Source organism: Armigeres subalbatus, chromosome 3 (assembly GCF_024139115.2).
Source record: "Armigeres subalbatus isolate Guangzhou_Male chromosome 3, GZ_Asu_2, whole genome shotgun sequence".
Classification (NCBI taxonomy): domain Eukaryota; kingdom Metazoa; phylum Arthropoda; class Insecta; order Diptera; family Culicidae; genus Armigeres; species Armigeres subalbatus.
Window position 1 is genome coordinate 385,097,614 of NC_085141.1, and position 259,885 is coordinate 385,357,498.

The window sequence follows — 259,885 nt, forward strand, 5'->3', positions numbered from 1 at the left end:
AATAGTGTAATTTTCCGCGTCTTTACTTTCTACGCGCTGATTAGTTTTCATTATTTCTTTTCCTATGGAAACACGAACAAATTTCCCACCGGTGTTGATTAGTTTAGCTGATTTGCAATGGTTCCGATGAATTCGCCCGTTATCTTCTATTTTTCGTGCATTGTCGGACAAAGTTATGAGACCGTGTAAGGGAACTGGAGGTAAGACGCTCATATTAAGGAATATGCAGATTTTATCATCGAAATCCACAATTACAACAACTTTTCATTTAAGCGCAAACCGTAAAATACACTGCGCGAAAAAAGTATAAGGACAAGAGTCAAATGACCAGTTATCCGTTGATCATGCCGGTACCCAGAGTCTATTATTTGGAGTGTAAAGTATGCGTGAAATGCTGCTAAATTGCAGGGTTGTTACGACTACGCGGATTTCGCGGTTTTCGCGGATTTAGCGCGGATTTACTTAACGATTTTAGGGCTTCGCGCGGATTTGGCGCGGATTTAGTTTTTGATGAAAATTTAACAAATAAATTGCTAAATCTAAGGACGTTTCTTTGAAAATTAGTGGTCTAAATAGATGGGCTTTATTACCGTTAGCATATTCTATAAAAGTAACGTTTGAAGTCATTTACTCACATTATTTTTCGAATATTTAAAAGACAGGAACACCGTCTTTGACCAGAGGTCGTACATATTGAACACTTAATACCTAGACAACGGACAGGACACATAACACCTAGTGGACCGGTGGAGAATTTTTCGATCACGAAAAGTTTTCTCCTTACCCACGAACCCACGCTCCATAACCCATGCCTCTAAACGATTGACGTCGCTAACCGCACGGCCACGAAGCCCACAAGCCCTTATTGAATGCCATGATTACAGTTTTGAGTATTCATTAAACAAATGTTATTAGGAGAGGGGCGCTACTTGTTGTCATTTTTAAGCTATTCTGAAACATGACGCGTCTTATTTCGTCGTAGTTCCGAGATATTTGTCAGTTTCTGGTTGATGTTTTACGATGAATCACATAGCATGATGTATCATATCATTTTTCGAAAGTTTTTTTGTCAGGAATTCTCATATTGTATTGAACATTTTATATTGCTTCCATAACATTCTTCTAAAAATTTAATACACAAAAATGTGCCTTGATTTTATGCAGATGCCTTATTTTAATAAGTTTTCCGCAGAAATTCGTTGAATTATTAAAATTCAATTTTCAAAAAGTATTTCTGAATAAAAATTGTAGTAATTTCAGGAGCAATTTTTTGCGACATTTTTGGATAACTCCTTTGCAGGAATAATAAAAAAAATCGAAACCTCTCGAGGAATTTTCAGAAATATTCTATGAGGAATTCAATAAATAAATTTTGACAGCCTAAAGAGGATTTCTGCAGAATTTAAAATCCAAAAAAATCATAAAGAAATATTTTGGAGGAAATTCTATTTGAATTTTTAGAGCGCTGACCACAGGAATTACTGTCAAAAAATCCACAGGAATGTTCCCGGACGTTTATCCACAAGAATTCATCACAGAATGTCTGCAGAGATTTCCAAAACGATTTCCACAGGAATTCAAGGAGGAAATTTTCTAATGTTTTTTCCGCAAGAGTTTCTGCAGAGATTTACAGGAAAACTACTGTGAGAATTTATGTTGCGATTTTCTCCAAAATTCCTGTTATATGATGATCACAAGAGTTTCTGAAAAAAATCCTAAATATTGCACCTTGAACTAAACGAAAGATATTCCGGGAGTTTTTCCGCAGGATGTCACCAATCAATTTCTGCAAGAATTTCCAAAACGATTTTTGCAGGAATTAATTAAGGGATATCCACATGTAGTCTCTCTAGTATAATTTACTTGAATTTATGACAAAATTTTCGAATGAATTTCCGCATAAATTCTCAGGGGAAATTTTACATAAATATCCGGAGGAATTTCCACAGACGTTCTAGGGAAAATTACGGCGACAAGCAGTTGGATTTCTGCAAACATATACAGGATAATTTCTGAATTACTGGGATGAACAATTTTGATATCAATTCTATTAAAAATCAACACAGGAGTTCCTGCGGGAAAAATTCGGATGAATTGGCGCTAAAATGTCAATTTCTGGAATTTCCTGCATGAGCTTCTAGAGAAACTTGTCACAAAAATTTAAGGATGACTTTCGGCACAAATTCCGAACTATTTTTTGCGGGAGTCCACGCAAATTATTCCATAAAATTTACGAAGATATTTCTGCTGAAATATTCCTCTGAAATTTTTCGAAGTATAAATCCAACTAGGTCAGATTTTGTATTATTTGTTTCTTGTTATTCAAATAATTGTTATACAGAAGTTCTGTTTTAAAAAAAATTGTGTGGTCTAATCCCTTAATCTCTACGCCTTGTGATCAATAATTACAACAAAGTTTTTTTTTTAATTCTGAAGAAATTGCGGTTTCTGAAGATTTTTTTTATTATTTGCCAAGATTTTCTATAATCGTTCAAATCTGGCCTAAACATTCCTTGTATATCAATGCAACTGATAAAGTTCGATCAAGGAAAATTCCAGAAAAGAAGACGTTCAGTAAATTTTGATTACTGAAATTGATATTTCACGTGTTTTTGCTAAGAATTTAGTTTAGGGTCGCGGATTTGGCGCGGAATAAGTTTCATGTCGCGCGGAAATAGCGCGGATTTGTTTTTAGTCGGCGCGGATTTGGCGCGGAAAATATTCCAGGATCTCCGTAACAACCCTGAAATTGGTACAAATGTTACGAGTTTTGTGTTCTAGACTAATAATTAAAAGAAGACTAATTTTTTTTCGCAGGAAATAATTATTAGGGCAGGAAACAGTTATGAGATAAAATACTCAACAAAAACGATATTTATTTAATGAGATTCACATTGAATAATGGGGAGTTACTCCTTCGCTGTTTTAATGACTTCCGTCAGTCGTCTCGGCATAAAATTTATGTAGATTTCGGTTCATTATTGTTGTATGTACAGTAGGGCAGTTCAAATTTCAAAAATGTTCGAAAATTCCAACTCCCATATGTCTATTAGCATCATTTTTATAATATAGGAGTCCTGGCAAAATTTCAGGCAAATCGGTGGCCATTTAGGGGTGGCGCGAAGTCAATTTATGTTTATATGGAAATTTGTATGGGAAAAACTTAAAATTTATTCAAGTCTCCCTACAATTGTCAAATTGTAATGAATTCACATAAATATCCCCAACCTCCCTTTTTGGAATCTATTTAAAGGAGACCTCCGGATAACACATTAGTTATGAGTGGATTGAACGGTTCTATTGACAGTGTGAATATGAGATAAATGGCTAAAATGATGTAATTAGCCTCAGCGTAGCAGTGGAAATATAAATCAAAATTAATGAGTTATCCACTGCTTGAGCTCAAATAGACTCCAAGGTTAGGGATGTTTATTTGAATTCATCACGATTTAAGAGTTGTAGGGGGATTTGAATAAATTTTAAGTTTTTTCCATACAAATTTCCATATAAACGCGCCACCCCTAAATGGCCACCGAATTGCCTGAAATTTTGCCAGAAATTATCAAAATGATGCTAATAGACATATGGGAGTTGGAATTTTCGAACATTTTTGAAATGTGAACTGCCCTAATGTACAGTTTCTAGGAGAAGTTTCGATTCCATTTACTGAAAGTGAATTATATTTCAACATGACAATATCTTTTGTTATGCTGCGTGTAACACAAAACCGTTTCTGGTGGACAGTAACATTCCTGTTACGGAATAACCGGCGCGTAGCCCAAATCTCAATCTAACTGAGAGTGTTTGGGGCTTACTTTCTCTAAACGTTTTCTAAAATGAGGGTATGTTTGACGCCGTTCTTCAACTCCGAACTGCTATCGTCAAAGAATGGATCAATGCAAAATAATAAACTGATACTTAAATCATATGCCGAGACGACTGACGGAAGTCATTAAAACAGCGGAGGAGTGACTCCTAATTAATCATTGTGAATCTCATTTAATAAACATCGTTTTTGTTGAGTATTTTGTCTTATAACTGTTTCCTGTCCTTATAATTATTTCCTGCGAAAAAAATTAGTCTATTTTTAATTATTAGTCTAGAATACAAAACTCGTTACATTCGTACCAATTTAGCAGCATTTCACATATACTTTACACTCCAAATGATATATTTTGGGTACGGGCATGATCAACGGATAACTGGCCATTTGATTCGTGTCCTTATAATTTTTTCGCGTAGTGTAGCATTCTGCTGCTGAGCCGAACCGAGCGAAAATTGTATCAAAACAAGCACGCACTGTTCTTTTTTTCAAATTCTCCATGTATAATTGGAGTGAAATTATAAACTTCCTGTATCCAGTAGCAATATTTTTCATTAATTATCGTATAGACTTCAGTGTTGACCCGATTTTGGCACTCCCCGATTCTGTCTACCCCCGATTTTATCACGTTTTCGACCCGATTTTATCACCCCAAAAAAATTTGTCATTCTTTTTATTTTCGTAAATAATACCACAAACAACATTGATTTTCATGAAATAACTTTCACCGCCTGTAGTTTATTACGAACGACTTCTGAGTAGGTACCTGGGTAATAATCTGTAAGCAATTTCGACAAGAAATAACGGGTACCGTTCACGCATTTGGCCTTTCCAAGGCATACAATTATTCATATTTGTGGAATGAATTAAAAAATTGGAAATATTTTTTTTCCAATTTTGTCACATACCCTGTTTTATCACCTCAAAATTCACCAGGGGAGTGATAAAATCGGGATATTACTGTATTAAAAATCATCACAAAGCGGATATTTTGTCTCATTCAAGGGTGCCGTGGTATGACCCCTATGGGTGTGGTACTCGCACTTCCTCTAAGCATGTGCTGCTAGCCTACGCAATAAATCACTACGTATCTGATGTGCTACATTAACTAAGAGCACGTGCTCGTTTAAAATGAGTATCAAACATCAGTCTGCGATTTTTCAAGCAACTATTGAGCCAACTTGTTGGCCTTAACTTTATTTTGCATAGGTGCAATGTATGTATGTATAAATGTTTCTATCCCATGTGACGCAGTCATTCCTCGAGTGTATCCTATATTCATCTCACTGTAGTCTGGCAAGCAAAGCAACACAGCAAAATGTTTACACCTCATAATTTTTACATTCGTAAAGAACATTTAAATGCATAAAACTTCAAACAGAATGACACCTAAATTAAATTATCCCGAACTTCTATCAGCCTGACTATAGTAAAGTGTATCCGTATTGCTTGTAATATGTGACCGAATCAAGCCGACAAATGGAAATATTCTAAAGTTCAAACAACCAATCGGAAATCATATCTAGGCGTTCCTGCATAGTCTTGTACAGTATATATATCGCATGGTATAGAACCAGTATTTTATCTATTTTTATTTATACACTGTACATTCCTAATTGATTTAATTTAACGGTATGCAACTCAGTTTCGTGGCTTGCAGCGTTCTTCACGCTGATGCGAATCTCCGAGAAATTAATGATAGATTTCAGCAGTTTGCTCGGTGCCAGGAATACGACTTTCAGGGAAATCCCTTTGCAGCTGTGTCATGAAGTGTAATTAAAAACAGTCGACCGCGATGTTTTCTTGGTTCCCAACCGTCTCTAAGTCAGCGGGGTTGAAAGACGGAACGCGATGACGGTACATAAGAAAAGAGAGTTTATTGAATTAATGGATCAGTAATTAAACATCATGTCTAGAAAACGAGTTATTTAATTTAATCATATTTTTAACAGAAACAGAATAAAAAATGCGAATTTATTCTTAAAACTAATCTTAATCCACCTAGGAGTGATGATGCCTTTCTCGATTCAATCGTTTGGTTTATTAGTTTGGTTTATATATGATTGCCTACCTTACGGGTGCTGCAAACGCTGTATAGCGAGTGAATTAACCAACCAACCTTATATGGTTCAACGCACTATTTTCTTCATAACTTTGGAACGCAATGACCGATCGTGATCATTTTCAATAGTTGATGTGGCATTAAACCATTAAGTAGCCAGAAACTTTATTAGAAATAATAACAAGTCAAACACCAATTATGACGCTATTTCAGGACCACAAAGAGTTAAACGAAATTTTTCATATGAGTGATTTAAAAAAAATCATAGCGTTTTTTTTTGTATTTACGCAATAAACATTCCGTAAAATAAGTTTTTTTTCTGTATCCACGTTAAGTTGAAGCGTTAGTAATGTTTCAAATGTCGCGTCTTGTGTGTGTGAGCAATTTTGTGTAGAAAATGTAGAAAGGAGAAACCACGCGGCCAGGAAAAAAACGACGGGGTAGATAAGTTGAGATTCAATGTAAACAACCCAACACATAGCGCAAGTGTACAGATCGAGTTTAGTCACAAGAATCGGGTCAATATGTACGGAGTAAATTGTTTTAGCTGGATCGGTATGTTTCGTATTTTATTTGGAGTAGCGGATTAGTTGCATTTTTTATTAATGATTGTACAGTGAAGAGAGTTTTGCCAATAAACTAATGACATCATACCGAAACGATTGATAATATATGTACCTCTATTTAAAAATGAAGAACTACAGATAATGGTGCGTAATTCAAATGTGATAGCATATGCATAAACCTAATCGTTTCCGATAAGGCCTAGTATTACGAAAGCTACTTCCTGCCGTTAGTATAGCTTCCGATAGGTGATTGAGAGGTGAGGTCATTCGCTGTGTGAAATGGATCTAAATTTCAAGTGTCCGCTGTGCGATACGTACTTCGAAGCGCAAGATGAACTCGCCGAACACATAAAGGCGAGACATACCTCGTACTACTATGACACCTATCTGGTGCCACCGGTTTTGTTTTATCCCGGCGAATCCACAGCAGTAGTAGTGGACGAAACTCCTGCCACGGTTGTAACCACAGAACCGGTAAGATAGTTGAGTGGAATAAGTCGAAGGATGGTAGTGACTACTTCAAACTTACTTGTAGGTTTCTTCCGCTGATGTATTAATCGAGCCGGCCCCTGTTCCAGATGATGGATGCTGCGAGTGCGATTGTTGTGGTGGGGATGTTGGGGCAGATGCCGGTGGTGACGCCGGGGGCTGTGGGGATTGCGATTGCGATTGTGACTGTGTGATTATGTAGTAGAGTATTTTGATGTTTGTGCTGGTTTTATGTTTGCCTTTAGTACAGATTTACAAAAGTATACTTTTTATTTATAAATTTTAGCTCTTGTTAATATTTTAAACCGCTTTTAGCTGTAAGGCCTACGACAATACTCGAACTAATATAGGTTTAATTTGTTAAAAAAAAGCTCAAATAAACAAAAATTGATTAAAAGAGGAAATATTAACGATGAAAGCCTAAATTAATTCGCCTGATGGTGGTGTTACTTTACTTATCTGTGCCGTGTGTATCTCATCAAGGATGACATTAATTCCCCGAAATATATTTAAATGGAGTACGAAATCTAATTGCATCACTTTCAAAAGACGATAACATTTCGCCTCCTGGGTTGATTAGGGGAGCAAGTTGGCCATTCTAAGCGGTAACCCTTGTAAAATAGTGAAACTCATCTGAATTCTTTTGATTCGTTCATGAAGCCTTTATAATGCTTTGTCTTTGACACAAATATCAATAAACGCTGATTAATGAAGTTTCAGTATATTTTCAACCGGTTTTAAAAAAGGTGTTTTTATGATGCCTCCTCAAATTATTACTGTCGATAAGCTATAGTCAAGTAAAAAGCTTGGTAAATATCAATTTATGCTGGAAAACGAGAAGTATAAGCTTTAAACCTTAAATTATGCTACCACGAAATTATAAGAAAATTCGAATTTCAATCACACCATCTTAAAATCAATATTTCAAGGACAAGTAAGTTTGCCACACGTTTTTCAGTTTTATAACACTTTTACATTATTGTTAACCATTCCTCGTGATAATGATGTGAAAATAATGCTCACCAAGGTCGTAATCAACATTTGCTGTCTTGCCGCATATGGCGATCTTGCCCCACTTTCCCCTATATTCGGCATGTGTTATTTACACTGCATGAGTTTTATTGCGAAATACGAAATTTCCAATAGTTTTGAAAATACAGTCGAAGGAACAGGACTTGCGCGAGAAAGTCTCGTGCACTCACCTCAACAATCCACATCTTTAGTTAAGATGCTAGCAATCAAATTTTGTGCCAATGACCCAAAAAGAGTTGCGGCCGATCCAAAGATACTGAACTAGAATAAAAATAACATTCGGAGGCATCCAAAATTTTGCATTATGGAACATAAAATGCTGAATTGGTTTCTCGCGGCTAATCCCTCCCCTCGGATATGTGATCTTGCCGCGATGGGTGGGCTTACGCCATTAGCACTGATATGGCAACCAAAGACATATCCTGTCGTGGTGGTATCACATGTTGACTATTTTTGTTCAATGCTGCGTCACAATTTGGCATTGACGCACTGATTTTACGGATGTGCATGTGATGTGAACCAACGGACTTCGTGTCTTGGAGCTTGGAATAGTAATGCAGTGAGATGGGCCTCTTTCCTCAGTAATAATGAATTGAGATCTCCTCCTTTTTTGCAATACTTTTCTGATGTTCCTTGAAGATGTAGGTCGTAGTTACGCTTAAATCTAGCTAGATAGGTATATATAGAGAAAATATAATCAACTTTATTGACATTGATAGGAAATTGACAATAATAGGATTCACTGAGTAGAAGTTTTTTCAAAACTAGGAGCGTGGCGCCTCTCTTATTTTGTTATGTCTCAAATTAAAGAGCCATAATATAAAATACCACACATGAAAACTATGGTATACGAACAATCTAATAATGGCTTCATTCTCGATAAATTTTATTAACAGATAGGGAATAGGCGTGATGAAGCTTTATTTTGCTACCGAAAAATGAATCCTATAGCTGACCACGACTTATACAATGATAGTTATTTTACACTTGCTTGTAAGGATTTAAGACGATTAGACACGGTAGGGCAAATTTCATTATCTTCGCTCAACTTTAAAGCGATGGTTTTTCATACTAGGTTTTTCATCTATGCGGAAACGATCCTGGTATCGTATTAGACAAATAAAATGAAGGAACGACGCAACATTATCTACACTGAGTATCGACTCAAACTGATTTACGTAGAGAACACAACAAAAAACTAAGAAAGACATTGTGATAGGTGAATTAAAGAAGATAAAATAAAATGACCCATTACGAAATATTCGACAAAATTAGAAGTAAACTTACTGTTTGACTATTAAAACTTGTAATACCAGACATCACTGCAATTGGTAGAAGACATAAAGATAGGTATGATTCTCCAAACTACTTCTAAACTTCTACTAAACCGCATCAAAATAAGGGAAGCTCTTAGATTAATATTTCGATTAATTATAACATAACTATCAGAATAATATCCCCAATTCAAGTGTTACTTGGAGGTGGCAAACGTATCACCCGATGTCAACATATCACTCTGGAAAAAATAAATGCCAAATAGGTTAAAAGTCATACTAACTGGCTATTCGCCTGGTTGACCCCGCCATAGTTTAAGTTCGCACTATACCGCGTTAGTATAACTTGGATTTATGGTGAGTAATGTATAATATGGATTTAATCAACATTAGTTTAACTTCATTTGGCTAGTATTTTAGCTGGATTCTGCATTGATCAGATGTTTTGTTTTATTCATAACATAATGGAAATACAAATACGATCGTAAATATAAGCTTTTATTTCGCATTTACATTATTTATAAAGACATATGGAAACTAAATCTTAACTAATAGTTACTACTCACGCACAACATACCGTTTGGGTACTCATTTAAGCTCGCTGGAAAGATCATGAAAGACAGCATTATCTGCCGCGTTGCGGTTTCATAGAATTTGGATCAATCCTGCCGCGGCATTTCGTAGTCCAACTGGAAATCGTTTATCCGATGATTGGTCCCTGGTTTTCGGAGGCGGCATTATCAATGCTCCGGCATTGCCTACAAGGAAACATTTTGACCTTATGTTCTTTGGAATTGGAACGCAAAAGAAAGCGTGGACTGATGTTATATTTGTTCTGCACAACTTACCTTTCGCGCAAGTGACGCGCTTGCCATCGCCATGCATTTTAAAATTTTAAAATAAGTTTCACTTCTGAATTTAATGAGCGTTTATTTTAGAAGTTGAAAACTGTCAACACCAAATATACTTGAGAAAATACTTCCTCGCAAATCTTTGATAGTTTAATTTGTATACTGCGATAGTATACAATTTAAACTGAGCAATAAATAAATCTCATTAATACTAAAATAGTATAGATTTTATCCTATAAATGATTTCATTAATTTCTTAGTGTAGCAGGCCTGGTAGCGGGTCACTTTTTAGTGACTTGGTCACTTTTTTCGGGTTGGTCACTAAAAAGTCTCTTTTTTCGACCTCAAGTCACTAAAGTCACTTTTTCTCGCAAAAAGTCACTATTTTCAACTATTTTTAATTCGCTGCTCCTATTGGCATTTCACCAGTAGCTAATTGAAGGTGTTTTATGTCACAGTTTAGAACTTGGTATACAGTCATGCAAGCTCAAACTCAAACTTTATGCAGTAGGAGAAGGTGGGAAGATTTGATTCCTTGGGAGACTTGATTGTCCCCTGTTTTACCAAGAACTAAACTGCCCATGATCGCATATTTGTAACACTCGCATTTTTGTTCATTTTGTAAAAAGCCTGTGAATCGTTCAGAATGCTCAATTTAATGGATCTAATCCCACAACAGTAAAATAGGATTTACTATCTTGCTTATCAGTGTTAAGCTGGAAATTATTGATTTTGTGGGGAGGATTTACAAAATCAACCGAAATGTGGTGAGTTATTTTTAATTGACAACCTTATTTACTCTATTATTTACTGTGTTTTGTTCCTCCAGAAAATAATTTTAGTAGCCACGCAAAATTAGAACAACTTCATCCATAAATATGCTAAATGATCTTCACTGATAAAAATGCCATCATTCCACCACAATTTCAGGATATTTGAGTTTTGAGTTATTGCCTCAATTTGAGGAGACTTTATCCGTTATCCCTCATTAGGCATCCATATAAAAATTTGTCTAAAAAATTCAAGAAAATATAATTTGTTCTAAAGCGGCTTTTTTGTAGATTTTGACAGATGTAATGAAGGGTTTGCTCTAAACAAATATTTATTGAGTAGATATCATAGAAAGGCGATCAAGTCTCCCCAATTTTGAAGATTGCATGCGCTGTCGATAGCAAAAATTGTTTATGAATACGCACATCAAGTCGGAAAATCTACGTATTTTGAAATAAAAATATTTAAAAATTTGGAGAGCATGGTCCTCATTACAAGCAGGAGGTCGAACTAATCCAATGATCGTAATTTTCACTTATTCTCACGAGAAGAGAATGCTTATTCTCACCGAGAAATAATTTTTAGGAAAGAAAAACAGGTGTTAAGAGTGATAACCATATTTCGATCACTTCCAGTGGCGTAAAAAATTGATTTGCATGCAGACTACTCATAGTTTTGAGTTGTTCTGCTTTTTACTGATATTGAGTAAAATTTCCGTGGGGTTAGAAGAGAGGGCAATAATTTTACACTGAGTAGATAAAAGTTACCGAGTACGATTTTAATTTTTCTTGTGAGCTCGTTTCAAGAGAAAAGAGTGGTGAGTGATAGATGTTTTCCGCCACAAATTACGAAAAAATATTCTCCTTCGACCCAAAAACGCTTGATTTCGTCTCATCGAACTTGCAATTGAGAGTGGAAGTCACTATTTGGTCACTTTTTCTGCAACTGAAAGTCACTATTTGGTCCCTTTTTTCGTCAGCTTTGGTCACTAAAGTCACTATTTTGAGTGGCTTCGGTCACTACCAGCCATAGACTGCTATTAGATATTGAAGGTCGGCTCCAAGAAACTCTAAACACAATTTTCTATTCAAATTCTTTACAAATATATTATTTTACTTCACGGAAAACATTCCTTGTGTCTTTAGAGCTTCTATTATGTGTTTGGTTGCTTGTTGACAGACTGACGGTAAATAAAAAGGGAAAAGGGAAATGTATACAAAAACAGAAATTTTGAGATTCTACTAGCTTCACTCAAACAAATAGTGTTCAAGCGGTCAACATAGACTAGTTCTTCTAAGTATTGGCCCTAGTAGAGGCAAAACTTCTGTTCGGGTCCAGTCTTGACAATTTAAGCGCCAACTGGACACCCCTAAAAAAATTGGTTTCTCGCGGCTAATAACACTAACGTCAACATTTTCAATTCTTTGACTAATTTCGGGGCAACTTTACGAAAAACCCATTTGTTTTGTTGCAAAAAAAACTGTAATTAAAAAACTTAAAAAAGTGCGTAAATCTATTTTTTTTATTCGTCCTATATTTATTTGTGTTCTTAACCGCTACTGTGCCGTGATCTACTGTGGTGTTCTCCTGTACAGAATCTACACCGAATTTTTTTTTATCTATTTATTTCAAGGATGTCAGATTTTTAGTAAATCTCTATAGGCTTAAAATAAAAATCTGTTTTGTCTGTATTTGAGAAAAAACGGCATTTTTTTAAAATTTTCAAAATAGTCCTGATGGATATAATTTGGAACTATCGAGAAAAATTACATGATCTGACACATCAACATTATTCCATTGAACTTCTTAAAAGATTATTAGGAATATTTGGGGTTCCTAATTTAATTTATTTGTTGTTTAAAAAGTGCGACCAAAAAGTAGAATTATTTCTTCAATGAGCGCCCAAATAGCAAGGAATTTAAATTAGGAATCCCAGATAACCCTTAGATTTCCTCAATAGGCCAATTCTTCTTAGGGTCTGTCTCAATTGGATAATTAAACTCAAATTAAACTTAGAAGTGACAGTTCAATAATTATCGAATAACCCTGCTGGATGAGCAGGATTACTTTTGACACATATCGAATCATTCTTGATCGATGTCTTATTGGATTTGCTGGGTAGCACGCAGCCATTCTTATGGCCGGGTGATTTCTTTAATTTTGAACTGTCAGTTTTAAGTAAAATTAAATTTAATTCGGGAAATGAGACAGAGCCTTAGTAGTAGATTTTTTATTTAATGTTTATTCATTTATGAAATTAAGTTCATATCGGCTTCATTGATTACACACATGAATACTAAACTAATTGATCTCAAAATTTTTTTGTCGACCACGACACCAGGCTCTAGTTTCAACATGAAATATATTACTTTAATTCTGGAACAAAGGTTTTTCGTCATGATCTAGATGAAGTTTACTGAATTCTTGTAAACTTTGTCAGAGCCTCAGAATTTTGTTGTTGAAAAGATTCATGCTCAGATAAGATCAAAATTCACAACCGTTTTTGTTATTCAAGACGTGTTTTTATCAATTTCATTAGGAATCACTCAATGAAGTTCGCCACAACGCCATAAATTAATCACAACTCGAATTCTTTTGTTTATTAACATTTAACATGTTTAAAATACGAATTTTTAGGTTTTCACATGAGAAATTTTTATGAACAAATTCAAATGTAAATTGTATTTTTTTATAAGTAACTGATTTTTGAGATGGGAACGAGCTCGGTGGTATAGTGGCTACCGCTTCTGCCTTGTAACACAGAGAACAGACGTTGAAGCTGCACTGTGCTGCACTCCATATGTTGTGATAACTTTTTACTGTTCATTTTGAAATAACTTTGGAATGTCGCCGTTATCCCGTGCAGAATCAGCGCTAGCATCATCAAAAAATGCCGCTGTGCGCTAGTGTTGTTTTGCATACAAGAGTACACCAGCGCCATCGTGATGTGAAACAGAGTTTGTTAGTTGCAATGTCGACGTCAATGGCGTTTGTTACACATGTTTTGCTCGAAATTTTGTTGGGGGGAAATGCTTATCTAATCTTCCGGTCAATGTCATCATATAGTGCAATAGGAGATCGTCAGTTGCGTTCTAGCAAAAATTCCGCTTGTGGCCCTTCCTAAATATTTTAACAACAGCCACTACACCTGACGGTATAATTGCAATATTTCCATTATCAGGCGACAGGTGGTGTTGCTGTGTGTTTGTATCAATGTAATATTGCATATACACTAGTGACATCTGCTGTTCGATATCGTAAGGTTTCAACGTTCCTTCCACACACACGAGGTGGAGAACAGTCTTGAAGAAATTGAAAGTATACAGCTAGAATTTAGTATGGAGGTACAATGAAATCTCTTTATTGTTTAGAACTGTAAAACAAGTCGTGGGAACAAAAATCTAAAAATTATTTGTTGCTTTTTGGCCTAGCTTTCATATTGATCCGATGCGTAGTTGGTGAGAACGGATGATTTGTCCATACAAGGAAATTCATTTTACTTTAAATGTTGTGGCGCCATCTCGTTCAAACAGCACCTTTGTCTTTGCCTTATTACTCGTGTATATATACGATTATGATGCATCACCAGTGCTACGATGTGCACATATTACTTGGCAATCTAACTGCATTGATTGTCTGCCTTTCCAGAATCCCGTTGAAATATCACAAATGATGGTAATTGTTTGTGGAAAGGGAAAGAAAAGTGCAGTGGGTACCGACCGGCCAAGTTCCCCCTGGCGGTGTTAAAATGATAAGCGGGATCAATACCTAATTCCATTTAAATCTTTTAGTATCATTAGTGATTAACACACAGAGAAATTAACACACGTTATTATTTTATGTGGGGGCACGCATGGAACATATTTTTCAACGCGGGTGTCAGGCGACTGACCCATGCTCAACCAAAATAGTAATACTTAGCTAGAATATTTTAATTTTGTTTGATTGTTATTATTTTATTTTTATTTTTGTTGTCCCGTGTCGTTTATGGCGATGTCGTTCCCGCATCTATGACGCTTTTGCTTGAACAAAAATCATTTTATATAATGGCTGGACATTAAGGTGGTTAAAAAAATACTTTTTCATTTTTTTTATGGGCCGCCCTCTTATTCGGTTCTATTTGATGCCTTGATGATCTGGACAAAATTTCAGCCAAATCGGTCAACGTTTGGGCGGTGCTAAACTCATTGGAAGTTTATATGGAAAAATGTATGCAGAACAAGGAATGTAAAATAACAACATTGCCAATGACAACAACATTATCCTCTCTTGTAAATGTTGGGACAAACTCAACTCGCAATAAGCGTTTGTCCCAAACTGCAACAGAATAGGACAATGATCGCCTGTCACGCATTTTGAGAAGTAGTCGGTTTCCGATGATGTTTTTGGTTAAATTAGTATCAGTTATCATAGATTAGACATAAACTTAACCATCTGTTGACATGATTTGCGTTTTTCTTCTGAAATATACAAGTTATCGCAGTTTGAAAAGTTCACAACAATTATCTCTCCATGTTTGTTGCAAATAAAATGGAACACAACAATGTCTTTATCCTCTGCAGATGGGGACAAAGAGTTATCGCTATTCTCTTTTGTCGCTTGTTTTTTGCATTTTTCAGCGACAATTACAATCCTTGATGCAGAAACATCCAAAAACAGTGAATTGCAGTGGGACGGCACTATTTATGATCAAGGACCATGATACTCATTCATTTCTTGTAAAATAAAATACAGAATGTTGTGCTGAAAACCGCGAGAAGATTAGAGTTTATGACGCAAAGATATTAGCATTTTGCTGGAGTGTTGTAGGGGTGAATTTATTTCTTTTCAAAGGTAAAAGAAACGAAATTTACTCAAACCTCACTTCAGAAAAATGCCAATAACTTAGCCGGGCAAACTCTAATCTACTCGCGATTTTTAGCATAACATTCTGTATTAAATTCTTCAAGATCTGAATGAGTATCATAGTGCTTCATCGTAAGTTGTGCCGTCCAACTATAATTCACTGTTTTTGGATGATTCTGCATACATTTTTGCATATAAACTTCCAACGAGTTTAGCACCGCCCAAACGTTGACCGATTTGGCTAAAAAATTTTCCAGAGCATTAAGGCATCAAATAGAACCGAATAAGAGGGCGGCGCATCTAAAAAATTAAAAAAGTTTTTCCCATACTAATTTGAGCCACCCTACTGGACATGTTAATAAAGGCAATCAAACTCATCAAATGCTTTAGCCAAACCGCGAGAAGATTAGAGTTTATGACGCAAAGATATTAGCATTTTGCTGGAGTGTTGTAGGGGTGAATTTATTTCTTTTCAAAGGTAAAAGAAACGAAATTTACTCAAACCCCACTTCAGAGAAATGCCAATAACTTAGCCGGGCAAACTCTAATCTACTCGCGGTTTTTAGCATAACATTCTGTATTAAATTCTTCAAGATCTGAATGAGTATCATAGTGCTTCATCGTAAGTTGTGCCGTCCAACTTTAATTCACTGTTTTTGGATGTTTCTGCTTACATTTTTGCATATAAACTTCCAACGAGTTTAGCACCGCCCAAACGTTGACCGATTGGCTAAAAAATTTTCCAGAGCATTAATAGATCATCAAATAGAACCGAATAAGAGGGCGGCGCATCTAAAAAATTGAAAAAGTTTTTCCCATACTAATTTGAGCCACCCTACTGGACATGTTAATAAAGGCAATCAAACTCATCAAATGCTTTAGCCAAGCAAGCCTTTGGCACAGCAGAGTGCGATTGATTCGCATTCTATACCATTCCGCCCAGCCCGTTGCTGGGGTGCATGGAGTGCGATCCTCTCGTTTAATAAACAATGTGCACTCGCTTGACTGTGGATATACAACAGTAAAGCACATGTGGAGATTGGACAAATCAAGCATCCGAAAGATATTCAATTTGCAAAAAAGAGAGCTAACCGCGGTGAAGGTTGGTACTCGGATTCTGATGGCTTTTCCGCAAACGTGACCAAGTGGTCTTGTTGTGTAGGGGTTATCACGCCTATCTAGAGAGTAGGAGGTTGAGGGTTCGAGTCCCTCCAAGACACGTGGATTCTTTTTCGCAAATTTCATATCAATTTGTCCATTTCGAAACATATAGCATAAGCATATGCACAGCCAAGATATTTAACAAAAAAAAATGGTTTTCGTACGGCCGAGTTGCCGAATAATATGCAATTAATTGTCTGAACATGTTATTATTATTATTTATTTATTCAGACTAAGGTCGAAGTGGCCTGTGCGGTATATAAGAGTCTTCTCCATTCGGCTCGGTCCATGGCTACACGTCGCCAACCACGCAGTCTACGGAGGGTCTGCAAGTCGTCTTCCACCTGATCGATCCACCTTGCCCGCTGCGCATCTTGCCTTCTTGTGCCCGTCGGATCGTTGTCGAGAACCATTTTCACCGGGTTATTGTCCGACATTCTGGCTACGTGCCCGGCCCACCGCAGTCGTCCGATTTTCGCGCTGTGAACGATGGATGGTTCTCCCAACAGCTGATGCAACTCGTAGTTCATTCGCCTCCTCCACGTACCGTCCGCCATCTGCACCCCACCATAGATGGTACGCAGCACTTTCCTTTCGAAAACTTTGAGTGCGCGTTGGTCCTCCACGAGGATCGTTCAGGTCTCGTGTCCGTAGAGGACTACCGGTCTGATGAGCGTTTTGTAGATTGATAATTTGGTAAGGCGGCGAACACTATTCGATCGGAGCGTCTTGCGGAGTCCAAAGTATGTACGATTTCCAGCCAGTATGCGTCTCCGAATTTCTCTGCTGGTATCATTTTCGGCAGTCACCAGTGAACCCAAGTACATAAATTCTTCTACCCCCTCGATTTCGTCACCACCGATGCAAACTCGCGGTGGGTGGCTTACATTGTTTTCTCTTGAACCTCTTCCTGTCATCACAGAGAACAGACATGGAGGCTCGAACAAAATTTCTTGCAAAACATGTGTAAACAAACACACCGAACCTCAACGCCATCGACGTCGACATTGCAACTCACAATCTCATTTTGACAACACGATGGCGCTGGTATGCTCTTGCGTGCATAACGACACTAGCGCACAGTGGCATTTTTGATGACGCTAGCGCTGATTATGCACGGGATAACGGCGACATTCCAAAGTTATTTAAAATGAACAGTAAAAAGTTATCACAACATGGCGAGTGCAGCTTCAACGTCTGTTCTCTGTGCTATCATGTACTTCGTCTTCGATGTGTTGATGTGTTGGTAGTCCGATCCGCTTAGCTTCCCTCTTCAGTCTGATGTAGGCTTCCTCCATCTTCTCAAAGTTACGTGCCATAATATCTATGTCGTCGGCGAAGCCAAATAGCTGGACGGACTTATTGAAAATTGTACCACTCGTGTTAATCCCTGCTCTTCGTATTACCCCTTCCAAAGCGATGTTGAATAGCAGACACGAAAGACCGGGTTTCGAAGGGACTCGAGAATGCCCCTGAAACTCGAACTACGCACATCACCCGATCCATCGTCGCTTTGATCAACCGTGTCAGTTTATCCGGAAATCCGTTTTCGTGCATTAGCTGCCATAGCTGGTCCCGATCGATTGTATCATATGCGGCTTTGAAGTCGATGAATAGATGATGTGTGGGCACGTTGTATTCGCGGCATTTCTGCAGTACTTGGCGAATGGCGAACACCTGGTCCGTGGTGGAGCGTTCGCCCATAACGCCCGCCTGGTACAGCCCCACGAACTCCCTTGCAATTGGTGCTAGTCGACGGCATAAAATTTGGGAGAGTACCTTGTAGGCTGCGTTCAGCAATGTGATTGCGCGGTAGTTGCTACAATCCAGCTTATCGCCCTTTTTGTAGATGAGACACACGACACCATCCATCCACTCCTGCGGCAAAACTTCCTCCTCCCAAATCTTGATAATGACCCAGTGCTGCGCACTAGCCAGTGCCTCACCACCGTGTTTAAATAGCTCTCCTGGTAGTTGGTCAACCCCAGGGGCTTTGTTGTTCTTCAGCCGGCCAATCTCCTCCTGGATTTCCTGGAGATCCGGGGCCGGTAGAATTATGTCCTACGCGCGTTCCCCCAGGTCCATCACCATACCGCCATCTTCATCTGCCACATCGCCATTCAGGTGCTCTTCGTAGTGCTGCTGCCACCTTTGGATCACCTCACGCTCGTTCGTAAGAAGGTTCCCGTTACGTTTACGTCGTTTACGTCAGGGTGTGGCACGTGGCCCTTACGTGAACGGTTTAACTTCTCATAGAACTTTCGTGTGTTATTAGCGCGGTACAGTTGCTCCGTCTCTTCACGGTCTCGATCTTCCTGCTGACGCTTTTTCCTCCGGAAAATCGAGTTTTGTCTGTTCCGCGCCTGCTTATATAGTGCCTCGTTCGCCCTCGTGCGGTGTTGCAGCAATCTCGCCCATGCTGCATTATTCTTTTCTACCAACTGCCTACATTCGCCGTCATACCAGTCGTTTCTCTGATCCGGGGCACTCTGCCAAGTGCAGCGGTTGCGGTGCTACCAATGGTGGATCGAATATCTCTCCAGCCATCTTCAAGAGACGCTGCGCCTAGCTGCTCTTCCGTTGGGAGTGCCACTTCCAGCTGCTGCGCGTATTCTTGGGCTAATCTACCGCCTTGTAGCCGCCCAATGTTAAGCCGCGGCGTCCGACTTCGACGCATGTTGTACACCGTCGAGAGTTTTGAGCGCATGCATACTGCAACGAGGTAGTGGTCGGATTCAATATTCGCACTGCGGTAAGTGCGGACGTTCGTGATGTCGGAGAAGAATTTACCGTCGATTAGAACGTAGTCGATTTGGTTTTCCGTTACTTGATTAGGTGATTTCTATGTGGCCTTGTGGATATTCTTGCGGGGGAAGAAAGTGCTTCGGACTACCATTCCGCGGGAGGTTGCAACGTTTGTGCATCGTTGGCCGTTGTCGTACAATACGGTATGCAAGACTATCCGGTCCGATGACCGTTCTATACGTTTCCTTCCTTCCTACCTGAGCGTTCATGTCACCGATGACGATTTTGACGTCCCGCAGTGGGCATCCATCGTATGTCTGCTCCAGCTGTGCATAGAACGCTTCGTTCTCGTCGTCGGGTCTCCCTTCGTGTGGACTGTACACGTTGATGATGCTATAGTTGAAGAATCGGCCTTTTATCCTCAGCTTGCACTGAGGATAAAATTGAGGATTGGCTACAACCCAATCACGCGTTGGCGCATCTTACCCAGCACTATGAAGCCGGTTCCCAGCTCGTTGGTGGTGCCACAGCTTTGGTAGAAGGTAGCCGCTCGATGCCCGCTTTTCCACACTTTCTGTCCTGTCCAGCAGATTTCCTGCAGCGCTACGAAGCCGAAGTTGCGGGGATGTAATTCATCTTAGATTATCCTGTCGCAACCTGCGAAGCCTAGCGACTTGCAGTTCCATGTTCCAATCGTGATCCTTTATTCGTCGCCTAGGTCGTTGCCGATTGTGTCGAGTCGCATTATTTATCTCTTATATTGTTCGTAATTATTGGTTTTCCAGGCGGCTTATTGGGCCTGCGCAAACCTCCTGTCTCGTCGGAGGGCCGTCGTGTCAGGGCTGCTTAGCGTCCCACCTAACACCAGTACCTTGTGGTGTGGTGTCTTATGACAAGTGAAGACATTCTACTAAAAGAGCTCAAAATAATTTTCTTAGCCTTTCTTTACTAGCGGACATTTTTCAAAACCGTGAAATTTTTCACTAATATTCTTCATCAAAATACATCGTCGAAAAATGTGTTCAAATAATCAAATATAGTTTTTATGAATCATCAATAATCATATGTTTCGTCCAGGGTGGGACGACCCTACGTTGTGTTGAATTTCTCCAGGATCCAGACGACGACTAAGAACAACTGCTTGACTTTTAACTAACTATTTATTACCTCCGAGAGGCAGCGTGCCAGCTCGGAGGTTACGATAACGAATACTGTACATCACATGGTTTGAGGAGTCGCCTTTTATAGGCGACTCTTAGTACGGCAGAACAATTATATAATAATGTTACAACTATTGGGGACGTGTGCACAAACATTCAAATTTAAATTCTAATTGGACTTACAGAGCGCGCCAACTGCTATGCACATAACGCAAGCAGTTGGCGCGAGAACAGTGAATAACAAAAGTGACACAAAATAAAAGGCGCACACACGCTGCACTGTTAGGCTTCAACAGCAGCTACGTCGATGAGCACAGTTCGTGATCGAACATCATATTTTGTTTATATGGTACACAACTAAACATATTCCGAATAGTTTAAGAGTTTTCCTTTAATGTCTTATGTGTCCAGCACTGGGGGAATTCCCCTACGCATTTAGGTCATTATTGCATTCGAACATCGCCATAATATTCGATTTTTATGATGTTCGTTGTCTTGCATACTTCCCGTGCGCACCCATAGATAACATCGCACAGGCTGTTTGTGCTTTGCTAGAAGTGCTTTCGAACAAGCGCATGAGCTTTTTCGCCATCTCTATGCTCGAAAGCGGGCGGAGGGTGGTTGAACGCGTAAACAACGCTCGTGAGGCAATCTGTGTGTCCTGTCAGTAGCTTTCATTCTGAACACGCATCATACATACATCAACTTTGAGGTCTAATTGCAGGCGTAAAATGTTAACATTTTTTCTAAATATTTACTCTTAACAAGCAGTATCATACGACGTTTTGAATTCAGCATCAGGTGAGTTTCATATTAGGCAATTGAAATGGTTATCACACAAATATTGTACTCTTTTTATCTCTTACATATAAACGCCCTTCTGGTAGACAGCTGATTCCTGGAAAATCGCGATAGGAAAAATCTTTGCAGAACGCAATGCTATCTCATAACGAACGCTATTTATAGATACATTGAAATACTGGGTGCAAAGTTTGAAGTCAGTTATAACCACTCGATAAACATACTGGACAGTGAATCGGAAGCTGTTCTGTTAGAACAATGGATTTCAAATGTCCACTCTGTGATATGCCAATGCCGTCGCTGGAAAAGCTCAAACAACACATCAAAAATACTCATAGCGCATACTTTTACGATACCTACCTATTTCCGCCGGAAATGCTTTTTCCTGGGGCACCCTCCAGCATTGCGACAAACAATTTGGAAGGAGTGATAACGAGCGAACCGGTGGGTGGTGCTTTGATAGCTGGGGGGAATCAATGATTTGACGCTCGTTTTATTTGTAGATTTCTACACCGGAAGTCACAATCGAACAGACAGAAGAACCATGCTGCATGTGCTGTGAGTATGAAACGGCCGATGGAGATGGAACTGACTGTGGTTTGTGTGATTGTAACTGCGAGGATGACGGCGGTGCTGAATGTGATGACTGTATGGTGATGTAAGTAACCTGCTAACTCTAATGTTGCTTGCAAAAGCATAATCTGATCGTATTAGAATTCGGTATGCCTGAGGAACTCCAATACATAGAAAAACTGAAGCATGACGTGGAATCAACGTTACACATATAGTTTTAAAAGTGCCTATACTTCTGCAAAAATCAAACATCACGGTTACAAAATATTCACTCAAGAACAAAAACATACTTACGAGCTCAAAATGTTGATTTTTGTATTAGCAAACGTTACGTATCGAACAGCAATCATAACTCTTCCAGTCGAGCAAACACAGAAAATGTTTCCAAACATTCCTTTCGAAATCATCGTTTATCGACAAACACTAACTTTTACATGTGCCAACAGTCCCACAGCTGGTGGTTCTAAGTTCAATCCACGGGGGACTTGGTTTTCCTTTTCCCAGTTTTATCGAATCGAGTTTTATCAGTTAGGACAAAATCCGGTCGATGTGTCAACGGCTGCGGTAATTTTAACGAAACAAATGACTTAGGGCAGATACATGCCAATGGTTAGACTGTGAACGTCACGTCGAGTGCTCTTTCATAAAAAAAAACTAAGAAATATTCTAACAATAGAAACAAAACACTAGGAATCAATATTGAAAGTGTTACGGTTTAGTCTCCCGATAAGATGCCAAAAATAGTAAACGACATAGTCGTACCCTGTCCCCACCTATACGAAGGTTCTAATATGTATTCGTTGTCGAATTGTCTAAAAATAATTTAAGGAAAGTATGGGGATAAAGTGCTTTCCACAGCATCAGAGATGTTAGTATGTAGTTGTTAGCTTTATGTATGTTAGAACGGGGAAATGTATGTCTATTAGTTGTTGAAAAAAACTAAGAAATCATTAGAGCCGTATATAGACTTTAAATGGTCCGGTTGGCGTGTTGTTTTATCCAATGCATACTGAAATGTGATTCTAAGTATCGTTATATATGTTTTCACCTATCAAATTACTCTTTTGGGCTAACATAAATGTATTGATCAGGTGCATATATTAAAAGCGTAACTAATGGAAACATGGCATTTTCGAAAGGATTAGAGGGTGTACACTTAACGGCGTAGGTTGCTGCGTATCTGATTATAGAAATGTTTCACACTCAATCACTAGGGACATATTTCAAATCGCCTATGAAACATTTCCATAAACAGATACACAGCAACCTACGCCGTTAACTGAATCCCCTAGGTATTTGAATGATAATTATTAGTACTAGATGCAATTGCAATTTTTTTAAGATAATGCATTATTGATTGAATTTTTTTATTGACTCCTTATTCCTTGTATGGTGAACACGTGGTTCGTATTGATAGTAACAAGTTTGATTTTCTTTTACAATGTTACGTATCGTAAAATAATTCGAATCAACGACGCGATACACATCACCCAATTTCCAAACGTTTTATTTTTGCAATGCATGCTCCTCTATATACAATCGAGCATTGTTTTGTTGAAATTTTATAATTTCGGATCGATACAGCATCATTTCTATGAATTCAATTATCAGTTAGGGAAGATCCATTAATTACGTAACGCAAAAATTGGACTTTTTCAACCCCCCCTCTCCCCTATTTCACACTTTTTGTATGAAGCTTCTGAAAATTTTGTATGGATCGTCACACTTCACTCAACCCCCCCTCCCCCCTCTAAGCGTTACGTAATTTGTGGACGTTCCCTTAGCAGTATGTGCGATCTGGATCCTCAATTGAAATATTTTTTTTCCTTTAGTCAGTCAACGCACTTATTTTTTTTCGCCGAAATCTCAGCATTTTTGGTTCATTATCCCAATTTGGCCACCGCAAAGATCAGTAAATCAGTAATTAACGGATTTTTTTGTCGAGATTCAGTTTTTTAATTTACTGAGCTACAGCGCATAGTGTTGCTTTTTGCCGATTTCGTGCGTTTTTTGCTTGAAATACCATCCACTACGACTTTTCTGAAGACACTAGACTCATATTTGGTTCCGATGGTTGAGCAAAATTTTTATCTCACTTTTAGGTGGATTAATCATTTCACAGATTTTCTCAAAAAAAGACCTTTTTCATATCTAACGTCTTCTCCAAACAAGCTACAGCGAAAAAATCAACAGAAACGATGTTATTAAAATAGCGCACGAAATCGGCAAAAAGCAACACTGTGCAGCGGTGCCCGATTTTGCCGAGCTCGATAATTAAAAATTTAGTGTGAAGACTGGCTAACGTTAGGAGTGGCAGGTTTAATTTCCGATATTTTGAACCAACTGCTAGCAAGGTTGGTTTATGGACGTTCTCTAAACAAAAAGGATTCCGTATTGCAAATTCAAAACTTATTTATTAAAGGTTTGGTTTTATTAGGTCATATTAAACCTCTCTCGATATTCCACAAGTTGAACAGGCTGAATCATCACATGAAAGTAGAAAAAACTACCGTAGAGAAAAAAACAAGTGTAATCGAAAAACTCGTCGAGTTCTCGTAGGCACTAATCTGAAGAAAAAGGCATTGGCGATCTTTTTACTTTAGCTTTGCTATGCAAAAAATAGAAATACTAGTCTTGTTGATTGAAGTTTAGTTGAGCAGACTGTCCTTAAAAAGACGAGTACAAGTAAATCTTGTCTATGAACATGTTGAAACACCGTATGCCTAATCAACTTTGTTCTTTCAAGAGTCACTTTTCCAATTTAATAAATTTTTATGTTTTTGAAATAGAAACTATGGCAGATAGAATATCTAAGGCAAAAATGTTCATAGACTGTAAAATATTAAGAAAATTATTTTGAGCTTTTTAGTAGAATGTCGTTTGACGCCGTTCAGACGCCGTTCCTATCCAAAGCCTGATAGCCCCCGAATACAACAATCCGTCAGATTAAACGTTATTTCCTCTATCAGAATTCCTCAGCTAAAATGTCTGATAGCGTCCATTATCAATATGCTAACTGGAATGGTGGATCAGTCCTTCGAGAGACCAACGAATTCTTTTATATCCAGATTTTGTCTGGATCTTTGTCTGTGAGAAAAAAAAATTTCATCAAATTTTCGGCATTTCATCGAATAAACATCTGCACGAAATTAATCGAATCGATTGGAAATGGTTCAAAACTTACTAGAGAACAGCAACGTTATTGCAACGATTTACAACTCCTCATGTAGGAGAATACTCCCCCGTCCCTGGTGGGCGATTTTAATGCAACCAGCCGTCAGTGGAATTGCTATAAAACATCAAGGCCGGTACTCAGCTCATCCAAGCTATAACCACCTACTTTTTTTCGTTCTTGCACTGGCAGAGGGCAGGATCAACTCTAGATGTTGTTTTATCTAACAACCTCAACGACATGTGTACGAATTATTCTCCGATGACTTACTTACTTACTTGGTACTTGATGGGCTACAGCTCTTCGATGAACCTACCTTCTCCACTGGACTCGATCCTGGGCCAATCGCTTCCAGTCGCCCTGAACATTGAGCGCCCTCAGGTCCTCTTCAACTGCAAAAAGCCATCGTGTACGCGGCCTTCCACGAAGCCTGGGGCCTCTTAAGGGTTCTCTACTAAATAATATCTTCGCTTGACGTTCTTCCGGCATACGAATAACGTGACCAGCCCACCCTAGTCTGCCGTGTTGTATGAGCTATATAATATCCAGCCCTCTATACATCTGGTACAATTCGTGGTTCATGCGACGCCGCCAGATACCGTTCTCCTGTTTACCGCCGAGTATTGTCCGCAGCACCTTACGCTAAAACACTCCGAAAGCTCTCCGATCAGCCTCCTTTAACGTCCATGTTTCATGGCCGTATATAGCCACCGGAAGAATCAGAGTAGTATACAGCGCGAGTTTTGTTTTCGTTTGCAGACTACGGGACTTAAGCTAGTTACGAAGTCCGTAATAAGCCCTATTTGCAGCTGCAATACGCCTTTTCACCTCGCGGGCAACATCATTATTGAACGTCACTAATGTTCCAAGATACATAAATTCTTCTACCACTTCAAATTTTTCACCATCCAGTACCATTTAGCTACCACCACAACTAATGAACCCACGTTGATTGCCAGCGACCATGTAGTTCGTTTTGCTGGTATTGATGGTGAGTCCAATCCTCGCTGTCTCCCTCTTAGAAGGCACAAAAACCTCTTCCACGGCACGGCGATCAATCCCGATAATAGCGATATCGTCCGCAAATCCCAGGAGCATATGCGATCTTGTGATTATGGTACCGCTTCTTTGCACACAAGCTCTCCTAATCGCTCCCTCGTAGACCTGTGCGCCGAAGTATTTGTGAACGGCGGCGGCGTAAGACCATTTTTACACCGGCGGCGGCGGCGTCGGCGGCGTCACGCCGTAAGCAATATTCGGCGGCGGCGTGAATCGGCGTGAAGAACTTTGCGCAGAGAAAAAAAATACGCGGCAAAGCATATGATGCTTTTAATGAATTTTAGGTTTTTTTTTTTTGTAATCACTTGCTCCAGTAAGACTGACGGGGTGAACATCCTAATCTAATAGATTGTATCTCCACAGCAAAAGTTTACATTACATCCTCTACTACGACTTTGCCGCATCACAGCACATAAGTTTATTGAAAAGAAATTCGGATATAAATCCAGAAATTTGTTTGGAAACTCCTCACTCCTTTGGATATTCCTCAGAAAATTCGAAAAAGGAATTATAAGAATTAATTTAGAATTTTCCCAATGATTTCCTTCATAACTTCCTCTAAGAATTTCCTTTGAAAATTTATTTGGGTATTTCTTCGGAAATTTCTCCAAAAGTTCCTTCAAGAATTACCATAGAAATTACTTTAGGGATTGCTTCGGAAATACCTTTACGGAGTCTTTTGGGAATTGAGAATTCGAAAACTCTTTTTTAGGAATTCCTTTGAAAATTCCTTCAAGAATTTCTTAGAAAATTGGAAATCTTTCGAGAATTTCTATTGGAATACCTACGGACACTGCATTAGGAATACATTCGGCAATCCCTTCAGGAGGAACCTTAGGAAATTGACTAAGGTATTTCTTTAGGATTTTTTTTTAATTTCTTCGGGAATTTCTTCTATGAATTTCTAATAAAAAATCTTCCAGTAATTCATCAAAGAATTTTTCCGGAAACTCTAGGAAGATATTTTTGGTATTCTTTCGAAATTTCTATTTTCAAAGCTTTCTCCAGGAATGCTTTCCGAACTTCCTATAGGAATTTCTTCATTTAACAACTCTTCCAAGAATTCCTGTAGATTAGACCTATTCATGTTTTCAAAAAGTATGAAGAAATTCGACTGGTCAGTCCACGATTCTTATGCTAGAAAAAGCCTTCTGTGGAAGGAAGAAGCGTGGGAAATCTTCGCAAATTTCGTTTGTAAACTCCTTCAATATTTTTGAACCGTTGTTTAAGTGTTTTTAATGAACAATAAGTTTAACACTTAAATAATTTTGGAAATTTCTTCGAAAATTCCTTTAAAAATTTCTCTAAATTAGAATTCGCCCCGGAATTATTCCTGTAGGAATTTTGTACGCTTAACTGAAGGAATTTCCTGGAGGAAGTTCCAAAGGAATTTCTAAAAAAAAATAAATGATCTTTCCGGAGAGTTTTCTGAAGGAATCCCTGGATGAATGTCCAAAATAATTCCTGGTGTTTTTTCTAAAGAAATTTTCAAAGAAATTCCTGGAGTAATTTCCGACTCAAAAATTCCTATATTTCTCCAAAAATTTCTTCGAAAATCCGGACAGTAATAAAACAAACTCAGTTTTGACTCTATGAGATGGTGGATATTCAGATATTTTCAAAAAATCCTTTGGAATTTGCTGCAAGAGCTCGTTCGAAAATTTCAACAGATTTTTTTCGTAAATACCTTAAATAATTCCTTAAAAAATATATTACGGAATTAATTCGGTAAGTCAGTAAGAAACTCATTCAAGTAAACCTTCAAAAATTTCATCAGGAATTTCTCCAGGAATTCCTTGAAATAACCTCCACAAATGAATTCAGGTTTTTCTTTAAAATTTTCCTCGGGAATTACTCCGGACGTTCTCAGGACCTTAGGAAATTTCTTAAAGAATTTTTCTGAAAATTACTTCAAAAATTCTTCTAAGATTAATTCTGACAATTCCGATAGGAATTTCATCAGAGCTTCTCTCTGGAGTACTTTAAAAAAAAATTCTACCCATGTAGATGTGCACACTTCCTCACAGTTGTAATGGATTTACCGCGCCCTTCCTTAAAGAAACCATTACTCGGAAAGCTCAAAAAGGAATGTGAATCTATTTATTAGTCTGTTGGATTACACTGTTGAAAGGATATCCTCTCTATCCAGCGGGCTTCGCGTAAGTGTCTCTGCTTACGGGTCCGCCACCTCCGTTGTATGCCCTTCATAAGTGTATTGAAAGCAGAATGGTAATTAAATTCGAATGTTCTATTGTGTGGAGTCGTATGCAGAGCAAGACTCAAGCCAGGATGGTGGATAACAACATGCAAACATACATATATTTAACAATTTCTACAAAATTTCTTCGGAAATTGTTTTAACAATTCCATTGTAACTTCCAGGTATTCCATAAGACATTCCATTCCCTCGGAAAGTCATCTAGTACTTCATTCGGAATTTCCTACACCATTTTCTTCCAAAATTCTTGGACGAATTGCCAGATACAGTCAAACATCCATGAGTCGATGTTCTATGATTCGATATCGACTCATGGAAGCAAATCATGCCATAAAAAAAATATATTTCAAGGTTACTGTGATGGTCCCTATTCAAACAGCTTTCCAAGGATTTTCTGTTCCACCCCTCGATATTTCCAATTTCTGTCTGTCTGAATCTTATAGACTCGGAAACTACTGAACCGATCGGCGTGAACATTTGTATGCAGAGGTTTTTGGGGCCGGGGAAGGTTCTTAAGCTGGTTCAAGACCCCTCCCCGTTTTGGAAAGGGGGGCTCTCATACAAATGAAACTCTAATTTTTTATAACTAGAGAATTAATCATGCAAATGGAACCAAATCTGTCATGTGGAGGTTTTGGAAGGGAAGGTATGTTTCTGTGGTGGTTCGAAACCCCTTCCCTTTCTGAAAAGGGGGCTCCCATACAAATGAAACAGAAATTTCTGCATAAACTCGATAATTAATCAGAGAATAAATCAATTTTAGGCGAAACGAAGTTCGTCGGGTCTGCTAGTGCCTAATAAATTGCCTTGTTTCGGCAGATGCAAACGCACTGCATACTTTGATTTTTGTGTTGGCCAATCATCGGCGTGAAATACGAAATTCGGCGGCGTGGAGCTAACCGGCGTATGGCGCGCGGCCGACACCTTGACCGGCGTCGGCGTACGTCAATAAGTGACGGCGGCGGCGGCGTGGCGCGGCGGCGCACAGCTCTACTCCCTCGCTATATTGAACAGTAGATTCGAGAGTACATCGCCCTGCTTCAATCCACCTAAGGTAACAAATGACGTCGATATTTCATCCACAACCCTTACACTTGATTTCGATCCGTCCAACGTTATACGAATCAGCCGTATCAGTTTCGCCGGAAAACCATGTTTAAGCATAATTTGCCATAATTCATTCCGTTTCACTGAATCGTACGCCCCCTTGAAATCAATAAACAGATGATGTGTCTGCAAGTTGTACTTCCGGAATTTATCAAGGATTTGTCTTAGGGTAAACAACTGATCCGTCGTTGATCGACCCTCACGAAAACCTGCCTGGTATTCTCCGACGAAGAACTGTTCAAGCGGTCTCAATCTGTTGAACAGAATAGGGGACATAATTTTGTACGCCGAATTAAGGTGGGTTTTTCCTCGGTAGTTGGCGCACTCCAGTCTGTACCCTTTCTTAAATAGTCTTCCCATATTGTCGACATAATATGGTGCAGAACTTCATAAAGCTGCTCACTACCATGTTTGAGAAGTTCAGCCGGGAGCTGGTCCTTCCCGCAGCCTTATTGTTTTTCAGCTCTTTAACAGCTTTTTTAACCTCATTTAGTGTAGGTCATTTAGTGTAGGGCATTTAGTGTAGGCCCTCCTTAGCCGTGCGGTAAGACGCGCGGCTACAAAGCAAGACCATGCTGAGGGTGGCTGGGTTCGATTCCCGGTGCCGGTCAAGGCAATTTTCGGATTGGAAATTGTCTCGACTTCCCTGGGCATAAAAGTATCATCGTGTTAGCCTAATGATATACGAATGCAAAAATGGTAACCTGGCTTAGAAACCTCGCAGTTAATAACTGTGGAAGTGCTTAATGAATACTAAGCTGCGAGGCGGCTCTGTCCCAGTCTGGGGATATAATGCCAATAAGAAGAAGAAGAAGACTCCACAGCTTGTCAATCGTCGCCAATATTTATTCTGTTCACCGATGCACCGTCACTTCCACTATTCAACAAAGTCTCGAAGTGTTGCTTCCACCTGGCAGCCACTTCGGTTTTATCTGTCAGCAAAATCCCTTGTTGGTCGTTGCATATGACGGGAGATGGCGCTGTCTTTTTCCGCACGCCATTGACAGACCCACGCATATCGTTTTGCTCAATTTTTTCCTGTGCTTCATTAATAACTTGTTCTTCGTACTCTTTTTTCTTCCTGCGGTGGGTTCGTTTTTCGGCTGCTCTTGCTTCCTTGTACCGATCTCTATACGATCGGGTACCCGACACCAACATCCGGCTTCTGGCAACGTTCTTCTCGTCTGTCACTCTCTGACACTCCACATCGAACTAACCCGTCCTGGGTCGCCTCTGGGCAGTGCCTACCACTTCTCGTGCTGTTGTGCTCACCGCTCCATGGATCGACTCCCATAGATCGTTTTCGCTAACGTTGATTGCACTTATCCGTTCGTCGAGCTTCTGGCGGTACTCAGCCGATACTCCTTCCGCCGACAATCGCTGGATATTGTAACGCATCGTTCGCTGTGAACTTTCGTTCGATACAGTTGACAACCGTGATCGAATTTTACTGACAACGAGGTAGTGATCAGAGTCAATGTTCGGACCTCTGAATGTCCGCACATCGATAACATCCGAGAAATGGCGCCCATCCACCAGAACATGGTCTATCTGGTTGCAAGTTTCACCATTTGGGTGTCTTCAGATGTGCTTTCTGATGTTCTTTCGTACAAAGTAGGTGCTACTGATGGCCATCCCTCTGGCAGCAGCGGAATTTACTAGCCGTAGGCCGTTCTCATTGGTAGCTGAGTGAAGGCACTCCCTACCGATTATGGGTCGGAAAAAGTCCTCTCTACCGACCTGAGCGCTAGCGTCTCCGATAACAATTTTCACGTCATGCTTTGGGCACTCTCCATAGGCTTTATCAAGACATCCATAAAACGTGTCCTTCACGTCGTCGGATTTATCGTTTGTCGGTGCGTAAACGTTGATTAGGCTGTAATTGAAGAATTTGTCCCGTATCCTTAACACACAGATTCGTCGCTAATGGGTTTCCACCGCATCACTCGCTTCATCTGCTTGCTTTTCCGCCGCCGCTGTGATAGATATTATACTTGACTGCAGTGTTGGTCGTGGGGTCCACGACTTGGAATCGTTCTCCGGATCTAGGCCATCGGACTTCTTGAATAGCGGCCACGTTCACTCCAACCTTCTTCAGTTCGCGAGCCAGAAGGCTCACTCGTCCAGGTTTATTTAGGGTCCTTACATTCCAGGTACCGAGTTTCCAATCATAGTCCTTATTTCGTTGCCGGGTCGGTTAACAAAAATAACGTTCTCTTTTTCTTCTATCTCCATTTTCCGTGGTATTTGAGAGGCTTCAGTAAGCTACCTTACCGGGGTCGCGTTACCTACATCGCGATGATGGGACTAGGCCACCGGAGATGTTCCGGGTTTTCCGGGGATATGTTAACGATGCATTTAACGTACGATTTTCTTCAAGAAATAAGCCTGATAAAAGAAAAACTGATAAAATAATAAACTTCATTCAAGAAATTTGAACATCAAAACCCACTTATGTTTTCCCATCTTGCTATTTATTCGCATAACAGTCACATTCCAGATATTGATAGACTTTTGCACAAAAACTAAATATAATTATGGTCAATTTAATAGTTCCATAGCAATGTATACAGATAAAGAATGATATGCCAAATTTTCAGAAAGATTGCAGGTTTTATCAATTTAATAAAAAAATTGTATTTTTCCATGTAAATCGAGTTTAAAAAATTCAACGGCATATTACTGAAGTTGAAGAAAACTGACATGGGACGCTTATGCGAATAGGGGCAGTGTATAGCTCATGCTGTACCAGAAATTTCATACCAAGCAACTGATAACCCTATGGAACCAATCGTATTCCACCTCAATCGCTGCGCATCTTCCCTTCTTGTGCCCGTCGGATCGAGAACCATTTTCACCGGATTACTGTCCGACATTCCGGCTACGTACCCGGCCCATCGAATTCGTCGGATTTTCACGGTGTAAACGATGGATGATTCTCGCCTTTGATGCACAGAATTTATTATTTCTAAAACTCCTTGTGTGCATTGGTCCTTCACGAGCATCGTCCAGGGCTCATATCCGTAGAGGGCTACCGGACTAATGACAGTTTTGTAGACAGTAAGTTTGGTACGTCAGCGAACTTCATTCGATCTACGCGTTATATGGAGTCCAAAGTGCGTATATGATTTCCTGCCATGATATTGCGCAGATTCCGCCTTATTAGACCCCTACGCGCAAATTATTTGCGTGAATATTTTCCCCGTGTCACAAACAAAAATGAATTAACACTGTTTGCTGTTTGTTTATGTAAACAAAAACACGTGTGTCCGATAAATAACAACATGATAAAACAATTACAAAGATACTTTGAGTGTTTTGGTGTGCACGCTAAAAATTCAAAGCAAAACGAAGTTGCGCCAGAGTCTAAAAATTGATGCAACGGGCAATACGTCTCCAAATTTCTCTTCTGGTGTCGATATCGAACGGAGTGATCCAGTTACACCCGAACTATCGTCGCCTTGATCAACCAGTTTATCCGGAAATCCGTTTTTGGCAATTATGTGACTTTGAAGTCGATGAATAGATGATGTGTGGGCACGTTGTATTCACGGCAATTCTGCAATATCTGGTGTACGGCGAACACCTGGTTCGTGGTAGAGCGTTCGCCCATGAATCCCGCCTGGTACTGCCCCACGAACTGTCTTGCAATTGGTGTTAATCGACGGCATAAAATTTGGGAGAGTACCTTGTAGGCGGCGTTTAGCGGCGTGATTGCATGGTAAAACGTCAAGAATGTGCTTATCCTAGATTTAAAAATAATATTAATATTTGCATAAAAACGGCGTTGTTTGCAATTGCCGCCATTTTGAACACAAAGTGTTCCATAATGTGATTATTCGCCATCGATTAAAAGTTCATTAATTTTCTCATAATCAAACCCATTTTAGATTGGGTTTTGTGGCGTTATAAAAGTAATTGAATGTTGAGAACGTCTATAGGCGTTCTATAACTGTGGGGAGAGCGTATTGTGGATTTAGACCAAAACTGTTTGTATGACGCTGATGGACTGGCAGCAATGCCCACTTCCGACGAGATTCACACGGAAAAATAAAATAAATATGCAGCACTGCACGGTGTTATCTGTCACAAAATCGAGCTTGTTTTGTCGCTGACAACGTCGCTGGCACCAAATTGAAGTTCGGAAGTCGATTTCACTTCGAATCTTTGATGTTGATGATAATCGTCTTACGAAGTTTTAAAACTCTTCTCAAAAATTCTAGAAGCAATTTAATTAAAAACGGTAAGCAGTACGGGGTTGGACTTTTCTTCTACTGTGTATTATGTGTAATATCACAAAATAAAATTCCGAATAAAAATATTGTGTTTATTATACAGTAGAAGAAAAGTCCAACCCCGTACTGCTTACCTTTTTAATTAAATTGCTTTTAGAATTTTTGGGCAGAGTTTTAAAAACTTCTTCGTATGGTTTCCGTGGAGATTTTTTCGATTATCATCTTTCTGCTTCTCCTTCTTCATGCAACATCAAAGCGCCAAACGCTCTTCCGACAATGTTTTGGTGGAAAACTCAAATTTTGTTCTGACGTTCATGATGTCGGAAGTAAGCTCGGAAGTGAAACGTCGGAAGTCGGAATTCAATTTAGTGCTGGCGACACAATATAAAACGAATGCTTTGTATTTGCTTCTTTCTTTGTTCGTACAGCAAGCAGCACGTCATCGAGCGAACATCAATCGGTACACCGAAATTTAAACCTCACTGCGTGCTGAAAACGAAGTGTTCGTTCGTTTTTAAACGAATTTTGCAAGCCCTGCTTACCAGCGTGGTGCAATTATGCCAGAACACATCGCAAGAAGCGACAAAACAAGTAAAACCGTATTATGCAAATGATGACCTTGATCCACTGTACCCTACAGATCATCTTCACAGAATTGAACTTTTATATAAAGTTTCTAAACTATGGTTAGCAAGTATTACATATTTTTAAACAGGAGATAAACGCATTCAAAATTAACATGGCCAAGCTGATTCCTTCGGTAAATATGGATTAAACAATTTTTTTTTGTCTTTATTTAAGAGACTTGCAGCCCGAGGCTGGCTCGTCTCCGATTAAACAATTCACATCTACGCATGTTATGCCGGGATTGAGGTGAGAAACCCTACACAGTTTTATTGTATTTCAAAATGTTTTGGCTGAAGTACATTTTTTATAGTCTTTCAAATAATGGTTATGCTATTTTCTTTGTTTTGGGATAGGATGAATGTCAGACCGAGAGATGAAAAATGAAGCAGTTTCCGGATGTGCTACGTTATCGCTATCTCCTAAACATTATCTACTGTTGTAAAGAAATGACCTGTGATATAACTTATTTGTTGGAATCTTGAACATTTGTACATTGAACCTTTGTGAATTTTTGAATTAGTTTTGCAATATCCTGCTGGGGAAACCTGTTTGTATGCTTTCCTTTGTGTGTAAGATTTCGTGGGCTTTCTGGATTCAACGTTGCTGTATTCGTTTTCCTGTATTTTATAAATTGTTAATACCTTCTTACGCTGTTTTACTTAAAAATAAAATATCATACAGAAAAGCTAATCTTGATGTTTTTTACTATGAAATATTTAATAAGAAATTGTTTTTTTGAACAAACTGAACAAATTGAGATACATCATTTCCCTTGAATTTGCTTTTAAAATATTCATTTTCATTAAATCGCCAATCGGTCCTGGAGCATAGACTAATTTTAAGAACAGGGTGCATTAAATATTTAGGCATATTATGAATCGAATAGAAAGAAAGAAGTCTGCCCATAAAAAAATCGAATGGTCAAATACATACGTCGCATCTTTTTTGTGTACCTATATAAACGTATTAGATACGAAAAAAACCCACCCACCCACCAGTTTTAAATAATTATATGGTCTGATAGGAACAAAGGTACACAACAGGTAAACAATGCCAGATGAAAATTAAGAAATTAGATACTTGTTATTGTGCGTTATTTTGTGCAAAGTAGAGTTACGAATAAAAATAGAATTTGGTAGCGATATGTTGTGACAACCTTGCGCTAGAATCAAATGCACAAATCCAGTCGACTGAAACTTTATCAAATTCCCTTCTTCCGAATAGCGTTTACCAGACCTAAGTTCTGCTAAATACTCAACTATTACTTAAAACTCAAGGTAGGCTATCGTATTTAGGAAAGTGGTTTATGCTGAAGATGACACAATGCAAATATTTGAAGCGAGCATCTGAGAACCATAGTTTGTTCTGTTTATTTACAATGTTCACCCATCTGGAATGGCTCAGAAACATTATGTACTGACTGGACCTGTTAGAGATGTGTAGCGTACCAAATAAAGCAGAAAACTGTTGTCTTACATGTTGCAAGATTCATTTAAGTTTTGAAAGAACCTTTCATTCATGAGATATCCAGATTAATAATTTATGACCCCACTTGAAGTTGCCTTTTTATAAATATAAAGCAAATCTAACAACCCTATCCTTCAACCAAACGGAGCACATTTATGATCGACCCAAGGGACGGCCTGGTCCAGGGAGCGCACTTTAGTCGGCTGTTGGACTTCCTTTGTGACGTGGATTGAATATGATAAGAAAGTTTCGGGCCCGCATAGAAAGCAGGATGCGATGGTCTATAGCTACAAAAGGCAAGATGACGACCCTTCTTCGTGGGATAGAGTTGAAAGAAAAAAAAAATCTTTTGCGTTGAAAAACTTTATTCATCCCAACCTCCTTTCCGAATATTATATGCTCCTTTCCGATGTCCGATGGCTAAAGTTTGTCGATTATCTTTGGGACCTTTCATGGTACTTTTATGTTTCCTTTGTCTTGGTTTGGATTATGTGATGTCCTGGGCGGTGGTTCTCAAACTTCGATGGGAGTTAAATACCGAGTAGTCCATTAATTTGATAGATTGTATAATAGCACTCTATATACAATACACTATAGTGTTTCTATACACTGAAAGTCAATAACAATCAAAATTTGTTAGAAATTGTCGCACAAAAAACTTATTCTACTTATACGTACGTGAATACAATGCATCTAAACTTATCCACTTCATTTTAATGTTTACTTCAACATTAAAATGAAGTAGATAAGTTCAGAAGCATTGTATTTTTGATACATAATATGCAATGCTACAGTTTGAGAGTTTATCATTTTAAACGGTAAAAGTCATATAAGTAAATAAACCACAGACAAATCAAAACGACACAAGTGGCAAATCGAAACTATTTTTTGATGCTCATAGATTTGATCGGAAAGCTGTTCAAATTATTTATTATTATTTTTAGTTTAATTTTTGACTGTTCCTGATACTGTTACTAATGGTCCGTGCAACAACAATTCCGAAATGCTGCTTTCAGGAAAATTCATTTTATACTGCAGGGTTGGGATCCCTTTGGTAATTATTTTCCTTTGGGAAGCATAATGCGTAAATCAGATATCTCAATCAATTAAGGTGTAACTTTCGTAGGAAAAACATATTCTAATGAAGTTGAATAAAGCTATCGTTTTGCATTGTTAAATGATATTCGACCTGGAACAGGTAAACAGTGGAATAATTATGTAGTTTGAATATGTTCGAAAATTCTATTTTCATTCATTCATTGTAATTGACTTTATTATAATATAATAATTACAGAATGCCACATTAATTATGAAATACATAGGAAAGAAATCTACATATTATGTAAAAATCACCTTAGCTTTATTCAAATTTGATCAAATTGTATACACTCCACAATATTAATCCCCTCAGTTGTATCTCCATTCATTTTCAACAATGGGTGCTTCAAAATTATCTCCTGCAGGATGTGGATGGAGAAAAACATTGCAGTGCAGATGAACTACAAATTAATGATGGATGATAATTATATTGTTTCTAGCAAGATTGGTTTCGATTATTTAGTTGTTTGTCAATAAATCATTCTAGTGGCTGAATTTCAAAATGTGTTGTATTTTAAGGGCGATGTTTTTTTTAACATTTTGATGTTTGAATTTCACCAGTTTGCATATTATTCGGCGATTCGGCCACTATTTTAATATTAACATTTTTTTTTTAAGTTTTCGGTAAAATAAGAAAATCTATTTTTGAATAAAATACTTAGCATGAATTCTCTTGCAATATTTATGCAACAAAAAACTTCTCCCTGTCGGATTTTTTTATAATTAATAAAATGTCGAACTTCATGATATTCAATTAATGTTCAATGCTCTACAGGGGGTCTGCAAATTATCCGTACAACAAAATTGCATTTTGTTTAAAACGTATTCAAAAATCTAACAAGTAATGTATATTGTATTGTTCTTCTTCTTATTGGCATTACATCCCCATACTGGGACAGAGCCGCCTCGCAGCTTAGTGTTCATTAAGCACTTCCACAGTTATTAACTGCGAGGTTTCTAAGCCAGGTTACCATTTTTGCATTCGTATATCATGAGGCTAACACGATTAAACTTTTATGCCCAGCGAAGTCGAGACAATTTCCAATCCGAAAATTGCCTAGATGTTGTATTTTACCTCTCATAAAATAATATACTCCCACGATTATTTTCAATTGCAACAAAAAACATACATTCACACTTTGATAATTATTCTAAATTTTGATGAATTTTTCAAATTCGGCCGCAACGTAGTAGATTGTGGCGATGAATGCTTTGATAGCACGTGCTTTTTGTACTGCGAATAAATTTTGCACATCTAGAGGGCCTTGTAAACTGGTTGTCATTTTGTTGCAAAGCACATAATAATAGGATTGCATAAAACAAGCTAGATTTCTCGCTTACACACTTAATTTTTTTCGCCGAGGCCGGCAAAATTAATTACCGAGAATCCAACAGCTGAGATGTCGGTAAAAATCTCGGCAAAAGTTCAGATTGCCGATTGGTCGTAAAATATGCGAAATCATCTAGCTGTCAAAATTTACCGGGTCGTTCGGTAATGTGTTACCGAATTGCTCGGCAAAGTGCTTTACCGAAATAATGTAATTTGTTTTTTTTTTCATTTTCAATGGAATATAATATGTAAATTAAAATAAAATAATCATAAAACACAACTCGGAACAAACAATAAATTTATAACCTTATTGGAATATTTTCAATAAAATATACAAGTAAAAATATTATAAAAACAATTCATGTACTATAGTCATCTATAATCGCGTTTTGTGCACAAAGATGGCTAGCTGAAAGACTCTATATCACGTCCATAAATCCATGGCAGCAATCTCGATGCCGCAGCGTGGGTCGTAATCAATATTGGACGCCTTTATCGTATTCTTTGGTAATTCGATGAAATGTACTAAAAATATAAACATTTAAGATCAAAATAGACTAAATTCGGAATTTAAAACTTACATGAATACAGTTCCTGTAGCCGCCGCCTAGAATCAATTTTTTTCCTATTTTCAAGCACTTCTCCGAAAATCGGTAAAGTTGATAGTTTACCGATGGCGATCGCAACACATATTGCTGAATTTCAGTAGTACATTTATATGGCCGATTTTCTGCAATACAATTTAAAATATTCGGCGAAACAAAATTTGTTGACGACATTCCGACTAACAGAAATTTTACAGAACATGTTCGTCAAATAATTTTACCGAAATAAAATTTGGCTTTTAGGTGTGTAACTTTTCAAAAGGTCCTAAGTAACATTTTTTTCATGAATTAATTTGAATAGCGCAATCAACAGGCCAATATGAAAGCTTTTGATTGCAGTACTCAAATTAATTCATAAAAAAATGTTACTTAGGACCTTTTGAAAAGTTAAGCGAGATTTGTTCATTACAAAATGATCCCCATAATATAAGTTATACCCCTTCGAACGTGTCGGGAAACTATCACGATTGCCGCACGTTTTCATACAGATACTTACCGTCGAGCGGGGCCTCTCTTGACAAATCGGGGCTACTTTGGACATTTTGAAATAAGAATTGTAACGCAAATTACTATCAAATCGCCATTATAACCATTTGGGTATCTTGTTGATAGTTGGATGCTAACTTTCTGTTTCAAATTTGGTATTTTTTTCGCTTAATTTTTTCAGGAAATCTAAAATCCAAAGTAGCCCTTGAAGTCAAAAAAAGCCCCGCACGACGGTATCATATATTTCATATGATTGTGGTATGATTTCAAATGTCTCAATGAAATATTCAGTGATTATTGGTTCTGTTTTCAAGATGGACCGTACAGAATGATAAATTCAATTAAAATCCGGTGAGTTGGAAAGCCGTTCATTTTTGTTCTAAAAAACCTGAAAAAGCGTTCACAAAGACTAATTCTAGCATGCACTAGACTAGACGAATTCTAGCGTGCTCTGTCTCCAGATCTGTGCTGAAAAATCTTATGTAAATGTTAGTATGGCTATGTAATAATCGAAAGAGAAAGTAAACACAGAGAGCCAAAGAGGACATACGACGTTTTAAAAAAATCACGCAAGAATTTTTTTATTGCCAGAAAGTACATTTGTCATAGCTTGCTGAGTTGTGATGCCCACAGAGCTATTGAGTCAGTGAATTTGTATCTTTTTTGCCTTATAGAAGCAAACTGGTATAATCTTTTCGCATAATTTGCAGACACTTTGTAATGCCAGTAACAAGAACGCTATTCACCACTAGCCTTTCTTCACGGTTGTCCCTTTAATGATCCGAAAATAATAATTTGATTTTCTTGAAATACGCTGATTGTTTAATTCAGTAGCTGAACCATCATCACTAATTCTATCCTCAATTTTAAATACTATGATAAGTCAAATCTAAAGAAATCAAGGGCTAGAATGTGTAAGGGAAAACAGTCCAAAAATGCACCCTTTGAGCTTTTTCGATGTTTTCACCAATATAAACAAAAATACTAACCAATTTAACGTATAGACGCAAAATTTACAAAAATACCTACATTTCACAATGGTCTCCTATTATTCAAAATAACAAGGTTTTTATGACTTTCTAGCGCATTTAAAATATGTTTTGAAAATTGGTGGTGGTGGAGGTGTAGAATGACTGAATTGCATGTGAAATAATGATGAACGCATGGTTGTTTGTTTTGTCTTAACGAATTGAACGACAATTTTAACCTTCTGTATGTGCTCAAAAAAACTTACGTTGTCTGTGCTCTGGGGTCAAATTGACCCCAAATTGAAATTGCTATAACTTTTTTATTGTTTGGCCGATTTTGGATTTTTGGGGCTGTTTCGAAAGATAATTTAATCATCTTTCAGGTCGTAACCAAGTGTCGTTAAATTTGTGCGATAAGAATATTTACACTGAGGAGAATTCTATATACCGGAATATCTTGAGTAGTCTAAAATAATGAATTCAAATATACCGCCACCTAGCGACCAAGATCTAAACTAATCAATGCCTCATGTCAAAGTACAGTACTTTTTTGACAAGGTGCAGTTCAAAATGGGTAGGGTTTTCAGATTTATATCTGATAAGCATGAAATAATCATGAAAAATCACCGTTTTTGTACCCTTTTTACGAAAACCCCTCCCCGCGATGTACCCGCCCACCTATAGTCAATCTTCGGTAATGACCTGAAAGATGATTAAATTATCTTTCGAAACAGCCCTAAAAATCCAAAATTGGCCAAACATTAAAAAAGGAATTTCAATTTGGGGTCAATTTGACCCCAGAGCACAGACAACGTAAGTTTTTTGAAAAAAGTACACTATAGCGCATACTTTCAAGATTTTTCAAGCGAATTTGCACCTAGGAGACAGATCTCGGCGAGTTTTACTAAACTACCAAAAATTAGGAGAATCGGTTGAAAACTAAAAAAATGGCAGCCACTTATAGTGGCCTGGGGTCATATTGACCCCAGAGCACAGACAAAAGCTTAAAGTTGAGGTCTAAGAATCGCAAATCGTTAAATTTAAGTGAAAATTAAGGGATTTGGCTCATTTTTCTCCTGCAGCTCAACAATGAATAATTAGTATTGAATTGTAATGGTAATATTCATGAATAAATGTTCTACAAAAGATTACATGAGTGATTTTATGAGTTAGGTCACTTTTCCTCTACGTTTCCTCCTCTAGGTCATACTTTTCTCTACAACCTCTCTATGAGGACACCGCGCTCGTTGTTAACTTTTCAGCATTCAAACGGTGAGAGTCTGTGCGCTTTAATTAAATCCAAAGTATCTCATTCTACGCGGTGCTTGAGGCACGATTTTTTCATCCCTACAACGCGGTTGCAGTTCAAGAATGACCAACACTAACACACTAATCTTTACCACACCAGAGAGAGTAGGGGGAATCTATATAAAAGGCGCTACCCCAGCTGTAATAAACATCTATAAACATTTCATTATTCAAAAATTTAAAAAATAAAATGCTTTTTGGCTAGTTTAGGTGCAATTTCGGGGTTCGTTTTCTGTTCCTCTATGCTTTCACTTTTTATACAAACAACCAATTCCACCTTATTGATATCAGATATCGAAGAATCAGACTAAGACTAATCTTCTGTGAAAGAGTGTGACAATTTTAGTGAAGTCTATTAGCGTATTTTGATTATTATTTTTGCAAATTGGCCCTATCATCATTATTTTTAAATGGAAGAACACAATTTTAAAACAAAATGTTTTTTTAAATGTTTATATATTAAATATATATATATATATATATATATATATATATATATATATATATATATATATATATATATATATATATTTAAATTGAAATATTTATTTGGTAGGTACTTTGTGTTCTTAACGTCTACTGTGCCGTGATCTACTGTGGTACTCTGCTGTACAGAGTCCACACAGAATCTATTTTTAGATGTCCATAATTCGTTATTGTTGTCGTTGCCAGTCCGTCCATATCATCGTGAGTCCTTTGTATTCATTTGTCCATGTGGTGAATTCAGTGATTGTTGCTTTGTTCGGTTGCCATTAATCGAAGAACGTTGAGGGAATGCCTCCGAGAAGAACAGATTTGTCAGTCGTCATCAGGCAGCGGTGTCGGTGAGGCGCGCTCCCCAAGACGCCACCGTACGGACTGCGCTTCTGGCGACTGACAATGGTTTGGTGGAGGGGCTGGGAATCGAACCCATGACCATTCGCTTAGGAGGCGATCGTGTAGCCAACTACGCTACGGGACTCCTCCCCCTCCCCGTTTTTTTGCAATGTTGGGGTAAGAAAATTATTTTGAGCTTTTAGTGAAATGTGAATTGTCATAAAATTAGTTTGGGGGCCCTCCTTAGCCGTGTAGTAAAATGCACGGTTTCAAAGCAAGACCATGATGAGGGAGGCTGAGCTCGATTCCCGGTCCGGTCTAGGAAACTTTCGGGTTGATCGAATCGAGTCAAGTACGAGACACTGAAGACGGCCTTACTGTTGATCATTCTTCCTCTATATTCATTATCGTTACACAGCTTGAAGATATAAGGCTTGTTGACGTTTAATCATCTTTCCCTTTCAAGCGCATGGAAGGATAGGCTTTATTTTCATCGGGAATCGCTTCCGAAGCGATGAAAACAAATCCTATTCTATCTGTGAGCTAGCAAGAGAACGATGATTAATCGTCAGCAAGCCTTAAGGACATAGTTGGAAGAGTACCACGATGGCCGTCAATATGGCATCGGACCTTCCACGGGTCGATACCACACCTCCCGCACTCCTCTCCCACCAGCATTCGAATGCATCGAACAGCATCGAATAAAAGTTTAATATTCAAATTACTAACCTGTTCACAGCATATTTATTTACTTCCCGTGATAATTAACATGTTTCTTCAAAGAGTCCTATGCATTTCGGTTCGAACTATAGAATAAATCAGCAGTTTCGTGCCAATTTAATAGCCGTTCGCGATTTGGTGGGCTTATCACTGCACTTCACTTTCTTTCAAAGGGCATTGATAAAATCAAGTTTTCACACACTTCTCCGCACATGAGCAGCCCGAAATGTTGATGGAATACCAATTAAACATCACTTTTTGAAATCAGTCACTTGTTTGAAACGAAAACTTAATATAAACTGCTATTTTTGATCGAAAAAAACGACTAAAAACTGCTGATCGCGGAGCGAATGTAAACACCGGCAGCGGCAGCAGCAAACTAATATTGACAGTTGATATGGCGAGGTTTAATTTTACATTATTCTGATTGTGGCGCTTCGTCATTGGGCCATGGCGAGGGGGGAGACCATATGATTGGATGAAATATTCAAGAGCTTTGACTACATAGACAATGCATATTGAATTGTCGTTCCGATAGTTATGAGTCGATTTTATTCGAGATTACCAATCCTTAGCATGGTAATTATGCTTCTCAGAAAGCATCAGTGAAACGTGTAATTCAACAAAATAGCCAGAATTTGTCTGTGATATCAATCGCACCAGGAGCAGATACTTCATACAAAAAGTGTGACATGGGAGTGAGCGGGGTATAAAATGCTATTTTTTGCGTTACGTAATCAAAGGATCTTTCCCAAGGTGCGGTTTTCATTCAGCTATGTAGGTTCTCTTTTCGCCAGCGTTTGGAAGAGAAGCACTGTAGTCAGTGTAATGAAAGGTTTAGTTTCCCATACTAGCTTTTATACAAACCTGTGCCCAATCAGTTTTTGTTCAAATTGGCTTTTGGAATACACTCGGAGCATGGGACGGAATCGATTGAGCGTGGTGGAGCTGGGTCGTTTTTTGAACCACCCTACTAATATTCTTTGCTTTTTTATAAATACTACACCAATACTACTAAAGTATATGACAGTTTTCATTGTACCAACACTTTCAAAGCTTTGTTTTGGTACTCAACCCACCTTCACCTTAAGGTTCTCCCAAACACACGCAACGAGACAATCGCGACGCGTTTCTATCGCTTGGCGACTGTGATTCTGTCGCTGTTGGTATGGAAGAGTAAATGGGACATTGCCTGCAGCTACCTAACGATAGACTAGCTGTCGCCGTCGCGACGATGAAATCGCTTAGATCTGGGAGATCCTTTATTGCGGGAGCAACCTGATGGAGACGCGTGATCTTTCATGCGATACATCCTTTTTCTGTACATTGGAAATTGTTACAAAGGAAGGAGGCAAGTTTGGCTCATTGCGAGTAGGTAGATAATCTTTCATATATTATATCCTCGATTTGTGCTAGGTACTCTTTTATTGAACTAAATCGAAAATAATGAGCTACCACTTTAAAAAACTTCTTCACTGTTTATGCCCTTATCCACAACGTCCTGAACGGAACAGCAACGGTAAAGGCAAGATTTGACAATTAGTGCATATATTTTCTGTAAAATCTTCAGCAGTTCCCGTCGCCATTCCGTTCGAGATTTAACCAATTTGTTTGCATTCTACGGGGAATCCTGTCCCATTGTCCCGATAAAAGCTCAAAAGTTATGATAATTTAATTGTATACAAAAAGCATTCGATGGAGAACCGTGACTAAAATAAAAATTGAAAGTGACTGAATTGAACGGAAGTTGCATACTACGTATAATCCTGTTTTCCTACACCCAACGGGTGATTCTTGAATTTTCTAACAATTTTGTATAACAACCTACCAAAACCTGGATAACAAGTGAGCATATGCGAAAATGCTAGATTCTTATACAAATATTGTATGAGACCTTATAATTTTGCAAGCTTTTCTTATAATATTTGTTTGTAAGCTTACCTTTTTTGTATAAAAACTAAAAATGTTGCATATGCCCAGTTGTTATACAGGTTTTGGTAGGATCTTATACAAAATTGATAGAAAATCTTACAGTCGCTGTTTGGGTTTAGAGCCTTACTGCTGTTCCATCGTTTCCTATTAAGGTGAGTTACGGCGGCGTCCAAAAATGGCAGCCACAATGGCCGTGCTATCTCTCACCTCGCGTTTTTGCTCGCACAAATGTGAATATTTAGGCGGTTAGCACATCTGGAAACCATTTTTTCATGTATGCTGCAAGTGAGCAAAAGTGAAAACTACTTTTTGCTTTTGTCTGTCGTTTACTTTTCAAGTTATGTGCCCTCAAAAGTGCTATGTAGATTTGAAATTGGGCTCCAACGCGATTCACCTTAAAATGGACCAGATTCAATGTCGGATTGGACTATGGAGTCAAAAGTTTATTCTTGTATTTAGTTTATTTTTATACATATCACACTAAAATAATAATTTGACGCCACATTACTCTGTTAGAGTTTTTCTTAATACGATAGATGATGACAATGGATCGATAGCCGCGGTTTTATGCTTCGGTTGATAATACTGATAGAGTTATAAGTTCTAGCCAAAATTGGGCGGATGTTTCGTTCGATGGTAATTCTATTCCAATGTTTCCTATGAGTCTTGTGTGCAATCAAAAGTTTTGTTCAATATTAAATACGAGACATGTGGAACAGGTTTGGTAGCTATATGGCTACTACTTCTGCCTCATATGCAGAAGGCCGTTGGTTCAATATCAGGTCCGTTTCCATTCCTCCTGCTTTGTATTTTTCCATATGTTTCGGCTTCCAATTAGAATATAACCACCCTTTCATTACTATCACATTGGCACCCCGGTTACCAAGACGAACCTCTGCCTTAGAACCCAACCCTCAGATGCCAATGAAATTCCGCATGAACTCGTGGCGAGTGAAGAGGTGTTTTCGGCTTGCAGTGTAATGGGCGAGTGATTGCATCATCAATTCCTTCTCATCCCAGAGTGAAACATATGCTTCCATCCATTGGTTCCCTGTGCAAATGCGATTGTTTTGGTCAATCATGTAGTACCAACTTCGAAATTCATGGACATCATGCTCATGCTCATACTCAAATAGTCAAATGCTAAATATGAAAACCATGTTTGGCACTTATACTCACCTCAAGCTGCACACTTGTTGTAAACGGAATTTCAAAACATGTATTCGACCAATTCAAGTTATATATGAGTTGTTTTAACTGAATCACAGTTGAGGTCGAAATACGTATCTGCAAAGATAACAAAACGTAGTGGAATTAAATGGAAAATACTAAACTCGTCTTAGACAGTTGTTTTCCAACTGTTATTAATTGACGACTGAAAATATGTATTGTTGCTTACAAGGATATGGCTTTCTCAGTATCACTAGGCTGAGAGATGTCACATTGCCCCATGACTATGTAATGTTGATACACGCCTTATTCAACTATATTTTCAACTAACACAGCCAAAAGAGCAGTTGTTTAGTCCTTATTAAAGTTCGTAGTTGGTTTTAAATATGTATTTACAAATCTTTAAAAATTTTATTATTTTTGCGTCCCTCCAAGACACGTGGATTCTTTTTCGCAAATTTCATATAAATTTGTCCATTTCGAAACATATGCTGTGCATATGCACAGTCAAGATATTTAACAAAAAAACAAAATGGTTTTCGTACGGCCGAGTTGCCGAATAATATGCAATTAATTGTTAAAGATCAAAGTTGAAATTTACTGCAGGGAAAATCTCGATTTAATTTCGAGCTAAGCTTCTTCAAGGAGGAATGTCTAAAAATGATCGAATTCATAAAAGATTAAATTCTTTAGTATTACAGGCGAGCAACTCCATCTTTTTCCATGTCTTTATTCTGGTGAAAGTAATATACATAACTGATTCTAGTTTTTATTTCACGTTGTGGTGGCCATCGGCGAAAGATTGCACTTAATTGCTTCCATTAAAATGCAAATTTCCTGCAGATGATTTTTTTTTGCATAGTCCATTTCCCATTCTTTTCGTTTTCGAATGGCTTCATACCCCTTATTTGGGAGGGAGAAGAACTCTAGGTAAACCGCATACCATCGGTTTGTGATTATAGCGCCGTACTTCCGACTGCATCTGACCAACTACTCATCATGTATAATCTTTTTTAAATATAAGTCAAACAGTGATGCTATTTTACTTTTGCTTGACGACGCTTTCCCCGCGCATTATGCAACAACAAATGATTTTTTTTTCTTGTATGTATACAAAAGCACAAAAAGGAAGAATAAAGAACATTACTGTGTAAATTACAAAGTAAAGATTCCGCACCTTGCAAATAAGATTGTTAATATTCGCTAATGAACGTGTCGGTTGCATAATCCTTCTTTGCGCATCAGGCTGCAATGTAAATCGTAAGTTTTCATATGAGAAAGAAAAATCTCATTAGTACGGTTTACTAAAGTGTTGTCATAAACCTTGCAAATGGCGGAAAACGTTGTCGTCTATTTAATAGAAAAATCACCGCTATCTGCCCAGCCTACGATGGGACGATGCAGGGAAAAGTAGGACAAAATCAGATTTAACTATTGCTAAGTGGATAAGAAGGTTCTCAATTATTGATATATCTTTTGAACAATTGTTGCGAATGCTTTGCTTTACCTTCCAGCTTATTAAAACATACTATAATAATTAGTATGTGCTATGCTACTACGACTGAGTACTATGAATATTGAATTTAGCTTTAATTCACATACACTCTTTTTGATGAAAATAAAACCGTTAAGAAGCAATCGGCTGGCACATATATGGCTAGAAACTTCTATAATATAGAATAAACCTATCTTTTTGATAACGATAGCTGTTAGCTTTTAATCTTCCTCGTGTTAAGGTTATACTGCTACTTAGCTAATAAGGCGAAAAAGGCAACCCCTGAAGATCAACTCGATGTTTCCCACTCAGCTTGGAGTTCAGATTGTACAATTTACCGGAAACGCATATCAAACTTCAAGAAAAAAATTGATTACACCTCGTAGCAATCATCAGAATCTGAATTTGTGGATTGTGCGGAAATCTCCGTACAAGTAGTGACCCCTGGTGTATCAGGTAAAATTAAGAGTGGTATATGTCTACCCGAAGCATTGCTGAATACTACACCCTTTTGTAATGAGCCCAAATTATCAACCCAGGAAACTGTTGGCGAGCTGCCTTGCGGCGACCGTGGATATACTCAAGCAGTCGATACTCCTGCTTTGTCAGGTAATGATAATAGTATATGCTCTTCCGAAGCTAGGCAAGATATTGCACCCGTTTTAAGAATATGCGATTTGCAGACTCAAAAACCTTTCCCAACAAAATCCGGCTTGGATGACGAGGTTTTCCACACAGATATATGTGCAGGAAACATTCGAGCAGTTGTTATCCCTGCTCTGCCAGGTAATTTTGAGAATAGTATATGGCCTGCCGAAGCTAGGCAAGTTACTGCACCTCACTCAAATCTGAGTGCATTCCAGACGCCTCGTCCAGCACTCAACAATATCGGTCCAACATACGAGCATTCAGGAAATCGCCCCCATGGTGGATCAGCAAAATTTGGGAAGAACGTTTTTCGCATCTATTACCAAAATGTTAGAAGTCTGCGTAACAAAATAGATGACTTTTTCGCCGCATCGTATGACGACGAATACGATGTCATCGTGCTGACCGAAACCTGGCTGAATGATAGCATTAGTTCAGCTCAGTTGTTCAGCAACCATTACTGTGTTTATCGGAAGGACCGCTGTCCTGTCGAAACCGGAAAATCACGAGGAGGTGGAATTTTAATCGCGGTGTCAAACCGGCTAAGTTCTTCTCTTGCACCTATAGTAATCGATGACCAACTAGAGCATCTATAGATAACTATGGAGTGCTGTAACAAGAGAATTTGGATTGGCGCTATTTATCTTGCTCCGGACATCTCCAACGACGGCACAACCATTGAGAGACACTTATCTGCTGTTAACAGTATAACCTCGGCTATGCACTATGATGATGTTCATGTTTTGGTTGGAGATTACAATCAGCCCCATGTCTATTGGACGGTTGTACCATCTGGTGAAGTACATTTGGACGCTGAAAATAGTACGTTCAGCAGCGCAAGCTCGAAACTCGTCGATGGAATGTTCATCAATAATATGGTGCAGCTCAACACGGTTTCAAATTTCCAAGGTCGAACGCTCGATTTATTGTTCAGTAGTGAGGACACTGCGTCCGAATGCACCGTTTCAAGAGTGGAGTCCGATCGTTCAAATTGACCCCTACCATCCAGCGCTTTTGGCCACTTTGAACATCTCACTGCCCTTAACTTTCGAGGAAGCTTTTGATAGCAATCAGTATAACTTTGAAAAAGCTGACTTCGCTTCTCTCAACTTGGCGCTTGAGAATACTGATTGGACACCAATGGAAAATATGGATGATGCCGATTCGGCCATTGAATTTTTCAACCAAGCTGTTACTTCTTTGTTTGTGCATCATGTTCCTGCATTCCGACAGCGACGCAAGCCTATCTGGTCTAATGCACACTTACGTCGCTTGAAACGTGCAAGAGCGTCTGCTTTGAAGGTGTACACTAGAACACGCAATCCATTCACCAAACACATGTTTGTGTCTGCTAGCACCAACTACCGTCGATATAACCGCTTTCTCTATTCGAGATACATTGAAAAGAAACAGACTGGTATTAAGAAAACCCCAAATCATTCTGGAAGTTCGTCAATGAAAAACGTAACGAGCATGGACTCCCATCCCGCATGTTTTTTGGTGAAAGTAGCACTGGCTCAACTGAAACGAAATGCAACCTCTTTGCTGATCATTTTTCGAGTGTGTTCAATATTAACTCCGCGTCAGACCAAATAATTGAAGCGGCCCTACGAGACGTCCCTGAAAATATTATTTCAATGGGTGTCGTAGAATTTTCTTCAAGCGATGTCCACAGTGCAATTTGCGAAATGAAGCCTTCATCTGTCCCTGGACCAGATGGCATCCCGTCACTGATACTGAAAAAGTGTGCAAACGTACTGTGTCAACCCCTCAGCATTGTATTCAACATCTCGTTACGGTGCAAAACGTTTCCAGAATGCTGGAAACGCTCGTTCATGTTCCCAGTATTCAAAAAACGTGACATCGGCAACTATCGTGGTATAACTTCCCTTTGTGCCGGTTCCAAGCTTTTTGAGATTCTGGTTGGAGAAATATTGTTACGTAAACTGAAACCGCATATCGCTGATGAGCAACATGGATTTTTTCCCGGACGGTCCACAACCACCAACCTAATAGAATTCACGTCATTCTGCATAACTGGGATGGACCGAGGTGAGCAGATTGACACAGTATACACCGACCTCAAGGCCGCGTTTGATAGCATCGATCATCGGATTTTATTGGCTAAGCTAGACCGCCTTGGTGTGTCTCAAGATATTGTGCAATGGTTTCAATCCTACTTGTGCAATCGGATGTTGTCTGTAAAGATTGGCAGTGAAGAATCTTATATGTTCTGCAACTCTTCTGGAGTACCACAAGGCAGTAATTTAGGGCCCCTACTATTCTCTGTATTTTTTAACGATGTGTGTTGTTTTCTTCCAAAAGGGTGCAAATTAGTATATGCTGACGATTTGAAATTGTACCTCTTAATTAGATCTATAGAAGATTGTCTACAATTGCAGAGAGAGATTGATTTGTTTATATCGTGGTGCTCTAGAAATCTTTTGATTGTTAGTGTATCAAAATGTTATGTTATAAGTTTTAGTCGTAAAAAGAATGACATTGTGTACCCATACAGCATTGATAACTTTAAGTTGACAAGGGTGTCAGAAGTTAAGGATCTAGGAGTAATACTCGATAAGAAAATGACGTTTCATAATCATTATGTGAGCATGATAGCTAGAGCAAGTAAAAATCTTGGATTTATTATGCGCATTGCTAAGGAATTTCGTGATCCATACTGTTTAAAAGCCTTGTATTACGCACTAGTGCGATCCGTACTAGAATCCAATTCTATTATATGGTGCCCACATACTGATAACTGGATTACAAGAATTGAATCTATCCAATCTAAGTTTATACGATACGCTTTGCGATTTCTTCCATGGTCAAACAGATTTGAATTGCCTCCTTATGCTGATCGCTGTCAACTTCTGAACATGGAACCACTGTTTAAAAGACGAATGGATTCGAAAGCAATCTTTGTAGCTAAATTGCTGATATCAAAAATTGATGCACCGAATATTTTATCAATGATTTGTCTAAACGCCATAGAAAGACCACTTAGAACTAGGAATTTTTTACGACTTCCTGCACGCCGTACACTTTACGGACTCAATGAACCAATTCGTTCTATGTGTGATGTATTTAATAATGTGTACTATATGTTTGATTTTGCGTGTTCCATTGATATTTTTAAAAATCGACTTCGAAATGTTCGGCAACACTGATTGTTATTATAGTTAAGAAAATTATGTTGAGCTTATTAGTTTTAGTTATTAGTTTTAATGAATCATGTAGACCACGATGTTCGATGATTGTTCCAAATAAATAAATAAATAAATAAATAAATAAATAAAAGTTCAATTTATAGTATACGTCAAAAAAAATTCTGCGTCGCAATTATTCTAGCACTCAAATTAGTCAGTTTGTTTCACTGTGTTGCGGATATTGAAACGGTGTGCTAAGGATAAGGATTGTCTCCATGCCATGAGGTCACACAAACTGCTTTTAGCGCCTTTTCCCCGGGACGATTGTTGGTAATGCCCAAAAGTGCAAGCGAGTGCTTTTAGCGGTGGAAGCAGTTAGCGTAAATAATCATATTTTTCGACGGGTTTGTTTGGGCCAGATGTAATTTATGCAGGCTTAACTTTTTTAATGTTTAGTTGCAAATTCTTACAATTTTCCTCCGTGGCAGTAAACACAGAAGTTGTCGTGCTCTGCCTTAGTGTTGTTGCACCTTGGAAGGAAAACTTTTTCGTCGCAGTTCCTTGGGCTTGGCAAACATCATATTTTGCTAACTCCAGACGGGAAATAAGTATATAGAAAGTAACCGTCTTTCAAAGTGGCATTTAACCATGGAATAGAGACGACAAGCTTCGGTAGAAGGAAGGCATAATAGTTTCTCGGGCAGATTTCGTTTGACGCTGGGAAAACTTTTTCACATGCATTATATTAATGCAAGTTTTAACGAGAGAACATTAAAACTGCAGCAAAGCTCGTTATTAACGTCGTTTAAACCGAAGCACTGTAATCCAATTATAATGCGATTTACAATCAAAAGAACTTCCAGCCAACAGTGTTCCACTTTAGCTAATTTGTTTCGAAACTGCGCAGTTTATGAACAGAGGACGTAGCAATTTAGCAAAACGAATCTCTTCATGAATATCTCCTATATATCTTCTTGGAATTCATCACTGGCGATCGTTATCATATTCTATGCACGACCCATCGCCCATCTCTCGAACATATGTTTAGAGACACCACATGTTCGATTGACTTACATTTTCTCTTATGCCTTTACCTACATATATAGGTTTAATTATTTATGCGAGACTTTATTTGCTTATTCTTCCACTTTGTTTTAGTGCTAGATGGGGCCACATGCAACCTTTTCACCTTTGTGCTTTTAATCAAATATGATAATCAAACGATGCTAAAGTTTCAAAGTTTTTTTTACAATACTAGTAAAACTTGTTTGTCACACTTTCACCCTTCTTACTCCCCATACACACGGTTAAGCATATCCATTAAACATTGATTCCACCTCCAAGAAAAGAAACAAGTAGGTCCAACATTTGACCATGTGTAGAGCCAAGCTACAAACGTTCAAAAACAGCATCAACATGTCTAATTTCCTTGAAGCGAAGTCGAGTTTGTCAAACATGCTCGACCGTGTGTACGTGCAGTTAGTCGTGCCGTAAGATGCGCTGCTACAAAGCAAGTACATGTTGAAGGTGGCTGGGCTCGATTTCCGGTCCGGTCTAGGAAATTTTCGGGGTGGAAATTTTCTCGACTTCCCTGGGCATACAAATATCATCAAACCTTATGATATACGAATATGGTATGGGGTCGTACCAAGGATGTTAACGATCATTCAGTAATTTGCGTTCGATCATTTAGTAGTTTGTCAATAACACATTACAGAAGCTGAATTTCAAAATATGTTGTATGGTGGACTTCTAGTGCGAAGGTTTTTCTACAACTTTACCTAATGGTTCGTTATTAGAATTCAACTAATAACGGAGTTAGAGCGCTAGTTGCAGTAACTTAGACTAAATGATTGGAATTTTGTTATCATTTAGTCTAAGTTACTGAAACTATAGCTATAACTCCGTTACTAGTGGAATTCAAACAACGAACCATTTGACAGAGTTGTAGAAAAACCTTCGCACTAGAAGTCCGCCATACAACATATTTTGAAATTCAGCTTCTGGAATGTGTTATTGACAAAATACTAAATGATCGAACGCAAATTACTGAATGATCGTTAACATCCTTGGGTCGTACACATATTACGTAAGCAATTTTTCGGGGATTTTCAATCCCCCTCCCCCCATGTAAGATTTTTTTCATACAAATGATTTTTTATTTATATGGTGCGTAAGAAAACGACAGACCCCCCTCCCCCCATTAGTGCTTACGTAGTATGTGTACGGCCCCTAACTTGACTTGGAATTTTTCCACATCTTCAAACACATCCCCATGACACGAGTTCGGTGGTCTAGTGGCTATTGCTTCTGCCTTATAAGCAGGAGGTCGTGGGTTCAATTCCAGGCTCGTCCCTTTCCTACTTTGTATTTCTATCTTAGTTCTATCTGTGTTTCACGTCCTACCAAAACGATTCATACTGTTGTAACCTTCCACATAATCCCAAAACCTCCCGTGGCACCTATGAGAGGTCGTAGAGTTCTCTGCATCTTTCTTAAGTAGGTGTGCAACTAACCATCCTTCCCCTTCCTCAGCATTCGCAAGGACGTGGCCAGGACAGATCTCTCTGCTAATGCTAATGCTAATCTTCAAACACATCCCCATGAACCACAGCATCAATATCACTACTGCCTTAATCTGAAAAAGTGTGCACATAAATGTTTTATCTGATAAGAAAATTATGTTGAGCTTTTAGTGGAATGTCTTCACTTGTCATAAGACGAGTTCGTACTATCCCACATTTTGATTGTTACTTTCACAGATACGTATTTCGACTTCAACATTAAGGCCGTCTTCAGTGTCTCGTACTTGACTCGACTCGACGGCAATGTCCCAGTGGGGGATGTAATGCCAACAAGAAGAAGAATAATAATAGGCGTATGTACTGATTGATTTATATTGTAGCTCCTGTTAATAAAATTATATAATTTTAAACATTTATAAAATTATTCTTAATTATGCCCCACAATCTCCTATTTGATACATAACTCTTCCATAATTACCCCCTTCTGTTTTTGCCCTGTATATATCGCGTATTTGTTTTTGTTCGGTTATTTCAAGGTTACCGAATTTGTGCGCTTTTTGGTAAGCCGCTCGGTTTCCTACTTCTGCAGTATTCTTATTCTTGCTGTTATAGAAGGTCCGCACTGTGGACTTTTTTTCAAATGAGCGTAATTTATTTTCACCTTCGACTGAGGTAATACTTTTCATTCGAACTATGTTGATCAACTGACGTTATAAGTAGTTAGAAACAAGTACAGCTTTTCTGTCTGTTGCGTGAGTTGACTAAAACGATCTGAATGACGAGCCAAATCACGCACTCTGTTGATTCTACGTCAAATTAAACAAAGCTCTTTTGGAAATAGTCCACACTATTATGTTTTATCGCTCATGGCACGTTTGATGGAATAGCTTTCAGTGAGAAACGTTTGCTAAGTGTGAGCACTTACATGTTTTGAATAACGATAGTGGTGACTGGTGATGAGGATATTTGGATATCATAGGTTAAAGCAATATTTATTTAGGTAACTTCTAAGGATCAGTTTTGTATTGAAATTGGATCACATGATTATTTGATACAACAGTAATTTTGATGTCGTTTTTTTATGGCTTGTAGTAGTCGTGACTTGACTAGCCAAACATTTCGTTGAAAAAAAAAGTTTTTTTTAGTTTGTATTTTGTTCATGATGTAATCGGTTTCTGCTTTTTTTATTGTGGAAAATATTCATCGCAAAATCTGTTTTTAATGATGCCCTTCTATCCGAGCAACCATCATATCAACATAACCATATAATTTAAAACTTCGTTCAAGGTCCCAAATTCTTCTGATGCGAATACATTATATGCTGCAAATGACGCAACAGGTTACCAAGGCTAGGGGGTTTCCAAGAACTGAATCGACACACATATCGTGCGATTCTTTTATGCGCATCTTAATTATAACATAGATCTGTTTGAGTATGTTTCTGGGAAACAAGGAACAAGGCAGGTGTGTTTCTTCGGAAGACCTTATCGAATGTGTTTAGGAAAGGAAGCACATAAAAGGTGTAGCGATGTGTGCCGAGAGAAAAAGAAAGCAAAAACTGGGTTTTTGGAGCTTTGCCGATTGATCCAGATTTGTGATAGACCTCTCCCATTAAACATTAATCCATTTTTTATGTTTTCCCTTGAGAGATGAGATAATTTAAAGTTCTTTTACTGCGTCGACTTAATTGTGTATTCATTACTGATTTTGTTTTTAGAAAAATTTGACTGTATCACATTTTTTTAAAACTTTATTTCCGTGATTTTTTATATTAGGATTATAAGTTCATCATGTATAACTGTATCACAAATTTTGATTTTGATGATGAATTTTGATTTGTTTTTTGTAAAAAACGTGTTGATGCGTTTTGCGGTTTCTTCAAAAAAATGAACCTCAGATGAAAATTTGCATTATGTGTTCAATAGGCAATAAAAATGAATTTCAAAAACAACATTGCTCATTAGATTCATCACCTTGAAATGTTACACTAAATGCCTCTAATAGTTCAATGTTCGAAATCGAAAGAATTTGTACTCCAACACACAAATATGAAACATAGTCTTTTAAATTAATCAGCAAAAAAAATCGACATCCGACGAATACCGTTTGATCGTGTGTATTACAAAATTGTACCAAAATTAACTGTGTTTAGTTTTCAAATTACAATGAATAAAGTTAAAAAAAAGTAGTGCAAAACAATGGGTCCGCTTCTCGAGCCGCTGTTAAACTATTTATGGTGGTAGCTCAGCCCATCGGCCTGGTTCAATTTATAAAATTAGTCAAGAAATAGCTGTGTGGATTTCGATTCCTTGCTTAAAAATCAGCCCTCCTCTTCAGAAAGTGTTGACTACACTGCAACTACACTAAGGACGAATGATTGATTTCTTGATTGATTTGCTTTCGATTTGTACTTTATAGACAATATTATATATTCAATGTAAGTGCTTAAATGTCGTGGATTTTGGTGTCGCACGGTGGATGTTTTATGTTTTTGATGCATTTTTTATATTAAAAATATTGACTTTTAATAGGGAATCTAAAATACTAATACTGCATCCTGAGTAGGACAGTTAAAAACAATCCTGCGCTTTTTGAGGTCGAAAAACAATTGTATGTATTATGAAAAATGTTTGAATCATCGTACAACTTTCAAAAAGCGTCTAAATTAAGTTAACGGATAATAATTGGGAAGTAATTTGCTTTTGTTGAGCTGACGCTATTTTACTCATATGTAAGCGATGATGCAAAATTGCGAAACGAAAGAAGTTTTAAATTGTTTTCAATACTCGAGCACGCGCACTGCTGAAAAATCTTTGATTACTGTACACAGAACAAGCGAGATAGTACAAAGCTAGCAAAGTTAGTACTTTCCAGTTCACATTGTTGCGTGTTTCTGATTCCAGTTATTGTTCAATAGTTTTGGGGACTTGATATGTATTCCAAAACTTTTAGAACTGACACAATAGAGTTTAATTCAAGAATTTTTTATCACATGCAGATTTTCTTGGGCATCTAACAGCAATGGAGTCACACTTATAGGTGTTTAGACGTTTAGGTATATTGTTTTCTAACAAGAAATTTTATCGGATTTCAAGCATCCGTGTATCAAAAAATATTGTGAATGAAGATGTCCCAATTTCGAGAAAACCCGCGTTGTACTCCATGTTGGTAGCAAGTTAAAAGGATGTACAAAAAACCGTCCGACAGTAATTCCCTATCCGACGGTAGAATCTGCGACTTAAAAAAAACCGCGTTAATTCGAAAGTCCTTTTCAATGGAGAAGAATTAGAAAATTGTACTGGTAAGTGAATAGTTTCTCATTCTATTTGATTGACAAAAACTTGGTATTGCCAGATTGGTAAGGAAACTTGGTATTGTCAGAATGGGCTCGATGAGTGGAAGCCGGAGATTGGTGTTTGACGCCGTTTTGAAATTCAAAATGGTCGACTTCCGGTTTGCTAAAATGACTGAAAACCCGTGCAATATGCAAATTGCCGGAATAGGTTCGATGAGTGGAAGCCGGAAATTAGTGTTTGGTGCACGATGGCTGACTTCTGATTTTCTAAAATGATTGAAAACCCATGTAATATGGACATTGCCGGAATGGGCTTGATGAGTGGAAGTGTTTGGCGCTATTTTAGAATTCAAGATTCGCCGGCGACGATTTCCTTCAACATTGGCACCGTTAAAACCAATCGGCGTGCAGCCGTATGAAAATTGAACAATTATGCAGCAATTTTTGATCATTTCCTAGAAAAATAAAAATAAAATAATGCCAATAACATTTGATTTTTGGAAAATTTCCTTGTGTTGATGAAAATTTTGCATTATTCAGGGAAATTTGGTACAGACAAACCTCTATGAGTCGATGTTCTATGACTCGATATCGAAGCAAATGGAAGCAAATTATTCATTATAATCAATATTTTCTAGGTTACTATGATGGTCCCTTCAAACAGCTTCCCAAGGATTTTATATTCCTCATCTCGATATTTCCATGAGTCGATGGTCCCTTCAATATATACTCATGGAGGTTTGACTGAATTTATCAGAAGCTTGATTTCTTGGAACTTTTTTTTTTAATATCTTTTGGGGGAAGGAGGAATTTTCGGAGGAACTATTGGAGGATCTTATGAAGGAATTTTTGAAGCTTCCTCGAGGAATTAATTAAGAAACTGCGGAGAATTTCCTGGGGGAACTTTCGGAGGAATTCCTTTGAGTAATTTCCGGAGTAATTCCTTTGAGGAAGACCGGAGGAATTCCTTTGAGGAACATCCGGAGGAACTTCTTAAGGAATTCCTTTGGGGAAATCCGGACAAATTCCTTTGTAGATCTTCCGGAGGAATTCCTTTGAAGACCTTCCGGAGGAATTCCTTTGAGCAACTTCTGGAAGAATTTCTTAGAGGAACTTCTGCACGAATTGTTTATGAGGAACACCCAGAGGAAATTCTGGAGGAACTCCAATAGGAATTTGTTGAAGAACTTCCGGAGAGATTTCTCGAGGAACTCATTGAAGAATTCCTGGAGGAACTTCCAGAGAATTTCGAGGAGGAATTTCGGGGAATTTCCTGGGGGAACTTTGGGATGATTTCCTGGCGGAACTTCGGGAGGATTTCTTGGAGGAACTTTCGGAGGATTTCCTGCATGAATTTCCGGAGAATTGCCTGGAGGAATATCCGGAAAAATTCCTTGATTGTCTTCTAGAGAAATTCCTGGAGGAACTTCCGGAGGAAATCCTGGAGGAGCTTTCGAAGGAATTCCTGGAATATCTTCCGGAGAATTTCTGGATTGTCTTCCAGAGAAATGCCTGGAGGAACTTCCGGAGGAAATCCTGCGAAGAACTTCCAAAGGAAGTCCAATAAGGAATATTCGAAGGAATTCCTATATGGAAATTCCTAAGACGAATTTCCGAATGATTTTTTCTGAGAAACTTCCGGAAAAATTCCTTTGAGGAACTTCCGGAGGAATTACTTTGAGGCACTTCAGGAGGAATCCTTCCAAGAACTTTTGTATAGTCTCCTGAGGAATACTTTTCAGGAACTTCCGGAGGAATTCCTTTGAGGAACTGGTTTCCAGCCGATGGTACAATAATATCCCGATTGTATCACCACCCTGGTTAATATTGGGGTGATAAAATATGAATCAGTTTATACATTTGAAATGCAAAACGTGTGAACGGTACCCGTTATTTCTTGTCAAAAAAGCTTACAGAAAATCATTTACGAAAATAAAAAGAATTACTCAAATTTTCGAATTTTTTTATGTTACAAAATCGGTTCAAAAACGTGATGAAAAATGAACGTGATAAAATCGGGTCGAATACGCGACAAAAACGGGGGTAAAAAAAAATCTGGAGTAACAAAATCGGGTCAACACTGAAAGGGTTTCCGATCGTTTTATCAAAACGGAGGTCCGCCATATTGAATTTCAAAGTGGCGATAAACATCGATTTCCGGCTACTACTCATCGAGCCTATTCTGACAATACCCATATTGGATGGGTGTCCGGAGGTTTTATTAAACCGGAAGTCCGCCATATTGAATTACAAAACGGTATTAAACATCGATTTCCAGGTTTTACTCATCGAGCCCATTCCGGAAATATCTCTATTGCATAGGTTTCCGGTCGTTTTAAAAACCGGAAGTTGGTCATCTTGAATTCCTAATATCGATTTCTGGATTCTACTCATCGATCCCATACCAGAAATACCCATATTGTATGGAGTTTGATACTCTGCAGCAGAGCCTAAAATCAAATATACTCTATTACCAATATAGTCCACTCTGGCTGATTTGAAGAGACAACGCAGTAGCGCCGCGGTGTCACAAAAGGCAAACAATGTAGTGAAGAGACATTCCGAGGGGTGCTTAAACGTATAATTCAATATGCAATAAAACATTTTGAAATAATATGCTAGAAATCATCCTATGACCCCATTTTGATATCTGAGTTCAAAAATAAAATTTTGAAAAATGTAATTCAAATTTTCAAAAATTGTAAAATTAGTGTAATTTTTGCAATTTACCCACCTCTTGGCTACTATTTTCAGGCGTTTGTTACCTTTTGTGGCGCAAGATGGTGTGAATGTGCTGTCTCTTGCCTAATATATGGGGATTTACGAAGTGGACTATTTGCTAAAATATTCATCTTCATGAAGCAACTTCGGTCTGAATTTTGACAAACATCGCATGAATATTCAAAACATAGAATGACATAGTCAGCCGACTACTCCACAAACTCATTCATTCGACTGTCACTGAGTGTGCTTACATGTACAGAAAAAACACATAATTAGCATTGTTTATATTGATGTTTACCGTTAAAAGTGCTTTGCAGATGAAAATTAAATTCAGTTCTAGTGATAAATTACTTTACTCATTTAAAACGTGTTCAGAGTTCAGATAAATTATCAATTTGTAGACTGTGCATAAACATTCAATGACTAATATTCAACCGAATATTGACATTCCAGAGCCGACTATGAATGTGTCTGGAAGTGAGCTGACAAGTGAAGAAAGATGGACTTCACCAAAAATGTTCGATTATTTTACACTCTGCTCTGCAGAACGATCGTTCCCACATCCATAAAATTATTGTTTTCCATTCAAAAAGACTTGACAATTTTCGGGCTGGGTACCGCGTTAATTCGAAAAACCTCGCAAAAAAATCCTGGCTGGTATATTAGATCTCTGCATGTTTTAAAAAAGTATCGAAAATTCAACCGGTCAGTCCAGAATCACAATTCTTGTACTAAAACAAGCCTCCTGTCAAGTTTTCAGCTGATTCGGATAAAATTTGGTGGTGGCTCAAGTCGATTTTGTGATTTTGGGATATTTTCAATTTTGAAAAAAATTTAACAAGAGATATAAACGTCAAAAATCATCCCAACAATCTCTAAGCGGAAGCTTTTGGTGTGCTCAAATATCATTTGATTTGATTTTTGTTTTGTTCGAATAACTTGTTTAAAGAAATCCTAACATGCATATTTATGACAAGTGTTCAGCTTGTCATTTTTAAGAATTTCAAACTTCATTATATTACTAAAATGTCCAGGAAAAAAGAGGAATAATAATATAATAATCTAGCGAAAGAAACCCAGCTTTGCCCGGGTGTTGCAAATGTTACAATGTACTATTTGCAGCATCGCACTCTAGATCAATTTCCGTGCGTTTGTTTTGTTTTCCTCAACAGCTGACCCAAAATTCCCCGTCAAATTTACCAACTTTTTGTAGATACAAACCTTGCGGATTCCAAAACGAATCGATTAGGGAAAAAATCTGTTAATCGGTCAACCCGTTCGGGAGTTAAATCGTCAGGAAGGAAATCTCAACTCATTTTTATTATATAGAAGATAAGCAATGATTTGTAATAAATTCAGGAATTTAGTAGAACATCGACTTTCAGGGGAAACAGTGTTTTTATGCACTTAAAAGCTCGAAAATAACTTCTTGATTTGATGTAGATCTCTCATTTTAATAAGTGTATCCAACGAAACTCGAGAAACTATGTTGGAATCAATTTCTTCCTGAAAACGAGTGTATAAAATTTTAAGCGAAGATTTTGCTTAAGAAACTTTTTTTTTTTTTTTTTTTTAACTAATTTTATTTGCTAATTATCTAATACATGCATTCATCTCTTAGACTAGGTGTTCCGTGTTTTCTTAACACTATCATCCTTATTTGCTATGTTATATTTTTAGTTATTATTAATACATTTCAATTGCCTCTGGCAGTTAGAATTTTTCCTCTGGTTGAATTGAACCATGTAGTTGTAATTCAACTTAAACTGAAATTGTTTTCAACTTAAACTGATCTTAACCTATTTTATACTAAGGGTACAAGGAGTTAATCGTTGCAATAGAAGATTGCAACGATTTTTGTCTAAAATTGGAAATTATTTTGTTGGACATTTGTTGCAATGTCTCAATATTAGAAATTCTATGAAGTTCATTGGTACTATACCACGGAGGCAACTTCAGAATCATTTTCAGAATTTTGTTTTGAATCCTCTGAAGTGCCTTCTTTCTGGTATTGCAGCAACTAGTCCATATTGGCACAGCATACAACATGGCAGGTCTAAAATTTGTTTGTAAATCAAAAGTTTGTTCTTAAGACAAAGTTTTGATTTTCTGTTTATAAGTGGATATAGACACTTAATATATTTGTTACATTTGGCTTGAAGGCCTTCAATGTGATTTTTAAAAGTTAATTTTGATCTAGCAGAAGTCCTAAATATTTAGCTTCGCTAGACCAATTAATTGGAACCCCATTCATAGTGACAATATGTCTGCTAGAAGGTTTCAAATAAGAAGCTCTCGGCTTATGTGGGAAAATTATAAGCTGAGTTTTGGAAGCATTCGGGGAAATTTTCCATTTTTGCAAGTAAGTGGAGAAAATATCCAAACTTTTTTGCAATCTACTACAAATGACACGAAGGCTACGCCCTTTGGCTGAGAGACCTGTGTCATCTGCAAACAAAGATTTTTGACACCCTGGTGGTAAATCAGGTAAGTCAGAAATAAAAATGTTATACAATATGGGCCCCAATATGCTGCCTTGGGGGACACCAGCCCTTACAGGTAATCTATCAGATTTAGAATTCTGATAGTTTACCTGCAGTGAGCGATCTGATAAATAATTTTGGATCAGTTTAATAATGTACAGAGGAAAATTAAAATTCATCAATATTATAATCAAACCTTGATGCCAAACACGGTCAAATGCTTTCTCTTTATCAAGAAGAGCAACTCCAGTCGAATATCCTTCAGATTTGTTGAGCCGAATTAAGTTCGTAACTCTTAATAACTGATGAGTGGTTGAATGCCCATGGCGAAAACCAAATTGCTCATCAGCAAAAATAGAATTGTCATTAATATGAACCATCATTCTATTTAAAAGAATCTTTTCAAACAGTTTGCTTATTGAAGAAAGCAAACTGATTGGGCGATAACTAGAAGCCTCAGCTGGATTTTTGTCCGGCTTCAAAATAGGAACAACTTTGGCGTTTTTCCATTTATCTGGAAAGTTTTCTAGTAATAGATCTCACTTCATCCAAATTAGTTCCCAACGAAGGGTCAAAAACATTATCTTGATCGAGAATGTCTTCGAAGCTTCGTGTAACCTGATCCTCAATTGGACTAGTGAGACCTAGACTAAAATTATGGGCACTCTCGAACTGCTGAGCAAGTTTTTGAGCCTTTTCGCCATTCCTTAATAAAAATTTTATTTCCCTCTTTAAGCGCTGGAATTGGCTTTTGAGGTTTTTAAGAATTTTCGTTAATTTCCAAAAGGGTTTCGAACTGGGATCCAACTTCGAGACATTATTCTCAAAGTTGGTATTTCTCAGAATAGCGAAACGTTTTTTAATTTCATTTTGCAAATCTCGCCAAATAACTTTCAACGCGGGATCGCGAGTTCTTTGGTATTGCCTTCGCCTCACATTTTTAAGACGGATCAGTAGCTGAAGATCGTCGTCAATAATAATGGAGTTGAATTTAATTTCACATTTAGGAATTGCAATGCCTCTGGCTTCGACAATTAAATTTGTCAAAGATACGAGAGCATTATCAATATCACTTTTGGTTTCGAGAGGAATATCAACATCAAAATTCCTATCGATATACGTTTTATATAAATCCCAATTAGCCCTATGATAATTGAAAGTAGAGCTGATTGGATTATAAATGGCTTCTTGTGAGATTTCAAATGTCACAGGAAGGTGATCAGAGTCAAAGTCAGCATGAGTTACCAATTGGCCAAACAGCTGACTTGAATCCGTTAAAACCAAATCAATTGTCGAGGGATTTCGAGTGGATGAAAAACAAGTTGGTCCATTGGGACATTGAATAGTATAATATCCCGCAGAACAATCTTCAAATAAAATGTTGCCGTTGGAATTGCTTTGAGCTTTATTCCATGAACGGTGTTTGGCATTGAAGTCACCAATTACTAAGAATTTTGATTTGTTGCGAGTCAGAATTTGAAGATCAGCTTTCAACAAATTCTTTTGCTGCCCATTGCATTGAAAAGGCAAATAGGCTGTTGCTTAAGAAACTAAATTGGATTGTCGCATTGCGTAATATCTATGCAAGTTGTGATGAATAATATTTCAATAAAGTAATTTATTGCTTAGGAGGGATGACGACTCTGGCTTTTTTTTAACTTGTCATGCTTGTATATGATCAGATAAGGTACAGGTTTTTTTTTCATATCAATGTAGGTAACTTGTTGCCGAATTTAGTTTATAAAGTCTGATTAATGAAACCTCCTCTGACGATAACAGAATAAACATGGCAAAGCCGCCATCTCCTGTATAAAGCGTGTATATGAATAGTTTTGATTGCTTTGTTCTTGTTTAACCGCGGTACTTCTAGTGGTGAAAAAAATGGTCAAATAAAAGGATAGTAAAGTAATCTGTGATTTTTTTTTAGTATTTGGTAAAAGCATGCGTGAAGCTTAGATTAAAATTAAATATTTAAAAAATCAGGAATATTTTGATGCACTCATTTGAAGTGTATATACAAAGAAACTTGTGATAAAATAAGTTTTCTTTTCACACGTAGATATTTGGCTAGATCGCGATTCTGAATCGCGCAGATTGGATTTCAGGCCCATCACTGTTTATTTTTTATTATGCTCTATAAGATTGTCCGCTTTTTTGGTCATGGGGAATCCAAAATGATTCCCACTTGAAAAGATGGTAAATTGAAACGAGAAACGAAGAATTCTATTTACTGCCTACGCATCTACACGCAAGGCTAACTGGAGACTCACTGAGACTAGCAACACATTCCTTACAAATAGTTACGGATGCACCATGTTCAACATGCTATGATGATAATGCTCTAAACCGCAATGAAAATAACCCTAACAACGCATCCCTGTTTGATCTTTTGTCCTTCAGTAAACATAATTCCACAACGTGCTTTCATTTTCTATCGTATTCCGCCGAAAACCGGCCGGCGTAGCGGAGTATCCCGCCTTGTGGGCCCAACTCCAACCCCTTGCCAGGTTACTCTATACGGCGTGGTGAAGTCCATTATTTTTTTATATTACATAACTCGACAAATGCCGGCTGTTATTATTTGGAAGTCTCTCTGGTACAGATTCATCGAGGTAGAGGTATATGTTAGGGAAACGATAGGGAAATGGGGTACAATATGCCCCAGCTAAGCAGACGCTGGTCCTACACATTTATATTATGATTCCCATCAGGAGGTTAACACCTTCCAATCCTAAACCTCATGACCCTTTCATTTGATTTGCCCAATCCAAGTAATATTTTTTACTTACTAGATCTAGTGAAGCACCAGGAACTGAGAATTCACTTCCTACTCTCTCTCCTATATTCAGATTTATTCATTCTGAATGCCTTTAAAAAGGAAATTAGGTGAAATGGGAATCTAGTCTACACAGTTCGAAAAATTCTTGTAGATTTACATTAAATATCATGCACATAATTGGAGCGTGACATAAAATGGAACATTGCATGAAATTGTATTATTACATCAATCTTCAAAACAGTCCTGAAGGAATATTTCCGTTCGACTGTAAGTTTACATGTCAAGCATAATATTGGGCGTAGTATTGAAAAGGAATAGATAGGAATAGATTGATAGGAATAGACTCAGCAGACAAGGATCGCCTCCAAAAACAAAGCTCGCGTACAGTAATGATGTTTGGTGGGCTGTGGTTACGCACTTGATGCCACAGTCAACTCAAATAAAATCTTATAAAAGGCGCACTATTTTACTACATGTACTTATGATATTCCGTAGTAACAACCTCGTCAGGAGATTCTCCTACTCACTGTATTCCGAAAGTGGTTACGCCAACGATGATCATGGATACCTAAGAGATGGATTAACGGCACTTCAATTATCTTTTCCATGACGAAATCGATTAAAACCGACGCGAAAACTGTAGCACACGGAGACGTTTAAAACCATCTTGTTTATTTTGCTACTGATGCATAACACGATATAGATGCACATTTACATGAATACATGTAAAAATCCTTGTTTTTGTATGGACCATTAGGAGGGCTGGTAATAAGGATAGTAAAATGATGCTTTATTGCGGATGATGTCATGTTCCCATTATGTGCATCAAATTTGACACATTTCTGCGTCAGAAATCGATTTACTGCATTTGAATGTTACATGATTTCCCTTTTTACATGGCCTGAAACTTTCAATTTTTTTTTTGCTGTGTAGCTTATTCAGCTTAAATTGTTTGTTGGGAATTGTTCGAAAACTGTCATATGTTCACGTGAATTTTTATGAGTCCGTTCGAGAATTCTAACATATTTTAGTTGCACCGTTAGTTGAAGTCAATTGCAACTAAATGGTGCATCGTTATTGTCATCGTCCATAGTTGTTTTGACATCTATTCTAGTTACCAAGTCCAGGTCTGGAAATCATAAATGGCAAAGTTAGTGAAATAGTGAAATGAATGTCTGATATGAGGTTATCCTGATTTGGGCACTGTTTGTAGCAGCGTAATGAACTCACCTTAAAATTGGTAAGTTTTACATTCAAAATACAAACTCTGCTAACAGAGATGCTTTAAACAGAATGCTAAAAAAATCATGGCTATTTCTAAATTTCCATTAACCTAAAATACAAAAATTAATTTTGTTTTATGAAATGGGTTAAACAGATAGAAAACGTTGTTGAAATTTCCACGAGAAGCAATGCATACAATATGTAGGCATTCCAAATACACGCCAAAAAAAGTTCACGAATTCGTGAACTAACAAGATCACGATTTCGAGAACGTTCTGAAAGATTGGTGTTCCCGAATCCGTGACTTAAATCACGGTGTATTTTTGCTGAAACCTTTTTTTGCGTGTGTAGTGCATAAGGTTTAACTGAATATAGGGGCAGGAACTGTTATCTCACTAGACATATATTCATGTATGAGTTGAAGCCGAGGAGCAGTAACCTTATTTGTTGCATTTTGAAGCGGAATTGTATAATTGTCAGGCGATCTTGTTGAAAAAGAATTAAGTCTGTTTGAAATAGTGGAATTTTTGCGACTTCGCGATGTCTTTTATTTATTACTAGCTTTATGTACCCGGCCTTGCTCGGAATTGCCAGTTTGGTTTTCAGTTTTTTCACAATCAAAAAAAGATAAAACCAATTGGTCAACAGAGTAATTGTGTTAACTTATTGATACTTCATCATTTGATTTAAAGAAGGCTTTTGGAAGCATTGACTGATCTTGAAAAATAGATCGTTGGTTTGAATAGCCTTATGCCGGGCAAACGTCAATTGCTAAAGAAGGAAAACATCCACCGATGCTTTATTCTGGGCAAACCCCCATTTTTAAAGAAGGGATCACACTCACCATTGCCTTATTCCGGGCAAATGCCTACTTTTAAAGAAGCAATCACATCCACCATCCAGAAGGAAACAAATGAATCATTGCTTTTCACTGGGCAAACCATGATTCCGATGAAGGGTAACAATTACCATTGTTCTATACCCAGCATGCTTTCTATGAAAGGTTTTTCTGATGCTGTTCATAAATATCCCAAATGCCCTTCATGTCGAATGACCTTAGGCCAAATAGTGTTATGTTAATGGCCTGCTTCATTCAGGGATATGTCATTTTCAGGGAAATGTCATATTCTGGGATATGTGTATCGGTAAGAATCATTTTTGGGAAATATCATTTTCGGGGAAATGTTATTACCGGGAAAATGTTATTGTCGAAGATTTGCTATTTTTGAGGAATTTAGGAAATTTGTTTTCGGAGCATTGTACAATGTCAAAGAACCTCGAATGAACTAAATAAGAGGGATTTTATTTTATTTTATTTTTTTAATCTTTGTTAAGGTGTTTTTTTAATCTACAGACTAAGTTCAACACCGGAGAGGGATTTTAAATTTAGTCGTTTTCTAAACAATACCCAACCCCAATAACCTCCCGCATTCCAAAAGTGTCTCCCAGCCTCTCTATAATAGTTTTGGGCAGAGATTACGTGTTTACAAATTTTATGTGAATTGACCCATTCAGTAAAAAGGTATACTAAACTGTTCGTTTGCTAAATATACCCTCTCTCTCATTCAGCTATGACACTCCCACCCAGTCTGACATAGTCTTACTTAAACTGAGAATATGGGTTGCAAACGTGGTGGACATCGGTAAATGGGTTTAAAAGTTATGCTGAATTGACCGATAACTAAACAATACCCCTCTCTCACACCCTCCCTCTTTTAAAATGACCTACCCACATCCAGTAAAATTGTTTCCTTAGGACATACAATATTTGATACAAATTTGGTTCAAATCAGTCATTAGATTCAAAACATACATTGAGCTGTTTATTTGCTGAACAATACTTCTGCCCCCATACCCTCCCTCTTTAAAAGAGCATCCCTAACCACACTATCGTCGTCTCCTTAATATGAAGAATGTGTGTTCCAAATTTGGTTGAGAACGGCCAATGGGTTCAGAAGATACACTGAGTTGATCAATAGCTAAGCAATACCCCTCCCCCTTTTCTAAACAGCAATCTTAACTCCCCAATCTTAACTTAGCATCCCTAACCCCCATCGTCGTTTCCTTAAGATAAACAATGTGTGTTCCAAATTTGTTTGAAATCGGCCAAGGGGTTCAGAAGGTACACTGAGTTGATCGATACCTTAGCAATACCCCTCTCCCCATACCCTCCCTCTTTTCCAAAGAGCATCCCTAACCCCCCTATCGTCGTCTCCTTAGGATAAAGAATATGTGTTCCAAATTTGGTTGAAATCGGCCAAGGGGTTCACAAGGAACACTGAGTTGATTGATAACTAAGCAATACCCCTCCCCACCACACCCTCCCCCTTTTCCAAAGAGCATTCCTGACCCCCCATCATCGTCTCCCTAAGATAAAAAATGTGTGTTCCAAATTTGGTGTAAATCGGCCAAGGGGTTCAGTAGGTACAGTGAGTTGATTGATAACTAAGCAATACCCCTACCCACCACACCCTCCGCCTATTAAAAAAGAACATCCCTGACCCCACATCATCGTCTCCCTAAGATAAAGAATGTGTGTTCCAAATTTGGTTGAAATCGGCCTAAGGGTTCAGAAGGTACACTGAGTTGATCGATGACTTAGCAATACCCCTCCCCCCATACCCTCCCCCTTTTCCAAACAGCATCCCTAACCCCCATCGTCGTCTCCTTAAGATAAAGAATGTGTGTTCCAAATTTGGTTGAAATCGGCCAATGCGTTCAGAAGTTATGCTGGAACATACATACAAACATACATACAAACATACAAACATTGAGTTTTATATATATATATATAATAATATAATAATATAATAATATATAATATAATATATAATATATAATATAGAAGATAGAAGATAGATAGATAGATAGATAGATAGATAGATAGATAGGTAGATAGATAGATAGATAGATAGATAGATAGATAGATAGATAGATAGATAGATAGATAGATAGATAGATAGATAGATAGATAGATAGATAGATAGATAGATAGATAGATAGATAGATAGATAGATAGATAGATAGATAGATAGATAGATTTCGCTCTAAACGGCCCCGGGGAAAACGCTCATATTTACCGTATTTGGCACGGCCCTAATAAAACTAGATCAAAAATTATGTAGGTTAGGCAAAAAAACTGTCAAAATAAAAGATAGGAAGGTTAGAAAAACCGAATTTTTTCACATTTTGATGAAACATCTAACATTTCGGCGAGGCAAAACGCTCCCTTAGGCCTACATAACCTACAATGTACTACGCGTCTCCACGCACTGTCCATATTAGAATGCTGATTCGCCGACGCATGGTGCGTTGTTCCCAAAGAGCTGCCAGCGAGAAGGCGTTTTGCCTCATAAGTTTCCCGGCAACGAAATATCACCACTTTTGTTTTGAAATGTTAATATTATCAATATGATTTTCACAATTTAGTATCAGCTTGCTATATTGTTAAACGATTACATGAGGTTAAAATCCCCCTGAAAATCGTTACAGCTAAGACATTAAAGCAGTCTGTGCTTAGCTAGGGCATACTGCCTCTCCTTACCCTACAACAGAAATTGTGCTATTTAATTGATTTAGGCGAGACAAAGTTCGACGGGTCAGCTAGTAAGATGCATAATTAAAATAATTATTTCGATTAGTGACGGATTTTATTTATTTTTTATTCTGTTAGATTTTTCATTGGCTTATTTCCTCACAAATGGTATGAACGGGAGTCAGGACGAATCCAGCCCTATTAGGCTGAGATTAGAAGGCAGACACGCACCAAATTTCATTGACAAATGCTAAAATTTTGTGGAAAAAAATAACTTTCCATGGAGCATTTTAGCCCAGTATTTATCCAAACCTCCAGTCGTTTCACTTCGTTCTCTGTATCCAGTCCTGCAGTATTTATACGTACGAAGCTAGTAGAAATTCCATTCTACAGACCCACCGCTATATTATTTTCATTCTTTGTTTCCTTTGGATGGTTTTCCCTATCTTACTTGGGGTTTGGCTATTAACTTAATTCTTACCTTCTCTTGCCACGATGATGGCTCGTGCAACATTCATGTGACCTTCGTCCAGGTATTGTGTTTTGGTACTGGATCGTACTCCATGTATGGTACATAGCCAAAAAAAAAGAGTGGCGAAAAAAATCGGATGTTTCGCTTTTGCTTTGGTGTTTTTTTCGCATTCACTTGCCCCACTAGGGAAATGGTGGTGATGCCGGGGGGCTGAAGGCAAGGGAACCCGATGGAAGTCGTTCGTTCGAGGTGGATTGTAGTCTTTGCTTCCTCTTATTTCTGGGTCGTTAATTTCTTTTCCAGGTTCTTCGCTTTATTGCATTTTTCGTTGTTTTCGCCCGGTGCCCACTTCTTGGAAGTCCGGAAACAACCGGTCAGCTGTTTATTGCCAAAATTAAGCAACTTTAGTCATGCAGCACGGTGGTTCGACATGTTGAAAGAACTTCATATTTATAAGAAAATTATTTTGAGCTTTTAGTGGAATGTCTTTACTTGTCATAAGACGAGTTCGTACGATTCCATTTAATTCCACAACTTGATTGTTCCTTGACAGATACGTATTTCGACCTCAAAAGTAAGGCCGTCTTCAGTGTCTCGACTCAAGTCGAAGTCGAGTCAAGTAGCATACATTGAAAAAGGGCCTTACTGTTGAGGTCGAAATACGTTTCTGTCAAGGTACAATCAAGTGGTGGAATTAAATGGAATTGTACGAACTCGTCTTAAGACAAGTAAGTTCATATTTATGTTTGATACAAAAAAAAGGACCTGGATCGAAAAATGGGTTTTATCGGGATCAGATTCGAGACGGATTTTAATAGTTAAGTAATAAAGACTCTTAAGTCAGACGTTGCAAGGGAATCGGTCGTGCGAGCTTTTCCATTTAAGCAAATGTCAAATACTTTCTTGCAAGTAAAACAAAAATGAAAACTCATTTTTTGGCCCAAAAATTTAATTCCATTCCCTTTTTTGCAGTGCAACACTGCAACACTGCAACCTGAAAACTGTTCACTTTTGCGAGCGAAAAAACTTGTTAGAGCTGCACTAGCGAACGCAATTTTGTTTCTGCGAGTTGCAAATTTTGACCGCTTCGCAATCACACAACGCAAGCGAGTGTTTGCTTGCGAGTTGTCATTTATTTGCATGCAATCACTTGCAGTGTAGTCAGACATGCAAATATTTGACATATGTCACTTTCTGCGAGCAAAATGATCGCTACGAGTGGCCTCCTGGCACCGATGTCCATGGTTCGAGTCCAGTCTGCCGCACTTTACTTTTTTTAAATGGAAATCATCATTCATAATGCAACATAATGAAATTCGTATCGATTCCTTGTGGCAAATAAGGCGTTTGAGTGAAAATCATACGTCCACTTTATTCAGTGTAGTGATTGCTACCACATGAGAAATGTATGGAAAGACACAAAGTAGGAGGAATGGAACGAGCCTGGGATTGAACACAAAAAGTGGTAGTCATTTGACTACCAATCCCGTTTTTCTTAGTTTCCGTATAAAAGTAAGGTAACTGTTTTGGTTCTTGATCTCATAGCTTCCATATTTTCCCATGAACAAAGAAATGAAAAGCAATTTGATTTGCTTCCTATTTTTGGGTGTGCGTATTCGCATGTTCACAAAAAAAGAACCGATTAAATTGGGTTTTAAATTCTTTGTTTTGAGATTAGATGAACAGAAATGGAAATAGGAACAAACGAAAAAGAAAAATAATCATATTAATCGAACTATCGGAAAGCAGGCTTCAACATTATGACAGGAACTTAACCCTCTAGTGCCCAAGACCGCTTTTAGACGGGGTATTTGGATTTTTTTTTGTAATTTTTAATTGATCAGATTTTGAAAAGTTTTTGATGTTGATCAATAATATAAACTTCAATGCATGTTTGAATGTGGTTTAAAGTAAATTTTCAAAATTTTACACATTTATAAAAAATATTGAAAATTGAGTAATATTCTTCCGTGTTTTCGCTCGTATACCCTTGAAGAGTGAAATATTTGTAGTTTAGTATTTTTCTACAACTAACCTTATTTAATAGAAGGTTATAGTGATGAATGTTACACTCTAAAATATTTATCCAACTCGTTACACGGAAAATTAAAAAGTATCTTTAAAATTTAAATAAGTCAGCATTGGATAGGAATTTTCAAACTCTAAATATGTTGAAAAATCAAAAAAGGTTTCAGATTCAAGAAACTATTTGATTGGATAAAAAACTTGAAAAACAAAATTCTAAAAAATCGAAGTGTGAAATTGATAAAATTGCGAATTAAAAATTTTTAATGCCCAAATCGTGTTTAGATCGATTTTAGAAAGCAAAATAGTGATTTGGGGCGAAAACAAAAATTTGGGTTGTAGAGGGTTAAACACCATTTCTCCATTCTGACAGTATAGGGTAATTGCTTCTATTCTTCATCTCACATAATGTGACCTGATGGTACGTTTTTCAACTTTATTTTCAAAAGTTTTGCTAATTTATGCAACCTCACAAATATTTTAACATATATGTTTTAGGGCCCAAATCTATGCGGAATGCACTTTTGTCGTGCGCATTTTCAAACTAGTTACGTACTACAGATGGGCGTCCCGCATTTCGCAAGACGCAAGTCTCAATAATATTCTCGCTTGTCGTATATTTTGAATGTTCCAATCTGCAGGACCACTATGTCACTATTGGTAGTAGAGGAGGAGCAGTGCGCTGGCAAAAATAGCCCTGCATCGTCAAAATAGGCCTTCGCTGATGGATGATGAACACATCGGGATACGAAAATGTTTCGCATATTTTCTCGCTGGTTAATTGACCGTAGAGCAGTTGCGAACGCACGCATTGATGGACATTAAGATGCAGGCGCGGCTGCACGGATCTACGTATCCAGTAGGCAGGCATGGTCGAATAATTAAATTGGAGATGTTTTCGAACGGATACTTTTCCGGTGATCGAGAAGGACAAACACGTACATATTTATTATTTCTACTTTGTAATCTTCATCTTATTATTAATACTTACTAGTAATGAATGCCCTGAGGTTATAACTGATCTTTAATACAAATTTTAGATAAAGAAAAAAAAATCATTTATGTTACATTCAACATTTGTTCACTTGTCATAAGACGAGTCGACTCGAGTCGAGTCGAGTCAAGTACGAGACACTAAAGACGACCTTACTGTTGAGGTCGAAATACGTATCTGTCAAGGTACAATCAAGTGGTGGAATTAAATGGGAAGCTACAAACTCGTCTTATGACAAGTGAAGACATTCCACTGAAAAGCTCAAAATAATTTTCTTAACAACATTTGTTGTTTATTTTATTCGTTAACTCAATTTCACCGTAAGTTGAAAACAATTGAGCTTGATCGATTTCGCAGTTTGACATAGGTAATTATTGATTCATATTTTTGATGAGTTGAAGAATGAAGTCGACTACAACTCTCCAGTACATATTATCCATTGTGTTGACCTCCAAAAGCATATAGGTACTACTGTCTTCGCCTTCAATGAAAAAAAGGAACGTGAGTTGCGTAACGAGAAAAGTGCAAATTAGATTCGATTTCCGAGCACAGTCACGATTGTTCTTAATAGTGGCAACCATAAAACCGGTTCAATAGCTTAAGTCGTTTTGCCTAACTATATATAATGTTATTTTTTCCTCAGTTCATATCGCTGGCTCGCTTGCGTTGCGGTTTGGCGGCGTGCAGCGCAGCAGTAGCACACGATCGGATCGAGACAAAAAGGTCAAGAAATGTAAGTCACTGGATTGCGAAGAAGTCAAAGCCGTCGCACAATGTAGCATAATTTATTAGATTTGTGAAAATATTAGATTTATATCCAATAAAATCAGCTATAATCTAAACTGGTATGTTTTTGTTTACGCTGCTCTGCATTGGGGGCCACATCCATGTTCCGTTATCTAATTAGTTCTTATACTCTAAACTACGAGCTTTACCACTTGATGAATTGTATCTTATTCTTAGTAAAAAATAGATATATGAACTTTGACATAAATTTTCTTCCAATATGATATAGCCTATTAGAGTATTAGGCTGATATTTGACTTAATCAATTCGGTCGAAGCTCGGGCTTAATATTTTTACTGCTTTTATTAAGATGTTTATCATTCTCTACGCCAATGAAAACCAAATAGGACAGACATAAATCGGCAATCATGACGAACGAGCGGTTCACCCGCTTGATCGTGCTGGCACTTCATCAGAACCGGTTCTGATTTATTTCCCTATCCGATGGAGCTCCTTTGCCTCATCGTCGGTCCCAGTGTTGTTGTTTGCCGTTTTAGTCCGGAATAAGAGTGGGTGTGTTTCAAGAGTCGGACCGGTTCACATCATGCGAAGCTGTCATTTAGTTTCATTGCGGCCAACAGGGCGCTTATTCAAGATTATAATTAATGGTGCTTTGCGTCAGAGATCAACCTTAGATAAACCTGAACCTGTCCTGAAAAGTGAAATTTAATTGAGCTCGATTCCTACTATTAATACATGAGATTCTCTCCTGAATGTGTACCTACTGTGTCATAAACTATTGCAAATTTAGAATATTTAAGATTGAATTCGATCCATAAACACTTGATAACGAGATCTTTTCGTTTACTCATAAAGCCACCTTAGCCCTATTCACATCGCCTTTCAGTTTGATTCTTTTTGCCATTATCCTACACATGCGTAAAGACTAAAGGATCACTTAAAAATAAACTTTTTTTAAGAGTGTCGGAAATCCATACATAGTGTTATAAATAATTCAAACCAATTCAGCTCGACTAACTGAAGTGATGTATGTATGTGCGTATGTGCAAAGAACTGACTCATTTTTTGGCATTCTTTCTTTATTGATTTGCTCGCAACAAGTTGCATTCGACGTTTGTTTCATATTGAAAATGGATCAGATCGGACTATGGACACACAAAATTTCGTCTAAATACTATTTTTATAATGCACGAGAGAGGCACAATTAACATTACGTGGATTAATCAGGGCTTTCCTTAAGGGTTAGCTGTACTTGGTTAAAAGAAATTTAATCTCACCTCTTCCTGTGTACGCACAGGAGGATGACAACAGTGGAAGGAAATATTCCTTTGGGTCCTGGTGCAGGAAAAAAGCAAATAAAAATTGAACCAACTCGAATTTATAACCACATTTATCATCAATTTATATGTGCATATATTTCATCCATGAAATATAGAAAACACCATGAATAAATTCTCCCATATCAGAGGTTCAATTCCCTTCTCGCATGTCCAGCTCACCGACCGACCGATCCGGGAAAATATTGGCAACGAAACAATCTACGTACAGCGCAGTAGAGCATCAACAAAGCCGAACAAAACTTTCTCCTAAAAGTACCGGACACTTTTCCCCATTCAGAACAGCGCTGTTGTGGGTAGATTTCGTTGGTGTATCCTCCGTGCCGTCACGTGCTTCAGGTGGGTGCCTTATCAATGATGATAGACAACCTCACTGTGATAGGCATCCACCGTGGAGTGATGGGATTTTGTATATTTCGGTCATCGATGTATTTATTGTGCTTTTGGAGCAAGAGTAAGCCGCTATCTCCAAGAGCATTGAAGAACCACTATTGTTGCATGGGGAAATATGTGCTGAATTGTCATGTACCATAATGTATTAAAATCCTTAAGAGGTTGATTGGAAAAAATTGGCAAACTCTTTTTGAGGATTGACTGAGCCGATAAAATTTTTCAAAATCGCACAGGTAGACGGTGCTCGGATTTCTCCATGTACAGATGATGAACGACCAGCACATCTAGACCGCCCAAATGGGATCTGGGAGGAAGATTTGTTAGCACAGATGAAAAAGGGGTTTGTGCTGTTAAATATTCTATAGCTTGTCGGCACCGTTATGGGAGCTACTATCGATGAGAATTCTGGAACGGTGCAGGGATTGGGCATTCAGATGAGGTGGTACGTCCAGTGGGACACATGTTTCATTTGCAATCAGTCTGACCGATCGAGTGACGACAACGAATGGGATCAGGTCTCCTGTGGCCATAGAGGGATGAAAACTTCAATCTCATCGTCTCACAGCCACCCCGTCTGGACTGGTTTCCCAGGGGCAAATAGAATCTTTCGTTCGTTGAGAATGGAAATTCAAATGAGCTGAAACGACATTTACTCTGGAAAGCACCGCGTCATTCATTTATCAGTAATGCGATTTCTTGGAAAGATGATATCCAACCTTTCCGCAAAAAAAAAAAAAATTCAACTCCGATTCAATTGGCACATAACTGTAAAAACTAGATCCAAATCATTGAAACTTGTTGCATGAAAAATTATTTCACCTTTAATAAAGTAAATTCATTCCAGTTAAACGCTTTAAAATATTTGTTTATTATAATATGTATTTGTATATATGTATTTATTTACTAAATTGATTGTTAAAGCATTAGTTGCAGTGACTTATACTAAATGTTAAGAACATTTCAATGTTTTAGTTCAAGTTGTTGCACGCTATAACTACTTTATTAATGGAATTCAAACGACCATCCAAACGAGGCAGAGTTGTAGAAAAACCTTCGTACTAGAAGTCCACCATCATACAACATATTTAAAAATTCAGATTCTCGAATGAGTTATTGACAAACTACTAAATGATCGAACCTAGATTACTAAATGAACGAAAAAACGGAGAGTTTTTTAGGACCCCACCGCCCACCGAATTCTCATACAAATGGGTGAGGGTACGGATGGCCTGTCAAGTAACCAGTTTGGTTTTCGGAAGGGTAAGTCCACGGTGGACGCTATCAATTCAGTCCTCAAGACTGCAGAGGTAGCGATCCAACGGAAAAGGCGAGGAATTCGATACTGTGCGTTGGTGACACTGGACGTGAAGAACGCATTCAACAGCGCAAGCTGGGATGCCATCGCGCTCTCGTTACACCGGCTCAGCCTGCCGGTGGGACTGTACCGGATCTTGGAAAATTACTTCCAGAACCGTGTGCTGCTATACGAGACCGATGCCGGTCAGAAAAGTGTTCCTATTACCGCAGGAGTCCCGTCAATCCTGGGCCCGGTACTATGGAACATGATGTATGACGGGGTTCTGAAGCTAAAGTTCCCTCCTGGTGTGAAGATCGTCGGCTTTGCTGACGATGTAACCCTAGAGGTCTACGGGGAGTCAATCCCCGAAGTAGAGCTAACCGCAGAACACGCGATCAGCACTGTGGCGGACTGGATGAGTGCGAGAGGCCTTGAGCTCGCTCAACATAAGACGGAGGTGGTTATCGTCAGCAACCGTAAGTCGGCACAACATGCAGTTGTACACGTGGGAGACATCGCGATCACTCCAAAGCGGAGTCTGAAGATTCTTGGGGTCATCATAGACGACAAGCTTACCTTCGGTAGCCATGTCAAATATGCGTGCAAGAATGCTTCCACTGCTAGACGTTTGCGGCCGGGACACAACTCCGGATAATCTTATCCAGAGGATGTGTCAAGCGGTGGAGAAGTGGAACGCAGTCTCGACTGCAACCACTCAGATTGCCTGCAGCTTGCAGAGAATCTGGCGCGCCGAGCAACAATCGACAAGCATGACTAACTTGTGATTGTTTAGTTAGAGCGAAAGTGCCGAACGCGGAGAAGTGTGTGAATGGTCTGCCCATGCAGAGGTAATGGCGCAGCGGGTGGCAACCGAGATCGTCACCTCGAAGCATGGCAGAAGGGTGAATGAATAGGTGTATGTATGGACTGCACACGCCGCGCTGGGAGTAGCGCAGGAATGTTGGTTCCTACGACTACTGATACCCCGCGGCGTGGCAGAGGAGTGTGGGGGAGCATCCAAGTCAGTCTCACATGGTACGAAAGGAATGAGTTGAGTTGAGTTGAGCTAGTCTCATATGGCATGAGCGAGGTGAGTCAGACTCACATGGTATGTCAGAAGTGGGAGCCTAAGTGAAATGTCCCACGAGGGATGCCAGAGGGAGTGTTAGGTCGAATGACTAGAGAAGTATGTGTCAGCGCGAACTGAATGGAACAGGTGAGCAGTCTCACATGGTATGATAAAGGTGGGCATACAAGTCAGTCCCACATGGCATGATAAAGGTGGGCATACAAGTCAGTCCCGCACGGCATGATTGAGGTGAGCACACAAGCACAACATTTTCCACTGGTTTACATCCAACGATTTGGTTTTGTTGACGTTGATGACTAAACCTGCCGAAGAGGAGCGCTCGGCAAGGTCGTTGAGCTTACTCTGCATGTCAGAGCGCCGTTGAGCGAGTAGTGCAACGTCATCAGTCAACTCGAAGTCGTTTAGGTGCTCCATGGTTATAGGCTGTCATATCAGCTCGCACGGTCAATCGCACCTACCAGAATCTCGTCGATTACGATGAGGAACAGTATCGCTGATAGAATCCATCCTTGCCTCACACCAGATACGAACCGGATAGGGTAGGACAAGACCTCATTGTGCAGTACTCTATACGAGAAGGCCTCGTACTGTGCCTCGATGAGGCCGATGATTTTCTCCCTTGCGTCTCAGGGCGCCCCACATATTCTCGTGATTGAGACGGTCGAAAGCTTTTTCGTAGTCAATGAATACCAAGTAAATGGACTCTTGGAATTCGTTGACCTGCTCCAGAATGATGCGGAGCGTGACAATATGGTCCACACAGGATCTTCCGGCACGGAATCCGGCCTGCTGCCGCCGGAGAGTTGCATCGTTGCATCCCGAATCCGGGTTAGGTTAACTTTGCACAGAACTTTGAGAACGGTACACAGCAACATAATGCCTCGCCAGTTATTGCATACAGTCAGGTCACCCTTTTTGGGTATCTTCATTAAAATACCTTGCATCCAGTCGACCGGGAAAGTTGCGGTGTCCCAGATATTACGAAATAAACGATGCAGTAGTTGAGCGGATGTCATGGGGTCAGCTTTGAGCATCTCGGCTGATATGCGATCGACCCGTGGGGCTTTATTTGATTTCATGCTTTGGATGTCTGTTTGAATCTCTAGGAGTGATGGAGCTTCGGTATTGACACGTGTTATACGTCGGATCCTAGGCAGATCATGCCGAGGTGGTGGTGGCCTAGCTGGCACTTGAAAAAGTTGTTCGAAGTGCTCAGCTGGTCAGTTTGGTCGGTCAATAACTGATCATTCGCGTCTTTCACAGGCATTTTTGCATTCATTTTCGCCCCGCTTAAGCGCCGTGAGATATCGTAGAGGAGGCGAATGTCCCCGGTTGCTGCGGCTCTCTCTCCTTCGTCGGCCAGAGAGTCTACCCACGCTCGCTTGTCCCGTCGACATGAGCGTTTTACTTCCTTCTCAAGAGCCGAGTATCGTTGACGGGCTAAGACTTTGGCTCCTCTGGTTTTTGATCGCTCTATCGCGGCTTTGGCTTCTCTTCGCTCCTCTATCTTCCTCCAGGTCTCATCGGTGATCCATTGTTTTCTCTTGGTGCGCAGTTCGCCCAGATTGTTCGGTATAAGGCATTCTTGATGGCGGTCCATTGGTCTTCAACACTGCCACCTACTGGTATATTCGCGGCACGCGTCCGTGGAATCTTCAAGTCGACGTGTGTTGAACCGTCGTCCAACTCTCTTCTTCTGCCGACGAATCCGTGCAATGCGCAGGCGTGTTTCACCGATGAGGAGGTGATGACCAGACGCGATATCGGCACTACGTTTATTCAGTACATCAAGAAGGCTCCGTTTCCATTTTCGGCTGATGCAGATGTGGTAGATGAGGAAAAAGCGATACCCCGATCACCATGTCGTTATTACCACAAAATTTTGCGAACAGAAGATCCTTCCAACTATTTCTCTATTATTTAAAAAAACACATGTGATGTACAAACATTGGATTAGTTGGTACGAATGTGACTGAGTAATGAAGGCCCAGGGTTGCAGAAATCGCTCTCAATAGATAACGAACATCCTCCTTAGCCGTGCGATAAGGCGCGCGGCTACAAAGCAAGACCATGCTGAGGGTGGCTGGGTTCGATTCCCGGTGCCGGTCTAGGCAATTTTCGGATTGGAAACTGTCTCGACTTCCCTGGGCATAAAAGTATCATCGTGTTAGCCTCATGATATACGAATGCAAAAATGGTAACCTGGCTTAGAAACCTCGCAGTCAATAACTGTGGAAGTGCTTAATGAACACTAAGCTGCGAGGCGGTTCTGTCCCAGTGTGTAATGCCAATAAGAAGAAGAAGAAGAAGAAGAAGAAGAAGAAGAAGAAGAAGAAGAAGAAGAAGAAGAAGAAGAAGAAGAAGATAACGAACATCGATAGAAGAGAGGCAAAAAATTCGTCGCATAACAAGCCATGAAAACAAGTTTATCGAAGCTGTATACAAGTGCGGAAAAACAGATTCCAAAAAGCATCCCCCATCGGAAGGCTATGATAAAACACTTTCGAACTTGCTCATTTTCTGTTGGGGATTCTGCTTTTTTATTTCACACAGCTGTGTAAAACAAGTTGTAATAACCACCCCGCCGAATCAGTTCATTATCGTAACAGCTTGCGAAAACGTCTCTCATGGTAGAGTGTATACAGATCAGAGGAGCGACATCCAATTTTTTTACTATGGATTTTGACAGGTTTGCCTGATCGTTCATTTTTGGGGGATAAATTTACCACTCAACCACTCAATAATGCAACATGATACAATCAAGGGCTGCAAAATGGTGGCTTGACATCAAGGAAGGAGCGCCCAACAGAGCTCTGGTCCCCACAAGTCCCTATCTCACGCTTCCACGGGTCGTCCGATGACAAAAGACCGCCAGCTAAGGGTTGTGTACTTAGCTGGTAGTGCAGCCTGGGCACTGTTGTCCTTCTGACATCAGCTAGAGTGAGAAGGTACGTCTCCAGCGTCTGTTCATCAGGAGCGCGGCTCAAACAGCGTCTGCCTGGTACCCAGCGGCTGATTAACGAAATGCTGTATCGCGTCAGCTATACCTAAGGTGGCAGTTCCATCATCGCGATGTAGGTAACGCGACCCCGGTAAGGTAGCTTACTGAAGCCTCTCAAATACCACGAAAAATGGAGATAGAAGAAGAAGAGAACGTTATTTTTGGCAACCGACCCGGCAACGAAATAAGGACTATGATTGGAAACTCGGTACCTGGAATGTCAGGACCCTAAATGAACCTGGACGAGTGAGCCTTCTGGCTCGTGAACTGCAGAAGGTTGGAGTGAACGTGGCTGCTATTCAAGAAGTCCGATGGCCTAGATCCAGAGAACGTGAATTCCGAGCCGTGGATCCCACGACCAATACTGCATTCAAGTATAACATCTATCACAGCGGCGGTGAAAAAGCAGAGCATGGAGTTGGTTTCGTAGTGATGGGCAAGCAGATGAAGCGAGTGATGCGGTGGAAACCCATTAGCGAACGAATCTGTGTGTTGAGGATACGGGGCAAATTCTTCAATTACATCCTAATCAACGTTTACGCACCGACAAACGATAAATCCGACGACGTGAAGGACACGTTTTATGAATGTCTTGATAAAGCCTATGGAGAGTGCCCAAAGCATGACGTGAAAATTGTTATTGGAGACGCTAACGCTCAGGTCGGTAGAGAGGACTTTTTCCGTCCCATAATCGGTAGGGAGAGCCTTCACTCCGCTACCAATGACAACGGCTTACGGCTAGTAAATTTTGCTGCTGCCAGAGGGATGGCCATCAGTAGCACCTACTTTGCACGAAAGAACATCCGAAAGCACACTTGGAGACACCCAAATGGTGAAACTTGCAACCAGATAGACCATGTTCTGGTGGATGGGCGCCATTTCTCGGATGTTATCGATGTGCGGACATTCAGAGGTCCGAACATTGACTCTGATCACTACATCGTTGTCAGTAAAATTCGATCACGGTTGTCAACTGTATCGAACGAAAGATCACAGCGAACGATGCGTTACAATATCCAGCGATTGTCGGCGGAAGGAGTATCGGCTGAGTACCGCCAGAAGCTCGACGAACGGATAAGTGCAATCAACGTTAGCGACAACATCAACGATCTATGGGAGTCGATCCATGGAGCGGTGAGCACAACAGCACGAGAAGTGGTAGGCACTGCACAGTGGCGACCCAGGACGGGTTGGTTCGATGTGGAGTGTCAGAGAGTGACAGACGAGAAGAACGTTGCCAGAAGCCGGATGTTGGTGTCGGGTACCCGATCGAATAGATATCGGTGCAAGGAAGCAAGAGCAGCCGAAAAACGAACCTACCGCAGGAAGAAAAAAGAGTACGAAGAACAAGTTATTAGTGAGGCGCAGGAAAAAATGGAGCAGAACGATATGCGGAGGTTTTACGAGTCTGTCAATGGCGTGCGGAGAAAGACAGCGCCATCTCCCGTCATGTGCAACGACCAACAAGGGAATTTGCTGACAGATAAAACTGAAGTGGCTACCAGGTGGAAGCAACACTTCGAGACTTTGTTGAATGGAGGAAGTGACGGTGCATCGGTGAACAGAATAAATATTAGCGACGATGGACAAGCTGTGGAGTCACCTACACTAGATGAGGTTAAAAAGCTGCCAAAGAGCTGAAAAACAATAAGGCTGCGGGGAAGGACCAGCTCCCGGCTGAACTTCTCAAACATGGCAGTGAGCAGCTTTATGAAGTTCTGCACCATATTATGTCGAAAATATGGGAAGACGAGGAAATGCCTGCTAGCTGTTTTTTTTTACACACTACACACATTTACACACTAACCCAGTACACGTGCATTGTAGTTGCCAAACTACCACACGGAAGTGTACTGGAGTGTCGGACTCGACCATACCGGTAATACCGACTAAACTCCCTTGGGCTCCACCATCGTTTCCCCCAGGAACTACCTCGCAGCACTACTTCTGGGGGGATGGCAGTACTAAGCGTACTCGCTCATTATCGCTCACACAGGCACTCGTCCCACGCGAGACTGACTTGGGTGCTCGCACACCATTCACTCCATTTGAGTCTTACTTGGATGCTCTCCCAGGCGCTCCGCTGCCATGCCTCGAGGTGTCAATAGCGGTAACTGCCTGGGCCTACAGATATTACGCTACGACACTCCTGCCTCAGCACGAGCAGATCAATCACACGCTACCCTGCCGAAGCAGGGACACTCCCCATGCACCACATGTGTACAACTGTAGGTGTGTGGGTACAACCCACTGCTACCCTGCCGCCGAAGCAGCTTCTCCAAAGACCATTCGCTCCATGTGACCCTTTTTCGGGTGCTCACTCTAACACTCCACTGCAATGCCTCGAGGTGTCGATGGGTACCTCGACTCCTACCTCAGCATGTGCAGTCCATACGCAGACTTCTGCTGCGCTTCGAGGTGACAATAGCGGCGACATGCTGACACTCCTGCCTCAGCACAACCAGATCACTCACTCCCTGCCGAAGCAGCTCACGCGCTACCCTACCGAAGTAGGAACATTCCCCAACTCACTCTAACACTCCACTGCCATGCCTCGAGGTGTCGATAGCGGTATGTAGGGACCAATCAACGATACTACGCTACGACACTCTTACCTTAGCATGTGCAGTCCATACTCAGACTTCTGCTGCGCTTCGAGGTGACAATAGCGGTGACGCGCTATGACACTCCTGCCTCAGCACAAACAGATCACTCACTCCCTGCCGAAGCAGCTCACGCGCTACCCTACCGGAGTAGGGACACTCCCCATGCCAATTGGCACTCCCTGGGCTTGTGCTTTTGAAGCGGCACATAGTCGCTTTGATAGAGTCTGATTACGGGCACTTGTGATTTTTTGGGAGGGATTTTAGCAGAGCCCACTGCTAAATCCCACCACGCCCTAGGCAGTTCTCCCTGACTCGCTAGCTGCTGGTTGGACGGCCTCATTTGCCCTCTCTTTAAGAAAGGGCACAGACTGGAGCGCGCCAATTACCGAGGAATAACCCTCCTTAATTCGGCGTACAAAATTATGTCCCGTATTCTGTTCAACAGATTGAGACCGCTTGAAGAGTCCTTCGTCGGCGAATACCAAGCAGGTTTTCGTGAGGGCCGATCAACGACGGATCAAATGTTTACCCTGAGACAAATCCTTGATAAATTCCGGGAGTACAACTTGCAGACACATCATCTGTTTATTGATTTCAAGGCGGCGTACGATTCAGTGAAACGGAATGAATTATGGCAAATTATGCTTGAACATGGTTTTCCGGCGAAACTGATACGGCTGATTCGTATAACGTTGGACGGATCGAAATCAAGTGTAAGGGTTGCGGATGAAATATCGACGTCATTTGTTACCTTAGATGCATTAAAGCAGGGTGATGCACTCTCGAACCTACTGTTTAATATAGCACTCGAGGGAGCGATTAGGAGAGCTGGTGTGCAAAGAAGTGGTACCATTATCACAAAATCGCATATGCTCCTGGGATTTGCGGACGATATCGATATTATCGGAATTGATCGCCGTGCCGTGGAAGAGGCTTTAGCGCCTTTTAAGAGGGAGACAGCGAGGATTGGACTCACGATCAATACCAGCAAAACGAAGTACATGGTCGCTGGCAATCAACGTGGGTTCATTAGTGGTGGTGGTAGCGAAATGGTGCTGGATGGTGAAAAATTTGAAGTGGTAGAAGAATTTGTGTATCTTGGAACATTAGTGACGTGCGATAATGATGTTACCCGCGAGGTGAAAAGGCGTATTGCAGCTGCAAATAGGGCTTATTACGGACTTCGAAACCAGCTTAAGTCCCGTAGTCTGCAAACGAAAACAAAACTCGCGCTGTATACTACTCTGATTCTTCCGGTGGCTTTATACGGCCATGAGACATGGACGTTAAAGGAAGCTGATCGGAGAGCTCTCGGAGTGTTTGAGCGTAAGGTGCTGCGGACAATACTCGTCGGTAAACAGGAGAACGGTATCTGGAGGCGTCGCATGAATCACGAACTGTACCAGGTGTATAAAGGGCTGGATATTATTAAGCTTATACAACACGACAGACTGCGGTGGGCTGGACACGTTCGTCGTATGTCGGAAGAACGTCAAGCAAAGATAATATTTAGTAGAGAACCCGGAAGAGGCCGCAGGATTCGTGGAAGGCCCCATACACGATGGCTTTTAGCAGTTGAAGAGGGCCTGAGGGCGCTCAAAGTTCAGGGCGACTGGAAGCGATTGGCCCAGGATCGAGTCCAATGGAGAAGGATACTCCATTCGGCGTAGGTTCATCGAAGAGCTGTAGCCCATCAAGATACAATCAAGGATGCTAACGATCATTCAGTAATTTGCGTTCGATCATTTAGTAGTTTGTCAATAACACATTCCAGAAGCTGAATTTCAAAATATGTTGTATGATGGACTTCTAGTGCGAAGGTTTTTCTAAACCTTCGCACTAGAAGTCCATCATACAACATATTTTGAAATTTAGCATCTGGAATGTGTTATTGACAAACTACTAAATGATCGAACGCAAATTAAGAATGATCGTTAACATCCTTGGATACAATCATAAAAAATAGAGAAAAATTAAACGAATTATCAATTAAAACAATTTTACACTCCATTCCATGCTTCAAACTTAAGAATGTTCATCTTTTTTACTCAATTATTTAGAATGCTAGTTGCACAAGGTACTGTCTAAGCATTTCTCGCTTAACTTTTCAAAACGACCTAAGTAACATTTTTTCATGATTTAATTTGAATACTGCAATCGATAGCTTTCATGTTGTTCTGTTGATTGCGCTATTCAAATTAAATCATGAAAAAATGTTATTTAGGTCCTTTTGAAAAGTTAAGCGAGATTTGTTCGGTTTATATCATTTTCACCCTCGCAATTGTTTATGTTGCATTCGCAGTGCACTCGTATTGGTGATTCAGAAAAGATGTGACAAAGATGGCGTAGCTTGTCATCCCCGTGATACAGATACACAGAAAAAATAATGAATATTAATAAGCGCGTAAAAAATATAGACGTGGAAAATTACACTATTCTCGGCATATATGGATCTTTTGCAACAAGTTCGCCCTAAATGTATGCAATTTCTATAGCATTATGTCAATTTCTATAGTATAAATGACATAATGCAATAGAAATTGCATACATTCAGGTGAAAATGCCATTTAAATTTACGCTCTTTTTGACATTCCCTTTATGTGCATTACTTTCGTATTCAACAACTTTTTCTATCTGTGAATGATGAGTAAATATTTTTTTTATTTCAGATTTAGCTCACTTTTCTTGCACTTACCCTCAACCGATTTACGCGAGTTAACTTTTTTACCGGGGAGGTTCTTTTAAAAGAATGATCCGAGTCGGTCGATGGTAAAAACAGAACAGACTTTATTCAAGGTTCAAAACTCAAAATGTAATTTCAGCGATGACGGTCCCGCGGCGGTTGAGCCCACTCAGCATAGATCGATCGGTGCCCTCGACAATGTTGTGATTGTTTTTATCGGCGTTCGTTGTCCCGGCGTTCGTGACCCACTTGAGAAGTGCTGATGCTGCTTGTAGAGTTTAATGTCGTTCGTCGCTATGTGTTAACTTGTCCCCTTCAGTGTGAGGCTCCGTACGAACAATTTCACTCAGCGGCAAAATTTGAAATGTCCTTGTTTCCTCCGGCGTCGTCTTCTGTTGGTTCATTTGAATTTCCACCTCTGGTTTTCTGTTACGAAAGATATACAAAAGAGAACAGCACATATGATGACGGGAGAGAATCCCCCAAAGATTGTCCAATGTGGCCATTGAATACTTGTAGTGTTCAAACGGATTTGCTCCATCTCCTTCCTAGCTTCTAGATGCAGGTTGTGCAGGTGATGTAGGCTCAAATTAACAACAATACGTTGTTTTTCGATGGGAATGCCATACATCGGTACATGGATCGGTTTACCTGTTATATTCTGGTTGTAGTTCGAAAATGTTTGATTGTTGATCGTTACCTCACAGTTGTTGAACGAAATCAGATAAGTTCCAGACAGGTTCCTTTCAGACAAACCACAGTTGGTGTGTAGGGTAAAATTTCCTAACACATTGGTGATAAGATGTTGGTTGTCGATTGCTACGATTTCTTCCGTCGGGTTGGCTAGATAATCGCATTTGGCTGGTTTCCCATCTAACAAGTTGGACACACAGGCTGTAGAATCTAGTGTAGCGTCCTTAGCGTCAAAGATCTTTGGCTGTAGGCTGTTTACGATGTAGTATTGAGTTCCATGGTGTAGATAATTGTGGTTGGAAATATGGATTTGTTGACGATTAAACCAAGTTGGTAGAACGAAGATTTTTCTAAAAACTCTCGGGTCTAGTTTGGGCAATTTAAGTAAAAGGGCGATGTCGAGTTCGTTGGTGACTATTGATGTGGTGACGTAGGTAAGTGCTTCGGCGGTGTTCCAAACAGTCAAGTTTCTTTTGCTTAAATCTTTAACAAGTAATTCGACTTCTGTCTGACTCAATACCTTTTCATTAAGTATCCCTACTTTGGCTAAAGCAATTGTTTGAATAATGTGATCTAGTTTATCATTCAGGAATTTAAGATTCAAAATATGTTTACAGAATATAGTTCAGATGATTTTGAGTTAAGCAAGTCAATGGATTCTTTTGTTTTATACACTATTTCCTTCATTTGCAATGAAATTTCCCTATTTATTCTAATCTGTTCATTATTGTTGCTAACAAGGCCATTAATCGAACTATTGATAATTTTAAGATCTGTAGCATCAGGGCTTCCTGCGATATACTTCCATACTGTTCCTAACTGATTCCATCTTTTTCTTCTTCTGATTGGTAACAAATTTTTAAGTTGGTATCTAACTCGTTAAATTCATCTAATATGAGACTAGTAAACTGATTTTCTTCTATTTGTTTGAATTTTAATTTTAAATCTTGTATGTGAATTTTGAATGACTCCAAATTAAAGTGGTGGATGTAGTAATGAGAACTTATTTGAATACGTCCAGGGCCTTTATCATATAGGAAAAGAGGTAATTTGTCCGTTTTATGTATGGCGATCGTCTGTTGAGTACCGCCTCCAAAGAGTTGTAACAGTAAAAATCTAAAACGAAATTAAGTGTATCGAATTTTTAGGTCATTTTTTGGACTCGTCTGTTATCAGAAGTTGTTATAGTGCTATTGTGAACATTTTTGATTTTTATTTTTTATAACGTGGGACGGTTTTATCCGTCTTCTTGTCTTTTCAAAGGCTTCCTGGTTTTCGTTTATGTGTTTTGGAGTCAGCTTTTGTTATGGTATTCTAGGTCTCGATTTTGTTTTTCTGCAGATTTTGGTAAACGTTTTCGATAATTTTGGAGCTTGGAATAATGATTTCAAAGGGTGTGAATTTAGTACAAGAATGGATAGTGGAATTGTACTTAATCAAAGACATTTCGACAAGCTGTTTTGGTTTTTTCGTGGATTTTCTGCCTTCGTGATTCGGTAAATTTCTTGTAAAGTGGAGTGAAATCTTTCGACTACCCGAGTAGCACAGTTCAGATCGATTTGGTTGCAGCAACTCCAATGTGACTGGATTTGGTCGCATATGAGTCACAGAGACTGATATGTGACAAGTGTGCTACTTGGGTACTCCATTCATCTCACTTCGTCCAGTTGCTGCTATATAAGAAGCGATTTTGTTTTCATTAAAGAAATTTGTTAATTCGCCAGAAATAAACGATTTTTCATTGTCCATTACGACAATTTCCGGTAATTTAAATTTTGTGAGAACTTCTTTTACAGCAGGCATTATGTCAACGGTTGCTCTTGATTCTACTAGCTGGACTTGAGCGAACTTGGAAAATTTATCGACGCACGTTAGGAACATTAATTTTTCTAAAACATTATGTCAATGTGTACAATTTGGAAAGGTGTATTCAGGATAGGGGTTCTTTGAAGTGGATAATGAATAGGATTACGGTCATATTTATTTTCTTGACACAATTGACAGTTCTTCGTGAATTCTCGAAGCTTACTATTCAATTGTGGAAAATAATATTTCCTGAGGATTTGGGCTTTGTTTTCCTCTAAACCGCGGTGTGCTCTATAGTGCTCTTTTCAATAATTCTCCATTGAACATCTTCTTCCGGTACGTCGATGAGGAATTTTTGAGAAAAACGGATTTTAACATGTTTTCTTGAGTAAAGTGTTTTTATACACTTCTTGTATTTGACCCATGATTTTTCCTCAGTTAATAATCCGTTTAACTTGGTCGGATCAACGTATTCTTTCAGAACCTGAAATATAGAGGTTTCATTAATATCGTTTATATGAATTAAAATTCGTGTAAAGTTAGGGAAAGGATGAGAAGTTTCTATTTTGTCTGGACCTCTTTTTATTATTACCTGGTGTTTAAAGGCATTAATGGGTGCTTCCGTATATATGATGAACATATCATCACTATCGTCAGCTGAATGTTGGGTATTAGTCATAGAGCATGCGATGCGACTAAGGGCATCCGCTACGACATTCGATTTACCTGGTTTATAGGCAATCTCGTAATCGTGTTCCTCAAGATAAGATTTCATATTTTTAATTTGGTGTTTGTATTTTTAGGTGATAATGCAAATGTCAAAGGCTGATGATCTGTAAAATTTTAAATTTGGCTCCGTATAAATAGTTTCGGAATACTTTAAGAGCCCAAAATATGGCCAACATTTCTTTCTCAGGAACAGAATGTTTTTCTTCTGCTCTTGTTAAAGACCGTGACGCGAAATGGATCGGTCTGTCTTTCCCAATTTCACCTTGTGAAAGTACAGCGCCTATCGCAAAGTCTGATGCATCTGTGGTCAATATATAGGGCTTTGAATGGTCTGGATATGCCAACACATCAGAAGATGATAGTATTGATTTCATTTTTTCGAAGCATTTTGTCTCAGCTTCGTCGAGTTTGATTTTTTTTGTTGAACTCATGTTCTTCTCTCCTTAGAAGGTTCGTGAGGGGTTTAGCAATTGCAAAATCCTTTACGAATCTTCTGTAGTAACTCATCATGCCAAGGAAAGATCTCAATTCCTTTATCGAATTAGGAATTGGGTATCTTCGAATTACTTCGATTTTTTGGGGATTGGCCTTGATTCCTGTGGATCCAATCACATATCCCAAAAATTCGATTTCTTGATGCAAAAATTCAGACTTATCTAGCTGAATTTTTAGATTTGCATCGTTCAATGCTTTGACAATAGTTTCAAGGTTTGTCAAGGCTTCTTCAAAATTTCTGCCAAATACAATTACATCATCCATGTATACGTAGCAGATTTTTCCAATGTGTTTACGGAGCACATCATCAATGGCTCGTTGAAAATAGCCGGCGCATTTTTAATCCAAATGGCATTCTTGTGAATTCATATTTGCCATTGTTGATTGAAAACGCTGTTTTTCGATGTCGCTCTCTTTCATTCTGATCTGGTGGAAACCAGATGCCAAATCAAGAGTTGTAAAAATTTTGGCCTTTCAATTGGTCCAATACATAATTAATTTCCGGCATGGGATAACGGTCTGATATGGTTTTTCGTTTAACTTACGATAATCGATTACCATACGAAATTTTTATCCCCGATGCATCCGTTTTCTTTGGAACAATCCAAACGGGTGACGTCCAAGAAGAGCGTGAGGGACGAATGATCCCATCATTTAAAAGTTTATTTATTTGTATATTGACTTCGTCAACATACGCTGCTGGATATGGATAAACCTTTTGGTGAACCGCGATATCGTCGATGGTGTTGATAGAGCATTCAACTACCGTGCTGCATGTAAGTTTATTATCAGGCTTATGAAAAGCGTAGTCATGCTTTTGGAGTACATTTAGCAATGCTTTGTTTTGGTTCTCTGAAAGATGAGCTGTTCTGAATGAAGTTGGGTCTAATGCATTATTGCTTTGTATATCCGCGTTGCAGTCAGTACGTTCGAGTTCAATTTTGTCGCCGTAAAAGGTGTCGGGTGTCGTCACAGTTAAGCTATTCGATGCTTGTCGTTGGGGAATGTAGGACAGGAGGGGTATGGTCAGTTTTGTTCACCTAATTGTAATGTTAAATTTTGTTTGCCAAGTCAACAATTGCACCTAATGTATTTAGTATGCCGGTTCCGATGATTTCTTCGAAAAAGTTATGAAAATTGTGAAGTATGAATTGTGCCGTATGGTCAATTTTGGTGAAAAAAATTAATATTAATTGCTGAAGAAGTATTGAAGTTGCCATTTGCACTAGAAATATTTCTTGCATGTAGTTTATATGGTTTCGCATTTTGAAAGTGTAAGCTAATTTGGGACTAATAATATTAATATTAGCGCCTGTATCAATTAAAAAGGAAAATTTCCGATAGTGGTTTTCAGCATTATATATGGCATACTTACCACTCTGGGGTCCATTCTAAAAATTGGTAGATGCAAGGTTACTATCATTTTGAACAGCACTATTTTCGTCACTTAACGGAACGTTGGCGTCGAGTATGTTTTGGGTTTCTGTTTCTTGCTGTGTTTCTTCGTTGTAATATGAGTCGTATCCAGTGTCATAATTATAGTATGGGTCGTAATCGTAGTAGTCATACTGTTCTTCAAACGTTTGGTATGTATCCTCAAGTGGATACGCTTGTCTTTTGAAATTTGTATGTTGTTGGGAAGGAGGGTGAGGACGTTTCATGTTCATTGGAGGGCGATTTCCATAATTTAAATTTCGCGATCGTAGGCTTTGATCGACTTCCATTGGTTCCGGTGGGGAAATGTTCTTTGTGGCGGAGCAAAGGGTATGTTCTTTGCTGTGAAGCAAAGGAAATGGTCTTTGCGGTGGGGCGAAAGTAAATGTTCTTTGCGGCGGTGGCATGAATCTGAAACGATTTGGTTGAGGCTGGTTTGGTTTGAAGAAATACTTTGGCGGGAGCGGAGGTGGTAAACCTGATCGGGCGTTGGAAATATTTATCTTTGGTGGCTCATTAGGTTTAGGTGTTGGTTGGTTGCCCAACTCGTTTCTGAAAGGTGCAGACCTAAAGTTCATATTATAATAGTCCATGCAAAATTGGTATGCTTGTCCGAGCGATGTCGGATTTGTACTTTTTAATAAAATATTCAAAGGATTTTCCAATCCTCTAATAAAAGCGTCGAGAGCTTTGTCCCGAAAGTATGTTATGTGTACTGCTGCATTAAGTTTCAATTTATCATCAGTATGAATTTGAGCAATTATGTGGGTCAAAACATCATTTACTCTGCTATAATAAGTACTGATGTTTTCGTTGGGAAGTTTTTTAATTGTAGTCATTTCAAAATCTAGAGTTTTTACGTCACGTTTGTCTCTATAATAGAGAACAAGTGTCGTTTTAATTTCATCCCAATCACACGTAATATTATTTGCGTTTAGGATGTCGGCTGCTTCGCCTGTAATTTTCGCCGTATCACTCTCTGAAGGAGATTGATTTGATCAGCTGTAGCGTTCCTGGCATTATAAGTGCGAAAAATGGAATCTACATCGGCCAACCAGTCCACTAATTCAGTAGGATTACCGCTGAATGAGTTGACTGACCGTACAAATTCGGGGACTCTACCAATAGCGATAAAGTCGTCTGCAGTCATGTTATTATTTACTACGTTGTTGGTGGCCATTATGTTTCTGAAGTAAATGTCCACCCTAGGTTTTTTGAAGGAATTGTGTATGATCTTTAATCAATTATATTTTGAAAAGCAAATTAGCTGTATTCACTGATGGTTAATCAATTAGTGAGGCTAGCAATTAGGAAGAGTGAAATAAAATCTACTCGTCACAGTAACACTTTTATCCTTCTACTTGGATTTTCTTGCTCATATGAAAGCAAAGGTAAAAAATCAAAAACCGTCGCACTGTTTTCGACCGTCGCACTGTTTTGTTTCCACTCAGTAGAACGAAATTTTGTCACAATTGATCGGATAAAGATATTCACTTATGGGTAATGACGATGGAGAAAATGTTTTTTTCTTGGTTTCAATTGGTTTGTCACTTACACTTTTAGATAATAATGATAAAATTACTTACATTAATGCCAGTACCATGATGAAATTCCTGGACTTTTTGGGTTGTAACTTAGGGCGGCCTCGCTCGGTGGGGAAAACCAGGCAGCTACTTCAGGGTGATTCCTTTTTGCCGCTGCAGTGCTGCTACTCGGGGTCCTAGTAGCGATCGAGCTTCTCAGCTTCGGTGTCCTGGCTCTCGCTTTCGTTGTCGTGATGGGGCTCGTTGAACCGGATTGTAACAGGTGAACTGGCTCCTTGAACCACTTTCGGATTTTGTGATATCCACTTAGGATTTTTCCACTTGTTAACAATTAACGATTTTCACCACTTGTAACTTATACAATTCCCACTTTTGGCAAGGTCCCTATTCGGGCGCCAGTTAACTTTTTTACCGGGGAGGTTCTTTTAAAAGAATGATCCGAGTCGGTCGATGGTAAAAACAGAACAGACTTTATTCAAGGTTCAAAACTCAAAATGTAATTTCAGCGATGACGGTCCCGCGGCGGTTGAGCCCACTCAGCATAGATCGATCGGTGCCCTCGACAATGTTGTGATTGTTTTTATCGGCGTTCGTTGTCCCGGCGTTCGTGACCCACTTGAGAAGTGCTGATGCTGCTTGTAGAGTTTAATGTCGTTCGTCGCTATGTGTTAACTCGCGCAACAAGCCGAATCCGACAAGGAACCCTTTCCCATTGGTTCCTATTAAAAACTGGCCGGGTCGGACTATGGGATTAAAGATTATGGATAATTTACTTTTCTTTTATCAAAAAGCGCCGTAAAAAGTTTAGCTCTCATTTAGCTCTCACACACTCACCAATAACCGATTTACAAGCAACAAGTTGCATTTGACGGAAAAGGCTGTCTCATCATCCTGTTGAATATTGTTCAGATCGTACAATGGTGTTCGGCAAAAACTCTAGTGTAATTTTATTGTACTTATTCAGTCGTTTAACTCGCAAGAGGTTGCATTCAACATGGAATTCTGTTCATTTGTTCCCTATTGGAAATTGGCTATGGCCAAAATACATTTATTCATAACGCACGAGAAAGGCATCATTACCGCTAGGTGGATGATCAGGGTTTTCAAATTCGGTTTTGAAGCATTTGTGCCTTTGTTTCTTTCTTTATTATTTGCAATGGACTATAGACTTCAAATCTGTATAGTATTTTCTGGAATATGACCCCTATTCTTGTTTACGGACGAACGAAACTTTCAAACGAATGCAGTTCGTTCGAATCGTTTCCCCATTTTTGCTGGCGTAAATGAGAATGCGCATCAGCTTTCGTTCGAAAGCGTGTTCGTCGTACGTAAACAAGAATAAGGGTGTATATCCTTAATGCAAGTGCAGCTTTTGTTACAGTCATCAAAAAACATATTCAAGGCAGGAATAATCTCAAATAATAAATCCTTCGTTTTCTTGGAATTGCTAGAAAAATGTATTGTATTTTTTGTAGGATTTGTGACTGTGCGGTTAGGGACTTCAAGCATCTAGACGCATGTACTATGAAGTGTGGGTTCGATTCCCGCCCGGTAAGGAGTACGTAAAAAAAGCGTTCCCGAATTCGTGAACCAGCAAAAATACACCGTGATTTAATTCATGGAACGTTCCAGAAAACGTGACTGTATTCCCGAACCCGTGACTGTTGTTCCCGAAAAAATACACCGTGAACTCGTTAGTTCACGAATTCATGAACGCTTTTTTTTGCGTGAGGAAGCTTTTCCTAAGCGAAAATTTCCCCACCGATCCACTGGGGGTTATAAGTCCAGTCTGTTGTCTCATGCTAGGTGTTTAGTGTGCAATCTGTACTCCCTCTGGTCGAAGACGGCGTTCCTGTCTTTTTTAACTTGATAAAAGGTCAATAATCCCTCTGTTTTGGCCTTTCTGGTCATAGAATTTAGATAGTTGAGTGATTCTACTGCATCCGACGTTTCGACCCTTGGTTTAGGCCTTCTTCAGGATGGTTATAGGGGTACCGCTATGTGCCTATTGCCTGTTTCCGGGCGTTTAATAGTCGGTGAATTGTTTTAGAGCTATAACTGTAATATGTGTCTGTTACTTTATGTGTTGGAAACATCTGGGTTATCATTTTTTGTAAATACCTTGTGATGGATATTTGTTTGCCACTTCACCAAACACAAACATGGCGGTCAGACAGTGTATACTAGTATTCGTGTTATTTTAGAGATAAGATTTGAGTTCGCTCTCTTATTTTGTTGGGAGTTTATGTGATTGTGATGCCTTCTGTTATAGTGTGTGTCCTATTTATTTTAATATTTATGTTATTCTACCGAAGATGATTTTTTCGAGTCCTGAGTGGTTGATTCTTGAGGAGACGGGTTTGTTTGGATTTATTGGTTTTGTTTTGATGCGATCGTTCGTAGTAATCCAGAATATATTGTGCTGAGTCCTTCAATGTCCGTTTGGTATTGTAAGCTCAGTACATAGATTATGAGGAGATCTTGCATCGTAGGTGCTTTGTTAGTTTTAGCACGTTTTCCAGAAAAAATAGAAATATAATCGTTGTCGCGCGGTTATTACGCTATTCCTGTTCATATAAAATGGGCCAATTATCAATACATCCACCGTCGACCGTCGATTACAGAGTGTAGGTGTAGCCGATCATTATTCTGAGGCCAGTTTCGAGAAATTGATGAGCTTACGTATTTTGGGTATATAAACATGTAAATTTGGCTGAGAAATGCCTGGAATATTTCCAAGATAAATCTAGGTCGATATGCCACGTACTCCTTATTGTAAGTTTTTTTGGGCACTGCAGGAAGGTTAATCTTTAAGGTAAACATTTCAGGCAAAATACATATTGAAGAAAATGAGTTTCCAAACTAAACGTCAAAAACTGTAAGTCAGACAAAATTCGGCTAAAATTGAATAAAAACTAACATCAGGAGAGTGACCCCAAACTTATGACCGGTTTACCATATAGCGGGTGAACCCAAACTTTTGGCCGATGCATACCATGCACTTGAGTGAACATTTAGATTTTTTAAAATAAAACAAAATTTTTCCGCCGAAATTTCATCAATGCCTCTCAAAAATGATAAAAATTGGGTTCCATTCCACAAGATCTACTCATAATCTATGTACTGAGCTGTGAACCAGCAAAGGGCTGCAAGCCTCTTTAATAAAGAAAAAAAAATGTGCTGAGCTAACAAAACCTGAAATAGGATGTAAGACGGTAAAAATACAGCCAAAAACTTTCGTCTATATTTTTCGATGGTGAACCAAAACTTTCGGTCGGGAGTGTATATGTGTGTGGATAATAATTGCATGGTATTTGGTATACTAGGGTTACTGCTTCAGGACTTTATATCATAGCTCCAATATTCATCCTACGAAAAACAAAGCAATGAAAAGGTATTTGATTTGTTTCTTATTTTTGTGATTTTTTTCAGCACGCATGTTAGCAAAAGAAGCGACGGAATTGGTGCTGTATTTCTTTGTTTCGTGATAAGATGAATATAGGTTCAGTTAGTTGGAAAACGGAACAGTTCCCCTACATTGTGTTGCAACATTGGATCCAATGGATCTTTAACTTTCATGTGTACCTGACTGACTGTGTTAACCTTTCGATGTGATATTTGTATTAAGGAGTATTCCTGGCGGAGGTATTTGGCTTTTTATTTTTGACTGAGCTGTGGTTTATATTCTGCTGTCCTGTTGTTACTCGTTGGTTGTATTGATGTCCAGTTTGTGCTGACAGATGATCGTTTTTTTGGAAGTTCATCCAATTTTAGTTTTGAGATTTTAGAATTGTGTATAGAATCATTTTTTTTTATACTTGACTTGATTTATGACAAGTAAAGTTAGAGAGATATTTTTCATACAAAAAGATAGGAAATTTTCTTTCTAAGTCCGTTAATATGATAATTAACGTCGTTGATATGATAATCTGACAATTATTGTATAAAATCTGGGCATATACAATTCTGTAAGCTTTTTATACAAATATTGTATTAAAATAATACAAATCTGTATTATTTCAATACAATAATTGTATTGAAATAATACTGATTTTGTATATACCCAATTATTATACAGTTTCTGCAAGGTTCTTATGCAGAACTGTATTAAAATCTGCCATCCGCTGGTTGGGTGTAGTGTAGTATCCATGATTCCAGTATTCTATTTTAACTTCATAAAATTGAAAGCTCCTCGAGCCTACATTTCTCTTTATTATTTCATCGTTGCGCTTAGTATTTCCAAAGCTATGAAGAACCGTTTGTTGAGCTTGCTTTAGTTCCAACGATAAACTTTTCCATTTAGTAAGTTCATCTGCCTGTTTAATAACTTTAGCAAAGTGGCCTTAAATGTGAGCCACTTCCTCCTAGCGGATCGTAAATCCCATTCCGAAGGCGAATGTCTCCATTCAAGTTGGTTGCACAATTACCGGATTTGCTGGGCGTGCAATTCTCTCCGCTGGCTTGCTTGGTGCGTTCACATATCCCAATCTAGATCATCTTTCGAGCGGACTAAATGAGCTTACCAAAGAGCCATAAAATTGATTTACAGTGTTTACTTGTCGGTGCCATTCTCTGCTTTCCAAGCCGCGCGCTGCACGGTGTCCTGGCGCTGATGCTGGTGCCACTACTGATCGAAGAAGTGAAGATTGCGGGTATATTAATCCTGTCCTATAACCCATTTTAGGCAGGTCCGATTTCTTGGGAATTCAACTTGGATTAAATGTTGAATTAAACGCTAATAGCAACAATACAATTGAAAATCCTATCCAATTATCCGAGTTTAAGTATGAGTATTATAATATAATATAACAAACATCGAATCAGTTGGTTGAAATATGACTGAGTTATAAAGGTCGTGGATAGAAGATGCTTTTTTAAAATCGGGTTTAAATTATTTGTGCCTAATTTTTTTCTTTATTATTAATTTGCAATGGACTCCAAATCTGTGTAGTAATTAACTATGGAATACACTTTGAATGTAAGCAGCTTTTGTTACAAATATTAACATTCTAAATCTTGGATTTGTCTAATCCTCATACATGAATCGGACATGGTGGAACATCGTGCACATATCGGTACATTGTTGTCACCGTGAGCTGCGGTGCATGCATCACCATCTTACCGCTTGTCGTCGTCGTCTTGGGTGCTAAATCACTGAACTGGCAGCGGTTCCCGATTGACAGCTTCCTTGCCATTTTGTGCGAGATGGTGGCTAACAAGTATGAATCCACCAGGGTGGGGCAGAGGGAGTCTTACTTCGATCGTATTTCAGCTGGAGCAATCATGTCTACGCTTGTTATACGTACTGCTTTCACCATTTGGACAGTCTATTGGACGTACATGGCGGAGTTAATTACTGATTGCTTGAGTCAACATCGACAGTAGCTGGTAGTAATTCATAGCATAAAATGCCTTGGATCCAACACGGTGGTTGCGTTAGTATTATGTTACAAGGTCTAGACATGAGGAACTGGGTGATATTTTACTGTGCAGTATAATGCAGTATGCACACAAAATGAATAAACGTAAAGATTATGTGTTCTGACTATTTTCGAAACGTGTTTATTTTGTTCTAGTACAAGTGGCATGTTTGGATATTTTGGTAAGGTGAAACAATGTTTTCGTATAATGCTTTTCATATTTATTTATAAGTTTAGACACGAGAATAAAAAAATAATAATAAAAAACTAATATAAATATTGTTCATGGTCGATAGGGATTTCTTCCTTTAGTGTTTCGTCTGTTTGTTTGTGATATTCTAAGTTTGGCTTTAGAAAACAGATCTCTGGTCTATTTTACAATATATGAAATGTAAATGTACCTTCAGTAACTTCTACAATCTTAATTTGTAATTGACAGATATTCCCAGCAGGTTGTTACGATTTGGCGCACCCCTCCAATACGGCAATACTGGAATTAGCATACGACATAAGCAGAACCATCTGACTAGCAGAGAATAGAAATAAGTTAATTTGCAACTCTCCAAACAACAGTGCTAATTGAATGCGGTTGACACCAATTTATATTATTTTCTTATTGACTGTCAGCCTTGTCGAGCACCCACATAAGAAGTCGCTGTAGTCAAAATGCAATTCGCCAGATAATAACGCTAACATTGTCATCCATCAAGTCAAAGTCATCAATCACTTTGTCGGGACGTTCTCGGTCAGGTCTGGGGCATGTGCCAAGAGAGGAGCAAACAAACAAACAGCGTTACGGTAGCTTATTTGCTATTTAAAAATACACAAATCAAAACATTCGATACCGAGTCGCGAAATTTATTCAACTTTGCTTAGAAAATAGGTACCACCCATGTAGAATCGATGGTGGCTGGAGTGAAGGCAAACAATAACTGACAAAGCAGGGAATTCAAACAGTAAAAGTGTGAAGCGTTTTAGCACTTCCTCTTCTACAAAACTAAGTGCTTTTTGGCTAAGTCTAATTTGTTATTGAATAAAACGCGACCTGCAGTTAGAGCTGTGCGCCGATGTATTTTGAACGGGTTGCGGCGTCATTTCTATTAAAAAAACCCTGATCAATCTACCTAGCGGTGTTGGTGCATTTCTCGTGCAAAAAAAAAAAATACTAAAAAATAAAAGTGAGTGCTTTTTAGCGTGTTTTGCACATAGAAAATAGTATTTTGGCCATAACTTCTGATCGCATAGTCCAATCTGGCCAATTTTTAATAGCAAACAATGGGACAGGATTCTCAGCCGAATGGAACTTAATGCGAGTAATTCGGCCAATGCTAAGTTCCAAAAAGTGTGTCTACAAAATTTTGTACACATACACACATACATACATTCATACATACAGACAAACAGACATCACCTCAATTCTTTGAGCTGAGTCGATTGGTATATAACACTACGGGTCTCTGAGCCTTCTATCAAAAGTTTTGTTTTGTTTGGTTCATATAGCCTTTACGTATACTTAGTATACGAGAAAGGCAAAAAGGCAGCGGCGGCGGCTTAGCCAACGCCACATCGCGGTCTCTCTTGACGGTGGCGGCGTAGAACGACGCGATTTAAAATTAATCACTCAAATATTCTCTAAAACATACCCTAGCTTAGATATTTGCTTTTTTCGTGAAATAAAGAGCTAAGCATAAATGAAGATAATCACCCCTATTCTTGTTCACGGACGAACGAAACTTTCGAATGAATGCAGTTCGTTCGAATCGTTAACCCATTTGATTTTGCTGCGTAACCGAGAATGCGCATCAGCTTTCGTCCGAAAGCGCGTTCGTAAGTAAACAAGAATAAGGGTGAATATTTGATCCTCAGCGGATCTAAAAAAAAATCCAAGTTGAAATTTTAGAACTTAGTTCGGTAAGCATGAAATTGATTAAAATACATTAAAAAGTACGCAGCCAATTTTCACTCGGTAATGTGGCGAGAAAGTGTCAGTCTGAGAATGAAAAATATACAACGTTTTCTATGGTGTTTGATTAATTTCTATTGAAGATGACTCGATACGGAATGCGGCTCAGTGTTATTTGTCCCATGTAGGGTTTCTTACCCCATTCCCGGCCTGACATGCGTACGACTGCATTATTTCATTGATATTTATGATAGGAAGCAACGTTTCCTGGATTTTGTGGGCCGTGTAATACTGCAATGGGTTTCACCTCTGCTTAAAAAATAGCTAATCCAGCTAAACATCGTTTGAAACAGTTTTTATTTGATTTAAATTAACGAGGTGTAGCACGTATTTCAGTCACAGCGATTGCTTTTCCGGCATACTTTAATTCAATTCCCGGCATGGGGAATTTTCACTCAATCTCTCAACATGTCATTATCTCTCAGGACGGTAGAAAATGCGACGTAAACAAAATATGCATGACCCACGACAACGTGATGCCAGATGGTATTATTCATAAGGGACTGTCCATATACCACGTGATTATAATTTGTAATTATAAATTGTAGACATCACCTGCGTGATCTTAGCTTATACACAACACACTTCAGGATAGAGTTGAACATTCGAACTTTGGTGTGTGGATCAAGTCGGTTGGATCTTCAACAATTTCGCAAAATTGTAAAAGCAGCCACAACCTTCACATATCGATCACAATTCTGTCATCCGACGCTATTAGGCTGTCATATGATACAGCGTATCATCATCATCATCATTTTCATCAGCCTAATCAGAGTCGGCCAAGATGGTATAAATAAAAGATCTGCCAGAGCATGGATCAATCTCACTCACCATGATATTATCAATTATGCTGAAAAGCAGCTGCGGAGATAAAATGCATTCTTGCTACACATCAGCGGCTAGGCGAATGGGGTCAGACAAAGCTCCGCTAGTCAGGACCACGCGCGAAATCCCTTGTACCCTACACAGAAAAAAGGAATGAAAAGTAAACAGCGCCTAAAACTTGAGATGCGGAAGTTTACGTGATTCTACGCTAAAATGGTCCTCTTCCTAACAAGCTTGCTTACAACTTGCATGCGATACTGACGAATTACGTTAAATATTGTATACATTTAGGTTATATTCCTCGTGGAATAACGCTGATAATAGCTTTCGATTTATGTGCATGATTTTTAGCGTAAATTAAAGTGGATTTCTCTATCTGTGTAGGACACCATACAGATCTTGTGATTCTATCAAAAGAAAACCCTTCTGTAGTCTATGAATAGCAGCTAGAGGGGCACTTCCAACTTGATAGCTTTCTACTGGATGATGCGGAGCGGAGCAATACATTGCAGAATAATGTATACAATATTCGGACAGACAACATAAGTTCAGCCCTGGACCCCTTCGGAGCCTCTTTAAATTTTCCCGCTTCGCATGAAGAATACTGACTATAACTTGAAGAAGTTGATCGAAGTGCTCGAACCAACATTTCATCTGTCCAACTCAGTGAGCATCCTCCAGTATGGTCCCCAGACCCGCGTCAGCTCCACCCAGGTTTCATGATGTGAGACACCGCAGAGGAGGCGATAATCCCCTCTCAGTGGCCTGGAAGTCTATTTACGCCCGGTTATCCCGTCTGCAATAGCGCCCAACTTCTTCTTATAGCAATACATACTGTAGACGGGTCTCATATTTCGCTGCTCTGGTTCTTACCGTTGTATTGCATCCTTAGCTTCTCTACGATCTTCAATCTTCCGTCGGGTCTTTTCGCGGAGTGTGCAGCTCGCTAGTTGCATTAAATGTTCCAAGTTCTTTAATGAACAATCTCTTCCCTATCGCCGGAACGAAACGTCGACGATGATGTAAAATTGTCAACGTGACCCGTGACTGAAAGGCAATCCAAAAATTAAGTTAAGTTTTAAGTCCCTTCATAGATGGATCTTACAGTTACTCCTGTCACTAAGTCTGATAAATACGTAGTCGGATCTCGCCAATTAGAAGTTGATAGCGAGACGCAATGTTTGCTATCAAGAAGGCTCCGTCTTAATTTTCGGCTGATCCATTTCATTTCCATAAAGTTGGGTAGAACCAGAGCAGCCAAATACTAGTCACGCCAACTACATACGGCTATAGAGAAGTAAGTTAAACGCTGCCACAGATGGGCCAAGCAAGTGTGCGTGGACTCCCCAGCCGATGAAGGAGGGAAAGCCGGAACAGTCGTCTCCACCACGACGATATTTAACGATGAATCCGTGGATGTCAGTGGAAACGCGACATGTCAGTCACTCAACTGAAATGTTGGCTCGAGCACTTATGTATATATGTATGTATTATATCTCCGCTTCTGTTCCCCATCGTAGTGGACAAAATAATTAGTCGCTGGTCGACGTTACTGCTCTACTAGTGCAACAGCGCTCTGTTATGCAGAATAAGCTGAATGACCTGGTCTCAACATTAAAACACGGACAACTCTTCCCACCCTACGATAATCGGTAAAGCTGACCTGGTCAACTTGATCTGTGCTTTTATGTCAAGCATGATTCCACCACCCGACGTTGGCTGGCTTTCATGTTGCTCATAATTATCCGACCCACTAATTCCAACTTTTTTTTAAGCTTTATTTATGTGTTTTTTAACGTTACATTAAGTTAAGTTCGGACTAATACCAACACTTTTTACATTGTTCTAATGCCCTCGACCCCCTATAAAGCAATACTTACTTCAGGGGCAAAATACAATTCAAAAACACGTGGTGTCCCGCAATCACTCGTCACCCGCAGGTCAAGACGACCTAACCTAGCTTCTTTCGCTAACTCACTCAGGAGAAGAGCGCCCTGGCAACAACCACCGCGCATGAACCGGAATGCAGCTGTTGATGTTGTTCAAAAAGCCACCCACGCTGCAGCTTAATTTGTCATCAACGCTATGGTCTGATGAGGTGCGCTGTGTTTATCGCATTCCAAATGTTTATGTCCTGGCTCATCCTAACTACGAGGTTGTTCGGGGTCATAGCTATGCCACATGGCATTTCGAATCTATTCAAGGGCTTGTCAAAGCCAAGTTCAGACAACGCCTTTGTGATTTCGAAGTACACAGATTCTGACTATTGCCCCCGAAAGAAGAGTAGGATTCGCCGCGAACGGTTGACATTAGTTTTTTTGCCACGGTTTTTTCTCTCTCGGGAAAGTGACCATCGGAATTCTAGTATTCTAGTAATTCCGAAGTTAACTATTTTGTTTGTGTTTCAGTTTCCATGTTGATTTAAAATATTTATTCCCGATTCCACGGACGCCACGGACTCAGTGCAAATTGTAGGATAGATCAGCGATACAGCACTTCGCGAATACGTCACGTAGAAAAAAGAAAATATGTAATAGCCGAACATCGTCAGCTCCATTATTCGGAAATTGTTCTATTTGATCTATTGGTAAATTTTGTGATAAAAATGATGAAAAATTTTTGGGTTTTGTCCACGAATTTGTTCTAGTTACTCTTCTGTGCGGCGGTTGATCAAAGAGTACAGTAGTTTTAACAAAACGTTACACTTTGTCACCGTCTTGTCAACCTGTTGCCTGAAAATAAGCTTGCTGTCGAGGATCAAGCCAAGGTAGTCGACCTCATTGGCCCATTCCACAGTCGTGCCATTGAGGATGATTTTACAGTCCCCAGGCGGAACATCTTTAGGGAATTTGGAGTGGGGGAAAATGATGACCTGGGTCTTCGCCGCGTTGATACAGATCTTCCAGCTGGTGAGGTACTTTGTCAGGGCATCCAAGCCTCGTTGGAGTTTTGCCACTAGCGCTCTGATCACTCTACCGTTGTAGACGATGGAGGTGTCATCTGCGAACAGAGACAGAATGCCGCCTTCTGGAGGTTCTGGTATGTCGGAGGTGAACATGTTGAAAAGCAGGGGCCCGAGGATACTGCCCTGGGGGACGCCTGCGACGATGTTGTGCGCATTGGAACTCGCTCCGCTGATTGAGACCCAGAATGTCCTTGCCGACAGGTAATTGCTGATGATTTTCACCAGTTAAAGCTATGTCCATTTAGAATCCGGAATTATAAAATCATCTGTATATCGGTAACGGATTGACGTACAAATAAGGTTAATACATCAAAACAAAGGTAATTTACTGTACTTTAAGGAAAAAATATTGATACAAATCATTTCTTCTTGTTTCCAGTGAAAATTCGCACCTTCTTCTTTATTCCTCTCATCAAAAGTAGCACACCTCCGGAGTCAACTTCCTTGGCACATTTGCTCCACATTTTGGTCATCTGAGTCGCGTCAAGAGCTGTTTTTCCACTTTTCTTGAGCTTCCGCTTCATTACTGCCCAAAATATCTCGATGGGCCGGAGCTGTGGACAGTTGCGTGGATTTATGTTTTTATGGATGAAATCTTCGTTATTATCGCGGTACCACTGGATGACTTCCCGGCTGTAGTGGCAACTCGCCAAATCTGGCCAAAACTTCTCGGGACCTTTATGGAAGGTAGACCGCGGTTTTTGAGACATTCCTCCTTGTACAGTTTCGAGTCCATCGTATTATTCGTCACAAACACTTAGGTCTTTGCTCCACAGCTGCATATCCCTTGCCAAAATCATCTGTTTTTTTTTGCAAGTTTGTCCAAAAAGCAAACTTAAACTTCGCATGAACTACTCCTCGTGCCGTGGCCATGTAGAATTTTTGGCTAGGAAGCTGTCCGAAATCCATTTTGACGTAGGTTCCATCGTCGATTAGCAGGATTATCAACGTGAGTGTGCAGATTTTTTTCTCTCCTTTCTGGAATAATTTTTGACTCGCTGCACGAAACATCGTGAAATTTATACCACAGCAAGTGGGCGCCTAGGCAGACAAACCGCTGTAAGAGAATTCTTGCAGCGGTCACTTTCCGTGCCGCTGCAATACAATAAATGATTCCGGATTCTAAATGGACATAGCTTTAGCTGGGAAGATTGTAGCGTTGGAGTTTGTACACCAGGCCATCATGCCATACATTGTCAAATGCCTTCTCGACATCGAGTAAGGCCATGGCGGATGTGTTTGAGACAAACTTGTTCCGTCGGAGGACGTTGGTAACTCGAGTCAGTTGGTGTACAGTTGACCGACCGTGTCGGAAACCAAACTGTTCCTCGAGCAAGATGTTGAGATTTTCGGCAGACTCAAGTAACCGGTGATGAATAGCGTTTTCGAATAGCTTGAATAACCCTGAGAGAAGGCTGATGGGTCGATAACTTTTGGGGGAGGAAGGATCCTTCCCAGGCTTCCGGATGGGGATGACTTTCGCTGACTTCCAGGACGATGGGAAGTAGCTGAGCCGGAGACACTGATTAAAGATCAGCGAGAGATGCTCAAAGGACGGAGCACTCAGTGTTTGAGCTCGAGATTCAGGATGCTGTCGAAGCCTGGGGCCTTCATATTCTTCGATGATTTGATATAGGCCGTCAGTTCGCCAGCTAAGATCTCCAACTCCTCCGAGAAGTCGTTGGGAATCAAATGGATGTTGTTAGCATGCTCGTTGACGGCTGCTTCGTGTGGACTGACGATGTTCTGCTCAAGATTGTGTGAGCTGACGACCTATTTCAGCGACCTTCTCTGCAGGAGCTATCAAGCGATCCTTAGAGCCATTATTGTCAAGTGGGATCAAAGGTGGAATGGGCCGAGGCTTGGATTTTAGTATTTTGGTCATTTTCCAGAACGGCTAAGCATAATCTGGGAGAGTGCGGATCTTATTCGTGAAGTCGTTATTTTTGAGGTCCACCAATCTGGCCTTGATAATTTTTGAGATTCGATTGCAACGTGCCTTAGCTCTGCTCAGACATTCAGACGCTGGAACTACCTGCGAGTGACATTCCGCAATCGAATCAAATCTTTGGGTCTCACCGGGAGCATTTTGCGAGAAAGCCATTCCCTTTGCCAAATCCAGAGAAGCAGTATCCATCTGTACGGAAACCACGCCATAGCCATCTGCGGGATAGAGATACCCTTGGCCTATGTGTCAACTATGAACAAGGCCACTCGTTCAAAAGCCGATTCATCTGGTGTGATTGTTTCATTACATTTTTACTATGAGTTCAATTTACTAAATTCTCGCTGGATTTCGAATTGTGAAGTTTGTTTATGGATCCATTTTCCACTTGATAATGGCAGCATAAACAAGCGAGACTTATTGTGAGCATGACTTCGAAAATACCAAGCAGTCTGAAATGGGTCACTGGAGCTGCAGTAGAGCTTGCACTATCTAACTCCCGGACTAAATCCGACTGTAATACAGACAGATTATTTTTTAATGACACCACTCCCAGTCAGTGGGAGCTAGATTGAACACACACATTTGACCATTGCCCCCATTGATCCTATTTGAGAAGTCCGGAATCTGTATTATTGAGTTTCGGACTTCACTCGACTTAAAACGATAATTCCTTATAACTTAGCAGTACTTTTAGAATTGTGGAGTTATGGATTTAATGGTATGGAGTCTACCAGCAAAACCAGCGCTTTTCCATGAAAAACATAAATTTTGCAAAAAAAGTTCTACTATTTTGGTACCAGTTATGTAGGAAAGTGTACCCTAATATATAAAATGCATGTGAAATAACTCAAAAGCAATATTGCTCTCAGGGAGAAATCAATGTTATTTCTTTAAAGTTTGAACCTACAACTTTTTCTTTTTTCCGAAATCACTCTCAACCTTCGTGAGTCTTGGCTTAGTAATATGAAAATTGTAATAAACGAATAACGCATTTTACCTGTTTGTAAAATTCAAAAAAAAAATTAAGTGCGGTGTACAGAAAAGCCAATAGAAAATCCAAATATAATTCAATGGAACCTGCCATAATCGTTTAATTGAGCTAGTTCATTGTTTTCATCAAATGTGCGGCAGTTTTGCTTTCGATATCTTCAAAATTGGTGTTCATATGTTTTGATATGCCACACCATTAAGAAACAACAGATAATCCAACATTTCTGTTTCCAAATTAAATTTCTGTCAATCAAATTTCAGTGTGATTATCTTAATAATTACGTGAAAAAATATGAACCTTGCCTCTGTGCGTCTGGCCACATTTTTTTTTCTGGGGTTGCAAAAACGCGATTAAGGTAAAAAGGGTCGTTGAGCTGTAAAAAACTGCGTCGGCTGAAGCTAAAATTTACAGACCACCAAACACCCAACGAACGGAACGATTACACTAAAAAGGAAAACCAGCTCACGCACTTTTTTTTCTCGGATTGGAGATGATGATGATGGTAAATTAAAAAGTAATTTATTTTCCTAAAAGTGTGCTATTCGGAATGGGTTTTTTTATTTTCTTGTTCTGGTGTTGAGTATACGAACAACACAGCGAGCCGCGGTAAAGCCTGTTGGGAGTCTGGTTTTGATTATCGTGCGAAGCAGTCAATGTAATAAAGTGCCATTACTTTAATTAACGATCTCGAGATACGGATGTGATGTGGTTTCGGCATTTTCGTAGGGTTCCGATGGCGGTGGCGAACGAGTGTTTTCGGGAATTGTTATTATAAGCTCAGGAGCTGTTAGCGGTATTTATCAGATGACATTATTCCCATACGTTATTGCAAGTGGAGGCGCTACTTTCAATCGAGGATGATATACCTCTTTAACTGCCTTTCAGACAAAGCTAAAGTGACTATAAAATCTAAAATGCCTATTCATTCATGTATCTAAGACAATTCCAAATGATAAAATTCATTCAGAGCTCACCCAGAGATTGTCAATTAGTGTTATCGGGTAAATTTATTACTTTAAAAAAGATCTGGTACTTTCATTGTAGATTGATGTCATGATGTTTTTAATAATCAATTTATTAGAAATTTCTCAAATATTGAAATTGACGTAAGTAATCCAAATTTACCCTTCAACTAAAGAGTGCTTCATAATTGTTTTCAACTAAACGGGCATACAAATAATTTTCATTGATAAAAAATTCAGAGTTATTTTGCTGAAAGGCGAAATTTCGCTCAATCTCATTGCTATGAATCGAGCAATTGATCCTCAAACATGACCATTTTGTTCGAAAGAAAGGGCTGGCGTTATACTTATTTCCGGATGAACAGAAATCTTAATTTAAGCCTGACCCACACGGTATGAACATAAACAAGCATCTTCTTCTTTCAATTACCTCTTTCTGCTATCTATAAAGATAACATTGAAATTCCTTTCATAGTGAGACGCTATTAATTGCAATATCCAATCCTATTACTCCATTGGAATGCAAACCTTGTCCTGGAGTCTGAGTGGTAAGAAAATGCCGCACCGGAAAACAAAGGATACAAATCGAAATCAATATCGGATGGAAGGCAAGGGCTATATACGATTATTGCTGGCTCGTTGTCTGACAACCACAAATCGGGCTGGCATTGAAACCCTAATGGCCTCACACGGTGTCGAAATCTTGATTGCTATCGAACTTACATGCCACTGCAGGTTTCGTATAGTTGAAAGTCGTTTAAGTTGAGTTCTTCGGAGAATCTTTGTTCGTACTGCAACTTTACACCCCTTTCAATATCTTTTCTCACAGGGCTAACTGATAACTGATAAATTGTTATTGAGCGAGTTATTTTTCAATGAAAGCTACATATTGAGTAAATACTTAGGGGCTGTTCAGTGTTCAGGGGACAGGTTTTGATCAGCTTTAGATGCCCCTCTTACCAATCGTGGACAATTCACCATACGCTATCCCGCAAAACTGTACACGTGGTATTATGTCCCTTGATTATGTGTTTTTTTTAAATTATTTATATGAAAATTGAGTTAGAATGTAACGTCGATAGTAACTGTGATTTTGACACCGTGCTACTTCGAAAACCGAGCAGGAGTTAAAATGGTTCGAAAACCAAGTACAAGTAGGGTAGGCACCTTCATGATCCCGGATGGCAACAGCAATGAATAAATACACGATGCTCGGTTTCCCCATCATCGGGCCAAACCCCTTTCGTAACCCGGCTCTGAACGATGCTCCAGACGCAAAAACTATGCCTTTCGAGTGCTCCCGGGCGTTGAACGAAAATATAGATGGAAAGTTGATAAAATTTAATTAAAATTTCCATTCCGACACCGTTCTGTTCTGGCTTTCCGGTGTGGTGCTGCTGGGATCCATGTGAAACGAGCGCGACCAGATCGTAACAATATAGGACAGAGGAAAAAAATGAGAGCTCGTTGGAAATTGGTAGAAAAACGAACGAACAAGCGAACGGAGAATGTGCGCCGTAATTTACCGGGAAATATGCCTCCGGAAGTACAGGAATCAGTTTTTCCAGAACCAGACCGACCGAAACCGAGCAATGTAAAGCAGTTTTTACCCAGTCACTACACTGGAAGGTACAGGCTCTAGGGAAGAGATGGAAAGAACATTCATTACCACCGCACCGGTCGACCAGGACGAGAGAGGATTACGAACAAAGACAGTTGTCTAACATTATTGGAGAAAGTTTCAAGTTATGCCTACAGGTGACAACGAAGGAGTTTTCTTGCTGATAAATGGGTAGAGGAGGGTAGATTCGACGTGGGTACGACGAACAATTCGATTCTTTGGCATTCAAGCGATAACGTAGTAATTCGACATGGTAATGAAGTGTTCTCATGTGGGTTGTACGAATTAGGTAGTGCCGGTGGCAAAAATATGATTACGAAGTTTTTCATTTGTATTCATATTGCTGAAGAAGAGTTAAGATGTATCCCTAATTGCATTGGCATTTTGCTTCGACACAATATATGGAATGAGTGTCAAGCATATAAGATGGATCGTACCAATTAGCCTAAAACTAAATTATCGCGAAAGCATGAGTGGACAGTGAACATATTATATACTTTTCATACATACCGGCCACCTGTGTTCACATTGTGGTATATTAACACCCAAAAGGCCAAGCTCTTTGAGAAAGCGATTTTCGATTTTGAAAAAATCATAACTTTTTTATTTTTTGTCCAATCTTGATGAAATTTTGACACAAGGTCCAATTTTTATTCTAGTCTTGGCTACACATTGAGTTTTTTTTTTAATTTCTGGATGGTTCCGGAATTATTCTAGATTCCCTTGGGGTACCAGCAAACTGGTGTTTGGGGTATTTCGCCAGTTACTCAATTTTTTTCCATGGAACCCATATCAAACAGTATAAAACAATATTGCCACACAAATAACGAGTCTCATAGCGATTTTTCCGAAAGTTAGTCTTCCATACGGACATCCCCAGGAAGCTTCCAAATGTCCCCAGGGAACCTGTAAAGGGGACAATTTCGATTTTGCTCCGAAACATGTCGTGCGACGGCTCTTTCTTCACAATTTTTCATGAATATACTCGCTGTTGTTATAAAAGTGGTCTATGGTCAGTTTGGCCACTCTTTTGACGCCCGGAATGCCCCCAGGGAACCTGTAAAGGGGACAATTTCGATTTTGCTCCGGAAGCTGTTTCGGAGTGGACGGTTGTCTATATCGTTTGTCTGGATCGTTTATTCTGAGAAGGCAAACCATATAACGCACACTATTTTTCCGTTCTGTGGGGATGGGGTAGACTTCTTTGCAACGCTTTTGCGTGTCAGAGTAGATGTCTTCGCGACAGGAAATTTGGCTATCCAGTTTTCCGCGAGCGGTGAGTTCAGTGCGTGTTGGCTCTTGTTTCGGACGGCAGAACGATCGCGCGATTTGCCGAAATTTTGTGTTTTGCATTGCGCGGCCGGTAATAAAGTTAATTAGTTCAGTGCGTGTTGGCTCTTGTTTCGGACGGCAGAACGATCGCGCGATTTGACGAAATTTTGTGTTTTGTTTTGTTTTTCCCTTAGGACGGTTCGTAAGTAAATTGATGAATATATTTTATTATTTTTACAGCATATACTGTTATTGACAAACGCTCTATATTGTCGAATAGAGCTCCCTATTATTCACCTTTCCCACTAACACAAATTTTCCTTCCCGAGACATCTATGAAGGTAGTATGGGTTCCCTGCATCTTCACTAGTAGATGTTGAACTAACATTCCTTCCCTTCCTTCCGTGATTGTAAGGACGTGGCCAGGTATACAACTGCTACTGTATAGGAAAAGGTACTAATCCCAAGTACCAATTTGCGACAATATACAGTAGATTGCTCAATTCAAGCTCTGTCTGGTGGGGGGCGGGTGTCGCGGGAGAGGGCTCTCTTCGTCAGGCAGGGAGGTGACAGGCAGGGAGTTTCTTTGCAGTTTATCACCTCAGAATGCAAGTTCGCATTGTTTTCTTTCGTTCTGAAGTGATAAACCACAGAGAGATCTGCTGCTTGTCACTTTTGTTTATAGGAGGGGGGTCGACGGGGAGTCTCTTGCGACATTCGCCCTTATTCCAGATGGAGCTTGAATTGAGCATTGTATAGCCACCCACGATTTGTACAATCACATATGCTATGCTATGCTATGCTATGCTATGCTATCCAGTTTTCCGCGAGCGGTAATGGCCGCCAGCTTTCCTGGGGCTTAGTCTCTGATTTGACGTTTGTGGAGGTCAACTGCACCCACCGTTCGGATCATTTTCACCAATGCACTATGGTCCAGGATACAGATTTACGCGGAAAGATACATTTTACGCCAAAACTATATTTTTTAGAAAAAACTGCTGTTCTACAAAATTGTTCGAAATAGTAAGGCCATCATTATGACGCAACCATAAAATAGGGTGGCCCATCATATAAAAAAAAATTAGAAAATATTTTTTTATTTCTCGGAATATTGACATGTTATGTTCTACACAGTTGTAGCGCAGCTTATTCCAATCAATTTTGCTAAAAAAAATTTCTGTAGCTCTTAAGTCGGCTGATTTAGAGCAATTGGATTAGGGTGTACCTAAAAAAAAAGTATTTTTAATCTACTTTTTTTGTTTTGGATTTCTCGAAAAAGTCGTCTTCAGGTGACTTTTAGAGCTCAAAAAAATGCAACTTTTGATGGGTAAATATGCTTAATATCTTTTTTCGATCAAAAGTTAAAATCTTTTTTCTGTCAAAATTACATTTTTTTCATAAGTTGAGTTGATCTCCGGTTAGGGCAGACCAAAAAAAATATATTCATACGGCATTTGGAAGAAAAATTTATATTATTTATTATGTCAAAAAATTGAAGATATGTTATTTTTTTATCTCGAGTTTTACCAATTTTACTAAAATCATGTTTTTTTTCTAATAAATTGATATAACTCGACAACGGAAGAAGATACAGACGATATGCTTATAGCAAAACATGCGTTTTGGAAAGCCCCAAAAGTCTTCAGAAAGTGACATCCGTGAAAAATAAAAAACGAAATGACCAGATCATAAATATTGTTTTTTGAGGGACACCCTAATTCTGGTAAGTAAAATTACTATAAACAAGTAAGCTTAAGAGCTTCATAAAAAGTTTATATAGCAAAGTTGATTGGAAAAAGCTGCGCTACAACTTTGTAGAACATTTTATGTCAATATTCCGCAAAATAAAAAAAATAAAAATTTCACATTTTTATAAAATGGCCCACCCTATTTTTCGGTAACTCTATAATAAGGGCCCAAGTATTCAGAACAACTTTGTAGAACAAATTTTTTTTCTTAAAAGTATGCTTTAGGCCGAAAATGCATCATTTCTCGTAAATCTTGCAATACGATAATAATGATAAAACTTATAAAAAGTGTTAAAGCTGTAGATTTTTTATTTTTCATTTCTCACAAATGTCACCTTCTGAAGATATTTGGGGCTTTTCAAAACGCGTGTTTTGCTATAAGAATATCGTCTGTATCTTCTTCCATTGTCGAGTTATATCAATTTATTTGAAAAAAAAAAATGTTTTTAGTAAAATTGGTAAAACTTGAGATAAAAAAATAACATATCTCCAATTTGTTTACATAATAAGGAATATGAATTTCTCTTTCAAATGCCGTGTAAACATATTTTTTGGTCTGCCCTAACCGGAGATATCAATTTATGAAAAAAATGTAATTTTGACAGAAAAACGATTATAATTTTTGATCGGAAAAAGATATTGATCATATTAACCCATCAAAAGTTAAAATTTTTTAAGCTCTAAAAGTCACCTGAAGACGCCTTTTTCGAGAAATCTAAAACAAAGAAAGTAGATCAAAAATACTCACCTGTCATGAGCAGGGAATCAATTTTCTGGAATGCGCCTACAAAACAAGCGACAAAAGCGAACCAACGACAAAGTTTTGTTTTTCTCGGAAATAATAATGACAAAGATCCGAAAATTTTTGTCAGCAACAAAAAAGAAGACAATCTTGTTGCTAACTTTTCATTCCGTTATTTTGCACTATTTCTCGAGCAAATTTCGGTTTTATGCTATCATAGTTTCTGCTTTTATGGAAATATTCGAGTATCGAACAATGATTACAAAATTAACAGCGTATTTTCGGAAATATCAGAGCAAGCAAGGCAAATGATTCTTGTCATATTGTGTTCAATTTCTGATAAAGGTTTGTCGCTAGGTGCGTTTGTCAGTAACAAACTCTGTTGATGACAAAGAGTATATTGTTAGGCGTTGCTCGAATATTGATTCCCTGATTGTCATAAGACGAGTTTGTACAATCCCATTGAATTCCACCACTTAATTGTATCTTGACAGATACGTATTTCGACCTTAACAGTAAGGCCGTCTTCAGTGTCTCGTATTTGACTCGACTAGTCGACTAGTCGAGTCAAGTACGAGACACTGAAGACGACTAGTCGACTAGTCGAGTCAAATACGAGACACTGAAGACGACCTTACTGTTGAGGTCGAAATACCTATCTGTCAAGGTACAATTAAGTGGTGAATTAAATGGGATGTACAAACTCGTTTTATGGCAAGTACACAGGGTTGTACACACACACTTAAAATAAATCGCCGAATTCGGTAAAATTTTACCGAAATCTCAACAGCAGAACTGTTCGGTAAATAATTTAACTGATTTTCGGTGATTTTGACAGTTGAGCAATGGAAAAAATTACAAAAAATCTGTAAAATAAATTACCGAACAGTTCTGCTGTTGAGATTTCAGTAAAATTTACCGAATACGGTGAAATAAGGTAAGTGTGCAGGTGAAAAGTACAAGTACACAGGTGAAAACATTCCACTAAAAAGCTCAAAATAATTTTCTTATCAAAAATACTGTTTTTGTGAGGTACACCCTAATCCAATTAAGTAAAATTTCTCTAAATCAGCCAACTTAAGAGCTACAGAAGAAGTTTTTTTTTGGTAAAATTGATTGGAATAAGCTGCGCTACAACTTTGTAGAACATATCATGTCAATATTCCGAGAAATAAAAAAATATTTTCTATTTTTTTTATATGATGGGCCACCCTATTTTTTGGTTGCACAATAATGATGGCCTTACTATTTCGAACAATTTTGTAGAACAACAGTTTTTTTTCTAAAAAATATAGTTTTGGCGTAAAATGCATCTTTCCGCGTAAATCTGTATCCTGGACCATATTGCAATGTGGTGTATAAGAAGGCTTGAATTCACTTCATCAGCAACTTCTTATATGCCACATTGGTCAGAATATTCGGAACGGTGGGTGCAGTTGACCTCCACAAACGTCAAATCAGATACTAGCACACAGGCAAGCTGGTAGCCATTACCAAATTACCAAATTGTGTTGACCAAGATGGAGGGTCTGTCAGGCGCAAGAACGCTGCCTTTGAGAACTACAGCGGTCTCGCGATGAGTGGTGTCCACCTCAGGCTTCGTAATAGCAAAGAGCAGATTCAATAAATACGAAATGCAAATCAACCGCTTTATTTCTTAATAACCTTTTAAATCTGAAAAAATGGTATGCTTTTTTGGATCGATGTGTTCATCAAAGTGTCACAATATATTTTGCAAACGAAATATAATTTATGTGATCATTGCCGTTCAAAAGACTGATTATTGATTTTTATTTTATTTTGACGTAGGACTATGTCTGTGTTTTCTATGTTGGGGTCAGTGATGGGAAATGTCAAAAAAATGTCATGGCATTGCTATTACTAATTTCGTAATAACTTTTTCCAAAAGTCATTTACAGTTCGGATTTTTTGATTAACATGTAGTACTTAAAGGCTCCTAGAACTTTGTCGAACAGATCATTGTCCTAAATACAAAGTGTGAGCCATGAGAGCGAGATTAAAAAAATGTCACGGAATGTCATGACATTAATGTCATCTGACACTAATTCGGCTCTCACGCCGCCAATATCATATTTAGAAAAAATACCTATTAGAAAAAGTTTTCGGGTCATTTGAGGGCTACATGTTTATATGAAAAACATAATTGTAAATAACTTGTGAGAAAAGTTATTAGCAAGTTAGTCCCATGACATCGATATGACATTTCCCGTCACTGATTGGGGTACACTTTACGATTGCGAAAATCAGGAACCGTCACGAAAATATGATAGACTTTGAACTTAAATATCTAAGCCGTTTCTCGATGGATTTTCAATTTTTTTGGACCATTCGATCAAGGATGAGTCAACGCTTCTTGTATTTAATTGAAAATACTGATTTTCAACTATTTATTGTCGATAATTGATAAAAAGTTTAGAAATAGGTAATCTAACCAATCACGTACATGCATCACTAGCACAGACATCAACAATCAATCACTTGCGGGTTTGGATCTAATCCTCAGTTTGAACAAGATTTTACGCATAGCAGACGCATCAAAGCGATCTTAGCGGACAGAACACAGCATCACGGAGACGCTAATAACATTTTCAAAGAAAATCCATCGCATTGGTGGTGGTGCTCGATGTGTTGCTGCAGATCATTCAACCTCAACGAACCAGAATTTCATATGAAGAAAAGGTTACCCATTAAAATAGCACTGTGGCGATCCCGCACCGCCAGTGCCGATGCTGAAAATAGATTACAAATTGTGGTGTCAGTTAGTTGGAAAGGAACATTGGGAAAAGAAAATACGTTCTTCTCAGGACCAATATTTTATCGAAAGAAAGAATTAATTGCGAAAATGGACTGTTTCGGTGGCATCGGGTTTGGCGTGGTAGCTTGGTTGCTGTTAGTGATCCCATCCATTAAAATTTTCTACATCATCTCCCTCCGACGCGCTATCAAATTTGCTATTTACGATTGAGTTTTGAACTTTGAAGAAAGTTTATTTCGGATCAACTTTCTTTTGTATAAAATCCATGAAGACGCCACTTTTGTGAAAACTATCTACCTACAGCAACTACCCATTAGTGAACGTCGCTTGGACAGACAGATGTCAAGAGATAATGTTTGGTAATATGAAGAAACTTCGTCATGAGTCAAATTCCTGTTGTCATTCCTTGCAACAATACGCATCTTAGATAAACAACATCTCATAACCAAATTCAGAATCTTTCGAGAAAGTTTCATTGGATTCTTTGAATTCATAATTCTCCGAAAGGTCCGTTGTCTGTGGAAACCCGATCGAAATGGCTCGCGCGGGCCGAAAAGCAGTTTTCTTATATCTAATGAAGTGATTCCATTAGCCCCGCCCCTTCATTTATCGTTATGAGTGCACATTATATTTACACCATATCAGCTCACAAAGGGGCGGGGCTTACGGGTTTAATTTATTAAATACAAGAAAGCTGCTGTTCAGTGCGCGCGAGCCATTTTGATCGAGATTCCACAATAGGAATGGGCGTTTTTCGGGAAAATATCGATACTGCCGAATCGATGTTTTTATTGTCGTAATATCGATGTCGAAAAATATCGGCGTTGAAACATCGATATTCCGATATATCGATACGCCCGAAAAATTAACAGTACGAGCAAAAAAAAACAAGGATAGTTTAGATTTTTTATTTCAGGTCATCGAATCGCACATCAAAGTTTCGCTGTTTCGCTGTTTTTAACAGATTGTGCCTAATGTGCTATATTTTTGGAATTTAAAAAATCGAAATCCGATATCCGCTATAAAAAATCGATACGGTCAAATATCGAACTTAAAAAAATCGATACGAAATATCGAGCGAAAATATCGATTCCCGATATATCGTTTATGTATCGCCCATTCCTATTCCACAGAAGACGGTTCGACATTCGATGCAGCGAAGCGGACACAGCAGCACGAAGTGGGTGGCAGTGTGGCAATGCTGCAAATTTGCACAAGCGATTGGATGCAGTTAGTTATTGGAATGGGAATTGGAAAAAGAAAATTGGTTCTTCTCAGGACCAACATTTTACGAAAAGAAAGAGTTAATTGCGAAAATGGACTGTCTCGGTGGCATTGGGTTTGGCGTGGTAGCTTGGTTGCTGTTAGTGATCCCATTCATTAAAATTCACTACATCATCTCCCTCCGACGCGCTATCAAATTCGCTATTTACGATTGAGTTTTGCACTATGAAGAAAGTTTATTTCGGATCAACTTTCTTTTGTATAAAATCCGTGAAGAAGCCACCTTTGTGAAAACTATCTACATTCAGCAAACACCCATTAGTGAACGTCGCTTGGACAGACAGATGTCAAGAGATAATGTTTGGTAATATGAAGAAACTTCGTCTTGAGTCAAATTTCTGTTGTCATTCCTCGCAACAATACGCATCTTAGATAAACAACATCTCATAACCAAATTCAGAATCTTGCGAGAAAATTCAATAGGATTCTTAGAATTTGTCATTCTCCGAACGGTACGTTGTCTGTAGAGATGTCGTAAAATTCCGATTAATCGATTAGTAACTAATCGATTACTCTCGATCCTTGTCGATTATTGAATCGATTAATCGTTGGATAGTAATCGATTCAAAATTAATCGATTATCACAACGATGAATCGATCAATCAAGGTAATCAATCCAATTGCGACATCCTTATGATGTCGTAAAATCATGATTAATCGATTAGTAACTAATCGATTACTCCCGATTCCTATCGACTATTGAATCGATTAATCGTTTGGTAATAATCGATTCAAAATTAATCGATTATCACATCGATGAATCGATTTATCGAAGTAATCGATTAATTTGCGACATCTCTAGTTGTCTGCGGAATCCCGATTGAAATGGCTCGCGCGCGCTGAAAAGCAGCTTTCTTATATCTAATGAAGTAATTCCATTTGCACCGCCCCTTCATTAATCGTTATGAGTGCACATTATATTTACACCCATATCAGTTCACGGGGCGGGGCTTACGGGTTTAATTTATTAAATACAAAAAAGCTGCTGTTCGGCGCGCGCGAGCCATTTTGATCAAGATTCCACAGAAGGCGGTTCGACATTCGATGCAGCGGAGCGGACACAGCAGCACGAAGTGGGTGGCAGTGTGGCAATGCTGCAAATTTATTTCAACCTTTGGAGGCTTAGCGAAAAATCATCAAGTGGCGGTCGGATAACGCAAGGTGTCGACAAGCGATTGGATGCAGTTAGTTATTGGAATGGAAAATGAGAAATGAAAATTGGTTCTTCTCAGCACATACATTCTATGAAAAGAAAGAGGTAATTGCGAAAATGGACTGTTTCGGTGGCATCGGCGTTTGGCGTGGAAGCTTGGTTTCTGTTAGTGATTGCATCCATTCAAAATTACGAGCTTAATTTAATGAATACAAGAAAGCTGCTTTCCTGCTTTCCTGCTTTCTGGATTCCGTAAAGAGCGGTTTAACCATTTATAAGGCAGTGGCAGCTATATTGCCACCAACAAATTATATGTTTTTCTGTTTATTAACAAGAGCTCTACTTATTATTCCCCATGTAGTGACTATATTCACTACCTATTAATCCCCCAGATGAATTTGAGCCATCAAAATTGAAATGTCAATTTGAGAACGGCTTTTTACGATCAGATCGTAAGTTTCGAGATGAAGATGGATTTTCAGTTATAATTCGTTGAAAATGACGGCAAAAATATAATGTTTCCAATTGGTAATAAGTATTGTAAATCTCATGTGTTAGATTATGGCGTGATTAGCGTGAAAAATACTTCGCCTTTCTTATATATTTAGTTTTTGGATTTTTGACTAAATTGCTTGGGAAAAAAAGTGCAAAACATTTTTTTTTCATTTGTGATACATTTTCCAACTAGGACTCTTCGTTAAAAATGTAACGTGTCTTGTTTTGATTTGTTTTACGTGAAGCCTAATTGTTTACAATCTCTTATTAATTTTTGTATTTTACCCGCTTGCAAGGCAGTGGCAAATAACATTCTCCGACATTGTCTATGGAATTTCCATCAAAACGGCTCGCGCGCGCCGTAAACCAGCTTTCTTATATCTAATAAAGTCATTCCATTAGCCCCGCCCCTTCATTAATCGTTATGAGTGCACATTTTATTTGCACCCATATCAGCTCACAAAGGGGGGGGGGGGCTAACGGGCTTAATTTATTAAATACAAGAAAGCTGCTGTTCTGCGCGCACGAGCCGTTTTGATCAATATTCCACAAAGAGCGGTTCGACATTCGATGCAGCGGAGCGGACACAGCAGCATGAAGGCGTGGGTGGCAGTGGCTATGCAAAAAATTTATTCCAAATTTTGGAGGCTTAGCGAAAAATCATAAAGTGGCGGTCGGACAGTTTCATCGCAAGGTGCCTTCAAGCGTTTTGGATGCAATTAGTTATTGGAAAGTCGCATTGGGAAATGGAAAATGGTTCTTCTCAGGACCAACAGTTTATGGAAAGAAAGAGTTAATTGCGAAAATGGATTGCTTCGGTGGCATCGGGTTTGGCGTGGTAGCTTGGTGGCTGTTAGTGATTCCATCCATTCAAATTTACTGCATCTTCTCCCTTCGAGGCTATCAAATTCGCTATTTATGATTGAGTTTTGTACTTTGAAGAAAGATTATTTCGGATAGTTGGATCAACCTTCTTTTGTATAAAATGTTGGCTTTTGTATAAAATCAATGAAGACGCCACCTCAGTGGAAACTATCTACAGCAACCACCCATCGGTGAACGTCGCTCGGACAGACAGATGCCAAGAGATAATGTTTTGTAATATGAAGAAATTTCGTCTTGAGTCAAATTTCTGTTGTTATTCCTCGCAACAAAACGCATCTAAGATAAACAACATCTCATACCGAATTCAGAATCTTGCGAGAAAATTTCATAGGATTCTTAGAACTTGTCATTCTCCAAACGGTATGTTGTCTACCCGATCGAAATGGCTCGCGCGCGCCGAAAAACAGCTTTCTTATATCTAATGAAGTAATTCCATTAGCCCCGCCCCTTCATTAATCGTTATGAGTTCACATTTTATTTACACCCATATCAGCTCACAAAGGGGAGGGGCTAACGGGCTTAATATATTGAATACAAGAAAGCTGCTGTCCGGTGCGCGCAAGCCATTTTGATTCGAGCGGTTTGACATTCGAGTAGTGGAACGGACACAGCAGCACGAAGGAGTGGGTGGCAGTGTGGCAATGCTGAAAATTTATTTCAAATTGTAGAGGCTGAGCGAAAAATCATCAAGTGGCGGTCGAACAGTTGCAACGCAAGGGTTCGACAAGCGATTGGATGCAGTCCGTTATTGGACAGAATGCGCATTGGGAAAAGAAAATTGGTTCTTCTCAGGAACATCATTTTATGGAAAGAAAGAGTTAATTGCGTTAATGGACTGTTTCGGTGGTAGCTTGGTTGCTGTTAGTGATCCCATCCATTAAAATTTACTGCATCATCTCCCACCGACGCGCTATAAAATTCACTATTTACGATTGAGCTTTGTACTTTGAAGAAAGATTATTTCGGATAGTCGGATCAACCTTTTGTATAATGAGTTGGACAAAATGTGATGCAGCGGAGCGGACACAGCAGCACGAAGGCGTGGGTAGCGGTGGCAATGCTGAAAATGTATTCCAAATGGTGAAGGCTTGGCGAAAAATCATAAAGTGGCGTTTGGACAATTTCAACGCAGGGTGCTGACAAACGTTTGGATGCAGTTAGTCATTGGAAAGATTGGGAAAAGAAAATACGTTCTTCTCAGGACCAGCATTTTATCGAAAGAAAGAATTAATTGCGAAAATTGATTGTTTCGGCGGCATCGGGTTAAACGTGTTAGCTTGGGTGCTGTTAGTAATTCCATCCGTTCAAATTAATTGCATCATCTCCCTCCGCCGCGCTATCAAATTTGCTAGTTACGATTGAGTTTTGCACTTTGAAGAAAGTTCATATCGGATTGTCGGATCAACCTTCTTTTGTATAAAGACCTTCTTGGAGGACACCACCCAAGTAACCATGGAGCTATATATGCTTGCAAATAATACAGCCATTAAAGTTGACTTAAAGTAGAAAAAGGCCCTTTTACGACCGAAATAATGCCTTATTACTTTGACATGTTGAAATAAAACATATGTTAATGCATCGCTGCATTCGTAACGCTGAACTAGTGGATCGTTGCTTGACAGGCGATGAATAAATGCATCTTAACATCAGTAAAACTGATCTAATGCAATTAGCATTTAATATGCTGATCTGTGATTGATTACATGCATTAATGAATGCTTGGTGGTTACTTGGGCATCCTCAAAAATGGCTGAAATAAAGCAGAAATAAGCAGAATCAGAAGTGGCGTGAAACCAAACGCAAATATATTTATTTGCAACGTTCAGTTTTCGCCCGCGACTGAAAGCCAGTCGAGAGGATTCAGTGGCCGATCAGTCATGTTAATTCCACGGTTAGAGAATCAAAGTCCATCCAACTGGGAATAACTATTTAACTTCTTGATTCAGTTGGCCTCCGAGCAGATTGCTGAATGTAATTAAAGAGACACAAATTATTATGGCAAATACCATCAATTTTGAATAGCTACGTAGTCCTACGTCACCTTTGCGTACAACACGATTGGGCTGCACCTTTGAGTTTTTTTTATTGTTAGCAAACTTTACTATATTAAAATAAAAATAAGTCACGATTACGTGAGGATGCGTGAAATTTTCGTGAAACTTCAAACTTCCCAAGGATCAAATCGGTGTCGGAAGAAATTCTTTCGTCGAAGAACTCTCCGTCGGGGTAAGCTAGATCCACCGCCGAAGACTAAACTGAGTAGCTTGCGACAAAATACCACCAGTTACGGGTCTTCAAGCTACCAGCGGACCGGACGACTTGCTCCACAGGAATTGCCGGATGGACCTTGGTATTTGACTTTGGGTTCGGTTTCGAGATACCCTCATTCGTCGGAGTAGGCCAGATCCGCCGTCCAGGGCTAAACTAAGTTGATTGCGATCAATTACCTGTTTTAAGCCGTCGGGACGCCAGTCAGTTTAACGTGGAGCCTCCCGTGTGCTGGCGATAAGACTAAAGAGTAGTGGTCAATAGCACAACAGTCCAGTACAACATTTTTAGCGGAATCAGGACAACTGGTTTGAGTTGCATGGAGAAAAAGAACTGTTTTCCAAGATTTATTGAATATGAATATGTATATTTTTCTAGTTGGCTAATATTACGATTCAGAAGTTATTGAAAAGTTAGGCCTCCTCTATTCGGAATCCTAACTTACAATCCCAGTTGAAGAATATTTTTCCATACCTTAGTATTATGAGAAAATCGGAGCGCATTGGAACACCGATAGAAATCATTATTGTATTGCCAATACTATTTGAGGTTATAAATCCATCTAACTCTAGTGTGACAGATATTGTGAAAATAATTGACATGAATCAATAACGCACAGAACTTTAGCTCATCTTTCGCAGATATTGATCAATTGTTTTAAACACGTGTGGGTCGTTTGTCATGATGCGAATCTAATGTTCTAAATGTGTTCATTCTAATGTACATTTCGAGAAGTTTATTCTTTGAATTGCATGCAAGGGATACTCTAGAAAGAATATAAGTCCCCCAAATGAATCCTAAATCACATGGCGGAGGTACGTCCAATTTTGTTTGCTCTACAATTCAATATCACATAAAAGTACATATTTTGGTTACCACCAATTATATCAGGATGACGCAAAATGCAAACACTAATAACTGTGTTTACATAAAATCCCAACGAAGTTAGAATCGAAGCGTCAACCGCACGTGTCCTATGCACGTGTTCCCATCAACGAAAACGACTGCCATTATGTTTAATTATACAACTCTATTAATTGTAACCGTCATCTCCATACGCACTGAATGGAAAAAGTGCGATAACCACATTTCGACAACGAGACATAACGACCGAAAATCATATTCTGCAACCAACCAACCGTCGCGTCGTCGACCAAGCCGCAGAAGCACTCCCTCAGAGATTAGGCCGGGCACATTGTTCTCGACTGTGCGTCGATGTATAATTTGGTTGGCCTTGGTACATAAAGCGCTGTTGTGCTTCCTTTGCGATGTAATCAAAATCAAGAGCACATCCTGAATGACAGTGAAAGCACATAGCTTTTACAAACATCAAATTTGAAATGTTGTTTACGGTGTGTTACACATGAGTGCTGCGCGCGGGATTGAATTTGAAAGGAGAAGATACTCGCTCATATCATGTCGTATCTTATTTTATAAAATACTTATTAAGCGAATCAAAACTGTTCATATTCATTACTTTAGGTTGTTGTTGGTCAGCAAAATTTTAGTTTGTTACAAAAAGCTTTCAACAAACATTGGAAGTTTCTTCAGTTTAAATTGTTTATTTGTTTATTAGTAAGTTTCATTAACCGAGAGTATATCTTTAATCCATACTATCATGGATGGTTTCATTATGATTTTACAAAAGTGTTCTATAATTGCGTATGTTCAATATTTGTGGGGAGGGAGATTTCACTAAATGTGCTGACCGATTTCATGCTTCGTTGGTTGGCCTTGAAATGTGGGGGTGAAGTGTAGCTACGTAAACCGGTGCGGCCCAACGACCAACCCATCTTCAGAGTGCTAGAGATTAGTGGACAAAGTGTTCCGAAGAACATGTGAGCCAAGTGATTAATGCACGGCCTAAAAAAGATTACGCTTCCTGATTGTGACCACCATAAAAGTTTTCTGACTATAGCACTGTTTGATTCTCTTTCTGGTCCTGCTACCGATGATGATGGCTATTATAGTACACACGATGATTGTGGTAGCCAGATCAGAAGAGGACCGAGGCGATGTCAAACAAACAAACAATGTTCGACTCAGTCCGAAGTTTTTCGTTGGGATTAATTGGGTGGAACAGATCTATGAGTAGAAGATTTTCGGAATTTGAAATTGTTTTACATAGAATTGTTTAAACAGAATTGATTAGTGGCATCACGTTTTTATTTGCATTATATTATTTTGACTAAGTTATAGTATTCATTTTTTCAAGCGAAAATTTGTGCTTTTTGGTGGTTTTCTGATCACAGGATTATCTTTTCAGTTGCATCTCATCGGTTAGGTAACAAGGAGAATTATTTCATACATCTGTAACTACACACTTAGTTTTTATTTCTGCAGCTCGGCAAAAATCCGCACAGCCGTGCGCCAGCAAAATAGAAAACTGATATTCCGGCAAAAAAGATGTTTGTTAGCTGATTTTCGGCAAATTTTTTGCTGATTTCCAGCAATTTTGACATAGGTCAATGGGAGAAATACGACTTCATAAATGCTACACGATTATTTCGCATATCTTATTCTTCAATTGCTCTACATTTCAATAGGAACTTGACCTGCTTTACAACTTAATTTTATATTAGCATTTCCTCAATTATTAATAGAAAGCTTTTCCGCCACTGCATGAGTATGTACACCCAAAACACAAATCTGACAATTATTGTATAAGATTTGGGCATATACAATTCTGCAAGCTTTTTATACAAATATTGTATTAAAATAATACACATCTGTATTATTTCAATACAACAATTGTATTAAAATCTTCCGAAACTGTATATGCACAATTATTATACAGTTTCTGTAAGGTTCTTATGCAGAACTGTATTAAAATCTGCCATCCGCTGGTTGGGTGTATCTTGTGTGGCAAGTACTATGCTATATACACTATGCCCAGGGTGTCGAGAAGTTTCCTAACTGAAAACATCCTAGTCCGGACCGAGAATGGAACTCGCCATCTCTGGATTAGCAATCCTACGCTTTTGCACGCAAGGCTATCACCGACGAACCGACGTGTCACCTCATGGAAAATAATAATTATTTAATTTTATTTAATTATTATAATTTGTTGCCCACGACGCCATGATGAAAAATCATCGAACACTACCGCCACCACCATAATGGCTCACGAAGTTTTCGTAGCTCAGCCACCAACCTACGTGTATTAACATTGCAGCGGAGTTGTATCTTTGCTCATTTGACAAGAGCGATCTCCCGCAAAAGTGAATGTCCGTTCAAAAGTGTGGGACAATCAGAGAGCGCCAGTGACACGTCGGTTCGTCGGTGAGGCTATTGCAGACCGCATATAACATTCGCGGTGAAACATCCAAAGTGTCGCCATTTTTTTCTCGTAGTGTGAAGAAAAAAAAAAATCAAGTGACACAAGAACAATTTGTTATTTCATTGTTTTGAATACGAAAACTACCAAAGTGTGAAGTGAGGAGCTGATTGGCAAAATGGGGAAGCCGCCGGACGGCGGAAGGCCGTACCAAGTGTACGAATACGAAAAAAACAGATACTGCGCCGTATCGGATTATCGTACAGCTGTTAGATAACAAGGATGGAACGATCGCGATAAATAAACTATCTTTTGGACAACTGATGACAAAATCGGACGCATATCGGCAAAACGTATCCAACATACGTGCACTCGGAAAATACAAACTCATCGTATTCATGAAAACACACCAAGCGGCTAATCAGTTGCAAAAAGATCCGTCGCTGAAAGGAATGAATTTCAAGGCATACATACCAAGAGGCTTTGTTTCGGTATCCGGGGTAGTAGCAGGAGTCCCGATCGACATGGACATGGAAGACATCCGTGAGAGTATCGTCAGTACGTGCCCAATCATCAGCATCAACAGATTGCATCGCTATGAAGGAGAGAGGAAAATTCCAACGAACAGGATCGGAATTATTTTTCGGGCAAGTCAGCTCCCACGAGAAGTGCGCATGTTTTGCTGCATTAACACCGTCCGTCCTTTTGTCAACCGACCGGTACTTTGCAACAACTGTCTGAGGTACAACCACCGCACGGAAAACTGCAGATCAAAACAACGGTGCTCCAACTGTGCCGCAATGCACGAAGATTCGGAAACAGGGGATTGCCAGAAACCAAAGAGATGCTTCTACTGCAAGTCGGAACATCGAACCACGGACATGGACTGTCCGGAAAGAATCCGGCAACGGAACATTAAAACTATTATGGCACGAACAACATTAACTTACATGGAGGCCAAGGAACAACATCCCACCTTTACTCAATCGAACAAAGAGGATTTTCCAACTCTTCCACAGTCATACTCGGAAATGGCTTCCGGAGACTATTCGGCGTAACCTGGATACAAACACAAACCACAAAGGACGAAATGACCAATCGAAAATTATAGTCATCGCGGATCAGGTTGAAGTGTTCGCGGACAAGCGGAAGAAGTCATCGGGTGAACGAACGAACAATGGAATCGCACTTTTCAACAAATTCCGTGTCACAGATTACAAACGATGGGCTCAAAAAATGACCGAACAACGTGCACAAGAAATCAATGATCAACAGCGCAGAAGCAAGTACGAGTGGCAGCATAATGGAACGCACGTCCAAAGCATTGGGCGCCGTCCATCAAATCACCAACGACGAGAAGAAGCGCAAAGAAAGATCACGTAGCAGGAGCAAACGCAGGGATGAGAAGGAACCATGTAAAACGTAAGTCAATGTCAGACACATCAATCAGATTTTTCCAAATTAATATCCAAAGTCTTGAGAAACACAAGGAAGAACTTACACGAGTGTTAGTTAAGGAAGACTATGATATAGCGCTTATATCGGAGTGCTGGAGTAGAGTAGAGCTTGAACAAACCAAATATAAAATACCAGGGTATTTCACTTTCTTGAATTCCAGAAGTGACGGATATGGAGGTGCAGGAGTAGTGATGAAAAGGAAAATAAAGTCCAGAACCGTTGAGTTACCCGTTTTTCCGAAAATACAGGTGACAGGTCGTCATATTATTGCAGAAGATATTTTGGTCGTTTCGATGTATATAGCGCCGAATATTTCAGTTTCGGATTTTGAGAGTGAGATGAAAGAGATTCTGCAAAAAACTGTTGGGTTCAAGAAAGTTATAATAGGTGGCGACTTCAATGCACACCACTATTCGTGGGATCCTTTGCATCAGGATGGAAAGGGTGCGATATTATTTGATCTGGTGAATGACGGAAACTTTGTAATAATGAATAACGGCCAACCTACCTTTATCCCAGTTGAAGTCAATAAGACCCCCTCGGCTATCGATCTGCTGCTTGTGTCATCATCCTTGTTACTCGACACGAAGATGGATGTTCTAGATTATGGAGTAGGCAGTCATCACTTGGCCTTAGAAACTGTGGTCCAGCTAACCAAGAGCAGGCAAACGCAGTTTTTTGTTAATAAACGAAAAGTCTTTGATGGAATGAAAAACATTAGAGGTGATACGGTAGCAACCATTGTTGATCTGCAAAGGGCGACGAAAAAGATTCTTAAAGGAGCTAAACAAAAGAACAAGCATTCACCCAAGTTCTGGTGGACTGCTGAAGTCGAACAGGCGTGGGAAGACAAGAGAGCGGCTAGGCGACTGTTCAACACAACCGGAAGTATCGAGGCGCTTTTGGACTACAAAAGGAAGGCGGCCGTATTCATCAAAATGAAGAAAGAATCGTCGAAGGCAAAATTCCAGGATTTTATTTCTAGCATAGACCCACAAACACCGGCTTCCATTGTGTGGGAACAATTAAGAAGACTGACAGGAGGGAAAAGGAAGGTCCAGAACGTTTTGGTCCACGCTGACATCAATTTGGCAAACGAATTCCTCCACAAACATTTTCCTTCAGAGCCCTACCAGGACGATACTCCCGCTCGTACAGCGAATTACGATGTACTCACAGTGGAGTTTTGGCAAAGTCTAATAGCAAAGAAAACCAAGGGAAAAGTTCGGCTATCGGCTCCAGGACCCGACGGTATATCTTATCAAATGCTAGGTATACTCAACGCAACGGTTAGAGACAACGTAATCCGAGACTTAAACATGATTTGGAGAACAAATCGAATACCAACCGACCTAAAAACCATAAAAGTTATTGCCATTCCAAAACCGGGTAAAAATCCTGAAACGGTTGAGGGTACTCGACCGATTTCATTGATCAACTGTGGACTAAAAATCTTGAATGCAGCGGTTCTTCAACAATTGGAAGATGTCATTGAACAGAAAGGCATTTTACCCGACATGTCTTTCGGCTTCAGGAAACAGATGTCAACCATAACATGCTTAGAAGTTGTCACAAACAAGATAGCTCAAATTAAAAGCCGAAATCGAGTCGCAGCTGTTGTATTCGTAGACCTTTCAAACGCTTTCAACTGCGTCAAAGTGGATAAATTGGAAGAAATACTCTTCAAGCTAAGCATACCACCAGAAATCGTTAGCTGGTTTGTAACTTTTTTAAAAAACAGGAAGATTCAACTTCAAGTCAATGGCGAAACGCTTACTAGGTTTGTTAGCCAAGGCTTGCCACAAGAAGATGTGTGTTCCCCTACATTATTTAATGTGTACACTACGGTTCTTCACGAGATAAAGGTTGAAGGGGTCGTACTCGTTCAGTACGCTGACGATTTTGCGATGATAATCGAAGGCGGCACTAGAGACCAAGTAGTGGCCAGAGCAGAGGTTTTTTTGGAAAAGTTTAAACACACGGCGGAGGAACTCAATCTAACGGTGAACCAGCAAAAAACGAAGGCGATGTGTTTTATCAACAGTACGAAGGAGTTAAACATCCACATTGGAAATATAAAACTAGAAACCGTTCGGACACACAAGTACCTAGGATTGATTTTGGACAGATCTCTTCAATATGGTGCACATATAAGGGATTTAGTTCAAAGACTGACAGAAAGACAAAACATGATTAAGGTAATCAGCGGCATAAAGTATGGCGCACATCCGCAGACATTAGGAATGGCTTATACCGCCCTTTTCAGAAGCTGTGTAGATTACGGTTCCACCATATACGGTTCTGCTTGTAAATCCAATTTAGGAAAAATCGACGTTCTAAATAATCAGTGTCTCCGGAGAGTTACCGGGTGCACGAAAACAACACCGATAAATACGCTATACGCATTAGCAGCTCAACGCCCATTAGAATTCCGGCGCCTGAGAAACGCCGGTAAACAGTTGGCGAAACACTACCATAGAAACTCCGCTGTAAAAATTCAACTAGATTCCATCGCAGAACAAGATTTGACACCGGAAAAAAATAAATTACCTTTTATCATGCAAGTAGCCCTAGAACATATCGTGATTCTGCAAGCAGCAACATCATCCGTCATTAGCAAAAATCTCTGGGAGGAAGTGCAGATTGTAACGGAGCTACCGGACGGTCATTGGAAAAAGAAACGATCAACGACAAAGTTTTGAAACAGCTAACACTTTCATTATTACATGGAAAATATGCTGGAAAGAGAATCATATACACTGATGCTTCCAGGAATTTGGAATCCTGCGGTATCGGGGTATTCGATGCAGCAACGAACTTCCGTTTGAGTCTGAAGTTAGACAATTACATGTGCATCATGTCTGCAGAACTGTGGGCAATTTATGTAGCTCTCCAGTACGTATTGCGCAACGATATTCACAATGCAGTCGTTATGACAGACTCCAAATCTGGATTGGAATTTATCAAGTCGAACATCAATCAGCGATACCGTGATGACATTATTGAAAGGTTGCTTAATATGGCCGCAGATTCACACACTATCTTGCAGTGGATTCCTGGACACACCGGAGTCGTGGGAAACGAAACCGCTGATCAGCTGGCAAAATCCGGTCTAGACGAGCAATACATCTGCAATACCGAAATGTTTATTCATGACGTGGAGAACTATTTTCTCCGCTTGGAAGACGAGAATGCACAACAATGGTACCTTGAATACGCCGCCGTGGAAGGAAAAGGCCGCAAATTTTTCCAACATCAGAACACGATCCCGCTAAAACCCTGGTATTCCGGAACACAGCTCACAAACTCCGAAACGCGCACTCTGAATCGCCTGCTTGCTGGACACGATTATTCTGCCTACTGGCTAGCTAAAATGAAAATACGATCAACATGTTTATGCGAAAACTGTGATGCTGATGCTATAGAAAATGCACAACACTTACTGTTTTCGTGTGTCCACTATGCACAAACGAGAACCAAATACCAACTAGACAAATTCGATAATATTTATCAAGTGTTTGCCACCAATGAAACAACACTCCTTCGAAATGTAGTTGCCTTCCTTCACGAGATAAACAAACAAATCTGACATCTGACATTGCCAACATTTACCTACCCTGACAAACCGTGACAGTAAAGTCGACGAGACTATAAACAAAACTTGACTGGCAATATAGCGCTCAAGCTGTGCCATCCAGCAGCTCACTGAACAAAGTGAGCACCAGAAAGAAGAAGAAGAAGAAGAAGACCGCATATAATTTCAGGTAAATATTTTTTTTCCTGATATATTGGGATCCAATGTTTATCATTACCAAACTGGTATCTGAGAAAAATCATGGAGGATTATAAAAAGCCGGAGGCATCATTTTTTTTTACAAAAAAGTAAATATTTTCAAAAAATAGAACGGGCAGGAACTCAGATAGCCTAATCGGCGGAGCGGAGGTAGCGGGTTCAATTCCCGCTCTAGTATAGAGAATCTTCAAGATGACAACGATAATGAGAGTATGCAAGAGACTGACCTATGGGTGGTAGTTCATTTGGCATAAATTCGTTTGGCATAATGGTCATTTGGCATAATAATTGTGAAATCACCAATAAAGTACAGTAAAATATATTCAATTGTTTATAATTATTGTCGTTTTTACATAAAAGGAGAGATGTTGTGTTTTATGGCTCCACCCCACTACCCCGAATGGCAGTACCCCAAATGGCATTATCCCGAAAGCCACTACCCCGAATGGGACAGTACTCCGAAAACCATAACCATAAATGGGACACTACCCCGAAAGGCCATTACCCCGAAAACATTTCGAATCTGTAGTATTCCATTATTATGTTTTACACCAACAGATATCGATGAATCGCAAAATGACAATCATTGCAAAAAAAAATTGAGTTACTTAGAGTAATCCATTAAAGATTCTGTTTAACCAACAGTTTTGGTTTTTCATCTATAATTAACCCCCCTAGAATAGTACTATTATATGAAAAGGAATAAGAGAGCCTTCTAATTTTCCGGAGCAAAGAAAAAGAAGCAGACTAAGTGTCGGAATTTTCAAATAGGGTGGGTGTACCAATTGTCGCCATACATAAGAACAACCTTTTTTTTTTATAAGTAAAAGGCATGTGGGTTTATATATCAAGGGGAAGGTTTTACTTCCTGCTTCTTAGAACAGCTGTGAAAACCACAATAAAATTTGTTATTATCCTCAAAATTGATTAATCCATAATAGGAACGCATGCACCAGTTGTGGCACTATTCTTAATTTTGGTTCCTTATTTGGCAAATCCCATTGTTTTCTTATGGGATTGGCCAAATAGGGACCACTAGTGCGACAACTGGTGCAAAGGACGTCAAAAATTAAGCAAAATCAATTTTTACAATTATGCTTTGCTTGTTTTGGAGGAGATCAATGGTGTTATCGTATCACATGAATATGCTTTATCGATCTGAACTTGGTTTACGGTGATTTGATTAGCCATTTGGCATATAAAGCACTAGTGCGACAATTGTTGCTATAGCCACAACTGGTACATCATACGAAAAGCATTGATATTTCTTGACATCAAGAGTATTCGAGAAATCTGAAATATTTTAAAATCACATAAATATATGACAAAATGCCTTGAAAGTACCATAAAACTTGTTTAACCTTAGTAAGATGTTGGGGTCAATATGACCCAAAACGAAACTTCAAAGTAGAATAACTTTCTACCTGATAATCCGATCGTTCTGAAATTTCTTGACTTTTAATATTTTGTGGAAATGAAGCATCTGACATGAAAAAAGGATTTTAAGGTGCAACAGGAACGACCCCACAAAAAAAGTTACGAATAAGATGTTAGGGTCATATTGACCCAGAAATGTAAATGCTTATAAAACAGTCAAATTATAACCGAATTACAAAGTTTATATACCGTTCGAAAGATAAACTCATCAATTTTGTGGCTATGTGGTGATATGCTGTTTCTGGAGACAATGGCCACCGGGAAACGACTTCCACGGGGACCTTGTCGGTCATATAAGGGGAGCATAAAAATCGCTCCATATATGCCTTTCGATCGCTAATTCTTCATAGATTCTCTGAAAACGGTAATGTATGGTCCATGAGAGGGCTTCCGACGAAAGTGGCCACTCCTGGTACATGCAAGGTGCCCCCGCAGGAGGGGACATTTTCGTTCTAGCACCAAAATATACCGTGCGGCGGCTCTGTCGTCATGATTTTCCACAAAATAGATGATAATGCGCTTGAAATCGATAAATGACCACATTGGCCACTCCTGGTACATGCAAGGTGCCCCTGGGGAACCCGTAGGAAAGGACATTTCTGTTTTACCACCAAAATATACCGTGCGGCGGCTCTTTTGTCATGATTTTCCACCAAACAAATGGTTATGGGCTTGAAATCGATAAAAGACTACATTGGCCACTCCTGGTACATGCAAGGTGCCCCCGGGGAACCCGCAGGAGGGAACATTTCCGTTTTAGCACCAAAATATGCCGTGCGGCGGCTCTTTCGTCATGATTTTCCACCAAACAGATGCTTATGCACTTGAAATCGATATGTGAGCACATTGGCCACTCCTGGTACATGCAAGGTGCCCCTGGGGAACCCGTAGGAGGGGACATTTCCGTTTTAGCACCAAAATATGCCGTGCGGCGGCTCTTTTGTCATGATTTTCCACCAAACAGATGGTTATGCGCTTGAAATCGATAAGTGACCACATTGGACACTCCTGGTACATGCAAGGTGCCCTTGGGGAACCCGCAGGAGGGAACATTTCCGTTTTAGCACCAAAATATGCCGTGCGGCGGCTCTTTCGTCATGATTTTCCACCAAACAGATGGTTATGCGCTTGAAATCGATAAGTGACCACATTGGCTACATTTGGAACCTATGAGGCTCCCTCGGAGAACACGTAGAAGATGACATTTCCATTTTTACACCAACATTTATACCTCCGGGGAACCAGTAGAAGGGGACATTTCCATTTTTACACCAATATAAGCGGCGCGGCGACTCTTTCGGTGTATTCCACCAAACAGATGGTCGTGCGCTCGAAATCGATAAGTGACCACATTGGCTACATTTGAAACCTATGAGGCTCCCTCGGATAACACGTAGAAGATGACATTTCCATTTTTACACCAACATATGTCATGCGGCGGCTCTTTCGTCGTGATTTTCCTCCAAATAGGTGCCCTCGAAATCGATTATTGACATATTGTCCACCCTTAGAACCTATGAGGTGCCCCGGGAGCCCGTAGAGTAGTACATTTCCATTTTAACACCAAAATATGCCCTGCGGTGGCTCTTTCTTTGTTACTTTCTACCAAACAGATGGTCTTGTGCTTTGAGGTGCCCTGCGAACCCGTAGGAGAGGACATTTTCATGGTTATGTCAAATGTACTGTGCCGCTTGCGGCAGCTCTATCTTCGTCTATCATTGTCTACCCTGGCCACAAGTCTTCAAAAAGTTGGTTATGCGCTTGAAATTGTTCTTCATTTGAAATTGAGTACTGAGTCAAATTAAAAAAATAGTTTCTGGGTTACTGTGATGATTCCTTCGAACGGCTCTCCAAGGATTTTCTATTCCGTATCTCGATATAACCATTAGTCGATGGTCCCTTCAATATCGACTCATAAAAGTTTGAGGTTTTTACCGATCGCCGTGGACAATGATATGAAGACGCAACATTTTGATATAAAAAAGAAAATCTCTCCTTCTGTGAGACTCCTGCGGGTACCTTGTAGGTTGTAGATATTAAGTTCAGAATGAATGACCTATTTATTTATTTGCCGTCAATCAAATGTAGACCAATTATACTTTGTACAATAAATACTTATTATCTAGTCTATGTGTACTTCAGTCATTACCTAACTTGTCTAGAGAAGAACACTTTTTTTAGATTAGTTTTACTCATCGTTACATCAATTGTTTCACAATGTGCATTATAACATGTCATCATTCTATTTATTGGGCCATTTCTGCCATAGTTTGTTCTTTGATTATTGATATAAAATAGACTTCTATTTCTAAGTGGACGGATAGGGGCGTAAAAATTAATATTTGCCAAAATTTCACTACTATCCACTCTTTGTGCGATATTATCGTTCATGAAAGCTATCATTGAGAATTCCCTGCGTTTTTTGAGTTCTTCTAGGTTAATTAATAAACACCGTGATTCATAAGGAGGCAATGGTAGAGACGTCCACCCTAGTTTTCGGAGCGCAAAAAGTAAAAATTGTTTCTGAACTGATTCTATGCGGTTTACATGTGTTTCATGATACGGAGCCCAAACTACACTGCAGTATTCTAAATGAGGCCTAACATGTGCAACGTACAAAGTTTTGATTGTGTAAGGATCATTGAAATTATAACTGAATCTTTTGATAAAACTAAGCATGTTGCTTGCTTTATAGATAATATTATTATAGTGATCTATAAACGATAATTTGGAGTCCAGAATGATACCTAAATCTCTAATTAGTTTGCATCTTTCAACTGTTTTCTGACCTATGTATATTTGTTCTTGTGCCGTATTGATCTTTCTTGTAAACGAGATTGAATGGCACTTTTTTATATTCAGTTGTAACAGATTTTTCTTACACCATTTATGAAAATCGTTGATTTTATTTTGAAACACTAGTAGATCAGGTTGCTTATGTATTTCTAAAAAGAGTTTCATGTCATCTGCGTAAATTGAAACATTCAGGTAATTCAAAACATGATTCACATCGTTGACGAATAAGATGAATAACAATGGACCAAGGTGGGATCCTTGTGGTACTCCAGATGTAACCTTAACTTGTTTTGACAAACATCCATCAAATCTTACTCTCTGGGTTCTGCCAGTCAAATATGATTCAATCCATTTTATTAGCCTGGGATTGAGGCCTAGCTTGGATAATTTGAAAAGTAAGAGAGAAATATCAACTCTGTCAAACGCCTTACTGAAATCAGTGTATAGAGCTTCAACATAATTTCGATTTCGAGCTGAATAACCATCTCTTCGGCGGGAAAACACACCGAAAGAGTCGCCGCACGGCATATTTTGGTGCTAAAACGGAAATGTCCCCTCCTGCGGGTTCCTTGTGGGCCCCTGTTAGGTTCCAAGAGTAGCCAATGTGGTCACTTATCGATTTCACTGGCATAATCATCTATTTAGTGGAAAATCATGACGAAAGAGCTGCCGCACGACACATGTTGGTGTTGAAACGGAAATGTCCCCTTTTAAGGATTCCCCGAGGGCACCTCACAGGTTCCAAGAGTAGGAAATGTGGTCACTTACTGATTTCGAGCTGAATAACCATCTCTTTGATGAGAAAACACACCGAAAGAGTCGCCGCACGGCATATTTCGGTGTTAAAACGGAAATGTCCCATTCTACGGGTTCCCTGGGGGCCCCTCATAGGTGCCAGGCGTTGCCAATGTGGTCACTTATCGATTTCAAGCGCATAATCATCTATTTTGTGGAAAATCATGACGAAAGAGCTGCCGCACGACATATTTTGGTGTTAAAACGGAAATGTCCCCTTTTACGGGTTCCCCGAGGGCACCTCATAGGCTCCAAGAGTGGCCAATGTGATCAATCATCGATGTCGAGCGCATAATCATCTATTTTATGGAAAATCATGACTAATGAGCCACCGCATGGCATATTTTGGAGTAATATTCCTTTCTACGGGTTCCCCAAGGGCAGTTCATAGGTTCCAAGAGTGGCCAATGTGGTCAATTATCAATTTCGAGCACATAATCATCTATTTAGTGGGAAATCATGACGAAAGAGCTGTCGCACGACATATTTTGGTGTTAAAACGGAAATGTCCCCTTTTACGGGTTCCCTGAGGGCACCTCATATGCTCCAAGAGTGGCCAATGTAGTCACTTAGCGATTTCGAGCGCATTATCATCTATTTTGTAGAAAATCATGACGACAGAGCCGCCGCACAGTATATGCTGGTGCTAAAACGGAAATGTCCCTTCCTGCGGGTTCCCCGGGGGCACCTTGCATGTACCAGGAGTGGCCAATGTGGTCACTTATCGATTTCAAGCGCATAACTATTTGTTTGGTGGAAAATCATGACGATAGAGCAGCCGCACGGTATATTTTTGTGCTAAAACGGAAATGTCCCCTCCTACGGGTTCCCCGGGGGCACCTTGCATGTACCAGGAGTGGCCACTTTCGTCGGAAGCCCTCTCATGGACCATACATTACCGTTTTAAGAGAATCTATGAAGAATTAGCGATCGAAAGGCATATATGGAGCGATTTTTATGCTCCCCTTATATGACCGACAAGGTCCCCGTGGAAGTCGTTTCCCGGTGGCCATTGTCTCCAGAACCAGCATATCACCACATAGCCACAAAATTGATGAGTTTATCTTTCGAACGGTATATAAACTTTGTAATTCGGTTAAAATTTGAATGTTTTATGAGCATTAACATTTCTGGGTCAATATGACCCTAACATCTTATTTGTAAGTTTTTTTTCTTATATCCGAAGAAGGTTAAAAAAAATATAGCGGCATATAACATTCGTTTAAAGTTACATATTCTCGTTGATTTTAATAATCAACATTCACACCGAAAAAATAAACCAACATGTTTTACCGTGCATCAAGTGATTTGACGTTTGCGGAGCAACTTTCAGACAGTCGACCATCGGACCCCGGTTCGATTTTTTTCTATCTTCTCGCAATATGATGCCTTCATTCAATAGACGCGTTTGCTTGGTATAATGCAGACAGAGGAGATGACGCGTTTACCCAGTATAAGGCACACAGGGGAGATGATTCCTTCTTTAGTCAACGCGACTTCCCGAAGACAAACAAGATCTCCATCTCTATCACACACACAAGTGTAAGGTTACTCACTCACTTCCTCCGCATCACTTATTATTACTCACTCACCCACTCTTATTCATTCATCCGCTCTTCCTCACTCATCCACTCTCACTCACTTATCTATTTTCACTCATTTATTTACTCTCAATCACTCACTCTCTCTCTTTCTCACTCACTCTTACTCGCTCATTCAATCACTCTTAGTCACTCACTCACTCTTACACACTCACTCAATCACTCACTTTTAGTCCCTGTTACTCACTTTCTCACTCTTACTAACTCACTTACTCTAACTCCCTCATGAATCTATGACAAAAGGTCGGAACGACAAAAGGTTGAAAGTACAAAAGGTCGAAAGGACAAAACGTCGAAAGGAACAGAGGGTTGAAAGGGCAAAAGGTCGAAGGAGACAAAAGGTCGAAAGGGACAAAAGGATGAAAAAGACAAAAGATCGAAAGGGGAAAAAGGTCAATCAAGAACAACTTGATTACAAGTAGGGTATATTCCAAAGGAATTTATGAAATGCATTTGACTTCAAGCAGAAATAATATACTCATCTCATCAATCAAAGTTTAAGAATGAGCAATTTTCAAAAAAGAAGTAATTTCTATGAAACAATATTAAGAATTATTACTTTTTCTCACTCACTCACTCGCTCATTCATACCATTCACTCACTTCTACTTGCTCATTCTATCTTACTCATTCACTTACTCAATTTTACTCTTGCACTCATTATTAATCACTTATTCACTCGCTCCCTTTTACTCACTCACTCACTTTTACTCACACGTTCACTCTTGCTCACTCACTCACTCTTACTCACGCACTCACATTTACTCACTCACTCTTACTCACTTACTCTTACTCGCTCATTCTTACTACTTACTAACTACTTTTACTACAGCGACAAAGAAACAACTTCAACCTTGTTGCCCTTGTAGCCATGCTGACGTTGACCGCAAATGCCTCCGACTCTCTGCATTGTGCATGAGAATGTGCTGCATAATCTCCACCTACCCTTCAGGACTCTTGAAGGGTGCGCGTGTGGGGTGTAGAACGGGATAAAGGCCGAAAATGTCGTAAATAAAGACAATAATCGTAATGAACATTTATTGAGTAATTTTTTTTATTGATCTGATGTATAAACTTCAAATAATGACTATATACCTACTATGACTAAAAATACATTACGGGTAATAGCAATCAGGGTAGTGAATCATTCGGGGTAGTCGCCTTTGGGGTAATATTATTAAGGGTAATGGAATTATGGGTAGTATCGTAGAGTAATGTTTTATATCTGCCTTTTCTGGTATAATTCCTTTTTTCAATGAATACATTTGATGTGCAGAAAGCAAATGAAGATATGATTCCTTCATTCAATTCAAGCATTTGCTCGATTTTAGGCAACTGGAGACTTGATCCATTCTTTCAACGGGTCCATTTTCCCATCAGAAGGCAAAACAGGATATGACTCCTTTTTTCGACTTAGCCATTTGCTCGGTTTGAGGCAAGGGGAGATATGATCCCTTCTTTGAGAGACAAGCGACAGAGGGCAAGAGAGAATATGACTCCTTCTTTCAATTCAGGCATTCGCTTTGTTTAAGGCAAGAGGAGACATGATGAGGGATGCATTTGCCTGGTAGAAGGCAAGAGAGGATATGATTCCTTCTTTCAATTAAGGCATTTGTTCAGTATAAGGACAGGGAGGATATGATTCCTTCTTTCGAAGAGTGCATTTGTCCGACTGATGGTGGCAATGGTGAATAAGATCGACAAATAGAAGTAATGTATTCATGTATGAGCGAATGAGATTCCTTTTCAAAAAATATTTTCCAGAACACATGAGCGAATAGGATTTATTTGACTGATAAAATCGGGGTCTCCAGCAGCCTTGTGAGCAAAGGCATAGGATTGCCAATCCGGAGATGGTGAGCTCGATTCTCGGTTCTGCCTAGGAAGTTTTAGTGTTGGAAACTTTTTCGACACCCTGAGCATAGTGTATTCGGTTGTACTTGCCTTACGCGATAAATATCCGTGCAAGGGTAGGCATAGAAAAGCTTCCAATTAATAACTGAGGAAATGCTTATAGAAAACTAAATGGAAAAGCAGGCGAAGTTCCAGTAGGAATGAGCCATTGAAAAAGAAGAAGAGCTAATAAAAAGAAGAAATTCACCGGCGTCAAATTAGTTCAAAGAAGATTTATCTTGCTAGTAGCTGTGTGTTAACATTTGAAATATTTCTGTTCTTACAGGAACCTGCTTAATTGTTATTTTGCTGCATCGTACAATCATGCGTCCAAAGCTTCATAGTAGAATCAACTAAGCTGAATGGCTCAATATTATTTATTATTCAAAAAGCTTTAATAACAAATTATGCCAAATAACCATTATGCCAAACGACCATTATGCCAAACGGCCGTTATACTAAAGGGCCATTATGCCAAACGGCCGTTATGGCCAAATGACATTATGCTAAACGGCATTATGCCAAACGGGGTACAATCAGCCTATGTCCCATTGTAAAGTTCACTGAACGGAAAACCGTCACATCACGCGAACAATAGCATCGGCGTACTGTTCCAGCCGGATAAGCGAAACAGTAAACACGTATCGCACGTACACTACAAGTAGATATCACAGCCAGTAGTGTTGTGTGCACAATCGATGTGATGAATTTCTCATTTGGATAGCAGATGATTTGTGTTTATTTATATTCATATACATCATTAATATTAATTATGGGTCGTCTCTTTCTCCGTGGCCTATCCCATAATATGTAGCTCGGAACACGTATCTGGGCCGAGTCGTGTGTGTGCTGAACGGTTGCTTATTGTGGAAGAGGCTCTTTTGCGTGGACAAGGGACATTATTCATGGTTTGCTGCTTCCTTGTTTGGACAGCGAACCATGATCGGAGTGCGCACGTTTTGAGACAATATGGGGTCACATATATAGCTTCATTGGAAGCGGGCGCTATGGCCGGGATACGGCGCTGGTCGCACCTTCGGAGCCCTCGGGGGCATTCATTATTATATTTGGGTGCGATCGAACGTTGACCTGTTGGATGTCCGTCCGGTGTAGTGTAGGCTGGTGGTGATTTCGTGACGGTGCATAAAATTGGACGACTATGTTAATGGTTTCTTTCATTCGAAATTGGCCCCACCTAATGATGTGTTTCTTAATACATAATAGGCAAATTTCTAGCAAAATGAAAGGCTGCAACCGGCAAGAGATATTTTACTAAATGATCACCATTATAACTCAATTTGGTGAGGAGATATTGGGGAGATTGAGCAAACAGTGACCTAATGGCGCAATCGTGAAAGATCGAATAAACAATTATCAAGCTATTCGTCTTGTTCAAGACTTGATAGAAGTGCGCTTTTGACATGACCTAGGCGTGTCATATCCAAATTTCGTTTAGCTTTTTAAAATGGTATTGGAGAATTTCTAATTACGAGGTTATTTCGACCATGCAATTGTTGTGGGTCACGAGGTTATTTTGAACATGCAAAATGTCCACTCCCTGAGACCCATTCCCCCTAATTTTTGGAAAGACCTGCACGATTTTCCTTAAAGTTCTACACTGGCAATCACACCTTCCCCTTCCCTGTGAATGTAAGACGAAAATTCCCACTGGATTCCACGAGGATTGGTCAATGGTCATACCCCGCAGGTACTACGGGGAATACGGATGGGAGTTGCTGGACAGGAAATCGTTGGAGATTATCCAGCGGTTTTCTTGGTCTCTGCACTCTGCAGTGGCACTATCACTTACTACCTCTTTTCTTTCCAACGTTTTCTTCATTTATTTACTAAAATCAATTCCGATGCTAATTCCGCTATTATTTTAATGAAAATAAGATTATTTTGCATTTTTTTTGTGTAGGTTCCTGTACGAAAATAATGACATTTAGCAATAATTAAGAGATTTGTTTGTTTCAGCAGGTAAGCGTTACAATGCGTTATGGTTTAAAGTACGTGTCGCCTAAAATTGTAGAAAGTTAATTGGTCACGCACATAAATGGAACGGAATTATCTGCACAATTGAACACGCGAATATATCAAATGTATATAATGTTTAGAAAACCTTTAAAAACGTTGAAATTCACCACAAGAGTGTTGTACCCGAACATTCATTTTTCCCACGTTACGAGCGCAAGACCAAGTTAAAACATGTCTTTTTATTGCGTGGGCTATGCACTGCCTCTTAAAGTACATTTTAATTAAAGTACAATTAATTACCTTTAATAAATGTCAATTGATTCCATAAAGTTAGAAAATGTGTAAAATATAATATTACATTTTTATGAACATTCTGCGGAATAAAAACAATTAACTGTTGACTTTCTGTGGATAAACAATTTAAAACTTTTGGCGTTTGATTAGCCCTGGTTTCGTTTCAATCAATGCAAGAAAGTTTAAATTACTAAACGTTACCCACCTACCAGTGGATCCTCTCAAGGCGGCATGCCTCTGAGACCACCTCCGCACCCGCGCTCCGGAAGCCAGAAACCATGTCCGAAAACTTTTTCCAATTTAATCGGAACTAATATACGAAATCAACTTGACGGTATGTACATACCTACCTCCACTTTACCGCAGCATGTACTTTTCCTAAAACGGCAGAGGAAGGGAAAGTTCTGATGAAACCAATTAGTTATTTTGCTACCTTTCTCAATACTGTTACCGTTGGATTATATTTTCGTTTAAAAATTCATATTAGTATTATATCGTTTATGTGATACTGAATCTCACTGGAATCTTATCAAACATAAACTCAACTTATAACCAAACAATTCCTTATTTTAATGCAAACAATTATGCCGTAACTGTAAAGTTTGATAATATTTTCTCCAAACCGTTCAATTCGGTTGAACATACTAATCCAACAGTTGATTTAGAACAGATTATTGAACCTCTCCGGCTGCAAATACTTGTCCGAGTAAGGCAAAAAATCCGAAAAACAAAGTTTGATTTTCCCTTTTAATTGCGTACATCGTTAATGGTGTTTGTTCTGGGCTCTAAACATCGACGTTTCTTGGCAGCAGCATACTTATTTCTTTGGCCTCCGTGCCCACCACCAGCAGTACAACAACGACGACGCCAGCATCCAATCCCACTGCAGTGGCTTGTCCTTTGTGCTACAACAACCCACCCGGGATCACCCTCCTTCAGTGCTGATGGACGGACGGATGGCCGGAGAGTCCCAGTTTTTCTTCGTTACTTACGGGGTTTCCTCAAACTTTTTTTTTTCATTTTACTTCTGGGGAAGAAGGTATACTCGCACTGGCACCGCACCGGTCGGTCGTCCATTATCGTGGAGGCGGGTGGAATTTTTCCTTCCCAGAAATTCCCGATGCTATCGTCGTCGTCTCGTGTGTTTTTGCTCTTCCTAAGTGGACCATTATAGAAAGTTTTATTTTCCACATCCTGCGGCAAAGGATCTGGTCTCAGTGAGGATGGGTGGAGTGGGTGGAAATGTACCATTCGGTTCCAACGGCGTTTTACGTTTTTAATGGTGTATTAATTGGATGCCTGGCAATAACTGCATGTTCCAGCATCGCAACGGGACACACTATGACAGACATTAGATTGGTTTTCTATTTAACGTTGAGATTTTTTTGCTCTATTGTGTTTATTTCTGTACACATTTCTTGGACTTTTGGGGAGGGCTTCACAATTTATTTGTTAGCAATTAGAAATTTGTTCTGTGAATTAATTATTGATTTCTACTCAAAATAGTATTAATTCTTATTCGAAATACGGTTCTTGCATGGGTGTGTTTAATTAAAATTATGCCATATTTTGACCATAGATATCTTTAGTTTGGTAGGTGAATCAATGATCCAAATTGATTACAAACTAAGATATAATAACTGAAAAAACTTGTACATCAATTTGTAAATTTCATTCAACGTCTACCTTTTCTAAATATAATAGTTGCGAACTGTGCATATAAAAGTGTAACAATTGTTGTCTACTATTTAAATTCAGAAAAGAGTCTTCTAATAAAAAGAGCAACTGTTCTTAAAGTTCCTTATTTTCCCCCCAGTCAGTGGTTCGTATGACGCATCAGAAAATAATGGTCAACCACTCCTGCCCTTACAACCGACGTGGTCATTATGTTTTGGGCTCACTTTCCACTTTTCGTTGTTGATTATGTAAATCACTGTTGACATAATTTCCTCCGGAAGATTGTTTTTCCTTGTGCTTTGTCATCCTTCCTTACTCTGTGACGACTTATTATACATGCTGCTCGCTGCCGGTTTCGTTAACCGTACACTTGGTTGGTAACCAGCCAGGACCAACGTCGTAAATGCTGATGTTCCTATTCAAAATAAACCAAGTTGCACAGATGTTACTCAAAACCATCTTCCCTGCCGTCCCATCAGTAGCTGTCGGTTGCATACAAATTGGCTATAACCCGTTGCCCTGGCCTCAAAGCTAGCCGCTGGTGAGCAAGTAGGAAAAAAATTGTTCGTATTCGACAAACGTACGCACAGTCAAATAACAATTAGGGTACGCGTTCCGAGGTTGATCCCAGATCTAACCCCAACTGAGATTCATGCTTCTTCAGTATTCACGAAAGACAAAATTCGCGTACTGAATCAACAACACATTCTGTGGAAATAATTTTCACCGGTTGCATTCGGGTTTTATTTATTTGCTTATTTTGTGGAAGGGTGTGTTTCATTCTAGCAATCATCTGTAAGAACAACGTTCACCGTGTTACGTGATAGTTTTTACTTTATATGCAAAAGTTTCCAAAAGAATCATCATTGTCAACATTGGCAACAAGTTGCATTCGATAGGAGACAAAGTCTGATTTGTCACAATTAAATTCGATCTGCGTTCAGAAGCTATGCCAGCAATGATGTATGTATCGAAATAAAATCTTTGGTATCTGCTTATTATCACGAGGAAGGCAGTTTCACTGCTATGTTAATTATTTTAATTTTGATTATACATTTTTAATCCATTTATCATTCAATCTCAATTTGTTTTCCGTCATTTGTGTTTTTTTTGGACTACATCAAAAGTTATGAACATTTTGTAACTATGCATTTGTACATAAACACGGACACCCCCGGAGATTATTAGGCATAACTTATAATTTATGAGGCATTCGCTGATTTTCATACAAAATGGGTATGTTTGAGGACCAAACTCTCGGTTTCTAGCGATTAGATTAAGGACATATTTGGCATCCCAGCCTAAAATGACTTAATTGATAATAAGTCTCTTCTTTTTTCCGGGGTGTATTACTGTCCGCGTTTATGCACAAATGCATAGATACAAAAAGTTAACAACTTTTGATGTAGTCCAAAAAACGCAATCGACGGAAAGCAAATTGAGGTTGAATGATAAATGGATTTAAAATGTAGGTATAACAAAAATTAAAATAATTAACGTAGTATGTGAGTTAAATGACAGTAAACAACTGAGGCTATTTTTCAAGCATCAAAATTCACAAGAGTGAAGAATAATAAAAAATGAAATGAAGGATTATGGATGCTATGAGTAAGGTTGCCCATCTTCCTTACTTTTCTCTAAGGGCTTTTATCCCTTTCCCGATCCAAGTTGGATACTCATATATTTACAAAGATGATATAATCGGATTCAACCTAGTAACTGTAGAGGAAAACCGGAAAAGTCGTAAAGCTTGCATCAGGAAAGGAAAGTTGTTTAAATTGGGCCGTATCAAATTTCGGTACGTTATCCTCCGACTCACGACTCCAACAATGAACGATAACGATTATATTATGTGCGAAGCAAACGATTAGGAAAGCAGCTGGTCAAGCTTGGGGAAGGGTATTTCACTCCGAAGTCAATGCGGCGGTATAGGATAAATGGGTTGACCGAAACGTCAGCTAGTTATGCAAATATTTACTGGGAAGGTCGTAGGTGAAAGGTTCAACGGTTGTCGAGAACGAGTTCTATAGTGATATAACACACGAATACTTTATTGTTGTAATATGGAATAATTAGTTATTAGTAAAGGAAACGGAAACAATCGACCCAGTTCGAAAACTTTGGGTGGAACCTGTTTGTATGTTTGCAGTGTCACTATTTTTTATATTCATTTTTAAGTATTTTGCTCGAAACGATATGTTTCCTTTGAGATGTCCTGACATGTTGTTTCCTCACTTGTCATAAGACCAATTTTGTACAATCTAATTTAATTACACCACTTAATTGTACCTTGACAGATATGTATTTCGACCTCAACAGTAAGGTCGTCTTCAGTGTCTCGTACTTGACTCGACTATTTTTTCCTATTGTAAACGGGCTATATTAGTCGAAGGGGTCAATAATTATGGCTGAAGTACTATTTTTACTCACAAAACACGCTCAACACGCTCAAATGCGTACGTAATCTTGAACCAATTTGCTCGCAACACAGCATTCAACTGTTTTTTTTTTATTGGGGAAAAGTTTACTCACTCAAGAAATTTCCATTCTGTGCGCTATAGCTTAGACTTGTGCCCAGGTCAGATTCCTATATCAACTTCCTTAATTTCTTTGTTGAAGCCTCTGCGGTTTGAGGTTATTTGGCGAACGCTATTTGATCGTATGCCATTCGCCCGAATAGTAGACATTTGTTTTTTTTATTGTGTGTGTGAAGTGAGAAGTGAAATGTTCCATCTGAGAAGTGAGAAATAGTACGTTCGAAGTACGTAGAGAGTAGTGAGAAGTGAGTATTGAGATATGAGTTGTGAGATGTGAACAGTGATATAAAAAGTGCGTAGTGAGTAGTGAAAAGTGAAAAATGAGATGTTGGAGGTAAGTAGTAGGTAGAGAAAAGCAAGAAGTGAAAAAATGAGAAGTGGGATGTCAGAGGTGAGCTAGCCTTGGGCTGCAAGCCTCTTTAATAAAGAAATAAAAAAAAAGAAGTGGGATGTAATAGGTGGAAAGTGAGAAATAAGAGACCAGTAGAGAAATTTGGAGACGCATCAAGGAAGAAAATTGTATGTACTTTGCACTCCGTAAACGCTCCAATCGAGAGTTCGCCATCGTACCAAACTGACTATGTACAAAACGCTTATTAGACCGGAAGTTCTCTGCGGACACGAGACCTGGACGATGCTCGTGGAGGACCAACACGCACTTGGAGTTTTCAAAAGAAAAGTGCTGCGTACCATCTATGATGGGTTGCAGATGGCGGACGGTACGTGGAGGAAGGCGAATGAACCACGACTTGCAACAGCTGTTGAGAGAACCATTCATCGTTCACACCGCGACAATTGGAAGACTGCAGTGAGCTGGACACGTAGCCAGAATGTTGGACAGTGGTCTGGTGAAAATGGTTCTTTACAACGATCAGACGGGAACAAGAAGGCGAGGCGCACATCGATCAAATGGAGGACGATTTGCGGACCCTCCGCAGACTGCGTGGTTCGCGACATGCCACTCCGGCCTTTAGTCTGAAAAAAAAATTGCATAACAGCAAATAGGCAAACCCTGCAGAAAGTGCTGAGAACCTCTCGGAATGTTTTGTTCCACGTTTTTTGCAGCACTTACACGTCGTATTATGTTGCTTGCAAGTCGTGCTTTATGTTTTATCATTATGTGTTTCTGAAAATCCAGTTTGTAAAAAATGAACAAGAAAAATAAAGATTTTCATGTACCGATAAAACGGGATTGGGAATTGGATGATTTATGCAATTGATAAGATTATGGTCAGTGGTCACTGTGAGAAACGAAATTGAATCACGGTGCAAGTACGCTGGCCAGGCTGAAAACCGCGATCTAAACTCATAAATAATGACAAGTAATGACGATATATCAAATTTTAGAATTTAGGAATCTTAGATTCAGGAATTTATTTAGGGATCTAGATTGATTTATTTAGTTGCTCCAGGAATTTGTCCTGTAGTTGCATTTGCTGCACAAATTCATCCATATCTGTTATGAATCTGATAGAATATTCACTTGAAACGAATGGCAGTTATCAAAATATATTTATTTAGGGTAGGACACCCAGAAATCCAGTTTTCGCCCACTCAATTTAAAATCTACATTTTTGAAAACTAGTGGATGGAAACAGTGGGTGGGGGAAAACTGGTGTGAGGGGGTCAGTCCTGAAAGTTTCAACCGATGTGATCTTCGGCGTTAGTTATTCCAAGAATTTTAGATGCACTCCTGGAGTAGCTCCAAGATAAATTTAATGATAAAACGAAGTTTTGAAGAAACTCCGCAATTCCTGAAGGAACTCCTGGTAGAAAAATCCTGAAAGAACTGCAGAAGTTATGAGTTATTAAAAGTTCCTGAAAATCTAATGGAGAAATATTTGGAAGAACTACAGGCAGGGCCTAGCCGGAAGGGGGCCCCGGGGCCGATAGTATGAGGGGGCCTCAAAATGTACAAAAAAGGTTGGTTTTAGTACATAAGATTTGTGGCGGCCCGGGGCCACGCCCCCCCCCCCAGACCACCCCTAAATCCGGCCCTGACTACAGGCGTAATTTTTGGACAAGCTCCAAGAAGAATTTCTGGATCAACTCCTGAAAGAATCACATAAGAATAAGATTCAATGATCGATTGATTCATTTTGAATTCTTCCAGGAATTCATCCAGAATTCCTCCAGGAACTCATCCTGAATACTTCCAGGAATTCATTCTAAACTCCTATAGGAATTCCTCCCCAGAATTCCGTCAAGAATTTCTCCTGGAGTTGAAAATTATTGATGGAGTTACTTCAAGAATTTCTTGTTGCAGTTCTTCCAGGAGTTCACCCAGGAATTTCTCCAAAAAATCTTCAGGATTTCCTCCTGGAGTTCCTCCAAAAAATCCTCCAGCAGTTTCACAAGGAATTCTACTGAGAGTTTCATCAGGAATTCCTCTTAGAGTTCCAACAGGAACTCCTCCAGAAGATTCTTCGGGAATTCCTCCTGGCGTCTCTTCGGAAATTCTTCTTAGAGTTTCCTTGGGATTTAATCATGGAGTTCAAAGGAATTCTTCCTGGAGTTTCTTTAGGAATTCTACCGGAGGTTCATCCAGGATAACTTTTTAAAGTTCGTATAGGAATCTTACCTGGAGTTTCTCCAAAAAATCTTCTCGGAGTTCCTTCAGAAATTACTTCTGGTGTTTTCCAGGATTTCCTCCTGCAGCTCTTCTTGAAATGACTCCTTAGGCTCCTCCAGGAATTCCTCCTGGAGTTTCTTCAGGAATTTGTCCAGGGATTCCTCCTAGCGTCTCTTCGGAAATTCCTTTTCGAGTTCCATCGGGAATTCATCCTGTACTTCCTCTAGGAATTCTTTCAGGAATCTATCCTGGAGATTCTACAAAAATTCTTCTTGGAAAATTCTCCGGAAATTACTCCTAGAGTTCTTCCAGGAATTTCTCTCAGAATCTCTTTCTCTGTGAAAGTTCAGAATGAATTCCTGGGGAAGTTCAGAATGAATTCCTAGAGGAATTCAGAATGAATTCCTAGGGAAATTCAGAATGAATTCCAAGAGAAACTCAGAATGAATTTCAGGAGAAATTCAGAATGAATTCCTGGAGGAATTTAGAATAAATTTCTGAGGAAATCAGGAATGAATTCCTGTGGGAATGAATAAATTCGTTGTGGAATTCAGAATGCATTCCTGGGGAAGTTCAAATGAATTTCTGGGTGAATGAAGAATGAAATCTTGGGAGAATTCAGAATGAACTAAGGAATTAATTCCTAGGAACTTCGAAAGAAATCCTTCAGGTGTTCTTCTTCGAATTTATCTGGGAAATTCTCCTGAATCCTCTATAGAAATTGTTCTATAACTTTCTCCAAATATTCCAACTGGAATTCCAGAAGAAAAATCTCATGAAAATGCTCCTGGAACTACTTTTAGAATTTCTGCAGGAATTCACATATTTTTCCTGGAATTTCTTCAGGTAGTCATCAATGAATTCATCGGAAGCCTCCTTTCAAGAGGCTCGGAAGCCTCCTTTCAAAAGGGCTCGGAAGCCTCCTTTCAAAAGGGCTCGGAAGCTTCCTTTCAAAAGGGATCGGAAGCCTCCTTTTAAAAGGGCTCGGGAGCCTCCTTTCAAAGGGCTCGGAAGCCTCCTTTTCAAAAGGGCTCGGAAGCCTCCTTTTCAAAAGGGCTCGGAAGCCTCCTTTTCAAAAGAGCTCAAAAGCCTCCTTCTCAAAAGGCCCGGAAGCCTCCTTTCAAGAGGCCCAGAAGCCTCCTTTCAAGAGGGCCAGAAGCCTCCTTTCAAGAGGACCAGAAGCCTCCTTTCAAGAGGCCCAGAAGCCTCCTTTCAAGAGGGCCAGAAGCCTCCTTTCAAGAGGCTCAGAAGCCACCTTTCATGAGGCCCAGAAGCCTCCTTTCAAGAGGGCCAGAAGCCTCCTTTCAAGAAGGCCGGAAGCCTCCTTTCAGGAGGGCCGGAAGCCTCCTATCAAGAGGGCCAGAAGCCTTCTTTCAAGAGGGTCAGAAGCCTCCTTTCAAGAGGCCCAGAAGCCTCCTCTCAAGAGGCCCAGAAGCCTCCTTTCAAGAGGCCCAGAAGCCTCCGATCAAGAGGCTCAGAAGCCTCCTTTCAAGAGGCCCAGGAAGCCTCCTTTCAAGAGGCCCAGAAGCCTCCTTTCAAGAGGCCGGAAGCCTCCTTTCAAGAGGCCAGAAGCCTCCTTTCAAGAGGCCCAGGCCTCCTTTCAAGAGGCCCAGGAAGCCTCCTTTCAAGAGGCCAGAAGCCTCCTTTCAAGAGGCCCAGGCCTCCTTTCAAGAGGCCAGAAGCCTCCTTTCAAGAGGCCCAGGCCTCCTTTCAAGAGGCCCGGAAGCCTCCTTTCAAGAGGCCCGGAAGCCTCCTTTCAAGAGGCCCGAGCCTCCTTTCAAGAGGCCAGGCCTCCTTTCAAGAGGCCCGGAAGCCTCCTTTCTAGAGGCCAGAAGCCTCCTTTCTAGAGGCCCGGAAGCCTCCTTTCAAGAGGCCCAAGCCTCCTTTCAAGAGGCCCGGAAGCCTCCTTTCAAGAGGCCCGGAAGCCTCCTTTCAAGAGGCCAGAAGCCTCCTTTCAAGAGGCCAGGCCTCCTTTCAAGAGGCCCAGAGCCTCCTTTCAAGAGGCCAGGAAGCCTCCTTTCAAGAGGCCCAGGCCTCCTTTCAAGAGGCCCGGAAGCCTCCTTTCAAGAGGGCCCAGGCCTCCTTTCAAGAGGCCCGGAAGCCTCCTTTCAAGAGGCCCAGGCCTCCTTTCAAGAGGCCCAGGCCTCCTTTCAAGAGGCCCAGGCCTCCTTTCAAGAGGCCCAGGCCTCCTTTCAAGAGGCCCGGAAGCCTCCTTTCAAGAGGCCAGAAGCCTCCTTTCAAGAGGCCGGAAGCCTCCTTTCAAGAGGCCAGGCCTCCTTTCAAGAGGCCAGAAGCCTCCTTTCAAGAGGCCCGGAAGCCTCCTTTCAAGAGGCCCGGAAGCCTCCTTTCAAGAGGCCCAGAAGCCTCCTTTCAAGAGGCCCGGAAGCCTCCTTTCAAGAGGCCAGAAGCCTCCTTTCAAGAGGCCCAGAGCCTCCTTTCAAGAGGCCAGAAGCCTCCTTTCAAGAGGCCCGGAAGCCTCCTTTCAAGAGGCCCAGAAGCCTCCTTTCAAGAGGCCCAGAAGCCTCCTTTCAAGAGGCCCAGGCCTCCTTTCAAGAGGCCCGGAAGCCTCCTTTCAAGAGGCCCAGGAAGCCTCCTTTCAAGAGGCCCAGAAGCCTCCTTTCAAGAGGCTCAGAGCCTCCTTTCAAGAGGCTCAGAAGCCTCCTTTCAAGAGGCTCAGAAGCCTCCTTTCAAGAGGCTCAGGCCTCCTTTCAAGAGGCTCAGGAAGCCTCCTTTCAAGAGCTCAGAAGCCTCCTTTCAAGAGGCTCAGAGCCTCCTTTCAAGAGGCTCAGAGCCTCCTTTCAAGAGCTCAGAAGCCTCCTTTCAAGAGGCTCAGAGCCTCCTTTCAAGAGGCTCAGAAGCCTCCTTTCAAGAGGCTCAGGCCTCCTTTCAAGAGGCTCAGGCCTCCTTTCAAGAGGCTCAGAAGCCTCCTTTCAAGAGGCTCAGAGCCTCCTTTCAAGAGGCTCAGGCCTCCTTTCAAGAGGCTCAAGCCTCCTTTCAAGAGGCTCAGAAGCCTCCTTTCAAGAGGCTCAGCCCTCCTTTCAAGAGGCTCAGGAAGCCTCCTTTCAAGAGGCTCAGGAAGCCTCCTTTCAAGAGGCTCAGAAGCCTCCTTTCAAGAGGCTCAGGCCTCCTTTCAAGAGGCTCAGAAGCCTCCTTTCAAGAGGCTCAGAGCCTCCTTTCAAGAGGCTCAGAAGCCTCCTTTCAAGAGGCTCAGAAGCCTCCTTTCAAGAGGCTCAGAAGCCTCCTTTCAAGAGGCTCAGAAGCCTCCTTTCAAGAGGCTCAGAAGCCTCCTTTCAAGAGGCTCAGAAGCCTCCTTTCAAGAGGCTCAGAAGCCTCCTTTCAAGAGGCTCAGAAGCCTCCTTTCAAGAGCTCAGGCCTCCTTTCAAGAGGCTCAAGCCTCCTTTCAAGAGGCTCAAGCCTCCTTTCAAGAGGCTCAGAAGCCTCCTTTCAAGAGGCTCAAGCCTCCTTTCAAGAGGCTCAGAAGCCTCCTTTCAAGAGGCTCAGAAGCCTCCATTCAAGAGGCTCAGAAGCCTCCTTTCAAGAGGCTCAGAAGCCTCCTTTCAAGAGGCTCGGAGCCTCCTTTCAAGAGGCTCGGAAGCCTCCTTTCAAGAGGCTCGGAAGCCTCCTTTCAAGAGGCTCGGAAGCCTCCTTTCAAGAGGCTCGGAAGCCTCCTTTCAAGAGGCTCGGAAGCCTCATTTCAAGAGGCTCGGAAGCCTCATTTCAAGAGGCTCGGAAGCCTCCTTTCAAGAGGCTCGGAAGCCTCCTTTCAAGAGGCGACAGCCTCCTGCCTGTAAGCCATTGCAAAATTTAATAGGATGGTGATCTAATTTTGTACCATTTTTCACAATTTCAATCATAATAAAAGATTTTATTCACTTTTGTTGTCGGTTGTTTGCTATCATATTGTACTTATTCAAAAAAAATCTATTTTGCTTAAGAAGGATCCATAACGCAGGAGAACTGTTTCGTTTTCCATCTCACTGAACGTATGTTCATCTCATCGCTTTGTTTTGGATGGATCCTGGAGTAATTTTTTCGGAATTCTAGTTTCCGCATATTCTTTGAAATCTCAAAATAATTCTTAGATTTTCTTGGCTGGACTATGATTCATCCAAAAGTTTTTCCTGCTCCATATAATTGTGCATGTAAGCAGTGTGGTGTGACTTGCATGCAACATTCTGAATAGCCAAAAACAGACTGCAAAAATTGTGGAACGGAACTATCCGGCTGGTTCTTAGGGTCTGTCTCAATTGGTTGATTAAACTCTAATTAAACTTAAAAGTGACAGTTCAATAATTATCGAATAACCCTGCTGGATGAGCAGGATTACTTTTGACAGATGTCGAATCATTCTTGATCGATGTCTTATTGGAATTGCTGGGTAGCACGCAGCCATTCTTATGGCCGGGTGATTTTTAAATTTATGAACTGTCAGTTTTAGTAAAATTAAATTTAATTCGGGAAGTGAGACAGAGCCTTAGTGGCCGTTGGGGTGAAACGGTATAATATGCCCCGGCCCTAAGACAATACCTATGATAACTTTTTACTTTTCAACGCAATTTATGCAAACTTTGTGTTATTTGGTAGTCCAAAAAGTCGCAAATGCATTTCCTGTGAATAGTCATATAAAAAGATTACAGATAACAGGTAATTAAGCTTTTTTGAAAAATCGTGAACAAACGGATTTCAACAAGTGCCTGGGCAAAAGGCCCCACCTTAGCCATAGATGTTTCATAGCCCTTCATTAGCATTTTATCTATAACATAATAAAAAGGTTACAAATCCCTATGTGCTTGACGTTAAAAAACCAACAATAATTCTATTTGAGCAGATTTGAATAACATTTCGATAGTTTCCATATAATTTGGAAATCCATATAATAATTTGCAACTACTGCTGGGCTCGCTGTGCTTTTGTCCACTCGGTAAGGGCATATCGTCCTACCTACACTAGGGCGTTTTGACCAGTGAAACATATTTTCGAAAAACGTTACATTTTTGAAGATGGAAGCACTTTTATAGCATACTAACCACTGAGAAAAGTTTTTGAGTACTTTACGTTACAAATCTTGGCTCGGTACTTGTAGTGTTAATAAAAAGTCGTTTTTGCCTTTCTCGTACAACAAAGTTGTACCGAAAGGCTATCATTTCACTACGAAAACGAACTTTTTATAGAAGCCTCGGAGACCCATAGTGTTATATACTGATCGACTCAGCTTGACGAGATGAGCAAATGTCTGTCTGTCCGTGTGTATGTGTGTGCACAAAAGCTAAGAAAAACACTAGACAACTTTTCATATATAACCCAACATCTAACCATATTAGCGCCATGTAAGGTTAATGTCTTGGCTAGATGCGAGAAAGGCAGTATCATTACTCGGTGAATTAAGTTGTTTTTTTTTTTCATTTTATCAATTTTTGCCTTTCTCGTACAATATTTTACCATAAGTTCGATTGGTACCCTTGCATAATAAGTTTCGTAAGACTAGTAAAGTAAACATTCAAATCCAAATTTATTTTTTCTTAAAATTGGTTCTAACCTTCATGTTACTGTGCAGAAAGGAACAGCTAGACATACTACTGGCGATATTTGAAGTTCCATGCTTTCTTTTGTTGAATGCTTTTGCAGTCTCTTACGTACAGTTCAACCACCCCTTTCCATGACGCAATCTTGTCTTGTACCTACTGCACAGTTAACGCAAAGCCCTAGCAACAGATCAATAATAGATTCCATTCTTTGTGAGTATAGGCGATCCATCGCGCCGGTTCATTGTGCTCTAAACTGCGAAGAAATTGGCAATTCAAATTTCAGGCGTTGCTCGCTGCATTATTCAACTGGCGGAAAGAGCTGGTCGCGAAATTGATTTACATTTTCTTCCCCGGGTAGAAGTTCATTGATTGATCTGGAGACGTTGCTGAATAGATGCTGTTGCCATGTGGCGATTATCGGTTGGCGTTTTGCATACTTCGGATTGCAAAACACTTGGAAATACCCGGCCGGCATTAATCTGAATTTGATTGATTTGTAGTGGAAAAACCCCTGTTTTTGTTTAGCATTGAGTAATCTAATTCTCGCTCGGATAAAGACTATCGCGCCAAGGAAGCGTAGAACGAAACACTGTGTATGTCACTATTTTGTTCCGGTTGGGGTTTGAGAGTGAAAGCAGCCGTTTCCTGAACGGAATAACAATTGGGTTAGAAAGCACTCTGGAGCTGTGAGCGTCTAATTGGGACTGGGATAGCGGCACGGGAGCGGGAGGTGCCAATCTTCGTCACAATGTTGGTTGTGAGCTTGTCATGCTATTCCGGGCCGTAGGATATATACAGCTTTCGATTGGACTTGACAGGGTGTATCGTATGAACCCAATCCACGTGTCGGTATACGACTGACACGTGAGAGATTCGAATACCCCGAGGAAAGGCATTCGTTCTTCGTTCTAATCGTTTGAAAATTTATACACATTACTAAGATTTGCTTTGTTTAAGGCTTATTTTGACCTTTATTTTGTTAGCTTTTATATCATTGAATGCTTTAGAAGAATGTTATAAATTTGCCTAATTACGGAGAAAGCAATAAAGCATCATCATTTTTGTATTTGATTGTTGTTGCATTCTAAATATTTTTTGCTATATATTTGCGTATTTTATTATGTTTGTATTTTATTATTTCGTGCTACTTACGACCAATTGCAGTTTTTAAAATTATTGCTAATGTTATTCATATTAGAACAATTTAAGTATTCTGTACTTCTATACTTTAACATGTATTTTGAGCCAGGAAGATACCGAAAGACAATAAAGATAAATTATGGCCATCCAGACAAGACGCTTAAAAAACAGAAAAAGTTTCTTGGAAATAGAATAGTTAATTGCATGGTACCGGACAAAGTGAATCTCAATCGACGGAAAAATGTCTTCCGATCCCTCCCCTCGTTACTTGAATACGGAAGATAATCTATCCGCCCCACTGTTCTTTTGAGCTCGTGAATAAAACTTTCACCTCACCTCAACGCCGGCTGCCAATCTCCGCGTGGCAGTTGGCAACGATTTGAAAAATGTAAATTAAGTAAATGGTTGTTAGCTCGTTCCTTTCCTGGTAATTTTATTACGAACCCCAGCGGAGATCTGACAATGGTGGAAAGTAAGCTTCCGTATTAAAAAAAAGTCGGTGCGGAAAAATCGTAATTAATTAATTATTCGCCGACCCCGACACCTTCCCTTTCTCGGGGCAAAAGGGACAATCGGTTCTCTACCCCCAATAAAGGGCAGATGGAGCTGCGAAAAATGGTTGCATTGATTAAATTTTCATTTAGGAAGTTGCACAAAAGTGCGTAATTCTTCTTTATTTTGTGTTCCTTTTCTATCAACTTGGAGGTGCTGCCTTTACTGCCATTTAACTTAATGCGGATTGGTTTTGTGTTTTGCGGCGAGTTTTTTGAACAAAAAGTACCTTGAAACATTAATATTTTATTGAGTAATTGGATTAACTTCCGTTAGGACATTTTTAAGATTGTTCAATGGTGCTTGATGTTTGCTGCATCGTCAATTCAGGATACTTATTGCTCCAGTAGAGATTCAGAAAAAATGACTATTTGTCTCATTTGACTATGATTCTGTACCAGAAATGGTAGCTCTACGGGGAGTTTGCATCTTCACCCTATGACAATTTTCCGTTGTCGCATCGATGACGTGAAATCTATCGAGGAAGTCAAAATACTTAGTCACTGAAGAGTGAAAGGTATCCTCCACCATCACGTATCGGTTCGATCAAACCGACCGTGACGAAAGTGATTTTTTTGAGCGCTTCTGCTTCCGATGTGGCCGCCTGATGGGAGCCTGTACTGGAGTGAACTAATGGGAAAATGTAACTTCTTTTTTCCTGTCATGGTCCATGCAAAATGACGACGCACGACGACAATGACGGTGTGCAAACGTGGAAAAACTTTTCAAATTAAGAGTATTCAAAGAGATTGTTGGTTCCAGTCAGTGTGACAGAATTGCCATTAGAAACGCGAGGTTCAGCGTCGTTTGTTGACCTATTAGGGTTCCTGGTAATGCTTGTGATGTTCGATGGCGCTAAAAGTCAAACTTTGTTGATATTATCCAGATAGGAAAAATAACGAAACGTTCACAGATTGAAGAAAGCATCAAAAGTTTGTTCTGCTTGCTGCAATAATCGTTAGGAGAAATTAATGGGGACTGTATTATGTGGTTCAGTGACTTTGATTTGTTTTTTCAAAGTAGTTCACTGTACAAAGGCAACATATTTTTGATACATATCTGCTTTATATAACCTTCATATTTACTTGGTTCCGAATATCTACTAAAAATATTATTGTCATTTACTCATATGATTTAATAGGATATTGAAGCAATTCCGCGCAACATAATGACATAATTATAATAATAACATTGCAGTATTTACCTCGCATTCTGAACAACATTTCCACTAGTAACTTTTCTACTCCCTTTTTTGTGAAGCATGTATATGATCTCTACGGTTCTCGCAATATTTTGTAGAATCGTTTCTTTCCGAAAATAATTTGACCCGTTTTTTTTTGTTTCACTGTTTCGAAATTACATTTTTCGCAAAATATGAATTATCATTCTTGAACTACTGGCTTAATTTTGAATCTGCCTCTTCTAGGATATCCTTAGTTATTGGATAGAGGCATATCTGATACGATTTGTGATCAATAGGAATGCTGCATGAAAACTTGAGCTCAAAATTGGGTAATTTTTCTTAACGCTTGGTGCGATTTTGCAGAACTATGACAACATAAAATACCACAATAAATAGGTACAATTTGATGTGTTGGATAATACAAAAAAGCTAAAAGACAATTTGAAAAAAAAAAAGATTTATCTTACAAACACCATTATGAGCGACTAAGCGCTTCCATGTACGTGACAGGGACGAGGGGGTGGATACAATAATTCAGAAAGGCAGATTTTTGGTTTTCAAACTGTTGTCATGGGTTGAAACTGAATTGTATCTGTCTGTTTTTAATCCCTAATTTTTATCTTATGTGATGTTATGTCGATATTAGTGTACCAATGGAAAGCTAGACAAACAAACTTACTAGCAAAGAAATCTGCATTAAAAAAAAACAAATATTCACAATTTTGCAAATTTTCGTAGCCAAAAATATCCCCCTATGCAAAATTTGAGCTAAATCGGACATGATTGAGGGGTGCTCAAAAATAATCAAAACTTTTTTTTTCCATTCTAGGTTTTCCCATCACCAGTATTTATTTGATCTTTAGAAGTGATAGTAGTCACACTTTTTATTATTATTATTTTTCATAAAATGATATTTTGGTTTTTAAGAAATAGTTGCTGTTTCCCAAGTCATCTAATTTGCCGTTGTATGGTGAAGTTCCTCGTAAGTTGCATAAAGTGCTCTATTGAAAGGAAAACAAATTAACCAAGTGAGTGGTAATAGTGCAATTGAATTTAAAATTTTGGGTTACCATAAAAATTGGAGAGATCTACAGAAAAATAGGCTGCTAATGTCGACGACTGAACTTGAGAAGCAAAATCTGAGCTCATTTGGAAGAACCATGTAATTTATTGAATAAAACAGTATGTCAATATAACAACTCCTTTTATTTACATTACTCATGTAATTTCTTGAATTGCTTTTCTAACTCCTTTACTTATTTTTTTACAAAACAGGATTATCTATTTCACTTAAGATCAATACACAAAGGTTTTTTTACGTCGATCTTTTTCATTGTAAATCAAAACCACGTAAAAATAAACCGCGTTGTTTAAAAAACTGACGTGAAAAATCGTGTTATTTCAAAAATCCGTTACAAAAAATTCCGTTAAAAAAAAGTTCCGCAATGACATGAATCGTGTTTCTACATTATCAGTTTTCTTGATCTTTACACGTTGTGTTTTGAATTCATGCGGTACCACGTAATAATAACCGCGTAAAAATAACCCTCGGTGCAGTGTTGCGAAAAACTCAAAATCTTAAAACTCTTTTGTTCTCCTTCGTTAAAAACAGTGAATTGACGTTTGTCGCATACAATAAAATATACTCGTCCATGTATGAGCAATAAATTGCCCTCAAATTGATTTCAAATGCGTTTTTAAACCAAAATGATTTTTTGGCAAATGAGTGAAACGATGCGTTTTAGCATGAAAAGTTCACGCAGACAATTTCGTTTGCACGGGAGGTCTCATTGATTGAGAATTATGAGTGAGTTTACCAACACTGTCTCAGTGTAATAAACATTGCCTAACAATCTGATAATTTTCTTCGTAAATCTGATCTCAAAAGTTTTCAAAGTTCCAAAAAAAAATCAAAATTTTGATAGCAAGATTTCGAGCACTCTAAATCATGTCCGATGGAGCTTAAATTTTGCATAGAAGTATATTTTAGGGCTTAGGAAATGTCTGAGTAACGTCCGGTTTTTAAATTTGATGAAAATTTTTTTTCGCCATGAGATTTTTTTTTCAAAGTCCCAAAACAAAAGTTCTCAAAGTTTCATGCATTTTGAGTACTTGGCATCAAAAAACAAAAAAAAATCCTTTTTGTGAGAAAAAAAAAGGTTTGATTAATTTTGAGAACCCCTAAATCATGTCCGATTTAACTCAAATTTTGCATAGGAGGATATTTTTGGCTAAGAAAACGTTTGTGTATCGTCCGGTGTTAAAATTCGATGAAAAAATCACAAAAATGTTGTAAGAGAAAAAAACGATTTCTAAAAAAAAAAATCAGAAGGGTTATATACAAGACACAACCGCCCAACGTAAACTACGTAAGGAAGTTTTGTTCATTGAGGGTTGTAGTGCCATCATGCATGAATATTTTTAACAAATTCATTCGATTACTTATGTCACTGGTTTCGAACAAAACTAGCGTATCTTAAGATATGAAAATTGTTGGATACGATTTATTCCTAAAGCGCATTTTACACCTCCCGTGAACGTGAACGTGAACAAACTGTTTTTCGATAATAACTTCTTGATACATACTCAAATCGTGAGGGAATCATGTTCAAATGAAAGGCAGATGCTGCATTTAGTAGTCAGATACATAAAAACATGAAAAACATCAATAATATTAGATTTATGAGCATTCCACGGTCATGCCTGTGAAATCATCGTGAAATCGTATCTGCGGTGAACTCATCGCAAGTGTAAACGCGACGGTGGACATGAACGTGGAGCTGTGGTGAATTCAAAAATACAAGGAGAATAGATTGATTTGGATTGGGAGTTCACACCGACCGAGAGTGTTTACTGTTCTCGTTGAATCGGTTCGGTGGGTTCCTGCTTTGTGTGTCGCTGTCGCTCATTTTAATACTCGTATCGGTTTGGTCGGAAAGAAACTAACTCAGTAGTTTGAATGATAAATGAATTGTGTTTCTTTTTTATTATTTGGTAATATTTTTTTTTCCTTTTAAATATTTTTTATTTTAATACTTCAATCATTCGTATATTCAATCGAAAAAATTATATTTTCATAGATAGATTTATAGATATTTCATATTCATAGATTCATAGATAGATAGTTTCAGTGGAATGTAGAGCCAATGCACAATGGGAAAATCCGATTTCGAAGGAGGAAATTTGTTTTAACTTTCTTTACGAGTGATTTACAGAAGAAATCAAGGGCTTATTCGAAAGAGAATTTTCCAAGAAAATTCAGTGAGTGCTGTTTCATTGGACGTGGAACACTTCTGTATGTAGATATTGAGCATGTTTTGCCCCAATGTTCCATATATCACGAGTTTTCATATTTTTTCTATATTTTACTTCAGGAAATTTCTCTAAAATTGTATTCATCTCTTCACTGTGGATCCATAGAGGTGCACTAATTATGGTAATAGTTGGAAATTTAAGGGATTTATTTTTCCCCAAAAACACTTTAATTTTCAACTTTTGCCAACAAAATATGTATAATGCTTTTTGAGGATCCACAATGAAGAGGAAAACACAATTTTAGTACAATATTTTAAAGATAAAAGGACGAAATAACTACATACAGTAGTATCCCGCGTCTATAAAAAATCACTCACTGAATTTCTTTGAAAATTTTCTTTTGAATAAGCTCTCATTCTCCTCTGTCGTCCGTGAAAAAAGTTATCCTATTTTGTAAAAAATATATATATATTTAATGAGCTTTTAGACTTGTATGACCCCAAAGTCCCCTATAATTCAATACATTCAATGAAATATATGATTATTTGTTATTTTCATTATATCATTGGCAAATATCATTTAAATTAATAGTATTTTCAGTTTCGCTGGTAACAAATCGCGTCGAGATCACTTTTTAAGCACCTTTAAAATCGTCGCCAATATCTTTAATTCAAATCTGTGTTAATGCAAAGCCAAATCATTAAAACATGCAAAAAAAATACTCAACTTCTGGAAATAATCTGATTATTGAAATCAAACAATTTTGTTCGTAGTTGATCTGACAGATCTTATGGTTATGTTTGCTGGCGACAATTTGCTTTGCGACGATTGACGCGGCCGGAAAATTCAAATAAAATGCATTTTGACGCTTATTAAACAACAAAATCCCTGGAATTTTCAACTTTTTCCATCAAAATATATGTAGTGCCCTTCTGTCGATCCACAGTGAAGAGATAAACACAATTTTAGAGCAATGTCCTAAAAATAAAATGACTGTAAACTCGTGAATGTAAACTCGTGAATGTAAACTCGTGATATATGGGACATTGGGGCAAAACGAGCCTCATAACTACACACAGAAGTGTTCCACGTCCTTGATTCTTAAATTCTTTGGAAAATTCCTTTTTGAATAAGCCCTTAACCTCTTCTGTAAGTTGTCCGTAAAGAAAGTTATTATTTTTTTCCTCTTTTGAAATCGGATTTCCTCAGTGTGCAATGAAGGAAAAATATCATTTTAATTTTTTGTGTGTACTTTTTTACACCACCATTATTATTGTTCATTAATTATAATTTGTTCATTTGCTTATTTTTTGAGTTACTGATTTACTAGGTTTCAAAATAAATTTATTGATTTATTATTTTTTGTTGTTGATATATTAGATTTTTGAGTGATTAGTTTATTAATTTCTTTTTAATTTATTAATTTACTGTTTATAAAAGCATAACTTTGCCATATAGATAGCAAATCATGTAAATATTGGACAGTTATGCTTGCAGCGGCAGTTTAGTAATTTATTAACTATTAATTGATTAATTTATCCATTTTTTTATTCATCAATTTATTAATTTATTATTTCATTGATTTATAAATTTATAAATTTGTTTATTTATCAATTTGGTAATTTAATAATTTATTAACATACCTTTATAAACTTATTATGAAATTTTTTTTTTCATTTTACTATTTTATTTTTGATTATTTTATTATATTAATTTTTTTTATTCAATAATTTATAAATTCATTCATTCCTGAATTTATTAATCTAAAAAATTATCCATTTATTAGTTTTTCAAATCAATAATTTTGTAATTTTATCGATTGTTCATTTTTTAATTTATCAACCCATTAATTTGAAGTCATTTATTTATTTATTTATTCTTTTGTTTATTCAAGGTCTTAGCTATATTAGTTATAAATGCTTGGCCTACTTTTTCTGCTTTGCTACTACTGAATCATTTGATATGCTTCCGATATGCTTGTGCATCGTCTCTGTCGTTCACGGTGAACAGATTTTCAGAATGCTTTTGCCATTCGAACGTGAACGAGCTCCGTGGAATTTTTTTACCTGATTTATCAGAGAAAGCTTCTCTCCTCTCTGATATATACACCATATACGCCATATATCCACCACAGCAATACAGGGAGAATGAAGAATCTAACAAGATGTGTAGATTGCCTCTCTGTCGTTTTCATCCTGCCTGTCTGTCTGCCCTTGTATTTTTGGTACACACATGCTCGTATGCTCTTTGCGTTATGACCATCCACGAGGTACAGATATTAATAATAATTATCATTCAGAATGTTTGTGATTAGGTATACCTATATGAGTTTATTCAATAAAGTTGTTTATTTGAAACAGTTTATGTGAGTAATTTACATAATTTGGACAATGACTATCAACAAAATCTTAGCACAGCAAAAATTATTGAATACATATTAAGATTTTCAATAGTAAACACAACAATTAAATACGGTACGGATATACGATACGTGATCAATTGAATTTTATACACGAAATCTTGAGCAAAAATTGGGATTTTTTATTGGCGAACTGGTCAAATATTCAAACATTAATTATCACTATTCGAACAAATGAATAATAAATTTAAAAAAAAAAATGAGATGAAGAAAAGTATTAAACAAATGTAAACCAAAAGAGAAAGTCAAAAATTATATCTAGCAAAAGTAAAAAAAAAAATAACTCCTCATCAAATTAAACCTGTTACTACATGTCAAAATCAATCGTTCAAATGAGATAGAAGTCACAAGATAAAAAATTAGAAGAAATTTCTTCTCTTTTCGTGAATTCGTATTTTCTTAACTCTAATTGCATAATTGAACATTATTGTATTAATGTGTGGAACAGAATGAATCATGTGAATTACATGCTTCGTGTGTAGTTTTGCCAGAACTCCTTTGATGCGAACTAGTCGAAAGATAATATTTGGATTCAGGTCAATTGATCACCGGAACTTGTTAATTCAGCTTTGAGCGGTGCAAAATGTATACATTTGGTAGCACAGTTGAAAATTTGCCATTCAGAAATCATTAAGCATATGTACCTACTGGCTTTTCATAACAAAATTCCCGAACATTTAAACGAAAAGATGATTAAAATTAAATAACTTGATCAACATCGTTCCGTAGATTACCCACTCAAATAATTCATATACATATATGCGACAATATGTTTCATTTTTATTTTCATTGTTTACTACTGCACACTTACTTGCTGCCTGCATTCGTGGGCAATAATTCAACACTTCCAACTAGACTCGATTGTCCACGACGATGTTCACTGTGAAATTATCGCTTTTTCTCACCTCTTGTTCATGTTCATGTTCACGGAAGGTGTACAGAGGGCTTAAGTGGTAATGATGCTTCTCTTGGATCCGAATTGCCTACATTTGGGTTTTGAAGCATTTGATGAAATATTTCAATAGAAGAAGCCCTAGGGGAACATCCTCTTTTCCGTTTGCAACATTTATTATTAAGAAACATTCCAATCATACGCATATCTTGTTTTTCGTGCATCACTAGAAATCATAAAATGTCAATCATGTACTAAAATCCAATTAATTGGTTGTGATGCGCGCGAGTAGTAAATGTTGCGGACGGGAAAAGAGGGTGTGTGTGTTATAACAATGTAACTCCCACTGTCTGGCAGTGTCACCAGTGTTGGTAAAATCTCAAAATCTCAAATCTCATCGGCGATTCAAACCATGCTTGAGTCAAATCCCATCAGAATCATGGCCTAGAGATTTGCTCATGATTCTAATCGCAATTTGCATCATTGCATGATATTTACGTGTTCTTCATTGATGAATGCATTGAATTAACTGTTTTTCATACGCCTCGATTGCGTTTTGACGCTTTTTAGAACGAAATCATTTTCGGTGAGTAAGCGAAGCGATGCGATTCTGGCCGAGAAACTCAAGCGCGATGCTCCCCCTACAGAATAGCAGGCGAGTTAGCTCGTGCATGAAACCTCGATGATTCAGATTTGAGTATGATTCTACCAACACTGAGTGTCACTATGGATAAAATATTCGTGCAACCATTTTATTAATATCATTGCAAGACTTTTGAATCAGGGAGCAAGAAGGTGATAGCTCTATTGTAACTCATATAGCCCGTTTCAAGAACGTATGCGTTCCAAAGCTTTTGTCGTATACAATAAGTACAGCATGATTGCACCCACGTATTATAAAAATATCTTAAGTGCATTCACACTTCCTGAATCAAAGTTAAATCCTTCTGATTCAGGCGTGCATTTAATTGGACAAAAAAAATTAGGCCGATAAAAATATTTTTGCCTTTCTCGTATACTAAGTATACGTAAAGGCTATAATTTCACTCCAAAACCAAACTTTTGATAGAAGGCTCGGAGACCCATAGTGTTATATACCAATCGACTCAGCTCGACGAATTGAGGTGATGTCTGTTTGTGTGTATGTATGTATGTGTGTGTGTGTGTGTATGTGTGTATGTGTACAAAATTTGTAGACACACTTTTTGGAACTTAGCATTACCCGATTTACTCGCAACAAGTTGCATTCGACGGGGAATGCGGTCCCATTGTTTGCTATTGAAAATTGGCCTGATCGGACATTGCATTTCGGAATTATTGAAAAATCATTGTTTTTGGAAAATGGAAAAAAAAAAATTCAAAATCGAAAAAATTTTTTTTTTTTAAATGGTGGAAATGCATAGTAATTAATGCAAAAACATGCAAAATGATAGAAAATATGCGATCTATCCCCCTAAAGTGCTTTTTTGACCCTTCCTATGTGATTTTTTCAGTACATTTTACGATGCACGAGAAAGGCATCATCGCCGCTAGGTGGATTAATCTGGTTTTTTTTTAAATATGCCCCCCTCCCCTTCGGATTGTTTAGCTCAAAAATAACAATTTGAGGGGCAACAAAAAAATTTTCCGGTAAAATTTGGGAACTTTCAAAACATTCTTTAACAAATCCGAGGAGCTTTTTTTAATTTTTTTTTCCATTTTAATATTTATTTTTTACTAGCAGACCCGATTGTTTCGCCTAAAATTGATTTATTCTCTGATTAGTTCTCGAGCTATGCAGAAATTTTTGGTTTATTTGTATGGGGGTCCCTCTTTCCAGAAGGGGGAGGCGTTGCGAACCATCACAGAAACATATCTTCCCTTCCAAAACCTCCACACGCCAGATTTGGTTCCATTTGCTTGATCTGGAGTTATGACGAAATTGGTGTTTCATTTGTATAGGAGCCAGGTTTCAAAGAGGAGATGGGGTCTTGAACCATCTTAAGAACCTTCCCCGGCCCCAAAAACCTCTGCATTCAAATGTTCACACCGCTCGATTCAGTAGAAGAAGAAAAAAATACCCCCTCCCCCTTGACTTTGCTGAGATCATATTTTTTAATCATAACAAATGATCGTCTCATAAACATGCCCCAATCTGCTTCACTTTTTATACACCATGCACTACATTACGCATTCTTGTTACATTTGTTTCGACCGCGGTCACTGCTTCGGCTCCATTGTTCTACTTTTTGAGCGAAACACCGCACAAAGCAGAGTCCAAAAGCCAACCGCACTGAACGGCGTCGGCCGAAACGAGACTCTTGCGGACAAGAAAAGAGGGTGCTGCCAAAATGATCCGATACCCTATTTTAACGTTCATAACCCAAAGTTTCAATATAACTGACAAATTGGTAGAGAATTTCCGAGTCGATTGATATATAAATCTCAAAAATCCATCGGGAGATAAAGGTGCTATTAACATTCAAAATCTTACATGATTTCGTGACGGTCTCGAATTTGGAAATTTTCATTTGTCACCCTGTATCCGAGTCTTCCCCTTAGACGTAGTTTACGTCAAAATGGTTTCGAAATAACATCAGATCTCGACATTTCATGCATTTTTATGTCATTTGACATCAAAAACAAAAATTCCTCCTTGGAAAATTTTTTATGGGTAAAAATTTCATAACTTTGACGATTTTTAGGCACCCCTAATTCATGTCCGGTTGAGCTCAAATTTTGAATGGGGTCATATTTTGGGGTAACGGGTCGACGGTATGTGGGGGCCCCAAAATGTACAAAAAAGGTTGGTTTTGGTACATAAGATTTGTGGGGGCCCGGGGGAATCTATACCATTTCGTCGAAAGACATTTCGTCGAATGACATTTAGTCGAATGACATTTGGTCGAAAGGACATTACGTCGAATGGACGTTTGATCGAAGGGACATTTAGTCGAAAATGATTTTTCAATCCACTAGAAACGTAGGACATTTGGTCGAAAGGACACTACGTCGAATGGACATTTAGTCGAAATCAGATTTTAGAATGAAGAATCTTCGTACATTTTGTCGAATGACGTTTGTTCAAAAGCGGATTTTCGAATTAAAAATCTTGGTACATTTAGTCCAATAACGTTCCGTCGAATGGCTATTAAAAAAAGAACTTTGGTTAATAACAATTAAGAATGAATGATTTATTGTGGTGTTTATAAAAGTCACATAATTATTGCTCCAATATTATCCAAAGAATGGTGGGTTCATAAAAAGAATAAATAATACGAAAACAAGAATATTCCCGACTGGACTTTGGCGAACCCCTCTAACGGACTAAGATGAATCTATTTCACCTGGTCAAAAGAAATTCAGTTGAATGATGTTTCGTCAATAGATATGACGTCGAATAGATTAGGTCATATGACCATTTGGTCGGAATTAAATTTTCGGCCAATAATTAACGAATTACGGTTGAAATTTTATTCTGAACTAATTATTGTATAAATATTGCGTGAAAGAAAGAGTTTCAATGAAAAGAATAAGAAAACAATTTCCATTCGACTAAACGTCCTTTCGACGAAATGTCATTTGACCAAATGTCATTAGACTAAATGTTCCATAGCCGACTACGATGAAGTATTGGCAAAATAACATTGGTATCATTCGTTTTTGACCATGTGCGCAAAATAGATTAGAGGGTATTTCACCATCAGTACCTAATATTTTACTATTTCTGTAGGATTTAATTTGTCTATAATCCACCAGGGTCTCCAGCAGTTTTTGTTAGCTGCTGGAGACCCGGATGTTTCTGCAACCTCATTGACATCCGTATACGTTTCTTTCGCTGCTGATTGAAATTCCTCATGTTCACTGAATTCTTCTAATCAGCTTATCAATGTGTCTTGTGGATTATTTACTCAAATAGAACCAAAAATCCATTGACGAATTACCTATTTAACTAATTACCTATTACCGACTAAACACATCCAACATTCGACTGAATTTTTATTCGACTAAATGTCCTTTCGACTAAATGTCCATTCGACCAAATGTCCATTCGACTAAATGTCCATTTGACTAAATTTCCTTTCGACTAAATGTCCATTCGACTAAATGTTCCTTCGACCAAATGTACTTTCGACTAAATGTCATTCGACTAAACGTCATTCGACGAAATGTCATTCGACGAACTGTCCCAAAGCCGGCCCGGGGCCACGGCCCCCACATGCACGATTTAATTGCTGTTTTTTTTTTTCAAAAATGTACCGAATACTATTTCAGAGATGACAAATAATAAAGGCAGACAATATTGCTACAGATGTTCTAGGTTCTCCAGACCATTCTGGATTTCAGAGCCTTGGTCTACCAGGTCAACTACGCTTGGTACGAAACCAATAGCAGCCCATGGTATCCATACAAGCCTTTAGAGGCCATGCACATAATTTACGATCTGGATAAAGTGACCTGCATAATAAAAAGCCCACTTGCCGTTTTTCATACAAAATGGTCAATTTTGGAGATCTAGATCTCGATTGAACCAATTTTGCTCAAAATTTAACCAGACCTCAGGTATAACTTGAATTTTACCATACCATAATCGCGGTAATTCCGCAAACTTTTTTGTTTTGCCAAAATACGCGTTTTTGCTGGATAAGTCATCAGTTTACAACCTATAGAATTCAAGATATTTAAAAAATAAATTTTTGCCAAAAAATTCATTTTGGTTTTACCGCAATAATTTTTTACTGTATGTATGTCACAGTATGTCCAAATCGGATGTACTAAGTTATCTAAATAATTCAGGAGTTTAAACGAATTGGTCTACCAAGACAACTGGGCTCGATACAAAGGCAATTATAACCCATGGCGTTCATACATGCCCTCATAGGCCATGTGCACAATTAACAATTTAGATATGTCCTAACCCAGCGGTTCTCAACCTGGGGTACATGTACCCCTGGGGGTACCTTGGACAAAAATGCGTAATGGCGTAATGGCGTAAACTTATTCATAAAGATTTGATAATTGTTTAACTTTTGATTCTTAAACTTTGAGTTGTAAATACTATGCATGGCGATCAGTAAATCAAAGTATAATTAATCTTGCCTACTACAACAAGCACAGTGTTTAAGGATAAAAGGTCAAAAGAGTAAAACGACGAAGGTACAAAGGAACAAAATTTGAAAATCTTTAATGTAATCTATCTGATCGAGATAAGGAAATGTATTTGCATCCGAACTTAAATCTAGAATCTAAAGGTAAGAAGCTCCCATTTAAAAGACTTAAAGTACTTTTTCTCGAAAAGCAGATTAGCTCCGTTGCAAGAGGCTTGGAAGACCCCTTTAAAGCGGTTCGTAAGCTTTCTTTCAAGAGCTTCGGAAGCCTCTTTTCAAAAGGCCTTTCACGAGGTTTTGATGGCTTTTAACAAGAGGCTCGGAAGTCTCCTTTCAAGAAACTCGAAAGTCTCCATTCAAGAGGCTCGGAAGATTCCGGAAGCCTTTTTTCAAGAGGTTCGGAAGCCACCTTTCAAGGGGCTCGGAAACTTTCTTTTAAACGGCTCGGAAGCCTCCCTTTAAAAGCATCCTTTCAAGAGGCTCGAAAGCATCCTTTTCAGACACTCGAAAGCCTACTTTCAAGAGGCTCGAAAACCTCTTTTTAGGAGGCTCGAAAGCCTCATTTTGAGGGACTCGTACGCCTTTTCTCAAAAGGCTTGGAAGCCTCAATTTAAGATTCTCAGAAGCCTTTTTCAAGAGGATTAAAATCCTCCTTTCAAGAGCCTTAGAGACCTTCTTTCGAGATTCTCAGAAGCCTTCTTTCAAGAAGCTCAGAAACCTCATTTTAAGGGACTCGTACGCCTTTTCTTAATAGGCTCGGAAGCCTCCATTCAAGATTCTCAAAAGCCTTCTTCATGAGGTTCAAAAGCCTCGTTTCAAAAGGCTACGAAGCCTCCTTTGAAGAATATCAAGAGCCATCTTTCAGGAGGTTCGGATGCTTCTCTTCAATGAAGCTCAGAGGTCTCCTTTCAAGATCCTTAGAGGTCCATTCCTAATGATTAAGACATTCTCCTTCCAAGAGAATCGGAAGCATTCTTTCAAGAGACTCAGAAGCCTTCTTCAAGAGCTTTAGAGGCTTGAAAGCTTTCTTTCAAAAGACTTGGAGGCTTTCTTTCAAGAGCGTAAGAAATCTTTTTTCAGGAAGCTCGGTAGTCCATTTCAAGAATCTCGAAAGTCTAATCTCAAGAGACTCGTAAGCCTTTTCCAGGGTTTGCAGAAATCGCTTTCAATAGATAACGAACAACGATAAAAGAAAGGCAAAAACTGTTCCGAATCATAACAAGACATGATAACACATTTATCAAACTTGTATACAAGTGCGAAAAAACAGGCAGCCTCCACAGAGAATTGATGATTTTCGCTTTTCTCGCTCATTATGTGTTAGTAACCGTACAAGAGTGTAAAGCAAGTTGAAAGTTTTCTAAGAGAAATTGATTATGGGGTATAGCCTCCCGAATCAATGTTTTACCATGAGAGCTTGCGAAAAAAGTCTCTAAAGGTATGCTACACATCGTACATGTATACAGAGATGATACGTGAGAGACTTTTCAATGCCTTTTGGATTCAATCCCTGGCCTCTTCTTAAAAGGCTTGGAAGCGTTCTTTTAGGATACTCGGAAGCCTTTTTTCGAGAGACTCGGAAGCATCTTTTCAAGAGGGTCGAAGCCTTCTTTCAGAGGCTTCGAAAGCCTCCTTTCAAGAGCCTCCTTCCCAAGCAGGCAGCAACTTGATTGTAACTAAATCTGGTCACATATGAGTTGTGCTGCTAGGAAGGCCCGTTCAAGAAGCACGTAGACTTCATTTCAAGAGACTCGTAAGTCCCTTTTTTGAAGCTTGGAAGCATTTCAAGATTCTCAGAAGCCTTCTTTCAAGAGGCTCGGAAGCCTGCTTTCAAGAGCCTTAGAGACCTTCTTCCAAAGATTTCAGGGGCTCCTTTCAAGAGGTTCGGAAGCTTTCTTTAAAGAGGCTCGGGAACCCCTTTCAAGAAGCACGGAAGCCTCATTTCAAGAGGCTTGTAAGCCTCTGCTTGGGGCTTGAAATCCTCCTCTCAAGATTCTCAGAAGCCTTCCTTTCAAGAGGATCGAAAACATCCTTTCAAGAGGGTCAAAAACCATCTCATGGTGTCCAATGTCCATACAGGCCCTTAGAGGCCATGGGTATAATTCACGGTTTGTATGTGTTCATACTGGATGCTCGATGTTCTCCAAATCATTCTGGAGTTGAAATAAATTGGTCTACCAAGACAACTTTGATCGATACAAAACTAATAGTACCGCATGGTTCATACTTGCCCTTAAAAGCCATGTGCATTATTTACGATATAGATTTGTCCAATCCGGATATTCTAATTTATACAAATCATTTTAGAGTCCAAACGAATTGATCTAACGAGATTACTTGGCTCGATACAAAGCCAATAGTAACCCATAGTGTCTATTAGGGTGGCTCAAATTAGTATGGAAAAAACTTATTTCAAATTTTCTGATGAGCCGCCCGCTTATTCCGTTCTATTTGATGCCCTGATACTTTGGAAAAAAATCCAAATCGGTCAACGTATGGGCAGTGCAAAACTCGTTGGAACCTATTCAATGATATTCAATTTGCAAAAAAAGATCTAACCGCGGTGGAGGTTGGTACTCGGATTATGATGGCTTTTCCGCAAGCGTGATCTTTAAGTGGTCTTGTTGTGTAGGGGTTCTCACGCCTATCCAGAGAGTAGGAGGTTGAGGGTTCGAGTCCATCCAAGACACGTGAATTCTTTTTCGCAATTTTCATATTAATTTGTCCATTTCGAAACATCTGCTGTGCATATGTACAGCCAAGATATTTAACAAAAAAATGGTTTTCGTACGGCCAAGTTGCCGAATAATATGCAATTAATTATGGAAATGTATACAGAAACATCTAAAAACAGTGATTTGCAGTTAGTCGGCATGATTTATGATGAAGAACTATGATAATCATTTAGTGCTTGTAAAATTTAATACGTAATGCTTGGAGGCCATGTGTAGGATTTACGATTTAGATATGTTCAAACCGTATGTTCCAAGATCTCCAAATCATTATGGAGTTCAGACCATTTTTTTAGCAGGTCAACTACGCTCGGTACAAAATCGATAGCGAGTCTTTCTTATCAATCTGGCCCCTGATTATTATGTGTATGGTTTACGGTTTAGGAGTTATCTTATACGACGTTCTACGTTTTTCGAATTTTTGCAGTTAAGACAAATTAACCCACCATGCCAATAACGTTAGGTACGGAACCAATAGCAAGTTATTATGTCCATTTAGGTTCCTGATAAGGTGGTTTAACCGGTAGCACCGAAACCGGTTATACCGGTATTACCGGCCAATTTTAAGTACCAAAATACCAGTATTGAAGACGGAAAATATCGGCTTTTTACGGTAGTGCAAAGCTTCTTTTATTAAGACAGCAGACGAGATCTTGCAGCATCTGATAATTCCTGATGTGATCGTTGAAGCTCAGACATCGACCACACCTGACGATGTGTACGATGAAGACGTTTCTATGGATGATTTTACTGGTTTATCGGTTAAAGTACAACTCGTGAAGGGACTGTAGTAGAACAAAACATATACGTTGCTGGTGGTACCTACGTTGACGCCAGGATTATTGCAAGCAATCCGTACAAAAATCTTCTACTATGAATTTGAAAGGACTAAGGGCAAGTACTTGACACTGATTTTTGACGCTCTAAGAACCATTTATCTAACTTTGGTTGACCCAGAGAGGCAGTGCTGTAGCGTGGACTGCCAGCGCCCTTGGCGAAATCATAATTTTGCGCCCATCTCTAACAAATGGTAATAAAAATGCCAAAACATTTAGAGATAATTTTAAATTCACCAAACGTAAGATTAGAGGATTTAATGTTTTAAAGAGGCTTCAAATACCATTCAATACTGAGTACAAGAACCTTGTTCATGTGGATTGCTGAATGTTCTCCTGAGATTTTTTCAATTTGGCGATACTTTTTTGATTATTATGAAAATCATGCAAGAGCCACGCTGGAAGTTCATAAAAAATAATGGGCCTTTTTCCAAGCCTACGCAATGCTAGATCTAGGTCCCGTTCTGAAATGCGTCGGTCGATCGTTATCGGATCTACTCGGGTCAAGGAAAATCCAGTTCTGGAGTGGATCTGACGGTGGCTGACTGGATTAATGAAGTTCCACTCTGGGGTGAGATGGTCGAAGGCCAGAGTTGCTATCGGATCTATTTAGGATCAGGGAAAACCATATTTGGGACTGTGTTGGTTGATGGCCGGGAAATGCCATTGAACTGTATTTGAAATATGTAAATATTTTCTACCTCTTTTGGATTCGGATCAAGTAAAATTCAACTTTGGAGTGCCTTTATCGATAGTTTGGACCCGTTTAGTCAAATGAAATCCAAATCTAACGTGGGTTGGTTGATGATATTCAAAATCGCTATCAGACGAATCAAGAAAAATTCAAATCTTATATGGCTCGGTGGTTTGAAAGTAACTAATGGGCCAATAACGTATAGTGAACAGATTGATTGGTGGTTAAAATTGCCAATAGTTTTACTCGGATCAAACAAAACTTAACTCTTGACTGTGTCTGTCGATGGCGATTGTAGACATTTCCTGTATTGACACTGTACCTACAGGCTGTATATATTTGGGTCGATAAAATTCAACTCTGCAGGGATTTGGTCAATCTACATTAGATTATAAATATAAGAAAAGAAATCTTCACGAAAAAACGAGTAAATTTATCTGAAATATGCTCAAAAATCCATACCAATACTTCCGGATAAAAGAGCAAAAAGCACTTCTAAATTTGATCAATTGGTTTATTATGGATGTAATACTTTAAAGACATCCACTTAAAAAATGTGAATAAATTCAAACCATTAAAACTGAGTGTAAATTGCCCTCACTACTAAATATTGTGGTTCCGGAAATCCCTCGGTGGTCCTAATAATAGCCAAAATTTGAAATAATCCGATTCACATAATGTTGGTATCATAATCCATGATTTTCAAACTAGACTATATAAATTTGCCTTTTTTTTATAGCGTAATCCTTGATTTCGGCGCTCCCTAAAGACTGGCGCCCTTGGCGGGGGCCAACCTGGCCAACCGCACGCTACCGCGCTGCAGAGAGGGCATTCTCAGCAGCTGGCAATATTGCCAACAAAATCCGTTGCGGATTGGGAGATGAATCGCTTATGTCTACTTATGTTTCACTTTGTCCAGCTAAACAAGCAATGATTTGAACATTTGAATTTCGTCAACAAATATTGGTTTTCACTCAAAAGTCCAAATCAAAAGTTTTCTGTTTTAATCCTGGAATTTCCCCAAATACCGGTATTTTACCGGTATTGTCCCCACAAAATACCGAAAACCGGTATTCGTCAAAAAAGGCCAATACCGGCCACCCAAGTCCGTGAAGACCATGCATGAGAACAATAATTCAGAAATGTTCTCATACGATGATCTGAGTGCTGGAAACATCATATTTGGACGAGCATAAGTCGTAAATTGTAAGCATGGCCGATAGTAGCCTGAATATGATGGGTTTCTATCGGTTTTGTACCGAGTTGACTTTGTAGACCAATTCATCTGAACTCTTGAGTGATTTGAAATATTTAGAACATTCGTTTTTGACATATTTACACCATGAATTGCTACTATGTTTGTACCGAGCTCAAATGATATTATAGACCAATTGGTCTGAATTCTAGAATGATTTGAAGTACTTAGAATATCCGATTTGAACATATCGGAATCGTAAATCATGCGGATGGCTTCAAGACGGCTATATGAACATCATGGTTTGCTATTGGATATGCATCGAGCCCAATCACCTTGGTAGACCAGATGGTCTGAGCTCCAGAATGATTCCAAATGGAGAAATTTAAACATTTGATTTGGACAGATGCAAATCGTAAACCTTGCACAATGTCTCTGATCTTCAGTAAAGACACAGTGGATTGCTACAGGCCTACCAAGTACAGTTGACTTGAAGGATGCATTGGTATGAACTACAGAATGATTTGGAGAACTTAGGATGTTCGGTTTGAAGATATCCAAATCGTGAATCATGTACATGTACTATAGGAGCATGTATGGACCCCATGAGTTCCTATTAACTTTGTATTGAGCTCAGTTAACACCAGAGGTGCATCCACGTTCCAAGTCGTGGGTATGACGTGGGTAGTTATGGTATTGAGAAATCGTTGTAAATTACACATATATTACGGATTTTTTTCAAAATATTCAATTTTGCAGATTCTGCAAAGTTCTAACGCAGCTTTCAAAGTTCTACCGTAAACATGAAAACCTTCAATACTCTGAAACAAAAATATGATATTTAGTGTTGTCATCGTAGAATACCATGCCAATCAGCACAGACAAAGTATGAAGTGACAGCTGCGGTAATTTAAAAATTGAAAGGAAAGGATAGTTTTTTCTGGAACGGCAATAATTGTAGATAGAACAAAAAATGTGGACTTCCTGACATTAATGTTCATTGATTTTCACAACAAATATTGTTTTTCCAATAAGAATGATTAACTATTTCGTAGTTGCTAGTTACTCTTTTAATCAAAATACTATTTTAATCAAAAACGAAAACGCGCGCGCTCTATGTGTTTCACCAGACAAGCGATAACCCATTACTTCACTTTTTTAAAGTAGTTTAAAGTTATTTTTGCACATGTTTTCAAACAATTTTTCTTTCAATGTGGTTTTCACAAAGGTCCGGAAAAACGTAGAAACTGCTCAAAATTGGAGTAGGTTTCAACGCGTTTTTTACGTTTTCGGGATTTACAAGGAATGTATCCCCCACGTAAAAACCGACTTTGGTATACTCCTCAGTTCTCATACTCCAGCATGATCCATAAATCACTTATTATTTAACTTCACTGACTGTCTCGCGACTAGTTAAAGAAATAATCCACACATCTTTCGCCCGGTAGCTACTGCACATTCTATAATTTGGGTAGAGAACTGCCCATTATAAGGCAGGAGAAACTCTAGCTAACGAAAAACATCGCTTGCTGTACACAACACGAGCGACATTGCTTAAGCGTTTAAGGATTGCCGCCTCGCAGCTTAGTATTCAGCGAAGTTTCTAAGTCGAGTTACCATTTTTGCATTCGTAAATTTTGAGACTAACAAGATGATACATTGAAAAAATTCCAACTTGCTTTGTAGCCACGCATCTAACCCACGGCTAAGGAAGGATTTCAATAAATATTCTGAGGCTTCTACAAAACTTTTTCGCATGGACTTTTCGCAAAAAATCTAATACTAATACGTTGAACTTCCATATATTTGATGATATTTTTATAGACTTACAAATCAGACCTACCAGACAGTATTACAACTAAAATAATTACGTAGATGATATGTTTCCACCATAATCATGGGTAGAACAATGCCTTGACTGTCCCACCTACGAAAATTCGTGCGTAGGACATGTCCTACTTGTCCTACCCACTCCCGGCGCCACTGGTTAACACGGTATATCAATTGGTCTGAACTCAAAAATGGTCTGGATAATTTAGAATATCTGGTTTTGATATATACGAAAAATACACTTGTTGGACAGAATCTGTGACAAAAATATACGAAAAACTCTTGTTGGATAAGATTCAAGACGGAAAAAGACTATAAATGTAAAATAAACAATAAAATGCTTGCAAATTCAATTATATTGGCATATAGGTCTCGATGCTACACCTAGCAGCATGCGTGGAATAAAGTAAATGACATCAGTTGTGCGTAACTTTCGTATTCAGTGGTGTGCCATTGAAAACGCGAGTAGATTCAAATTTAGATTGCGGGAGGCTGCCCTTAACAATCTCCACTCTTAGTTATACACCCGTTATTCGTCCATCCCTCAGATGCCTGAATATTATCTGTCTGTGGTCTGTAGTACCTTACGCTCAAATATTGCTCAATCTTGGCCACGGGAGAAGCTGGATAGTATACAAAACGAGTTTTATTATTGTCGTTGACTTCGAAACTTTATCGGGTTACGAATGATACTTACTAAGTCTTCTACGTTGTCTCGCCAACCAGCTACATTTCTCTACCACTACTTCTAATAGCTACAAGTTTCAAACCAGCGACCTCTACGATTGAATTGAAGTTCCCTACAAGCCCCTTGAATTTGTACTGTTTTCGAATTATTTTAAACATTATTACATTAATCATTGAACACTCACAGCATTTCGTTTGTCTGAGTTTACTGCCAGGAAATAAGAAAAACAATCCCTTTAAAAATCTGGAATTCATTAGAGATTTAACGCAGAGATAACATTTGATGCGCCGTTGATTGGCTCTCCGAAAACTAACCAAACTGCGTTCCTTTCCTATTATGCCTATTATCTTGACTTGGGTCCAGCAACAACCGAGGCGGAACATGAGTCAGCAGGAAGACTCTATTAACATTAAGGAGCGATGAAAATTTTCTGATGAGATTGGATGTCAGCCGGAATGAGTCTAAGCCATCACCCCTGGTTTTTTTTTTGAACTGGATATCAACTTCTAGCCCCAAGTGATAATAGTACACAATAGGTTCCGTTCGAATGACTTCATCTCCATTCCTAATAGGTCGTTCCGCAGTTTGCCCACTGGAATGGACTTTTTGTTATGATAATGACACAACTGATAAGTCCCATGTGAATGCTGACCCGTGGTCGTCGTATATGGTTATTCTTTTCCCATTCACGAATGCTCGGGGACACCGTCGAGTAGATAAGCTTCTTATTAGAACGGACGGTGGTGATTTAGCTAAATGGACCGATTAATCTGGTAATCCATTGAATTTAAGCGATGTTCTAACAATTCACCGATAAAATTAATCTTCCCTCTCCCGCAGGAGCCTGTTACTATGGATATGAAATAGATGGTAAGAAGCTTCCCACTCTGGCACCGAATCCACGTACAAAAGTTGTTTGTCTTTTTGCCAAAACTTTTTCGAAGCTGCATGGTTAGTATATTGAACTAATTCGATCGAATTTATGGCCAGATTGTATTATTTTAATGAAAAATAAAACTTTCCTCGGCCAGCTAAGCGTCGGAACGGAATTCCCAGCAGGAAGACGCTCGTAATATATTATGATTAGTTCCGCTTGTGTCGCCGCCGCCAACCTAGTACCACCGGCGGAGTGCGTCCTGCGATCCTTTCCGAGGAAGCGCTGAGAAAATTTGGCTGTTTGTCTTTCCTTCCAAGGCAAGGGGGCTCGTTTGCACAAGGAGCGTACCCAAAGGAACCAGAACCGGTCTGACCACGCGCGTATGTTTGTCCAGCAGCGCCTTAAATCTAGGAAAGACCCGTTCGCAGGGAGAGATTTTGCCGTCGTTCATCGGAGCGCGATAATCTTCCCTGGGGCGGAGCGGGAAAGCGGATTCGTAAATCACCGGAAATGGTTGAATTTATGAGTTTGTGTTCATAACCGGTTGAATCCGAAGGAAGAAAGTAGCTTGCAGTATTGGGCGCTCCAATCCAATAGATGGTATGGAACGGTTTTGAAAAGTACATGAAGCTAATGGTTGGACACAGCTTTCGGGTTCAGTAAATTGGGTTGATTATAATTGTTTATATGTGTTTTTGTAAAAATTCCTTTGATAGTGGTTCTATCATACTTGTACCGTGGAAAACAAGATAATCTAACTTGATTTTATGGCCACAATGTTCTCGTGTTTACTTTTTATATACTTGAGTAAATATTATTATAAGCGTGAATAAGCGTGTACTAGTCCGTTCTGCCATTTTGTAGACGCAGAGTCGTTGGAGAGGATTCCGTGGCGCGGAAATTTATCGTTCTTAGCTTCTTAGCTTAGATTGGGTTTGCTCTGAGCATCACTTTATGCGGGATCATCTTCAAACTGGCGAGTATTTTGTTTTTCAAACTGATTCTCCATCGTTAAGTTTTTTGTAACGTCTGGCTTGGTCGGTATCAATTGTAGCTATTACTTTAACCATTCCAGGTGATTCAAATTATGATCCACGCTGCTAGGCTTCAACGCTGATTGTCAAGAAACCGGAAGTATTGATTACCATCGCATTAATTCAGTTTGAACCATTCAATTTACATGATTACAGGCACAAACTGAAACATGCATACAGAACGGCATTAACGCATCTGCATTCAGCGCATACAAGCTTATTTTCACTTGCTATAAGACGAGTTTGTATTACTCCATTTAATTCCACTACTAGACTCGACATATTATAGTTCATTGTACCAATGGCGATGGTTATGCATGATAAGTTTTTTTCGAGAATAATGTGTTGATATTAAGGAGAAAGTATTCCTGAGAAATTTGGAATTTAGATTGGTTTCATCGAATGTATTCTATACGCACTCGCTTTGCTTTTTACTCATTTCATAACATCATTTTTCAGTTATGTACGTTTCACCAGCTTAATCCTTCCCCGTCCCAAATATCAATGTACACGGCTTGTACATCTTGAGCTATAAATTATTTATATTGGTAAATGTTTGGTTTGCGCTCCCGGCCCATTTGCGCCAACCTTCGAAGAGAAAAGTCTAAGATACACGATGTCCCACGGCGCGCTCCGCATCACAGCGGGGATTAAATGCGCTCGGAAACTTTGTGTGACTCATCGTCCTTGCCTTCGTTTACGGCAAAAGGTACCTGTACTCGACATAATGTCCCATCGGAGATCAAACAGAAACTTCGCCGTCCCCACTGGGCAGCATCAGTAGTCTTCGTGCAGAGCCCGATAAAGCCGACGTAAACGAAATTATTGTTTAATTTACTGGATCGGAAAAGTTTTGTTTCTTTCTAAAGAGGCTTGTCCGATAGGCATCTAAATGGGCTTAAATTGAAAAAAAAAGCGTTAAAAGTTTTATTGTTTCTACAGTAGCTGTAGCTTTGTTACACAATAATATTATCTGTCAGCCTATAACCTAAAAATGAAAAAAAAGTTACAAGTTCAAAAAACCATTTCATTGCGCCAATATCACCATATTTTGGTTAAGTATTAGACTTCAACTGATAGTACGCAAATAACGCATAGTTGCAAGAATTGCAATTAAATGCAATATATTTGGTTTGGATTTATTTAGAACAACATCTTCAAAATTGTTCAAATTGTTCTCACAATATGCGTTCCTACATCACAAGCTTTGTTTTGGACTTGAATACTGAACACTGCCCATAAAGGCATCACTGCCCCATATGGAAATTCTAGCTGTTGAGATAAAACCGAAATAAACTTTCCATGTTCAGAGATAAGAAAATAAAATTATGTTATTCAGTGATTTATGTATTTTCAATGTGGCATCAGTCGATCTTCAGATAACACTCCACCACATGATAACACATATTACTTATGAGCGTAATGTATTTCACGAGAGTACTATGGTAGAATGTATTAAGTACCGTCGTGCGGGGCTTTTTTTGAAAAAATCAGGGGCTACTTTGGACATTTTAAAACAAGGATTATAACGAAAATTATTATAAAATTGTCATTATCACCAATCGGGTGTCTTGTTGATAGTAGGATGGTAACTTTCTGTTTCAAATTTGGTATTTTTTCCGTTTATTTTTTTCAAAAAATCAAAAATCCAAAGTAGCCCCCGGAGTCAAAAGAAGCCCCGCACGACGGTACTAATGTACTAGTACTAAGTCCAAGAACCTGATATTCTTTCATTTTCTGGACAAGTAGCAAAAATAACGGCACACTAACGTGAAACTTGAATACTAGAATTAATCTCATTCTCAAATCATGATTTTCGTTGTTACTGTCACTGATCCGATACACGCAAGCTGGTTATACGTTCACTCCAAATCATGACTGTTGCGGGTTCGAAAGTAAATTTTGTCGCATCTTCTGGTTGTCTTCTCGAAATGTCATACCGAAAAAAGCACTATTTTATGCAGGTCTAGATCTCAAATCTTGTATTCAATGATAGTTTGCATGACCTTTCGGAAGAAATAATAAAATTCCACATACATAGGGCAGAACGACCTATTATTGAGGGATAAGCACCGCGTCAAAACTAAATTGATTACGAAAATTCTTTAAAAATGAACTGCTTATATTTTTCATATTGTAGTACTCGAATAGGATGCTCGTTAACTCTAGTTTCGTAAATATTACGTCAATTGTCACAATAAAAACAAACTAACGCAATAATAGGACGCAGTTGCCTATCGTTGCGATATTTTTTGAACGTCAGTCCTATTGTTGCGGTATTGCCTGTATTTCTTATGGAGGATGATACCACAACAATAGGACCTTAGCACTACCGCAATAATATGCTCGAAGGACGCAATTTTTCAATGAAAAATGTTGATCTTGCATCATTTTGAACGGAATTTTATCAAACAAAAGGTGTTCTAGTGCATGATTCGAAGAGTTTTAGCGGATCCACACTTGTTTTTAATGCTATTATATCCAGGATGGACTATTTGAACACTACCGCAACATTAGGACATACCACAACGATAGGACGTTTTACCCTACTTCTTATACTTTGTTTAGCTTTTATGATTTTCTAGATTGAGCGTCGAATTGAGTGCTCAACTTCTTCTTCTTCTTCTTATTGGCATTACATCACCACACTGGGACAGAGCCGCCTCGCAGTTTAGTGTTCATTAAGCACTTCCACAGTTATTAACTGCGAGGTTTCTAAGCCAGGTTACCATTTTTGCATTCGTATATCATGAGGCTAGAACGATGATACTTTTATGTCCAGGGAAGTCGAGACAATTTCCAATCCGAAAATTGCCTAGACCGGGACCGGGAATCGAACCCAGCCACCCTCAGCATGGTCTTGCTTTGTAGCCGCGCGTCTTACCGCACGGCTAATGAGGGAGGAGTGCTCAACTAGTGAATCGCAAAAGTAAGTATAATAAACGTTTATTTTTTATTTTTCATTAGTTACGCAAAGATGGTAAACAGGCGCACCTTCATATTAGCAGTTTGTGAGGAGCAATGCTTCAACATCCCGAGCCTTCGTGTGTAACTTCATCATCCGGCACATAGACAAATAATGCATTCCCATGTGTTTCCGGATGCATTTGTGGAATGAGGACGGATTTTCCAAGACGTCACACATTATTTGCTGGTGGATGTGGTTTGACTGCGATAATATCTCGATAGCTATTCAAAATGTTGATATAATTGACAGCGTACGCATTATACAAGACGCTTTCCTCAAACCAAAAAATAACTCGTATTCGATGCGATTTTTTCCAATTATTTACTATGAAACACGGTAAGGATCGATTATTAAAGTTAAAAACACACCAAGAGCTTAGTGCATGGGGCTATTTGGTTTGAGCAATGAGCGTAGAATAAATGTTTATGAATGTTAGACGGACGTAGTTTATGTGAGATTTTTTTTTTCTTTGTTTTGTCACTTGTGACGGCTAAGACCGCTCACGGTCCATCTCGCCTTATGTGAGATTTGTATTTCAAGAAGAATCGAAGTATGCCGCGCTGGCGAGTTGACGCGATTTTTTTGCCTCTGTCTTGCTTCCACTTTTATTGGATTTTTGGATAATAAATAATTGTTTGATAATTAAAACGTGAATGAATATAAATTGAAGTGCGCGTTATTAATCTAGTGTTTCTGGTGAAATAATTATTAATATAAAAAGACAGAAGTGTTCCTAGTGCAAGATGTTCGAGTTGAAGGAGAACCATTAAGATAAGTTTTTATTCATTTTACTTTAAACAGTAAGCATTAAAGAATCGTTTGCATAGTTATTTTTCTACGTATTTCGTATTTACGTATTTTTCTACGCTTTTATGGAGTGGGAAGATTCAAGTTTCGGGAATGTTTGGTGGCGCCGGCAACGGTGAGTCTGTCAGCAGCTTTTTTTTAAATTAAGGTCCTGGGGGAGTTCCGGAAGGAATGATTCGGGGGTGGCGAGAGGGCGGTTTGTGTTTGTATGGAGATTTGTATGGGGAACAGTTGAAGTTTTTATATGTAAGGGCGGAACAGGCGGATGGCTCATTTTTGCCTTTCTACGAGCTATATATCCACTTCATATTAGCATTAGCATTAGCATTAGCATTAAGCAATTCGCACAAATTCGTAGGTGGTACAAGCCAAGACTATTGTATGAGAGTAGCATCGCTTTCATCCGTTACCACAGATATTGATTTGGGACTTGGGGGCAGCAGGGACCATGTCCAAGGGCTTGACGACCCCTCCCCAGCTGTCTGTGAGTCAGGGGGTTCTGCCTAGGAGGTGGTGGGGTTAACAGGGGGCGCTGTTAATTCCCTCCCAAAAACCACATATCCGCAAGCAAACCTTATCAAGCGACCGTGTGCCGCTTAAAGCATACAAGCCCCTAACCCCGAATCCCAAGGTGTCAGGCGACCCGTGCCGAAGGGATGAATGGCCTGGGGGTGAAACAATTAGCCAGGTCGTTAACGGAGCCTGTGGAGGTTCCACAGAGTGAGGGCTGCTTCGGCGGCAAGCGGGTGGCAGTGGGTGGTACCCACACACCCCAAGTGGTGCACATGTGGTGCAAGCGAATGGGAGTTGGGGGTATTACTCGTAATACCCCCACAGAGTGAGGGACCGAGTGTATGGGTGAGCACACAAGTAAGTCTCGCATGGTACGCATGGTCGGTAGTGTTAGAATGACTGAAGTCTGGTGAGGCCTGGCAGGAGTGTCGGGGGGCAGATACCTCTGCGGCACCTCAGAAGTAGGGGACACGAAAGTCTCGCTGCGTCTGGCAGGAGTGTCGGGGGGTTGATGCTTCTGCGGCACCTCAGAAATCGGAGACATGTAAGGTAAGTGGTGCCACCCCGTTGCAGGATGGGGAGACCACCACACTGGCTGAGGACTATCTGGGCTTCGAAATGTCAATAGGTGGGTGCTGCCTGCAAAGTACCTAACGGTGACCTATTGGCAGTATCAAAGCCTGGGTAGGTGAGTGTTAGGCACGCCTGACGTGCCGGGTGTTCCACGCCCAAACGATGCACAGGAGGTGCACAGAGTGGATAAAAATGGGAGATGGGGGTATTATAACCCCCACTGAGTGAGTGACTGAATGTCAAAGAGAGTGGTGCTCAAGTGGTGCAAGCAATTGGGACTGAATGTATGAGCGAGCACACAACCCGACTAGAAGGTCATATCAAAATTATATCATCCTATGTTATTATGTTATACTAAATTTTTATAACAAAATGTGTTAGAAACATGGTGCAGGATGTTGTTAAAATATCTAAATTTCTATCAAAAACTGCACGACTGGAAACAAAAAACTATCAAATTTTGTTACAATTTTATCATAAAAATAACATATTTTGTTAGAAATTTATAACAGAATAAGATACAAAATATATTGTTTCTGTGCAGTTGGAATTTTTACAGGTCGTGATAGGTCTACAGATTGCGATCAACAATTATAATATTTTTGTTTTTGTCTGAACAAGAATATTTTTCGAGAACATGAAATTAACAACATTACGAATGAGGCAACTTTCTCAAATTTTATCAGCGTTGTGATATCTATGCTGAGAGACTTTGCTACATCTATTTTAATTGCCTACTGTTGGGCAATTCGGTGTTAAGCATTTTTCAAATCATATTATGATATAATCCTGTTACAATATTTGAAAGATAATGGCTACTGAGAACTATGCTCTTCTAGTCGGGAAGTTAGACTCGCATGGTACGTATGGTCAGAGTGGCTGCTTAGGCAGTAGTGTGATCCGGCTGTCAGGGACGGAATGAGTGAAGTCTCGCTAGGCCTGGCAGGAGTGTCGGGGGGCAGATACCTCTGCGGCACCTCAGAAGTAGGGGACACGAAAATCTCGCTATGACTGGCAGGAGTGTCGGGGGGTTGATGCCTCTGCGGCACCTCAGAAATAGGAGACATGAAAGGGTCTGCCTCGTAGCTGAGGTAGGAGCGGCATAGGAGCCACCAACCTAGGGTCGCCTCCGGCTTGGTAGAAAAGTGGTGCCACCCTGTTGCAGGACGGGGTGAACACCACACTGAGTGAGGACTGTCTATGTTGTGAGATGGCGGCATGGGGTACCCCCTGCAGGGTACCTGTTAGTCCCTTGCAGTCATTCAAGCGGCATAGGCAGGTGAGTGTTGGGGCACATGTGGTGCCAGTATGTCTTGTGCAAATGTGTTGCATGGGGAGTGTCGAAGAGTTGAGGCGCATACGTGCACTTGTGTACGTCATGGAGGGGGCGCAATGCCCAATAGTCATTCCCCCGAAGTATTGCTTAATTGCGGGCCGGGGGAATGACTGGAGAGGAAGGAGTTGGTTTTAGTGGGTCGGGAGTGGTGATCCCATCCCCACACTACCTGGGTTCGCCTCCCCAGGTGTCTGTTTGCAGATTTCCATTACCTTCGTTAAAAAAAAAAAAAAAGATATTGATTTGGGACTAATCACCATCTCTTAGATGGAAGCAATGCACTCTCCAATAGTCGAGATCTGTCCTGGCCACGTCCTTGCGAATGCTGAGGAAGGGGAAGGATGGTTAGTTAGACACCTACTTAAGAAAGATGCAGAGAACTCTACGATCTCTCATAGGTGCCACGGGAGATTTTGGGATTGTGTGGAAGGTTATAACAGTAGGAATCGTTTTGGTAGAACGTGAAACACAGAAAGAACTAAGATAGAAATACAAAGTAGGAAAGGGACGAGCCTGGAATTGAACCCACGACCTCCTGCTTATAAGGCAGAAGCGGTAGCCACTAGACCACCGAGCTCGTCATAGTCATATAGCTAAGTCATAGGTATTGGGTCTCTTTGGCACAGTGGCTTGAAATAACATCCGCTACAACTTTCCTAAAGACACTAGGCTCATATCTGGTTTCGATGGTTAAGCAAAATTTTTATCTCACTTTTAGGTGGATTAATCATTTTACAGATTTTCTCAAAAAAAAGCCCTGTTCATATCTAATGTCTTCTCCAAACAAACTACAGCGAAAAAATCCACAGAAACGATGTTATTAAAAAAGCGCACGAAATCGGCAAAAAGCAACACTGTGGTCTGGTGCGGCTGAGAGCTCTCAGCCTACCGTAACCCCTTACCACCGTCTTTCCTGGGTGGACGGACCATTCAAGGTCCTTCCTCCCCCGGTTTGGGAGGTACCTGGCCGGGGTTCAGGTTCCCAGCCCCACTACCCTTGTTCGGGGTAGTAACCCTCCGCGTTTTGGAGCGGCCCCCAGGGAGCTCATCCCCTGGAGACTGTCTCCCCCGTTTTTGTGTCTGCTCCGTTGGAGCAGTGACCCCCGTCGTGCCCGCGAATACTTGAGCCTCAGTCTGGGTAGACTTTGGCACCACCGTCTTCGCTAGCACGCCCTCGGTCGATTCGACCTTGCCCGAGTCCGCGAATCCTTGGGCCTCAGTCTGGGTAGACCTCGACTCCACGGATTTCACGGGTTTACACTTGGCCGTCCCGACCGCTCTCTCCAGCTTGGCGTCCAACATCAACTTTCAAAGTTTCAGCAAGCTCCTCTTGAGGTCCTTATTGATATTATGCTTCGATGGCGCAAAGTAGATGATGGCGTCCAGCTGTTCCGTCGCCACCTCGAAGGCCGAAAGCCCATCGCGTTTGCGGTTCATCGCATTCACAAGCCATGGGCCGTCTATAACCTCTACCGGCGGAGCCTGGGAGATGGTTGAGTGACCCACGCTGGCGATGCGCACCGAGCTGCCGAGTATTGAGATGATGTCTGTCTGTGTGTGTGTATATGCGTGTGTGGATGTATGTGCGCAAAATAAAACTCACTCATCTTTTAGGCGCTTATCTTCATCCGATTTGTTTGCAACAAATTGCATCCAACGGGGAATCCTGTCCCATTGTTTCCTATTGAAAATTGACCAGATCGGACTATGGAATTAAAAGTTATGGCCAAAATACGATTTCTATACAAAAAACACGCTAAGAAAATCTCACTCAAGTCTTTTTAGTATATATATAATGCACGAGAAAGGTACAAACTTTACAAACTTTAATTTTTGTTAAATAATAGTTCTGTGGACATGCGTAAAACGTTGGAGTGTTATTCTAACAGTGGCAATTTCGATTGATTCTGGTTATTGCGTACCAGGGTTGTTAACGTTAATCAACGATTAACGCCGTTAACGTTAACCTTCCAAAAATGTAACGTCGACGGCGTTGCGTTGATTTTTTTGACAAATCAATGATCAACGTAAACGACGAACGTTGAATCAACGTCAACGCCAACGTTGATCGTATTGTTCATTTTCACCCAGGAGGGACATATTTTCTATTCTTGTTTCTTTTCGTTTAAGCATTAAGCATTAAGGTTTTCTAAAAGGTAAGGATGGTAATAATGATGCTATGTCCAGATTACAAGCTTTATAACTAGATATAATATGAAACGAGAATATAATATGTGAACTTTGGCATCAAGATACTGCTTATCAATTGATAAAGCACTATTTCTGACTTCTCTCAAAACAGAGCGCATTTGAACTTCTAATTGATTATTTGTTCCAATAAAAATGTTTAAAATTTGATGACTTTTTATATTATACATGGTATCATTCCATATGTTCAATGTGTATTTGAATGAATATGTTCAAGTTACAGTGATGTCTCGATTTTTATCAAGCCCCAATTTGGCCTGCCTCCGATTTCGTCTACCATCACACTATGGGGCGGCTCCATTCTTCATTTTTTTTAAAAGTATTCTAGTAAGATTAGCATAAGGTTAATCATATTTATGTATTTTCATCGCATCCATAACGTGTAACTAGTATTTTACCCAGTAATGAGCTACGTACTCTTGAACAATAAACTTGAACGATTGTTTTTTATTTTAGGGCCAGTTCAAATCAAATCAGAACTAGAATAAGGTTGCTGTGCATAAGATTAAATAGGAGAGGTACAGGTAAAAGCCCAAGTCGAGTCAAGTACGAGACACTGAAGACGACCTTACAGTTGAGGTCGAAATACGTATCTACAAAGATAACAAAACATAGTGGAATTAAATAGTACTAAACTCGTCTTAAACGGTTGAATACATTTCACTAAGAAGAGCTTAAAATATTTTTTGCTGATCTTAGTCCATTTTTCATACTGCAGGGATGAATATAGGGAAACTGTTCCGATCTCCATCTCATTGAACATATATTTATCTCATCGCGAAACAATGGAATACGGCACCAATTTCGTCGCTTCTTTTTGTCAAAATGCGTGCTAACTGCTGAAAAATTCACAAAAATAAGAAATAACCTTTTCATTGTTTTGTTTTTGATGGCGTAAACACCGGAGGCATGAAATGAAACAAAGGAGAAGTTCCCCTACTACAAAATTAATCATATTTTTTTTATAATAAAATGTCATAATTTTTTTTGTTATTAACTTCTTCTTCTCAAACTAAATCAAATTTATATGCAATTAATGTAAAATGGCACCTGAACAGAGATAACTTTTTAGTATAGTAGGGTAGATACAGTTTGTATCTTCTTCTTCTTATTGGCATTACATCCCCACACCGGGACAGAGCCGCCCGCAGCTTAGTGTTCTTTAAGCACTTCCACAGTTATTAACTGCGAGGTTTCTAAGCCAGGTTTGTATGTGTATGTATAAAAAAAAAATTAGACACACTTATTAGAACTTAGAATTACCCAATGAAAAATGCGATCTATTCTCCTAAAGTACTTTTTTGATCTTTCTTATGCATTTGTCAATATGTAGCAAGTCAATTTTTCGATATTTGGCCACCAATTTCCCCATAGTTTGCTGACAATTACGCCTAAATTTTGCCAAATTTTTGTACATAATTTTATTCTCAGAAATAATACTGAACACATCTAACGATTCCCATCGTATGTTGCTTATTATAAATTTGTCCAAGATGTCTGTCAAATCTTCTGGAATTCTTTATAATAATTACAAACATTGTACTGTCGATAAACTTTTCAGCGCCAAGCCATTAATTCATTTATCACTTGTCGTAAGACGAGTTTGTACAATCCCATTGAATTCCACCACTTAATTGTATCTTGACAGATACGTATTTCGACCTCAACAGTAAGGCCGTCTTCAGTGTCTCGTACTTGACTCGACTCGTCTCGACGTATCTGTCAAGATACAATTAAGTGGTGGAATTCAATGGGATTGTACAAACTCGTCTTATGACAAGTGAAGACATTTCACTAAAAAGCTCAAAATAATTTTCTTAACCAAATTCATTTGTATTTGTGAAATAAATAAATGCAATCAAATATAATGGTTATTGGTGCGGTCATTAAGCTCAAGTTCAACTTGAATGATATGAAACCATTGATTCAACAAGCTGAAAAAATAATTTGAAATTAAATGATTCTTAATGGCATTTCATCCAGCTGATTGTTTTTGTTTATATTATATTATGATATGAAAATCTTAACACCTTTCTTTTTTTGTTTTTATTGGCATTACATCCCCACACTGGGACAGAGCCGCCTCGCTGCTTAGTGTTCATTGAGCACTTCCACAGTTATTAACTGCGAGGTTTCTAAGCCAAGTTACCATTTTTGCATTCGTATATCATGAGGCTAACACGATGATACTTTTATGTCCAGGGAAATCGAGACAATTTCCAATCCGAAAATTTCCTAGACCGGCACAGAGAATCGAACCCAGCCACCCTCAGCAAGTTCTTGCTTAACAGCTTAGCAAATTTAAATTCTAACATACGAGTGCTAAAATATACACATAAACATTCAGCGTTTTATATACTCCTCCTCAAAAAGACAAGATGTAAATTAATTTGAATTTTCATTACAATTGTTAGGCTGCTGTTCTGGGTTTCCTGTGAAACTGTTTGATAATAATACACTTTTCCCTATTCATGACAGTTTATAATGCGCACATAACGCCATCATTTTTCTCTAAGCTTGTGTACCGATTCGATATGCCAATTCGATTCTCCTCTTCTGTTTCAACCCACTCGCTAGAATATCATTCTTTGACACATAACATTATTGTTGATTGATTGCCGTTATTGTGCAAAGTGACAAAAATAAATTCCCAATATTTATGGCTTTCCGCTTTCCGAGCTGAACCGAGTGCAATAGATTTATGCGTTTGAGTTATTGTAGGCCAATCGGGGGATAAGCTCGGCATGCATTGATTTGTAGTTATGATTCATTGGTCGGAATGGTTCGATGCAGACACGTTTGCCTTTGTCGTTTACGAATCTATTTTAAATGTTCTGAAAGGATATACGGCTATGTGTGAAACTAATTTTCAAAAAGAGGAATTGATGGTTGATTACTTCTTTTTATATCGCTTTTTTTTGGAAAGCAGATGAAGTGTCATCACCTCAATGTATATTGACAACGATTGCAAGTCATACATACAATTTATAGCACGAATAAAAAGATGGGGGTAAGAACAATATGTATGAAAAATTCTATCACCGCTATGTGGATTGTTCTTTTCTACTAACATCTGTTCTTAGTTGAAAACACACTAACCTAAACTTTGCATTACGCTAGTGAGTTACATGACTCGATGCGACACGCCCTGTCGTTTTGAGCGAGGTGAACGACATTTGATGGGAAATAATTCCAGACGTCCGATACCTGAGACTGTCTAATAAATCATTATGAATAATGTTTATGACCGTTCGGATATTGCATCACCTCTACCATTCAACTGAGCTGATTGTTTGAAATGTTCCGAGAAATTGTTCAAAAACATGTATTCTATTAGACTTCAAATGCTCAGCGTGGCTGGGTTCGAGGTTTTTGCTCCGGTGCGAAACAAAATTCGGGACTTACATGGTCCTAAGAGCATTGAGAAACAAATGCATAAACGATACTGTTGTACTTAGAACTGGCGAAGCTTAATGAGTTGCGAAGCCTCAATGTTACTTTGGTGCGATGCAATCCAGTAAAGAGATAGATTATTTACTGTATTCGAAATATTCGTGATCCTGTAGCAAAACTATTGATGCCTGATGCAAATAACATGTACATCTTCAATTCAGCAAGGCATAGACGATTGTGTCAATCCGCAAAATTAACATATAAAAAGCTCCAATAATAACAATAACAATAAAAAGTCATTCGAACGACCCCAAACCCCATCAACGCGTACTGCTCCTCCCCAATTTTTTGTCCCCTATATATGCCTGTTAGATGTTGACTGGCGTTGAATATTACCGCACATTATTCAAATGTCGAACGTGATGTTTCAATAAAATTGCTTCGGATCGTGATTTGATGGCGTGTGCCCGACCGACCCGGTCGTCCTATTCGTCGTTGTTTCCGCATAAGCTGGGGGAATAAAAAACTTGACCAGTGTTTCGGTTTATATTTTGTAACTTCACTATTGTTATTAGGGTAGCATCTAAAAGAGTTTTCGTTAGTCCAACTCAACTGCAATATGACGAATTATATTAAATTTAATTCTAGCCATCAATTTAATGAAATTTTATCCATTCATCTTTCACAATTTGTTTTTTTTTATTATAGCAAGGGTGTAGTTTCATGTTTTCAATTCTTCAATTTTGGAAATATATTCATTTTGATCAAGGCTTTCACTGTTGCATTAAATCGATTACTGACCGTTTTGTACTTCTCTCCGCCTGGTATCTGGTATACTAGTTGCACTGATCATAGCTCCTTAAAACAATTAATCTGATATTTGAATAAATCAACAATTTTTTTTTCTTTATTTAAGATTAATGACAATTGATGGCAGTTATAGATGGATAGTTAATTTGATTTATTTGTAGAAAAAAAAAGGATCGTTATACATTGTAAGTTAAAGTGCGTAATAACGACATCATCATCATATGATATGACTTGTTGTGCGAGCTAGTTATACTCGTTTTGTTTTCGTTCTTGATAAAATCCACAAAGTGTTTTACTGCGGATCACTGAGTAGTTAAATGTGGTCTTTTTCGGTTGTATTCCCCTCTGGTGAACCGTTATCGCCGATTCCTCGTATTTTATGATAATTTCTTGGAACTAATGGTCTTTTCGCACCGAGAAATATTCAAACACGCCTAAATAGGCAGTAGCGTGAGCAATCGTTAATAATGGTTTATTTTTTTTCGTCCTCTTCAAGCACCAAGCGATCCATATTTCAAACGGCATTCGTTCTGATATTGATAACGATAATTGCATGGCAATTCTTTGATGATTCTGAAAGTGAGCAGTGTGACCCACTTGATTTCGTTTTGAGCTTGTTATGAGTACGCGACTGTTTAGATATGCTGAATGGGCAAATTGGAACAGGCAGTCATTTGTGTCGTTGGAAACTGACAACTTTGTAGAGTTTTGCAGCCAAAATGGACTGGTAGTTGCCCGCTATCAAATAGCTACTGATTGCATAATGTAAGTACTACAGTAAAATAATGTTAGCTAGCTACGTCGAATTTGAGAGTCTACTTGTTCAAATTGCTGAGTATGATAATGTGATTTGCCAATTTATGCAGATGGAGAAGGAAGTACTAAAGCATTAGCACCAGTTCCAAAAAGTTCACACAATTCCCTACTCTACTGCAACACAGCTCATGGGAACTGACTAAATCAAAACGTGATTAGTGATTTTATATCCAGACAAAATTTGCAAAACAACACAAAGATTCAAACGACGATTTGACAAACCACCAACACCATCAACAGGTAGCGGAAACCTTCACTCTTTGTTTACAAAACAGGGAAATCGCTTTGAAAATTTTGTCTTGATATAACCATACTTGCGGTCAAGCTTTCAGAACCTCTCCCACCATCCCACCATCGTTTATTTGTAACATCTACAGTTTTTGTTGATTTAGAGTTACGTCTCCAAATTGATAGTCTTCAGCTGACTCGAAAAAACTACTAAGTTGTTTTGTAATATTGAGCAAAGTTAACCTCAAAATAGTAACAATAGCAACACTTGAAAAATCTGTAATCAACCCTTGAACAAAAATAAACGTTATTAATTTGCACTCAGATAAAAAGTAATACAAAGAATGCTACCAAAGTATAAAAATACTTTTTTATGTTGTTTTTAGAGATTTTCCGAAAATTAGTAATATAACCAATTAATTAATTAATTGATCATACACTCTTGCAATGGAATATAACGGTATCTGAATTTAGATTTTTTTTATACAGCCAGACCAACTATGCAGTATGCACCGCAAAAGTGATCCACTTTTCACCAACTCAATGGGGCAGGGAGGGGGGCGGTTTTGTTGCTGCAAAAGAATACAACGTTATTAAAAATCCTAAATTATTTGTTTCTCATTTAGCTCATTGATCTTTGAACACTTTTCAAAATGATTCACATTCATTGAAATCCATTCGGGCAACAGGGACTATGTCTAGGATCTTGACGATCCCTCCGCAGGCCAATGTGAGTTGTGGAGCCTGCCTAGGATGTGCTGAGCTTTGACAGTTTTACTTATTTATTATCAGGCTAAGATCTGTGCAGTGCATAAAAGTCTTCTCCATTCAGCTCGGTCCATGGCAGCACGTCGCCAACCTCGCAGTCTGCGGTTGAGTCGTCTGCAAATCGTCCTCCACCTGATCGATCCACCTTGCTCGCTGTGCACCTCGCCTTCTTGCTCCCATCGGATCGTTGTCGAGAACCATTTTCACCGGATTACTGTCCGACATTCTGCCTACGTGCCCGGCCCACCGCAGTCTTCCGATTTTCGCGGTGTGAACGATGGATGGTTCTCCCGACAGCTGATGCAACTCGTGGTTCATTCGCCTCCTCCACGTACGCCATCTGCACCCCACCATAGATGGTACGCAGCACTTTCCTTTCGAAAACTCCCAGTGCGCGTTGGTCCTCCACGAGCATCGTCCAGGTCTCGTTTCCGTAGAGAACTTCCGGTCTAATAAGTGTTTTGTAGATAGTCAGTTTGGTACGGAGGCGAACACTATTCGATCGGAGCGTTTTGTGGAGTCCAAAATACGTATGATTCCCTGCCATGATGCGTTGTGACTAAATCTGGTCAAATATAAGTTGCTGTGATCTATGTGGAGCATGCGTGCTGCTCGGGGTATTTCGTCTTCAACGTGTTGATGACTAATCCAATCCGATTAGCTGCACTATTCAGTCTAATGTAGGCTTCCTCCATCCCGTTACGTGCCATAACATCAATATCGTCGGCGAAACTAAATAACTGGACGGACTTCGTAAAAATCGTACCACTCGTGTCAATCCCTGCCCTTTGTATTACTTCCTCCAAAGCGATGTTGAATAGCAGACACGTGCAATGTCTCAAATTCTCTTGATGTAACTTTTGACTATTTTTTTCATGCCTAATGCCACATGTTCTGGAACAAGTGTTGCAATCGTGCTGGGAGTGCAGTATAGTTGCTTTGGGGGCCACCAATCAAAAACTCCAAGAGTCGGGATTTTTATTCGCTTCAATTTAATTCTCGCATAACTTTTCAAAAGGACCTAAGTAACATTTTTTTCATGAATTAATTTTAATACTGCAATCAATGGCTTTCATGTTGTTCTGTTGATTGCAGTACTCAAATTAATTCATGAAAAAATGTTACTTAGGTCCTTTTGAAAAGTTAAAGGAAAATTATTCTGTCTCCGGGTATACAAATCCGCCCAGCCCGTTGTTGGGGGCATAGAGTGTGATGTTCTCGATAATAAACAAGGTGGGCTCGCTTGACTGTGGATATACAACAGTAAAGCACATGTGAAGATTGGACAAATCAAGCATCCGAAAGATATTCAATTTGCAAAAAGAGCTAACCGCGGTGGAGGTTGGTACTCGGATTCTGATGGCTTTTCCGCAAACGTGACCTTAAGTGGTCTTTTTGTGTAAGGGTTATCACGCCTATCAAAAGAGTAGGAATTTGAGGGTTCGAGTCCCTCCAAGACACTTGGATTCTTTTTCGCGAATGGCATATCATTTTGTCCATTTCGAAACATGTGCTGTGCATTAGAGTTATTCACATTTTGACTTTTTCGCCCTCTGTGCTGAGACGATTGCCGTTTTAATAATCCTTTTTAATAATTTTAGCTTATTTGGAAGCAATTTGACTGAGCACGAAGAGTTTGAAGTTCGTATAAAAAATGCTATGAAAACAGTAATTTTTGTGGAAAACCGTTTCGCAACGTTGCTCTTTAAGCTTTTAAAATATATGAGTACATTGGCAAAAATGAAAATTTTGCAAGTGATCAGATCGTCTTTATTGCGAAACGATTTGATGCTTGCAAGAAAAGTTATAAAGGAAACACTGAATCGTGAGAAATTCACGTGAGACGTCTCACTTCTCACTCCTCATTTATAATTTCGTGCAGTGAAAAGTGAGTAGTGCGAAGTGGGTAGTGAGACGTCTCACTATTCACTTTTTACAGCAAGAAGTGAGAAATGAGGAATGATAAGAGTGACGTCTCACTTATCATTCTTCATTTTTCTCTTTTCACTGTAAAATGTGAGAAGCGCGAAATGAGTAGTGAGAAGTCTCACTACCCACTTCGCACTACTCACTTTTCACAATGAGAAGTGAGACGTCTCATTTCATACTTCTTGCTGTAAAAAGTGAGTAGTGAGACGTCTCACTACCCACTTCGCACTACTCACTTTTTACAGCAAGAAATAATAAATGAGGAGTGAGAAGTGAGGCGTTTCACTTCTCACTCCTCATTTCTCATTTCTTGCTGTGAAAAGAAAATAGTGCGAAGTCGGTAGTGAGACGTCTCACTACTCATTTCGCGTTTCTCATTTTTTACAGTGAGAAGAGAAAAATTAAGAATGAGAAGTGAGAACTGAGAAGTCTCTCTTCATACTCCTAATTTCTCACTTTTAAAATGAACTATCCGGCCAAACGCCCCTTTCGGCCAAATGACCCTTTCGGCCAAGTTTTAGCTTAACGGTCTGATCGGCCAAATGGTATATTCGGCCAAAGAACTTTCGGCCTAGTAGGATTCGGCTAAATGGCTTTCGGCCTAGTAGCATTCGGCCAAATGGCTTTTGGCCGAATGGGTTTCGGCCAAACGACCCTTCTCCGTCGAATTAGTCGAGTATATCTAATTATGTTCAATTCCAGGCACAATTCCAAAAACAAAGATTTGCATTCCTAAGCTGGCTCATCTCTGAAAAGGCGTTGGAGAAGATGGATGCCAATATTTGACAGAAGCAAAAATGTTTATTCTCTCAATGATTTCTTTACTTTATATAAAGTTAACTCTAGGCCAACATTTGAAACAGGCGTAACGGGTAAATTCATTCTTCCAGGTTCCTCGTCTACATATAGACAAAGAACTGGAACAAATATTTTTTAGCTGTTACACATTTTCAAATGTTGATGTAGAACTATCGATTTTCAAAATACATAGTTAGAGGCTTTAAAAGTTGACTTTAAATTAGAATTGACAAAGAATTGACTGACACAATAAAAAAAGATAAATTTGTGACAAGAAACGTCAATTAAAAGCTCTTTTATAATAAAATTTGATCAACCACTATTTTTTTAGATTCCGATAGAAATTTTTATTTGAATTTTTCAAAACTATATCGGGAATTTTTCAAACAATACCGGGAAAAAGTCGGGAAATATGGGCGAATTTGGAAGCTTGGGGGAAAAAATCCGCGGATCAAATTCCCGAGGTGCGAGGGTACCTTAAGGTGATTATACAATCAAGCCATGTGGTGAATTTTAAATTCACCACACGGTTGTCTACTCCTATTATCGAAAGTTCAAATCTAGCGTAATAGTTTTCGTACAAAGCTGAAATTAAAGTCGATTGTTTAGCATAAGTAAACAAATGATCTACGGATGTATCATCCCCATGGGCGTTGTGGTTCTCTCAATTCGTGCTCTTGAAACATCACTAGAAAAAACACGTGGTTTCCATAATGGCCGATTAATGATTTTTTCTCGGCACTACACATCAATTTCCTGAAAAGTTTTTCAGCAAAGTTCTGAATGTCAGTAAGGCCGATACAAATATTTAAAACCAATTATGCCCCCCCCCTCCCGGATTTTTTAGCAAAAAATAATATTTTGAGGGGGTAACAAAATAAAATTCGGATAATTATGAGGATTTTCAAAAAATTCTTTAACAAATCCGAGGAGTTTTTTTATTTTTTTCATTTTAATATTTATTTATTTTTTATCTCTCCCTTGACCTTTCGGAGACCAGTAGGACATAATGCTATTTAAATATTTGTAACGGCCTAATTTAATTTGAATTTACTAAAAATCAGCAAACTATTCCAATCTACTGATTGCTCAGCACATTCCATCAAATGTCAATCTTGAAAAAGCACGCCTCAAAATATCAATAAATGTTTCAAAGGTTTAATAATTGTTATTACCTCCTATTCCGTATATTCCAACATTAATCTTGTACGCACCGCATATTTTTAAATTAGTGAAGCTCATTGCATATATTTTAGTTAGTGAAGCATATTATCATCAATCAAATTAGAGATCAATTTTAAATATTTTTCAGGCAAATAAAACAAATTGAAGAGGGCGTCACGTCATGCAATTTGGGCCATGTCAGAAAAAAGTCATTCAAAGTTAGACACAATTTGATGATTATAAATTCAATATTGTTTATTTCCTTATTATTTTCTAACAAATAAACAATCATAAAAGGAAAAAAACAAATTGTGTTTTGTAAACATTTCCTGCGTTTGATTCATTTCGCTTAATATTATCAGTATGATGCTGTCAAATTCTTCATTGGTAAAACCTACTGAATATTCAGTAAACTTTTTGAATTTGTTGAATATTCAGTAGATAGTTGTTAAAAGTAATGACAGTCCACCTTACTGACATTTTTAGTAATTTGTTTTTGCTGAAATGTTTGCTGATCATTCAGTTCGGAAAAATTTAGCAAAATTATGCAAAATTATGCAGGAATGTCGTAGAATTCCCGAAATAACAAAGCAAAAAAGTCTGTAGTGGTGTAGAAATCCTTCCGAAAGAACTTCCAGTTCTCTTTCATTTAATGGTTTGTTATCTCTCCTTGAAAAGTCAGTGTTTGCTGAATCATTCTTGAATATCGAGAAGCCCAGCGTGTTTACTGGCAATAATTTTTTTTCGGAAAATATGGAAAAATCCCTAGAACACTTTCTCAGATAAATCTGCAGAAAGAAATGCCTTCAACTTAAACGGGCTTGTTGGTCATATTGCTACCGCTTCTGCCTCATACGCAGGAGGTCGTGGGTTCAATTCCAGGCCCGTTCTATTCTTCTACTTTGTATATTTTCGTATATTTCTCATGTTCTAGCAATCACTAGAACTGGAAATGGGCTTTCATACCGCTTCTATCTTCTATCTCTATAACTACAACTTGATTAGTTCTAGCAGGTAACTGTTAGAATACGAAATGAGCAAAAAAGTTCGTTTCGGCATCCAATTAGAATTACTACTGAGGACGTGGCAAGCGCCGTTATCGACCTTCCAAAATACTAGAGCTCTCGGACTGTGCACATTGAGGTTGGAAAGCAAATCCCATGCTTCCATCCATTGGTTTTCTGTGCAATTGCGAGCCCTCCTTAGGCGTGCGGTAAGACGCGCGGCTACAAAGCAAGACCATGCTGAGGGTGGCTGGGTTCGATTCCCGGTGCCGGTCTAGACAATTTTCGGATTGAAAATTGTCACGACTTCCTTCGGCATAAAAGTATCATCGTGTTAGCCTCATGATATACGAATGCAGAAATGGTACCTTGACTTAGAAACCTCGCAGTTAATAACTGTGGAAGTGCTAATTGAACACTAAGCTGCGAGGCGGCAATGTCCCAGTGGGGGATGTAATGCCAGTGAAGAAGAAGAAGAAGCAATTGCGATTGTTCTGGTCGATCACGGAGTTGTAACTACGAAATGCACGGTCATCGTGCTCATGCTCATGCAGAAAGAAATACCTTCAATTTGTATACACGTAGGGTGCCAATGAAAAAACGACATTGCTCACAAGTTTCATTACCCCAAAATATGACCCCATGCAAAATTTGAGCTCAATCGGACATGATTTAGGGGTGCCTAAAATTAATCAATGTTTAAAATTTTGACCCATAAAAATTTTCCCAAGGGGGGACCAAAGGAAAAGTCGAAAAACGTCGAAAAGTCGTTTTTGATGCCAAATGACTTAAAAATGCATGAAACGTCGAGATCTGATGTTACTTAAAAAAAATGTGTGGAAAAAATCGATTTTTTCTCTTAGAACATTTTTTTCAGATGACGAAAATATTTTTCATCGAATTTTAACACCGGACGTTTTTGTAGCAAAAAATGTTCCCCATTTGACCCAAATCGGACATGACTTAGGGGTGCTCAAAATTAATCAAAACTTTTTTATTCTCACAAGGGGAATTTTTTTTTGTTTTTTGATGCCAATGCATGAAACTTTGAGAATTGATTTTTTGAAAAAAAAATTGGATTTAAAAAAAAATCTTATGGCGAAAACAATTTTTCATCGAATTTGAAAACCGGATTTCCTAATCCCTAAAATATTCCCCTATGCAAAATTTGAGCTCCATCGGACATGATTTAGGGGAGCTCAAAATCTTGCTATCAAATTTTATAATTTGTCGAAAATGTCAAAATGTTCTGAGAGAAAAAAACAATTTTTTAAATATTTTTTTTTAAATAGCATCAGATCTCGACGTTTCATATTGAAGTCATTTGGCATCATAAACAAAAGTTCGACTTTTGACTTTTTCTTTGGTCTCCCCTTGGGAAAATTTTAATTGTTGAAGATTTCGAAACTTTGATGAATTTTACGCATCCCTAAATCATGTCCGATTGAGCAAAATTTTGCATGGGGTCATATTTTGGGGTAATGAAACTTGTGAGCAATGTCGTTTTTTGAAATTCGATTTTCCCATACATTCTATTGGCACCCTAGTATACAGTCATACAATATGTTGTATTTGGCTATCATATTTCCGAAAGTTTTTCTTTGATAAACCTTTCAAAAACACTATTTTTCTTTTAGGAAGAGATTGCACGCCCGGTTTAGTAAATATTACTAACAACACCCAGATTGAAAAACTAAAAAATCTTAAAGTACTGGTTACTTGCTGAGAAAATCCATTGAAAACTTAGGTAACCTAAACATTGTGTCTCTGTGAATCTTGAATAAAGTAAATTCAAGTAAATACTCTACTGCTTATATGGTCCTAATATTAAGACAATATTAAACTTTGGAAACATTAACTTCCTCTCAAAATATCAGAAGTTGTGTTAGTTCTTTTAGTTTGTTACTCCTTCCACTTATTAAATCAACATTGAATCAGTATGCATTCATTGTTCCTACTCCAAATTCCTTAACCAATGACATCTGGCGCTGAGAAACAAAGGAGTTTAAAATCCTTCGTGCATTATTATCGTAAGATATAACAATTACTCGAAATTAGAAAACTAGATACAATAGTTTCAAAGAGAAATCATATATCTGCAATACTTATGCAAAGTAGCAAAAACTTCTAGGGGTGGGGGTCAATTAAATCCTAGGTGGGGCTAAAGCTCCTCCTAGTTACGCCAATGAGTACACCCAGTTCTTTTTTTACACGGGTGGGATTTGGTCGATAATGACCTTTAGCGTTAATTAAACTATGAGTTAACCCCGTGAAACAAATCACAAAAAAAATCAAAGAAAATTCAGGTGAAATTTCAAAAAGCTGTAAAAAATCAGGATAACAGGGAAATTAAAGCATATCAAACGTGTAAAAAAATATTTGGTATATATCATTGGGGTGCGTATATTTCACCAGTTGGCAGTTGTTGCTAAATAAGTAAACAATTAAATTCGGAACCGTAGACAGCAAAGCGAACAATATTTCTTTATTTCTCTTACATATGTCACCACAGTAACATAACTTATCAATTTTTTGGTGCAGAAGCACATTTGTGAACATGTGTTTTAAAACCACATATAAAACCTACTGTTGTACAATCTTAAGTACTTTAAGACAACCAAAAACCATTACAGGTACACCTCGATGAGTTCCAAAATCCGTTGTGTTTTAAAGCACTGTATTGCTCTCTAGCACGCTCAGGACTAGAGTTTGAATTTGCTGTTTGGAATCCCTACCAGACTGTATGGAGTGAGCGGTTCGAAACTGTCCAAAGAATATTTGTCAGAAATTTTGCTTCGATTATATGGAAAATTCGATTATATGGACTTTTTGAATCGAAAAAGTCTATATAATCGAGGTATACCTGTATTAGTTTCACTTAATTATTTTTATGCAATAGGTAAAATGATAAAAATCAAAGACCAGATTATTTTTTGCCAAAAGTGTAGGACAACTTCGCCCTCCCAAAGGGGGGAATTAGACCGGTAGAATAAGACATCTTTTTTTCATGCACCTTTAGCGAAAAAAAACAATCTATTAAAAAATCAGAACACTCCTGAAACTCTAATATCTCGTCTCCTTATTTCTGTCGCAGCGAGCAATTTCACTCCAGGGAGACTATCGTTTTCAATTCTTGCAGGTACCCGTCTCCACTCTCTCCACAACATTAGCGGACGGACAGAACAATAGTAGCAGAGCTCCACCAAACTCAGCAAGCTGACTCCCAGACACAGTCCCAACAGTCCACCGCAGTTCGCCAAGAAGTCTGTTATTCCGTAGAGTTCGCTTCGCTTCTGCTTTGTTATTTGGGCGTTCTTGTAGTAGATTTTAAGATGCGCCGCAAACAAACTACAAAATAAGATATTTGTTTTTATATCAGACTAACTAAAACTGTGAAAAGGAAACATACCCGTCCAGATCCTTCCTCGATTGTCCGTAGGCAACTCCCCACTCAACCACCTCGAACTCATTCTGCGTTATTTCCACATCATAGTCCACCGAAGTACAAGCTGGCATGCAATCGCACTTGGTGTGAAAATTGGAAACACTCTCGTCATCGACCACTCCCATTTCCAACAGTTCGGTCTCGGCGTCCTGCATGCAAAACATTTGTTTGGTTTCACATACGGGCATGTCCTCGCTGCGAATCATCGAAAACCGAACACATCCACACCGTTGCAAGGTGTAGTTTGTCAAGCATTCCAGATTGCAATTATCTTGAGTGTAGACGCGGAAAAAGCGCAGACTCCTGTCGCGGCTCAGAAAACACTGTCTCCTTTTCGGTGAGTAATATTCCAGCTTGCGTGAATTTTGAATAATCTGTGGTTTGACGGCTATCATCACTTCTTGATCAATCGGTATGTGAATGAACCGGTTGGTTATTTGGGGGTAGTCTGCCGGCGAATGAAGAAGAACTTTGTATCCTTGAACGGGTCCACTGCAGCTGTATTCAAGATTTTTATCTAGCGATATGAGCATTACTGAGAGCCCAGCAAGAGCTCCCGGTCCAATCGTGCGGTAAGGGAAGGAAGTAAGATTAGCTTTATTGGAGTAACCGCCGTCCAGCGTCCAATGTGGGGACCGATGCTTTCCAAACAAACTAGAATTCACTTTGACCTTGAGCAAATCTTCTGCTGCAAGTCCGTTGAAGGTGTAGCAAATTCCTTCTTCGGTAAGCATTGTGCTAAAAAGATGGTCGAAATCGTACATCACTCCTCGAAAAACACAAGAGAATTCCTCCGCATCAAAGGGAACTGGAGTAGATTTGATTAAATCCGCGAAGGTTTTGTATGTTGTTTTATTTGGTGATAAGGAATACATATACTCATGTAACGATACGAACGTCCTATCACAGAGTTGCATTAGGGCCAACATCTCATCTGTTCTGCAAATAGGAAAAAGTAATACATTATTGATAGATCGGGTGATATTTATCAATGTAAGGCTAAGGAATGCAAGGCTCTCTTTCTCTGAAACATATGAGTATTAGAATTCAACCGTTTGTTTGAGAAACTGCATATGTAACATTTTTGGTTAAAATGAGATTTTTATATATTCTGAATCCTTGTCCAAAAATACGTACTCTGGCAAAAAACACGAAAAAAATTAGATTCAGGAATGTATGAACAAACGAAAGTTTGAGAAACTACTTATGTGCATGCACTTTGAAGAGCAATTTATTAAGTACTTACAGTTTTTGCACTAGAAGTTTCTCAGGGTGGTCAGTTTTGTCAAAAACAACTGATCTGTGTTGCAGAAATCGAAAGAATCGGTGCCAATTTGTTCAAAAACAGTTTTTTGTTGTTTTCTCGAAATTGTGTAAAATGGATATATGCAGTTTCTCAAACAAATCATTCAAATCGTATTTCGATCCAGATGTTCTTCAAGTCGAAGTAATTTTCCACAAAATTTGTACTTCACTAACTCGATGTTGTCAAAATCAGTTCACATGCACAATATATACGATGTCGGGCCATTTGGTCGGATGCCGTTTGGCCGATAAGTTAAAAAAACTTATACTTTGAGTAATGAGTAGTAGGAATTACATGAAGTGTGCAGCGAGAAGTGAGGAATGAGACATTTCGCACATCTCATAACAGGAAATAGGAAAAGTATAGCGAAAAGCGATAAGTGAAAAGTGATAAGTGAAAAGTGGAAAGTGATAAGTGAAAATTAAAAAGTTAGAAGTGAGAACTGTGAAGTGCGAAGTGGGAAGTGAAAAATGAGAAGTGAAAAATAAGAAGTGAGAGGAAAGCGAAAGAAAGAAGTGAGAAGTGGCAAATTCGAAGTGAGATGTGTTAAGAGAGAGGGAAAGTGGGAAGGGAGATGTGAGGAGCGAGAAGTGCGAAGTGAATGGTAAGAAATGAGAAGTACAAAGAAAGAAGTGAGAAGTTAGAAGTGAGAATTGAGAAAAGTGAATTGAGATCTGAGAAGAAAAAGGACCAAGTGAAGAAAGAGCTGCGAAGTGGGAAGTGAAAAATGAGAAGTGAAAAGTGAGGAGTGAAAGGTAAAAAGTAAGAAGTGCTGATTCTGAACATTTCATTTCTCACTTATCAGTTCTCACTTTTCACTATTCATTTTGAACATCTCACTTCTCACTTCACTTAATAAGGAAATCAATTTAAACTATTCGGCCAAATGGCATTCTGTCAAATGACTCTAATCCATATTTCTACATGTTATGGAAAGTGCTTGATATTTTGGAAGAAAATATAAATGTAAAAAACTAATTGATTAAGTTCAAAACTTATTTATTAAGTTCCGACACGTAACATATGTTCTGATATTTGTAAAGAACGGGACCCTCCTTAGCCGTGCGGTAAGACACGCGGCTACAAAGCAAGACAATGCTGAGGGTGGCTGGGTTCGATTCCCGGTGCCGGTCTCGGCAATTTTCGAATTGGAAATTGTCTCGACTTCCCTGGGCATAAAAGTATCACCGGGTTAGCCCCATGATATACGAATGCAAAAATGATAACCTGGCTTAGAAACCTCACAGTTAATAACTGTAGAAGTGCTTAATGAACACTAAGCTGTGAGGTGGCTCTGTCCCAGTGTGGGGATGTAATGCCAATAAGAAGACGTGTTTAAAACAAAATGGTTAATGATATGTTCAAGAATATGCTTCTGAACTAAAATTTCGAGTCTACACGTTCGAAAGCCTCCATTGGAGCGAAATGAAGGCTTTTCTTTTCCAGTTGCTTCGTTGCAAGAGGATAGAAACCATCCTTCTACGCTGCTCGGAAGCCTCTTTTTAATCAGCCCGGAGGACTTCTTTCAAGAGGATCGGAGGATAACTTTCAAGAGGCTTGGAAGCCTCCTTTCAAAAGGTCCGGAAACCTACTTTCAAGAGGTTCAGAGGTCTCCTTTCAAGATGCCGGGAAGCCCCCTTTTAAGAAGCCCGGAAGCCTCTTTTCAAAAGTCTCGGAAGCCTTTTTTTAACAGGTTCGGAATCCGTCTTTCAAGAGATCCGAAAGCTTCCTTTCAAGAGGCCCGGAAGCCTCCTTTCAAGAGGCCCGGAAGCCTCCTTTCAAGAGGCCCGGAAGCCTCCTTTCAAGAGGCCCGGAAGCCTCCTTTCAAGAGGCCCGGAAGCCTCCTTTCAAGAGGCCCGGAAGCCTCCTTTCAAGAGGCCCGGAAGCCTCCTTTCAAGAGGCCAGAAGCCTCCTTTCAAGAGGCCAGGCCTCCTTTCAAGAGGCCCAGGAAGCCTCCTTTCAAGAGGCCCGGAAGCCTCCTTTCAAGAGGCCCGGAAGCCTCCTTTCAAGAGGCCCGGAAGCCTCCTTTCAAGAGGCCCAGAGCCTCCTTTCAAGAGGCCCAAGCCTCCTTTCAAGAGGCCAAGCCTCCTTTCAAGAGGCCAGGAAGCCTCCTTTCAAGAGGCCCAAGCCTCCTTTCAGAGGCCAGAAGCCTCCTTTCAAGAGGCCCAGGCCTCCTTTCAAAGGCCCGGAAGCCTCCTTTCAAGAGGCCCGGAAGCCTCCTTTCAAGAGGCCCGGAAGCCTCCTTTCAAGTTGCCCAGAAGCCTCCTTTCAAGAGGCCCGGAAGCCTCCTTTCAAGAGGCCCGGAGGCCTCCTTTCAAGAGGCCAGAGCCTCCTTTCAAGAGGCCCAGGAAGCCTCCTTTCAAGAGGCCCAGGCCTCCTTTCAAGAGGCCCGGAAGCCTCCTTTCAAGAGGCCCAGGAAGCCTCCTTTCAAGAGGCCCAGCCTCCTTTCAAGAGGCCAGGCCTCCTTTCAAGAGGCCCAGAAGCCTCCTTTCAAGAGGCCAGGAAGCCTCCTTTCAAGAGGCCCGGAAGCCTCCTTTCAAGAGGCCCGAAGCCTCCTTTCAAGAGGCACGGAAGCCTCCTTTCAGAGGCCCGGAAGCCTCCTTTCAAGAGGGCCAGGCCTCCTTTCAAGAGGCCCGGAAGCCTCCTTTCAAGAGGCCCGGAAGCCTCCTTTCAAGAGGCCCAGGAAGCCTCCTTTCAAGAGGCCAGGCCTCCTTTCAAGGGCCCAGGCCTCCTTTCAAGAGGCCCGAAGCCTCCTTTCAAGAGGCCCGGAAGCCTCCTTTCAAGAGGCCCAGGCCTCCTTTCAAGAGGCCAGAAGCCTCCTTTCAAGAGTGTCGGAGCCTCCTTTCAAGAGGCCCGGAAGCCTCCTTTCAAGAGGCCCGGAAGCCTCCCTTCAAGAGGCCCGAAGCCTCCTTTCAAGAGGCCCAGGAAGCCTCCTTTCAAGAGGCCCGGAAGCCTCCTTTCAAGAGGCCAGGAGCCTCCTTCAAAGAGGCCCAGGGCCTCCTTTCAAGAGGTCCAGGGCCTCCTTTCAAGAGGTCCGGGAGCCTCCTTTCAAGAGGCCCGGAAGCCTCCTTTCAAGAGGCCAGGCCTCCTTTCAAGAGGCCGGAAGCCTCCTCTCAAGAGGCCCGGAAGCCTCCTTTCAAGAGGCCCGAAAGCCTCCTTTCAAGGGCCCGGAAGCCCCCCTTTCAAGAGGCCCAGGAAGCCTCCTTTCAAGAGGCCCGGAAGCCTCCTCAAGAGGCCCGGAAGCCTCCTTTCAAGAGGCCAGAAGCCTCCTTTCAAGAGGCCAGAGCCTCCTTTCAAGAGGCCAGCCTCCTTTCAAGAGGGCCCAGGCCTCCTTTCAAGAGGCCAGGAAGCCTCCCTTTCAAGAGGCCAGGCCTCCTTTCAAGAGGCCAGGAGCCTCCTTTCAAGAGGCCAGGGAGCCTCCTTTCAAGAGGCTCAGGAGGCCTTTTTTTCAAGAGGCCAGGGGCCTCCTTTCAAGAGAGGCCAGGCCTCCTTTCAAGAGGCCCAGCCTCCTTTCAAGAGGCCCGGAAGCCTCCTTTCAAGAGGCCCGGAAGCCTCCTTTCAAGAGGCCTGAGAGCCTCCTTTCAAGAGGCCAGAGCCTCCTTTCAAGAGGCCCGGAAGCCTCCTTTCAAGAGGCCCAGAGCCTCCTTTCAAGAGGCCCGAAGCCTCCTTTCAAGAGGCCCGGAAGCCTCCTTTCAAGAGGCCCAGAGCCTCCTTTCAAGAGGCCAGAAGCCTCCTTTCAAGAGGCCAGGAAGCCTCCTTTCAAGAGGCCCGGAAGCCTCCTTTCAAGAGGCCCGGAAGCCTCCTTTCAAGAGGCCCAGAAGCCTCCTTTCAAGAGGCCCAGAAGCCTCCTTTCAAGAGGCCAGGCCTCCTTTCAAGAGGCCGGAAGCCTCCTTTCAAGAGGCCAGGCCTCCTTTCAAGAGGCCCGGAAGCCGCCTTTCAAGAGGCCCGGAAGCCTCCTTTCAAGAGGCCCGGAAGCCTCCTTTCAAGAGGCCCAGAAGCCTCCTTTCAAGAGGCCAAGAAGCCTCCTTTCAAGAGGCCCAAGCCTCCTTTCAAGAGGCCCGGAAGCCTCCTTTCAAGAGGCCCGGAAGCCTCCTTTCCAAGAGGCCCAGGCCTCCTTTCAAGAGGCCCGGAAGCCTCCTTTCAAGAGGCCGGAAGCCTCCTTTCAAGAGGCCCGGAAGCCTCCTTTCAAGATGCCCGGAAGGCTCCTTTCAAGAGGCCCGGAAGCCTCCTTTCAAGATGACCCAAAGCCTCCTTTCAAGAGGCCCGGAAACCTCCTTTCAAAAGGCCCGGAAGCCTCCTTTCAAGAGGCCCCAAAGCCTCATTTCAAGAGGCGCAGAAGCCTCCTTTCATGAGGCCCGGAAGCCTTTTTTAAAGAAGCCCGAAAGCCTCTTTTTAAGAAACTCGAAAGCCTCCTTTCAAGAGACTCGGAAACCTCCTTTTAAAAGGCATGAAAGCCTTCTTTCAAAAGGCCCGGAAGCCTCCTTTCCAAGAGGCCCGGAAGCCTCCTTTTAAGAGGCCTGGAAGCCTCCTTTCAAGAGGCCCTGAAGCCTCCTTTCAAGAGGCCCGGAAGCCTCCTTTCAAGAGGCCCGGAAGCCTCCTTTCAAGCGGCCCAGGCCTCCTTTCAAGGGCCCAGAAGCCTCACTTTCAAGAGGCCCGGAAGCCTCCTTTCAAGAGGCCCAGGAAGCCTCACTTTCAAAGAGGCCCAGGAAGCCTCCTTTCAAGAGGCCAGAGCCTCCTTTCAAGAGGCCAGAGCCTCCTTTCAAGAGGCCCGGAAGCCTCCTTCAAGAGGCCAGGAAGCCTCCTTTCAAGAGGCCAGAGCCTCCTTTCAAGAGGCCCGGAAGCCTCCTTTCAAGAGGCCGGAAGCCTCCTTTCAAGAGGCCCGGAAGCCTCCTTCAAGAGGCCCGGAAGCCTCCTTTCAAGAGGCCCAGAAGCCTCCTTTCAAGAGGCCCGGAAGCCTCCTTTCAAGAGGCCCAGGCCTCCTTTCAAGAGGCCCGGAAGCCTCCTTTCAAGAGGCCCAGGAAGCCTCCTTTCAAGAGGCCCGGAAGCCTCCTTTCAAGAGGCCCGGAAGCCTCCTTTCAAGAGGCCCGAGGCCTCCTTTCAAGAGGCCCAGAGCCTCCTTTCAAGAGGCCCGGAAGCCTCCTTTCAAGAGGCCCGGAAGCCTCCTTTCAAGAGGCCCGGAGACCTCCTTTCAAGAGGCCCGAAAGCCTCCTTTCAAGAGGCCCGGAAGCCTTCTTTCAAGAGGCCCAAGCCTCCTTTCAAGAGGCCCGAGGCCTCCTTTCAAGAGGCCAGGAAGCCTCCCTTTCAAGAGGCCCGGAAGCCTCCTTTCAAGAGGCCCGGAAGCCTCCTTTCAAGAGGCAGAGGAGGCTCCTTTCAAGAGGGACGGAAGCCTCCAGTCAAGAGGCCCGCACGCCTCCTCTCAAGAGGCCCGGAAGCCTCCTTTCAAGAGGCCCCAGCCTCCTTTCAAGAGGCCCGGAAGCCTCCTTTCAAGAGGCCCGAAGCCTCCTTTCAAGAGGCCCGAAGCCTCCTTTCAAGAGGCCCGAAGCCTCCTTTCAAGAGGCCCGGAAGCCTCCTTTCAAGAGGCCCAGAGCCTCCTTTCAAGAGGCCCAGAGCCTCCTTTCAAGAGGCCGGAAGCCTCCTTTCAAGAGGCCCGGAAGCCTCCTTTCAAGAGGCCAGGAAGCCTCCTTTCAAGAGGCCCAAGCCTCCTTTCAAGAGGCCCGGAAGCCTCCTTTCAAGAGGCCCAAGCCTCCTTTCAAGAGGCCCTGGAAGCCTCCTTTCAAGAGGCCCAGAAGCCTCCTTTCAAGAGGCCCGGAAGCCTCCTTTCAAGAGGTGGCCCTGGAAGCCTCTCCTTTCTCAAGAGGCCCGGAAGCCTCCTTTCAAGAGGCCGGAAGCCTCCTTTCAAGAGGCCCGGAAGCCTCCTTTCAAGAGGCCCGAAGCCTCCTTTCAAGAGGCCCGGAAGCCTCCTTTCAAGAGGCCAGAAGCCTCCTTTCAAGAGGCCCAGGAAGCCTCCTTTCAAGAGGCCAGGAGCCTTTTTCTCAAGAGGCCAGGGCCTTTTTCTCAAGAGGCCAGGAGCCTCCTTTCAAGAGGCCCGGGAAGCCTCCTTTCAAGAGGCCCGGAAGCCTGCTTTCAAGAGGCCCGGGCCTCCTTTCAAGAGGCCCAGGCCTCCTTTCAAGAGGCCCGGAAGCCTCCTTTCAAGATGCGCTGGAGCCTCCTTTCAAGAGGTCCAGAAGCCTCCTTTCAAGAGGCCCGGGGCCTCCTTTCAAGATGGCCAGGAAGCCTCCTTTCAAGAGGCCCCCGGAAGCCTCCTTCAAGAGGGCCCGTTGCTCCAGTTGTTTGCTGCAAGATTGGAACCATCATTCTACGCTGCTCGAAAGCCTACTTTAATCGACCCGGAGGACTTCTTTCAAGAGGATCCAGGAGCCTACTTTCAAGAAGCCCATTGGGCCTTCTTCAAAAGGTCCGGAAACCTACTTTCAAGAGGCCATAAGCCTCCTTTCAAAAGGCCCGGGAGCCTCCTTTCAAGAGGCCAGGAAGCCTCCTTTCAAGAGGCCAGGAAGCCTCCCTTCAAGATCCCAGGGCCTCCTTTCAAGAGGCCCGAAGCCTCCTTTCAAGAGGCCCGGAAGCCTCCTTTCAAGAGGCCCGGAAGCCTCCTTTCAAGAGGCCCGTAAGCCTCCTTTCAAGAGGCCCGTAAGCCTCCTTTCAAGAGGCCCGTAAGCCTCCTTTCAAGAGGCCCGTAAGCCTCCTTTCAAGAGGCCCGGAAGCCTCCTTTCAAGAGGCCCGGGAGCCTCCTTTCAAGAGGCCCGGAAGCCTCCTTTCAAGAGGCCCGGAAGCCTCCTTTCAAGAGGCCCGGAAACCTCCTCGTTTGAGATTCTGTATGCAGAGCATCGCGCATGAGTTTTTCACGGAGAATCATATCGTTTCGCTCATGCGTCGAGAAATGTTTTCGCTCCAAAGCGTGTCAATACCTAATCGAAGCGTATTTTATGTTTACGTATGGATTTGTTATCCATTGTTTTAAGCAAAGAAAGTTATTCCGACGAATTTAACGAAGAAGAACACGCAAAAATCACGTAATTATGCAAATCGCGAGTCGAATCATGGACGATTCTCTGGGCCATGAGTCGGGTGAGGTTTGCCTCGCGCTTGATTTGAATCGTTGAAGAGATTTGAGAATTTGAGTTTTTACCAACACTGCTCCTTTCAAGAGGCCCGGAAGCCTTCTTTCAAGAGGCATGGAAGCCTCCTTTCAAGAGGCCCGGAAGCCTTCTTTTCAGTGGCACGAAAGCCGTATTCCAAAGAAGCTCGGAAGCTTTTCTCCAAGAGCTCGGAATAATGAAAATTCCAACCAACTTTACGGAGAGTCATAATATCCCATTAATTTTGAGTTGGTTTTTTCGTATATCTTATGAGTTACACTTATTTTTATTTAACAGCCAAAAAATAAATAGAGGGTACCTCAATTCATGCAAAGGTGCGAAGGGGTACCTCTCAAGAAAAAGGTTGAGAACCGCTGGCGTAGCGCAACTATTATGGAACTTTTATATAAGCGCTTAATAATCATATTTTATTGATTGTAACTATTACAATACTGAATGATTTTATTCTGCCAAACTTTGTCTCAAATGCCGAACACGCATTTTAAAATTGTTTCAAATTCCGTACACTTTGATTCAAATTCCGAACACCAACTTAAATGCACTAAAATGAAAAATTTCAACGTTATCTAATTGTTGAACAATTCTAATGTCCTTGATCTTGTCATAAAACGAGTTTGTCTCTCGTCTTATGACAAGTGAAGACATTCCACTAAAAAGCTCATAATAATTTTCTTAATAAGTCCTTGATCTATTAGCCTGCAGAGAATATTTGTTTATTCATGCAATAATAACCGAATATTTTAGATAAATCTCCATGTATTGAGTGTTCGGAATATGAGTTTGCTTGGAATTTGAGCCAAAACGATTGCTCCATTTTACTTTGAGCTTGGTGCGTGTGCACCGATAAAATCCAATGAAAAATTTAAAAAATCTCACGGTGATGAATGTTATTGTGTTATTGTGTTCATTAAAACCCCTGATTGATCCACCTAGCGGTGTTTGTGCCTTTTTCGTACTTCAGATATACTAAAAAATTTAGTGAGAATTTCTTAGTGTGTTTTTGTATATAAATCGTATTTTGGCCATAAGTTTTAATTCCAATTGCGATCAGGCCGGGCCTCTTAATAGGAAACAATGGGATAGGAATCCCCGTCGAATGCAACTTATTGCAAACAAAGCGTATCAAGATAAGTGCCTAAAAGATGAGTGAGTTTTATTTTGCGCACATACCCGGGTAGACGATAATGGCTCATCAACAGTAAAACGTGATATTGATAACAAAACATGATATTAACTTGTTTGAAATAAGAGTAAAAATAACAAGCGAAAATAACAAAAAATTTCACCGAAATATCATAAAAATTTCAGGTTTTTTTTTGTTCTTGTTAATAGCAAAACACGATATTTTTATGATATTTCGGTGCAATTTTTTGTTATTTTCGCTAGTTATTTTTACTCTTATTTCAAACAAATTAATAGTATGTTTTGTTATCAATATCACGGTTTCTACCCGGGACACACACGCACACACATACACACAGGCAGACATCATCTCAATTCGTCGAGCTGAGTCGATTGGTATGTAACACTATGGGTCTCCGGGCCTTCTATCATAGGATATATAGGCTTTTCGTTACACCTTGGTGTACGAGAAAGGCAAAAATAAATGTACTCATTCAATTCAAAGCAACCACAAAAACTCGCGACTGTGATTTTTACTCGCGAACAAAATACTGCCATATTTTTTGTCTTTGCTCTGTCTATCCAGCTTTCCACGCTCGGTAATGGCGGCTTGTCGGTGTGTAAAAATCAATCGGTCACTGTACTGTTTGACACTAGCTGGAGGAAAGCCCACTGGCGTTCCTGGGTGAGGGGAAGGGAAAAAAGGCCTTTTCGCCAGTGAGTTTTCCTCCAGCTAGTGTCAAAAAGTACAGTGATCGATTGATTTTTGCACACCGACAAGCCGCCATTACCGAACGTGGAAAGCTGGATACTTGTTCGCTAGCAAGTACCACAAAAATGCAGGCAACAGGTTCGCCCGTATGCATCGTTTTTATTAGGACAAATTACATTCGTTTCTTACTCGTTAAGCGAGTATTTCCTCCACTGGGTATGAGATATTCGGGTTATAAATATTTTCGAATACAAACACAGCTTACACAAATACAGCTTATGAAGCTTCAAATTAAATACACCACACTTGAAAGGTTACCAGGAAAGGAAAAGGAAAATATTCAGGTTACCTATTTGAAGCTTCAAATCCATGATGCTTCATGATTTCGAACTCTTCGGAGAAGTTAAGCCAACTACTTGTCCACTTCGTTCGCGGACAGATTGTCACTGCTGGAAATGGGATTTTCCACACCGGAGTTGTTTTCTCGTGGAAGCTCACAATCACGGGCGTTTCGTCCCATTTTTGATAGATTTTGTTGATAAGAAAACCACAGCTGCAAACCGACAGTAAGAACACCACAATCCACCAACCACTTTCACAACTTGACTGCCCCTCACGGTGGAAGTAACGTACTCCGTGGATGGAACTGTTCGAACAGTATTCTTGCAAAAGTGTCCTCGCTGGAGTTTTGGACTGCGGCCGATTCGTACTCATTGTCCCAGACATCACGACTAACTGACCCACTAACGGACTGACTGACCGGTTCGCTGGTTGGAAAACTGCATCCTGCGCCTGAATGCAACCATCACATTCCCCTAATTAAACGATGAATATTCAACAGGTGTGGTACAAGGATACATGATACTTTTCATATAATTACAAGTGCGAGCGGAACTAGATGGGTAACAAGAGTAGTGCGATAAGGTTGCGACGTCCTTCTCACGGTCAAAACGTTGATTTTTTATATGGTGAGTTTCCGGAACGGATCCCAGTACTAGCCCTAACATAAATAAATTAAAGATTATTACTCGTCTGTGATCCCGATAATGTTCGATGCAGCTAGTTGAAGCTGAACTTAACGTTTTAGAATGGTGCGCTGAAGTAAATCATTACGACGGGAATGATTCACTTCACAGAGCCTTATAAAAAGTCGACTTTATGTTTGATAAGACCAAAATGTCTTGTTGCCTTGTGTTAGACGTACCGGCTAAGGCTACAGGTGTTCAATAGATTGCAACAAATTGGAAAACGTCCTGAATTCCCCTACGTTTGTTACGATGGCATATCTACGAAACTTTTCGGAAGTCAACGTAAAACGTTTGGCAACTATCATGTCAAATGTTTTGATATCAGCCAGTATAGTGACAGCGTACAAATGTGTTACTGATGAAAATGCATCCGATGGAAACTCATAACCGAAACACCGAGACCACGTGGACAAGTTTCGATCAGTTTTAGATACCCCTCCTTCCTCCCAGCGTGGAAATTTGCTCATATAAATTTTCCAAAACTTCTATGTACCGTGGACATTCGCCATACCCCTAAACTTTCCACGTGGTATATGGACAACCACCTAGGACATCGACTACAGTATTGTGGATGGTTTAAGTTGCTTGCAATGGATGATCGCTGGGACCACATTCAGACCAACAACGGGCCATGTTTGTCTGGTCCCGGAACGGAAGAAGGAATCGGCTATCAATACCGTCATCACCCTCTACCTACTTCAGACGGTGAGTACTTGGAAAATTCTGCGACCCATGAAACCCACAAATTATAATTTAATTGTAAGTAAATTGTAAGTAAAAATCCGACAAAAGTACCTGTTGTGCTTAAAAATAGCTGAATTATTAAAATAAATAGAATCAATATAATTATTGGTTTTTCTTCTTCTTCTTATTTGGTAAATAACACAAAAAACTCGTGGTATGTAGTCTCTCGCGATACGCTCAATATTCTTTGAGTTTAAGTCTTGTTTAGAGTCTAACAACATAAAGTGTCAATTTCCTCATTTTTCTATTTAAAATTTTCCAAAAATATCTCTCCATTTGATTATTTTTCTATTAATAAGCAAATGCTTCTCAATTATTCATCAAACGTAACACTGATTTACTTCATAATTGATATTTTTTTATTTACCCGTGAAGGGCATTCCGGTGGTACGGTGTACAGTGAGACTGTGTGTTACTTAATCGACGGACCGTCAACCGGCACGCAGGGCACTTCGAACTTTCAGCTTTTTTTGCTCATTTTCCCTCCGGAAAGCTAACAACGGAACCTATCTCGAATTCATATCTTCTAAAGCGGAAATTAAACTTTTCTCCGACTGTTTGTTTGGATACTTTTTTTGCTCCTTCTTTGCGTTACTCTTTCCCCGGATAGGTCCATTTGCCTTTGGGGGCAGTTTCGGAGATTTGACACTGTTTCCCCCCGGCGGACAATGATGACGTGAAGGAAGAGCCAATAAACGAGAACGGCGACGACGGCACACTGATGTGGGGCCACCAGAAACATGTACATGTAGTCCTTGCAGAAAAAAAAACGAACGAGTGGACACAGAAGCAAGCATTTTATTCCAGTCAATCAAATATGTATGACCGGGAAGGCCGCCTTTCGTCAGCAGTCCAGCTGAGAGTGGTTCCACGAAAATGAATAACGAATGTGCATGAATAGATTGCTTTTTCGGAAAATCATGTTCGCTTATGGCATCCCGGGAGACTTTTTTTGCTGTGAAGAGGGGAAAAGTTGAGGGAGGTTTTTTTTGGAGTGCTTACGTTCAGTTTGCCAACAATGAGGAAGTTCAATGGAGTGGGTGGTCAATGCTGGATGGAACAATTCCTCGTGAATTTCCCTTTGTGACAGGGCCTTGATTTGGTAGACGTTGTCATTTTGTGGCGAGCGAATGAATGTGGGCATTGTTATCTGTGTTGATTCGTAACAAGTTAAGCTGTTCTTTTCGTATGAGAACTATGTAGGATAGGGTGCTACTTGATTGCGAAGAATAAAAAATGTATTCGCTCTAAACGATGTATTTAAACATGGTGAATTGGAAGATATATCAATTGAGAACGAATCAACTTCAATGCAGTTTTTTATGCTCTTATGCTTTTATGTCCTCAAGGTGGCTGGGTTCGATTCCTGGTCCTGGTCCAGGAAATTTTTGGGTTGGAGATTTTCTTTACTTCCCTGGGCATAAGAGCAGTATCATCATGTTAGCCTTATGATATACAACTTCAAAAATGGTAACTTGGCCTAGAAACCTCGCAGCTAATAACTGGAGGATGCAATGCTAATGAAGAAGAAGAAATAGTATCTTGAAGAGTAAATTCATTTATATATAAAAGTTTGTTTTTTTCTACCTGGTCTGGAATTGCTCTGCAATTGCCAAAAAAAATATTCAAATGTCTAGGAACAAATTTTCCATCACCCTAATGATCATAATTCGTTCTTTGGACAGCACTAAGATTCACTTAAATTTTCAAATCAAGAACAATCATTCCCAATGTCTTGTATCCATATTCAACAAAAATCCACTGCGGAAGACAGCGAGTATTTGATCTGGGTTCAAAATCCGACTCCTTTCCACATTTTTCTTTGGGTTATTGTTCTTTTCTTTTTCTTTTCCAAACATCATATCTTTCCGACTGTGTGGTGCCATGGCAGCACAATGGGCACTTGGTCAACTGACATGTGTCACACTAGCAATGAAAAAAAAAACACCAGATGGAAACGGCTGTTGAACAGGGTGGAATGGACCACGTTGGAGCAACACTTAAAGCATTAGATCCGGTGAAGATGGCATCGGAAAATCGTTCTTGCTGTCCGTTTTCGTTTGTTGTTTTTTCCACGTACATGAATTGAAGTCGATATAAAAATATGTAATTTAATCTATATGTATTTAATTTATACAAACGTATAAAATATTCCCATAAACGACGAAAACGCTTGAGTCCTGACGTAAAGAGAAAGATACACAACCTTTTGGAATGTTTTAATTATTTACTAACAGACCCGACGAACTTCGTTTCGCCTAAATTGATTTGATCTCTGATTAGATCTCGAGTTATCCATACATTTCTGGTTCATTTGTATGGAAATCCCCCTTCCCAGAAGGGAAGGGATTTCAAACCACGACAGAAACATATCTTTTCTTCCAAAACCTCAACATGCCAGATTTTGCTCCATGCTTGAATAATTCTCGAGTTATGATGATATTGGTGTTTCATTTTTATGGGAGCCCCCTTTTTCAAAAAGAGTCAATCTCGAACCATCTTAAGAACCTTCCTCTTCCTCAAACCCCAAAACCTTTGCATACAAATTGTCACGCCGATCGGTTCAGTAGTTGAGGAGTTTATAAAGGTCAGACAGACAGAAATACATTTTTATATACATAACATAAAATAGATCAAAAGCATTTAATGAAATTTTGGCTACAGGAAGGTTTAAGTGATATGCGATCAACGAAAAGACATCGTTAATGTTTGATTATTGTATAGCTTTTTAAGTTTTTTTAAATTTATTTTTAAGAAATATTAAAGATTTTTCGTCTGATTTCATTTTTGCATTTCGCGTAAACTAAGTATAAGTAAAGGCTGTAGGATCACTCAAAAACCGAACTTTTGATAGAAGGATCCGAGACACATAGTATTATATACCAATCGACTCAGCTCGACGAATTGAGGTGATGTCTGTATGTACTAGACTGGCCCAGATTACTATGGGGAGAAAAAAATGTTGTCGAATTTTGTAAATTCCCCAGAATTGTGTCTTGGGTGAGAAAAATCAATCTCTCTGAAAATTTCAGCTCAATCGCTTGTTGCATAAGGGAAGATCCATTAATTACGTAACGCAAAAATTGGCTTAACCCCCTCCCCCCTATGTCAAGCACTTTTTTGTATGAAGCGTCTGAAATTTTGTATGGATCGTCACATCACTTCACCGAACCCCTCCCCTCTAAGCGTGACGTATTTCAGTGACGTTTTGATTGAAATTTCAGGTTGGGGATTTCAGTCAAAACGTATAGTATAAATAATATCTGATTCGGAAACAGAACAATTTCACAGAATACGTATGATGAATAAATTAAGTTTTATATAATTTCGGGGTGATTTATTAGGAGCTGATTTGTGTATTTTTATTTTTGATCTAATTCGCATCAGCTTGAAAACCTATATAAAAGTTCATTTTAATCATCATACAATGTTCTGTGAAATTGTTCTGTTAACAATACCATACCGCTGTTTTTGCAATTCTGAGGTCAATCAAGCAATCAGAACCAATTTCCAGATCGGTCGAGTGAGATGGAGGTGTATTTTCCTATACATTTTGGCTGAAATCCCCATACAAACTTCAAATCAAATGCGCCAGCTTATGCAACAAGCGATTGAGCTGAAATTTTCAGAGATTGATTTTCTCACCCAAAGACACAATCCTGGGGGGTGCCCCGTGGAATTAGTCAACTTTTTGTTTCCTGGGCCAGTCTAAATGTACATATGTGTGTGTATGTGTACCAAAAATGTGAGACAAACTTTTTTGTACTTAGCATTATCCGATTTTCTCGCAACAAGTTGCATTCGATGCAGATTGTGGCCTAGTTAGACCCTAGTTAGACCGATCGGACATTGCGTTCCAGAGTTATTAAAAAATTGTTTATTTTCTTCAATTTTTTATACTTCAAGATAAATTTCTTCAGCACCAATCGCGGGGGGCACCGATTCTTATGATGCATTTCAACTTCTTTTACACATCTGTTCGAAAAAACTAACAGTGGGTAATGTCTGTGACATAACCGGAAGTGGACGTAGGACTTGGCTTGACCATGCATGTAAAAATACATATTTTGCTCAGCATTATTACACGTTTCGTTACCAATCTAGAGAAAAAATATTAAAATAGAAAGCTATCAATCGATTTTTCATCTAATGTTGATTTTTTTTTGTCATTGATGAAAGTATGTAAAAGATAATTTTCGATTTCTAGAGATTTGCATCATCATCCCTGTCCGGGCTATTGATACTGTCATTCGTCGTATGAAGAAAGCGAAAAATATAGTCTTCGTCATAACATTGCCCGACGCGACACCTATTCGGTTTCTTCATGCCGCATGCCTACCAGTCGTGCAACCAAAAGTAAAAAGACGATTTCCGTCGTCACTTCTTCACATAATCGATTGCACGTCATTGTAGAAGGAGTAAGTAATAGTACGAACTTTGGTAACATAAATGTTTCGATAACATTTATAACATCTTCATACGTTACTTCAAATTCATTTTCACAAAGAAATAATAAAAATCTTCGCATGGCAGCTGCCGCTTGAAGAATAATGGTATGAAGTATTCGTTCTTCGATGTCGTCATGGCGATTTGGTTGCACGATGAAAGCTAACGTTGTGCGCGTAATTGACGATGCGTCGAGTAGCAATGAAGACAATAAAGAGCTGAGCAGAATGGATACGTTTGCGTGCGTTTTGACAGTTTTGCCATGGGAAAACTGTCAAAACGGACGCAAACATATCAATTCTGCTCCGCTCTTAAATCTCGTCGCTACTGCGGCGATGACTATTGGCAGGCCTGGACCCTGTCGCTGGATGTTGGTTCTCTACCGACCGCTCAAGATAAAATTTGAGCAGGAACTAAACTCGCGTGAGCCATGATTTTATCATTATATCAAAACTCTAGCCGAAGCTCCGCCCCTTTGATAAATAAGTACCCATTGAACATCGCGTTTGCTCACCGTTAGTCGTGTAATTAAAGTGACAAAAACATTTCAAAATTATTATTTTCATCGTACATAGTTATATGGGGACATCTCGAAGCATTTTCAATGCCATAATTGCCAAAAAAGATGAACTATAGCATAAGAAATCTGCCGAAGCTCCGCCGCTTTTCGATGAATAATACCACATTGTAAATTAGCCTGATGGCTAACACCTTTACATTGGATCAATTGTAAAGCTAATGATTTCTTTCATTATAAAGCGTTGGTAACTTAAGCCGATGTTCCAACCTCTTTGATGAATACATCGCAAAAACATTTGTTGGTTCTACCTTTACGTTGACTCAACCAAGCAAGAATCCTCCCCATATATTGGGCAGCAACAGACAGCACATTCACAACATCTTGCTTTTCACTAAAGATGACTAACGCCTAAAAATGATTGCCAGGGGTGCGATAATTGCAATATTACACCACTTTCACAATTTTTTTTTTGAAAATTTTAATTACATTTTTCAACATTTCACTTTTTAAACTTAAGATTCCAAAATGGGATCATGTGATGATTTCTAGCAAGCACATTATCAGACATGTTATGCTGCACATTGAATTATGGCCGTTTACAGCCCTCGCAATGTTTCCTTCACTACATTGCTTGTCTTCAGTGATACCATATGACGTTACTGCGTTAGCCTCTTCAAATTAGCTAGAGTGGTAAATAGTGGTAAATAGTGGTATTAGAGTATACTTGCTGGAAACAACAAAAATCATCGTTAACTCAAGAATATTCAAAAGCTTTAATCACCAACGTTTTAAAGTTACACAAAATTCATAGTAGCTATTTACCTATTCACATCAAATAAATAAACCAAATTTCAAATTGAAATATTTAGACCAAAAATATGGACAATTTTGGAATTTAATGGAGAAATTTCTAAAAATTTTCGTTGAAATCTTAGAATAAGAAATGCATTTTCTTTTGTCGAGCGAGGAAGACAGAATTTTGTAATACATTCATCGCCATGAACGCGAATTAATCAAAATTGTCACGTAAACGCTCTCTAATTAGTTGATTGTACTACATTTTCAAAAATTATTCTATTAAGCGAAAAACTCTTTAGTAAGTGATATTAGCGGTTCTGAAAAGATCCATTCACAATGTTAGATGTAAATTTCTCTTGAGCGGTTCAATCTGGAGTTTACATTGTTTAAAACATTATGAATCGACGTCTGCAGGAATACCAAACGCTTAACCGCTGCTTCCATCGGTCGAGAAAACTTGATCAGTAGTGTTGTCGTCGATACCTTTATCGTCACACAACCGCCGTGTTGCGCTTACTGTTGGCATCTCGACAATGCCGGCATTGAAAATGCTGATGATGCCACCTGAGAATGCTGACGATTCTGCCTTCGTTTTAAAAAATGCGTAGGTTTGCGGAATGCGTGGCTGGAGACGATGATGCAACCGTTCAAAATTCTGACGATGCGCTGCTGTTATTGGTTGCCCACTTTGGTCAGATTGAGAGGAAAAAATCGCACTGCGCTATTTCATGCCTTCTTAGCAGACCCAGCGTGAGCTTATTCGTTGACGTCTGCACCAATCAGAACGTGGTAATGGAATGATGCAAGAATGATGTGGTAATTCCATAGTTTATAGGTTTTCGTGAATTCAATGTTTTGTTTTGAAAACAGTTTTTAGGCCTATTGAAACAAGTTTTCAGATATTATCAAGTATTACATGAAAGGCATACTCTGGAAAGCTGTGGTCGATTGAGGGGTTAAACTGCAGAAATCTGTTCATCAGGGTAAAAGCTATTAACGTTTGAAATCTTTTCAACACAAAGCGTAACGCGGTCGATTTAGAAATTTTGAAATGACTCCCGGTATAGGTAAAGCAGAGACGTAAGTCCCATGTCGTTCTTCCGCGTAATGATGCTCTCCATAACAGAATCGCAAGCGAGTCAGCTGGCGCATGAGGCTTCCTTGAGTAAGATTTTAGCATGATCTACCAAGACTGAATTTTGGTTTGATTTGGCAAGTGAGCTTAAAAGAGTGAACCATATTCTCTTGTACTTTGTTCCGAGAAAAAAAAATTTGCAGAGTAAGTAATCATTCAATTGTCGTCATCAAAGTCATCGAGTCAGCTGTTGTGGCAGCGGGAGTATTCACTGCTGTCACTGACGGTGTTGTTCTGTTTGTGCTGTCAGTATTTTTTATCAAAATAGGTGGTTCCAACTGTTCAGATTGAGATTCAGGTGTTCGGTCAACCATAAATTTATTGGTAGTGATATTGTCACTTCGTACACGCCCTGAAGCTGTTTCGATAGGGCTTGGTGCTGGTTCTTTACGCGGTTTGATGTTTGTGGTGGATGTGATTTAGATTGTAAAATAATTAGAACAGTAAAGGTTCCCCCAAACACACGCGACGCGACGCGATTCTATCGCTTGGCGACAGCGATTCTGTCGCCGTTGGTATGAAGCGTAAATAGGGAACATTGCCTACGCGACATAACGATGAAATCGCGGCGACTAGTTGTCGCCGTCGCGGCGATGAAATGGCTTAGGTCTGGGGGAGCCTTAATTTGAATTTCTTATCGTTCTTTCATATTTGGTACAGTTTGATAAATAATAAGTATATTTTGTTTTAAGTGTAGTCGATCAAACAGTTTCATCGAATGTTGTAAAAATGACGAGCTTGAACCGTTTGTTCGTTTGGCGAGAGCTTCTGACGAAACGAAGGAGGCCGACGAGCGTGAGAAAGCGTTCATCGTTCTTCTTGCGACGGATCTTGGCGACGATAATGACGGACGTGTGCTGAGTGTTTTTCCACTTAGCATGCGCGTTTTTAGTTCGGCCGATTCAATTCGTTGTTTCGGCTAGTTTTAAATTTCAGAAAGTTTGGTTACCACATGGCGCAGTTGGTAGTATGAATTAAGAAGTTACAGAAATCTGATTCTTATTCCGGGCGACAGGTCTCCGTGATGTGTTTTTTAATGTATCAAATAGCCACAGGACTCTAGAAATAATGCCGGAGCGACAGGTCTCGATGGTTGGTGCCAGAGCGACAGGGTCTGAGGCAACACTTTTGTTCGATGGGAGCGATGGCTCTTCATGATGTTTTTGTTTGTTATGCCGGGCAGACGACCTTTGAATTCATGAGGATAAATTTTGGAGCGACAGGTCTCTGAAGAAAATTAGTTGTTCGATTAGAGCGACAGGTCTCTGAGGCAACATTTTTGTTCGATGGGAGCAATGGCTCTTCGTGACGTTTTTTTTTGTTTTGTGCTGGAGTGACAGGTCTCCGAGGATGAATTTCGGAGCGGCAGGTCTCTGAAGAAATTTAGTTTTTCGATTAGAGCGACAGTTTTCAATTTCCGTTTACGGATGGTTAGAATTCATTGTTGAAGCGACAGTTTTCCGGGGATTAATACCGAGTGAAGTTATAGGCAAATCAATGAACTTTCTTATACGTACATACATCGGGGCGACAGATTTGCAGAGCTGTTTTCAAAGCGCCAGGTATCTGATGTTTGAATATGTTTGAGCTCATATATTCGATTGAATTGGATTTGGATTTAATTCGAATTCAGATTGGATTGGATTTGGATTGGTTTTAGAACTGAATTTAGATTTGATTGGATTTGTATTGTATATGGATTTAGATTAAATATGAATTAGATTTGCATTGGATTTGGGCTGAATTTGGAGTCGTATTGGATTTGGATAGATTTCGGATATGATTCGAATTCGGATTGGTTTTTGAAATAAATTTGGACTGAATTTGGATTCGTATTCGATTTGGATTGGATTCGGATATAATTTGGATTGAATTCGGATTGGTTTTTCGAATGAATTTGTATTGATAATTGGATCTTGATTGTTTTTTTGACTGGATTGGATTTGAAATGGGTTACATTTGAAATTGTTTTTGGAATATATTTAGATTGGATTTGCAGTGGATTTGAATTGGGTTTTGGACTGGATTCAGATTGAGTTTGGATTGTAAATGGACTCAAGGAGTTCATTGTTGAAATGACAGTTTTTCGGCGATAAATACCGAGTGAAGCATCAGGCAAATCAATGAACTTTCTTATGCGTACATACATCGAGGCGACAGATTTGCAGGGCTGGCTTCAAAGCGCAAGGTATCTGATGTTTGAGCTCCTATATTGGGTTGGATTGATTTTGAATTGGATTTGGATTTGAATTCAGTCTGGATTGGTTTTAGAACTGAATTTGGATTTGATTGGATTTGTATTGAAATGGATTTGTATTGTATTTGGATTTAGATTAAATTTGGATTAGATTTGCATTGGATTTGGACTGAAATTGGAGTCGTTTTGGATTTGGATTGGATTCGGATATAATTTGGAATGAATTCGGATTGGTTTTAGTAACGATTTTGGACTGAATTTGGATTCGTATTCGATTGGATTCGGATATAATTCGGATTGGTTTTTCGAATGAATTTGGATTTATTTTGAATTGGATTGGTTTTTGGACTGGATTGGATTTGAAAAGGGTTACATTTGGATTTGTTTTTGGAATATATTTGAGTTGGATTGGATGTGCAGTAGGGCAGTTCAAATTTTAAAAATGTTCAAAAATTCCAACTCCCATATGTCTATTAGCATCATTTTGATAATATAGGAGTCCTGGCAAAATTTCAGGCAAATCGGTGGCCATTTAGGGGTGGCGCGAAGTCAATTTATGTTTATATGGAAATTTGTATGGGAAAAACTAAAAATGTATTCAAGTCTCCCTACAACTGTTAAATCGTGATGGATTCAAATGAACATCCCCACCCTCCCTTTTTGGAATCTATATAAATGAGACCTCCGGATAACACATTAGTTATGAGAGTATTGGATGGTTCTATTGACAGTGTGAATATTATGGCAAAAGCTAAAATGGTGTAATTAGCGTCAACATAGCAGTGGAAATATAAATCAAAATTAATGAGTTACCCACTGATTGAACTCAAATAGATCCCAAATGGAGGTTGGGGATGTTTATTTCAAATCAACGATTTGACGATTGAATAGGGTGCATCGAATAAATTACGAATTTTTTCCTTACAAATTTCCATATAAGCTTTAAATTGACTGAAATTTAACCAGTACTGAAATTTTCATGATGCTATGATGAAATATGGGAAGATTGGAAACACGAACATTTTTAAAATGTGAACTGCCCTAATGTGCAGTGGATGCTAAATTTGGATTTGTTTTTGGAATATATTTAGATTGGATTAGGTTGGATTAGTTTTGATTTGGATTTGGATTGGGTTTTGGACTAGGCCCCTCCTGTAGTTTGAACCATGAACATCCACCACTTAGGAGCGATAATTCAGTTTCTTACCCACGATTGCTGGAGTCCAGAATTTGTTGTTTTCGGGATGAGCTTGAACATAAACTGGTGAACCGGTTTGCAGTGTGGGTAAATCATAATAAGCGAGATTTCCTATCATAATAATATTTTACCTTCCTGTTGTTTTGCTCCAGTGGAGCAAAATGTACCTAATGTCCTGCCCGGTTTCCTCTGCAAAAAGCAATCGTTTCGCGATTTTTACCGCTGCTTCAGCTTTACCATTGTTTCATGGTGATGAGGAGAGAAGACGTCGGTGCTTCAAGTCCTATTTAATAGACAAATCCTTCATCTTTTCGTTAACAAAATTTACCCGTTGTCTGTGGGCGACGATCGGAGGGATTCCATGATGGGTGGAAATTCCTTTGCAGCTTTCTAACGAGGCTGTTTATGTCTTTTCAGTAGATCAAGTTCAGTGTAATCTGAATAACGATCTATGTTACGGAAATTGATGCTTCTTGTCATGATAGGTTGCAAAAGAATACATCCATCGACACAGTTTGCCACGGATATGGCCAGAATTTGCAGATTCTTTCAACGGAGGTTTTGCTGACTCGGAGAAAATTTGGCAAGAAAAGTGCATTCCTTCTCAATATCCGTACCTTGCGCGCTCATTCCTGGCCCAAAGATGCCTTCCCATGAGTTTTAGAGTCGATTCAATACCGTTGTGACTTACGTGGACTTTCTCAATCGCGGAACGATGCAGTGCATTGGGGATTAAAATACGATCACCTCTGAAAGCTAATCCGTCTTGGGTAGATAATTCGCTTCGATACTTCGATACTAAAATTTTGGCGGCTGTAGGAACAAAGTGATATCCCAGATCATCTTCCGTCGTCTGTCACCATTAGTGAACAAGTTCGTGGGAAGTTATCAAGCCGGGCTTCAAAGATGTCAACCGCTCGACAACGGACCAGATATTTACTGTACGGCAAATCCTTCAAAAATGCCGTGAATACCAGGTCCCAACGCACCATCTGGTCGCTTGATTCTCAAGGCGACAAGTATAGACTCGCGTAGAGCTATGGAAAATTATGGACGAGAACAGCTTCCCTGGGAAGCTTACCAGACTGATTAAAGCAACGGGTGGACGGTGTGCAAAACTGTAAAAGCATTCTTGGGAGAACACTCCAGTTCGTTCCTGAATCATGCCGAGGCCTGTGATGTAAGGTGATGGACTTTCGTGCCTGTTGTTCAACACAGCGCTAGAAGGTGTCATGCGGAGAGCCGGGTGTAACATACGGGGTAATGATTTTGAACAGATGCAGTCAATTTGACAGATTTGCGGATGACATGGACATTGTCGCATGAACATTTGCAAAGGTGGCAGAACTAAAAGACCCTGTTTGAAATGTGAAGCAACAAAAGTTGGACTGGTTATGAATGTGTCAAAGACAAAAGTACATGCTTGTGGGCGGAACTGAAAAGCGACAGGGCCTGCCTGGGAAGCAGTGTTACGATAGACGGGGGATACCTTGGAGGTGGTCGAGGAATTTTGCCCACCCTTGATCCTTGCGAACGGCTGACAACAACGTTAGTCGTGAAACATGAAGGCGCATCATCTGTGGAAGTCGGGCCTACTTAGCGGTCTCCAGAAGAAACTGCGGTCGAAAAGATTCGCCACTGCACCAAATGTGCCGCGTACAAGACGCTTATATGATTTCGTTGTCCTCTACGGATATGAAATATGGATAATGCTTGAGGAGGACTTGTAAGCACTCGGAGTATTCGAGAGATGGGCGCTTAGAACCATCTTTTGGCGGTGTGCAAAGAAGACGGTGTAAAAAGAAATGAACCACGAGCGGTCGGCCAACTCTACGGCGAACCCAATATCCATAGAAGGTAGTTTAAAGCCGGAAGGGTATGATGGGCAGGACATGTTACAAGAATGCCGATGAAAGCAACCCGGTGGTAAAGCGATGGTGGTTCGCTTCCCGATCCGGCAGGTACGAGACGGCGTGGAGCAGCGAGCGAGATGGGCAGACCAGGTGCAAAACGACTTGGCGAGCGTGGGGCGTATCCGAGGATGGAGAGATGCGGCCTCGAACCGTGTATTGTGGCGTCAAATTGTTGATTCAGTGTTATCTGTTTAGATGTAAACCAAATAAATGAGGAACTCGCTCGATGGTGTTAGGCCAACCGTTTCGGATGAATTTATTTATAACTTGCGTGTGCTTGCATCCTGCTCCGCAGGCCTTAATGATGCTATCTGCTAAATTGGGCGTCGTTACTTCAGGAAGTTGCTCGTATTACAATCTTCTAGTTGCGTCAAGATTTTGCAGATATTCTGCTTTTTATATTCGTAATGTTCGGTTGAGTTTAACAAGGTGCACGCGAAATAGCGTCTGCTACAACATCTTCCTCCTTTCCGGTGTCATATTCCAGGGTGAGCTGATATGTTGTGCAACTTCAACAGCATATGTTACAACCTTTTCAGCTGTGAGCAATGCGCTTATTGAAGTTTATGTTGATTAGTGGCTTGTGATCGTCTCTTACAGTTGCACAGGGGTTCCTAACGATCAGCTCTCAAAACGAACGCATGCAAACAGAATAGAGAGCAAATTCTTTCTCTATTTGAGCGTAGTTTTTTCCGTTTCGGTCAGTGTTCTGGATGAATAGCCAATGATTCCCATCTTTTTTCGAAATATAGCAGCTCACGTCACACTCGATAAATTGCGCTCCATTTACGTCGTAGTACTGCACGTTATGATGTTGAATTCGAGCGATTTCACTCTAGAAAATTCCACATCTTCTTGGTGTGTCCATTGCCACGGCTCCTTCTCCGAAATAAGTCGCCGTAGGTTGAAAAAGCTGCACATAAAAAAATGTGAAAAGTAAACAGCGCGTAAAACCTGAGATGCGGAAATCTACGTTATTCTACGCTGAAACGGTTCTATTCCTAATAAGTTTGCGTAGAACTTGGAAGCAAAATTGATGATTCACGTTAAATATTGTATACATTTAGGCTATATCACGCGTGGAGACGATAATAATGATGATCCACGGGTATGTGCCGATTTTTAGTTTAAATTTCAGTGAATTTCTCTATCAATGTGGTACTAATGTTAGGTATGAATCTGCTGAGGTAATGACCAACCTCACGAAATGATGAAATTCCTTCCTGTTGACTGGTACCTGATAGTGTTCAATAGACGAAAACCTTTGTATAATCGGGTTGCAATCTTTCAGTGGAGAAGCATGCCCATAGGCTGGGTCTCACGGCCGTCTGTTAGAGTTTAAGTTTTGTTTTATTGAGCTCATAGAGTTTTGTTTTCAGTCTGACCAGCAGACGTTTCAAATTAGAATTATGGATCACGAAGTGCTTCTTCTATTGTTGAACCTCTTCTACAAAAACTGGAACGTCGTCTGCTAAACATTCGATACCTTCCAGACCCTGGATAATCTCTTGCAGCTTTGACTGGAATATTTCAGGGGCTGATGATAAACCGAAAGAAAGTCTCAGACAGCGGTAACGTCCAAAGGGTGTCCAAAACGATGTTAGCTTGCTACTTGGCTCATCTAGCAAAACGTGCCAAAAACCTTTTCGTGCATCTACGGTTGAAAAGACTTTCCCTTGACCTAGCTCCGGTAAAATTTCATATAAAGTAACAAATTGAAGGTTGGGTCTTTTCAAAGCTTTGTTCAATGCACTATGGTCCAGGATACAGATTTACGCGGAAAGATGAATTTTACGCCAAAACTATATTTTTTAGAAAAAACTGTTGTTCTACAAAATTGTTCAAAATAGTAAGGCCATCATTATGATTCTACCAAAAAATAGGGTGGCCCATCATATAAAAAAAATTAGAAAATATTTTTTATTTCCTCAGAATATTGATATGTTATGTTCTATAAAAGTTTGTAGCGCAGCTAATTCCAATCAATTTTGCTAAAAATCCTTTTCTGTAGCTCTTAAGTTGGTTGATTTAGAGCAATTTTACCTAATTGGATTAGGTGCACCTCTGTTGGTATTTTGATCTAATTCTTTTTGTTTCTACTTCCTCGAAAAAGTCAATTTCAGGTGATTCTTTAGAGTCTGAAAATGCAACTTTTGATGGGTAAATATGCGCAATATCTTTTTCCGATCAAAAGTTATAATCATTTTCTGTCAAAATTACATTTTTTTCATAGGTTGATATCTCCAATAGGGCAAATTAAAAAATATGTTCACATGGCATCTGTAAAAAGAGAAAATAATATTTCTTCATTATTTCAAAAATTAGATATGTTATTTTTTTTATCTCAAGTTTCACCAATTTTAATAAACTTATGTTTTTCTAAATAAATTTATATAACTTGACAATGGAAGAAGATATGACGATATTCTTATATAGTAAAACACGTGTCTTTGAAAAGCCCCAAAAGTCTCTTCAGAAGGTGACATCCTTGAAAAATAAAAAATGAAATGACCAGATCATAAATCTTGTTTTTGAGGGACACCCTAATCCTGGTAAGTAAAATTACTCTAAACAACGAGCTTTAAGAGCTGTTACATAAAAGTTTATATAGTGTTTATTGAAAACAGCTGCGCTATAACTTTGTAGAGAAAATTTACGTCAATATTCCGCAAAATAAAAAAATGAAAATTTTACATTTTTATAAAAATGCCCTGTTCCTATTTTTTCGTAACTCTATAATAAGGGCCCACATTCAGAAAAACTTTGTAGAACAAATTTTGTTTCTTAAAAGTATGCTTCAGACCGAAAATGCATCTTTTCTCGTAAATCTGGCAATACGACGATAATGATAAAGCTTATAAAAAGTAAGTTAGAGCTGTAGATTTTTTCCTGTAGATTTCTCACGAATGTCATCTTCTGGGCACTTTTTTGGCCAAACGCGTAATGAAGTGGCTATAAAAATATCGTCTGTATCTTTTTCCACAAGTCGAGTTATATTAATTTATTTGGAAAACATGATATCAGTAAAATTGGTAAAACTTGAGATAAAAAAACTAGAAGCATGTGGCTTGCTTCCAGTTGGAATGTAGAGTCATAGAAGAAGAAGAAGAAGAAGAATGGAAATGGAAATGACAAAACAAGTTGAAACATTTTGTTTTGGGACGTGCTTGATCATCCAAATTGTCTTTGAATCCAGAACTTACGATCTACAGTCACGATGCAATCATTTTTCGTCACTCTAAGATTGAATATGTATTCATCAATACTCACAACATATTTCAGAAGATCGTATAATGGTTTTAGGATATGCTGTGTCATCCAAATTGTTCTTGAGTTTAGATCTTGCGATGAGAGCTTTACTGCCGTCTGTAGCACATCTGTATATGGCGTCCATATACAGATGTGCTCGACTTGCAATTAGCGGCAGTTTATTCGTCACTGAAAATTCAAAATACATATCCATAACCATATCCATAACATATTCCAGAAGGTCAAGTCACGAACTCAAGGACAGTTTGGATAATCCAGAATATTGGAAAACTATCTCACTATGTTATTTGAGATTCCAGCAGATGTATTGCACATTGTTGGATACGAATCGAACCTTTGAGTAACAAGAAAAAGCTTTCAAAGCAGCCGTAGATATTGAGCTCTGAAATCAAGAACAGTGGGGCTCTCTATATACCACGTGAACAGTTTTGGGGGAGAGGGTTATGGTGAATGTCCACGGTTGAAACAAATTTTTAAAAATTTGTTTGAGCAATTGTCCACGCTGGGGGAGGGGGTATCTAAAATCGACCAAAATCTGTCCACGTGGTAATATGGACAGCCCCTTTGGATGATCCAGAATATAACAAAACCATCTTACGATGTCTATTGACCATTCAAAAGATGTAATGCCTATGATTGAATACATGACATACAATCTCTTGTCTCGAGCTGAAGAACAATTTGAATGATCCAGAATATCGCAGAGCAATCTGAAGAAATCTAATGATGTTCCAAGAGATCAGTGCTGTCCCACACTCGGAGCAACAAATTTAGCTCTTTGATTTTACTGCATCTAAATGATTTTATAGACATAACTAAGTAAGTGCAGCTATTTAATAGAGGAATATTTGAATTTTCTAAATATCATGTCGGTGAATGTGAGCAGTTAGTAGAAGAGAAGAATGCAGCATGGGCGAGATTGCTGCAACACCGCACGAGGGCGAACGAGGCACGATATAAACAGGCGCGGAACAGAAAACCGATTTTCCGGAGAAAAAGGCCAGCAGGAAGATCGGAGACCGTGAAGAGACGAGCAACGTATCGCGCTAATAACACACGAAAGTTCTAAGAGAAGTTGAAACCGTATGGCAGGGTCAAACGGGAACCTTCTTATGAACGAGCGTGAGTGATCCAGATGGCGGCAGCACTACGAAGAACACCTGAATGGCGATGTGGCAGAGTTGAAGATGGTGGTATGGTGATGGACCTGGGAGAACGCGCGCAGGACATAATCCTACCGGCTCCGGATCTCCAGGGAATCAGGAGGAGATTGGCTGGCTGAAGAACAACAAAGCCCCTGGGTGACCAACTACCAGGAGAGCTATTTAAACACGGTGGTGAGGCACTGGCCAGAGCGCTGCACTTGGGAGGAGGAAGTTTGGCGCAGGAGGATGGAAGGTGTCGTGTGTCCCATTTACAAAAAAGGGCGATAAGCTGGATTGTAGCAACTACCGCGCTCCACCACGGACCAGGTGTTCGCCATTCGCCAAGTACTGCATAAATGCCGCGAATACAACGTGCCCACACTTCATCTGTTCATCGACTTCAAAGCCGTATATGATACATCGATCGGGACCAGCTTAGCAGCAATGAACACGGTGTTCCGGATAAACTGGACACGGTTGATCAAAGCGACGATGGATCGGGTGATGTGCGTAGTTCGAGTTTCAGGGCATTCTCGAGTCCTTCGAAACCCGCAGAGGGCTACGGCAAGGTGATGGTCTTTCGTGTTTGCTATTCAACATCGCTTGAAGGTGTAATACGAAGAGCAGGGATTAACACGAGTGGTACAATCTTTCAATAAGTCCAGCTATTTTTTCGCCGACGACATAGATATTATGGCACGTAACTTTGAGAAGATGGAGAAGCCTACATCAGACTGAAGAGGGAAGCTAAGCGGATCGGACTAGTCATCAACACGTCGAAGACGAAGTACATGATAGGAAGAGGTCCAAGAGAGAACAATGTGAGCCACTCACCGCGGAGTTTGCATCGGTGGTGACGAAATCGAGGTGGTAGAAGAATTTGCATACTTGGGCTCACTGGTGACGCCGAAAATGATACCAGAGAGAAATTCGGAGACGCATAGTGGCTGGAAATCGTATTACTTTGACCTGCAAGACGCCCAATCGAATAGAGTTCGTCGCCGTACCAAACTGACAATCTACAAAACGCTATTAGACCGGTAGTCCTCTACGGACACGAGATCTGGACGATGCTCGGAGGACCAACGCGCACTGGGAGTATTCGAAAGGAAAGTGCGTACCATCTATGGTGGTGGATGGCGAACGGTGTGGAGGAGGCGAATGAACCATGAGTTGCACTGCTTGTTGGGAGAACCATCCATCGTCTGCCACCGGCACGTAGCCAGAATGTCGGACAGTAACCCGGTGAAAATGGTTCACGAGTCACGACAACGTTCCAACGGGCACAAGAAGGAGGTGCAGCGGGAAAGGTGGTTCGATCAGGTGGAAGATGACTTGCGGACCCTCCGCAGACTGCGTGGTTTGCGACGTGTAGCCATGGACCGAGCCGAATGGAGGACACTCTTATATACCGCACAGGCCACTTCGGCCTTAGTCTGATTAAATAATAATAAAATATCATGTCAAACTGTCAAAAAATGCACGCCACAGCATTGAAAATGCGTACATCTTTTTGATAGTTTGACAAAACGTTCACCTATCTGGATATCCTATGCATGGCGTATTGTAGAGCTACATGAATCCGTTTGGTTTTGCGATGTTCCTCCAGTTTCTCCGGAACGTTCAGGTTCCCCAGGTCCGATTCCAGCGCATGCAGCTTGTGCTCGTGGTTTCCACGAAGTCGCTGGCTCCTATTTGGTTCTCTGTTGAATATTGTTTTAGCTTATTCTTCTTCCGATATTCGCAACTAAGAGGCCAACCACTGAAGTCTGCCGTTTTTATACGATTCACAATATTTTCTCCTTGTATACTTGATACAGGTTGTCATTATGCGTATGCGCATACACCATTTCCTAGTTTCCTTCCGAGTATTACGCACTTTTGCTCGAAAACCCGAAAGCACTCCGGTCCGTCTCTTTTACCGTACATGCTTCATGTCCGTGAAGGGCCACTGGTAGAATCAGAGTTTTGTATAGAGTAAATTTCGTTTCGGTCTGTATATTGCAGGACCTGGTTACGTAATCCGTAATTTGCAACAGCAATACGTCTTTTCACTTCACGGGAAACGTCATTGTCACATGTCACAAGCGTTGGAAGGTAAATTCTTCAATTTCAAACACATCCCCATCAAGCACTACCGCAGCACCAACACCACTAGGGGTATTTCTCATTCTCTACCTGCCACCATGTACTTTTGTCTTGGGAGAGTTAATGGTTGGCTTCATCCTCGTCGTCTCCTCTTCAGTGGGACAAAGCTTTCACTACTGCTCTGGATCGATTTCCAATGAGGTCGATCGTCCACAAATTTTAGGAGCATATGCGACCGTATGAGATAGAGCGTCTCTCCGCACGCCAGATCTCCCAGCGCCCTCGAGTGCTAATGTTGAACAATAAATTCGAAGTGCATCACCCTGCTTCAATCCGTCTAAGATCACAAACGAGGTAGGTTGACACTCTGTCTGCAATCCTGATACATTTGATTTCTAGCCATCCAGCGTTGCAGGTATTAGTCTAATCAGTTTCGCCGGAAAACCATGTTCGACATTATCTGCCACAGCTCATTTCTTTTCACTGAATCGTACGCTGCTTTGAAATCAATGAACAGATGGTGAGTTCGGTGTTGTACTCCCGGAATTTATCAAGGATCATCCGCAGGCTAAATATATGATCCGTCGTTGATCGGCCCTCACGAAAATCTGTCTGGTATTCGCCGACGAAGGACTCCTCATGCGCGACAGGATTTTGTACGCCGAAGTCAGAAGGGTGATCCCTCTGTAATTGGCACACTCTAGCCTGTGCCCTTTCTTATAGATTGGGCATATGAGGCCATCCAACCAGCCGGCAGGCAGTTCTGCATCCTCCATATTTTCGGATAAGTGGTGGATTGATTGATAACTGATCATTTCGTGTTCGAGAAGCTCAACGACCGTCCTCCCAGCAGCTTACTGTTTTTCGTTCGTTTAGAGCCTTCTTAACCACTCCAGCGTCGGTGGTTCCACAGCTTGACCGTTGCCAACTGTGGCCATCCTGCTCCTTAATACACCTTCATTTTCACCATTCAACAAATCTTCGACGTGCTCCTTTCACCTGGCTGCCACCATAGTCTTGTCTGTCAGCAAATTCCCCTCTCGGTCATTGCACAGGCCGGGCGCTGGCGCAGTCATATGCCGCGCGCCATTGACAGTTGCCTAAAACCTCCGCATATCGTTTCTATCTGTTGGAACGGATGCGAGCCACTAGCATTCGACTCCTACACAGAAAGAAAAATCATATATGAAATTAAAAAAATCATTGGTTAAAATAAAAGTTTCTGTGCTTCTTTTGCGAGAGTTGCAATGTTTGAAACAAAAGTACGCAAACTTTTTTTAACCAATTGTACAAAAGTTGCATACCGCTCTGAAATTAAAAGTTTGGACTTTCAAAAGAAAGTCGAAACTAGGTACACAAAATGAAAGTGGAATACAGTAGACGTTCGATAACTGCAAGTCCTTTAACTGCAATGCTTTATAACTGCAATTCGATAGTTGCAACAGTTTTGCAGTTATCGGACCGCTAAACTTCAAACTGATGTCAGACTTAATGACAGCTGCACTGGGATGCACATTTAGATGCACTTTTATTGCATCTGACGTCGATTGACAACCGTTTGACGTCAGAAATGCGTTGCAGCTATCGAACGGCATTCGTTAACTGCAAAGTAAACATTTTGCAGTTATCGAACGGCTACTGTATTTTTATTCTAAAACGACAGCTGCGTACTTAAAACAATATCTCCCAAATTTTACCCTCCATGTTTTGCTTTTGAATTCATGAAAAGAATTAGAGAGTTTTATTTATGAGTAGGTTATTTCGTATTATATTCAATCGGTGTTTAATCATAAACACAAAGTTGATAGGATGTTATGTTCAGCATCCGACCAACAAGCAGCTTTTTTTGAATCGTGGTGGCATCGTAAACATCTAGGCGATCTATACATGGCGCCGTAGTATTCCTTCCAGTTAAGAATGCCAAAACAAGTAATTTGTCTGTAAAAAAAAATTGAAAATCAGATATTCAACGTTATGTGCACTCCAACATTGGAATTTCAACCAGAACTAGTTTCACGCCATTGATGTGAGTCTCGGTGTATGAGTTGGGTGGTTTGCTCTGGGCAATTGTATCAGGGCGGCTCACTGGTAGTGTAATTAGGTAGTTCATATAAAATGTTCCGATTTCATTCCCATACAAATTATAAGAATCATTTTGATAATAGAGTCATGGCAATTTCAGTACGGTAATCACGTGGTGGCGAGTCAATTTATGTTCTATGGAAATTTGTATGGGGAAAACTTAAAATTTATTCAAATCCTCTTAAACTTTAAATCGCAGATGAATTCAAATAAACATCCCAACCTCCATTTTTGAGTCTATTTGAGCTAACCAGGGGTAACTCATTAATTTTGGATTTGTGTTTCCACTGCTACGTTGAGGCTAATTACACCATTTTAGCCATTTATCTCCATATTCACCCTGTCATAGAACCGTTCAATCCACTCAATCTAATGTGTTATCCGGAGGTCTCATTTATATAGATTCCCAAAAGAGAGGTTCGATGTTTATTTGAATTCATCACGATTTGACAGATGTGGGACTGAATATTTTTAGTTTTTCCTACAAATTTCCATATAAACAAATTGATTCTGCGCTAGCCCCAATGGCCACCGCTGAATTGCCTGAAATTTGGCCAGGACTCGTATATTATCAAAAATGATGCTAATAGACATATGGGAGTTGGAATTTTCGAACATTTTTAATATTTGAACTGCCCTAGTGTACATTTACTTGCTAATAAGTATAAAATTATGACCTACCTTCCAGTTCCAAGTGAAGCTCGATTATTTCCAGCAGAAAAAATAAAGATGGTTCATGCCAAAATCTGCGAAAATTATTTAACGTCGAGGCAGCACCGAACATAACTGCTGCAAAAAACTTTCGAATTTTTGCAACTACAAGGTAGTGATCCGAGTTGATGTTCGGACCTCTGAATAACCTTACATCTATAACATCCGAGAAATGTCGTCCGTCGACCAGCACGTGGTCTATCTGCGTCTATCAAGTGTCTCAACTTGGATGTTGCCAGGTGTGTTTGCGGATATTCTTACGTGCGAAATAGGTACTCCTGATTGCCATCCCTCTAGTAGCAGCAAAGGTTACAAGTCGCAGACCATTATCGTTGGTAGCGGAATGAAGGCTATCCGTACTATGACAGGGGCGAAAGAAACTTCCTCTGATCTGCGCATTTGCATCCCGATGACACATCTTTACATCGTGTTGGCACTTCCGTTGGCCTTGCCAAGGCTCTCATAGAACTAATCCTTCAAGTCACCGCTTATCGTTCGTTGGCACTAGATGCCGGTCAGGCAATAGTTGAAGAATTGCCCTTCATTCTCAACACGCAAATGCGGTCGCTTATCGGCTTTCCATCGGAAAACACGCTCATCTGCCTCCGATCACCATGAAGCCAACTCCCTTGCTGCTCTGTCACCGTAGCTATAGTAGCTGTGGTACTTGGAATGAAGTATTTACAGATCCACTGCCCGGAATTCACGTTCTCCAGTTCTGGGCCACCGTATTTCCTGGATTGCTGCCGGTAGCGCAACCCTGGTAAGGTAGCCTACCGAAGATTCCTACCAAAGTTACTAAGAAAGGCAAAAGTAGAGCAAACGGATTGATCTCTAACGGCAACAGACCCGGCAAAACGAAAAAGGACAACGATGAAAGGTCGGATATTGGAACGTGAAACTTTGAATGAACCACGTGTTGGGCCCTGGTTCGTGAGCTGCAGAAGGTCGGCGTGTTACGGGTTGCCACCATCGCGTGAAGGTTGCCGTTCTCGATGCTGACAAGATGCAGCATGATGTGCACATTTTAGTTTAGAGTCCCTCGCTGGCACTCAGACGATAATCAGCCGCCCCTAACATGGGGAAAGACGTCGATCAGATTTGCACCTCAGAGGAAATCCCCTTCCCTGTCAGCATACGTCCATAGTTCCCACTGCGGGTTGGTTCTCCTGATCTCCCTAAGGTTGCTCAATCCCGGACAGTGCCACGAGGAGGTAGGGATAGCAGTTGCGTAAGAGGCCAGGACCGCGAAATGGGGTCTATTTTATTGCTTTTAGGTCCAAAGTACCAAATTCCGAGTTTCGATAGATAAATGTTAGTGAATGTAATATGGACGTAATTATGGCATATGATTCTTATGGTTCACTAGAGATGTTGAACACCTTTCGGAGAACATTGATATGCAACCATAAGTTCAATTGGTTGAGTAAATTTGAAATGAAATGCTTCGAAATATAGTTTTTGCGGCAGATTGTTTGTGCTTACATTATATTAATGATATTGAAATCTTAACACCTCAGCAAATCTAAATTCTAACATCCGAGTGCTAAGGGGTCCACCTTAGCCATGCGGTAAGATGCGTGGCTACAAAGCAAGACCATGCTGAGGGTGGTTGGGTTAGATTCCCGGTCCAGTCTAGGAAATTGTCGGGCATAAAAGTATCATCGTGTAGCCGAGGATACGAATACGAACATGCTAAGCTTAGAAACCCTGCATCATAATCAGGAAGAGCTTAGAACACAACGCTCCTAGACGGCAATATCCCAGTGGTGGATGTAATGCCAATGAAGAAGAAGAGTGCTAAAATATTCACATAAACATTCAACGTTTTATATACCTAATCCTCCTCGAAAAGACTTTATATGTATATTAATCTAATTTTCATTACAATTGTGAGGCTGTTGTTCTGGGATTTCTGTGAGACTAAAAATAATACACTTTTCCCTATTAATGACAGTTTATAATGCGCACATAACGCCATCATTTTTCTAACCTCGTGTACCGATTGATATGCCGATTCAATTCTCCTCTTTGTTTCAACCCACTCTTAAAATATCATTCTTTGACACATAACATTAATGTTGATTGATTGCCGTTATTAAAAGTGACAAAAATAATTCAATATTTATTTCCGCTTTCTGAGCTGAACCGAGTGCAAGTAGATTTATGCGTTTGAGTTATTGTAATCGGGGGATAAGCTCGCCATGCATTGATTTGTAGTTATGATTCATTGGTCTGAATGGTTCGATGCAGACACGTTTGCCTTTGTCGTTTACGAATCTATTTTAAATGTTCTGAAAGGATATACGGCTATGTTTGAAACTAATTTTCAAAAAGAGGAATGGATGATGGGACACTTCTCATTCTTTCGCTTTTTATGGAAAGCAGATAAAGTGCCATCAATTCAATGTATATTGACAATGATTGCAAGTTATGCATAAAATTTATGGCATGAAAAAAATAAGATGAAGGTAAGAACAATATGAATGAAAAATGTTATATGGATTTGTTCTTTTTCTACTAACATCTGTTCTTAGTTGAAAACACACTAACCTAAACTTGATACGCGAATGGGTTACATGACATCGATGCGACACGCCCTGTCGTTTTGAGCGAGGTGAATGACATCGATGGGAAATAATTCCAGACGTCCGATACCTGAGACTGTCTAATAAATCATTTTGAATAATGTTTATGACCGTTCGGATATTGCATCACCTCTAGCATACAACTGGGCTGATTGTTTGAAATGTTTCAAGAAATTGTTCAAAAACATGTATATTCTATTAGACTTTATATGCTCAACGGTTGGGTTCTAGTTTTGCCCGGTTCGAAACAAAATTCGGGACCTTATGGTCATAAGAGTATTGAGAAACAAATGCTAAATGATACTGTTGTGATATTGAAATCTCTTTTATAAAGTGGATGCAATCCAGCAAAGAGATAGATTATCATCGTATTCGAAATATTCGTGATCCAGTAGCAGAACTACTGATGCTTGATGCAAACAAAATGTACATCTTCAATTCAGTAACAGACGAAGTCAATCCGCAAAATTCACATATGTCTAATAATAATAATAACAGATAAAGTCATTCGAACGACCCCAAACCCCATCAACGCGTACTGCTCCTCCCAATTTTTGTCCCTATATATATGCCTGTTAGATGTTGACTGGCGTTGAATATTACCGCACATTATTCAAATGTCGAACGTGATGTTTCAATAAAATTGCTTCGGATCGTGATTTGAGGTGTGCGACTGACCTGGTCGTCCTATTCGTCGTTGTTTCCATGCCGGCCGGAATAAAAACTTGACCAGTGTTTTGTATATTTTGTAACTTCACTATTGTTATTAGGGTAGCATCTAAAAGAGTTTTCGTTAGTCCGACTCAACTGCAAATTTAATTCTAGCGATCGATTTAATGGAATTTTATCCATTCATCTTTAACAGTTTGTTTTTAAACATTTTGTTTTATTATAGCAAGTGTGTAGTTTCATGTTTTCAATTCTTCAATTTTGGAAATATTTTCATTTTGATCAAGGGTTTCACTGTTGCATTAAATCGATTACTGACCGTTTTGTACTTCTCCACCTGGTATCTGGTATACTATGTATTGACTATAGCTCTCAAAACAATAAATCTGATATTTGAATAAATCAACAATTTTTTTTTCTTTATTTAAGATTAATGACAATCGATGGCAGTTATAGATGGATAGTCAATTTGATTTATTTGTAAAAAAGATTCTATACATTTTTAGTTTAAAGTGCGTAATAACGAAATCATCATCATATGATATGACTTGGGCGAGCTAGTTATACTTCTTTGTTTTGTTCTTGATAAAACTACAAAGGGTTTACTGCGGATCACAGTAGTAAAATGAGGTCTTTTCGTTGTATTCCCTCTGGTGAACGTTATCACCGATTCCTCGTATTTTATGATAATTTCTTGAACTAATGGTCTTTTTGCACCAGAAATATTCAAACACGCCTAAATAGGCAGTAGCGTGAGCAATCGTTAATAATGGTTTATTTTTTTCGTCCTCTTCAAGCAACAAACGATCCATATTTCAAACGGCATTCGTTCTGATATTGATAACGATAATTGCATGGCAATTCTTTGATGATTCTGGTGAGCATGTGACCCACTTGATTTCTTGTTTGAGCTTGTTATGAGTATAGACTGTTTAGATATGCTGAATGGGCAAATTGGAACAGGCAGTCATTTGTGTCGTTGGAAACTGAGAACTTTGTAGAGTTTTGCAGCCAAAATGGACTGGTAGTTGCCCGCTATCAAATAGCTACTGATTGCATAATGTAAGCACTACAGTAAAATAATGTTAGCTAGCTTCGTCGAATTTGAGAGTCTACTTGTTCAAATTGCCGAGTATGATAATGTGATTTGCCAATTTATGCAGATGGAGAAGGAAGTACTAAAGCATTAGCACCACAGCTCATGGGAACTTACTAAATCAAAACGTGATTAGTGATTTTATATCCAGACAAAATTTGCAAAACAACACAAAGATTCAAACGACGATTTGACAAACCACCAACACCATCAACAGGTAGCGGAAACCTTCACTTTTTGTTTACAAAAGCAGGCAACCTTTGAAAATTTTGTCTTGATATAATCACACTCGGTCAAGCTTTCGAACCTCTCCCACCATCCCACCATCGTTTATTTGTAACATCTACAGTTTTTGTGATTTAGAGTTACGTCTCCAAATTGATAGTCCTCAGCTGACTCGAAAAAACTACTAAGTTGTTTTGTAATATTGAGCAAGGTTACCTCAAAATAGTCACAATAGCAACACTTAAAAAATCTGTAATCAACCCTTGAACAAAAATAAACGTTATTAATTTGCACTCAGATAAAAAGTAATAAAGAATGCTACCAAAGATAAAAATACTTTTATGTTGTTTTTAGAGATTTTCGAAAATTAGTAATATAACCTAATAATTAATTGATCATACACTCTTGCAATGGAATATAACGGATCTGAATTTAGATTTTTTATACAGTCAGACCAACTATGCAGTATGCACGCAAAAGTGATCCACTTTACGCAACTCAATGAGGCAGGGGGGCTGAGGTTGCAAAAGAATACAAGTTATTAAAAATCCTAAATTATTTGTTTCTCATTTAGCTCATTGATCTTTGAACACTTTTCAAATGATTCACATTCATTGAAATCCATTCGGGCAATAGGACTATGTCTAAGATCTTGACGATCCCTCCGCAGGCCAATATGAGTGTGGAGCCTGTCAGGATGTGCTGAGCTTTGACAGTTTTACTTATTTATTATCAGGCTAAGACTCGCAGTGCATAAAAGACTTCTCCATTCAGCTTGGTCCATGTCAGCATCGTCGCCAACCTCGCAGTCTGCGATTGAGCTCGCCGTAACCTCTCACCTGATCGATCCACCTTGCTCGCTGTTCACCTCGCCTTCTTGCTCCTGTCGGTCATCGTTGTCGAGAACCATTTTCACCGACATTCTGCCTACGTGCCCGGCCCACCGCAGTCTTCCGATTTTCGCGGTGTGAACGATGGATGGTTCTGACACAACTCGTGGTTCATTCGCCTCCACGTACCGTCCGCCATCTGCACCCCACCATAGATGGTACGGCACTTTCGAAACTCCAGTGTGCGTTGATCCTCCACGAGCATCGTCCAGGTCTCGTTTCCGTAGAGAACTACCGGTCTAATAAGCGTTTTGTAGATAGTCAGTTTGGTGGAGGCGAACTCTATTCGATCGGAGCGTTTTGTGGAGTCCAAAATACGTACGATTCCCTGCCATGATGCGTTGTGACTAATCTGGTCAAATATAAGTTGTGTGATCTATGTGGAGCATGCGTACTGTCGGGTATTTTGTCTTCGAGTGTTGATGACTAATCCAATCCGATTAGCTTCACTATTCAGTCGATGTAGGCTTCTCCATCCCGTTACGTGCCATAACATCATATCGTCAGCGAAACTAAATAACTGGACGGACTTCGTAAAAATCACCACCTGTGTCAATCCCTGCCCTTCGTATTATCTTCCAAAGCGATGTTGAATAGCAGACACGTGCAATGTCTCAAATTCTCTTGATGTAAATTTTGACTATTTTTTTTTATGCCTAATGCCACATGTTCTGGAAATGGACAATCGTGCTGAGAGTGTAGTATGTTTGGGGCCTACCAATCAAAACTCCAAGAGTCGGGATTTTTATTCGCTTCAATTTTGTTTCAGATATTTTCAAAAGGACCTAAGTAACATTTTTTTCTAGCTTTCATGTTGTTCTGTTGATTGCAGTACTCAAATTAATTCATGAAAAAATTTAGGTTACTTAGGTCCTTTTGAAAAGTTAAAGGAAAATTATTCTGTCTCCGGTATAAATGCGCCCAGCCCGTTATTGGGGCATAGAGGTGATGTCTTCGATAATAAAAAGGTGGGCTCGCTTGACTGTGGATATACAACAGTAAAGCACATGTGAAGATTGACAAATCAAGATCCAAAAGATATTCAATTTGCAAAAAAGAGCTAACCGCGGTAGAGGTTGGTACTCGGATTCTGATGACTTTTCCGCAAACGTGACCTTAAGTGATCTTGTTGTGTAAGGGTTATCACGCCGATAAAAATGGGAGGGGGTTGAGGGTTCGAGTCCCTCCAAGACATTTAGATTTTTTTTTTGCAAATGATATATTAATTTGTCCATTTCGAAACATGTGCTGTGCATTAGAGTGATTCACATTTTGACATTTTCGCCCTCTATGCTGAAACGATTGACGTTTCAATAATCCTCCTAAAAGTTTAGCTTATTTGGAAGCAATTTGACTGAGCACGAGCAGTTTGAAGTTCGTATAAAAAATGCTATGAAAACAGTATTTTTTGTGGAACCCGTTTCGCAACGTTGCTCTTTAAGCTTTTAAAAGATATGAGTACATCGGCAAAATAGGAAATCTTGCAAGTGATCAGATCGTCCTTATTGCGAAACGATTTGATGCTTGCAAGAGAAGTTATAAAGGAACATTGAATCGTGAGAAATTCACGTGAGACGTCTCATTTCTCACTCCTTCTTTTAATTTCTTGCAGTGAAAGTGAGTAATGCGAAGTGGGAGTGAGACGTCTCACTACTTACTTTTCACTGAAAGAAGTGAGAAATGAGGAATGATAAGAGAGACGTCTACTTCATTCTTCATTTTCTCTTCTCACTGTAAAGATGAAGCGCGAAATGAGTAGTAAAAAGTCTCAATACCCACTTCGCACTACTCCTTTTCAGAGAAGTGAGACGTCGATCTTACTCCTCATTATTTCTTCGTAAAAAAGTGAGTATTGGACGTCTCACTACCCACTTCTGCACTACTCACTTTCACAGCAAGAAATAAGAAATGAGGAGGGAAGTGAGGCGTCTCACTTCTTCTCATTCTCACTTCTCATTGTGAAAGAAAATAGTGCGAAGTCGGTAGACGTCTCACTACTCATTTCGCACTTCTCATTTTTTACAGTGAAAAGAGAAAAATTAAGAATAAGAAGTGAGAACTGAGAAGTCTCTCTTCATACTCCTAATTTCTCACTTTTCAAATGACCTATTCGGCCAAACGCCCCTTTCGGCCAAATGATCCTTTCGGCCAAATGGCCCTTTCGGCCAAAGAACTTTCGGCCTAGTAGCATTCGGCTAAATGGCTTTCGGCCTAGTAACATTCGGCCGAATGAGTTTCGGTCAAACGACCCTTCCCCGTCGAATTAGTCGAGTATATCTAATTATGCTCAATTCCAGGCACACATCTCACACATGGTAACGCTGTACAGGAAAAGTGCTGTAGATTGATGAACAGTGTTTGATCGTAAACCAGCAAGAGGGTAAATGAAGGACTGGAGTATGATGCCATAGTAAGATCAGGATGTGTTGCAATAGTAGAAATTATCAAATTAATAATACATAACTGGTCAAGGTAAAATAAGTCTCAAGAACTGAAAATAAATTGAGGATTAAATTGGAGACAGGTAACAAGCAATGGAGAACATGAAGTTTATAATTATTATTAATTTAATTAATGAGCCTATTGAGCCAGCCTATAGCTGCAATATCTCTATAATATCTTTGGCTCATCTCTGAAAAGGCGTTAGAGAAGATGGATGCCAATATATTGGCAAACGCAAACATGTTTATTCTCTCAATGATTTCTTTACTTCATTTAAAGTTAACTCCAGGGAAACATCTTTTACGATAAAATTTGGTCAACCACTATTTTTTTCGGAAAAAGGAATGAGTTTTATGATTGTTTATTTGCCGGAAAATAATAAGGAAATAAACAATATTGAATTAATATTCATCCAATTGTGTCTAACTTTGAATGACTTTTTTCTGACATGACCCGAATAGCATGATGCGACGCCCTCTTCAATTTGTTTAATTGCCTGTCAAATATTTAAAATTGAGTTCTAATTTGATTGATGATAATATGCTTCACTAATTAAAATATATGCAATGTTCTTCACAAATTTTAAAATTTGCGATGCGCTCAGAATTAATGTTGAAATATACGGAATAGGAGGTAACAACAATTATTAAACATCACCGATAAAAATCAACAAACCAGAAAATATAAAGTTTTACGGTGACCGAAACCCCACCAAATTATTAAACCTTTGAAAGCTAAACTCAAAATGGGTGCTTTTTCAAGAATGGCAGTTTATGGGATATGCTGAGCAATCAGTAGATCGGAAAAAATGCTGATTTTTATTAAATCAAATTAAATTACTGACATTTAGTAAACTTCAAAATTGCTGGTTGCGGATTTTTTCCCATGTATTTTTACATATGCAGGGTGACCACTATTATTATTATTATTTATTCAGACTAAGGCCGAAGTGTCCTGTGCGATATATAAGAGTCTTCTCCATTCAGCTCGGTCCATGGCTACACGTCGCCATCCACGCAGTCGTCCGATTTTCGGATGGTTCTCCCAACAGCTGATGCAATTCGTGGTTCATTCGCCCTCCACGTACCGTCCGCCATCTGCACCCCATAGATGGTACACAGCACTTTCCTTTTGAAATTCCAAGTGCGTTGGTCCTCCACGAGCATCGTCCAGGTCCACGTAGTCCATATAGGATGTAGTAGTCTAATGAGCGTTTTGTAGATTGTCAGTTTGGTACGGCGGCGAACTCTATTCGATCGGAGCGTCTTGCGGAGTCCAGTACGTACGATTTCCAGCCACTATGCGTCTCCATTTCTCTGCTGGTGTCGGTAGTCACCAGTGAGCCCAAGTACACAAATTCTTCTACCACTCGATTTCTGTCACCACCGATGCAAACTCGCGGTGGGGGCTCATATCGTCTTCTCTGAACCTCTTCCTATCATGTACTTGTCTTCGACGTGTTGATGACTAGTCGATCCGCTTAGCTTCCTCTTCAGTCTGATGTAGGCTTCCTCCATCTCTCAAAGTTACGTGCCATAATATCTATGTCGTCGGCGAAACCAAATAGCTGGACGGACTTATTGAAAATTGTACCACCTCGTAGTTAATCCCTCGCTTCGTATTACACCTTCCAAAGCGATGTTGAATAGCAAACACGAAAGACCATCACCTTGCCAACCCTCTCTGCGGGTTTCGAAGGACCCGAGAATGCCCTCGAAACTCGAACTACGCACATCACCGATCCATCGTCGCTTTGATCAACCGTGTCGTTATCCGGAAAACCGTGTTCGTGCATTAGCCGCCATAGCTGGTCCGATCGATTGATCATATGCGGCTTTGAAGTCGAAGAATAGATGATGTGGGCACGTTGTATTCGGGCATTTCTGCAGTACCTGGCGAATGACAAACACCTGGTCCGTGGTGGAGCGTTCGCCCATAAAACCCGCCTGGTACTGCCCCACGAACCCTTGCAGTTGGTGCTAGTCGACGGCATAAAATTTGGGAGAGTACCTTGTAGGCGGCGTTCAGCAAGTGATTGCGCGGTAGTTGCTACAATCCAGCTTATCGCTTTTTGAGATGGGACACACGACACCTTCCATCCACTCCTGCGGCAAAACTTCTCCTCCCAAATCTTGGTAATGACCCAGTGCAGCGCTCTAGCCATGCCTCACCACCGTGTTTAAATAGCTCTCCTGGTAGTTGGTCAACCCCAGGGCTCGATCTTCCTGCTGGCGCTTTTTCTCCGGAAAATCGAGTTTTGTCTGTTCCGCGCCTGTTTATATCGTGCCTCCCGCCCTCGCGGTGTTGCAGCAATCTCGCCCATGCTGCATTCTTCCACTAACTGCCGCATTCGCTGTCATACCAGCGTTTCTCTGAACCGGGGCACTGTGCCAAGTGCAGCGGTTGGGTGCTACCAATGGCGGATCGAATATCTCTCCAGCCATCTTCAAGAGACGCTGCGCCTAGCTGCTCTTCCGTTGGAAGTGCCGCTTCCAGCTGCTGCGCGTATTCTAGGCAGTTCTCCGTCTTGTAGCCGCCAATGTTGCCGGCGGTCGACTTCGACGCGTGTTGTACACCGTCGAGAGTTTTGAGCGCAGGATACTGCAACGAGGTAGTGGTCGGATTCATATTCGCACTGCGGTAAGTGCGGACGTTCGTGATGTCGGAGAAGAATTTACGTCGATTAGAACGTGGTCGATTTGGTTTTCCGTTTCTTGGTTAGGTGGATCTCGTGGCCTTGTGGATATTTTTGCGGGAAAGAAGGTGCTTCGGACTACCATTCCGCGAGGCTGAAGTTTATGCATCGTTGGCCGTTGTCATCTCGATACGGTGTGCAGACTATCCGGTCCGATGACCGGTCATACATTTCCTCCTTCCTACCTGTGCGTTCATGTCACCGATGACGATTTTAATGTCCGCAGTGGGCATCCATCGTATGTCTGCTCCAGCTGGCAGAACGCTTCTTTCTCGTCGTCGGTCTCCTTCGTGTTGGCAGTGCACGTTGATGATGCTATAGTTGAAGAAACGGCCTTTAATCCTCAGCTTGCACATCCTTGCGTTGATTGGCTGCCACCCAATCACGCGTTGGCGCATCTTATCCAGCACTTGAAGCCGGTTCCCAGCTCGTTGGTGGTGCCACAGCTTTGGTAGAAGGTAGCCGCTCGATGCCCGCTTTCCACACTTTCTGTCCTGTCCAGCAAATCTCCTGCAGCGCAGCCGTCGAGTTGCGGGGATGTAATTCATCGTAGATCATCCTGTCGCAACCTGCGAAACTAGCGACTAATTCCATGTTCCAAGCTTCCAATCGTGATCCTGTATTCGTCGCCTGGTCTTTGCCGATTATATCGAGTCGCATTATCTCTTATATTGTTCGTAATGATTGGTTTTCTAGGCGGCTTGGGCCTGCGCAAACCTCCTGTCTCGTCGGAGGCCATCGTGTCAGGGCTGTTTAGCGTCCACCTAACACCAGGACTTGGGCTTAGAGCGCTTTGAGCGGCACACGGTCGCTTTGTGGAGCCTACTTGCGGATACATGCAGCTTTTTATAGAGGTTAACAGGGCCACTGTCAAACCCACACATCTAGGCAAGCACAACTCGCAGATGGCCTGGGGAGGGATCGTCAAGCCCTTGGACATAGTCCCTGCTGCCCGCGTATACAATCATACAATAGGTTTTATTTGGCTATCATATTTCCGAGAGTATTTTTTTTTGATAAACTTTTCGAAAACCCTATTTTCCTTTTAGAAAGCAAGAGATTGTACGCCCGGTTTAGTAAATATTACTAACGACACTTAGATGGAAAAGCTTAAAAATTTTAAAGGACTGATCACTTGCTGAGAAAATCCATTGTCAACTTAGGATTTGATAGAATTTTTCGGCAACCTAAACACTCTGGGTCTCTGTGAATCTTAAATAATGTTTCTAAAATTTAATATTGTCCTAATATTAAGACCATATAAGCAGTTGAGTATTTTACTTGAATTTACTTTTCCCTCTCAAAATATCAGAAGTTGTGTTTGTTCTTTTAGTTTGGTACTCTTACTACTTATTATATCGACATTGAATAAGTATGCATTCATTGTTCCTACTCCAACTTCCTTAAGCAATGACATCTGGCGCTGAGAATCAAAGAAGCGTAAAATCCTTCGTGTATTATTATCGTGAGTTGTAACAGTTGTTCGAAATTATAAAACTAGATAAAATAGTTTCAAAGAGAAATCATATATGTGCAATACATATGCAAAGTAGCAAAAACTTCTAGGGGAGCCAATTAAATCCTAGTTACGCCAATGAGTACATCATTGGGGTGCGTTTTTTCACCTGTTGGCAGTTGCTAAACAAATAAATTCGGAGCCGTAGACAATGAAGCGAACAATATTTTTTTATTTCTCTTCCATATGTCACCCAAGTAACATAATCAATTTTATGGTGCTGAAGCACATTTGTAGAATTGTGTCTTAAAAAGCACATATAAAACCTACTGTTCTACAATCTTACTTTAAGACAGCAAAAAAAAACATTACAGGTATACCTCGATGCGTTCCAAGATCCGTTGTGTTTTAAAGCACTGTATTGCTCTCTAGCATGCTCAGTACTAGAGTTTGCATCTGCTGTTTGGAATCCCTACCAGACTGTATGGAGTTCGGTTCGAAACTGCCCAAAAAATATTTGTCAGAAATTTTGCTTCGATTATGGAAAATTGACGTATGGACTTTCTGAATCGAAAAAGTCTATATAATCGAGGTATACCTGTATTAGTTTCACTTTATTAATTTTATGCAATAGGTTAAATGATAAAAATCAAAGAGCAGATTTTTTTTTGTCAAAAGTGTAGGACAACTCCGCTCACCTAAAGGCGCAATTCCGGGGCATGCCCGGTAGAATTAGACATATACACCTTTAGAGAAAGAACCAATCTATAAAAATTCAGTACACCTCCTGAAACTCAATATCTCGTCTCCTTATTTCTGTCGCAGAAATTTCACTCCAGGAGACTATCGTTTGCAATTCTTGATGGTACCTGTCTCCACTCTCCACAACATTAGCGGACGTACAGAACAATAGTAGAGCTCCACCAAACTCAGCAGGCTGACCTCAGACACAGTCCCAATCAATCCACCCAGTTCGCCAAGAAGTCTGTTATTCCGTATAGTTCGCTTCGCTTCTGTTTTGTTATTTGGGCGTTTTTGTGTAGATTTAAGATGCGCCGCGAACAAACTACAAAATAAGATATTTATTTTATATCAGACTAACTAAAACTGTTAAAAGAAACATACCCGTCCAGATCCTTCCTCGATTGTCCGTAGGCAACTCCCACTCAACACCTCGAACTCATTCTGCGTTATTTCTACATCATAGTCCACGAAGTACAAGCTGGCATGCAATCACATTTAGTGTGGAAATTGGAAACACTCTCGTCATCGACCACTCCCATTTCCAACAGTTCGGTCTCAGCATCCTGCATGCAAAACATTTGTTTGGTTTCGCATACGGGCATGTCCTCGCTGCGAATCATCGAGAACTGAATCATTCACACCGTTGCAAGGTGTAGTTTGTCAGGCATTCAGATTGCAATTATCTTGAGAAGAGCGAAAAGCGCGAGACTCCTGTCGCGGCTCAGAAAACATCGTCTCCTTTTCGGTGAGTAATATTCCAGCTTGCGTGAATTTTGAATAATCTGTGGTTTGACGGCTATCATCACTTCTTGATCAATCGGTATGTGAATGAACCGGTTGGGGGTAGTCGTCCGGCGAATGAAGAAGAACTTTGATCCTTGAACGGGTCCACTGCAGCTGTATTCAAGATTTTATCTAGCGATATGAGCATTACTGAGAGCCCAGCAAGAGCTCCTCCAATTGTGCGGTAAGGGAAGGAAGTAAGATTAGCTTTATTGGAGTAACTGTCCAGCGTCCAAACACGATGCTTTCAAAGAAACTAGAATTCACTTTGACCTTGAGCAAATCTTCTCTGCAAGTCCGTTGAAGGTGTAAATTCTTCTTCGGTAAGCATTGTGCTAAAAAGATGATTAAAATCGTACATCACTCCTCGAAAACACAAGAGAATTCTCCGCATCAAAGGAACTGGAGTAGATTTGATTAAATCAGAAGTTTTGTAGGTTGTTTTATTGGGTGATAAGGATAATATACTCATGTAACGATACGAACGTCCTATCACAGAGTTGCATTAGGGCTAACATCTCATCTGTTCTGCAAATAGGAAAAAGTAATACATTATTGATTGATCGGGTGATATTTATCAATGTAAGGTTAAGGAATGCAAGGCTCTCTTTCTCTGAAACATAAGAGTATTAGAATTAAACTTTGGAGAAACTGCATATGTTACATTATATAAATGAGATTTTATATATTCTGAATCCTTGTCCAAAAATACGTACTCTGGCAAAAAACACGAAAAAATTTAGATTCAGGAATGTATGAACAAACGAAAGTTTGAGAAACTACTTATGTGCATGCACTTTGAAAAGCAATTAATTAGGTACTGATTACAGTTTTTGCACTAGAAGTTTCTCAGGGTGGTCAGTTTTGTCAAAAACAACTGGATATATGCAGTTTCTCAAACAAATCATTTAAATCGTATTTCGATCTAAATGTTCTCTAAGTCGAAGTTATTTCCCACAAAATCTTTACTTCAATAACACGATGTTGTCAAAATCAGTTCACATGCACAATATATACGATGACGGGCCATTTGGTCGGATCCGTTGTCTGATAAGTTAAAAAACTTATACTTTGAGAAATGAGTAGTAGGAATTACATGAAGTGTCCAGCAAGAAGTGAGGAATGAGACATTTCGCACATCTCATAATAGGAAATAGGAAAAGTATAGCGAAAAGTGATTAGTGATAAGTGAAAAGTGATAAGTGAAAAGTGGAAATTAAAAAGTTAGAAGTGAGAACTGTGAAGTGCGAAGTGGGGAGTGAAAAATAAGAAGTGAGAGGAAAGCGAAAGAAAGAAGTGAGAAGTGGCAAATTCAAAGTGAGATGTGAAGAGAGAGGGAAAAGTGGGAAGGGAGATGTGAGAAGCGAGAAGTGCGAAGTGAATGGTAAGAAATGAAAAGTACAAAGTGAGAAATGAGGAGTTAGAAGTAAAAATTGAGAAAAGTGAATTGAGATCTGAGAAGTAAAAGGACCAAGTGAATAAAGAGCTGCGAAGTGGGAAGTGAAAAGTGAGGAGTGAAAGGTAAAAAGTAAGAAGTGCTGATTCCGAATATTTCATTTTTCACTTTTCACTACTCATTTTGAACATCTCACTCCTCACTTCACTTAATAAGGAAATCAATTTAAACTATTCGGCCAAATGGCATTCTGTCAAATGATCCTAAACCATATTTCTACATGTTAAGAAAAGTGCTTGATATTTTGGAAGAAAATGTAAATGTATTTTCTATCTCGATACCTCCCTAACTCGATTGTCCCTTTAATATCGAGTAAGGGAGAATTCGCTATATTTTATATTCATTGCTACTGAACAATTAAGCACATTTTTTACTTCGGAGGTCTTTATAGCACATCAATTTAAATATTATAAAAGATCAATTGTTTCTATCGCGTAGCGTAGCGGTTCTCAACCTGGGGTACATGTACCTCGGGGGGTACCTTCTCCGGGCCCAGTGGGTACCTCGGACAAAAATGCATAATGGCGGATTTTATAGCATAGCATAGCATAGTTACGGTGTACTTCGTAGATTGGACACTAGTAATACTCATGTTTTACTTTTGAAATCCTTATTCAGATTGCTTGGGAGGGAAAGGGAGTGTTGATGTAGTACTTACTTAACGAGAGGCCCCCAACTCAGCGACACCCTCATAAGTACCACGGAGTTGGATATTGGGGAAGGTATTCGTTGGGTCAGGATTTGCCTGTAGCTGACAATGTGACCGTGGTAGATCTTACACCGTAACACACCACACAAAGGTGTCTACCCAGCAATACGGGTCGGATTTTATGCAATTTTAATCAAAACTTATTGGTTTAGTTCTTATATATGTAAAGAACAGAACGACGAATTAACATTTTTTTAAAATCTTCTATGCAATCCACCTGTTCGAAACAAAATGGTGAATATCATGTTCAAGAATATGTTTCTGAACTTAAATTTAGAGTCTACAAATTCGAAAGCCTCCATTTGAGAGAAATGAAGGCTTTTTCCGAAAAGCTCGGTTGCTTCGTTGCAAGAGGATTGGAACCATCCTTCTACGCTGCTCGAAAGCCGGAGGACTTCTTTCAAGAGGATCGGAGGATTTCTTTCAAGAGGCTTGGAAGCCTCCTTTCAAAAGGTCCGGAAACCTACTTTCAAGAGGTTCAGAGGTCTCCTTTCAAGATGCCGAAGCCCCTTTAGCCCGGAAACCTCTTTTCAAAAGTCTCGGAAGCCCTTTTAAGAGGTTCGGAATGTCTTTCAAGAGGCCCGGAGCCTCCTTTCAAGAGGGCCGGAGTCTCCTTCAAGTGGCCGGGAGTCTCCTTTCAAGAGGCCCGGAGCCTCAGAGGCGGCCCCTTCAAGAGGCCAGGAGCCTCTTCAAGAGGCCCGGGAGCGTCCTTTCAAGAGGCCCGGGAGCCCTTCTCAGAGGCGGAGCCTCCTTTCAAGAGGCCCGGAATTCTCCTTTCAAGAGGCCCGGAATCCTCCTTTCAAGAGGCCCGGGAGCCTCCTTTAAAGAAGATTGGAAGCCTCCTTTCAAAAGGTCCGGAAACCTACTTTCAAGAGTTTCAGAAGCCTCCTTTCAAAAGGCCGAGAAGCCTCCTTTCAAAAGGTCCGGAAACCTACTTTCAAGAGGTTCAGAAGCCTCCTTTCAAAAGGCCGAGAAGCCTCCTTTCAAAAGGCTCGGAAGCCTCCTTTCAAGAGGCCCGAAAGCCTCCTTTCATGATGCCCAGAAGCCTCCCTTCAAGAGGCCCAGAAGCCTCCCTTCATGAGGCCCGGAAGCCTCCCTTCAAGAGGCCCGTTGCTCAGTTGCTTCGTTGCAAGATTGGAACCATCATTCTACGCTGCTCGAAAGCCTACTTTTAATCAGCCCGGAGGACTTCTTTCAAGAGGATCGAAGGATTTCTTTCAAGAGGATTGGAAGCCTTCTTTCAAAAGGTCCGGAAACCTACTTTCAAGAGGTTCAGAAGCCTGCTTTCCAAAGGCCGGGAAGCCTCCTTTCAAAAGGCACGGAAGCCTCCTTCCAAGAGGCCTAGAAGCCTCCCTTCAAGATCCCCGGAAGCCTCCTTTCAAGAGGCCCGAAGCCTCCTTCAAGGGGCCCGGAAGCCTCCTTTCAAGAGGCCCGGAAGCCTCCTTTCAAGAGGCCGGAAGCTCCCTTCAAGATGCCCGGAAGCCTCCTTCAAGAGGCCAGGGAGCATCCTTCAAGATGCCGGAAGCCTCCTTTCAAGAGGCCCGAAGCCCCTTTCAAGAGGCCTGGAAGCCTCCTTCAAGAGGCCTGGAAGCCTTCAAGAGGCCGAGCTCCTCTTCAAGAGGCCCGGAAGCCCATTCAAAAGGCCCGAAGCCCATTTTAAGAGGCTGGCAGCTCCTTCAAGAGGCCTGAACCCCCCCTTTCAAGAGGCCCGGCAGCCTCCTTTCAAGAGGGGCCCGGAAGCCTCCTTTCAAGAGGCCCGGAAGCCTCCTTCAAGAGGCCCAGGAAGCCTCCTTTCAAGAGGCCGAAGCCTCCTTCAAGAGGGCCCGAAGCCTCCTTCAAGAGGCCCGGAAGCCTCTTTCAAGAGGCCAGGCCTTTCAAGAGGCCGAAGCCTCCCTTTCAAGAGGCCCGAAGCCTCCTTCAAGAGGCCCAAGCCTCCTTTCAAGAGGCCCGAAGCCCTTCGCAGCCCAGCCTCCTTCAAGAGGCCCGGAAGCCTCCTTTCAAGAGGCCCGGAAGCCTCCTTCAAGAGGCCCGAAGCCTCCTTTCAAGAGGCCCTGAAGCCTCCTTTCAAGAGGCCCGAAGCCTCCTTTCGAGGCCTGGAAGCCTCCTTTCAAGAGGCCCGAAGCCCCTTTCAGAGGCCCGAAGCCCTCCTTCAAGAGGCCCGGAAGCCCTTTCAAGAGGCCCGAAGCCTCCTTCAAGAGGCCGAAGCCTCCTCAAGAGGCCCGAAGCTCCTTTCAAGAGGCCGAAGCCCTCAAGAGGCCCGAAGCCTCCTTTCAAGAGGCCGAAGCCTCCTTTCAAGAGGCCCGGAAGCCTCCTTCAAGAGGCCCGGAAGCCCCTTCAAGAGGCCCGAAGCCTCCTTTCAAGAGGCCCGAAGCCTCCTTCAAGAGGGCCTGAAGCCTCCTTCAAGAGGCCGGAAGCCCCCTTTCAAGAGGCCCGAAGCCTCCTTTCAAGAGGCCGAAGCCTTCAAGAGGCCCGAAGCCTCCTTCAAAGACCTGGAAGCCTCCTTTCAAGAGGCCCGAAGCCCTTTCAAGAGGCCCGAAGCCTCCTTTCAAGAGGCCGGAAGCCCTTTCAAGAGGCGAAGCCTCCTTCAAGAGGCCCAGCCTCCTTCAAGAGGCCCGAAGCCTCCTTTCAAGAGGCCCGAAGCCCCCTTTCAAGAGGCCCGAAAGCCTCCTTTCAAGAGCGAGCCTCCTTCAGAGAAGCTCCTCTGGAAGCTCTTTCAAGAGGCCCGAAGCCTCCTTCAAGAGGGCCTGAAGCTCCTTCAAGAGGCCCAGCCTCCTTTCAAGAGGCCCAAGCCTCCTTCAAGAGGCCCGGAAGCCTCCTTTCAAGAGGCCCGAAGCCTCCTTTCAAGAGGCCCAAGCCTCCTTTCAAGAGGCCGAAGCTCTTTCAAGAGGCCGAAGCTCTTCAAGAGCCAGCCTCCTTTCAGAGGCCCGAAGCCTCCTTCAAGAGGCCCGGAAGCCTCCTTTCAGAGGCCCGAAGCCCTTTCAAGAGGCCCGGAAGCCCCTTTCAAGAGGCCCGAAGCCTCCTTTCAAGAGGCCCGGAAGCCTCTTTCAAGAGGCCCGAAGCCTCCTTCAAGAGGCCCGAGCCTCTTCAAGAGGCCTGAAGCCTTTCAAGAGGCCCGAAGCCCTTTCAAGAGGCCCGAAGCCTCTTCAGAGGCCGAAGCTTCTTAAGATGCTCGAAACCTCTTCAAGGCGCTTGGAGTTCATCTTTCTAGAGGCCTGGAAGCCAACATTCAAGGAGCTTAGAGGCGCCCTTCCAAGATGGCTAGAAGCCTCCTTTTCAGCGGCACGATAGCCGTATTCCAAGAGGCTCGGAAGCCTTTCTCCAAGAGCTAGGAATAATGAATTTTTTTTTTTCATATAGCTTATGAGTTAGACTTATATTCATTTAACAGCCAAAAAAATAAATAGGGGGTACCTCAATTTATGCAAAGGTGCGAAGGGGTACCTCTCAAGAAAAAGGTTGAGAACCACTGGCGTAGCGCAACAATGAAACTTTTATATAAGTGGCTTGTTAATCATATTTTATTGATTGTAACTTGATTTTATTCTGCCAAACTTTGTCTCAAATGCCGAACACGCATAGTAAAAATTGTTTCAAATTCCGTACATATTGATTCAAATTCCGCAAAAAAAATGCACTAAAATGAAAAATTTCAACGTTATTTTATTGTTGAACAATTCTAATGTCCTTGATCTATAAGCCTGCAGCGAAAATTTGTTTATTCATGCAATAATAACAAAATATATTAGATAAATCTTCATTTATTGAGTGTTCGGAATATGAGTTTGCTTGGAATTTGAGTCAAAACGATTGCTCCATTTTACTTTGAGCTTGGTGCCAATGAAAAATTTGAAAAGAATCTCACGGTGATGAATGTTATTGTGTTATGGTGTTCATTAAAAACCCTGGATCCACCTAGCGGTGTTTGTGCATTTCTCGTACATCAGATATACTAAAAAACTGAGTGAGAATTTCTGTTTTTTTTTGTATATAAATCGTATTTTGGCCATTACTTTTGATCCCATAGTGCGATCAGGCCAATTTTCATTAGGAAACAATGGGATAGGATTCTCCGTCGAATGCAACTTTTTGCTAATAAATCGGATCAAGTTAAGTGCTCAAAAGATGACAAAATCGACTTGGAAGTCATTATATAGCCTTTTCGTCACACCTTGGTGTACGAGAAAGACAAAAATAAATGTACTCATTCTATTCAAAGCAACCACAAAAACTCGCGACTGGATTTTAATCGAACAAAATACTCCCATATTTTTTGTCTTTGCTCTGTCCATATTCTTGATCTTCGCTAGATTATTTACAGCGAGCATTATCATTCATCCCATTCATTTTATATCCAGGTTATACGGTTTGAAGCTTCAATCCATTATGCTTCATGATTTCGAACTCTTCGGAAAAGTTAAGCTAACTACTTGTCCACTTCTGTTCGCGGACAGATTGTCACTGCTGAAATGGGATTTTCCACACCGGAGTTGTTTTCTTCTTGAAGCTCACAATAACGGGCGTTTCGTCCCATTTTTGATAGATTTTGTTGATAAGAAAACCACAGCTGCAAACTGACAGTAAGAACACCACAATCCACCAACCACTTTCACAACTTGACTGCCCCTCACGGTGGAAGTAACGTACTCCGTGGATGGAACTGTTCGAACAGTATTCCTGCAAAAGTGTCCTCGCTGGAGTTTTGGACTGCGCCGATCTGTACTCATTGTCCCAGAATCACGACTAACTGACCCATAACGGACTGACTGACCGGTTGGTGGTTGGAAAACTGCATCCTGCGCCTGAATGCAACCATCACATTCCCTAATTAAACGATGAATATTCAACAGGTGTGGTACAGATACATGATACTTTTCATATAATTACAAGTGCGAGCGGAACCAGATGGGTAACAAGAGTAGTGCGATAAGGTTAACGTCCTTCTCACGGTCAAAACGTTGATTTTTATGGTGAGTTTCCGGAACGGATCCCAGTACTACCTAACATAAATAAATTAAAATTATTACTCGTGATCCCGATAATGTTCGATGCAGCTAGTTGAAGCTGAACTTAACGTTTTAGAATGGTGCGCTGAAGTAAATCATTACGACGGGAATGAATCACTTCACAGACCCTTATAGTATGTCAACTTTAGGTTTGATAAGGCCAAAATGTCTTGTTGCCCTGTGTTAGACGTACCGGCTAAGGCTAGATTGCAACAAATTGGAAATTGTTCGTGAATTCCCCTACGTTTGTTACGAGAATGCATGTGCATCGACGAAACTTTCCGGAAGTCAACGTAAAACATTTGGCAACTGTCATGTGAAATGTTTTGATATCAGCCAGTATAGTGACATTGTTCAATGGTCAACTCATAAAAATGCATCCGAGGAAAACTCATAACCGAAACACCGAGAAATGATCAACAGATTGATGATTGATGAACAGTTGATGTAATGATCAACAAATTGAACAGATGAGGTGCGGCTAAAAGAAATTCTCTGCATGAAATTAGGGGCTGTCCATATACCACGTAGACAAGTTTCGATCAGTTTTAGATACCCCTCCTTCCTCCCAGCGTGGACATTTGCTCATATGAATTTCTAAAATTTGTATGGACCGTGGACATTCGCCATACCCCTAAACTTTCCACGTGGTATATGGATGGTTTAAGTTGCTTGAAATGGATGATCGTTGGGAACACATTCAGACCAACAACGGGTCTTGTTTGTCTGGTCCCGGAACAGAAGAAGGAATCGCAGATCAAACGGCTGTCAATACCGTCATCACCCTCTACCTACTTCAGACGGTGAGTACTTGGAAAACTCTGTGACCCATAAAACCAACAAATTATAATTTAATTGTAAGTAAAAATCCGACAAAAGTACCTGTTGTGCTTGGGGCTTGGAGCCGTGAGGTAAGATGCACGGCTACAAAGCAAGACCATGCTGAGGGTGGCTGAGTTTGATTCTCGAGGTCTAGACAATTTTCGGTTTGGAAACTCTCGACTTCTAAAAAGTATCATCGTGTTAGCCTATGATATACGAATGCAAAAATGGTAACTTTGCATAGAAACCTCGTAGTTAATAACTGTGGAAGTGCTTAATGAACACTAAGCTGTGAGGCGGCTCTGTCTCAGTGTGGGGATGTACTGTCAATAAGAAGAAGAATCTGTTGGGCTTAAAAATAGCTGGATTATTAAAACAAATATGTAGAATCAATATAATTATTGGTAAATAACACAAAAAACTCGTGGTATGTAGTCTCTCGCGATACGCTTTATATTCTCTGAGTTTAAGTCTTGTTTAGAGTTCAACAACATGAAGTGTCAATTTTCTCATTTTTCTATTTAAAATTTTCCAAAAATATCTCTCCATTTGATTATTTTTCTATTAATAAGCAAATGCTTCTCAATTATTCATCAAACGTAATAATTACATTTGATGATATTTTTATACTCCGTGAAGGACATTCGGTGGTACGGTGTACAGTGAGACTGTGTTACTCAATAGACGGACGTCAACGGCACGCAGGGCACTTCGAACTTTCAGCTTTTTGCTCATTTTCCTCCGGAAAGCTAACAACGGAACCTATCTCGAATTCATATCTTCTAAAGCGGAAATTAAACTTTTCTACGACTGTTTGTTTGGATACTTTTTGCTCCTTCTTTGCGTTACTCTTTCCCGGATAGGTCCATTTTTTTGGGGCAGTTCGAGATTTGACACTGTTTCCGGACAATGATGACGTGAAGGAAGAGCCAATAAACGAGAACGGCGACGACGGCACACTGATGTGGGGCCACCAGAAACATGTACATATAGTCCTTGCAGAAAAAAACGAACGAGTGGAACAGAAGCAAGCATTTTATTCCAGTCAATCAAATATGGACGGAAGGCGCCTTTCGTCAGCAGTCCAGCTGAGAGTGGTTCCACGAAATGAATAACGAATGTGCATGAATAGATTGCTTTTCGGAAAATCATGTTCGCTTATGGCATCCGGGAGACTTTTTTGCTGAAGAGGGGAAAAGTTGAGGAGGTTTTTTGGAGTGCTCGTTTGCCAACAATGAGGAAGTTCAATGGAGGGGTGGTCAATGCTGGATGGAAAACCTCGTGAATTTCCCTTTGTGACAGGGCCTTGATTTGGTAGACTGTCATTTTGTGGCGAGCGAATGAATGTGGGCATTGTTATCTGTGTTGATTCGTAAGCAAGTTTGTTCTTTTCGTATGAGAACTATGTAGGATAGGGTGCTACTTGATTTGAAGAATCAAAATGTATTGCTCTAAACGATGTATTTAAACATGGTGAATTGGAAGATACAATTGAGAACGAATCCAATGCAGTTTTTATGCTCTTATGCTTTTATTTCCTCATGGTGGTCTGTCGATTCCTGGTCCCAGGAAATTTTTGGGTTGAGATTTTCTACTTCCCTGGGCAAGCAGATCATCATGTTAATTATGATATACAACTTCAAAAATGGTAACTTGGCCTAGAAACCTTGCAGCTAATAACTGGAGGATGAATGCTAATGAAGAAGAAGAAATAGTATCTTGAAGAGTAAATTCATTTATATATAAAAGTTTGGTTTTTCTACCTGGTCTGGAATTGCTCTGCATGCCAAAAAATATTCAAATGTCTAGGAACAAATTTTCCATCACCCTAATGATCATAATTCGTCTTTTGGACAGCACTAAGATTCACTTAAATTTTCAAATCAAGAACAATCATTCCCAATGTCTTGTAATCATTCAACAAAATTCACTGCGGAAGACAGCGAGTATTTGATCTGGGTTCAAAATCCGACTCCTTTCCACATTTTTCTTTGGGTTATTGTTCTCTTCTTTTTCTTTTCCAAACATCATATCATTCCGACTGTGTGGTGCCATGGCAGCACAATGGGCACTTGGTCAACTGACATGTACTACTCAGCAATGAAAAAAAACACCAGATAAAACGGCTGTGAACAGGGTGGAATGGACCACGTTGAGCAACACTTAAAGCATTAGATCCGATGAAGATGGCATCGGAAAATCGTCCTTGCTGTTCGTTTTCGTTTGTTGTTTCTTCCACACATGAATTGAAGTCGATATAAAAATATGTAATTGAATCTATATGTATTTCATTTATACAAACGTACAAAATATTCCTAAAAACGACGAGAACGCTTGAGTCCTGACGTGAAGAGAAAGATTCACAATAATGTTTTTATTATTTACTAGCAGACCCGACGAACTTCGTTTCGCTTAAATTGATTTAATCTCTGATTAGTTCTCGAGTTATGCAGGCATTTCTGGTTCATTTGTATGGAAATCCCCCTTTCCAGAAGGGAAGGGATTTAAAACCACGACAGAAACATATCTTTTCTTCCAAAACCTCCACATGCCAGATTTTGCTCCATTTGCTTGTGAATTCTCGAGTGATGAAATTGGTGTTTAATTTGTATGGGAGCCCCCTTTTTAAAAGAGGAGAGGGGTTTCGAACCATCTTAAGAACCTTCCCCGACCCACCAAAACCTTTGCATACAAATTTTCACGCCGATTGATTCAGTAGTTCAAAGAGTTTATAGAGGTCAGACAGACAGAAATTCATTTTTATGTATATTGATGATGATAAAATAGATGAAAAGCATTTAATGAAATTATGGCTACAGGTAGGTTTAAGTTATATACGATTAAAGCAAAGACATCATTAATATTTGATTATTGTATTACAGCTTTTTAAGTTTTTTAACTTATTTTTAAGAAATATTAAAGATTTTTCGTCTGATTTCCA

At 39.8% G+C, this 259,885-nt stretch overlaps 3 protein-coding genes, 1 long non-coding RNA gene and 1 pseudogene across 4 annotated transcripts; 2 read left to right on the forward strand and 3 right to left on the reverse strand.

Moving 5' to 3' along the window:
• The first annotated feature begins 6,268 nt into the window (after window positions 1–6,268).
• Window positions 6,269–7,365, forward strand: LOC134223823 (uncharacterized). Its single transcript, XM_062703027.1, has 3 exons — window positions 6,269–6,595; window positions 6,649–6,925; window positions 6,987–7,365. The coding sequence occupies exons 2-3, from the start codon at window positions 6,731–6,733 to the stop codon at window positions 7,140–7,142; spliced, it is 351 nt and encodes a 116-aa protein (XP_062559011.1). The 5' UTR covers window positions 6,269–6,595; window positions 6,649–6,730; the 3' UTR covers window positions 7,143–7,365.
• Window positions 7,366–21,464: 14,099 nt separating this feature from the next.
• On the forward strand, window positions 21,465–158,434 carry LOC134223826 (uncharacterized). Its single transcript, XM_062703039.1, has 4 exons — window positions 21,465–21,580; window positions 21,671–22,024; window positions 22,084–22,238; window positions 158,328–158,434. The coding sequence occupies exons 2-4, from the start codon at window positions 21,839–21,841 to the stop codon at window positions 158,359–158,361; spliced, it is 375 nt and encodes a 124-aa protein (XP_062559023.1). The 5' UTR covers window positions 21,465–21,580; window positions 21,671–21,838; the 3' UTR covers window positions 158,362–158,434.
• LOC134223824 (uncharacterized) lies at window positions 130,430–131,391 on the reverse strand. Its single transcript, XR_009982738.1, has 3 exons — window positions 131,171–131,391; window positions 130,936–131,095; window positions 130,430–130,856 (listed from the first exon to the last, which is right to left on the reverse strand). It is a non-coding gene; the product is annotated as an uncharacterized LOC134223824 (long non-coding RNA).
• A 42,863-nt stretch (window positions 158,435–201,297) lies between the features above and the next one.
• LOC134222951 (pickpocket protein 28-like) lies at window positions 201,298–212,805 on the reverse strand. The gene is made up of 3 exons (XM_062702094.1): window positions 212,441–212,805; window positions 201,762–202,736; window positions 201,298–201,700 (listed from the first exon to the last, which is right to left on the reverse strand). The coding sequence occupies exons 1-3, from the start codon at window positions 212,803–212,805 to the stop codon at window positions 201,397–201,399; spliced, it is 1,644 nt and encodes a 547-aa protein (XP_062558078.1). The 3' UTR covers window positions 201,298–201,396.
• A 35,397-nt stretch (window positions 212,806–248,202) lies between these two features.
• The window catches only part of LOC134222952 (pickpocket protein 28-like), a 99,412-nt pseudogene continuing 87,729 nt past the window's right edge, over window positions 248,203–259,885 (reverse strand).

Coding starts and splice junctions, on each gene's coding strand:
- LOC134223826 (XM_062703039.1), top strand. CDS start 21,839: ATGGATTTCAAATGTCCACTCTGTGATATGCCAATGCCGTCGCTGGAA. Junction 22,025..22,083: donor GAGTGATAACGAGCGAACCG/GTGGGTGGTGCT, acceptor TTTTATTTGTAG/ATTTCTACACCGGAAGTCAC. Junction 22,239..158,327: donor TGTGATGACTGTATGGTGAT/GTAAGTAACCTG, acceptor TTTCCATTCTAG/GTTTTCCCATCACCAGTATT.
- LOC134222951 (XM_062702094.1), bottom strand. CDS start 212,805: ATGAGTACGAATCGGCCGCAGTCCAAAACTCCAGCGAGGACACTTTTG. Junction 202,737..212,440: donor GGATTTGAAGCTTCAAATAG/GTAACCTGAATA, acceptor TCCTATTTGCAG/AACAGATGAGATGTTGGCCC. Junction 201,701..201,761: donor TCGAGGAAGGATCTGGACGG/GTATGTTTCCTT, acceptor CTTATTTTGTAG/TTTGTTTGCGGCGCATCTTA.
- LOC134223823 (XM_062703027.1), top strand. CDS start 6,731: ATGGATCTAAATTTCAAGTGTCCGCTGTGCGATACGTACTTCGAAGCG. Junction 6,926..6,986: donor CGGTTGTAACCACAGAACCG/GTAAGATAGTTG, acceptor ACTTACTTGTAG/GTTTCTTCCGCTGATGTATT.